Below are 275,690 nucleotides of genomic sequence, written 5' to 3'. Positions count from 1 at the left end.
ATCGCTTATCAACTTTGCTGTGTGTCTGTGTCTTAATCTGATGTGGAGAAATTAAAATGATCAAATTATCAAAATGGTCTTACAGCGACTTAATCTGAGGTTTGACCCAATCATCAACCACTGCTGTAATTTAGCTTAGGACATACAAGGACCCACACTGAAGGCATACAGCCCCGCCCCCACTGACTGCTACAGAGCCCTGCTCACCTGTTTGTTAAATTTTTATTAATATGAACATATTGTGTGTCAAGATCACACCAAAATCAAGACTGCAACATATATGTTCCACAGACAAACAGACAGACACACAGACAGATGCGTTAAGATCAGACACGTTCTGCATAGACTGAGCAAAGAGCTTTGAAAAGTTTACAGATTTTAAAGAAAGAAGTTTTTGAGTCACATTTTGGTTTCAAATTTGTTCCCTGAAATAAAAACAAGATGCAAAATAATTCATATGAAGGCCTCAGTATTTACAAAGAAGGTTTTGTACTTTTTATTCAAGTTTTACCATTTATTTAGGGAAAATGTTGACATTTGTCTTCTCATAATGAAAATGTACATTTATCAATCTGCATAAAACATCACATATACAGTACATCAAAATAAATACATCATCTGGTGGGTTGATTGAGCTTGCACTCAAAGGTCGGTCAGTTGACTACAGTTATGCTATTCACATTGCAACCTCCACATCTGCAACAACGCATGTTTTGTTTTTTGAATTTTCCTTTTTAGTCCTCAGCCGGTTCAGTCCTGAGGTCATCAATCTAACTACGTCTGAGAGAAATAAGACAACAGTACTGCACTGGCCCCTGAAGTCATAGATTTAAATACCAATTTACTATAGATAAAGTCAGAAGTGGAGCGGCTGGAGTAAAAAGCCTTGAAGGTGACTGCAGGCAGGAGGGAGTTCTGGGACAGGAGACAGACGTCCTGTGTTGGACTGATTAGGAGGGACACAAGGCAGCCACTCACCATTATTTCCTTCCTGTTATTGTCATTTTGTTGTAAGAACAAGTGACTCCTGTGAGGTTATAAAAAAAAAAATTAAGTCCATCTCATCCATTCTTCCTGTTGATATATCCCCAAGACACTTAAAGTTGACAATTCCTAAGATTGACCAGGCGGTCACAGACATTGACCCTCGCTGTAGCAATCCAGCCATAAATATTGAAAATTGGTTGAACGATCACAGTCACACACCATGCATTTCCTGTGACTGCTTCACAATAAAATTCACCCCTGTGTTTGGCCCATTGACTGTTTACAATGTGACGCAGTAGGAAATGTTCCCTACATTAGCAGCTCCGCTGTAGTAGTGAGGGTATGGAATCACGCATTAACATCCTTTTTTGTCGATAATCTGGAAATTAACTAAAAAATGTACTACCTTTTTATAAAAATAATAATAATAGGGTCTGATTTCATCAAGTCTTAAGGATTAGAACTTTAACTCTTCCTTTCTGACACATATTCTAGTATTCTTTTTTAAAATAGTTTACAAGTGAGAAGTGTTTGACAAAAATACTAAAAAGGATCCCTCCAGTGAATCCCTCCAGTCCACATTCCTGTCCCAGAATCCCTCCCCTTCTCCCCTCCTTATCTCCTTTTCTGTTCCATCTCATAAACATCATCTCGCTTTTCCTCATCATGTTCGATAATCTTTGATTTTCTTTAGGTTTTTACTCTCCATTTTACATCTCCCATCATCTCCCAGAAACACTGATGCACATGGGTTTGTCAATAACCCGTCTATCTCCTCTCTCGCTCCATGTTTCCCCTCCCATATCCCACCATGTCGTCAGAAACCATTGTGTCAAAGGAGGAGAGAGCAGGATCGATCACTGCATCTCATGGCAGAAGGGGCTGGACATCATCTATTCGTATTTACATCGCCTCCTCCTGGGCGGAGAAGGAGGGAGGAGAGGATGAGGAGTTCGGACGAGGCGGTCGGTCTTGGGTCAGAAATGTCTTTTGTGAGGCTTCTCATATCGATACTTCATATTCACGAGTGTCCTGCTAAGAATGACAAAGAAGATGGACAAGAAAGAGGCAAAATTGACAGTGTGAGTATCTGGAGTATATGGACAATGCGTTGTTAAATGTACTGGACACTCACCCCTCCTGTCTCGTAGAGCGGGTTGTCAAACTCTGTCTCTACAGTGATCTGTCGGTAAGGGTGGGGGTAGATAAGTGGCAGCCTTAGGTTGGAGTGATACCTGCACCTGATGGACAAAATGAGGGAGAGTGTATAAAATAAATAAAATCATCAAGATAGTTGCCTCACGCATCCTGTGTCTGTCTGGAGTGTTGTTGGTGCATGTCCAACAAATGAACTCCATATATGCTAACAGCAATATGAAAATGAACAGTCGGGGGCAGTGTACGAGCAGTGTGGTGGAAGATTTTGAAGTCAAGCTAATAGTCCAATTAGCAATTTCCAATGACCAATTTCAGCCCTACCAGTCTCTGTGCTGTAAGTTGCCCTGACTTGATAATATGAAAGCTGTATCAGTCTTACGTGAATAAGCCAGCAAATTGTGTTATTTCCCAAATGCTAAACTACTTCTTAAAGTTAAGCGCTCCAAGATCATACCGTGTTACATAGATGTAGGCTCCTCCCAGCAGCACAGACAACAGAAGGACCAGGATGAAGACGGCCAGTGCAATGTTCCCTCCATCCAGAGTGGAGCCTGCGGTCGCCTCTGCAACTGAAACACAACACAAAGAAGCAAGTTTAATTAAAGGCAAGAGAACAAATAAAGCTCAAGACGTCTGGTCAGGGATGGGTCAGCAAACGTAAGTTGATTCTACAGGTGACTGCATGAATATAGACAGGTGGTTGGGAAAACACACAAAAAAACACAGACAATAGGAATGAATTGGCAGGCAGCTGTTTGCTGATGCAGGCAGAGCAGACACATGGAGGCGTTGTTTGAGGGGTTCTTGTGAGTCGACACAACAAATTGTGTGGTCTTTTCAGCCCCACAGTATCAGATAAAAACGACACACACACACACACACACAGACTCACCTTCCAAAGCATGGTTGCCAAAGCAGTCATGGTTGGCTGCAAGACATCATTCTGTCAGTCAGTGCATATGAAAATTGACATCATACTTCCTTGTGCAGTGTGCAATTTTGTAACAAGGCTGCTTTAAATTCTCTGTTCGCTAAAATCTCACTGATCACACTGTTCTGCCTCTCAGGCTATTAAAAAATAATATCATGACCTCCTTCTGCAGCTAACATAAAAAAGTAACTAGTTAATCAGCCAATACAATGCCCTTCATGTATTTTTAAATGTAAGCTCAGTGGCAGCTATAGCCATGAACAGAGATACACTCACATGAGAGAGATACTAGAAGTAAAGTTTACCAATACTTATGTACTTTTACTTAATAAGTTCTTCAATGCATGTATGTATTTTAAGTAAATGCTCCATATGCTGATTCAAACACTGTTTGATTCAGCTCTTACACATGTACTCTGCTCTTGTGTCTTTGGTCATGGAAAGGGATAAAAAGGCCACCATTCTCTGACCTCTTTGAATGCTGATCTAAGATTTGATAGTCGTTTTTTGGGAAAGGAGTTTAGCGAACTGTCAGTTGCATGAACAGGAGCATGATCAATCTGTATCAACAAACAAAGGGCACCCAAAACCCTTGGGTACGTGCATAAATCTGCAAACAAGGGAGCTTGTCATGCCACAAACATTGAAAAAAAATCCACCAAATTCTGCAGAAGCCTCACCCCTGCAAAGTGGAAGTGGGCCGCTCCAGAAGGACGGGTTTCCCAGGATGCATTTAATTGCAACTTCTCCAATGAGCTCGTAACCTTGGTAACAGACAAAGGTGAGCGACTCCTCAGGCAGGTAGAGCCTCTTGGACAGGATCTGGTAGCCGTTGTCAGGGAGACCAGGATTTTCACAGGAAACGGAATCCTCAGCTGTAGAAAAAAAAAAGAGGAAGAAAGCTGGATGGATGCCGTCAATGTTCCTCAACATGAATCTGAGGTTTTGCGTCAGAGCTCGACTGACACAACTGACAGGCTCCCGCTGAGGTGACATGACTCAGGGATTATCTCCACCCCCTCCTCCAGGTGGTTGAGGGCTGATTGGTATGGTGCATTAGCATCGCATTTACATATCAAACACTGCACACAAACATTAATAATTAAGTAAGCACATAGACACACACACACACGCTCATCATCAGTCCTGGGATTCTGGCATGCAGAGACGCTGTGATCTGTGTCAGCACAGGAAGGAGAGAGCCAGTCCTTTTTCCTTTCTGCAAGAAGTCACACAAACCCACTCATGTTAGATCCACAGCAGCAGGGAAAGAGCCTCTCATCTTCAGTTAACTGCCATGTACCCTGGTGACAGCTCTCTGTAGTCACAGGACTGGCAAGTTAAACCGCAGGACAGCTTCAGCACACAAGCTTCTTTCTATTTATTTATCTTTTTTGCATTTTTGTCTTCGTAGGGCAGTTATTAGTTGAGCCATAAATGAAACATGGGGGAGAGAGAGCTTATGTGAGGCAGCGCTTAGAGGAAAGTTTCCCTCTCAGTGAGCTAGCTAATGCTGCAGAAACAACGTGGGACTGGTTTAATTTGAGTTTAGCTTTTCTAGATTTAGTTTAAACTGCATTCACTACAGTGCACATCAGCTGATTGATTAGCTCGGTACATAAAGGTACCAATGGTTTAGTTTAATAGGTAATACACAAATACTGAATATGCATAATTCATTTCATTTGTATTGACCATGTTTTAATGATTCATTTATACGACTGCATCCGTTTTTTTGGAATACAGGTGGAAAAGTATTCTGATTGTTTTACTTATTCAAAATCCATCGGACTGATTACAAATATTACTATGTAAATTTGAATTCATTTATAAAATTTCAAAATGACCTGACTCAACCCTGCTTTGAATGATACTCACAGACACAGTGAGGGAGTCGAGACGTCCACACAGGAGTCCCAGGCTCACGGCCATAGCAAGTAATGGTGGCGCCGCCCTGTAGGATGAAGCCAGGATTGCAGCTGTATTGAATGGTTGTTCCCACCAGAAGTTTAGGATCTGACAGAGACCTGGTGGAGTGCTCCACATGACCAGGATCTGAGCAGTACATGACTGAGGGAAAGACAACAGGAAAATGAAGAGTAACATATTGTTTTTCATATACATGTACAGGTTTATTTATAAAACATATATAACGCATTATAATTTTTGGGGGAATTAAGCCTAACTTACTCCTTAATTTAATTCAATATTTTTAAAGGCCCAAAATATTAAGTGCCTTATATTCACTTATAATGTTTCCGCTGAAGCTGTTGGGGAAGTCAATTATTTATCCTCTGCATTGTGGTAAATAATAAAGAAAAACTCATTAAAAGTCCTTTCAGGAAGTGAACACTTTCTGCTGCTTCCACCATTATGCCTCCAACGGCAGCGTGATTCACCATAGCCGTGCCCAGCTACTTTTCACTGCCACCTGAGTTGATTAAGGTTTAACTTGCCATGTGACCAAGGAAACCACAGTAACCTGATAGGTGCAACCTGTAATGTAATGTATGCATGTAAATTAGAATCAAGTGTCTACGTAAGTGGCACCGTGCTCCAATCTATTCGAAGTCTCTTTGGAGGGATGTCCTTTAAACAGATGGTTGCCGCATAATCAAATAATAAGATTTGAATCCACTTTTGATCTCCCTTGTTTAACTTTTGCAGAAGCAAAGACATAACAATCAGGAAACTAAGTGTTATCAGAACATGCACACCAAAGGGAGATGCCATTTAAAAGAGGACTACCTTTTCCCATTGGTTGTATTGTCTTTGCATTGACTGTTCATTTAGAATAAGATGGTCAACTGCACAGTGAACAGTTGGCCACACTTTGTGTTATATAGTTGTACCTAACTTGACTTTTCTTGTACAATGTTTCAGGTTCTTCTACTTCGTTTATTTTTCCCTTTTATATACAGAGAGGGAGATTCATATTCATACTGTTCACTCCAGAATATGTATCTGATTGTGATAGAAATCAATTTGTTTCACAGAATTTGATTTGAACATGTGATTAGCTTATAAAATATGATAAACTGTAAAAAATTAAACTACAGCCACCATATTAAGTATTAATTGGCTTCACCATAACTGTAATAAGGTATAACATTAACATTCTGCTTGCAAGGTTGTATCAGCAATAATAATTCAATAATACATTTATCAATGTCGCTTATCCATTAGGGTGGTGGCAGTGGTCCCATCCTGGACAGGGCCAACATACAGATGAAAACAACCAATCACAGGCACACCTACTGTCAATTTAAAGTCTCCAACAAACCAACCCAATCTGGTCGTCTTTGGACTGGGGGAGGAGAAAATGCTCCACACAGAAAGGTCCCAGCCGAACTGGGATTGAAACAAAGAGCCTGCTACTTGCTCTGAGGCGACAGTGCACCACCCTAATTTAATAATAGAATATGTAACAATAATAATTTGATAAATTGAATTCAATGTTGTGCCTAAGTTAAGAATTTATCTAAATAAAGGGAAGACATTGTACTAACATGGAATAGAAATCCACCTTAGCTCAGCTTGGACATGCAGAAATCTGGAGTTAGCCGCAGCAGTACACAAGCGTTAATGAGGTGACTGAAATTAGCAAAAACATCTTAGGGAGTTTTTGAGTTCTTGTTATCAGTTAATAACGTCTACATACTTGGTCTCAAACATAACTGTGAGGTAGATGGAGTTTAAATAAGAGGGGAACTGACTTTTTTCACAGAACGGGGGCTGAGAGCTCCAGGAGAGGTCTAGCTGGCAGGTGAGGGTCTCCCGTCCCACCAGGTCATAACCAGGGTCACACTGGTAGGTGATGTGAGCCCCCCGCACCAGTGCAACATGGGATGTTGTCTTCCAGCCGTTCTGGATCTCAGGCAGGTCTGGACAGGAGTCGTTTCGGGACACCTCTGAAAAAATAAAAAAATAACAAACATTGATTAATGGCTCCATTATGACGTGTTATTGCTTGTGGTCCAGGTTCGGCTGCAGTGAAGGGTAAAAAAGCAACAAGATGAACAGCACCACATCTGATCTTGACATGAATACTGGCACATGCTCTCTGTGAGGAGGAGTCTGTCTCAGTGTGGAAGATTGATGGACTTATTGTGCCGTGACTTGACCATGTGGCAGAATGATGGATTTGATCTTTGTAGGGTGGTCTTCAAATATCAACTCCCCGGTGCTTCCACTCTGACAAGGACAGTTTGCTACTGAAGCTGCCTTCTGCAAACGTCATTCAGTTTAATTCAGGCTTACAGTGGACGAGTCCTCAAGAAAATGATCACAAGCTGTCAGTTGTCTGTCACATCTGCGGACAACTGACAGGAAAGAATAAATTCTATCTCAGATCATCATGAAGCAGCTGGTGGAGGCAGGCAGCCATCGATTTCTACTCTAAGGGAGTCTTCCATCGTGATATCAAATGGCCCTCGAGTGCGGGTTTTTCTTTTAAGCGATGACTGTCATCAACATTAGTGCCCGTTTCTCCTCCTTTGTTTTTTCCTTGTAGGAACCCTTGTGTATACGCCTCCAGAGTTTCAAATGGAAAATACAAGGCCGACCCATCAGCATTCTGGCAGTTGGGTGCACTACTGTTTGAAATGCTGGATTGATTCACACAGTTCACCACCCCTTGGTTCCTCTACAGTGAATTTCAAATCAGCAAATCACCATGTTAAGGTAATGCCAATTTTAATATGTTCCTTCCATGTTACAAGAGATTGCTGTAGATTCCAGGCTCTTGTGCTTAAAAGTACTTTAAGCACAAGATGTTTATTTCTCTGTATTGTTATATGAATATTGTTATGTAAGGACAATAATTGGCTTTATCATGATGTATGTGCTTGATTAATCAATCAAATCAGCTACAGATTTCTCTTGTTTTACCCATTCATAAAAATACAGGCATATGTATTACTCTGTGGATGCCAATGTCTTGAAAAAGAGAAGAAGAAAACCAAACTGCTTCCAGTTGCAAACCGTGCCAAAAAGAAAATACAAAACATTAATACAATTCACACTGTTCAAAGACAGAACAAATCATTACAGCCTCGAGAAACATGGAAATAAGAAGCCTCCTCTTGGGACTAGTGTGCACGTGAATGCATATGTATATTTGATGATTGATCGGACAGCTTACAGTATTGCATTACACTGTACAATATAATAAGCCCACAGGGATTTGTAAGTTGAAGTTCCTGGATCAATTATTCAGTCTCTATTGACTTGGTTTTCCTCCTCCGTGAACCCTGAATGTGTGTGGTGGGTAATTTATTCTCAGCACGCACGCACGCACGCACACACGCACGCACGCACACACACACACACACACACACACACACACACACACACACACACACACACACACACACACACACACACACACACACACACACACACACACACACAGACACACACACACACACACACACACAGACACACACAGGTATATAAAGTGAGTATCCCGCATATTCATGCTGTGTCTACTTGATTTACTCCTCTGGGAAACCTGTGAGAGCTTGTGGTGTCAGGAGGATGACAAGTAAATTGGACAGTGTGTGTCTCGGTGCAATTCTAAATTGGTGTCAGGTGTTGGATATGGGGAGCACAGCAGATTACTGTGTGTAGAAGAAGCGACTGAGCTTATTTGGCTGCTTGTGAAACTCTGGGGCTTGTGTGTCAATGAGGCACTGTTGCGAGATGGAGAAACAAATGTGATGTGATTGAATAAGGGCAGAGGGAAATGAAAGAAAAGACAAATAAAGATGAGAGGGGGAAAAAGGGAAGATGAAAAAATGGAGTCGGCAGCGAGTGAGGAAAGGGAAAATTAAAAAGAATGGGGGGGGGGGTAGATCTATCTTGTAACTGTGTAAACAGATCCCATGAAAAGATCAAGGCACAAGGTAAGCCATTACTAGCACGCAAAACTGTGGTTTAATTGCATTATGGGACAATGCCAGGAGTCCTTCATCAAGTGCATTTACTTGTAGCATCTTAGTTTTGAGCTGTACCCTGATTGAATGTTTGCATGGATCAAGAGACATTTGGTTATTGATATCTCTGAATACACGGTGCTAAAAGAAATGAGAGACACTCTACAGCAGGGGTGTCAAACTCATTTTTGTTATGGGTCCACATACTGCCCACTTCGATCTCAAGTGGGCCAGACCAGTAAAATCATAGCATAATAGCTTTAATGTTTTCTTTTTTTAAATTTAGAGCATGCCTGGCATCCGGCGGGCCGAGCTGGACCCCTGGCGGGCCGTATGTTTGACACCCCTGCTCAACAGTGACACGCTATTGGAAAGTGAATACAACTTCTATAAAGCAAATCTAAAAAGATTATTATTTTTTTAATTATGAAAAACTAAGTCCTCCTGTTTTGACGACATATTCCCCTCTGTTGGGCTGGAACTAAGACAAGGAGTTTTATTTTCAGGTTTTACTGTACGCTTCTAAGGAAGAGGAACTGTATCAGGAAAATCTATTTCGTATTCCTCTGAATAAATGCAGCTCCACTCCAAAGAGATCAAAGTCTTGGCATCTTCATTACTAACCAACACAATGGAGAATGCACAGAGAGCACTTGTAAATAGGATCAGTTATGGTTTTGTTTTGTTGTAGGATTTGCTGAAAATAATAAAAATGTAACTATCACCGGACTCTCACCCATGTAGTTGATGATGAAGCCCTCGCCCTTGCCAAAGACGAGCCCCGCCGGGTCGGAGTGGAAGGTGACAGTAAGGTCGGGGGTGGTGGAGGAGAGCTTGAAGGGGCTGCTTCCTCCCACGTACCGCCCAAGGATACGTGTGGTTACTTCATCACCATCAGTGATTGTCAACATGTCACTGTCGCTGATGTTAAGTCTGAGGAGAGAGAGAGGGGGGGGGGGGGAGAGAGAGAGAGAGAGAGAGAGAGAGAGAGAGAGAGAGGGGGGGATAAAGAGAGAGAGAGAGAGAGAGCGAGAGCGAGAGAGAGAGAGAGAGAGAGAGAGAGAGAGAGAGAGAGAGAGAGAGAGAGAGAGAGAGGGAGAGGGAGAGGGAGAGGGAGAGAGAGAGAGATCAGTTTCTGATGACTCAAAGAGTAATCTTGTTGACAGCCAACTATGTGGAAGACAGAATGACCTCAAAGGCTAAATGCTGCATTGATCTAAATGCAAAATGTTCAACAGTGTGTAAAAACAGACAGGTTTTTATTGGCACCGAGACGTGTTCCAGGCTGTCAAAGCGTGCAAGGTTTGGAATACTTAAATATCTGTAAATATGATGCAACATATTTCTACCGAAGAACTGAAGTATGTAATTAGATTGGTGCTCGCAGGGAGTCGAGATACACTTGTCAGACCCATTACATACTTCAGATAAAATTAGTTTAATAAACGCATTCATTTTTAAAGGACGTAGGGCCTAGGCCAAGTAGAATTGAAATGTGGTGACGGTTTAATTAATTACATCTTTGATTCACTGTGTTTTGTTACACATATCTTACTTATTATGTTGTGAGATGAAGCTGTACAAAACATTGTGCTAAATTAGACACTTTTAGCTGGAAACAAATCCATTACATTATTTTTGGGCTGTATTCAAGTGAATGAGAATAATTCAAATATATGGTTGGAAAATAAGTCATTCACTTGATGAAAAGCAGTGCAGTGATCCTAAACCAGATCTTCTCAGTGTGACTTCCCGAATTAAAATTAAACTTATGAACACAGTTTACTTTAGATTTACACTGGACCTGCCTGATATGTCTGAGGCGTCACAGATAGTCACAATGACCAAATACAGTGGCAGTCTCATTAGCGTGTCAGCAACCTTGTCAGGGTTTGACTTTAATGGTTCAGTGCATGAGCAGGAAAACAGAAATATCAATATGCACAACATCTGGACAGAGTGCTGCCCCCCCCCTTGAGCCTCCACACTCACAAATCCTCTCATACAGTTTTAATGACAACATCTGGCTCTTGGACGGGACAAAGTCTGGATCGGAGCAGACGTTGGGATGTGAGTCTGTGTGTTGACGTTAACTCACAGTTGTACATCAAGCAGCACCCGTTTGTCCTCCCCGACATGTATCCTCCAGCTGCAGTCCTCCCCCTCTCCATACCACTCTGGCCAGTTTGGAGACAGAATCACGCCCCCTGGACCAGTCAGATCTCCTCCACACTGTGCTGCAGAGAGACAGGGAGACAGACTGAAGAATGAGAAACCCCAGTTGTATATCATTTAAATCAAAGGAAGTAATTGGTGTGTGTTGTTTCCTTTGGTCAGAGCCAGGCTAGCTGTTTCCCCTTAATTTCAGTCTTAAAGATAACCAAAACAAGGAGAGATAAGCTAAGATGAGATAAACTAAACTAACTAAAATTTGTATCTGAATCTCAGCAAGAAAAGCAAATAAGAGCGGGTTGAACGTGTCGAACTATTCTAGGAGACTCCATCAGTTAAAATGTCAAACACACTACTGAAAAATATCCTCCACTTGTAGGAACTTATCATTTCTTGAGGCTCCTACATATGAATTAACTTGTCATATTCCCCAGTTTTTTCACATCAATATGTTTGCTTTTGTACAAACATTGAGTTCCATTTTCTGCAATCCAGCTATGATTTCAGCTAAGTCTCGCAGCAGTATGTGAAATAAAGTCACGAAAAGAAATCAATGGATTTTATGCTCATGGATAAGAATTTTTCCCCCTGTAAACTATTAACGTGTAGATATTACACCAAAATTCAACTTTACTATGGTTTATGATTCAGGTACCTACAGCACAGGATACATCCTGGTCTGGTCTAATACAGAACAAGTTCATAGAGACACGACTTACAAATTTGAATTCAACCAGGGGAATTCTGATTCTGATTCTGAATCTGGATTCAAACCCAATTCTTACAGTCATTGGTTTCTTTGTATTCACTTCTTTATGTCCCCACTGCTGTTAATTAATATAGCACTTCATAAAAAAAAACATGTTTCCAAGTCAAATATTAAGTTTGAAAGTTGAGGGGACTGTCAGAAAAAAGGAAAACGTAGTGTATATGTTTCACAAATCATGACATTAATTTTCTCTAAATGCTGTGGGAGTGGGTTCAAATGTGAGCATAAACTGGTTTTAAAGGTTAATTATGGGAATCTTCAGTTGAATATTCAATTTAGAATCCTTTTCAGTTTTTTATCTGAATAAACATGCAGCGAAAGTGTGATGTTTTTTTGAGTAGTGTCTTCAGTGCCCACAACCTCCACCTTCAGATCGAGTCATGGCCGGCTGTATGTTTCCTAATAACGGCAAAGTCAACGGAGCATTCTCTCTGAGCACATGGTCACCATGGCATCAAGACTGATACGACTACCGACTCTGCTAAGTAGGTGTGTTTATTTCTGCTGACTTGAAGAACTGCTCTTCTTTTTACACTTGTGGTACATTTTGTGAGCAAAAAACGTTCCACCATTGCAGCAGCCACCAACAAGTCTCTCCCCTAATGAACAAGAAAGGTAAAAAGATTGTCTGGCTTATGTTCTCTTCATCCCTTTAAGTTTTACCTTTGCAAATCGGCTCTGTGTCATTCCAGTATGGATCCCTCGCACTGATGCACTCAATAACAGGCGGCCCTTGTTCCAGCGAGTGTCCTGGGTCACACGTAAACTGAACCACAGCTCCAACCCCGTACAAAGGATCAGAGGTGGTGAAGTTTCCATTCTGGAGGTATGGCTCATAGCAGTGGCCACGCTCAAAAGCTGCAGGAGAAATTTTGGAAAAAAGACAGAGAGCCAAATATGTCTTATTAAAGTCACTCTGTATGGCTATTTGAATATATTCTTCATTTGAATTTCCTTTTTACGATACCTCAACAAACTGATGCCAAATTAATAGGTAATATATGTCATTCCAATTCCAAAGATGTTTCCTTGGTGAGCTCTTATTTTTCTCTTAGTTGGTGAGGATGGGCATGTCCACAATTTAACACTGCTAGGAGGCATTAGCTCAGACTGCATCTCCTGGCTATCCAATCAGAATCCTCTTGAACAACAATATAAGCAGCCTTGCAGTCATCTTAGAAATAATCATGTTTAAATAATCATACAGTAATTCAACAAATGTATCAGTTCATGTATAAACTGTGCTGCAGAAATACACAGATAATTGTTGTGTCTACATTAGCTTCCATACCTTCATAGCGGATGTTGAATCCTGTGTTGTGGTTAGGCTGATCAGTGATGAACTGGACCCTCACGGCTGGACCCTCACTGATCACTCCTTCAAAGGGTATCTGTCCACCGCGCCCTGAATCAAACAGCACCACAGAGCCGGCGTCCAGCCCGCTCCACAACACCAGCCTGCAGGGATGGAAAGATGGTAGGCATGAGTGCATGTGAAAGGGAAAACCTTGAAAAACCTACTGCTGAGCATGTTGGTTTAGGTTTCTAGGCTTAGATTTCCATGGTATATTGATATTACTGATGAGAAGAAAAAGTTCTGCTTTGTTATCGCTTTTTCTTTTCAGTATGAGGACGAAAACTCATGTTTTTGTTTTCATTTTCGCAAATATGTTTCTATAAAAGTTTTAATTACCGTCTTTGCCAGAACTTTGCACACATTCATTTGGAAACCAGTGAAAGATCTAGTTAAGAAGATATAACTGTCACAGATACAGTAGGAAGGATGATGACCCTCAGTGTAGCTCCTCATGTTTTACTACAAAGCAGGGCTCGGAATATATATAATATTTATCGTCATCGTGATATCAACGTGCACGATATACGTATCGCAAAAGGCTGCTTGAACTGCGATAAATACTTTCCATGTACCAAGCTCTGCATGTCAATATACATGTATGAGGCCATCAGATGGAGCTCTGCTGCCCTAGATAATGAACTAAAGATATTCAGATTATTGAAGGGCTTGTCCAGGTTTTCCTGCATAGAGAATTTTTCAAATTACGTGCCGCCGTACTAGAACAGAATTCTAGAACAGTTGAAATCGCTAGTAATCACATTCCATTCGTGATTTCTATAAGCGTTTGATTACTGTAGAAGAATAGCATAGCTTCTTTATTATACTCCTAGAACCTGAGGGAAAGCTAATGATGTGCACACACACACAAACACAAAAACACACACTGACTCCTTTGCTCACTCTCTCTCTCTCTCTCTCTCTCTCTCTCTCTCTCTCTCTCTCTCTCTCTCCCACTCACAGACTCAGCTGACGTCGCTGACCTACTCCAGTTTAAACTTTTTTGGTTTGATTGAAATGACGCCACAATATCAACACTGATCACCACATAATGATCAATACTATTTTAGATACTAGTTAGATCTTTCTTTAGAGCAGCGCACATTCATCAGACTGCTCTCTTCCTCTCTCTCTGACACACAGACATATGTGTAAATTCTTTGTTACAATAAAACTACAGCAGCGTTAAAGGATAGAAATTCTAAATTGCTAAAATAAAAGTTTAAGCTGTATGGTGCCAAATCACAACATACAAGACTATATGATTGAGAACCCTCCAACAACTGTTCCATGTTTCGTTGCATTTTTCGTATTGTCACAAAAATGAGTGCCTGTTAAAGTTTAGAGAACCAAAAACTTTCAGATTCGTAGACCAGGTTGGTCACAGACTCAGAGGAGACATTGTCCCATAAAACCCATTCATAGATGCCCTGACCTGTCAGTGGATCCCAAGGCCAGTCTCTCGAGGTGCAGGTGCAGCCTCTGGCCCTTAGGTGCCTCCAGGGACCAGGAGCAGGAACAGTCCTGGGTGGCGTTTGGCCCATGGTGGGGAGAAGGGGACAATACCCTCCCTACTGTGGCATTCTTCACTGTCCCTCCACAAAGAGCTGCAGAAGAGGAGGCACTTTTACTTTGACATGGAGGCCAAAACTTTTTGCTGCATATGAAACTTGCTGAATCTTGCTCCACATTGAAACCAGCCTCTGCATCTCTTGACCTACTCACCTCTGCAGCTGGGTTCCTTGCCGCTCCACACAGGCAGGGAAGCATTGAGGCAGGTGAGCAGCGCCTCCCCCTGGAGGTGGTACCCCATATGGCAGTGAAAACGGGCATTGCCTCCAGGGAGCAAGTCCAGCACAGACACCTCCCCAAAATGAGGCCTCTTCGGCAGGGAACAGCTCAGCCTGAAGACTTTAAACAGAGAGAGGGGGTTGACAGATGCTACAAGCTTTCTACTTTTAATGCAGTTACAGTTTGCAGAACAAACAGTAAATTATTGATTATTAGACATATTATTGTTAGCATCCAAATGAGTACAAGTCAGGTCACGTACTGTAGAGTAGTGTTAGTGAGGGCCAGCTTGTGGGTTCCTGATGTGTGGTTTCTTCACTCTTAAAATAATTATTTACACAGCCTTGTACCTTGTACCTTTTTTCCATTTTCCAATATTTATATTTTTGCTCTGAATCAAATGTTTTATGGTCACGATTCATCTCAAAGCTGGTCGACCTGGTTCCAGACCTAAAACTCTTTCATAAGGACATCTGAAATGTCAATGGAAAATATGAATGGGGACCATTGTTAAAGTAAAGGGTCACGCTCTATTTTAAGGCCTCTGTATTGTTCAAACAAAGTAGGCCACATGTCAAATCTCCACTCTGAAACTCAGTCATTCTCACAGGGCTTGTATACAAAATACCCAAATAACAACATTACCACAAGACTCAGTCAAAATTTATGTTTATTGCTGTACATGTATAAGTCAATGTTCACTTCTTCCATTATATCATATGCAAATTGTGTGACTTCTTGTTTTTAGTCTGAAGCTGCTATTTTACAATTTACTTCACAACAACTAAAGATCAGAAATAAATGTCAGCCCTGAGTGCTCATTTCATTCTGTTCACGCTTGCCTGTATTAGGACAGAAGTGGCCAAAAGAGCTTATAAACATACAGTACAGAGAAATAGTGTGAGTTAATTATTCTTGGTCAATTAACGTTAAATGGTTTAGAAAATAAGCAATTGCACGATGTATATATATTCTAATTAAATTATCATAATAGTACCCTTTTCTGTCTGTGTTGTCTTTAGTCTCTTAACGCTGTTTTATTTGTATGCCTTTCTATCTCACCCTCATTTCCCACTGTGAACAAATTCTAATCTCAGTCAACATGACTCTCTTCTGGTCTGCTTACATGCACGGGATGTAAAATGATTAAATGGCTGTGATTAACAGCACAGGTGGTTCTTAATACTATGATGCTTCCTCCTTTACATATGATATCCTCTGTGGGCTTGTACAGCACACACACACACACACACACACACACACACACACACACACACACACACACACACACACACACACACAAATCTCCCCATTCTCAGCCCTCTAATGAGATGGGAGCCAATTAATCTGAGCGCGTATCAGCTAATTCACATGACAGATTCAATCACCGTGCTAAGTAATAAGATGAGAAGATTTTTGATCATTCCATTAGCTTGTATACAAAGTACAAACAGTGCCTGAGTTCCTAATGATGAATTTACTCTTATTGAATCTGTAGAGCGTATATAATGTGACAGACTGTGTGTGTGAGTGTGTGTGTGTCTGTACACATGGACATGGACTCACTCTGATAGTGCAGCTGGAAGATGCCCATGCTTCCCTCTGGTCCAGAGCGGTAGTAGACGGACAGAGTGTTGGTGGGACTCCGGATCACCTGACCTTCGACCATCAGCGTCTGATTGGCCAGGACCAGCAGGGACCCTCGTTCATCTACACCCCTGATAGAGAGATGCTCACCCTCCGACAGGTTCACACTCTTCACCTGAACACACAGTGAAAATACACCCTTAATATTTGTATGCTTTCTAATGCTCCTAAGTTAGTATTAATTGATGATACATTGACGAGCATTTACTACATGGCAAAGTCTGTTATGGAAAAGTTTCAGTGTCAGGCTTTGTTGTTTTGAGGATGTCATTCTCAGATATTAATAGTAAATTAAACTAAATGGTACACAAGTGGTACTAATATATAAGGGATGCTTGTAAACATCAAAGCATCTAAAGTCAAAATCTTTTAAAATTATACAGAAATATAGAAAATCATGACCTAACCCTGGACTTCCCCTCAGTTCTACGTAGAATTTTTATCTTTTGAGCCTTTGGATTCACTCACATTGCTGTCATCAGTGTGTTAATATCCAAGATGGACCTGACTGTTGTGAAAAAAGATTGTGGTAAATACCAAGAATATGAAAGGAGAGTAAATATAACAGAGAGGCCAGAAAGGCTTGACCCCAGATGAATATTACTTTATGACAACTCTTCAATGTTGTGTTTAAAGTTTTTTGCACTTTGCACACAAGGGCACACAAGTTTTATTCTAAGGGTACTTACTTATTTAATAAAAAGTACGCTATTATGAAGAAGCTTCAGTGTGGTCTTACTCCTGCTGCTCAAATTCAAAGGCTGTGCTCTTGAGTCAGTTATTGCTGCAAGATTCAGTAGTACAGCATGGCTTTTGGTTTAAATTTGCATCATGATTCCTGGAAGCAGGAAAAATAACCCACCCAAATCCAGCTCTGTTCCCAAAATGTGTTGATGGTTGTCACACGCTGGAGGGAAACAGAATCCTTTTTGTAAGTGAATTAGGTGACATCAGAAATCTCAGCGAATAAAAATTTAATAACGTGAGTGTGTTTGGACATCTATTGTTGTGAGGACCAACTTGAGTCACAGTGCCTGGACATTTCAGCTGCTTCTTATTACTTCAAAGGACTGTTTGAAGATTTAGATGTAAAGTTAAATTTAAAACTAGGATCAAATTAGGACTGGGATTAGGCATTTATAGCTGTATGCAAAAGGAAGAATATTAATTACTGACATAGTAGGGAGCCCAAACTTCTACACATTCCACACATTTATTTTTTATTTTTACTGAGGTTTTCTTTTTCAAATGTGTAAAAAACGAGTTTGTCAGCATGTTGGGGTCCAAACATTTGTAATGGTTAAGGTAAGGAGGAGCCACAAACGTCTAGAAACATTATACACATAAGTGTGATATTTTTGCAGAAAGACAATTAACATAAGCTGTTGTCTCAAAATAAATGAAATCACAATGAAAATGTTCTAACCAAAGAAAAATGACCCACGGGGGAACAGTTCTTAAAAGAAAAAGCCCATGGATGAATCTAACTGCTGACCCCTGCTGTGTCGGATTAAAGCCATGAAAAGAAAATGGAGAGGGAGAGAAAGAGAGAGAGAGAGAGAGAGAGAGAGAGAGAGAGAGAGAGAGAGAGAGAGAGAGAGAGAGAGAGAGAGAGAGAGAGAGAGAGAGAGGGAGAAAAAAAAGAGAATAGCCCCCTTTACACAGCCTGCTCAAGGTGGGAATGGTTCACCTGTATTCCATCCTGCCACTCTGTGTAAAAGTATAAACATGGAACTCAGGTCATGCTGTCTAAAATCACAAGCTGTGGCGGTGATATTTCTGCTCCGTTTGGTTCAGTGGCAAAGGCTGTCATTCTGAAAACTGGGCTTCTCAAGAGAGAGAGACAGAGGGGGCAGTACCAGCAGCAGTCACTAGGAGGCAGAGTTCCCCCCGGGATCAGATCAGAGGCACCCTCGTGGTCACATAAACACAGCGCTATAACTCCAGAGTGATGTCCAGCATGATGAGCAGTGACTCTGCTGACAGTGGCTGTTGTCTAGTTGCTGTTGCTGCTGATGTGCATACCTGCAGCTCCACTCCATAGCCGGTGTACACGGTCACAGTGTAGGTGCAGTGTAAGAAGGTACCATCAGGCAGAGGGGGGTCGTCCAAGGAGTCTATGTATCCCTCCGGGTCGGACAAATTCACCATGCAGCTCTGCACAGCTGAGGAGAGAGCAGAAGAGTTGATTTAGCACTGGCCTTTTTTTTTTTTTTGGAACCATACGTTGCCTTGTAATCCCTTTAATGTGAGCCTGCTCCGAAACTGACTGGAAATCCCTGCTGTGTATTTTTAATGACAGAAATTAAAGGGATCAGAGCCACTGCACAGCAGACAAAAGGCACAGCGAGCACTGTTAACAGTCACATGAAATAATACATCCTCCATTTTCTATTTTTGTATGATCAGTAAAGGGGGAAGTATTCAGATTTGTAAGAAAAATAAGTTATAATGCATTGGAAAGAATCCTCCAATCCCAGCAAATGTACTGTACAAAGTAACTAACTACAAATGAAATGATAAAAAAATATCATGAGCAAATTCTTGAAAAGGAGTAGTTTTCCATTTCATTGTAATACTGGATTATTCTCGCTGAGGCTTCACACAAAGACATGGGGCGGCTGTGGCTCAGGAGTTGGAGCAGGTCGTCCATTGACCAGAACGTGTGTGGTTTATTCTCAGTCTTTCCCATTCCACGTGTCCTTGGGCAAGACATTGAGCTGCTGATGGATGAACCAGCAGGGTGTGAGTGATGAGTGATAGAGAAAGTGCTGCACATAAATGGAATATGTGTGAATGGCTGAATGTCAAAACTGTACTGTAAAGCATTTTGAGTGGTCATCAAGAAAAGTGCTGTATAAATACACACCATTCCCTTATGATGCATTTGAATCTAAATTCATACTGATTGGAGTTTAATATGTTATTATTTACTTTACCTCATAAAGTACTTACTTAATTTACTATGTAACCTTATGAGGCTGTTCAATCAAGGCTATTTATCCATATTGAGCTAAGTAAACTAGTCATGTGACTGATACAGCTGGAGGACAATGGCATCAGCCATGATGTCAAATATATTAAAACTTATATTAACAAAATATGCAGCTTGATAATTTGGGAAGCTCGATAGGTTGCACATGAAGCAAAAGCACCAGGTTGGGATTCTGTTTTTAGGACTTGAGCCTTGTATCGTGGTTTTGGTCTCGGTTTCAAAACCACAAATGTCAACTAAATGGTAGTGCTAGATTAAAGTAAGTTCATCATCTGGGGACAGTGAATGTCGTTTTAATATACATTTATAATGACAATCTCTGAAACAGTTGCTCAATCTTCGTTAAAGAGACTGACTTCATGTGGCTAAAAATTGTCTTTTCCTGAGATAGTGGAAAAAGTGTAAAGTAGAATAAAATGGAAATATAAATTTAAAACTGAACGTTCCAGCACTGTGTAATGTGGTCCATTGAATGAATAAAGAAGGGTTTTGACTTTAGACTAGATGATTGACTCATACCTGATGAAAGTGTCCCTGTATCAGTTTCCACATCCTCAGTGTCCTCGTCCACCATCATGGCCACAGTGGTGATCTCAGCTTCTTCTTCGGGAGTGTGTGTCTGTGTGTGAGGCAGAGGGGAGTGTGTGTCTGTAGGAGCAGGCTGGGTTGGATCGCTGCCTTGGCCTGACACTGCAGCTGATGCTGGGGGTTTTACCCTCCTTAGTAATCCCCCGCTCTGATGCTCCAGGGAGTGACTTCCAGGGAGGGAGCTGATGCTGAGTCCCCTGCCCAGAAGGGGGAGCAGGTTCTTTGGCAGGGCAGAGGGGAGGATCGGCCCTTTCTGGGAGACAAGTCGTCCGTTTTGGGCAAGCACTGAATGCAGAAAACCTCCAGCCACGGCACTGGAGCTTTTGGCTTTGGGGCTGTATTCCTTTGTGCTCATTGGTGTCACCACAGGGGACGGGGTAAAGGGGACAGCTGTGGGAACTTCTTTATCTGAAAAGAGTAGAAAACAAAGGATGAATGACTTTAACTGGCAAGACGAGTGAATTAAAAAGAAAAATCTTTGAAGATTCCCTGGGAGTGCATCTCTGGGTGGTTCTGTTACTGTCCTGCTAGTTTTATTGGAAGTTTGGTTATCTAGCAGAACAGCCAAAGCATGCACAAATATGTACACAAAATAAGACGATGTAGTGGAGAGACACAGCAGTTCAACATGACATGAAGGTGGGGGGGGACTGAAAAAAAGAAATGCACAGACAGGCAAACCACTCTGCCGTGCATGCTAAAATTCCATCTGCAGCAGCTTAGTTCAAGAACAGCAGAGGCAGCATTTACATACACACAAACTCCTACACACACACAGAAACGCACACACAATACACCTCCTGTCAACTTCCCCACATACTTTGCAGTCCAACAACAAGCAACCATACAGTATATACACTCCAGCTGAAAATGTGCTCATGATACAGTCTCACATTAATCTACATTTGAGTGTCAGTTACGCGCTCCTCGAGCAAGAAATGCAGACCAGAGCTGTACTGCAGCTGATGTTTTTATCAGGAAGGAAATAAGTCAGGGGAAAATGTCCTCTCAGCGATGTCAACAACACAAGTGCTTTCTCCTTGTTTTGGTGCTTTTCCATCTTCAGACAGAAAGTAAATAGCCGCCTTATATTTATGGATTAATACTTGCATTACACTCCATGTGCCAAACCGCCATCGTCAAGAAACTAATTTCAGCGCCTCACAGCTTGCTGCTCTTTAGGCAGGTTCTGATGCAGCAGATGTTGCTACACACACAGACACAAACATGCATATAAACACACCTATTGTTGATGTAGTTCTGCTCGGTCTACTTTTTATTTTCAAGTTGTTGACATTTAATTATGGTTTCACAACAAGTGAAATATGGCCTTCCACAGTGAGTGTTACATTATATGCTGTTTGTCGCCTTCCTGCTAGTGAGTATTTTGTGTCTGTTTACAGTGAGTCTTTCAGAAGTCAGCACTATGTCTTTTGTTATAATCTTGAGAAATGAATGACACAAGTCATTTAATTAATTCCGTTGCCACTGTTCTGTTTTAGGATTATAGGGGATCCAATCCCTTTGTAGAGTACAGATACCTGCAATGACCTGAATAAATAAAGACCTCGGAATAAATGTTCCAACTGAGGGTTTCAAGATGGGTGTCATGATGTCACTTGATGGCATGTTGGAGAATATCCCTTGTATGTTTGAAGGTCTACCACACTATTTAAGATGAAACCACCAGTTGATGTTGACGGACGTTAGCGACCACCAGCAGATGGTAGGGACATATGTTCATTTCTCTACCTTAGCATCACCGGGTGTTCCAGCTTTGTAATCACAACTACTAATTAAAACAAGAACCTGAAGATACACTGATGCTAAAGGTAAATCTGACTGGCTACTTACTGGCTTGTATGGCAGCACTATGAAAGTCACATGGACCGCTCAGTAGAGCAGACATCATAACCTCTATGCCTTTTCTCAACTGAGCACCTACACTATGATATGTTATCATGCTAACAGCATCAACAACTTCAGGTGCAGAACTTGACACTATTTGAATATGCCAAATGTAAATCCCTGTGATAAGGTGAAGACTGCAAGCAATCATGTAAGCTGCTTTTTCTTCTACTATTGTTTCATGCTTAATCAACTTCAAGCAATCGGTCAGAAAGTCAGAATTATTCAAGTGCTTTAACACTGGAAACTAACCAAACTTTGGTTTAGTTTAATCCGGAACCAAACCACCTCTTTTGGTCGGACTGAGTTTTGGTTAGTCATTCTGGATCTTGGTTCGAGGCACCTTTCACATCTATTATTTTGATTCTGACTAAACTGAAAAGGTCCGAACCAAACAAGGTGTCATGGTTCTGTCTTTTGAGTGTTTAGTCTCCGCCTCTTTTTGAACAGTGTTTTCAGTTTGTTTTTGAGTTGTTTTTGTGTCTCAGGTTTTCCCACTCCCTGTGTTCTGTTTCCTGTTTTATTTTGTGGTTTCTGCTCCCAGTGTGTTTTCTTTCTTCACTTCCTGTCTTTGTGATTTCCTGCACAAGTTCTCATGTGTTCCACCTGTGTTCAAATGCCCCTGCCTTCCCTGTGTGTATATAAGTCTCTGTGCTTCCCCTTGTCATTGTTGGTTCGTTGTCTTAATGCCTGTCGTAATCTCCTGTCGTTATGCTTCATCTCCTGTGCTCGCGTCCTCTGCATCCTCTCTGTAAGGTCCTGGTGTTCTCTGAGGTTCCTCTGTTTTGTTATTTTCTGTTGGACATTTTCCATTAAAATACAATTTGTTTAAAACTCTGCATTCACTTGCCTAACCAAACCTGACACAGGGTTGGTATAACGTGTTTTGCTGCAGCAGAGGTAACAAATTCAAGATCGATACTTACAAGTCACACCTCAGAGCTACAAGTGAAGAGGTGAAAAAGGAAAACTGTCAAACTGATTTGTTCGCAGTGCAGACACAAAAGCGTGAACTATGTTGCTAATAGATCATGTCATGTTAATGTCACAACAACTTGTTGGCAGAGCAAATGCTGACAGCTCCTCTGGTACCTTCAATAATCATTTAACTCTTCTAACATGATTGAATAGGACTTGACCTTCTGTGCTTTTCTGTTCACTGGTGAACTTCTCCATATATTTATTCCACAGTGAGATCATTTGGGAAAGCCTATATCAGCCGAAAAAGTACCTTTAGGCACAGCTCCAAACCACATTTATACATCATCTCAGTGACTGTAAGGACTGATCACATTTGATGTATTGCTGACCGCAAGTATTGATGACCGCAGCTTCTAAAGAGGGCAGGACCTCGGCTCCCTGTTTGCTATCACTGTATCTGTTTAGTGTCCACATCTTTAATTCATTTGATTGAAAAATGTTTGCTGTCATGACTATGATGACAAGCTTGAAGTAGCAATTTGTGGGCATCAAATTAATCCGAGCATATGTACCAGTTCAAGGATCTCGTCTGCCTCTTCAGCCGGTCTGATAATGATTAGTGAAAGCATCAAATGCTCTGCAGTGACAGAATGGCTTTGAAGGAAGTTTTGCATTGTAATTTAACTTTTTAAATTACATAACATTTCATTCAGCTGACTCTTTTATCCAAAGCGACTTACAATAAATGCATTCAACCATGAGGGTACAAACCCAGAAAAACAAGAATCAAGTACAATTTGCTTAAAAGAAGCCAAACTACAAAGTGCTACTTGTAAGTGTAATAGAAGTGCAACCAAACTGAATATTTTCTTTTTTTTTCTTAACCAAGGTGTCGGAAGAGATGTGATTTTAGTCTGCGGGGGAAGATGTGTAGACTTTCTGCTTTCCTGATGTCAATGGGGAGCTCGTTCCACCATTTAGGAGCAGGATTTTGTTGAGTGACTAGCTGTCCCCCGCAGTAAGGGAGCAGCAAGCCAGTTGCTTAATACTTTGTACTATTGTTTCATTATCCTATTGATGTGTAATTTTTGCGTTTTTATCTCATGTTCATTTTACATTTACGTGCGATAACCCGTCACATATGTCAACCCTTTGTGTGTTTCTTAATTTCTATGTTAAAATTGATATATTATAAAAAACATCACAAATGGGTTAGATCAAGAATCCAAAGAATCTCCTATTTCCTGTAGTTGTATATGCCTTCGGGTGAAATGAGCCTTTAAGACTAATTGAAACAGTTTGTTGCCTGAGCAGCACATTTGTGTCTGTGTCAGCTTTAGACTTTTAACATTTTCAAAGAAGTGTCTGAGGAATTGTTGGCTGACAATCCTTTGTCCTTAATTGGTCTCCAGCGTGTGTGGGATTTGCAATTATCCTGCCTTTGTTTTGTTGCTGCACGCATCCCAATTACCTGATTTATACTAGTGGGTCATCATTTGACTTTGAACTGTTGAAGTGATGATGTGTAATGAGAGAGACACATGGATACAAATACATCAGCTGAGAACTGATGATAATCAGAATCACAATGAGCTTATACCGCTAAGGGCACCATAACATTTTAAAGGAGAAGTCAACAAGCTTGGTTATAGAGCATGTTTGAATTTCCTATGTATGAGAGCAATGCGCTGACAGCTTCGATGGCTGTGCTGCTATACCTGAGTAATTTGGTTCAGTCGTCTGAGTAAATAACCAAAGCCCAGATGTTGTGAAGCCCATTAAAGCACAGATTGTGTTTTCCCACATCCTAGTTTTTCAGATTAATGTGCACCATTTAATTCTGAGGAAACGTGTTGATGAGTGCTGACAGACTTGTAGCAGTTCGAAGTCTGTTTGACGGATGCAAACTCCACTATGACAGCGACAGTTTGATGGGGCATTTATCTTTTTTGAAAAGACTGTCATCTGGTAGACTTGTCATGTGGTACACAGATCACGTTGAACAAGTTTTGATTTAATGACAAGAAAAACAACTTAAGAGGCTGAAACAATGAGGAAATAAACAACAGTGAACACCTTCCACACTTAGTTACTATGTGGGTCAGGATATGAATTCTTACTTCAAACCTAATTTTAACTGCTAACAAGAGGAGTGAGTTTGCAGTTTTTTTTTTTATTCTGCCCCGAGAAACCATTGCAACTGATTTCAGTGATCAGTATCCCAAATCAGAAAGGAGGTCATGATCAGGAAAATCAGGCACTGCTTGTTTTCCTCTAAACCGCCGGAACTGCAGTATTCATGAAGCTCATAGAAGAGCAACTGAAAAGCAAAAAAAACATTACAAGTGAGGAGTAACAAGAAATGGTAATGCAGGAAGAGAATAAATCAGAGCGTTTGGCAGAAAAGGTTATACGACACAACTGGGACGAGAAAAGAACCACTGAGCAGATTAGGCACTTTAAACCTAATAACATGGGACTGTCGCCATGGTTGGAACGACAGATCCTAAGCAATGGCAGAAACCTAAGCTCCCTGCCTGAGTGGTCAAAGATGAACTGCTCAACACTGCACGCCAGATTACAATTGGATCTCATCTGTTTGGGCCGTGCAAAAATTAAATCATAAAGAGCTTATTATATCGAAAAATATCTATTGCAATCAATAATAAATCATTACTTGTGTTCATCTTAAAGAAAGCCCCTTCCAAAACTGCTTATTTATATCCACATTCAGCAGCTACCAAGCAGCGTGCTCATTCATTGAGCATGGTGTGCAAGCCTAGCTCTGGTTTTGGTGAAATATCTGTAGCTGCTAAAAGCTGCACTGTGTCCCCCAGCTGCTTTCTGACCATGTCTATCTGCTGTTTGCTGTTGAACAGGTAGTGGACAGAGGCTTTAAACAGATATTTATAAGGGTTGCTTAAGTCTCCCTTAGCGTACAGTGCATGTGATGGGAGTTTGAGTAAACTTTTTTGCTGGCAGCTGATATATTCTTTACAGTGTTTGTCAGTCAGACCCCGATAGTATAAGATACAACACCAATGGACTTTTATCTACCTTGCAGAAAACTGTCAATAATTACCGTGGGACAAGGACTCTTCTGGGGCTGTCGGAGATAGCTTGGATATTCTTGTACTCGGTTTGCACCACACCTGCTTAAACGTTGTTTAGGGACTTGTTTCGTGACGTGACCAAGTAGAACAGACTATTTAAGTTGATGAACCTAGTGGATTATATGAACTGATTGGGAGATCATTTTGTTTATCTTGTTATTGTTTGGGGTTGAAGTGTTTTGCTTGCCTTCCCTTTTTTTGTTTGCCTTAAGCCGTCCAAGTGGGACCTGATACTTAATTTTCTGCAAAACAAACCAATAATTGGAAGCTATACGTGTCAATTTCGTTATTGTATATTTTTGTTTTTAATCTAATCGATTCATGTAAGCAGGTCAGCTGGCAGCATTCTTTTTCATTTAAATGGAGAAAATACTGCATCTCTTAATCAAATCAAATTTGTTTATCAAGCGCATTTTAAAGAGCAACTTGGGTTGAGTAGTGCTTCACAGAGACAGCTTATCTTTCCCTCTGTTTCTCCTCTATCTCTGTCCCCTATCTCATGTCTTCCCATTTTCTCCTGACAAACCAACTGCTCTATTGTTCCCTAGTGTTTGCTCATTGTGGGAACTGTTTGAATCTTAAAACTCTGTATAGTGCCTAAATTCAAAAATCTTATACAAGTCATAAATTAATACAGGGAAGGACAATATTAAAAATCCCTTTTATTACAATAATTGTTGAAATCAAACTATTGTTGCAGACAATTCGATTATTTTATATAAATGTGGAACCCAAATGCAAACTGCGTAAAGCTGTAATTTAAAAAACACTAAAGATAGGGGAGATCCACTGTCTGTGAATGGCAACGGCCAAGGCATCAGAGCGCAACTTAAATATTTCTTTCAAACTTACATTAATATTAACATTAACAATTATTCCACCTACATGTATATCACTATTTGATTGAACTGATAAGCAAGAGCAAGTTTAAGTGTTACAGCTGCTTGAGCAAGTTTGAATGGTGTTAGGATATCAGGGTCTAGTCTTTGCCATAATGTTAACAGGTCGGGCTTTTTACACGTTACCTCAAACATAACATGAAAGTGCACATGCATGAGAAAGGTTATAATGCCATAGGTTCTCCACAGATATGTGTGCCTTTTGGTTTGAGAAACCATTGATGTGCGTCGTTTCTAAGGCCTGTGGTGTAAGTTGTGTGAGGACTCCCGGGGTGCAGCGGTACCTGGATGACCCCTCGATCACAAAGCAGAGATGAAAGAGACGGCGTCCAGGTTCATGACAAGGGTTTTGTAGAAGACAGGAATGTGGGCTGTAGCTCACGATAATTGTGCCTATTTCCGGACATCAGTAGAGTACCTAGACAGTCTATTGATTCTGAGAGTCTCCACACAGTTCAATCTGAGGTGACAGCCACATCAAAAACAAGACTTAATTATTTATCTGTCGAGACTGGCATTGTTAATAGGTGCTAACTTCAGATGAGCCGCATTTTACAGTAGCAATGACCAATGTTTTTCTGTAAAATCTATCATCCTTAATATTATCATATTCATTCATGAAGAGCATTAGATTTTGTTTATTCATTAGTAATTGACTTTTGCACTCGTATACAATTAAAAAAGCCTGTAGCAGCTCTTTGGACCCTCTGCTTGAGTGACAGATATTAGGGGGTCTGCTGTGCTGTGTACTGCCTACACCGTGCTTCAGCGTTCTCATGCAGTTTAAGCTTTTTAAACTGCAGATATCGTTTTACAGTTTTATCAATCTTTTACATTTGTCAACTTATTTTGCATGGCTCTGCTCACACTATAGTATTTGTTCACCCGGCCATAATCAGGTGTCAAAAAAGGGACATAGAGTAAACAAGAAGCTATTTTGGTCATTGATTACTTAGATTTTGGGCAAACTGGCAAACATCTGACCATCATCATTGGCTCTGCTAAATAGTAATTATATTCACATTTTTCAAACGTTTCACAGAACAAAGAAATAATTTGTCAATCAAGAAAGTAATGTTGAATTAATTGATTCTGAAAGTTATAATTAGTTGTTGCCTGAGCCACAACATATTAACATTCCCTGGTGGCCTGGGCTTCAGAATCTATTTATCAGCTGCTCATTCTTGCTGCAGTGGAAGACATGATGTAGCAACCTAGCAGTTAGCTAGCTTATACTGCAACACAATCAACCATTTATACCATATAAGCGATTCATCAATCAGCTGTAAAATGCTGTGTTAAGCTGCCTGCTACGTTCAATGATGCTGTGCCACAACAGTTGAGACTAGATGGAAGCTGGAACAATGCAAAAATTTGACAGTCGGAGTCTAAGGAACCCCTAGACAATTTAACCGCGAGTGACTTGGATGACCATGTCACCTTTTCTGCCAAAGGCAGGGAGATCCTTAATCTCATCTCTAAACAACTAGAAAATCTGGAACTGTTAATAGATGTCTGCCAAGTTTAGCGGGAGCCCCGGGCCGCTCTCTACCGCTACACGCAATCAACGCCTGGCAGATCAGCAGCACACACCCAGATTTTGCCAGTGTGCCACGCTGCCTCAGAGCCAGCCTGCCCTCTGCCAGCACCAGCTGCTGTTTACCTGACTATCTTTCATCAAAATCATTTTTCTTTCCTCACAATTTTACAGTTGCAAAACGTAACATTGTGTTTGCTTTGTACTTGCATGTTCAGTCATTTGTATCACGTTTGTTTCAAGGTTGACAAGGAACTTTTCATTTTCGTTGATTTGGACACCTCTGTGGACAAAAGTGATGGTGTTTCCACTATCCAGACAGCACGTGCATTTGTTTTGGAAGGGGTTAATAAAAGACACATGTAGCGAGTTCAGGAAACACACCAACAAAATACTGTGAAGCCGCAGCTCTCTTTGGATAGTTTTTACTGTAATGATGTAACATTAAACAAAGAATGCATGGGTTTTCATCCCCTCTTACTTGGCACACTGACCAAAGCTCGACTAGGGGGAGCTGTAAAAAATACCGATATTCAACATATGAGCATGAACCCATTTGTCCATAAAGAAAATCTTCGAACAATATTAGACATGATTTAACATAACCATTGAGTATTAAATATTTTTATACAGGTACAAGAAATCCATACTTGTCCCTCCTCTTGAAACATCCTACCTGCGACAATACCAGTTAAAAAACCTTGTAGGGGCTTTCATAATAAAAGAACAAAATGTAATCCCCAAACAACAGTCAACCATACACAAATTGAGCATGGTTCTAAAATGTATAGGTAAAAATCAGCCTAATCCATTTAGTGTTAAGCCCAATGTATATAATGATTCTTTCATTTTATAAATTGTCCACTTTAAAGTTCCAGTCTAAGAATTTGGGACCGCTACGTTGCTGGTTTTGATTCACTGACTATGCAGGAAATGAACTGTTGCAGAAGTGAATTGGAGATCAACTTAATGTTTCTTTATTGATGATGTTGATATTGTGGTTTGTTATCAGATGGTTGACTGAGACCATGAATATTAGTGGCCAGCATGTCCCAGCCTTCTTCCCTCCATTAAGGTTCAATGCCCTGCTCTCGTTCGGTGCATACACAAACAAACAGTACTCGCAGACGCAACCTTAACCATGACATGTTTCTGAAGCAGTGCTCACCACATCACCCTATTAGCAATTACAGAGTGTGTGTGTGTGTGTGTGTGAATAGTACACGTTTCTAACTAATTATCTTCTCACTGCAGTGTATGCTGATTTGAATGCAGAGGAGAGGTTGAGCTCACAGCAGATTGAGTGTTGTAAAAGGAGAAAATGAGTGAGATGGAGGCAGAATTGAATAGTCCTCAGTAGCTGCAAACTTCCATTGCCACTTCAACACAATCAAGTCGGTCTTGTAATGCAATGTCACAAAGGCACGGAGAGTGCGAGACTGACAAGGAAAATGTGCTCCTCTGTGGGTTTTTTGTGTTTGAGAGCCTGAACCACTGTGCTAAAATAGAGGAAGAATACTCATATTTTTGTTTTCTTTGTAACTCTGCTTAATTTGTATTCCTGGAGGTGGTGCGGTGTTTCCTCTAGCATAGGGTTAGGAAAGTTGACCAAAAAAAATCTGTATATTGATTTACATCAAGCTATACACAGTGCTTTAGTGCCAGGCTTTACAGTGTTGTTGAGACCATTGGATTGTTATGGGTGTTTAAAAATAGCTCCAGTGCTCTGTCATCCTGAAACGTCTTCTTTTAACTCCTTCTGTCTGTCAGTCTGTATGTGGTACACGTATCCCACGAGCCGTTACTCCAATCACAACCACACCTGGCATGTGTTTTTCTTAGTGGTCATGGGGAGTGCAGTGCCGAGTTTGGTGAGATTTATACACACAATATATGTTCAATCTCAACAAAAGTTGAACAATCAAGTAACCAGTTGTTACAGCCCCCTCTTGTGTCCAACCCTTTTCTGTCTATCTTTGTTTATGCAAGCCTTCTAAGTAAATTGCGCAATCCCTTTTGGCTTTTTACCCAAGTTTCTAAAATAACTCAAATACCAGGATTGTTGTTAACAATACCAATATTGGTTTAGTCCATTTTTTTCACAATGCTACGGATATTGATAGGGATCATTCCAAGTCCATTTCTTATCTTGAAAATTGTGGGTGTGTTTTAGAGTACTAGCATTTTTATGTATACTGATTGGGATGAAATTACTGGTACTTACTCAAGATAGTCTAATGTATATTTCTGTTGTAATAAACAGTATCATCACGCCTATTTCGCCAAACTGATCTTTGAGAAATTATTACTGAAATCACGGATTTACATGAGTCGATGCTTGACGGAATCAGGCTCATAGAGTGAGTATATAGTGGTACTGTGGGAAGAAGAAGAGGGCAGACAGGTGATGTAAATAGTCATGAGGAGCAAACAGTATATCATGCTCCGGGTTACTCAAAAGAATGTGAGTACCCAGCCATCTTGGTTGCAAATCGTCTCGTGCAAACATAGGAGAATGATTCCAGAATAAGTTGTAAATGAAACCAATGTTATGGTTACTGCATAATCCTTGCTGTCAACAGCCCAGTGCTCCTAGAGGTCACTGCAGTCAGGGAATTTGTGGCACACCCGCCCAGGGGTAATTGCGCCTTTGCTGCAGCATTACATGGAGGAGATTTGGCTATTATTTAAGGCTTTGCTCCTATGGTCCCGCACAGATCATCAGGCTGTGCTGAAGCATCTCAGGTTTTTAGAACTCCAATGAGACATTGCAGAATAGGACGCATTATTTGTCGCTGGAGCGGACAACCAGAGGTTTGTCCCGGTTGCGTTTAGCTGATTTCCGCAGTTAGAGGATCTTAAGATGTGATGCCTGAGCCGTTGCGACGGTGGAGAAGCCTAAGATGAGCTTGTCTTTCTCCTTGAGCTCAGCTTTCAGAGAAGCAATGCATTCCTCTAGACTGTGAGACAGTACTGTGATGTAGGGGCAGTGACCATCTAGCCTTTCAAACACCCCTTCAACCGGTTTATTTTGGACTCCCTTAAAACAAAGGATTAGATGGAAATCCCTGAAAAATCACCATGCTAATAAATGTGATTATTCAAAACTATAAATCCTATCTGTGCAATAAACACTGTGAGAATCCCAAGACTTTGCCAAACCTACAGATATATTTTTATTGGTTATAGTTAAGAAATGGAGCCGTGGAAGCGGTCCAGAAATTTTCTCTCACAATAACATTAATTTTCTTCTCTCCCAATTGAGAGAAGCAACAGAGAACTAAAGTTAAAAAACGGACACATTCAAAGGTTAACCTCTGACAGATTTCATAGTGACATTTCTGTGAGGCTAACACGTTGTCCTACGTTTCAATCTAAAAATCATGCATGACAACCTCCATTTCTCCTGTGATTTTTTAGCTAACCGTTTTGCGAATGTCTAAGAAAAGGGATAGTACACCCTTCCTGACCAAGCCGGACAAAATTTGCATTGCATGCATAGGCACACATAATAATGAAATGTAAGAAAAGCAATAATGGAAAAACATTTTACATTACACACTGTAGGGTCTTTATGACAGTGTTGGATCAAAGGACCAAAGAATTTATAGGAAGACTCATTACCTATCCACACCTACTGTTCATTTCTGCATTTGGAACAAAGGAGGATAGTTTACTCAATGCAAGAACCCCCAGGAACAGTGCAACAACACAGTTGTTGACGGTAAGGCACCTTGACATTGGTGGCCACCTGCCAATAAGCTGAACAAAGAAAAAATACAGTTTTCTATTTCAGAAAAACAAATTTCTACGACAGACAATCATCAAGTGACGTAAAGATAGTCTTTGACACAACGACAGTGAATCAATACCCTTAAATGCAGTGATTGATAATTTGCCTTTAAACATGACTGCTGTTTTTTCTAAATTTCAATAACTCTCATATGATGTTAAATTTACAGTTTTGTTTTGCAACCCTCGTTAACGGCCTCAGAACAAATGCACCGCGATTAGAAAGTTAGACTTTCTTTTAATGTTAGGAAAAACATTTCTTTTAGTAATAATATTCTACATTTTAGGCATAAATAGGATCAAATGTAAACATTCATGAGTGTAAAAATGTTTTTTTTATGTTCAAGGGTTTTCATCAAGCTGCATGCCAATATGCCGTTTTTTAAAACAACTCAGTTAACACCGCAATACACAAAACTGTTGGATGTTAACTCACAGAAATGTGGACTACGCCATACATTTTTCGAGACAAATGGAGATGAATACAACGGAGAGTGGCAGAACAACAAGAAGCATGGTAAGATTCTGTGTTATTAGCTTTCATTGACAGGTGAGATATTAGATATTTGGTTATGGTGCATGACTATTATTAATTATATAACTTTAAAATAGTTTGAATTACTATGTTTTATGGTTTTATTTTTATTTATCCTTTCAAGGAATAGGAACTCAGATTTGGAAGAAATCTGGAACATTTTATAATGGAGATTGGAAATTTGGAAAACGTGACGGATATGGCAGATACTCTGCGTTAGTGCCAAAAACGAAGAACTATGAGCTCAAGTACGATGGAAATTGGAAAAACGGAAAGAAGCATGTATGTATCTGATATGCAGCTATATATATTCACAAAACAAATTAATGTAATTATACACTGTGACATGTTTTTTCTTATTTTTTATTACTTAAGGGATATGGGACATACTTCTATAATAAATCAACAGTTTATGAAGGTGATTGGAGTGAGGACAATCGTAGTGGCAGTGGGAAAATACACTATGAGAATGGAGATATTTACGAAGGAAGATGGATGAGGGATAAGTGTCATGGACAGGGAATCATTCAACATGGTAAGAGCAATTTTATTTTCCTTCAATTTATTTCAGAAAATTTGAAAATAATTGATTTTAATTTAGTTTTGAACAATCTTGACTTTCCAACTTGTGTGTCAAAGTAAACGGAAACAGCTATGAAGGACTCTGGCAAGATGGCAAGAAGAATGGTAATGGAAAGTTCTACTATCTTGAAAAAGGGCAAATTTATGAAGGCTTTTGGGTGGATGGAGTGGCAAAATGTGGGACCCTATCCTATGTTGGAAAGGATGACGCACTAACCCCAATAAAGCATCCAATTCCAAAGGTATGATATTATGACTTACTACTTTAACAGCCGTAGTAATTTAATGAAATTCCTAGATTTTTCGTTAATACCTATCATTACAAAACGTTTATCCAGTGTAATATTGTGGCTTAAAACATGAACACTTCTTCTTTTTCAAGGTAGAACTGGTGGATATGGAGTTGGTTTTAAGGAAAACCCAGGCAGCCCACCTTGATCAGCATATTAAAGAAGAAAGAAAAAAGAGAGGAAAGAATTAAAAGCCCATAGGCTTGGAAATAAATGGTGAAATATGATTCTCCAACTATTTTGAGTAAATCTTTCCACGCAAATCACTGATTGTTTGTTGCTGCATCCACATCGTGGATTATGATGCTGGATTGTGTATCAGAGATCGTGATCATGTTGGTGGATTCTGTATCGGGCTGGCTAATCTTGATAAGGATTAATAACTTTGATTTTGGTAGCCCAAGGTCAAGGTGGTCTCGCAAATTAGGTTTATCTTACACATGATATCTTATTATCTTATGATCGTGATCGTAATGATGGATCCAGTATGGCGGATTCTGTATCGTGTTGGCTGATCAGGATAATAATGGAGGATCCTGTATCGTGTTGGCATCTGATACTGGTGGTGGACCACGATCGAGGTGGCAGCTGATGGTGGATCCTGATGGCGGCAGTGGACAATGACTGTGGACTATAGTGGCATCCGATCTTGATGGTGGATCATGATCTTGCTGGCTGCTGACCATAGACTATGAACCCATTGACCTTCAGCTATGCTTAAAAATGTTTATTCTAATCAATGCTGCTAAAACCTTAATCTTGATGATGTTCTCCTTCACACTTGACATCTATTGCACTTCTATCCATCCTGGGAGTGGGATCCCTCACATGTGGCTCTCTCTGAGGTTTCTACGTTCTTTTTACCCTGTTAATAGTTTTTTTTTGTAGTTTTTCCTTACTTTGTTGAGGGTTAAGGGCAGAGGGTATCACACCTTGTTAAAGCCCCTTGAGACAAATCGTGATTTGTGAATATGGGCTATACAAATAAAAGTTGATTGATTGATTGATAATCAGCTTGAGGGAATTTCTTCAAATTTGTTGGAAATATTCACTAAGACACAAAGATGATCTATTTAGATTTTGATGCCTTGATATCGAAGTTCAAGGTCACAGAGACCTATTTCTAGTTTTGAGCAAAGTGGACTTTATGACAGTTAAACTGTATATATATAATATAACACATATTGCAGTCACTACCAAAACTATCCTATCTTAGTTCATTCTAGATTAAATAGAATAAGCTGTTATGGTAACAAAAGACACTTGCCGTTGCATAATGTATGTAGCAGAAATGCTGGGTGGCCCATCTCAGAAGGTTTTTGGCTTCACTTAAAAGGCAGGTCAGGTTTTCACTTCAACTGCAGGAATAACAGGTTCTGCTTCAAAATGCTTCTTATCTACTGCACAGTGCTGGTTGAAAAATCTGACTATTGTTTATTAAAACTTGGACACTATTGTTTATAGTTGTGGCCATTGTTTATATCAGTAATGATAATGGCATCACAACTAAGAGGTCCAACTGTTTAAAACAGGTAGTAAACAGTTTGCAGGTAAAACTGAATGTGACAATTATTAATTCTCCCAAAAGTGCTGCCAAAAACAACAAACTACCTGCTAGATGTGATGATATGCACTGACCACACACAGCTGTTATGTTGAATGTAGTTATATGGTCACAAATGAAAGTGTCATGATAAAATGTGTCCTCTTTCAAATATGTAGCACTAGAGGCATGGTGTAGGGTGGCTAGGGGATCATGCAAAGGATTGTTGGTGAAGTAAAGTAGCTGACAGTGATCACATTTTATGGTAACATTTCTCTGTTTAAACTCAATGTAAAATTTAGTAAAAATATACCACTTGCCTTACTTCGAGTCAAACCTCCTGTTGACATGACCTGAAGTCTTTAAAAGTATGTTAACATATTAGGAGGTGAAAAAGACACAACAAACCCAAACTGAAAACTGCAAAGGTTAATTACAAAAACCTGCCCATATAGACAAGGTTGATCCAGTTTGAGAGAGTTTGGGGCATGAATTATCTTCCAAATATGTGAGACAAACTTCAAAGTTTTTTAGACATCCTTTGAAATTCTTTGTTGTGTATCTTACGGCATCTGACTTTTTGAAGTTATGTTAGTTTATCAATGAATTGCTGTACAGTATGAATAACGGGCAAAATAACCGAAGTAGAATCCGAGTTGTAATAAACTGGACTTTCGGTTTCAAGCCTCTACTTTTAAATACTGTCACAACTTGACCATCAGTACCCTAGTCCTAATTATATAGTTTTCCCCCGCTATTTGTAAGAAGAGGCCACTGCAAGCCAGACTACAGCAATAACTAAAAAATTAGTGCAGTATTTGTGAACTCTGAGGTGTTTTCTTTCCAAATGCAGGTGCTGGGTGAGCATGCTGTGATGAGTGCCAAAACACACACACACTAATCAATGTTATCTTCGAACTGGCACTCGAACTGCGCTCAGGGACAGAGAGTGAACTGACCTGAAACAGAAAGCAGAGCTACTATCGACCTAACCAATCAACGATTGAAGCTTGGACAGATGAGCTTGTAGGTGATCTCATGACCACTCATACACACCCCAAACTCACTTACTTACACACTACTGACAGACATTTATTGTAAACAAGCTTAAAAAACATCTATATAGTTCATAAACACAAATGTTAATTAATTACATTGTCAATAGATCTGATTCTCTTGATAATTGAGGGCTAAAATTAGGATCAAATAATAAACTTATTTAAAGTGCCAAAAGAATGGAGGCAGCATTTCTGTAAAGAAATGAAAATCATAAATCATTAATTCAATTTGTCTGACATGAAAGGTAAAGATTATCAAATATAAAACATGATTTTGCTTTAAAGACCCTACAATGAGTTTTTAAAGGGTTATGAAACAATATTTTTTTAATATTGCTGCCTTTCTTTGACCTACAACAGCAAATGAGACAATCTGAGATTGGCTTTTCCTTACAACTATTCTCAATGTTCTTTTTCCGGGAAAGATTAACCGCAAAGAAGGGGCAACCATTTACTCCACTCTGGATGGAAGAGCCTATGTTTAGGCAGAGGGAGAGGAAACAGAAAACGGGGGAAGCGACCAGCACAATGCGCTAGGCTAACCCATACAGACAAGCGATGGATGAGATCAGAATGAAAATTACGATACATTACCTCATCGCTATGCATCTTGCAAACAGCTTTGTGTAATGTTGTGGTTTGATATTCCAGCCAACTTTAAGCCCCATGACTGGCTGGTAAAGTCTCAGGAGGGATGTTCCATTTGCCCAAAAGGGGAGAGGGAGTTATGGTTTCCTGGTCCCTATATAAATGTATAAATGTATTAATAATCAATGGTTATTTTTAGTCAGTAATAATATTGTTAGGAGATTGTCTTTACTGATTAATGGGTAATTTTGTATGTATCTTCATTTTTATATTAATATGTTGGGTATTTTGAACTTCGAACCCTCCCTTTGGTACGTGCCCAGGAATCTCTCTCTCAATCTGCATTTGGAGCAGAGAGACAGTGGTCTGAGAAGAGGATGAAATCTGATGCAGTCCTTTTTTCATGTTACATCATTACAGTGAAACAACCAAAAGAGAGCTGCAGTGTGAACTCGCCAAAACATGTTTTACTTTCAATTTTTACTTTCAATTTTGTGACAGTGGAAACACTACCACTTTTGCCCAGAGAGCTCAACATCAACAAAAATAAAAAGGTCCCTGAAGGAGCGTTAAAATTAACTTTTTTTATGTCAGGAGTGATGACATTTTGGGAAAGTGAGGACATATTGGCCACAATTAATGAGCTGTTTGAGGGTTAAGATCTGGTTTTAGAGTAAGAATTAGGTTTAGTTTATAGGATTAAGGTAAGGATTAAGGTTAAGTATTTAGTTTTGATGGTTAAGGTTAGGGTAAGGGGCAAGAGAATAGATTATGCCAATGAGTGTTCTCATTAACAGACTGTGTGTGTGTGCGTGTGTCATAAGCAGGTGCTACTGCAGCCAGGCATGACCAGCTCAGTTGAGCAGATGGCATCATCTGTGGGATCTTTCTCCTTCACACCATCCTCTCTCTCATTTCCCACATCAAGCCTCTCCCCTAAGTCCCACCAAAGTCATGACCAACCTGTTAGTGCAGCTGTGCTGCCCTCCCCATCAACCACACGCTAGGATGTCAACTTTACTTTTTTCCTCCTATATTGTCACATCCTGTTGGTTTTCTACGATCACGGCCTCTATGATTCATTTTTTGTTTTTCTGTGTAAGACACGCCAGTTAATCCCTCTGTGTTTCTCCCTTGGGTAACACATATGATTAATGAGCGATAAATCCTGTTGCTCAACCATATAAACATGTGTCCCAATTGGACTGTATTCCAACAACGGCAAAGCATTTTTGTGGGAGAGAAAAATTTCCTTTGCTCAGCAGCACAGTGAAAAATGCACTTTTTATAGTTTTATGTAACCCCCCCAACATCTCATACCCAACAAACACTTTTCCATTATCCAGCCTCGTCGGGTCTGAGCCCATTTCTGGTTGCCTTATAAACAATTCATAGATCAGCCAAGTCCCCACTGGTTAACAAGCATACAAAAAACATGACCATCAAATATCTGGAGAATATGGTTTCTTGCACAGGAGTAGGTGGTGGTGATGGGGATTTGCCCAAAGCTGCAGTTATCATCAGTTTATCAATACCACAATAGGGGGAAGTTTATGTGGAATCTTCTGGAAAGTAACGAGACAGGTCAGCCGGGCATAGGCTAGCTTGTCAACATGTAGTTGCTTTCCACTGCTGGGGACAGCGATATGGGAGTAAAGGGATTCAGTTTGATGCTGAACTTCTCATGCTGGACTTAATGTTGTACAAAAATATACATGTTGCCCCTTTGAATTGTCAAATAATATAACTGCCTTATAAATCCACTGTTCTTAATAGAGAACTGATATAATTTAGGCCTGTCAAACGTTTAAATGTTTAATCAGATTAATCACAATTAATTCCCATTTCTAAATGCCGTAAATATCCCCATTTCCTCTATATATTCCCTAATCCTAACCCTAACCCCCCATAAATGACAGAAGGTGGAAATATACATTAACATTTGTTTTTTATTGATGAAAAGGCAAAATGATAGTTATTAAGATTGAAAAATATCATACAAATAAAAATAAAAAATACCACACCATAATTCAATGTGGCAGTCTCCTTGCTATGCCTCTGAGCAAATATAAGATGATCTTATTGAGATTTTTTGTTTTTATCAAACTCAAAGAACCTTTATCCTAAACAATTGGGGCATTTTAGCCTTTGCTTTTCTTTTTGAGCAAATGTAGGATGGTTGAATAAAACTTTTTTCTTTTCTTCTTTAAATCAAACAAACAACCAAACCTTTAAATGTGAATGTGAAATCTGAATCTGAGCCCATCTGTAAAAGCAGTGTTGAGCCAGTTCACACTTAGTACGAGTTCCAAGTTCAGTTCACCCAAATTAAAATGAAATAGTTCACATTCATAGTGCATTTTTTATTGGGATGATTTAGGTGACAAACGTATGCACATGTGTTTGGTTATGAATCGATGATGTCAGATCATGTCTTGTGTCGCTCCGCTCATTGACGAGTCATTTTCATGATGTTTAAATCATAAACTCGGGAGCGAATCAAACAAACAATAAGTTACTTCATGTACTGATAAGGTCCTGATAACTAGTGATGAGTGTTTATTAGTTCAAGTGAGAGCAGAGAGGAGGAGGACATAGAAACTCCAGCTCGGTACAAACCAACTGCAGCATCTGCTCTGATCATGACGCAGCTGATCACTGAGCAGCTGAGAACAGAGAAACTCTGTGTTCTACTGTTCTTCTACAAAGTCACTGACCGGCTGCTTAAAGTGAACGAGGTCTGATCTCACTGAGTGTGTCGCTCTGAGCGAGTGAGTACATGGAGCGGGTCATTCTGCGCATGCGTTAAAGCATTCATTTTGACAGCCCTAATATAATTTTAAGAATCACAATCACATAAAAAATGTCCATAGTATCAATACTGAATCGTTTTTTTTATTACATCCAAATCGTATTTCCTTTTTGACCTGGCCTTGGCTGTTCTGGCCCCAAAAAATTGTGACACCAAAGGCCAAATGGCCTTGCCCATAAAATGATCAAATCCCATGTCTGTTAAATCAGCTTCACGTTAAAAACACTACCAATAAACAGGATGTCTCCCCCCTGTTTGAAAATGACTCGAAACATTTGGGATAATGTGAATACAAAAATTTTATAGCCTAATGGTTTTTAGACATTTTGAGGGACAGACTTGCTGTGCCAAAACCCACAGATGGACATCAGTGAGAAAAAGGACTGTCAACACCCTCTGAGATTACTCATGACTGAAATTCAAATTTCACATAAGTGATTACGTGTTAGAAATATGTTTGTCATAGCAACTAGCCAACCTTGGGATGAGAAGCACTTGTGCATCGACACTGAGTAAGAAGTGACTTGTGGTATGTGTTTGAAGCGATGAGGCATGCAGCCAAGAGGAATTTGACTGTGAGTGGTGAAGCAGTTGTGGCTGCACTAAGAATGAATACACAGAAAAGTAGAAATTATTTAAAGTAGTGCGTGCTTTGCTGCCACAGCTTAGAGACTCACTGTCTTCTTATGAGAAAAAATGTTTAAGCCTTGTGAGGATTAAATGTCCCCAAAAAGAAAGGAGGAAGATGAAAATAGTCCAGAGTCAAAACATTTTACGTCTTTTCAGGGCTGCTTCAGAGTTAGCTATGGGTTTAGAGCTGTGATTAGGGCAGGATTACGTAGAAATGTCAGAGCTGGTAGTGGTAAAGGTTAGGATTAGAGGAAATGGTTTGGGAATGAATACAGCCAATAAAGTTCCTAGCAAGTTTGCATCAGTAGTACCAAAGTGTCTGTTTCTACTGAGATGTACATGTTTGTTTGTCGCTCCACTGAGCAGAAACATCGCTGTGTGAGCACACTCACAACCACAAGTCATTGAAACTCTCCTCACACTCCTGCCTGCCTCCAGTTAATAGCAGTGAGGGCTGAGGGGGAAGGAGACAAGGGGGGAGGAGGTTTGTAAGAAAGTGATGCCAGAGGAAACCAACAGCTCTATCTCAAACACAGACCAATGATCTTTCATGTTGGGGGTGAAATGTTGTGTTGAAGGAACAAATTAGTGTTTTTTGTTATGTTTTAGCCCTGTCAGTGAGCAACTCAATGTGATGCCTGTGTACCACAGTGTTACAGTGGGTTTATCCCAAGTGGCAACTCCCCATAACACCACCAATTGGTTTGTAAACCGCGGTTTTGAAGCTTAGAGATTTGATTTTAACCAGCAACATCTTGGTTTGTTTGAGCCAGATTATACCATATCGAGGGGCGGAGCTGGAGAAGGGCAATGGTTGGGTCTGAACTGTGAACCTGAGGACTCAAAACACACCCACCTACACCAGCAATAGGTAATGGAACAGTGTTTCTTTAATATCATTGGACTAGTATCTGCTACGATTCAGTTGGATAAAGGGTATTGGAAAATGTTTCTGGGGAAGAAAGACCTCTTCTTTTGGAAATGGAAAGGACATATGGTCGCTTGAAATTACTTGAAAATGACATACCACCTGGTGAGGAGTATGATGGGAAGTTACCTTCCACGTATAGATGAATAGATCCTCACACAAATCGACCTCGTATTGCATCAGGGAGGGCCTTAAGATGGACCAGATGCAATGGGGATACTTCTATATATTTTCTTACCCCCGACCGATGTGGTCACTTACAGTAGTTGACGTTCTGAATGATCAACTCCTACGTGAGAAAGTGGTTAGGAGTCCAAAGATGTCTGAGCAACGTCGGCCTGTAGGGACATGGGATTCTCAAGCTGCCTATCTCAAGTCTTGTAGAGGAGTTAAAACGCACCAAAACAAGGCTGGAGATAACTCTCAGAGTCCCGAGACAAATCTATACAACCACCTGGTTGTGTCTCCTCGTATACCTACCGAATGCCTACTCAAATGCCTTGCATAGAATAAACAAAATAAACCAAGAACGAAGGACCACATTTGTCCTTGAGGGGGAATGGGGACAGAGAGGGCCTCCTCCACTGACCAAGAGTGGTCAGATGGAGAAAGTCAGAGATTGGGAGATGTTGGTTGACGTGGGCCAGTGGCTTACAGTCCCATCACATATTGTCACTACCACCCTAAGACCTGACCTGATTCTATGGTCCAACACACTGCACGTCGTTTACTTCATAGAATTGACAGTACCCTGGGAGGATAATGTTGATGAGGCTAATGAGAGGAAAAGGCTGAAGTATGCAGACATGGCATTTTAGGCAGAGCAACACGGCTGAAGAGAAATAGTTTGCCCTGTGGAGGTTGGCTGCAGGGGTTTCCTTGCAACATCCACCATCAGTTTGCTCAAAGATCTGGGGATCCATGGACAAGCCCTGCACCAGACCATAAACGATACATCACACACTGCAGCCAATGGCTCTGGATCAGATGGATAGACCTGTGTTTGGTCTGCTTTGAAAAGGGTGTCTTGTGATTAAAAGGCCCAAAAAAACGTATGATGCTAAGGTACACAACTGAAGACAAGTATTTAACATCACATGGTGCTAACATCAACTGACAGTAGGCATTAAATAGTGCGGTAGAACATACAAGGGATATTCTCCATCTTGTCATAAGCTTTGAAATGGGACAGTATTTAGTTTAAAAAGGCATAGAGGTAATGATGTCTGATCTACTGAGTGGGCCACATGGCTTTCAAAGTGCTGCCATACAAGCCAGTAGCCAGTCAGATTTACCTTTAGCCTCAGTGTACCCTCAACTTCGGCCTGTATCGTTGATTACAAGGCCAAAACACTTGATGAAGCTAAGGTGCACAACTGAAGTTATGTCTCTTACATCCGCTGGTGGCCTCTAACTCCTGCTAACATCTATTGGTAGTTGGTCACCTATATTTTGCAAAAGACCCTTGAATGTACAAGGGATATTTAACATCTTTTCTTATATTCTAAATCAGTGGTCCCCAACCCGTCGATCGCAATCTACGGGTCAATCTCACAGTCTTCACTGTCCATGCCCGAAATTCTCTAGACTCACTGGCTGCGGCCATATTCAAGGTATATGTAAAACATTGTGCTGCAGTAGCAGCTCCTCTGCAGAACATATTGTTGAACTCAAGCTAAATATTGTGCACTTAACAGATGCTGTAAATATGAATTGATATCAATGTGAATATTGTGCATTGAATAGATAAAGTTGCACAGCTGCCTTTCTTGTGTGTATTTATGCTCGTACATTCAGCTTTTAACAGAAATTGCAAAAAAAGAGCAAGTATGACCCTCCTAGCCGGGTGTCTTGGAAGATATCAGGGTGGTAGATCTTGCCTTAAGTTTGGAATTAAAAAGGTTGGTGATCACTGTTCTAAATGAATCCTTATGAAACTGATCTCAAGGCTTTTACTTTGACATTAAGGCTGAGTTATAACTTATTCAAATGTCCATACCACAATATAGATAATCACACTGCATTGCATGGTACTTAATTGTATATTCTGATAACAAGAATTAAGGCAAAATGTGTATTAAGATATACTAAAAAACCTATTATAAAATTACACAACTGATTGATACTGATGTCTTGCCAGCCCTATTTGATATAGTTGTGTTTTAATAAAATAGAACAAGCATCCCCTTCCTTTTAGATGGATCTCCGTAGACGGCAGATCACAGAGACAAGCTTGTGTGCTTTTTAGACATCCCACTGCAACTGTGTGTATATTTATCATTTTAAAAAAGATGCAGCATTCAATGATATAGATTTGAACATAGATTACCCAGGCAACAGTCAGGGCGCTGAGGCTCTCAGGCCAGCCCTATAGCTCACACAGTGAGTGGGTGTGGGTGCGTTTGTGTGTGTGTCTGGGACTGTCACAGGTATGTGGGCTCAGTGCTTTTAATCCATGAATAAAAGAAAAGGTGGATGTATCTGTTCACCAGGCACATCTGCTGTTAAAGGAGGCAGAGAGCAGAGCTGAGAGGAGAGTAGAGAAGAGTCGAGGAATAAAGGAGGGATGCTTTCAGCGTGACCCTCAGGGTGCCCATGACCCAAATGTCAACATTGAGAACATTCAGCAATAAATTATAAGGCAGAAAACAACACAACTGAGATGCACTATTGTGTGTCAAAAACTTGGTATTACACAGTAGTGTTGATCTTTTGAAGTATGGATTATTTTCTACTGTGTGATTCAGCTTTAAAAATGCAAACCTGAGTGCATTGCTTTAGCTTTTACACTATAGAATAGTAAATGTGCTCTAAAAGTAGAGGATTCACATATTTCTGAAGAGAACAAGTTGACGTTGTTTCTATCCATTAAACTATTTTTATAGGATGTTCAAGTGAGAAGCCATTTTCACAGTGATCCCAAAAACAAATAAATAAATAAAAAACACTCACATCAATCAAAACCTGACCTTATCATCGATAGATGACCTGCTGTGTTTTTCAGAAATGCCCAGCAGCTTTGTTCCCATCCAGACCTTTGTGAGTAAATGATCAACCGACAGTTTGTCTGACAAAAAATTGATCGCAGTCTAGGAGAACCACAAGCAAGAAACAGGCTATAGGTGATGATAACAGTTCGAACCAGATGAACACATTAGCATGTATATGATGATTTATGTAATCTATTGTTAATGTTTTTCAGCAGCCATGTATCAAATCACAGATGTCAAGAACAATTTAAATTAAAGCTGGAAACAATGAGGGTTGGTGCAGATGCTCGGCCCTTACCGCAGAAACATATGATTGTTATGTTGGGTGCATGGATTATGCACATCCAGTTGACAGAGATTGATTCTACCTTCTAAAATGGTAATGCTTTGTAAATTGATGTGAAAGGCTGTGTAACATTTCATCTAGTGACAACTGATAGGGAAGAGACATAGATGCTCCTGAGCAACAGTGAAATTACAAATCACAAAAGTTTATTACAGTGCTGTCTGATACATTGTATTGTGCATACACATGAACTTGTACAATAAATGCATTGCAAAAGACTGTCAGACACAGAATGAATAAGAAAAATAACGTCATAAAGGGCTGAGTAGCCAAACCTGGTATTACATAAGCCAAAGGTAAAAGGCTAATATTGATGAGCTTTACCTTGTGGACTTAAGGGATCAGTCCAATAGAGTTTTAGTCAAAAGAAAGTAAAATCACAGGATTACCTTGGAAATCCTGAAAATGAAAATGGAAACAAAGTGGCTACTGAAGCAGGATACACTCCAAGTATGTGGTACCACCTTGGAGTACATCATCCCTCTATATATGTCACTACGTTAACCTGGTAAAAATGTATGTAAAACATATAAACGTCGACCATAAAATGCACCATCAAAATGATTTTCCATATCATGGATCCTAGCTTTTTCTGCATTTTCTCTCTGGTCCATAACCTCTGATTAAAGACACACATCTGACCCTGATCTGAGCCTATACATATACAGACAAACTTTCCCAGATCACAGGCTTATGTGTGCGTAGGTCCTATCGTCGCAACTATTTGGATAATTGTTCTAAGAACTTTAAGAAATTTAATAACTTACTTTAAACGTTATAACTCATAAAGGCAATTATCAGCAGATAAATCCATTCCGAAGATAATACTTATTACAGTTGAGTACACAATAGGTGACAAGGTTTTGGGCTATGGCTTGGGAGATTGTGAGAGTGGGTCGTCCAGATGGTTGGTGATTTGATTCCCAGGCTCCTCCAGTCCACATACTGAAGGATCCTTGGGCAAGACATTGAACCCTAAACTGCCCTAAGTGCAAGTGTATGTAAGTGTGGATGAAGGTGACTTGTACATTAAAGTGCATTGAGTGGTCTATAAGACTAGAAAAAGCATGTTGATACATTCCATTACTACGTTCACCTCAACAGTAAAATACGACTGCCGTCATCGACTGCCTCAGCGTCATTCATTTACCTTCCTTTACTTCTTTGTAGCTTTGACTGCTGGTGTTCTTATTAAAATGGAAAACCTGATGCTTAGTTTATTTTTATGAACCTTTATTTTGGCATTATATACAAGTCACATGATACATCTTTATGCCTTGATTACTTTTAATGTTTTACATACTTTTTTAAAAATAATTCAATTATATTGATGGTGAAATACCGTATACTGGATATTTTCTCATTCGATATGATAACTTAAAAATCTCATATATATATATATGTATATATATTTATTTATAAACCCCAAAAACATGCAAGAGGAAGAGAAAAGTACAGTTTAACAAAAGTGTGATTTCAGATATTTCCTATAAAGAGTCTTCAGGATACCTGAGCTGCAGTAGCAGAGCCTCAGTCATACTGAGATTTTTAATGATTTTTGGGGCATAAGAACATAAGAGGGAACCGTCAGTTTCAGTGGATCTGTAACAGCAGCTCAGACTGTCCTCCTCTCCAGAGCATGACTGGCAGCCCTGGTTCTGCGGGATGCTGAGGTCTAGATGAATACTTTGTATCTCCATAGGTTTTAAATTCAACCTACATCCTCCTTCAAAACCGTTGGACCATAAATCTCTCAACAGCTCGGAGGAGCTTTGCTGGTGCGAGAACAGTGCACACCCCATGACAGGAATCAATCAATCAATTCCCCCATGACCAGGCAGCAGAGCGGAGCAGTGTTGATACACCGAAAGCCGCGGCCCAGACTGGAAGCAATCCCAGTGAAAAAAACACCCAGACATTATTTCTATCCCACAATACTCAGCTCTCTCGCCGATTCCAGTCGAGGTACGGGGAAGACAAACACACTGACTCGACAGCATGACAGTCGCAGCTATCAACGTCGCCCTAAGCAGCGTGCGGTGTGGATTATCACACACAGACGCAGTTTGTCGAATTCTTCAACAGACCTACTTGAGTGGGATTCCCGCATCAAAGGCAGTTAGACTACGAAGCAGAGCGGTGGCTTAGAATAAGCTTTGAGGCAAATGGGAACTGAAATATTAACCTTTAAAAGCCTTGGCTGCAGACACACTTGATTGTGCCAGTCTGCGCTGAGTGAGTTTGACAAGGCAAAGAGTCAGGGTGAGTTTGTGTGTGTGTGTAACTCAGTCAGACTGAAAATCCAAATTGCCACTCTAATCCCAGACAACCATATCAAATCTCTCTTTGGATCACAATCCATCATTTTGGACGTGAAGCAAAAATGAACAATATTTTCAATGTACTTTCCAAGTACCTGAAGAATCGGGCATTAAATATAGATCAAACTTGAAGAAATAGAAAATTATTTTTCAACAAGAATTTGAATAAGAGATTCTCCTTTTTTGTCCATGGCTCATCAGGGACCCTGACATCAAACCAGGGGACTGTCTGTATGTAATTATATTGGCCATTATTAACTTAATGAGATATGTCAGTATCAGTGGTGCCTACAATGTGCACCAAGATATCTGGTGTGGACAGAACCAAGAGCTGTACATGACTCTGTGAAGTATATTATTGTTGATATTTTAATGTATTTGAGAGCTAACTAATATGTGTAGTTAGTTGGTGAGTAATATGTAGGGTGTCTGGAGGTGTGAAAATGTACAGGCATTAGAAAAACAAAACAAAATTGACCAAAGGCTGTAAAGACCAAGTAACTGAAAGAATAAAGAAAACATGTGCCTAGACAAGCTCACATTAATTTCTCCACATACCCTCCAGACCAGATGATGTTTGGCCTATTTATTTATATGTGTTTTAAGCCCACACTTAAAACTTGTTCTAGGCATGCTTTGACATACTAGCTTTGAGAAGGATAAAAACACCTGATTTGGTTTAGTCTCAACTACACACACACATAGATGCATTTCTTAAAACAGACATTCTCAAAGTTAAGCCTGGGTTAATTGCTTCTATTGTAGAAATGCATCGGAAGCACCAGTGCAATCCTGCAGGCATCCTACAGCGGATAATCCTGGATACTGAGGCGAGCTGCAAACTGAAGAGCAAACACAGCACAAACACACACATTGAAACTCTGCCGAAAAGCCGCACTAGTCTGTGTCACTAAGGTCTAAGCAGACCTGTTAAAGGAGACACCACTGGCAGTGAGACGGCTCTGCTTCAGGCATCCTCTTTTGATGTCAACACCATGCAGAGCGGCAGAGCGGCATCAGGGGAGGCACGAAGCACCAACCCACACCAGCTCCCACCCTCCACCACACACACACACACACACACCTTTGACTATTTCTCTGGAATGCTGTCTTCTCCTTTAGGTTTGTTGCGGAAGCCCCAGACCGTATGTCAGCGTGTGAGAGAGGCCGAGATGCTACAGTTCTCACCTACAGCTCTAATGAGTGCAGGGGCTATTTGAGATAGCAGCTTGTGCTCCGCCTAAACTCCTCCAGCTGCAGCACACACAAACAAGGATAAACACACACAAGCACACACACACACAGCCAAATACACTGCAAAGAGATGTGAGGAAAAATACCCCCCATCCCAAATAAAACTGCTGACTTTTACAATGCATTTATTTAGCCATGTAACTACCAACAGTTTGTGATTCATAATTAATGCCATAATTTTTCCAGGCACACGACACATTTCAAATGGATTTTCTACCTTCCAGGTAGCAGCTGGTTTCATTTACAAAACAGAGATAAACTTGCAGAGACTTGAAACTCGCTCCCTTTGCTTAGTTCTCCTGTCACGTGGTGGTAATGTTCTGAGCAGCCACTATTTTCTAGCCTCTCCCTGGTGCATTTGAGAGCTTCATGAAATCTGATATTTGGGTCGTCTGACATTGAGTAACCTTTTAAAAGAAAATGCACTACTACTACACAACCCATTTCCATTTGTAATTTCAAACAGTGCACTGTAGGTCTTATCAAAGAAAGAGAAGAGGAAGGTGTATTTGTTCAGGACTATTTTTAGCAAAGAATTCATCCACATTTGATGCTGTGTTGGTTATTTGTGGCAGGAGGACGGTGTGTGTGGGACTGAGTTAACATAAACTACTGCTTGTGTGTGTGTGTGTGTGTGTGTGTGTGTGTGTGTGTGTGTGTGTGTGTGTGTGTGTGTGTGTGTATTGATGGTGATGAAGGAAGTACAACAGTGTGGCTCACTCATGTGTTTTTAATGGTTTTGTGAAACAAAGGAGCTGAGTGACTCAGAGTAATAAGATGAATCACAGGTTTTGAGTCCACAGGCAATAGTTGTTATTGGGACATATTTATTGTTGGTTTTGGTCTTTTTATTGGATTTCCTATATTAAAAATAGCCCTTTTACGTTAATTGGTCTAAGAAAGATTGAGGTTGTTTGAAGCTCAGACAAGATGTGATGAGTTTTTCAATATTTACCACAATGAGAATCGTTCCATGACCATGATGAATGGTTTAGGGACTTTCCTTTCGTCTCTGCTCGTTCCTCTCTGCTTTTGTCTTATAGCAACCTCTTTCTTTTCTTCTACCTGCTGTGTCTATGTTGTTCTGATGGCACTTGTTATGATCAAGTATCATACAAATGTAAATAATACAAATTTGCTGCTCATTGTGGGAACTGTTGGGTTTCTCTTTATATTTATAGGTCACAAGCTTGATTGTGAACGGACATAAATGACAAAAAAGTAGATGTGGATTTTTAGTTTAAATGGTATCAGTTTCTTCCATGTTTAAAAAGTACAGGTTTCAAACAAAGCTCAATTTATAAACCATGTGATTCAGGAGACACAACCAAGTTATTAGACTGAGACCAACAATGCTGTCCAATGTGACATCATCATTTATAGGGGTGTGGTGCCATAGTATACAAGAAAATAGGAAAACAACACAGATGAATTTACTTTGTGACAGACCCCTCTCTCTCTCAATGACTAGCGCATTCAGCCCTTACAAAATGATGTTTCCTTGAAGGGAAGAATCGGGGAAGTTCAATACAATGGTTGGTTAATCCCTGCCGCTAACACACTGAGTACATCTCAATCTCTCAATGTCTCCATGTTAACTGATATGCCAGGCGCATCCTGTCACCAGTTTACCAAATGTGCACAGTCACGCTCCCTGCACACTGGACTGCGTTTTGCATGGTACCCGCAGGCGCAGTCAGGAAAAAAGAGATTAAGGGAATCGACTAGTGGCTCTGCTTCAACAGCGAGTTGATAAAGTCAGCCGACCAAAATTTTGGACATGTCGGAAATTTATTTGAGCTTACGACGGTTGGTCAGGAGTAATAAATTGGTGTTCGCTTCCCTGAAAACTGCAAGGTAAACGACGCACAACGAAGCTGAAATTGGGGCAAAAAATGACTTAAATCGTACAGTGTATGCCTAGCTTAATGTTTCATAGGTTTTTTAATCCTCAACAAGAGTAAGGAAAAACTACAGTGTGTGTGTGTGTGTGTGCGCATGTGTGTGTCCCCACACTGTCTACACAAATGCTTATAATGGAATGGCCTGATGCAGTGCTAACTTTGCATGTTACCGAAATTACATGAATATAACATACACCGCCACAAAATAACTACTGTTGAACACTGAAAATGCTGACACCGCTATCTAACTTGACGTTACACTTGCAATCATTTTTACAGTAGCACTACAAATTCGGATGACAGATATAGATATAGACAGATAAACCCAAAGACGATAACGAAAGGACAAGGACCCATGTGAACATCAGTGAACTCTCAATGGTGCAGAGGGAAGGAGAGGTTGCTCTGTTTCCCATTAATGTCCTTTTGCACACATTTGGATCCAGTTGTTTGGTTGATAAGTTGAGTTAGGCAGACGAGTCGATTTCAGGACCATGTAGCTCAGTAGTTGGCTACAGAGACACAATGAATGAATGAATGTAGTAGGTTGGGATAAATGCGGGATTAAACAGCACATGCTTTTGAATGATTTAATTTACTGTTGTTGACTTGGTGATTAAATGAAGCTTCATAGGAAACATCCATTCTGAGGAGAAGCTTACAGGCAGGCATCTGGCTCATCTAAAGTCATTTTCAGCCATGACCTCCGGAGGAACTCCAGAAAGGTTCCTCCAGAGGTTTTTTTTCACACCAAAACAACGCAGCAGGATCAGATGTGTTCATAACAGAAACAAATCCTAGGTAGGATTCAGATAAGGGGTAGGGCATCAGGCAGAGATAAGACATTATGCCAGGCGACACAGGTGTCGACCAAAAGATCTCTTGACATCGTGACATCTTTGCTGGTGCCTGTATGGTGCTGTTCATCTAGAGATATTTTTTTTCGTCTACATTTTTTAGTTTTTGTGTACTTTACTTGTTAGAAACTGCATCAGCAACCCCCTTGGCTTGCTGTCAATTCTAGAGCGGATCACCTGCTGCGCTCTTGCTCTGGCTCCTCCGGAAAAAGGTAGCGTGGATCTCCAAAGTTCAGTATATGTCTGAAAGCAGCTCAATAGACGAGGTAATGAAAATGTTGCTAGGCTAGCTTTCATCTATGAACGAAAGGATGTTTTTCCGCCCTTTCATCTATACTAGTAAATGTTAGCTAGGTAGAAAAAATCATGAAGAGCAGATGGCGGTATTGCACCTCGAGGTTGGTTGCCACCGGCCAATAAAATCAAAAAAAGAGGAACATGATATCATTAACTCACTGTGCTGCCCAAAGGCTACGTGCAGCCTTTGAGATGGAATGTTTTTTTGCATGTTGTTCAATGCACAAATTGAGTTGTCAACTTTGCTCATTTTATTAGTTCTTCTGTTTGGGATGACTTGATTTATAAGTGCTTGAAAAATGTGTGAATGTTAACATGACAATAGAAATGGCAAATATTCTATTTCCGGACTTTTCCTGACAACTCACCGATGCAAATTTCTATATTTCTCAACAGGAACAGGAGCCTTGCACTACACCCGTACTGTTTCATATTCTCTGCTGCGTTTCTTTCTCAAACTTCCTTTCATGTTCTTTTAGCCTTACTTTCTCCCATTCTGTGTGGCTCTCTGATGCTTACTTGACACAATATTCTCAAAACTCTGAAGCCCGAGGATCTAGTTGTATAATAAGGACAGGGTTATTCAACCATAAGAAACAATCTCCTCTGTCTCCCCCTCAGTTCTTTTTTCTCTCTCTTCGCATTCACAAGTAATAGGAAAGAGGATGACTGAAAGAGGAGCGGAGGAAGGAAGCTGAAGAGGAAACAGGAGAGGTGATGTGATGAGAAGAGAAAGGCAAATTACAAGATGGATGGGTTTTTGAGAGAAGAGAAGAGAAGATCTATATTTTTTTAAATTAAGCGGACATGCCTCATTGATATTTGTACAACAAAACAAAGGCAGTGCAGGTCTATAAAGCAGCGCTGCAGTTGTCTTGCTTCTCAGTCGGAGCTCTTGAATCTCCGCTCAGATGTCAAGCTGTCTTTCTAGCAGATTATCGCTCTCACCCCGAGAAATTAGACCATGCACAGATCAGGCCTGTCTTCACACACAGGCACGATTAAAAAAACACACATGCATTGACACACACACACACACACACACACACACACACACACACACACACACACACACACACACACACACACACACACACACACAAACACACAATCAAAAACCTGTTCAGTGACATTACATCTCTGCTGGGGGATCTCATTAACCAAAGACACTCACGGTGAGATGAAACTATAGTGAACCAGCGCATACAGTGTGTGTGTTCGTGTGAATGTGTGTGTGTGTGTGTGCGTCAGAAGCTACACTAACAGATCGAACATTCGTGCACATAACACAGAAAAAGAGGGGAGTGACACTAGGATTAACGAGAAGACTGAAGCCTGCTGGGAACAGGCTGATGAATTCATGCTAACGTGTGTTTGTGTGTCTGATGGGTTAATGAACGAAGCAGAGCTCAGTCGGGAAACCCTCATTAACAGTCACGGGACATTTGGCAGCTCTGTGAGACCAACTGTCGCCTTTGGATATTTTTTGATATAATCAAAGGGAGAAAGTGATGAAATCTGCAGGAACAAGATGTTCAAAAAAGATCAGCTTCGAATAACGTCTCATTTTTTACTGATGATAATTATAATTAATCTTAAGCTCTTCCACTATCTAAAACCAGCATGGTAAGAGAGAAAGTAGAGACTGCAAGTTTCATCTAATTTTCTCCATTAATCGTCCTGCAGTGGTGACATGTTATAAGCAAGTACATTTACTCAAGCACTGTTCTTAGTACAATGGTGTGGTAAATGTACTTAACCAAAGTAGATAGTATTTCATGTAACTTTATTCTTCAACCCACTTGCTCATGAGGTAAACATGTACTTTTTACTCTGCAACCTTTATAGTTTTAGTCATTACTTTTTACATTTCCTTCCAGCCCTGTCCAATGGAAAGCACAGTTCTCCAAATCTGGTTAATTGAACCATTAGTATGAATTAGTAAATGATCCTTCATGATTTGAAATAATTATTCTGCTTCTAAAATGGAGAAATGCGTAACTTTTCATTAACTGTATTAAAACAACTGGACCTGTCTGATGCCGTTGAGTTGTGTACTTACATTATTCCAAAGTTTTTTAGTAATTTTCATACCTGGAGAAATCTGTTATTTTCATCAAAGTAATGGAGTATTTCATTTGGTCACCTGTCAGTAGATCATCACTATCCCCTCTGTGTTGTGTTTGTGTTGTGTTTGTCTGACAGTTTTAAGCTAAATTTGTGTGATTTGCTTTTTAGATCTTGGTGGGTTTTAATTATACATATTAACTGAATGAAGGATTTTTGTGAGGAAACGTGAGCAGCAGCTCAGCTCACATCCCATGTGAGACATCCTGCAGTCTTAGAGAAAACACAGATTTTTAATGTGAAGCTGCTTTTTCAGTGTTTTTTTACTGGATTCAATCAGTTTGTTTCTGGAACCTCTGAAAATAATCCTAACCAGGAAAAGCTGACCACAACAACTCCCATGATCCCACACTATCCCGTAGTGGCAGAAAATACATATTGTGTGTTAAAGCTAAAGAGTATATAAAGCTGTTTCATTGGCCTGAAAATGTGTCATCAGAAAGCTGCAAACTGCTTCTCAGCTCATTTACTTTTAAGAAGGATGCGATTCTCCCAGGATAGTGACACTGCTGTACCTCTTTTACATCAAATTCAGCAGGCTCATGCAGGTAATCTGGCTTAAAAAGGCAGTTCATTCTTTTCCCACCAGTAGACGAGTTTGCCTTTCCGTTTTTTTTCACTGCTGAGTCAAGTTCAATGTCACAAATGCCAGAAATCAGCGTGTTAGTGCGGGAAACACACAACTGAAGAAAGCACCATGGAAACTAGTGGCAATGTAACAAGGGTTGCACTATTGCATCTTATATTTCCATCCCTCTTTCCCACCCAACATTGTCTTAACAACTTAAGATTGCTAAAAGGTTCAATATGCATCTTAACGTGACGCCATTAAAGGTGCAGCGTCATTGTGTAGATTGCCAAAAAAAGGAAGAAGAAGAGTTAACATGAACCTGGATTACATGTTTCAATCACTGCTGACCGGCACCGATAAAAATCTGAGTCTACTGCAGAGTCAGTTCACCAGGGAGTGAATGTTGATTTTATCCATTACCAATGGAGACAAAAGCCAGATGTTCGTGGTTTTTTGACCACTGGAAAGGGGGCTATACACAGTATGATCCATTGCCGTTTATTTTGTTACCCAACAGTTCATAGGGTTAAACCACTTCACAGCAGTAAAATTCATTTTATGTAGTAGGAAAGGCTCAGTTGGCAGCAACTGAATGCAGCTGTATCAGGAAAACAGGGGAAGCTGATATCAGTGGGTTTCCTTACATCCATCTGGTCAACGCACATTTTTAGTGTGAGAAATCGATAAAAGCAAAATGCGACAAAGTGAAATTGAAGCAGACTTAGTGAATAAACACTATGTGCATTAAACATATGTGACTCGAAACAGCAAAATAAAACTTCAGGTGTGTGTGGAGGGATAAGGAAACGGACCCCTAACAGAAATGTTTTCCACTGTCTGAGCTCTGACTGCAGCTCATTTATTCAGCTCTTCTCGCTGTGTCCTCCTCTTATGCGGCAGCTCTGTTTGTCTCCATCAACCGCTTGGCTCATATTTACACAACAGGAGCTGGATGGACACGAACATTCATTTGCATTTTCCTTTGCAGAAATTTCTGAAAATTCTGCAGCAGTTTTGCTGAATCTTGTTGCTGAGGTAAACACAGTCACTCTGGATCGTTTCCTTTACGTGTGTGAAGACCAAATGAATCCAGTGCAGGAGTAGTGGAGCCCCTCTTGATGTCCACAAGAGCTGAAGCAATTATTTGATGGATTGTTCTGTTGAGATTAATTGTGCTGATTAAATAAGTTGTTTCATGTAATCATTAAAAAATCATCAGTGCTTTGCTTTCAGTCTGAACTTAATGTATTTGTGTTATTGGACTGCTGCTCGAGTGACAAACTGCCGTTAATCACATTTTGATGTACTCTAATAATTCAAACATTCACGGAGCGCTGCTGGCACATTGATCGATGATGACAAGATTCAGCAGCTTACAACACAGGCATCCTGTGAAAAACAACTAAATGTGTCATGTCCAGATAACTGGGATGGCATCACCGCCGGGTCATTTTCTAATTCTATCATCATCCTCACCACCACCTACATCATCATCATCATCTTCATCATCACAACCATCATCCTCATCCTCACTGCTACCACAATTATCACCATCATCATCATCACCACCAACATCACTACCATCATCATCCTCACCACCACCATCACCATCATCATCATCACCATCATTATCCTCACTACCACCACCATAATCATCCTCACCACCACCATCATCATCATCATCATCATCATCATCATCATCATCATCTTCATCATCCTCACAACCACCATCACCACCACTATCATCATCCTCACCACCACCTACATCATCATCATCATCATCTTCATCATCACAACCATCATCCTCATCCTCACTGCTACCACAATTATCACCATCATCATCATCATCATCCTCACCACCAACATCAGTACCATCATCATCCTCACCACCACCATCACCATCATCATCATCACCATCATCATCCTCACTACCACCACCATAATCATCCTCACCACCACCATCACCATCATCATCATCACCATCATTATCCTCACTACCACCACCATAATCATCCTCACCACCACCATCATCATCATCATCATCATCATCATCATCATCATCATCTTCATCATCCTCACAACCACCATCACCACCACTATCATCATCCTCACCACCACCTACATCATCATCATCATCATCTTCATCATCACAACCATCATCCTCATCCTCACTGCTACCACAATTATCACCATCATCATCATCATCATCCTCACCACCAACATCAGTACCATCATCATCCTCACCACCACCATCACCATCATCATCATCACCATCATCATCCTCACTACCACCACCATAATCATCCTCACCACCACCATCATCATCATCATCATCATCATCATCATCATCATCATCATCATCATCATCATCATCTTCATCATCTTCATCATCATCATCAACTTCATCATCATCATCATCCTCACAACCACCACCATCATCATCTGCAACATCTCTGCCAGCACTCTGATTGGCTGCACGTTTCAAACGTCAACTTTCTGATGCTGGAACCAGTGGAATCCCCCCCCTCCCCTCCTGCATCCCACGCATGTGAAACTATAACTCTCTCTCTCTCTCTCTCTCTCTCTCTCTCTCTCTCTCTCTCTCTCTCTCTCTCTCTCTCTCTCTCTCTCTCTCTCTCTCTCTCTCTCTCTGCCTGATCGAGCCTCTCCCACGCACGCGGGTGGGCTCCGATCCACACGGACTCGGTGTGCGTGCAGCCTGGACTGTTGAGCCAAACTCCCTCAGTAAATAGCCCGCAACAACGTTTATTTCAGGACTTCAAACACCGCCTCACACACTCTCTCTCTCCCTCCCTCCCTCCCTCCCTCTCTCTCTCTCTCTCTATCTCTCTCTCTCCTACAGACAGGGATGCCCAGGAAGACGAGTTGTTTTCGCAGCGCATAGAAACAGTGAAGTCAAGCTGCTCAGACAGAAGACACGAGGAGGAGAGGGGGTAGAGTGAGAGAAAAGCATGCCGGAGGAAGGTTACATGACACGGACACAGCACACATGAAGGACACGGTACCTGCTGCCGAGACGCTGGAGCTCCACAGCAGCCCGACCCACAGCACCGCGGGCAGGGTGTCGCGGAGCCGGTGCCCGAGCGAGCTGGCGGCCGGTGGCATGGCGACAGCAGCCGGTCCAGATGAGAGGGAGCTGAGCGGAGGACGGGGCTGGTCTGCGGTCAGTCGGTCAGATAGAAGCCGACGGGTAACGAGGTGGTCCGGATCACAGACTGTCCGCGTGTGAGAGCGGCATCCTCCTTACTGCAGGGAGCTCCTCCTGCCTTCTGCCTCCGAGCTGTCCTTCTCTCCTCCGCGGACTCTGCTGTCCTCTCTCTCTCTCTCTCTCTCTCTCTCTCTCTGTCTCTCTCTCTCTCTCTCTACTCTTTCACTGTCTCTCTCTCTCTCTCTCTCTCTCTCTCTCTCTCTCTCTGTCTCTCTCTCTCTCTCTCTCTCTCTCTCTCTCTCCCTCCCTCCCTCTCCCTCTCTCTCTCTGTGATCCCCTCACTGGCCCACCCCCTCCACACACAACCCGACCTTAATGATAATGATATAATAACTTTAGCTGAGAGGGAGACACAGTCAGGGTGACTGTTGTGGGCTGCAGTGAGATCAGGACACACTTACATAAGATTGTCTCATGGGGTCCAGATTTATTGGATGGATGAGGGGATGGTATAACTTATATACCATCCCCTCATATATATACCATCCAATAAATCTCAGCTTGCAGTGTGTTCATCTTACTGTAAAGCCACCGATTGCAGTATATAGGGACAAAAGGTACTTATACCGTATAAGTATAAGAAAAAAACTTATACCGTATAAGTACCTTTTGTCCCTATATACTGCAATCGGTGGCTTTACAGTAAGATGAACACACTATTATTATTATATTTAAATGTCTGATTGGTGTAGTCCAGGGACGGAGGAACCTTTCCTTATCAAGGGACATTTAAATTCCTATATCATCCTTCAAGGCCCATGCAAAATAATTGAACACATATATCACACCAGCCTCTCTAATGAAGGCTGCTGTTGCTGCTGCTGCTGATGATAATGATGAAGATGTAGATGAACATGTTCAAACGATCATCTTCTTCGTTAGGAGCCACAAGCTTTAAAGGCACTATATCCTCCCTTATATCGAGCTCAGAAATGATTTAACGTGCAAAATGTAGTTGGACTGTATTTGTTATGTATGTTGTTTCATTACAGGCCACAGAGAAGAGTCCGACTGTTATACTGCTTCAACCCCCAGGACGTTTGTGGCTTTCCTGTTCTGCAGTCCTTTAAACTCTGAGGAGATTTAGAGCCTGTATAGTGAGTGAGCCCCTGCAGCCAACTAAGACTGGCCTGCCATGCACTCTCCAGCCATTGCACCTGCATTCTGCCACCAGTTCCACATATTGCATTTGCAAAGTGGTCCCATTGCGTAGAGTGGTCGTCCTCCAACCTGAAGGTCAGCAGTTCGATCCCCAGTCTGACCCATCTGCATGCCGAAGTGTCCTTGGGCAAGATGCTGAACCGTGAATTGCCCTCCATAGAATAACAAAATGCTGTGAATAGCGCTATATAAATACAAAACCATTTACCATTTACCATTATTTCCTGGAAATGTCTTTCGATATCCCTCAGTGTTTTTTCAGTATCTTGTTTCTGACACTGATACTTCTGAACAATTTCGCTATGTTTGGTTCCAGCAGCTTTCCTGCAGCATCAAGGCTCCTTCACACATTCTCTTCCTGGACGAGGTTTCTGAGCTTTTTGCAGAAAAAAAGAATAATAATATAACTTTAAGAATTATGTATTTATGAATTGCCTTGTGGAATGGATCAAACCGTCTTGCGGACTATATGGCCTAGAAAGGATGCAACTCCCCAATCTAGGCTGAATTGATGCCGCTAGTTATCATATTGATAGTAAACTATTAGCAGTATAGCAACATCAGGTGCTGCAGTAGTTCCGTAGTAGTAGTACCTTTACTTAAATGGAAACTTTGAAATTTATCCGAATTAAACACTCCCATGTCTGTCTTTATATATTTTGGTGATGCCTGTCTGTTTTATTGTCACTATCATAGAAAGAAGTTATGCTAACATGATTCCCAATTGGTTTAATATAGAAATATTTGAGTAAAATGCTTCAAACTGCCGTTGGCCAAATCTCTCTCTCTCTCTCTCTCTCTCTCTCTCTCTCTCTCTCTCTCTCTCTCTCTCTCTCTCTCTCTTCTGATCTGTCAGCTAGTACATAATTCATGACAAAAAGTTATCAATGATTCAGTGGTATCACTTTAAAAACAAGCTCCACAGACAGACGGACTGACAAAGGCCATTCTGTCTGGAGTTTCAGGATTGGCCTCCAGTATGAAGAAGGTAACAGACATACACAGACACACACACACACACACCTAATTAGACACTTTGCTACGACAGCTCTCTCTCTCCTTCCTGCAATATTTTTTTACTCGCAACTTTAGGCTGCTGTCACATCCACAGAGTGGATGAAGGAGATTGAGGGAGCACGACGGAACTTGGCAGAAGCAAGCACTCTGTCACAGCATGGAAAAGCTGGAGTTATGAAGCATCTACCAGATTTTAATAAATCTGGATACTTGGAACTCCCATTTGACACTCAGTGTCTCCAGAGGTAGCTGTGCAACGTCTAATAAAGGTAATCTGAGTCAGCATTGGTTTGGTCTGAAGACTATACATGTTTAAAAAGTGTTCAGATCTTAGCATGTGGAGTTAGAAAGAAATTAACTTAACTGTAGCCCTACTGCTATGGTCACTTGTAGCATAACATGTCAACATTCTAGAATGTCTGTGGTGACGTTGTATTATAGGTAATGTGTGGACTAAAGAAGAAAATGTCTCTGGACCTTCTGCATTGATTGTGAAGATAGGTTCTGATGGAAGTTGGAGGAAAACAAGGAGTCTTATTTTTGTGCTCTTGTCCCTCTTCCTTCTAATTGTGTCAGATCATCTGACTGTTTGTGTTTCGTGTCCAATCAAACTTTGTTTCATTGTTGCTATGTTCCCAGATCCCAGCAAAGCCTATACTGGTTTTAAACCACAGCCTCCCTTCAATGTCCTCACTGTAACAACATTACATTGTCTGTGTTGTGTTATTCCTCCACGGCCGTCCTGCCATGTTTATTATCCACAGACTCTAAACAGGATCATTGTCCACATGAATGAAGTCCTTGATTTTTGCTTTTCAGCCCAGAGACAGGCAGCGCAGTGTGTTAGCTGAGTGGCTGTCTGCCAACATGGCAGAGCGCTGTCTCTTCCTTCTCTGATAACCAAAGAATAAAATGATTAGACGACGGCCTCTGAAGGAGAAGAGATATCATTATTTCTGTGAAAGATCAGCCCCCACCCTCCACCCCCTACTTAGCTCGCAGTGCCATCCGTCCTCATCCCATCTCATTGTCCCTCTGTCTAATCCCTCCCTCCTCTACCATCTTACCCCCAATCTCATCTCTTTTATCTCTCTACTTTCCTGCCATCGGTTCGGGTTCTCACGCTGCTGTTGTGTGTTTTCTTCACAGATACATGTGGGGGGAGATAAGCCTCTGCAGCGAGCCGGGCTCAGCGACAGTCTGCTCGATGTTTCTACATCTCTCCTTCACACTGCACAGCTGAGGTGCAGAGGTCACATTGAACCGAGAACCACATAAAAAGAAGTGCTCGATACAGCAAAAACAGAGGAGAATGAACAAACAAGCAAAAAAACAGATGAATGGAATTAGGTGTAGCAGAGAATAAATGGTGGATAAATGAGATTTGCAGGCAGTGATCAGCAAAAGGGAAACCACCCTCAGTTATAAAGAAGAGTAATTGCATCCGTTATCAGCATAATGAGGAAATGTTATAATGAATGTATCTGATAAATGTTCTCTTCACACTTCATTTGTTCTGGCTACAATAACGCTCAAAGCAACTTACACCATGATCCTGCCTTTATGGTTATGTTCAAGGTAATGCAAGCCATATGAATTCAATATACTTTTTTAATATCTCCTCACGGTCTACTAGCTGTACATTCTGTGTGTGCACTGGAAATAAATCTGGTGTAAACACACAGCCCTGCGGCTCTGTGTGTGGGAAAGAGAGAAAGCTGGCCGAAACAGCCACCATGACACTGCTCAGTTTATGCTTACAGTATGCCAGCTCTCTTTCTTTGAAGGATTTCCAATCAGATATGGAAAGATCGCCAAAACGCGATAATGTACTCATTCCTATGCTTTCTACTATAGAGGGACGGACCATCTGGAAAAGTGGCCTCAGATAACGTTTACTGCCAAAAATGTTGTAGACTTTACAGAGTTGAGGTACCATAGACTACAGCCAACCCAAAGAAGATAAAAAAAATAATAAAGAAAGTGAGGAAGTACAGAGCCACTCATTTATGTTTTTTTATGTGATTTGTTGTCATCAAGTAGAAAACAGTATTACATTCACCTCTAAAGTGCCTTTGGTCCATGGGAGTCCCAGTGTGGCCCTGTCTCAATCCATTGCCCTTGGCCCTACCCTTAGATATCTACCTACCCCCCCCCCCCCCGAACGGGGCCACAGGGGAAAGGGCAACAAAATCTTACCCCAGGAACATGGACACAACTCACTACGTCATCTGCAGCCTATCAACCAACATTATAATAGTGACAAATTTGACAACTGCAGGACAGATGGGACATTGATCTGTACACAGTCAGTCACCGTGTTTACATAAGTTATATAAATTCTGCCTTGTACTGAAAGCTTTTTAAAATAGGCAGAAATGTTTATTATTTTTATTTTTTTTAATTTATATACTGGACCCGGGAGTAACAAAAGTTGCATGTTACTCTCATTCAGACTGTTTACGTGTGTGTTTTGATGTCCATGATTTCCCTGAAACATTTGTCACAGCGATTCAATTACATTTGCTACTGCATTAAAATAATATATTCTGCTAGGCTATTTTGCAAGATGTCATACTTCCTTTTATAAGCATATTTCTCGCAGCGTTGGCCATCTTGATTTGCTTCACCCGTTCGCAAAGCATTCGGGAATTTCTGTCTACCCTTCGATTCTAGGTGGGTCCTGAATAAAATACTGTTGAAGAGGTGTTTGAAGGGCTATAGATGGTCATTACCTCTACATCACATAGAGAAATTGTACCACCCTTCAAGGCCAGGCGCAATACACAGGGGTAGGGCCAATTGGTAGGGCTCAGGGGTGAATTGGGACAGGGCAAATATCTCTTTTATTTGTGTGTCATACCAAGGGTAGCACTCCCCTCACCACAAAAGTCCTTTCTAGTGAACATAATAGTGGCAGCAAAATCAGCATTGCCTAAGCAAATTGGAGAAGTTTGCTCCTCAGAACTGAGTTTAACTGGCATAATAGCTGACGAGCAAAAAACGGGATAAAAACAGACAACAGCACCCAGACATAAACAGCCGCATTCTCCCACTCCTATTATGCACTCACACAGACTACAGTGGTGTACACAAGGTTGTGTCCACAAAAGCTGTTGGGGACAATATTTTAGGTCACTGAGCAGGACAATTTACACAATGAGCTTCCACCCATGACCTGTCTGGGACTTTGGAGCAAGAGATGATTTTAACCAACGGACCCTACTATGTTAGCTCCAGGACAAAAGCACAACACATTTGTTTCCCTCCTCTCTCAAACACACACTGGTTGTTGCAATGTGTGTAAGGTGACCCGAGGGAGTGAAGATTTGCTAAAGTGGAGATCCTCTATAGTTCCTCTATTGTTAAGATTCCCTAACAAGCCACATTTGGCTTCTGCCACTTGCAGCAATTAGATAACACACCATAGGAGAGCTGTCGCCAACATTTGTTTGCCTCACGCAAACCAAAACTCGCTGATCTATGTACAGCATTGGGCGGCATATACTGTGGAAGACGCATCAATTATTAACTGCTTGGTTTTAATTTTATTTGCCTTCCCCCATCAATTTCATTAACAGAACTCAGGGAACATAAACAGGATTTGTTTCAAATCGTTAACCGCCGACATTATGTTCAATCGCAGGAGTCAATCTGAGTAGGATCAGAAAGTGAGTGAAACACCAGCTCGGTGATGCAGCGCTATTACTGTAAATCAAACAGCAATTACAAGGGAGAACAATCAGACTCGATATACATACTTTTTGCTCAGACTGGGAGTAGCAGTGAGACATGTGGTGGCAGCAGAGATGTAATCACAGAGGAAAGTCTCTTACTGATGTGGAATATCTAATATGCAGCTGTTCTCTAATAAGAACTCTTTCTATTGCTTAGTGCTCATTGGTTTAATATCTACACAAAGATCATGTGAGGAATGTACATCAAACACATTCACACGAATGCATACAAAGTGATTCACACAGGAACAGTATGTCAAGATTTAAAATAAACACAATGGATGATATCAATGCTTTCTTCACAACCAACTTGCTAGTGCCATCCAACCTCTGCAGCTCATCCAGAATGCAACAGGTCGACTGGTCTTCAACCAACCTATGTTCACTCACACTACACTGCTCCTCTGCTCCCTTCACTGGTTACCAGTGGCTGCCCACATCCACTTCAATACACTGGTACTTGCTTTCAGTGCTGCGGACGGATCGGGCCCAGTCTAAATTGGCCCACTGCGCTCTGCATCTGCCAATCGGCGTGTTGCTCCCTCACTGCCAGAGACAGCTAGCCACTCAATAGAATCACGACTGTTTGCTCCCAATTGGTGGAACAAGCTCCCCATTGACAGCAGAAAGTCTACACATCTTCTGCTACAGACTAAAGACGCATCTCTTCCGACTACACCTTGGATAAAAATTAAAAATAAAGTTTTAAATTGAGTTGCATATATATATTGCATTTACAAGTATTACTTAGTAGTTTGGCTTTTTTTAAGCAAATTGAACTTACTTGATTTTAGTTTTTCTGGGTTTGTACCCTTGTGATTGAATGCACTTATTCTCAGCTGAATGAAATGTAATGTAGTGTACTAAAGAGGACTGTTGCACCTTTCTGGATAAACTTCTTATTTTATCTTGTGTCATGGTCATGCTATTTCTGAATCTGCAATTTTGTACTTAAAAACTGTGATACATTTATTAAAATCACAGAGTGGGACCATGTGCTGTTGTGCATCACAAGTTAAGAAGGGTATATAGTCAAATTATTTTATTAAATGCATCATGGGAATAGGATAACAATGTTTCCAATTAAATGGTGTGTATATTTAAGGCCACTCAAAGCGCTTTACAGTACAGTTTGCCATTTACACACTGCATCTAGCAGCACTTTATTTGTCTATGAGGGGCATCTTGCCTAAGGACACTTTGGCATGTAGATGGGGAAGACCGCTCTACCACTCAGCCACAGATGCCCAATTAATCACCTGAACTGTGGTGTAAATACAACCGAATTATAAAGTATTAATTAATTAATTAATTTTTTTTTAATAATTGTTTAAGTGGAAATCTTTTAGAGCTGTGCAGTACATATATTCTGCTCTCTCTCTCTCTCTCTCTCTCTCTCTCTCTCTCTCTCTCTCTCTCTCTCTCTCTCTCTCTCTCTCTCTCTCTCTCTCTCTCTCTCTCTCTCTCTCTCTCTCTCTCTCTCTCTCTCTCTCTCTCTCTCTCTCTCTCTCTCTCTCTCTCTCTCTCTCTCTCTCTCTCTCTCTCTCTCTCTCTCACAATCGAAGTACATCGACTAACTGTCATTGATGGACCAGCCACCGGCAGCATCAGGAGAAATCCTGCCGCATCGGTGGTCCATCACAAAATCCATGCAGTGTTTACAGACGCTCTGTGTGTGACTTTCATTCGGGTCGTGCATGAGAGCAGGAGAATGCACGGGTCTCACTGACCATTCACATTGTGTCATAATCCAACATCGACTTGTGATGGGTTGGTTCTCTGTCTGACACAAGGTGAAGCAATGGAGCTGTATTGCTCAGTTATTTATGTGTTAAATAGTGCTCCACATAAGGGTAAGAGCCATACTAAATCTGTTGGGTTCCCCTTTAACAGGCTTGTTTTTTTTGTGATCAAATAAGTAACTAAGTGTGACAACTTATACAGTAAGCATTGAAATAAAGAATGTGAATTTGTGAAAAAGTTGAAAAAAAGCTACAGAGTAGAACTATTTATTCTATTTTAAATGAGCTGAAAGACAAGGAGCTGAGAAACTGGCCAAAAATAAACATACCAGCAGGGAAGATACAGTGAGTTTATAATAAATTATTCAACAGCCACGAGTCTCTGAAAGTTAGCAAAATGGGATATTGATATTGCAAGGCATATCAAATTGTGTCATTAACAGTATCCATATCTGTACATGTATCTGAACTTCAATGAACTTCTTATGTTTGCTTTGGTTCAGTATAAATTTGTCAGATTCTCAGTGGATCTGCAATCCAGAGGAGCCACTTAAGATAATCAGGTCAAGCGTTGAGCATCAAGCCAATCAGTAAACAACACTGTGTGTCATTCTTCATCACATTGGAAGGTGTTGAGCTGGGTGAGCTGTTAGAGTGGTAATAATTCAAATTATTATAGCCTACATTCCTTGCAGGCTTTTAGAGGCAAAATGATTAAAATTATAGCTTTTAAAAAATTGGATCTTCTGAGGTTTCATATAGGGCACTAAACTCCTCTGTTGATTTCAACCTGTACTGGAGCAAAGTAAAATAAGTTGTTTGAACAGCTTCCTCTTTTAGAGACGGTTCAGTAATTAAGAAAAACTGCCACAAATATAATTAGGCATGTCTGTCAGTATGAGCTTAAATATCTGTATCACTTAATGTATTCTCTATTTACTCATCATGAAAAATATCACTTGAAAGAAAGAAAGAAAGTGTAACTCCAACTGAATATGAGAGCGTGTGTATCATATCGATGCATACACCTTCAGCCGAAATCAGGCATTTTCAAGTATCCTGCCTTGATGTCAAGTCCTCTGTGTGTGGGCAGAAAACAACCCACCACTCCTGGAACTCTGTCTGTAGCCGATAGGATCTACCTGACAGTTATCATTCCCTCCACAAAAAGCCTATGGGATGTTTCCAGCTTGTAAATCTATTCTACAAAAGCCTTTATTCTTAAAAAATCTATTATGGTTAGGAGGAGCTAGAGTATCAACACAATGAGGCGGCAAAGACGGACAGGTGAGGAGATTGTGGTTTTTGCGTTCACTTTGATGACTTAATGGGCCTGACAACCACCGTGGTCTCATTTCGCCACTTATTAGCAACCGCAGCACATACTGAGTGGGGTATTTAGGGATGTAAAATAAAATAAAATAAACTGCAAGCTTGTGTTTACAACAGATCGTATTGCAGGCAACTAAATAAGAATCTATTCAACAAGAATGTCTTGGCCAAGGTATATTGCATACCTTGGCCAAGACCCCAAAGTTCCCTGATATTTCTATTCATCAAATTCTAAGAAGAAAGTAAAAAAAGCCCCTAAACTGCCCCCGGATCCGGATCTTCAGCAATGTCAATGTGTCCTTCTTTTGCCCATGTGCCATCCTTCAACTGAGTTTATTGGAAATCCGTTCAGTTGTTTTGTGAAATCTTGCTTACAAACAAAAAAAACTGAATTTCAAGATGCAAATCTGTATTGGTTCAATCAATGTGATTAGACTGACCCATAAAATACATTATTAGTGACAGAGGTAATTTTAAAATAATATTACAAAGGACATGTCTTTGTTGTCCACCTAAAATGTTAATGACATTTTCCAACATGTGATTGTATGATGGAAAATCCTTATCAAAGGGGAAACCCTCCAGCGATATTTGAAAAACAAAACAGCAGAACTATAAAAATGTATCTGTAGAATTATATCAATAGACCAAATGATAAATAAAATAAGAAAAACTAATGTTTCTAATTGCATTATAGAAGTAAAAATCTTAAGATCCTGGTAGGATGAAGTGGGTTTATGTTTCAGAGGCTTTTGGTTTTGGCTGTGCTGCTGCTCTCATACATGTTCTGCCTGCTGCAGATGGTTGTTATTGGACTTTCTTTAAATGTTACCTCTAGGTGAACTGCGGCTCTGCAACAGATAGGAATGAATATTTATATATATTTATTCCCATCTTTTTATACATATATATATATGTATAAAAATATACATAGAACATATAGGAAGCATATCCAATAATGCACTGACAGTCTTGGCTCTATTCTTCAGTCAAACAAGCTGACTCTTAACAAGAGAGGGAGCATGGTCCAGTCTGAAATCACAAGCAACTGGCCCTGCCCATAAGGTCATAAGGTCAGGTCTCATTTAGTGTAAATGCATCTATGTATTCATGAGCTCCCATGTACACAATATGTTTGGTTTAAAAATGGTTAAGTGCAGCCACTTGACCATGTGAGCTTATGGGTGCGCTGTGTATGGAAACTGACTCCTCTTGTTGTATTTTTCCTGTCTTATGCTGCATGCTCTCTCTCCCCCTTCTGGGCTTAAACTCTGTTCTATCAGTAAAGGCTTAAGCGGCAAATAATCCAAACAAAAATATATTTTAAAGAAAGTTAAGTCCCAAGCACACCACATCTACGCAACAGCAACATGGATGCTGCAGAGGTAAACAATGTAGCAGATGGGTTACAAAGGCATAATGTCTGAAAGGAAAAGAAGAAACTGTAGGACAACAACATTTTCCACAGAAGTGTGAATCTTAAAAGACAAGTAACAATATATGAACTCGTCCAATGAATTTTCATGGAATCAAACACTTCGCAACTCACGAACTGTGAGGTCTTGTAAATACTGAGGTACAAGGTTGTGATTAGCACAATGGGTGGGGGGTGGTTTTATGAACTCTTCACCACCCTATATAAAGGCAGCAGTTGACTGGATGACGTTTGGAAGCTTTTCACCTGAGTGACTTAATCCTTAGAATGGCTGCAAGGTGAGGTTGAAGAAAGTGGATAACACGCTGTCCTGGCCTCTCTCTATCAGCTGTGTCCTTGATCAAGGCACTGTCTCCTTCACCTCTCCAGATGCTGTGTTCTGCATTACACTTGACAGCTCCCAACAGTGAAGAATATGCAAAACACAGAGCTGCTGTAAAATAGAACAATGTTCAATATTCTCTCTGGAAAAAAAACTTGCTGAAAGATAAATGCAATAAATGAAGCGTTGGCAAAAGTTCCATAAGGAAGATGTTTTTTTCCCTCTCTCACTCTGCCTGTATTCCTCTGTGAGTGACTTTCTGCTGTTTCCTCCTTTTCCAATTTTCTCTATCACATTTACAAACCACGCTTTCCATGCTGCATGAGTCCCTACAGTCACAATTTCAACATCATCTTTCTGCTCGCATTCCTCAAGCCAATCCCTCCCTGGATGGTGTTCTTTAAATATCATTGCATTTCTGTCATTCTGCCTTTTAGATCCACTGTTGCACAACCCATCAACTACAGTCATCAACCACCTGCTGGCTAGACTCAGTGGGATCCTGTCCTATATCCGCTTTTCATATGGACTTACGCTCAGTGGAGATGCTTCACATCGGTGGAGGAATCGCCAAAATCTTGTTGCTAACCTCAATAAAGCAGTTCTAAGTAGACTTGCAGTTCTCTGCAGTTACAGTCCACTGGGTAATGTAAATGCTGGGCTTTGGTGTTTTTTTCTGCTTATTAACTTGCGTAGGTCCTACAAGTTTGCACACTGATTAATCAGATCAAACAGGAAGGAAATTCCGGAGAGGGGAACAGATTCAGAAGGAGTAAGAGAGGCCGACATACTCTCAAATTCTATTTTTATTTGTCAGAATCAGAATCAGGTTTTATTGGCCAAGTAAGTTTACACAAACAAGGAATTTGACATGGTGAAGTGGCTCTCAGTGTGCTTGCACAGAATACACATCACAAAGGAAGTGCTGAAGACCGTACAAATAAACAAAAACATGAAAAGCACGAGAGAGCGCAACACCGTTAAAGCCCATATTCACACATTTTAATTTGTCCAGCAGAGATAAAGGGAGCAGTTATTACAGTTGTAATGATAGAGGTATTGTCAATAATGGTAGAAGATGTGAAGAGGTTATATTGTTTATCTAAGCAATCAAGTTGTAATCATAATCAACTGCCACAACGATCGCCACCCGTGATCACTATCCACGATCCTGTAAACTATTAAGGTCACAATCCACCATCATCCCTCAACCTTCAAGACACCATCACGATCATGGTCCAAAATCCAACATCACAGTCACTATTAAGTGACTTGTTAATTTAGTAATCATGCTACCATTTGCTTATTAATAAGGGGGATCACCAAAGTCTTTAGAATGAATTGACTTTCTTTTGGACTTTCGGTTTCTTTATTTTAACGTGGCTTACTCTGTGTGTCTGGTTGGTTTACTTCCAGTTGAGTCTGCCACCTTTGTGCCCAACCCTAATGCCTTTCACCACTGTCTAATTATCCCTGCCTCTCTTGTGTATTTAGTTTGCAGAGGCTGTGTCTCAGGAGGTAAAGCAGGTTGTCCACTAATCAGAGAGGGTTCAATTCCTGGTTCATGCAGTCCACCAGCCCGTCAGTGTGTGAATGATAGGTAAAGCACCAGGTTAATGTGAAATGTGATCTTTGTACCTTGTGCGTCTGCCCATTTCCTTGTGTATTTTTGTATTGTTGATTGTATGCCTTCCTGTCAACTGGAGCTTCTTCCTTTCATTGTATTTTCATCGCTGCACCATCCTGCCTTAGTGATGTTGTGCAATAGGAGTAGACTTGACGTTGGCTAATTATTAATAATCATGAAATATGATTATTAAAATAATAAAGATTATCTATCAAAAATAATTAAATTATTAATTGAAGATGATCAGTAATCAAATAACAATAAAACCACTAATGAGAAAATAGGAATGATCAATTAGAAAGTACAAGCTATCAAGTAACAATGATAAGGTTATCAACCAAGAATAATGAAAATAATTAGTCAAAACAATAAAATTATCAATTTAAGAATAATACTATCTATATTAATAATTGAGAAAGGGGGGCACCACCCTGGTTTCCCAGGGACCAACGATGTCAAGCTATAATTATCAGTCTCATAATGATAAATGTCAAATTAATAATGTCAATATTTTAATATTAACGATTACTTAATAAACAGTGAAGGCTTCTAAGTTCGAGCACAGGCGATCATAATCCAGCTGCAATCACATACATATGCACAAATAATCACAGACTACAGATACTTTAATTACAAAAGTATTTATTAAAAAGGGGAAATAAAGTTATAATGTTATTCAATGATTTATCATTTTAACAAGCTCCGATATTTCAAAGATAAACACAGCAGCACTTATCACAATTCAGAAAGTACATGTAAAACCTGCGGTCTACCTATGTATGTCTGTCTCTGTGTGTGTGTGTCTGTGTCAAAGTGTCTCTCTGTGTGGGTGTGTCTATGTGTGTGTATGTGAAATAAAGTTAGTGTTATTTAATGATTTATCATTTTAACAAACTCCCATATTTCAAAGATAACAACAGCAGCTTATCACAATTTAGAACACGCATGTAACCTCTGGTCCATCTATGTGTCTCTGTGTGTGTGTATCTGTCTGTGTCTATCAATGTGTGTGTGTGTGTGTGTGTGTGTGTGTGTGTGTGTGTGTGTGTGTGTGTGTGTGTGTGTGTGTGTGTGTGTGTGCGAGAGAGAGAGAAAAAGAAGGGGGGTGGCGATGACGCGTAGTGACATCACATCTAAGATGGAGGCCGATCATGATTCGTGGAATCAAGGCCTAAAAACTCTCAAAATGGCGGATTGACTACAAAACAAGATGGCGGAGCCGTTATGAATTTAGAGCCAGGATGGGAGGAGAGAGAGAGCGGAGGCGTGGCAATAATAGACTCAAAATGGTGGGTTAACTTGCGTTATTCAAGATGGAGTCTATGTTAATGACACCATGTGGCCGGAGCGCACACTGGTGGTCGTCACATGAATTACACAAAGGAAATTTTAGACAAAGAGAATTCTTATCTCTGCTTGGCTTTGGGCTTCAGCCTCTCTAAGCATAGATTTAACTATGTGACATGACCTGTATTATAAATACAGGTCAGAAGTGTGTATAGGTCGGTTTAGAAGGAGAGAGAGAGAGAAAACATGTAAGGAGAGTTCAAAGAAGCTCTTAAAAAAATACGCCTGAGATGAGTTAACAGTGATTCACCCCTCAGCCCTCAAGCGAGCGTTGTGGGCCGAGGTTCTGATCGGTGAAATCACTGCAGACTCACACAGACGTTAACAGTGCGGGCGGAGGCTTTCCTCGCGGCCTCAAGCACTAACACAAAACCCGGAAATGAACCGGAAGTAGCGGCTAGTCGTAGCCGGCTAAAACAATGAGACTCAGCGGTCTCGCAACAGATACAATCAAATATTAAATCAATATGCTACGTATCAAAACTAACATCTGCCCAGATAATCAAGTCTCTTACTGTACCACCCTCGCGGTGTGTCTGCACCTCGGCGCGAATGTGTCGGGGGCCAGTGAATCACGTGGTCTCTCTCACGAGCGGAGCTCCGGAGCTCAGCCGCTGGACCGGACAAGGAGCGGATTTTCTCGCGCCCCGTGACGGGATGAACGTCGTCTTCTTCTGTAACAGCGGAGAACGTGCTGTTTTACAGGAACGGAGTGGATTGCCTCTTACTCCTCAGCGGGATGAACGTCGCGCTTCTGCAGGGGACGGCTGGTTTGAGGCCGTTTGTAGATCGTTGGAAAAACAAAAGTAAAGTCCGTGGGGAAAATGAAACAGTTTGAGATCGTCCAGCGAGCAATTTCCTGTTTGATCTTTCCAAGTTAAAACAGGAAATGTCCTTTCCAAAATAAAACGTCGACTAAGATGAACGAAAAAAATGAATGAAATGAATTGAAATGAATAAAACAAACGTCTAATCGCCTCCATTAGCTTACTGGGTCGACTATGAAGACCCCCGGGGGGGGGTCTAGTGGCGACGTCAGCATCGGAGGAAAGAGAAAGAAGTTAGTTGCCTCCTTAAGTTGCTGGGTTAACTGGTGGGACCCCGGGGGGGGTCCCGTTGTCACATCAGCATCGGAGTGAAGAGAGGGAGGTTTCTGTGAGCTCAGCCTATTTAAGTCATGTTCTAGGTGACTCCCCCCTGGGAGGAGGGGTCAGGGGTCAGTGTGGCCCCCGGCCAATTGAGTTGTCAGGATTTGGCCCCCAGGGGCGGGCTTACATTGGGGACCCAGGAAGTGACCTGCTGCCACATGGTGATAAGGGCCACATGCTGGATTTTTAAATGTAAGGGGTTTCCCCGAGCCTGGCCTAAGGTTTTACGACTCTTTGTTCTATGTCAGATCACTGGGCCTTGCCCAACAGTGATTAGTCTGTGTTTGGCTCCTTTTATTAAGTCATCAGACTGGGAAACATTAAAGGGATAGTGCACCCCAAAATGTAAATTTGCTCATCATCTACTCACCACTTTGCTGATGGAAGTGTGGATCAAAACATAACGTGTCTTCATACTGCTCCTGTGGTGTCATCAAAGTGTCTGTAAGCCCCGACATTCAAATTCAACTTGAAACTGGGTCTTTTACACCATGTTTTTAGCCTAAATGTCCTCTGTTATCCTAGTTACTGCTGCAGTTAACTCAAAATCTCGTCATAGCTGAAGTTGAAGAAATGGTCACCATTTACTTCAATTGGATTGGATTTGGCTGCAAGGCTGTGTAGCCCTAACAATCTGTGTTCCTTGGACTCAAGCACTTCACCCCTCCATCAGCATAGTGGTGAGTACACTCTTTAATGTCTATACAAACAAGTTGTAAATGCTGTGAGCTTTGACCTCCTGGTGGTGATAGAAGAAAAAGTTGATGGGGGCATCAAAGTCATTAGGATTGATCTACTGGGCATGATGCATGTTTCTAGAAAACAACATGGCAATGAAAGTAATTTGCCATTAGTGAAATCATGAATGGTGGTAGCGAGGATCAAGATACCAAGAGTATCTGTAAAAGGATGACATGGGTAAATGGTAAATGGTCTGTATTTATATAGAGCTTCTGTCTAGATGAGCACTCAAAGCGCTTTACAGTGCACTTTATTGCCATTCACCCATTCACACACACATTCATACAGTGCATCTCTGGGCTTCACTTTTAAGAGCCAGAAGAATACACAAAACCTTCTCTTCATGTTTTTTTTATTCACATACAAACACTATCTGAAAATACAGTTGATTGAGTGCATGTGGATTGAACAAATGTATTTTCAGGTCATTTACAGAGTCAAAAGTCGACTCATGGAGCATTTCGTTCAGCCTTGATTGCAGCAGCTCCTGCAGTCTTCGGGTTTTCTTTCTGTGAAGCTCACAGCTGGATGTGGACATACAAGGAGGCTGATGGTTAGAACAGGAAAAAGGACGTTTGAGATGGGGTTTTTACAGTATTTGTATATGCAGCCACATATGCAGGTCTGGGCTTGTATTTACAGCATGCCTCCACTGAAATTTGAACTGGGACTAAAAATATCCCAGATGTACCTCAGATTTTTATGAATCATGCTACACCTACTCTCAGCACCTGCTCTCATTTGGATAAACCAACGTCAATGCTTTCAGACACTCGGAGTTGTACCAAGAAATAATAACAGCTTCCTGTAGCTATTCTCAGAGGCTTCAGCTGCATCTGTTTTCTGATCATATTTTATCTCTGATCTTTACATGTTTTACAAATCAGTGCTGAAGAGTGGGTGCATGGTCCCGATGATATGAGCTCCAGGATGTCAGGTTTTTTTTGGACTCATCATGAAGCCAGGCCAATAGCTTGACAAGTAAAAGCATACAGAGCGTCTTATGTTATGATGCTTTCAGGAAACACTTCTTGAACCAAACAAAGTCTGTAATTTGGATGTTATAATCATGTTTGACTTAAGATGCTTTCAAGTTCAGTCACTTTATGTTTTGTGTCTACACACCTGAGACCTCAGCTCTTCTGCTTCAATCAATCTCCTTCTTTAGGTATCTCTTCATGACTGAGGCCACGTCGCCCCCCTCGCTGCCCTCGGCCTCCAGTCGTTCTCCGTGCGGTCTTTCAAACCTGTGTCTTGGTCCCCCACCCTGGGAACTTCCGCCTGAGCTGGATGAATCCGTTTCAGAGCCTTTCCTACTGCGGGTTGAAGGAGGCAGCTCTCCGAAGTGGACGCTCAGCGCCCTCCTACCTCCTCTAACGGAGCCTGCCAGGCTGCTGGTTGACTGAGCTCTCCGGATGGCAGGCAGGATGTCGGATGCTGCATCGTCACCCGTCAGACGACGGTTTTGGAAGACCATGGGTTCCGACCCCAGAGAGGCCTCACCTCCGTCCTCTGTGATGAGACTCCCCAGCATGCACCGCCTTAGTGGCTGCGGGGAGCGCTGGATGGGAGCCGTCACAGAGCGAAGGGATTTGTCTGGGTCCTCCTCAGGGATAGACAAGGAGTGGGGGTGATGGCGAGCAGCGTAGGAGGAAGACAAAGAGGAGAGGTGAGGCAGTAAGGGAAGAGAAGTGAGGGAATCGCTTGAGTTGAAGCGAGAGAGCCTGGCTCCAGCTGTAGAAGCGCCGACAGATGCCTGAGAGTCAGTGATGGAGCGAGAACTGGCAGCGCGTTGCAGGAGTGGGGAAGGTGGTTTGAGGATGCCGGGTCCAGGTCTGTGCTCCTGGAGGTCATCAGGACCAAGAGAGAGGGCTGAGGCTCTACGTCTTAGAGTCGAGGCTCCGGTTGTTTGATAAATCGGCAGGGAGATGGCACTGCCATTGCCATCGCCTGCATCACCGCCCGCTCTGCGCTTTCGAAGTCCCTCGAGCAGCTCCGACAGAGCGGAAGAGGAAGGGGCTCGGCTGAGACTTTTGGTACCAACTCCTCCAGCCTCAGAGCCTTCGTCTTCGGGATCCTCGCATGAACTTTAGAGGAATACAAGAGACACTTCAAACTTAAGTCCATGGTTGCAGCTCCTATGACTACTTTTAGGAATGCAGATAACAATTATTTTCATTACTTACGTTATTTGCTTAAAGGAAACATATTATGCCCATTTTACCGCAGTTGATATGGTTCATTGGGGTCTTAATGAAATGTCTGAAACATATTTTGGTCAAAATACCACAAGGATCATTTAAAACAGAACCCTTTTTCCCTGTCTAAAGCAGCCCTCCTCAGATTGCCATGTTTTGTGTGCCCCCCCCCTCACCCCTCTTCCCTCCTTCACGAGATACAAGCGCCCAGATTTTTAGCCATCCATTACCTAGAAATATGGCTACTGGAGACGAAGATACAATCTTGCAACCATATCTTTTTGAACCAGAGTCAGGTGGGCCGAAGCCTGGCTCCAGGGAGAGACGGCTAACGTTAGTTCGTGAGCTAACCGGGCCGGTGGAGCCGACCGCCGGGCCGGCCCGCGAGCTAATGCTAGCCGTGGAGCCGGGCCGTGTAGCGAGACTATGACGTGTGTTCTGGTCGTAATCCCATTCGACGCCATCTAACGTATCGTTTCTGACATAGAGGTACCACAACAAATCACGGATTTGTTTTTTTCCAGAGTTTTTGGGACGGCAGACATGCCAGATACCCAAATTGACGTGTAGAAGCACTACAAAAGTAGAATTTTCATAATATGTCCCCTTTAAGTCTATGAAATGTCAAAAAAATTAGAGACTGTTCAAGATGCTTTTTTCACTGATAAACAATCCACAACCGTAATATATCTAATTTACTGTCCTATACGACAAAAAGCAAGTTGCCATATTTTACAGGCTTGAACCACACAATGTTTGCCATTTTCCCCTGAAACAATTAATCAATCATCGAAAGAGCTATTGATTAGTTCTGTTTTGACCAGCTTAAAATCATTGCAGCTCTTTAAACATGTGTGAATGCGGACACTGGATATGGGTCCCACCGGAAGCTGTAGGTGCTCATGGTGTCAGCAACAGAGTGGCGGCTGCTGTAGGGAGAGCCAGCACCACGGGACGCTCCTCTTGGAACTCCTAACCATCCACGAATCCCTTCACCAACATCCTCCGTCCAGATAGAACCAACACTGGACACTGAGTCACTGCAGAAGAAGGAAAATCCACAAACTTTAGCTGCAATGGTTAAAGCTACTTTCAGGTTCCATTCCACTCTGGTTTCAGTATTATATCAGCATGAAGACACATACAACTTGCACAATATAGACAATCCATCACTGAGCAGCACAGTGTTATATACATCAAACAGCAGGTTAATGCCATTTGGATCAGTTGTTTGCCATCAGGTTCTTAATGGTGTGTTCAAGAGCTAATGGCATAACTGGAACACGGAAACGATAAGGATTAGAATTAAAGATGTCTTATTATTGTCTAAAACTTTTGCTTTTTTTTAAAGCCAGCAGTGGTCGATGTTTGTAGCCATGCAGGCAGCCATTTTCATTTGTGCTTTTATTCACAACCACTTTAATTAACCTTTATTCACCATGATCGCTGATATCTATGTGTGATGAGATCAGGTAAGAGTCTGACAGGTCAGGAGAAATGAACGGTCAGAGGATCACTCAGGTTGTTTGTTTTAATTAGAGGGAAAACTGCACGCTGCAACCGTCCTTCAAAGATCAGGTCCTTGATCTGCAGTAGTCAACTTTTTGCTGTGTGCACTAATGCCACATTCACATGATATGGGACTGACGGTAGAGATAAGAAGGATTCCCATTCTCATGATCATTGTTATCTTATATTTATGTCGGATTAACTTTGTGACTACTTTGAACACATTTCCGGTTGATTTTATTTGTTAAGATTTTCAACACATACATGTCAGATGAAAATTTAGTCACCCGGTTGTAACCTGTGAACCTTGTAAACCAACGGAGTGGTTTATTGAATGTAATCTAGGTAAACTCTCAACCAGATAATCTGATGATCTTCTTGATCCATAAACCATGTTAGAGATGTCACTGTGTATCCAGATCTCAGTAATACACTTTAAGGTCTGATGCGATGTTCACACACCTGTACAGTAACATAGTGTAAAGTCAGAAAGGTAAACCCACACAAAGACACACACACCACAGAGCTGTGCGCACATGCACGAGGTTCTTACAGTTCCTTCGTTCGAGTGAGGGACTCCACAGCAGTTTGAGTGCTGGAGTAAAGGGCAGAGCGGTGAAAGGTTTAGTTTCAAAGATGGAAGAAGAACTCAGATACTGAGAGTGCTTTAAGTATGAGTGTATTACTATTTATTTGTCTGTTTCACACACACACACACACACACACACACACACACACACACACACACACACACACACACAACACACACAAATATCATTACTGATGCACAAATGTATAAGAAGCATTTTACTGTTGTAGTTAGTAGTAGTAAGTTGATTGTCTACCACTACGTTATGGCTGCAACTGCAGATTGTTTTCATTATGGATTAATCTGCTGATTATTTTCTCAATAATCAGATGCACAAGAAAATAGTGTGTCCCAAAGTGAAAACTTTACAGCCAAACATCAATCCCTCAAAACTTTAGATTAAAAAGGTTTGGCAGACAATTCTTGTATTTAAAAAGTTTGAAATATTTCATGGAAAATGTGTTTTTAAGTTAGTTGATTAGGTGTCTGTCAGTCGACTAATTGGCTGAGACCTACTTGTATGTATTGCACTGTTGCGTAATTTCATCTATAATAAAGCAACATATTGTATAAGCCCCCTCATAGGTTTTATATACTAAAATATGAATTTGTAAAGTAACAAGACACAAAGCTGCTAGATGAATGTGGTGGAATAGAAAGAAATAAAAAACACCTTAAATTTGTACAGTTGAGTAAATGTAGCATTTAGAGATAAAGACATGTTTATTGAGGCAGAGGACAGAAGCCTTGCTGCAGTCAAATACCTTTCAGTGTCACTCTCATCGCTCGACTCCACTTCCTCCAGAGCAGCCTGCAGATCCACGATGCGGCGGATGGACGTCTCGAGGTCGGCCTGTAACACCTGTCTGACCGCGGACAGCTCCTCCACTTGCATTTCCTGTAAGCAAACATTAAGAGATTATAGGATGCATGTCGATACGAGGACAAACAACACCTTCACCTTCAGCGCCTTTGTGTTTTCATCCCCCCGCCAGCCCACAAGGACCCAGAGGCCCAATCCTCCACAGCAATTACCTGCATTCTTGCCCATATTACCTCATCAGTCAAACACTGAATGTCCAGTGCCACGTCCTCTCTCAGAAGCAGCCTGTGGATTGATGTTTGTACCACTCAGGTTATTTAGATGAAAATTGTTTTGTACGCACACTAACACTGGGAGAATAGACACTACTGTATATGCATCAGCAAAAACAGCAGAAGAACTGACACTCATCCTAAACAGGGAGCTAAGTTACATTGGAAAGTGGTTCCTTCAAAACAAGATGGTTCTCAACTTAACTAAAACAAAAAGTATCATCTTCGGGTCAAATCATTCACTTAGAGCAGAGCCACAGCTTAAACTGTGCATAGATGGAACATCCATCAATCAAGTAAAGGTATCCAAGCTACTGGGAGTCACCCTAGATAACAAACTGTCCTGGTCAAAGCATATTGACACTATTGTCAATAAAATGGGCAAAGCACTGGCTGTAGTCAGACGATGCAGAAACCATCTGACACCTGATCTAAGAACACTGGTAGTAAGATCCCTCGTTCTGTCACAGCTGGATTATTGCCAAATAGTATGGGCAAATGCCACCATGAAAGACCTGAATAGATTACAGCTAGTACAGAACAAGGCTGCACGCTTTGCTCTACAGTGTCCTTACAGAACCAGCATACAGAGCATGCATGCCAGTCTCCAGTGGCTAAAAGTTGAAGACAGGATGGCTGCTGCACTTCTCTTATCAACATGGCGCCTCTTGCAGTCTAAAACACCAGCAGATCAGTATAGGCAACTAAATAAAAATTTAGCCTCTCATAACTATGGCACTAGACGAGCAATAGAGGGAAGGTTTTCTCTACCCAGAGCTAATACAAATTTTCTTAAACGTACTGTGGGTTACAGAGCCATGAAGTCATGGAACCTACTACCAACAGAAATTATAAACGTGACACGTAAATGTATGTTCAAAAAGCAAATAATGAAACACTTGGGTACAACATACTTGTGACACTAGATGGTGCTGGACTGTACATAAATGTGTAGGACTCCATTACATGGTTTGACGTTTTCACTTCTATGGAATTACCTATCAGTATTTTATATCATGACAAAGGTAAAACTGCATATAACCACTAACTTATTTTTGATATTTGTAACATATAATTGTATGATCATTATTCAATGTATTTTAACTTTTGATATTTGTAATTTAACGTATGTTTTAAATATTTGATATAGGTATTGTAATGTATGTTTTAAATGTTTGATATCTGTATGTATGTCTTCTATGTGGACCCCACTAAAAGTAGCTCTGTCTTAGGGTAGAGCTAATGGGGATCCTTCTAAATAAACAAATAAATAAACAAAAAATAGAGTGATTTATTAGGTCATCTTGTTTGTTGTTGCTCCTGTCTCTCTCACACATGCCTGCACAGACACAAACTCACACCCACCCACACACTTGTCTAAAGGTCAGTTATGGGGATTGTCATTGACATAAAACAATTCATAGCCCCTTACTGAAACGTTAACCTCCACCTGGTTCTAACCTTGATGCAAAAACCAAGTGTTAACCGTCGAACAACCCTGTGAACAACGATGGTTTCAAACCAATATATGTCCACACAACCATAGAAAGCCCTGCACAAACACAGACACACAGGCACAGACACACACACACACACAAATACATACATACATACACACACACACACACACACACACACACACACACACACACACACACACACACACACACACACACACAAATGCTTCTAGGCTTTCAAAGTTATTGGCTTTGTTGGCTTTGAGGCGACGGGTGTGGGTGCAGTGGTTGTCATAGTGACACATACAGTAAGCATGTATCAGTGTGTGTGTGTGTGTGTGTGTGTGCCCATAACCTTGAGAAGACAATGAGGATTAATCACAGTCAGAGAGAGAAAGCAGGATGAGCTAGAGATGACGTTAAGAAGGTGGGGGAGGTGGGTTGAGGAGGACTGTGTGTGTGTGTGTGTGTGTGTGTGTGTGTATTGTTTTGTGCTAATAGCTGAATAATTATTGAAGCTTTTTCTCCTCAGCTCCGAGGTCACTAAGAAAACTGCAGTGAGCAACATGAAGGTGGTTGAGTCTGTAACTGAGCACAACTGGCATCTTCAGAGAGTAAAAAGGGATAATCTATTAAAATATTTGTGTTTTAATGTGTAAAAAAATATTCTTACAATCTATTCCAAGGACACAGTAGCTCTGTTCATGATTATTTCAGATGCTGTTGTTGTGGTAGAAGTAAGACTAAATAAAAAAAATATCTTTTTTTTTTGTTTGTTTTTTTTTAACAAAGGGAAATTGTGTTTTAATACATTGGGTCCTTTTTTTCTTCAGTCTATTTTTTTTTACCATTTATGATATATTTGGGCTCTCTTGAGAGAATTATGTTGAGATCTGGGAAAAAGAAGATATCAGAACATTGTAAATTAGGAACTAACCAACATTTTATCTAAACAACCTACTTCTGATTTAAAACTTAAAGTGAGTGATGCTAAAATGTCATTTATGGTTCAGTACATAAGCAAGAGGCTGCTCTGTAGACTGCGATGGACAGAACATACAGCTCTTATCAAAACCAGCTCTGACAAAGTTATTTCTAAAAGGTCAGTGGAGGAAGAAGTATTCAGATCCATTACAAATAAATAAATAAAAACAATGAATAACACTGCACAATTTCATATCTTACAGGCTATCTTCCTGGGATCCACCAGAGCCCAACAGTCCCCCTATGAAACCACATTTAAATTCACTATCTAGATTTTTATTTGGATCTGCATTAAATTGCATGTATTCATAAATACCCCAGTACCTTACATAGTCACCTTATCATGCCTGATTTTATCAGGCAATTTCAAAAAAAAAAGTGCCCCAATGTTAAAGAAAGTGAGAAAACTCCTGGATCCACTCCTTAATCTGGATCCACAGCAAAATCTTGTAGATTCTTCCTTTGCTCATGTCCCACCCTTCAACAAAATGACATGGAAATTGGTTGAGTACGCAATAATCCTGCCAACTAACTAACAAACAAAGCAAACATAACCTCCTTGTCGTAGGTCAATATCACTGGAGGTATGGAGATGTCACGTTACCAGTGTTAAAAACTGAGCAGTCAGTCTGGAAGGAGAAATTGCGAATTATCTTCTTTTCTTAAGTTCTTTCAGATGTGCACAGATTCTCGGCTATCTAGATCATGGCTATCCAGAAAGAGCTTAGTCCAGGGCAGTTCTTTTTACAGAGAACAACACATGTCTTTGCTTACTTAGATAAAAACAGGAAAGATGCTCAAAGAATAAAATTGTATTTAGCCAGTTTCTTGGAGAGTGTTGTGTCTTTTCATTTTTATTCATCTACTCTATGTACTACAATACACAATGTTCAATAGATTGCACATAAACCTATATTACCAAGCATGATATGTGATATTTCTCATGTTTGATATGTACTTGAGAGGTGATGGGCCTGAATGTGGTGATGTGTTTGATAGTTGTCCTACGTCGCACTTTAACAGAGGCTCAAAGATAGTTGTCACAGTCTTGTTGCGACCACAGATAGACTGGGACAAAATCAATGTTGAGGATTGAGGAATGACGCACTAATTAGTGCAACACTGCTGCAAAACCTAAATGGTGCTACTATGTGTCTGCTGTCTGAAGGATGCTAAGAATGAAGCTGATGCGGTACAAATGGAGCTTGTCATTGGTGCTCTGTTTAGGCTTTAAGTGGTCAGATGAGGTTGTATAAAGAATGACAGAGTGCATTAGCAGATGACATTGTAGTGGATGACTGGGTCGAACACAAGACTTCCATCCAGAGGACTGGGGTTGGAATTCTACTTCTTGACTTTGTTAAATTATTTTCAAATGTGTCTGTCTAATTATTTTCACTTGATTGGGTTCAGGCAACAAAGCAAGCTGGTAACGTTGCAGAAGCCCATGTGATCTATCCTGTGATTGTCCTGTATCAACTTTGTGTATAACAAATCAAATTTTGATAATTTGCATACATATTAGGTTGACTCTACATGTTCTCACCGTGGTCACAACCTCCGCTCCCCTACGTCATTGTTTACCACGATACCAAGGTCAACACTACAAGGTCAATACTTAATTTAAGACAATTACATACGCTTAAGTGCATTATTAATATTAAATTGCTTTATACATATACACAACACAGATGACCTCTTAAAAGTTAATTGATTATAGTTTACGATAGAGAATATAATTATTTATGATGTTAAGCACCTGTGTCGCTGCAAAAAGTCAGATTCTGTCTCATCCGAGTAAATACAAGAAAATCAGTTCCCTCATATCTCTTTATCAGCTCATTTTATATAGTTCTGACAAGGTCAAACTGCTGAGAGAGCTTCTCCATGATTATCCAGCATGTTTATAACCAAATCATGCCTGATATCATATTTCATAAAGCATGATTACTGGTCTCAATAATAAGGCCATTACAGAGTTTGTAAGTTTGTGTGCTCATGATCTGAAACTTCCTTCCTCCTGCTGCCGTGAACAAACTTAGTTTGATCAATATCGAAAGCGATGTTTTCTAATCTTCCAGGTAGTATACCAGATGTTGTTTTTGTTAATGAGAACAGCAGAAGAGTGACTGCTTTGGAAGTGCGCTATAGTTTCTGTCATAGCCTGGAGGACGTGTTTTTTTTCTTGCCAGAGTTTTTTAAGTACCAGCATCACGTAATTATTGTCCCACAGCTTGTATATGAGTAACGCCTGTTGGGGTTTATATATAGCTGCCTTGGTGGTTCCCAGGTAGTGTGGGGGTGATCTGTCTTCAGGTGAATTCCAAAAGACGTGGGGTGGTGAGGAACTATTCGGCTCATGGAATTCTCTAGATTTCTGGACAAGGAGCCTCTAGTTGTGTGTGTGTGTGCGATGAAGCACTTTTCATCAACTATTGATGTTTTTTTTTTTTTTACAAATATCTGTAAAACACTAAGATCTCAAGGTTTTCAACATTCACCACAGTAAAAATAATGATTATAGATTAGTTTTTAGCATTTATACAGATATTTATCATGTTCTGTCCCACTCAATGTTACCTAACCCACAATAAACACATAAAACAAGGCACTATGCGTCTGAATTCAATATTGATTGGTCAGGATGTGTGCTAATCGATTTATGTTTGAACAGGCTGTTGCTAACTTGAGTGATCGGAAAACATCATGCTATGATGCAGGAGGTTTGTATATATAGAACCTGTCAGTATGCTATTTTGTGTTCAACACATCCATGGAGCCCTTCATAGATGTGCTAAGTGCTGAAATAATTTCTGCCCCTCCTGATGGAAAAAAAAGGTGCGTGTGCCAAAGAAATGTGCTTTGGTTTGAAACAATTATATATTTCACCATGTTTTTTCAGGTTATATACAAACCAAAGTATTAGAGGGACGCTGAATGTTTGAACAACATGTCATGGCAGTCCATACAATGACTGTTGAGGTATTTTAACCCATTAGTGGCATAAGAGGAAAAGGTCAGAACAGGCAGATGATGGCTTTAGGATTCCTCTTCAACAGACCTTGAATATATGTGGCAAATTCAATGATGGAATGCAATACTCTACTATTAAACTCAACTGTCAATGTCATGACGGAGCCACAGGAAAAGTCATGGTACCACCAAGGTCAGTATAGGATTCATCTACTGGTGAACAGTGAACAGTCCATATAACAGTTGTTGTTTAGGAACCAATAGGCACTGAAACTGAAAAATAGAAATAAAACCAACAATGATTATAACTATCACCATGTGTTTCTTCATGGGTGGAGAAAATTCTCCTCCTTCTTCAGTTAAACAAACCATTTAAAAAACCCATGATCTGAAAAGTGCTTCATCATAAAGCTGAAACCTAAATTTATGCTTTGTGTACATGTGGGGCACCACTGAAACCTCAGTGGAGGAGTGCAAGCCAGAAGAGACAGGAACTGCAACATTCGGGTAATCTATGGTCTGATTTGACTGTGGTGAAACTGAATGCAGTAGTGGTTTGAGCATGTTACCATCTCCATGCGTCTACGGCTGCTGTCCTCCTCCCTCTGGCTCAGATCTTCCATCTCCAGCCTCATGTCGTGCAGGCGCTGCTGGTAGTATTGAGCGTTCTCCCTCTCCCGAGCTTCAGCCTGAGCACTTTGCTCCAGCTCCTCTCCCAGCCGCACCACACTGTCCCTTAACCGCAACACCAGCACCTGCAGCATGGAATTGAGTAGGGAGAATTAAACTTCAAACACATTGTTAACAATACAATGTGTTGAAATGGGATACAAATCTGGTCTGACCTCAAACCTCTTGACCTGCCCTCTCTGAAACTCCAGTTTATTCTCCAGGTCACATACACGTGCCTCCTGTTTACTGACAATGCTACGCCCCACAGTGGATGACTCCAAGAACTGCACCCTCGACACTGACTGCTGGAGCTGCATCACAGGGAGGTGGAGAGAGAAAGGAGTGAGCCAAAAACATTTGAGGCAAATTATGCAGCCACAGATCAGTGAGTGTGGCAATGCTCCATCTGAGGCTTGCAGTTTTATTGAGACCTGCAACAAAGAGATGAAATGATCCAGACGTTCATGGCCATCCGGTATTATCCAGCTTCAATAGCACATCTGATCACAAACCTCTAGAGCTGCTTACATTTTCTGATTGCCCAACAAACCTCTTCCTGGAGAGAGTGTCTCTTTTTCTTCACCTCCTCTAGTTCAGCTTGTAGCTCTCTGATCTGAGAGATGTCACTGGAGGACTGAACAAGAGAGTGTGAGAGAGATTGATCAGTGATCAATGAAGGCAGACAGACTAACTGTGAACCTTGCACACAGACTACGTACACACTGCAAGCATAAGTAATCAATTCAGATTTGTTTCTTAATCAGATTTCGTTTTTTATGTAGCTGTTCACATTATCTTTTAAAATCTGGCCAATATCAGACTCCATGGTGAACTGGTCATGGTACTAGTGTGACCCACATGCGGAGAAGAATAACGAGACGCCACTTGCAGCACGCTGTAACGGAAGCAGACATGAGAAGAAGTTGGTAATAAACATGGAGGCCACATAGTGTTTACGGTTTAATTTTCCAGACGAAGCAGGCACATGTGGAAGCAGATGAAGAGTTGAAGAATGAAGAGGAGGAGAGCGGAAAGGTCAGAGGTGTGTGAGTGGTGGGATTGTGACGTGAATGGCTTCAATTAAACAAATTGCTCCAAAATTTCTGGATGTCGAGGGCTACTTTCAACTGCCTCTGTCAGTGCCTCTCCACAAGACTTGCCCGCCACTTCGCCTGCGCATAATCACGAGGAATGACGATCTAAAGTGACATAACAGTCGCAATGAATTCTGATATAGGTCCCATGGCTGTTCAGACTGAGGTTGTATTTCAAAAATCTAATCTGTATATGATTTAAAAACAAAATATGAAAGTGGCCCAAATCTGATTTCATTTCATTTCAAAAACCAGATTCAAGGCACAACCTGTGCAATGAGCGCTTTGTGCTTCTTCATGAGTTCATTGAGGTCTTCCTGGTCCTCCTCAATCCTCTTCAGCAGGTCCACCTTCTCATGCTGCAGCATGGTCAACTGCTCGTCCACCTGGACATACACAGACAGGGGGCGCTGAGGTTATATGCCTTAAAGTAAACCTGCCATTTTCACAGCTTCACTTTGATCAAATCACAAGAGAAGGAATAAATGTGTCGTAAAACTCTGAGCTAAATTTAATTCAGTGAACACGATCTGGTTGGAGTTGGCCTGTGTTTAGTCTGTCAGGCTCCATAGAGGCCAATATGAATAATTAATTTATACATGAGCATATTATAAGAATACATATTTTGTGTGTTTTAACCCTGACTATCCATATCATATCATTTGTAATTGTAAATTAATTTTTTAAGGTGCTATATAGATATTGCTTTTATTATTATTAGATATTGTTTTTTGGTTCATATGTCATTATGTTAGCAGATCCCATGTTCCATAAACACAATAATGGAAACATCAAATCATTGTCACAGCCACACTCACCATGCTCTTCTGTTTGCAGATACTTTCCAGTTCAATCTGAGTGTTCTCCAGCTCCTGGGAGAGGGTCGTCTGAAGGCTCTCGGCCTCGAGACGTCTCGCTTCACTCTCCTCAAGCTAATTGGATATAGAGAGAGAAGAGAGAGTGAGTGGGAGGGGGGGGAAACTGCACACTCAGGTGATTGTACAGTTTATCACGGTTAGGTGTACCTGACAGTGTAGGCGCTCTATCTGCTCCTTGCTGCCGTTGGGGACGTTGTGTCCGGCGCTGTCGACGGTGGCAAGAAGCAGCTGAGTGTCAGCCAACAGGGCGTGAGTCCTCTTCAGGTCTCTCCTCAGCTTCTTCTCCACATCGAAGTCTCTGTGTCCCACCTGCAGGATGAGAGAGCTCAGACTCATCCCTCCATAAAATAGATTACCCTAAAAAAGTTCAGTGTCATACCTGGTAAAAAATTTAATCACACTCTTCAATCTATATGCCTAAAAATACTTCAACTGAGCTATTTGCCAGCTCCTGCACAGATCACTTATCAGCAGTGCAATTACATCCTCATAATGAGAAAGAGAGGATCGCCTCTTGGCTGCATATGCTTGTTTTGTGGTGCCTGTAATGTCGGCATGACGCAGTCATCAGCTAAACAACGTTAACCCACAATGTTAATCATCTATGATGTGACAAATTTGTTTGGACAATCCTTCTGTCAGAATAAACTTCACATAAACTACAACCAAAAGAGATAAAAATATAAAGTATATGTGATGCAGTTTGCATATTTCTGCAATATGAGATTTTATATGAGCAGCTCAGTGTGTGTGTGCGTGTGAGTGTGTGTGTGAGTGTTTGTGTGAGTACCTGGTCACACAGAGTTGCAATCAGTCCTTCCAAATCGTGCTTCTCATGAATCACCATCTGTTTCTCCTCATACTCCTGCTCTAACTGCATCTCCAGCTGCCTCAGCTACACACAACACATACACACACAACAAAAACACATAATGAATGACCAGTCTGAATGAGTTTTTATCGTCCCCGGCAGAAAATGTTCCCTGCAACCCGATGCATAATGATAGGCATAAAAACATCATCATCTGTAGAAGGGTATAAAAATAAACAGCACAAAATAACGGCGGAGTTTGGTGCTTTACACTTTCTGCCAGAGGGATGAAGTCCTTCATCAAGGACACCAAGAGGACACACCACTGAGTGTGACCTTCCTTTCAACCAGCAGGTCAAATACTATGTCCACTAACTTTCCACATATCTAATGTGTTAATCATATTCTGTGCTTTGCCACATCAGGAAGCTCTAGACGGTTCTAGAAGCCTGTTACACTTTGGATCTGGCTCCAAGTAATTACACAGACACTTATTTCATCTTTCATTCACTATCATATTAGACTGACTGACTTGACTGATTTAAATCAAACCAACATTTTGCTAAAGTCAAAAAATCAGCCACAGTTTTTGTGGGTTGGGGTTTACAGGGGGTTACATCTTTATGTCCCATCATTGATGTAAAAGTAAGAAGCAAGGCTAACTCAGATTAGTAATTTTAATTATAAAAAGGCACAACTCCACTACCTGATTTAAATACACAGTGAGGTTTCTTCAAAAAATTCGAAGCCACTTTATGTATAACTCCGGGGGGAGCTTAAGCTATTTTCAATTAGATATTACTTTCAGCTACTTTCAGACTGGTTGCCATGGAAATACAGAATAAAAAAAAATTCATGAAAGCCAGAGTATCAAAAGCCACTACTTGCCTGCTTGATTAACTGTAACCATGTGTTACTTGAGAAAGTAAATGATCACAGATGGATGGACGGACACAATGATCACTATATTCCCTGTTTTATATGGGGAGGAAAAAAATCTTGAAAAATATGACGGCTACTCAACCTCTACCAGGTTCTGTCACTCTTCTACTATTACAGATTTAGAAATTATTATTGCGATTACAATATAAGCAGCATAATAGGAAAATCATTTTAATCCACATTACAGCAACTTCATTTAAATTTCATAATTTCAGCTGTTAAACAAATGTGGAGTCAAATGCTTGTTTCCCTCTTTATTGTGGAATAGAAGAATAAATTGGAATAATAGTGAAATATAACATAATGGTGAACTACAAGTGGCCTCTAACTTAGCAATGTTCAACAGTACAGTACTTATATAAAAGTACGTTTACATTACAGACCGCTGGTTTAAAGCAAAATGCATGTTGGCAATTTCCAATATGTGCAAATATACTTGGCAATAAAAATAATTCTGATTTTGATTCTGATGATAGAATACAGAGTCAGCACCATACTGACATAAGCAAGTCCGATAACATGCTTGATAAAAAAACGGCAGGCTTTATAGACTGAGTAGGGACCAGTAATCTCTGTAGGGCAGTGAGATATGAATGGTACTGTGATGTCATGACAATGATTGGATTGTGCCACACCCACCCGTCTCTGAGAGGACTTGTGCACATCCTCTAGCTCCTCCTCTTTATCTTCCTGTTCTTTCTGATGCATCTGCTTCATCCTCTCCATCTCCATCTCAAAACGCATGTGGATCTACCAGAGAGAAGAGAGAGGAGGTGAGAATGGCAACGCTGGGTGAATGGATCTGAGTGTGTGTGAGTGCACTGTACGGTACCTGCTGCTGCTGTCGTATGTTGGCAGTGAGCTTGGTGACTTCCTCCGTCCTCTCGCTGGCCTGGCTCTCCAGGAGTCTGAGCTGTTTCTTGAGGTCAGGCAGTGAATCTGAGGCCAGGTCCACGGGCAGGCTGAGGTCACGGATCTGGGCGCACAGCTCCTCCTTCTGCTTCTGCAGTCGACCCACCTCTGACTGGCTCTCCTGCACACACCCACACACACACGCAGAGCCTTGTGTTAGTGGCATATTAAAGTCATGCTCATCCTCCAACTTAGAAATTCTCTTTTTGGCCGGTGGTTACATCAGCGTCTCCAGAGCCGGTGAAGGTTAAATGGCCTAATCTTGCTTGAATTGCTTTGGCAGGTTTTGGCCACATGGGAGATGAAACTGAAGATTGCTCCAAGACAGACATAAAAACAACCTTAACCGAGTTACAGCACAGTTTCTTGTGGAAACAATCTGGTTCTTAACTGGACAACAAATACTGCCATTATTTAACAGAAGGTTGTTGCACACTCATTTATTGGAGAGTGACTGAGTAATATTGTTTGTATTAACACAGGATCAAATGACTAATTATAATGTGAGTAGGGTGCTTGTAATGAAGATTTCCATATGGCCTTGGTTTGTACCTCTTATGTATACAAGCAAACATTTTAGATGCTGTGGTAACCATCAGCTTGTTAAACCCTGTTAACTCCGACTGTGTCTGACGTCACCTCCCTATCTACTTCTTACAATACGATATTAAGACTTTGCCATTTCTGAGTGACTGAATATTTGTGTGTAAATGTATCCACGTGTCCACTTGAATTTATCCATTGGAAATTCACACAAATTCACATATTTCTTTTCCCAATATTCGGAACATCCATTTAAATTTGTGACCAATTTGGAAAGAAACTTGACAATAAGTGTAACTTGTTGAAAAGATTAAAGGTTCAGTGTGTAGGATTTGGGTGAGAGGGATCTATTGGCAGAGATTGAATATAAAATAATCCTAGTGATGTTTTCACCAGTGTGTTTCATATAAATTGTACAAAGTGTTGTTTTCTTACCCTAGAACGGATCCTTTATATTTAAATACTTATATTTACATCGGGAGCAGTCCTCTCTACGGAGGCTGACATGTTTTTTTTTGTAGCCCAAATCTTTTTAAGACAAATGAAGGCGACCACAGGTTTTCTTTCGTGTTTAGAAGGGGAGGGTGAGGTGAGGGGTGTTCAGCAGCAACATGCTACTTCACCACTAGATGTCACTACATTCTACACACTGAAACTTTAAAAAATACAGGAACATTTCCTTTTTTTATTCTGGATTGCCTGTAGAATATCAGTTTAACCTTCAGTTTGGGTGAATCATGTGTTAAATGTACTGTGGAGTGCACACAGTTCCCCTAACATGACTGTCTCATCAATCTACAGTGAAATCTGCATCATTTAACTGCAGCGACAGCGTGTCATGAATCAACTGTGACAACCATCATTTCCACAATAGATTATGTGCTCTTTTCCATGTTTACTTGATGAATGACGGCCATTGACATTTGACCTTAAAGCAGCCTATTGTATCATCAGTGCTTTTCTTTGTTAATGTCAGCTGTTTGTTCCAACAGCAGGATCACAGTCTGACACACTAATAGCTAATTGTGTCAATATGCTATTAACACCGGTGCACTACAGCAGTGAATAGTGTGAAGTACTGTTATTTTGAACTTGCTATTCATCAATTTGACAATGGAAGATGAGTCCATACATGGTCCATGCTATTTCCGAGGCACATTTCCTGCATGACATGAGTTTGCATAAACAAACACATAGAAAATACTGATGAATACAAACCTGCAAGTTGCGGCGCAGGGTGTATATTTCAGAGCCCAGAGCGGCGTTTTCCTGACAGGCTTTGTCCTTCTGCTCTCTCTCAATGTCAGCTTCCTTCAGAGCCTGAGTCAACTCATTGTCAAACCTGAAAAAATACAAAGAAACAGCAAGAGCAGGCAGATGCTTTAGGTAAAATAATGTATATAAAATAGCAAAAATACTGCATATTTGTTTTTCAACAGTCCAAAAGTATGGACCCTCTGAGGTTCGATCTATTACATTATTTTTAATTCCTAGAAATAAAATTTCACATTCAGATTTTGAATAAGCTCCTTCGTCCTGGTCATCGGCAGTGAAGTTGTTTGCAGAAAAAAACAGCTTCGGAGGGGCGATGTATATTTTTCACATAATTTGCAGAGAAATTTGCTTTCCATTCCACATTTTTGTGGTCAATTTGATCAATCAGCGCTACAAGTTAATCAACTGGAGATTCCCTTTCCAAGTAATGCGCCCACCAAGTATGGTGAGAATCTGTCCATGCGTTATTTAAGTCAGTGCCCTCTCTGTTTTTGGTTTCCACCACCTCCTGAGGCAAATATGTGTCTCTTTAAGCTGCTTAAAGCTGCACTATGTTCACCAGCTGCTCCCTGACTGTGTGTCTATCTGCTGCTTGCTGCTGAGCAGGTAGTGTACAGTTATTTACTCTGAGTAGTTGAAAACAAGTCTGTGAGAGCAGTGACAGTGAAACCAGAGCAGTAAACAGAAAAACAACGAGCTGGAACCCACTGCGAAGTTCTGTGAAGCTGAGATTTTGACATTTAATACATATAAATATTCAAAGATAGGGCATATTGTACACTAACATTTCCTGGCCAGTTCAATTTCATATCAGTGTGTAGATATTTGTGACAATTTTAACTTTCAGTAGATATATTATCTCATCATCAAACAATCAAACAATGCCTTTTCTCCTCACAGTGCGTACGAGGCAGGATGAGATGATAAAGCAATAAAATGACGTGACACTTAAAAAGGAACAGGTGGACACACACCTTCTCTGTTTGCGGTCCAGCTCATGCATGCGACTCTGCAAGCTGTCAGTGAGGACTCGGGCATCCTGAAGGTCAGAGGTCACGCGGCGACAGTGACGTTTTAGTTCAGTCCCACTCCTCCTGGACTGTTCCAGCTGGGCCTGCAGGGTCGCCACCTAAACACACACACACACACACAAGTTGATACACAGGGCCGTTCTCTACAGATATTTAATCTCCCATCCACGTTGCCCTGCACGTCAGAGTGTCCTGCCTCACCTTGGTATCGAGCTGCTGTCGCGTCTGTCTCTCAGTCTCCAGTTTTTCCTCCGTCTGCTTCAGTCGTCTGCGGACAAACTCAACCTCAGTCTGGCAGCACTCCAGCTGCATGGCCAGCTCACTTTCTGTGGGGGAGGTGAAGGATGTGACTCTGTCAGGGGTGATGGTGAAGGTCACATTTAATCAGGTGACACTTCTGTTTGTTTTCTTGCAGCTAAGCTGTTGAAGATGTAATTAATTCAACAATGTCGGCTGATTGGGTAATGCCAAAAAACGAATTTGAACTCAGACCAGTGTGGGTGTGTCACTGCTAACTTGTCCCTAATCACTATGCAAGTAAGGAAACCATCTCTTCCTCTCACAATTTATTTTGGTGAGGCAGCACTTCATTTTTGTTTGTCTTTGTAATCTTATGAAACAGAGATATTCCAGGAACTGCAATAAAGCCATTTACTCATGTAGCTTGTAAAGACAAAACAGTTCAATGACCACATCACTTTTTGGACACTTTTCTTGGCCTTTCGATCCCTCCCTTTAGTGGACAGCTGGGGCTCAGGAGTTACAGCGGGTCGTCCACTAAACAGAAGGTTGGCGGTTCATTGCCCGTTTCCCCCAGAATATTTTAAACATTGAAAATACCCTTATTGCTGCTGAAAGGTTTATATCTGCTCTATTATCAATCAACACTGCAGAAGCTTTTATATTACAGGAACACTGAGCTCCAGAACCAGTGATGCACAGGTTTGTGCAGTTTTGCAAGCAAACCTCAACAAAGAGTTCCTGCATGAGGTCGATTGTAGACATTTTTGTTAACAAATACCAATTGCATTTTGAATCCCTCCACGTTTCCCCTGGCAATTGCAGAAGCAGACTGGACAGGTTTAGGTTTAGTTTTCTATGTTCTCTCCTTCTTGTGCAGTCAGAGTGAGTGTAGCCCTTTACCTGTCGCTGCTCCTCTGTGACTCTCAGCGATCTGAACTTTCTGTTTCTCCTCCTCCAGATGCTTCTCCAGTGTTTCCATTGTGACTTTACATTGGTCTACACGAGCCTGATGTTTGAAGAGAAAGACATGTTTGACAGTGAAGATGATGTACTAGTGTCGAGTAACAGACATGTATGTACACAAGCAATGCTGCAAGTTAAAGCAGGGGGTTAAAAGGGAGGACATAAAGAGTACTTTATGAGTAATAGATTACTTCTCAGCCTTTTCTACCTGCAGCTCTTTGTTCTCTCGGCTGAGACGAAGTCTCTCTGACCTCTCCACATCCAGTGCCTGTCCCACCGCATCGCCACGGAAACGCTCGTCACTTAACTCAGACGTCACAGCTGTAATCTGCACACATAGATCAGACAGCATGAGTGTGTGTGTCTGTATGTGTGTGTGTGTGTGTGTGTGTGTGTGTGTGTGTGTGTTGGTGTTTGCTGCAGCATTAACCTTGGTCTCCAGGCTGTCTGCAGTCTGCCTCAGCTCGTTCCTCTCCTTCTCTGATTTCTCCAGACGTCGTCTCACAGTGGAAACCTCATCCTGACAAAAAGCAGAAGAGCATCTCACAGCAACTGACGACACAAACTGTATCTACATCTAATCATCAACTGTGACGGCAGTCGACCTGTTGCTCACAGAGATCACCTGGCAGTGTGCTATATCTGACAGTGTTTATGCACAATGCATGATGATGATGATGTGCTTGTTTGTGTGTGTGTTTGGTTGTACCTCTTTAGCCCTGATCCTCTCATTGTCCATGTTGACATCGAGCAGAGGACGAATTCGACAGAAAAGTTTCCACCAGCTCCACGTGGACACGACCCTCAGAACCCGCAGGTTCCTCTGCAGACAGCTGACCGCCATCTGGTGGACCTGGAGAGACACAGAGACACAGAGACACAGAGACACACACACACACACACACACACACACACACACACACACACACACACACACACACACACACACACACACACACACACACACACACACACACACACACACACACACACACACACACACACACACACACACACACATATATATAAGATAATCCAAGTGATGTTTTGTGTGTTTCATCTAAATTGTACAAATTGTTGTTTTGTTAACCTTAGAATGGGCCCTTTATATTTTAATACTTTACACTGGTCAAACTCATGACCTTTTGAGTTTTATGACAACTGAAGGCTTCTTTCATGTTTGGAAGAGGAGGGTGAGGTGAGGGGTATTCAGCTGCAACATGCAACTTCACCACTAAATTCTACACACCTTCAACTTTAGGTGAAAAGCTGCTTTTGTTATGTGCGTTCTGTGTCATAAATACACATCTGGCATTTATTACAAACAAAACAGCTTGAAATTGGTTGAAACTCTGTTGAGTTCCGAAACTTTTAATTGTGCAAAGACATTCTGTCTCACATGTGAATTAAGAAGACGTGGCTACACGTACCAAGTCAGCCCAGGTCACATTCAAGATTCATCCTTGAGGTAAAACATCAACATGATGCAGTCTGGTTAAATTGAATTGTGTTCTATTCGATTGAGTTTCAGAATTAAAGCAACATGTCACAAATCTTTTGTTTTTAGTTAACCTTGCAGGGTTGTGACCTACTGGAGGTCAGTTATCACTGAGATCGCATCACTCTGAGAGAGAGGGAGCGTGTGAGCATGTGTAACAGAGAGAGAGAGATAGGGAGCGGACAAAATATATATATATATGCATATATATGTCATTTTAAATTATAGAGCTGTCCTTGCAATGACATCCTCCCCTGCGTACAGAGCGACACTGACCTTGAGTTTGCGGTACTTTTGGCGGGCCAGGTGTCCCGAACAGGAAGCCTGTAGATTCAGCAGCCAGCCGGTGACCTGCTGGTCCCTCTGCTGCTCCAGGTAGCGCAGCACACCTCGCTTCATAAACACCTGAGGAGCAGGAAGAAGATCCATGAGTCAAATCAGCTGCACGCATGTTCCACTCTCTTGATTAAACGTGTTCAAACATGTGCTCACCCTACTAGCCCCCACGACTGTGCTCTTTCTTTCCAGATCCAACTCCACCAGCAGCTCCTCCACTGCCTGAGATGCAGAGAGGGAGAAGAACAACTTAGTGATTTCTGATGAAGATAGCAGACATGGTTGTTGTGTGAGAGTGCGAGGTGCCGTGATGTGCCATCTGACCTTTCTCTCATCATGGCTGACAAACATTGAAGCATAACGTTTCATAATTGGAGGAGACAGCGCCTGGAAATGGCACCTGAAGTCACTCAGAGTCATGTGGTCTGGATAACCTGTGGAAGAGAAGCAGACAGAGAATGAAATCCAGAATTTAGATCCAGAATATTTTTGAGCCTATAGATCTGGAAGGGTTGAGAAAAGTTTGCTAAAACATTGAAGGTAGAAAAGTGTGTGGATGATAAAACCAGCTGCTGTGTGGGATGAATCTTTTTTTTTATCCCTGTAGAATCAGTAGCAGCACTAAAAAATTAATTAAGAGAAGATTTACTGAACTTGAACAAAGCTATAAGGAGACAGTGGATAATAATGAAATAAACACAGGGGATACAAAATATTATTGTAAGACACAAACACAACCTCTTCTGTTTGTTCGACACAAACTGTGCAGGTTGCTGTGATCCAGTTCACACATGCGACTTTGGAGAGAAGACCAAACTGAATTTTGAAAATGAATTCATGACCAATATAAGAAGACATTTAACACACTGAACTTTGCCGTTGCTGTCAGTAACTTGTTGTTGTACGACTAGTAGATTATAGTGGTTTCAGAAGGCAATCTGTTACACAACTATAATTATTGTAAATATAATTGTTATAACTATTGTCTTGTTATTGTCAAAAGTCTCTCGATCAAAACAAAAAGAAAAGACAGAGTTGGTGACATGGTAAATGGTTTTGTATTCATATAGCGCTTTTCTAGTCTTGATGACTACTCAAAGCGCTTTACAGTACAGTTTTACTTTCACCGTTTCACACACACATTTATACAGTGCATCTAATCACAGCACTTTGTTATTCCATGGGGGCCATTCAGGGTTCAGCATCATGCCCAAGGACACTTTGGCATGCAGATGGGTCAGATTGGGGATCGAACTGCAGACCTTCAGGTTGGAGGACGACCACTCTACCCCTCAGCCGCCCCCATGGCTCAGGGAGAAGAGTGGGTCGTCCTGTAACTAGAAGGTCGGCCAGTCCGCATACGTCCTTGGACTAATGGATGAATGTAGTATGACCTGTAAAGCGCTTTGAGTGGTTTACAAAAAGCTGTATAAATACAGTCCATTTACTATTATCTTCAGCAGCATTGTTTTCACTGCAGTCTGTTTAACCTTGACTTTTCTTCTGCCTCAAAATCCTTTTCACTACATATAAAAGCACGAATACTTTGGCCTGCAGAGTCATAATAATACAGGTCAAATGAATATTGTATGACTCCAGACTATCACCGTTATGTCGGACTATGCCTCAACAGACTGAATGTTGGCCTAAACACAACCTGAGTTTAAAACACGGTTAACTTCATAAATCAGCATCGGCACAAAATAGATACAAAACACATCCATACAAGAACTGCTCCCTGATCGGTACTATGGTTGAAACTTCAATGCTATTATCTATTACTTTTAATCTGTGGTTCACTGGCTCCTTTTTTCTCTCATCTGTACGGTGCCAGTCCAGATTAGAAAAGAGTTCATTGGGGAAATGCGGAGCATGGACCTAAATGGCCAAATCTGCTGAGTTGGAAGTAAATCTCACTCAGAGGTAGAGTATGGGCTGCTTCGGCTTCTAAGGTCAGTGAGACTGAATTGAATTTGTTTTTTATATTAACAATCGAATCAAACATCTTATGAATATTCTTTTTTTCTTAGGACAAAGGTTTGTGCATGAGTCTATGCCTGGTAGACTTCATTTATTTCAACCCAACATACTCTTTTTCGCCATTTTAACAGTTTCTCGGTGCATGTATTAACACCTATACCAATCATATAATCTTCATGTTTTACATTAAATATCTCTTTATTTATCATATTCAGTGTTTAAATATATAAAATATGGTATATAAGTAAATAAAATCTAACAGTTGAGTTAAACTGTCTTCTTAATCATTCAGTAACTGTTTACATACAGTCAAAGATATCATATGGTTAGTTATTGCCACTGACCAATGCATTAATGAACAGTAGAATAGAGTATGCCTACAACAGCATCATGAACGCCTTGGAGAATAAGCGCACATAATTAAGTGGTTCATCCTCTCACTGAATATCATGTAATATCAATTGTCTCCTTCCCATGACGAGAAAAGATGTGTTCTTACAGGGGATTTGAAAAAAAGCACATTGTGGTTGGCAGCCCAAACCAAAAGTGTGTCCATATATCTAAATGAATATGTTTTACATTGAAGAATTCCATAGTGAGTGTGAAGGCTACCCAGCAGACTAAAGTAATGACATTAAGGAGATAAGTTACGCTAAATCAACAGCACAAAGCATTAATCCAGGAGCATGACTTATTAAATCGTGCACAAACATTTTTATTCTGTGACACCTCTGGGATTCTGTACATTGTAACGCGCTTTGAACACTTATTGATTCTCTGTATTCTGCTTCGAACTGCTAAACCAGCTCCCCAGTGTGACCTCTGACCTGTGCGGTAGAGCTGCAGGGCCTGCAGGATCTGTGTGGAGTGCAGCTGGACTCTCAGAGCCGGGACGTCTGTATTTGCACTCACACACTGCAGGAACACCGGCCTGGCTCGACGAATCAGGTTCACCAGAGCATCCTGTCGGGAGGGGCCGGGGACAGACAGACTGAATGCACAGAAACTTTGGAAATGTTCTTAAGGACAGCAGGCATGCAGCGGTGCACTTACGGCCTGTAGTTTCACTGCAATACACTGGGAGTGCCGCCGTATGGCTGCCATCCCCCCGCTGAACGTCTTCCTAATGGTGCCGTTCCTCTGCAGAGAGCGCTGGCTGCCGCCCTCCAATCCCCCCAGACCTCGACACAGAGGGGTAAAAGAGGTCCTGGGGGTAAACATGGCTTTCACCACCCCTCTGCAGAAAAATAGAGAGAGGAGTTGGCTGTCACATTTGTTTTACAGTCAACAGATGCAGTAATCAGATTTGTTAATGCACACCTTGTGTTCAGAGCTGTCTACCACTGATCCTGCCGACTGACGATTATTAGTTTATTTTGATATATGTATTACTTCTGGTTTTGTTGCGGTAGCAGTGTTATTTGATACATGTTTGCGGAGAGTGTTTTAAACTGGATCACAATCTGAATCTACAAGTGTGTATTTACAATTTCAACAGCAGAACACAGTGAATGTGTATTGAGATGGACAACGTGTACTGAGATGTGTAATTGTGTGCAGATTAGCAGGAGGAGAAAATGTTCATACACATCATTTACACCATTTCACTGGCCCCGGGTGACATAAACATCTAATCACGTCTATTCCCGTCTTTCGCATCCTGAATAATTTGCTTTGTGTCTGGTGTGAACACAGCATAGTCCAGTGATTGATGCCAGTACGTCTGTGGGTACAGTGCTCACATAGCTTATTTGGTAATATGATGCCAGTTTTTTCCCTCGGGCAGGAGGCTGCGGGCCATCAAGACCAAAACCTCCCGCCACAAGACCAGCTTCTTCCCGACTGCAGTTGGCCTTATCAACAAGGCCCGTGACCCCCACCTGACTCGGACTTTTATTCCGCCCCCACACCTCTAGGATGTGTTAAATTAACACATTATATCAAATCATATTATATTATACTGCATTACATTGCATATTGCAATATGACACTGTTAACTGTTTTGCATTTAGCATTTCACTTTTTACTTCACTTTTTATATTTTTTATATATTTTTATTCAGAAATGTTTATCTCAAAATAAATGTTACTTTGTATAAATATTGGTAAAAAGTGAGTAAATAAGAAGTAAACAGTGAGTAAATATATACTGGTTTCCCATGTTGTATAGTTGCATGTAGGTTGCATGTTGTATTTATTGCATTTTTATGTTTCTATGTTCATTGTTTGCACCAATAACCAGAGCAAATTCCTTGTATGTGTGAACGTACTTCGCAATAAAATACTTCTGATTCTGATCTGATTCTGAAATCAGGGCTAAAAAATGGGGCTCAAGTTGTAGCACACCCTGAAGGCCTGAATCCAAATAGCAACATATACTTAAAATCCCCTAAAGCATGATGGGAACTCGAGAATTAAGATTTCCAGACCAAGTTCCTAGCAGTACAAACATATACAGGCTTGTCCAGATACCTTTGGCCATTCTGTGCTTCTCTCACACATACTGTGAGACAGTGACCCTAGCCTAGACCCTATTGGGGGAAATGCAAATCTTTCCGGTTGCAGGTGTCAACTCTGTTAGACGTGGCATGACCGTGTCTCAGCATTCTGCATCCTAGGCCTTTCAGACAGACTCACATGGTGGAGTTTTGCAGCAGACAGATGGCGTTGAGAGCAGATGGGTTGTTCTGGATCAGACCGAACCATCCAGTCAGGTCGTAGCGGACCGGGTCACAGCCCATCAGGTGGTTCACCTCACACTGCAGCGGCTGCTCACACTGACGCACTGCAGGGGCATACCAGTCTCATTATCCAACGCTGAATTAACACTTTTACATACTCCTACACACACTGGGAGAGACTCTGTGCTTGTGATGTGTTTCTAGTTTTTTCTTCTTACCAGTGTTGCTGTAATACTGGCAGACTCTCTCCAAGGCATTGTTCTCACTGGGGGCTGGTGTCACCATCTCCTCATCCAGAACCCATAACAGACCTCTGGGGTCTCCATCTGCCGCCCGGACCTTGAACACACACACACCAAGGCACACACACACACAAAGATACACACATTAGGATTTCAAGTGAGAAATAAACATGTTCCACTCAGTAGGAGATAAAGGCTGGTACTGTTTTTATATATGTGGTTGAGGTCTGCAGTCCTGATGGCTTTTTGGGAGAAAATTTGCTCCGAATAAAATAAGTGTTTCTCTGTTCCTCTGAAAGAGAGACTTTATTACAATCTGACACTTGGAAAATCAAGCCGAGTGAAAAATGCAAAAGAAGTCCCTGCTCAGAAAAAAATGTCTTCATCTTTCCAACAAACTTGACAAACATCCTTAAAACAGGATCATTGTTGAAAAATATGTAAAAAATCATGGTTATTTCATCAGACAGCACAACCGAGCAAACAGACCTTCACCTACCATATTATTTGTGTTATCCCAGCCAAGGTTTACTTAAATGGTCCAATAATGCAAATTTTTCCCTAAGGTGCTTTTCAATCTGTACAGTACATAAAAAAAACCACATTCTATACAAAGACTTTAAATTTGGATGAGAAGGAATTAAATGACCCAGAAGTGTTTTCCCATGACCGACAGATAGGTGCAACAGAGACAACACCAACATATTATATATGGATTGGAAAGAAAATAGAAAATACAAACAAAATCCGGATAAGATTATGTAGCTGTACCTCTCACACACTGAGTGTTAGCTGTGTACCTGTGGAGGCGCCTGGTCGATGGCACACACTGCCTCAGCGGGGGTGCTCTCTGGACACTCAAACTCCACTGGAATCCTCTCCTGTAACAGACAACAACATTTTTATTCCTGTACCATTCAATGGGCAGTCATCTCTTGAACTGGTTTAAAATTCACCATTCAATAAAGTTGCTAGGTAACTAAACACGTTTACAAAAGTAGTTACATTTTGAAGAAGTTCTTTACTCGTCCTGCATTTCTTTAGGATACTTGATTATTCCACTTCCCTCCACTACATATTGTACTTTTAACACCATTATATTTGAGAGCTGTAATTGCTTTTTACTTTCAGATTAGTATTTATTTATTGTTAATTGTATTGTTATAGATGAAACTACTCAATACAATGTAGGGTGAGAAGTCCAACTTCGACCAGCAGCAACTTTAAAATGCTGCTATCCAATTCATATACACATATATATATACATATACGTGTATATGTATGAAAATCTGTAATATCACAACAGTATTATGTCGTATTCCTTTGTCTTTTTGTGTGTGATTTTAAAAACATTTTTTGCCAAATTGTACCTGAGAGAAATGACACGAAAAGACAAGCAAACATGTAAACTTGGATTAGTCGGAGTGTGTGCGTCCATTACCTGTTCGTATCTCTCCTGTGTGTGTCTGAAGGTGTGTGTGTGGTAGTGCTCCAGAAGCCTCTCCTGCAAGTAGTTGTGGCAGAACTCAGACCAGCCGGCCCCTCGCTCGTCTGCAGAGTGTCTCGGGTTCCTCATGCCCGGCGTGTCCACCACCATCATTGAGGCTAACGTCAGCTGCTGACCCCTCAGAGCCCTGCCAACGAAACACACATCCCGTGTCACAAACAGTGTGCTGTGCATGAATGCGTATTGCATTTTTCTATCCGATGAGCAATGGTTAAGCTGAATAGAAAACACATGAATGTCTCAAAGAGGAAAACATCATCTGAATCAACAAATGTCAAAAACAACACACTCAACTACCTGCTAGTGGTCTGTGAAATAGAAATGTGAACAGAGACTGAGGTTTCTCACTCGTTTTATATACAAATGCAACATGAGCCCTGGGAAATATCAGTATTATCCTCTTTTGTCCATATGTATTAAGTTTAAGGCCACACAACATTTATTTTACACCTTTGATTATTATGTTGGTGGTTCTGAATGAAAACTGTCACTAAATACAATTCTTCTGTTAGTTGTAAAGTCCATATTTGAAGCTCAATCAAGAACTAATCTGAATATAATATAATATATATATACACACACACAGTGCAAACCAAATTTTCTTCTGGAAAAAATAACTGATACAAACCCTAAAAGTAACACGAGAAGGTTCAATCACATTTGAATTTCGTACTACCTGTCATTTGGGCATTTCACTTCATAATGCCATGTCAAACTTATTATTTGTATTAAAGAAGGGATCCTATTCATTGTTAATTTGCAATGGCATAATGGCATGTCACTCACATATGTGTCAGTCATCTATATAGTGAATATATACAAATTAAACTTGAGGGCACCTGCTTGGCTGGTATGACTGCTCGTGTTTTAAAGTTGCTTTGTAATTGTGTCTGTCAGTGTAAATGCTGCACCACATCATTTTAGGACTAGGAGGTTCAATGAACAGTTCACACTTTGTGAACTATTAGGCTTTTTCCCTTTCTTGTGATGAGAAGATTGATACCATTCTCCTGTTTTTTGATAGATATGGGGATTCTGCCAGCAGCCAGTTAGTTTAAATATCTTACCTTAGCTTGGCTTTCTTTGGTTTAGCCAAGCTGAAAAACTGAAAGCAGGCTAAAACAGGTTACCTGGCTTGGATCAAATCATTGATTCAAACAAATAGATTTACTGTCTGACAAGAGAAACTGAAAAACACCTAGATAGGAGACTCAGCAGAGTCACCAAGCAGAATGTTTTGCTGGATGGAGACGAGAAAAAACTGTGGACATTTGTCCTTTTTCAAATGTTGCATTTAATATTAGCAGGTTTATAATAAGGGCAGCCATGGCTCAACAGGTAGAGCGGCTCATCCACTAACCAGAGGGTCAGTGGTTCGGCTGTATAATACATAACAGTGCTGCACATAGATGCACTGCAAAACCATTTAACATTTCTTGTGCAGTCAGTCTGAGATGTGTCCATGTACCTGTTGATGAGTGAGACTATGGCAGTGAAGAGTTCTTCATAGAGTCCTGCAGCCATTCCATCAACACACTGAGCAGCTGTCAACCTGGGGCCTGCACAGAACCAAGGGGGTGAACACATGGGTTAGGATGGTTTCCTCATTATGTGTGTGTTTCTTTTAATGAACATGATTACAGGCGGTTAAGCCTAATTTGCTGCACTTAACATTCAACTGTGACCCAGTGACATTTCTTGACAACTCTAGTTGGCAAAACAATCATTACAGATATCCGTGGGCTGGCAGGTGAATCCTAATGGCTTTCTAAAATTCCAACATTTCAGTTAATACATTTTAGGATAGCTAAATAAATAAATGAATAAGCATTTCAAACTTAAAATAAAATAGTAATTCTTTACTTTACGGGCACATAATTAGTCATTGACTTCCTAAATACTTCCCTAAAAACACCTGTAGTTGTTGAACTGTAGTTTAATACATAAGCAGAGCATCCTGGATAAATCACTCTACTTTAAACGCAACTTTACACTAAATCCACTTTTCAGTTATTAAATAAAAAAATAAGGGTACAGCCCTGCTAGTGCCTCACGAGTGGGGTCTCCTCTCTCCTTTTTCCTCATTCTAACAATTGTGTAGCATTATGTGTCATTGTACAGGATCACAGAGATATTATCCTCAGTCTGATCTATTTAACGTCAGTGGAAGCCTCTGTTCTCTGAAGGACTCCGTCCACCTCGGGCCTACCCTGGTTTTGCCTCCCAAAAGTTGTCCCCTTTAGTGAGTGTGTATCTCACCCTCGTCTGACTCGGCAGCAGCGTTTCTCTCTCTGCTGCCCCCGGTGGCTCTCTGCAGCAGCTGTCGGAGGTGATGTTTGAACACGGCGGTGTGCAGCTCCTCGCCCTCACAGCCCAGAACGCTGCTGGCTGCCTGAGCGCTGTCGAAACTCACAAACTGTCTCCGGCCCACTGTGCAAACAAAAGGAGAACACACAGAGAAGACACAATGATGACAAAGTCCACAGAGGGAGGAGATGAGTGACATTAGTGGCAAACGTTTAGGAGCATTTTAGTGAGTTTGAATTACAACTAATGGACTGATGAACTGTTGACACATATTGATTTGAAGCTCGTTGAGTTTTGCATAAGTGATGTTCTTCTAATTTTTGCAACATGGCTTTGGTGATGGCTTTGTATTTATATAGCGCTTTTCTAGTCTTGATGAGCACTCAAAGTACACTACAGTACAGTTTTACATTCACCCATTCACACACACATTCATACAGTGCATCTATTCACAGCACTTTGTTATTCTATGGGGGGCCATTCAGGGTTCAGCATCTTGCCCAAGGACACTTCTGCATGCAGATGGGTCAGACTGGGGATCGAACTGCCGACCTTCAGGTTTGAGGACGACCACTATACCCCTCAGCCACAGCCGCCCAACATGTTGGTTATTTCATGTGAGAGAAGTCTGCATGCATGTCTCTGTCTGAGTTTAAAATGGTTCAGAGGAGACAGGTGATGCTGTGTATTTCTATTCACCAATCAGGATTCATCAAAACATATATGTCCTGTTGTGTGTTTGATCAATGCCCACCAGCTCACTTCTAATCTGATTGTATCATAAGTGGATTTTGTGTGTGTGTGTGTGTGTGTCTGTGCGTGTGTGTCTTTGCATGTGTGTCTTTGCGAGTGTGTGTTCCAAGTATTACTCAATTTGTGGGGGTCTCAATCTGTTTACACAGTGACATTACGGGGACGTGTCTTCCTTATGATGATAAAAGGTGTTGTGTGTTGCATTAGGGTTGACCGTTTTGTGAGAATCAAAAATAGTCTATGTCAGCTATGTACAAGAGTCTGTAACGCACCACGGTTGTAAAACCTCTAAAGAGGCCAGATGCCACAATCTGGTTGAGTTGAGAGTTGAGAGTTGGGATTTGCACTTATTTACACGGTTAAAGTTAAAAGAAGGTGAAGGTGTAGAGTAGGGTTTGATATTGATGATGGCTAGCATCACATATTGCAATTTGACACTGTTCACTGTTTTGCATTTCACTTTTTAATATCTTTTATCTTTTATATATTTTTATGTTTATGTCTAAATAAATGTCACTTTGTATAAATATTAGGAAAAGTGAGTAAATAAGAAGTAAATAGTGAGTAAATATATATTGTTTTTTATTGTTTTTCTTTGGTGTGTTGTATTTATTGTGGTTTTATGTTTCTATGTTCATTGTATGCACCAATAACCAGAGCAAATTCCAGGTAGGTGTAAACCTACTTGGCAATAAATGCCTTCTGATTCTGATTCTGATTCTGATGTCCTCAAAAGTGTAGAAGCACAAACATGTGTGTGCTATTCGGACTCACAGCCACTGAGTAGGTGGGGATGATAAAGATGATGACGATGAACGAGTGTTACCTTTACAGGCCCCGGCAACTCCCAGATGATAAATAGAAGCCAGAACGTGCCATATCGCCTTCTGCTCGCTGGCGGTGAAGCCCAGCGTTCCCATGGCAATCAGCAGCTTGGTGAAGGCAACAGACGCACGCTGTTTCTCCTCAACCTGAGAGCAGGGAGAGAGAGAGAGAGAGAGAGAGGGACGGAGGGTTGGTGTGTGTACTCTGTGAAAATTAGCCACGTAATGAAGTGGAAGAACAGCTGAATCATATCTCATCTTCACAGCCTGAGTCTCTTCAAGTGGGTCATTTTCTCTGCATCATTTGACCTCTTCACCTTATGACTCACCCTGAAGTGAGCGCTGTGGCCATAGTGAGGGTGTAAACAGTTTGCAAAGTCTGATGTCATGGCCAAACTAAGGAAGATGACATATTGTATATATTAAGCAAGTCATGCCAGTGCATTATTTAAAGAGATACTATATGAAGAGGTGAAGTTGATCTAAAAAATGTTTGGGCACATAATTTAACACCATAAGTCAGAAGCAGAAGAGGAGATAGTGTTGATATTTCCTGCAATGTGACAACTGCTGTGACTCCAGTCTCCATTGATTGGGTTTATTTCTGCCAGCTACATTATAAGACTGATCACAGCTTCAATATCCTGCAAAGGCCTCTGAATGGTTTCCAGATGTTGTCACCCAGCTCTCTATTCTTTCCACACAAGTACACCTACAGAAGAAACATTGTGCCTCCAATGACCTCTGCCTGGAAAACCAGTAATTCTCCCGAACATGATTTCCTCTCACTCTTTTTAAAGACCTAATAACAACAGCACATTTGCCAAGGCAGAATGGACGAAAGGTTTCTCAAACTAACACCTGCTTGGCGTCGCCATCAGTGTTTCTTCCCCTCCACCTCCTCATACTCACATAATCCCCCCCACACACACACACACACTTGCACTTATTGTACCTTGGTGGGATTCACAATGCCAAAAGAGTTGGATTCAGGGAGCTGGTGCAGCTGCAGTTCTGTCCTAATGAAGAATAAACAACAGCGTTAACAACAGTTAATATGATAACAACAACAATATATCTGTGCCAGAAGTACAGATAGATGGATAGATGGATAGATGGATAGATAGATAGATAGATAGATAGATAGATAGATAGATAGATAGATAGATAGATAGATAGATAGATAGATAGATAGATAGATAGATAGATAGATAGATAGATAGATAGATAGATAGATAGATAGATAGATAGATAGATAGATAGATAGATAGATAGATAGATAGATAGATAGATAGATAGATAGATAGATAGATAGATAGATAGATAGATAGATATACAGACAGACAGACAGACAGACAGACAGACAGACAGACAGACAGACAGACAGACAGACAGACAGACAGACAGACAGACAGACAGACAGACAGACAGACAGACAGACAGACAGACAGACAGACAGACAGACAGACAGACAGACAGACAGACAGACAGACAGACAGACAGACAGACAGACAGACAGACAGACAGACAGACAGACAGACAGACAGACAGACAGACAGACAGACAGACAGACAGACAGACAGACAGACAGACAGACAGACAGACAGACAGACAGACAGACAGACAGACAGACAGACAGACAGACAGACAGACAGACAGACAGACAGACAGACAGACAGACAGACAGACAGACAGACAGATAGATAGATAGATAGATAGATAGATAGATAGATAGATAGATAGATAGATAGATAGATAGATAGATAGATAGATAGATAGATAGATAGATAGATAGATAGATAGATAGATAGATATACAGACAGACAGACAGACAGACAGACAGACAGACAGACAGACAGACAGACAGACAGACAGACAGACAGACAGACAGACAGACAGACAGACAGACAGACAGACAGACAGACAGACAGACAGACAGACAGACAGACAGACAGACAGACAGACAGACAGACAGACAGACAGACAGACAGACAGACAGACAGACAGACAGACAGACAGACAGACAGACAGACAGACAGACAGACAGACAGACAGACAGACAGACAGACAGACAGACAGACAGACAGACAGACAGACAGACAGACAGACAGACAGACAGACAGACAGACAGACAGACAGACAGACAGACAGACAGACAGACAGACAGACAGACAGACAGACAGACAGACAGACAGACAGACAGACAGACAGACAGATAGATAGATAGATAGATAGATAGATAGATAGATAGATAGATAGATAGATAGATAGATAGATAGATAGATAGATAGATAGATAGATAGATAGATAGATAGATAGATAGATAGACAGACAGATAAATGATACAATAAAGTTTACCTCATCTCTGTGCTGTGTCCTGCCAACATCTGAGAGAAGACCAGGAAGTTACTTTCTCCTGCGACTTTCTGACACACTCTCCATTTGTCCAGCATCATGGTCTGATGGAGAAAGAGGGAAGAGGGTGAGAAGATGGAAAGCAAGAGGTAGTGCATATGTGTGTGTGTGTGTGTGTGTGTGTGTGTGTGTGTGTGTGTGTGTGTGTGTGTGTGTGTGTGTGTGTGTGTGTGTGTGTGTGTGTGTGTGTGTGTGTGTGATGCATGCCTGCAGGTGTCCAGCAGCGGCCTGTCCAGCGTGGTTAAAGTCCAGCGAGAAGACCGTGGCAAATCGAGATGAGGCATCACTGTGCTTGGAGCTCACACAGCCAAAAGACCTCAGGACTGTGAACATAGCCTGCACGCGCTCCACTAGAGTAAGAGAAAGAAAAGGAATGAACCATCTGTAAAGTACGGACGTGAACCCTCATCCCTACAGCTGCTGTGCTCACCACTGAGGTTCTCTCCAGTGGTGCCGGATTGTTTGAGGAGAGCATTTGTGAAGGCTTGGCACACCGTGGTCTTTCCTGTGCCGCTGCGTCCCACCGCGCACACGCTGTGGTCTCGCCGGCTGCCCACCATGGACACAAACACTCGCTTGACCAAGGCCGCCAGAGCAGGAGGAGCATCCCACACTGTATCTCCTCGCCGGGACTTTGGGGTCTGACACAAGATAGAGGGAGAAGAAAGAAGGAATGACAATGGTTTTGAGTCGTAAAAACAACCAAGTGATGAAGTTATGACTTGATTGACAGACAGTTTTCTATCTGAAAACTGAATATCTATCTTTGTTCAGAGGGGAAAAAATAAATCAGAGGTATCTGGGAATGTAGGCCGGACAGTTCATTAATTAATTCAGTAATAAGGACCAGTTACACACCATCAGTTAATGAAGATAGTTTGTTTCTGTTAAGGCAGTATTAACCCATTCTGAATAACTGTCATATATTTAACATTTGAAAATGACAAATAAATGATTAGCTGGTTTAAATTGTGTATACATATTCTTTTAAATTGTTGTCATCTTTTAGAACATTTTTTAAGTTTTAGTATTCAAAACAAGCTGGTGTTTGTGACATTTTAGTGTTGATGTTGTTTGAGAATTATTGGTTTAGTGCTCAGCAACTTCTTTTTCAAGCTAAATGTTCAACATTCTCATCTAGTTTGATGATAAAAATGAATATTATTGGGATTCGTAACAGTTGTTCAGACCCAACAATACATTTTCTAAACAAATAAATGAACAGATTAATCCAAACCCTGATGAGCAGATCAATGATCCAGTGTGAAAGTGTAGACCTCTGCCTTCACCTTGCTGTTGGCCTGTAGCGTAGGCCAGAAGTTGACCAGGTTGGGTCCTGCTTGTGTAAGCGGCATGTTGGCTTTAGCACGACTGGACAGCGTGTGAAGAACTCCACATTCATTCACACTCTGCAGGTCGCTCAGATCCTCACACAGATCCAGCTCTGATGGATTACACTGCGCAGGGAGAAGAACTGTCAGTCCATGGAGCTGTTCAAGGTTTACGCCATGTAAACTTAACCATATATAAAAACACAGCTAGGTGTGTTTATCTTCTTCCATGTTTTCTGTTTTGTGAGAATTGCAGGAATTACAACACAAACCTGTGATCTGACCCCCTGAAAACAGCTTCATCTTTATAACACAAATCCTGCTGGGTGCGTAGAGTCAGATTTACCAGGCATTGACAATTGAAAAGACACTTCCCAAGTGCATCATGGATCCAGTGTAGCGTCCAGTGTTTTAGGAACTATTAATTCAATTCAGAATAAAGTGAAAGATACAAATAAAAATGCTTCCCTTTAAGTTCCAGATTTATTTTTTGCATTTTTTTCAGGGTAAGATAACAGAACATTACACGGCACATTTTTTTTCTCCATTTCATCCAATTTCCTCTTTGTTAGTCGCTGTTTATATATTTACATATTGTCTCTGCTCACAGTCAGTCAAAAGCTTCTTCACTCTCAACTCAAAGTTTTACTTGGATGTCAGTTTAAAATGTTTGATGAATTCTGCATCTGGTTAATTCAACCTCTTCTGCTTCAGTTTTGTCATTTTCTTTTACAAATTGTTGCCCTGCAATGCTGTACAAAATGTTCCACCATCACATGGTTTATAAACACCACTTTCTGGTAGAATGGTGTTGGGAAGTCAAGTACGGTTATATAGGGACTGACAAAGTCAAGGAAGTGGTGGAGCCCTGGACTTTCACCCACCTGACATTCATTCTTAGACTAAAACCTTTTGTTTTTATTACATTTATCTTCAGTTAGGGTTAGGCTGAAATAACAAGTAGACCCTTTCACAAAGTCACCAACGTGTAAGAGAGCCTTTCATCCAGGTCTTCTCCCATGTGACTTATTGAAGTGATCCAGAATAGACCACAACCCCAGGTGTAAATCACAGATGTGGCTGCAAATCGCATTGTAGGACATCTTGATTTCCACAAACTTTGTTGTAATGCAACATTAAATAGATTTTCCTTGAAAAGAAAACAGACAGAAACACATTTAGAAAAAGAAAAAGAACCAAAGTACCTTCTCGATTTCAAACTCTGTCACTTCATGCTGCGATCCATCTGTCTGCAGGCGGACCCTCACTCTGCCCTCTGGGAGTTCAGGTGTGCCTTCATCTGGTTTTAGCTGAGTGGCTGAAATGAGAGAACGACAATCAAACTTGCTCATCAATACATCCACTGTCAACAAGCAGGACCTCTGTTAGGAACCCTAGGTGCTGCCTATAGAGCAGAGACTGGTCCACAGTGAATCCACATATTGACCCGGTTTATATGTCTCTCTAAACAAAGCCTGTTCCCTGCATATTAAAGAGTCAGAGGTCAGGGGATACAGCATGTGGAGATACGAACGTCTAATGGGATTAGTGTTTTGTTAGTAGATGGATGTGAGAGTACTTGTTAAAATCAACAGATGGATTTGGAGCAGATCCCGGCACATATGGTCAGCAGCAGCACAGGGAGACACACGAGGACTCTGCTGCAGCTCATTTGTAACACGATACAAAGATAATGCAACAGACGAGAAGATTACTAGAGATTGTGTTAGGATAAGCGGAGTCATCAACTAATCCTGACACACATTATGACCAAATTATATACTATTTACAGTCACACAGAGCAGAGCTGTGACAATTAGTTAACTGACAGAAAATTACTTAACCCTAACCCCAATTTTCAGTGTAATTTTTTTTCTGTGTTAAATAAACATAAATATAGTTAGATAAGCTATGCTGGTAATCAATTTAATGTTTAAGGATCTAGTTAATGTCTTGTATTCTGTTGTTGATTTTGTGTTGATGTGTTGTGTTGACAAAGTTTGACCTTTTCAGAAATATTCTGAAATGCTCATTCCCACTTTCATAACCAGCCCCTTAGACGTCTGTGATTCTCTTTGATTAACTGGATTGCCTTCTTGCTTTGTATGACACCGGTGGCTACCTGTTTCTATTAGAACAGGTTTTAAAGATCTTCCTTTCTTTAAATCGCCTCCCTTCTCCCTCCATCAGAGATCTGTCATTTTTATTTTCATATTTGCGTTCCAATCAGATCACATGATTGAGAGGCGTGATCTGATTAGGCGTGATAGATAGATAGATAGATAGATAGATAGATAGATAGATAGATAGATAGATAGATAGATAGATAGATAGATAGATAGATAGATAGATAGATAGATAGATAGATAGATAGATAGATAGATAGATAGATAGATAGATAGATAGATAGATAGATAGATAGATAGATAGATAGATAGATAGATAGATAGATAGATAGATAGATAGATAGATAGATAGATAGATAGATAGATAGATAGATAGATAGATAGATAGATAGATAGATAGATAGATAGATAGATAGATAGATAGATAGATAGATAGATAGATAGATAGATAGATAGATAGATAGATAGATAGATAGATAGATAGATAGATAGATATAGATAGATAGATAGATAGATAGATAGATAGATAGATAGATAGATAGATAGATAGATAGCGTTGTTTCATATCTCACCGAGGGTGAACCCATCCTTTTGGACACACCACACAGTTCCGGCTTCATACCACACGTCTTTCACCTGAGAGAGAAACAAGGACACATCAGTGAGGCAACAAGGACACAGAATACCTCTAACATATCCTCTGTTGGTCCCGTTACATGAGTTGTACGACAGAGTCTGAGCCACTGCAATAATTTGACATATCCAGTATTTAAATAAGCTTTAAATGTATGTGTAACTTCTAATTAAATAGCCAAAACCAACTTAATCTTTGCTTTGTATGTTGTTGAGTTGCCGCAAACGTTACAAATCCAAATGTGGATTAATCTGCCAATGAAAACTCCAACACAAGGCCTTTACTCATCCAGTAAATTGAATTTCATTATTAATTTCCCAAAATGTATTTTATCTTCTTCATTTGATATTATTAAACAATGAAGATGTGAATAATTACTCCAGGATTAGTCTGTATTATAAATGATGATAGGGACATACATACCTCTCTTTTGTGCTCTGTCAAAGCTGTGTCTGCTTGCCTTCCCTCCGGCTCCAGCCTCTCCTCCATCCCCTGTTCCATCTCCACCTGCTTCACCTCCGTTGTCCTCTCCTTCTTCTGCTCGGCCTGTGGCGTCTTCTTGGTCTTCTTCTCTACCCTCATATCCTGCTGCTGCTTTGACGGCTCTGGCATCGCCTCCAGTTTGCTTTTCTGTTGACCATCAGGTTCGGGAGTGAAGATGTGTTTCTGAGTCGGGGACTTGCCATCCGACGGACATCCTTGTCTGTTGTTGCTGATGAGTTGTTCGGCTCGGAGCGCCATCTCAGCCTCAAGGATCGGAGGAGTCTGATCTGGGACGAGGAACTGTTGCACAAGGTTGTCGCTCAACTTGTTTGGCTACAGGGGTAAAAATTAAGACTCAGAATCAACCTTTCAAGAAATTGATGGGGTGATTACAGCTAGCTCTGTCAAAGAGCCACAACTTCCAGATACCTGCACTTATTTGAATGTTATGTCTTGATTTTTCAATTACAAATAGCATCATTTCAAGTACCAATCATGTTTTCAGAAATGGCAGGGGCCTTGGAAATGCATTTTCCATTGGATTTCAATTTAATATATATTATAATTTCTGTTCTCTATGGATTACTGCATTAAATTACCTGTCTGCTAGCGTGCTCAATTGTTAGCCTCTGTGCTCCTCGACACTAAAAGTAACATTGATAAAATTGTTCCATGTTGCTGTTTCCTATCTGTGGTGTACCCACTGCTACCACTACTTGAACAAGCCCACTGTGTTACTTCTCCATATACAGTCTATGATGCTTCCCATATACTGTACAACTAGTTCATGAGTTCCATTCGAGGGCGGTTGTCCAGGCTGTACCCCACACCTCCCAATTAAAGGATTAAAGTTAACGAAGAAGGATAGATGTTCAACATGGTTTTATAATGCCAACAGAAACATGAAGCTTCTCCGACAGTGTTTTTAAGGTAATTTAAGATATAATTTATTTGGCAGCTAACACACTACAAGGGATGGCAGCAAATCTGTCCTTCTTATGGCCTGAACAAATATAATGGGAAAATAAAATGTTCCCATCTGAAAAAATATCAAATGTCCCAAAACAAATGTGGACCTCTTTTGGCAAAAAATACAGAGCTCTAGGCAAGTTGTAATTTGGATGTGACCCTTAAGTGGCCCATGAGGTAAATGGTGATTATGGCTAAAAGAGCACCTGACAAATTCGGGCCACCCTTGGTTGAAGTGTGGTTTAATGCTGTGGCTTATTCGTGGCCCAGATCTGGCAAACAGGAGCGGACCACTGCTTTATGTGCTATGTGGGCCGGATTTAGGATGTGTGGAATGTGGTGGTTGGGGAGAGGGGATTTGTTATCTTTGGTCAGAGCCACTCTAGCTATTTTCCCTACAGTCGTTATGCTAAGCTAAGCTGGCTGTCTCCATTCTTAAAAGGTATCAATCTTATAGTCTACATTTCGCAACTGAGCAAATAAGCACATTTACCAATATGGCAGGTTGTATTTTTACGAAGCTCAGAGCTGATGTGAAGGGAAACAAAAGAGGAGCCACTCACGGCTTTGTCGTCTTTGACCTCTGGCTCCTTGTATTTGGTCTCCTTCTCTGAATCCCTGACCAGCTGTTTGAGGAATCCGCCCGGCAGCGCTGACAGAGGTGGTGGAGGGACGGCCACGGCCACCGGCTCCTTCTCCTCCTTTATCTGTGGTTTGAACGAGTGGTGAATGCAATTAGACAGGATCATTGTGGGATCTGAATACACACGTTACTGTAGGCTAACTGCTGTGGTATGCATCATTGCAGGTGGTTGTTGTTGTATTTGTCCAAGTGTGGATTTATTTGTCTTTGAGATTTCTGGCTCTGGAATATAAACTTATCTAGCCATGCTCCCAGGTCCTCTACCTGCACGGCTAAATGAGATGAACTCTTGAGTCGATTCTGTACATTCACCAAATACACGTGTCAATCTGAGACTTTATTATCACAATGCTCAGCTAGAAACAGGCAGATCGCTCCACGTATTATTTCCATTGTCAGAGACTGAGTAATTTCTTCAGCTGTATTTGAGTAGATTTTAATGCGGTTTTCATCATGTGCGCTCTCAGCTTTTGGAGGCACTATGAGTCAGTGGCTATGACGAGAGTCATGAGGGAACCAGAAGTGCCAAACTAGAAAGGTGGCCAGAGGCCTGACATTTAACTAATAGCTATCAGCGGCTGACACAATAGGGAACAGAATAAAGGTCAGCAGGACAGCTGTTTCACATTCTTTGACAAGCTGCAATATGCAATCAGGAGAAAACCTGGAGACGAATCAGTCTGAGTCATGCCTAATTATTACATTTTGACTGTTGGAGGGTGATTTTGCCTTAACACAGACCTTAACACAGACATGCGCAGGTGTGAACTAAACTCCACAACGGGATTTGTTTGTATACTCATCTGTCTCAAGAGTAGTTCAAAACAGTGATGGAAGAATAATTCATACTTTCTAATTTGAGTAAAACTGTAAGTAAACTGAAAAAAAATGTGTTCTGTCTTTTCCTTTTTTTAAACGTTTACCATTATCCGATGAATGTCACATTATTTTAGGTAGTTAGTACTTCATTGGGGAATTGTTGTCAAACCTTTTCAGTAGAACAGCTGTACTTGTATATTGTACACTCATTTTTTGTATTACGATCTAAAAACTCTTTACAGATGTAAAAGTATGGAATTTTATGCAGCAAACATTTTTCGTATCAATGTCACAAGGTGATAATGTATCAAAGATATTCAGATTTACTGTCAAAGAAAAGCAGAAAATCTTCAATTGGAGCGTTAGAATAAGAGACTATTTCATTAGGCTTGCAATGATAAATAATTAATAATTAAGTTTGGTTGCTGATGATTTTCAATAGAGAAATCAAAAAATATAGTGGCACATCTAGATATTAAGTTACCAGTTACTTAAATTTTGTTTTTACATAAAAGAAAACATCTGATGCGCTAAAAGTAAACCTTTATTAGAATTGTAGTTTTTTCTTCTTCCATAAATCATTTAACGACATATGAAAATATATAAAGTAAAAATGTTATATGAGAAAGACAAACCACTAGAAGAAGTCCATAACACCAAGCCTTCCCCCAGTGAGCCAATCATCTGCTTTGTAACAGCCAAACAGGAAACATCAAGCCAATCATGTTGTTGAACATTGGATATAACTACTATGTTTTAAACAGTATTTTGGGGAAGACATCACAAAACCTTTTGAGTGGTTTTGAGTGGTAATTCTATCCATGCACATAAGACAGTGCAGTAATCGCTCTGTACCCATGGAGCCTGTAAGGCCAGAAGAGCAGCTCCTGCTCCTGAAGCAGCTACAACAGTGAAATGATGCAGGATTGACATCTATTATTGACAATCAGGAGACTTAATACTTTTTATACCTTCAGTGCAGTTTGCTGGACTTTTACATGGAATGCAGTATTTTAACATGTTGTATTGGGGCATTCGCTTAATTAAAGGATCTGAGTGTTTCCTTCTCCTCTGATAAATGTAGGGGAATAATATGAACTGTGGAAAAGTACAGGACGCTTACAGTTGTTTAAAGTCAAATTCTGAAGGGAGGACTTGATTGATTGCACAAAGTATTGAATATTAGCTCCTAGCAGCTTCAGTCTTATATCAGTGAAGGGGTGAAGTTTTAGAAAGCTCAAAGTCAAACCAGTAGACATGCAGGAGGACTAATACACCATTCACAGCATGCAGACTTCACAGTGACATGTCATTAGCTCACATTCACATATTATTTAGCTGATGCTTTTATCCAAAGTGACTTCTCATTAGTGCATTCAATATCTATGACTACGACCGCTCTACCCCTCAGCCACAGCCGATGCTGTCATGATCATTCAGGGTTAGAGTCCAGTCCACTCAAAACAAAATCAAAGCTACATTCTACACGCGCCACACACACAGAGTCAGTAGGACATGTTGAATGAACACCGCATGCAACAAATCTGCACCTCCCTTCTTCTCCCACAGTTTTAAACGTGAAGACAGGGCCATGGCTGCACAGGGGGTGGGGTGGTGGAGGGTGGCTCAGGGTTGGGTGCGCAGGGGGTGGGGGTCACAGGGATGTCAGCCAGTTGGGATCTCAGATCAGCGGTGGTGATGGTGGTGGTGTGTGTGTGTGCACAGAGAAAGACACAAAACCTGACAAAGGGGAGAAATGGTTGAAAGTGAAGAAAGGGACAGATAGATAGACATCTGAAGCCCCCCTCTCTCTTTCTCTCTTCGACAGCAGCCAGGTAAATGATGAAAAGTGTCAGATCTGCCTTTCAACTTGAAGATTGTAAGAGAAAAAAACTCACAAAGAAAATATCATTGCATACGATCACATCAGTCAGGGAGAAGACGAGTCATCATGAAAACCCACACGTCCTGGTAATTTAAAGTTTCCCAATACTGAGACGTCTGGCTGCCACGTTATGTCTGTTGAGGCGTCGTTAACTTTTAAGAAACTGTCTCCTCATCCCTCAGTTAAGAGGTTGAGAGACTCTGTTGTCACATACTGACATTTCCTTTGTTTTTTATTTTGTTTTGATTTTCACGGTTACAATTTTGTGAGCTGTGTCTCCACAATGTTACACAGGAAGCCTCCAATGTAAATCCTGATTAAATTGGGTTCTGATAAAGAATAAAAATACAAAAATACAATGTCAGGATTTAGCTTTTAGCTGCATGAATCTCCATTAACAGTTGATCATTAATGTTAGGGGATATTTCCATCCAAATATGGCCCAATATAATATATAGTATAGAAAACATTTCCTACAGACAATTTAAATAAAGGGATAGTTCACCCAAAACTGAAGATTCACTCATTATCTACCCAGCTCTATGCCGATGCAGGGGTGGGTGAATGTATTTTTTGTGTGAACTATTCCTTTATGTTTGTTTGGATCTTCTACTGTTACATGAATGAGAAGAGGATCTATTGAAGTGTATAGAATAATAGAAGCAAATAAAAGAAGAATGCAAGTATATAACATACCAAGTACTGAAATAGCTTACAGGGATAGTTCACTGAAAAATGAAAATGTACTCTTTATCTATTCACCACTATGCTGATGGAGGGGTGGGTGAAGTGTTTGATTCCACAAAACACTTTTCAGGGGGATTGAAGTAAACGGGACCCCTTCTTCAAACGTAAAAAAACCCCACAACATGCCTCCATACTGCTCGTGTGGTGTCATCGAAGTGTCGACATTCATATTCGCCTCAAAACGATGTCATTTACACCATGTTTTAAACATTAAAGTCCTCTGATAACCTCCTCGGAGGCACGTTCACGCTGGAAAACTGCACTCACGTCCAAGGGCACTATCCCTTTAAGATGTATGGATAAATAAAATCCAACACTACAGACTAAAACAGTAGATCTTGTGTTTTTTCTGACATATTTGTCTTTATATATTTCACTTTTCAGATAAACAGAGGAAACTTTAAGTTTTGCAGTAAACTAAGTCGTCATTTGCTAAAGTAGCGATCAGGTTATAACACTGCTGAACTTTGAGCTCTCCATGCTCAGATGGTGGAGAACTGTGTGGTAAACTTGGCAGAAATGTGACATTAGAACATTATCAGTTTTTGGTTTCACTCTGGTTGCAGCAGACATTTGTTTTTAGACAACAAATTGTAAAAATTTGTACTTTACCTGCTCAGCAGCAAATAGCATAGAAACACAGTTAAAGACCAGCTGGTGACCAAAGTGGATCATTTAGCAGCTAAAGAGCCAGATACTTCCCTTAGGAGGAGGTGGAGACCAAACACAGAGATACAAAAGAAGGAATACTGGAATTAATTGATCCATCCTGACCACCGCCTGTCTGATTCAGTCCGTGGGACAAGTGTCTGAACATACAGTCACAAAGGGCCTTTAGATTATTGTTGGATTTAGGCTGTTTTTGTATGATGTGGTGTGTCCAATTTTCTAGCATCTAGGTGACACACACTAGGGGCAAGGGGCTTAGTCAAGTTAGATAGCCATGCCCGTGGGTAAGACACATTTGAGACATAAACGTTTTCGTTTAGACCGAAGCAATTCAAGTTGTAGAAAAATCAAACTGGACCCTAATGTATTTCTCGCAGTTAGGTTTTCACAACTCTTTAGCCAGCAGATGCCTCACTTTGTTTACCAGCTGGTTTGGTGTTGAGCAGTTACTAAAGATTGGGTTTATAAGAACATTTTTACGGAATATGAAATAACCCCAAACACATTTAGATTTTTTGCTTTTCCTCAATAAGGCTCAATCCGATTTTACCCCTTCACCCTACCCATATGCGCAAACATGCAATATAAAGCGGTGTCCCGATTCATGTTGGAATGGAATTCCTGAATGCCTTGGGTATCATCGGCAAGATGGGAGCTATACAAATATTTTCTCCATTCATCAGGATTTAAAAGTTACGATCATGATTATAACATCTTAGTTTAAAATCGTTTCAATGTATTATGGTTATGGTAAATACCGCTACCGTTACACCTGCAGATTTATCGGTAGCTAGTATGCTAACGTTACATCTCCCCCTCTTCGAAGATACACGATGCACAGCAGTGAGGTAACTGAACTGAACTGCTCCTCTTACAACAAAGCATCCTGGCAGGGTTGCCTACAGACCACTGCTAGTAGCCTGAAACAGTGAGCTTTTTATTTATACGGTAAAGCGTTTCAATTACCATTGGATCAATGGCAATGTCCTTGTGCTATACCATGACTCCACAGTACGGAGGGAAGGCAGGAAAATTTGTCCTGAGTTTTCACCTGATAATTTGATTAACCCGCATTAGCATGGATGTTATTTGGATATTATAGGTTTGTCAAGTAGTTACAGGCAATAGCGCTGGTTTATTTTAGATCTCAACATTGTTAATACAATGACAACCCCTGCAAAACTTTTTGACGCTTCTGTTTACATCGACGACTACTGATGACGTGTTTTGTTCCCGCGATGACTACTCATGATGTAACGGCTTCTTGAAGGGCTGTCCCATTTCGTAGGAGAAGATTTCAACCACTACCCCTCTGTTTCAAGGGACAAGATATCCCTCGAAAACAAGGGGTAGGGGTACGGAGAAGAAAATGGGATGGGCCTAAATCTAAACACACCTTTGGTTGTTCTGTTTTAATATTGTTTAACCTTTCTGCTGACACAGTTTTTAGATTACATCATAAAATAGTATCTAAGTGACAGAAAATCTTTTTGTTGGTCACAGTGATTACTTGTTGTCCATGCCGGCGTGTTCATATAGGCAAACTAGTCAACTGCCTAAGGAGGCACTTTGGCAAGAGCAGCGTAATGTGGATTGCTGAGGAACGTGTCAATCATGCTGCACCTGCCGCCACCTTTTTCACCCCCCTCCGTCCATGCAATTTAACTTTATTTCAGACTCATACGTAGGTCCTGAGATTGTCTTTGAGGAAAAAAAAAATCCGCGAAAGGATGTTACAACATGTCTAAATGACCGAAAGTGTTTGGCTGCGAATCTAAAAAGCGCCGACTATTGAAGGAGCAAGCGTTCCAAAAACAGAGGGGTGTGTTATATCAAAATAAATTGATTTAGGGAGTATTAGCAAAGATGATGAACCACCGAGCCAAGAGACTGCCGGCACAACTACCGACAACATTCTCAAAGAATGCATATCACAGGAATAATCCCTGACACATAGTGACTCCAGAGATGTTGGTGGGCAAGAACATTTTGCAGAGTTTACTGCTTTGAGTAGACATCTAGAAGCTGGAACCTAAGCACTAGATGCACTCAAGTATTTCCGAATGCTTTTATAGCATTATGTGTGTGTTTGACGCACAAATGTTTAGGAGAGATTTGCACTGGTATTATTAAGTTTGAGGAGAAGAAATTGGATTATATTGGATTCATGCTATAGATCTGCAAAATGCCCGGATATTGTGTTATGCTAAATTTCATACCGTTTGCACTTTGAGCACAATAGCCTTGCGCTAGATTGCAATAGAGATCTAGTGCACTAGCACTTTATGTGCATGGCATATGGGCGTTTGTGTGTTGTTGCTGGTATGGTACGTTGCAAATAGAGGGGCAGTATAATTATTTTTCGCCTAGGGTGGCAGAATTGCATGGGCTGGTCCTGCTTGTGGTGAACCCCAGAGGTCTATTCCTGGTCTTCTTCTTTTCAATTTATACCTAACAATTGTGTAAAGGTATCTGGACTATTAAACATAGGACTTTGTGCTTTCATTGTGCACATGAGGCACTTTTTCATTCTGCCATAAACTTTTCTAATTTTTTTGTAACAAAGCATTTTGTCATTCATCTAACACAACATTCCAGAAAACGCAACAATATTTTACAAAACAAAACACAACATAACATCAATCATTTCAGAATAATTCCGATTACGAAAGTGGTTCATCAGTATTTACAATCTTGTTGTGTTTTTTTAAATGTTTAAATTGCTCCATGGGTTTGTTTCCAGACAGTTGTGCTGTTGTTGTGCTGCAGCCAGGATTCTTACAAGATTTCAAATATACAACAATCTCTGCTGCTTTGGCCTCCATCCACTGACCTGCGGCTTTCAGAATTGATTATGAAGTCGTATTACTTATTTTCAGGCTGTAAGGTTTGTTCTTTTATTTATTATTGTTATATTTTCATTTTATCATCTAATAATTTCATGTGTATTCTGGCCCTTTGAGGTTATTTGTTAAAATAATTGTAATTTTCACATAAAGCACAATGATTTTTTTTAAATGTCACAATTATGACACCCTGTAGATCACACATTACACCCGTCAGCACATACGGTGGCTGGTTGTGTCAGTGCCTGTAAACAACTTGACGACTACTTTGAGAGACACTGAGACGAAAACAACAACAACAATATATAATATTAAGTTGAATCTTAGTCCATCAGGTTTATACTTTTCCCAACTCAGCTGAAACTCAGAATCAAACCCAAATAGTTCGACTACAGTCCCTGAATGACAAACACTACTTGTTTTATAGGCCACGGAAGATCCAACACAGGAATAGAAATATTCACAACTTTCCTGGGACACTTCATAGTAAAAATCAAAAGACGGTGTTATATTTTGTCTGAGGTCAATGTCATATCACACCCGTTAATGTTCCACAAAGACCCAGTCAGGCCCCTCTCTCAGACAAGCCATCTATAAATAAAACCTGGAGAATGTCATTAAAATCTCTAATGGTCAATGCACACTGGACCGTAACAACACACAGAAGACACAACAGCCTACCTTCAACAATGGCAAAGAAATGGCCCAAAGATCCAGGTGGGTAACTACAAATCCTATGAGGCCAAGTGAGAGTCCTGCTGTCACACAAACACCACCACTGATCCACACGCCGGGCAAGACAGACTGAGTGGGGCATGGAGCAATAGTCAGAAATAGAGTGACACACGGGGCTCTGCAGCCACACACACACACACTGATAAGCAACAGGACATGGTTGACAGACGATTCTTCTATAAATATCTGCAGGCAAGGAGGGGGGGGGGTTATGATGGTGAGAAGTCCCTGTTTGGAGACCTGTTGGACACTGAATGACTGAGAAGTGAGACACGTCAAGGAAACATGAAAAAATCCATATTTCAGACAAAGCCCTTGTTTTTAACATGATCTCAAACTTGTTTCTTGAGGTGTGTGACTGAAGGGGGGGGGGTGGGGTGGGTGACGTTGGGGGTTGACAGCAGACACCGGCTGTTCCCCAACAGAGGACACAAGTGCACATGTGCAGATCTGCACCGCGTCAGCTGTCCAGTGTGATGGACAGCTCCAGCTGGGGGCGAGGGGGGAGGAGGAGGGGGAGGAGGAGGAGGAGCCTCCTGGTGTCTGTGAGGACCGGGGAGAATCCCAGAGTGATGGAAATGTTTGTTAGGGGCCCAGCGCAGCTCTCATACCTCGACGACAACTGTACAGATTGTCATGAAATCTGCCTCAGAAATTAATGGCACTCATCTGTTTAATCCCACTGATTTTGGTGAACCTCTGACTTTTCCTGTAGCGCCACCAGCAGGTAACCTCATCATGGTGACCTCAACCTTTTTCTGATCGGTTAATCTTTGAGTCAAAATGAGCATTTTTGCCAGTTGTGGAGACAGTCCCTCAGGGTGTTGCAGAGATATTGTGCTCATGAGAATGGACGGACGGACAAACAACTAAAAAGTGGAGGAACAACCAGAAGAAAAAAGAAAAGCTCTTTTGTCTGTCGCTGGTTCAGAAGTGCATGCTACATCATAATGCTGTAAATCGTAATCAACTGAATATGATGACCTCAAAGTTCAGTAGTGTTATAACCTGATCGCTACTTTAGCTAATGACGACTCAGTTTACTGCAAAACTTAAAGTTTCCTCTGTTTATCTGAAAAGTGAAATACATAAAGACAAATGATGTCAGAAAAACACAAGATCTACTGTTTTAGTCTGTAGCGTTGGATTTTATTTATCCCTACATCTTAAAGGGATAGTGCCCTTGGACGAGAGTATGTGCAGTTTTCCAGCGCGAACGTGCCTCAGAGGAGGTTATCAGAGGACTTTAATGTTTAAAACATGGTGTAAATGACATCGTTTTGAGGCGAATATGAATGTCGACACTTCGATGACACCACACGAGCAGTATGGAGGCATGTTGTGTTTTTTTCACATTTGAAGAAGGGGTCCCGTTTATTTCAATTACCCCTGAAAAGTATTTTGTGGAATCAAACACTTCACCCACCCCTCCATCAGCATAGTGGTGAACAGATAAAGAGTACATTTTCATTTTTCAGTGAACTATCCCTATTAGCTATTTAAATACTTGGTATGTTATATACTTGTATTGTTCTTTTATTTGTTTCTATTGTTCTATACACTTCAATAGATCTCCTTTTTTAGCTTTTTTTTAATAATTTTTCGTGGTTTCTGATTCATGATAGCTTTTCAGGAGGGGTCACTACTGCACTAAAAGTTAAAACATGCCTTCAAATAGAGAGGAGAACATTTGCCTCCCACAGTGTTGAAATAAGAAGACTTGTTATGACGAGACAACATAGTCATGATGAAAGTTTGGGAGTCTTGTTTAGTGTTGCAATGAGATGGGACCAAACATCAATAAGCCCAAAGCAGACTAATGGAGTCTGCCTGGTGCAAGACAAACACAATCAACTTAACAAACCAATCAATTTGAAGTCAGATCAACACTGTTTGTGGTAGATGAAGCTTGTTTGTTGTTTTCCAAGCGAAAGAGGTCAAAAACAAATTCTATTTTTCTTATGTAACATTTTTCTAGGTGTCACCTCAGAGTGACCTAGCTCAGCAGCTCCACAGAGCTGTGGGTCTCCTCTGACATTGGTTTAGGGCTGGGCGATTTTTCGATCCCGATTCGGGATCGCGATTCGGGATCGCGATAATCGCGATTATCTCCTCGTGACATGTATTCGATCTCACGTGGCAAAAGTAAGCGCAACAACAGTGTCGGAGTCTGCCGGAAAAATATAACGAGCGCTATTACTTATTGTTTAGCTACATATATGATGCCCCTGAGCACAGTGGAGAGGGACGGCTTCAGGAAACTGATCAAAAACTACATATCGTGTTAAGAATCGAGATCGATCAATATGGAAAAACATATCGTGATAACATTTTTTCCCATATCGCCCAGCCCGATTGGTTCTCATTTTTTTTAGCTTTAACTATTCGTTCAGCTTTAACATTAGTTAGTGTTTCCAGATGCAGCAGGGAGCTGCTTTCATCAAACAAGGTGAACACAATCCACACAGTACACTAGCTCTCTTCTTTCCTGCCAAACAGCAACAGCACAGACCGACAGGCCTGAATATTAAAAAAATCATATCTGAAAATAAATGTACTAGAGACAACTGTAGCTTTGACTCAGACACAGTGAGCCAGTGGATCTGTGGTTGTTTGGGCCTGTGGTGCCTGTACTGGACAGAATGGCTGGATTCCCCCGTTTGGGGCCCCAGGGGTCTAACACAAGTGCAGTTAATCCCCTGCTGACACCCCCACCTAATGAGTATGTGCCTTGTTCAAGGTGAGTCCCCATTAAAGGTTAAGTATATCGGTTTTAGTGACATCTAGCAGAACGGACAGTGGCCTCCAAATCAAATTAAAGTATGTAAGACTCTCTGTAGAGCCTGTGTTTGTTTTGTTCATTCAGGGCTACTGTAGAAACATGGTGGACTGAGGCTGTCAAAAGACAACATTACCTTATTTTCAGGTTTTTATACACTAATGAAAACATTATATTACATGTCTACTGATAGAGATTAATCCTATTCACTGAAGCTTTAACTTCAGTGCAACCAGTGGGCTGGAATAAGGTGTCGATTTTGCAATCCTATGCACACAGATAATTAATAGGCACATTTATGATAATTGTGAAGCTGAACCACTAAGCCAAGCGGAGTGCACAGCTCTAAGGAAGTTTCACCGAGCCACGAGAATAACGTGACCCACATCCACACTGCATTCAGCACTAATCCTGAGCAGCTTCTGTGTGTTCACACCAGAAAAGTGAGAGAATGAGGAATTCTCAGAGCAGACTTTTCAACTAAATAAAGAGAAGAGGTCCAGGAAACAAAAAAAAACAAATCAGTATTAATTAGGAAATGTTTCAGTCTTTCTTTGATGGGATGTGGAGATGGATGCAGGGTGAACACAAGCCATATACCTGTATATATATTGGTCGTCTATTATAGAAACTGCATCACAGTTAGTGTGTGGTCATATGCATTAGAATGAGTATTAGTAAGTAAGAGTGGTGAAGTGACCAACACTGTCATCTGAACAACTGCAGCTAACATCAGGGATTTATTTAACATGAACATTCATCTAGTGTCAATTCCAATGTGAACAGTTAAAGGTGAATTGGCAAATTGCTGCCCTGCGGCTCGCTATTAGTTTAAACTCCAATTCATATTATTCCATGAAAAGAATACAATAATTACATACTTTCTGAGGAGCAGGATCCGAATGTTAAGGATGCAGGTTCTGTTCCTCGTCTGCAAATAGGCTAACAGACTGAAGTGATCGTTTTGTTAAAGCGAAACTTTAAAAGGTACAAACTTGATGATCTTCTAAACCAAAACAAACAAGAAGTACTCAAAGACAACACAGAGTATGACTCCAGAGGTCTTCATCATCTCACAGGGCTTTCCTCATTGGATGGAGTTGGCTCAGTTGTCACAGAGATGGATCTGTTAGGACTCTGGGTTGATGTTAGCGTTAAGAATGAAAGTTAATAATCAAAATCTATCATATGATATGGCTGAAAGCTCCAGAAAAAGCAAGGAAGTGGACCTCGAGTTGGGAATCATATGTCAAAGTAAGATTTTCAGTGTTCACGGTATTTGAAGTCCAGAGTTTTCTCCACGTCACTCTTCACTGCAGATGGAGTTCCCCTGCAGTAGTGATGGATGCTGATGTACATGTTCAGTAGTTGTTCTGGTTTCATATACAGTATTTCTTTCTTTATTTTCTTCTTCTTTTTTACTTCTAGTACATCCTATGCATGATATGACTGAAGGCTACAGAAGCAAGTGAACCAAAAAGAAAGTTTTACTGAGCTGCAGCGCCCTCTGCAGCCACAAGAGGTGAATCATTCTGTTGTGATCATGGTTGGAGCAGTTCAGTGGTTTTCATGTTCACCGGCTCTTTGTCTTTTTGACTCATTGACATATCAACATTAAAACTTATACTTGCCAGGAAGTTTGAGACACTGCCTCTCACTCAGTGAAGCTGTTTTCAGGATCCAGAGCTTCTCTGTGGTTTGCCTTTCACACATGAACAATGAAGGAGCGTTCAGGCGATGGGTGACGTCTGGATAGAGGACGCAGGAGATACCGTACAAATTCCACAGTGTTAATCACATGCCATTTCCTTTACAGCAAATTGAGACCACCATCAGCCCTTACTCTTTGTTATTGTGAGGTATTGGTTTTGTTTTTGCTTCTTTCAGTTTTGAGTGTGTCGTTTGTTAGAAACATCATCAATGCGCCCACTCTGTCCCAAACATCTGACTCTTAGATGTGAGAGCAACCCGTCTCCCTGTTACAGCTCAGTGTGACATCCACAGGATGGTGAAGATATTATTCTAAAGTAAAATAATTCAATAAAGCTGCTTTAAATTCAGATCGTTTTGGTCAAGCTAGTTGAGGTCAAACATAAACTTTTGAGCAAATCGAAAATCATAATTATTGAAAAAAATCTGGTCATAATATGACCCAGATAAAACGTTGATACACAGCAAAGCAAATGTGACAGAAGGCAACACGGAAAAAGTATTTTTATTCATGAACTGTTTTTACAAGCAGTCCAACACGCAACTTCCTATCTGTCGCAAAAAAAACAAAAACAAAAATCTTTGAAATAAAATAAATTTACTAATAATCATTGAATAATATTATCAATTATATATCAGTATTATCATAACCTTAATGGTAATAATAACAACCCAAAGCCAGTAGTATTTGTGTTTGTCTGTGGCATATGAAAAACAAAACAAAGAGTTTCTGATGGGCGCAAATCGGAGGATTTCTACAGCGAGCTCTCGGCAGAGAGCTCCAACACGTGGAGGAGAGAGAGAGCTCCCCACACACGCAATAAATATGAAAGAGCAAAGAGTCCGGTATTCAAACAAAAATAATCATCTGGAACTCGCAGGTACAATATCTAAAGTCTTTATGTGCAAGATTCGAGCTGAATTCTTCACCACAAACAATTATACTCACATCGAAAAAAAAAAACCCGACCTCCCCTGAACAAGTTCATTTTGTTTTCTACATTAAATCTTTTAAATAAACCTAGAGCATTTTGTCATTTCATATACACATATATTTATATATACTTTGATTTTTTTTCACCTATATGCCAACCTTTTTAAATTGTCTTGTGTGTGTTAGAGTGTGCTGATCTGTGTATGACAAGAAAAAAAAAAAAATCCACCGGATGTACATACAAAGCGATAATGACGCACAGGTATGCTCTTACACTCACATGATATACATACAGTGTGAAAGAAAACTCTTCAGGAGCAAGTTGGGAGTAGAGCTGGGCGATGTGTGTGTTGTGTGTATGATGCGTGTCCCAATGGCAACATGGTGGAAAGCCAAAAAGCGTGCAAACACAAAAAAAAACACTCTTCTTCGCCAGAAAATGTTTGGTCACAGTTTTGTACCCTTCAAAAATCCCACCGCAAAGTTTATGTGTGTGTGTGTGTGTGTATGTATGTATTTGTATGTTTTAAATTTTTTACTTTTCATCTACACCTCTGCCATGTCTATTGTGAGAAGGGTCAAAAGTTGGAAAAACGAGGCTTCCCATTGGTTCCACTCAATCAGCAACAGTTATTTGGCACATTTAACAACTATTAAGTAACACATTGGGCTAAAAAGGTGCAAAGACATACATTTCAATGAAAACAATAAAAACCATTTTGGTTTACAAAAATAAAAGACACCTTGAGAGGTGACATTTCTCTATAAGATCATAATATCTCCCCCTGACTGGTAAAGGCTACAAAGAAAAAAATAATAATAATCACAATGCACCCCTAATCAACCCTTTTCCTACTGCAGGTCATACATCACAGCTGTGGAAATGCATGGACATCACAGACAAGGACACTGTACTGCATGAAAAAAAAAAATAATAACCCTGAAATTTATAAAGACACTAGTTCCTGTTCCCACTGCTCTGCTGTGTGTTCTTCAGCACTACGATTGTGCACGTTTCTGCCCTCCGCCTACAAACTTCAATGAGGTCGACGACAATGCGGGTGAAACCGTAAAAGCTCCCGATAATTAGAAGGAAAGACAAAAAAAGAAAGTGTCCCATTCAGGAGAGTAAGATCATAGAGAAAGACAGAGGAAAAGTCCACCCTGAAACACTGATGCTGTTGATGCCTTTTCTTCATGTGAGCAGGCTGACGTCATACTAACATGCATCCATTATGGTCAGAGCGGCGATTTAAGCTCTTTGCAACAGCTTATTGTTAGAATATGAACCGTAAACTCCAGATTTGATGCCTTTTTTTGTCACATGTGATTGTAAACAGTATTTCTGGGGATTTATGAATACATCTCACCAGATTGTGAGGTATTATAAAAGGAATTTGCTAGTTAATAGAACCATTAAATATAGATGTAGAAAAGGAAGGGCAGATTAATCCACAGACCAGCTCAACATAATGTTTCTTGATTTTTCTCCTGGAAAAAAAAGGTTTCACTATTTCCCCTCTTCTGCTCTTAACACCTAGAAGGACAAGCGACTAGCTGCTGTCCACAGGCATTGTGGGAAATCTAGGCCAATTCAACCAATACAGGAATATATGCAGATGAGGCAGGTTGAAGGAATGAGCGCAAAGAACTAGTTTTCGAGAAAAGAAAAAAACACCTGAAATGCCGCTAACATCGTTGTGTTTGGTCTGTTTGACGGTGGATTACTCCTTTAATTAGTTCCAGATCTTCCTCTTTTTTCCCCTCACTGCAGCCACACCTGCCACAGTAGACCGACTGCAATCGCAAACCAATCGTACAAATCGGTGGCGACTGTGTGTGAGCGGCAAGGTAAACCGTTACTTCCACTTGCCGCTGAGATGGAGACACAACGCACTCGCTGCCGTGCACCAACACAGAGCGTGTTGTTTGACCCTCGAGAGGATTTCCCCTCCTCGTACTCAAACAAACACAAACACACAGTCCAACTGAGTGAATGCAGCGACGCCGGTGACTGAAAGCTGTCACGCCTCTGCCTGTCCCCAACCTCCCTCCCTCCCCCGCCCAACCTCCCCCTCCCAGGAGGAAAAACAAGCCTCTTCCCTAAAAGCCAGGACAGATTCACAAACAGGCAGACACAGAAGTCCCCGATAATGCAAACACGTTGGACTAGAACACTGGAGATGCACAGAGAAAGGGTTGTTTATATACACTCTTCCGTCTCCTCCTCACCCCCTCCCTCCCCTACATTCGCCATCATCTCTTTCTCTGCAAGTGTAGCCTTCATACACAATAGTTATACCGTCGTCTGTGGTTACCAATTCCCCATGTATACCAGTCTTCATGGTTCCCATAGCAACCCGGCTGCAGTTTGTCAGCCAATGAAATATCAGTCTCTATGGTAACTGGCTGTACAGGAGCCAATCTGAAAGAGTCTGTGGTCCTTGTACTTCCGGTTCTCTGCACTGGAATGATCCACCATCCCCACTGCTGCTGCAAACCCCCCCCCTCCTCTGTGTGTCTGGATTGGTTTTGGGGGGGGGGGGGGGGGGGGCATCTGCCACAGAGCAGGTCCTTCTGGGTGCTCAGGTTACTCAAGTAAATATTGATGTTGGCACTTTATGCACTTAATGTAATAATGCAGGGAGAAATGGTTAGAGGGAGGGGTGAGAAGAACCAGTGAAGCAGCACTTTTTCTCTCTCTCTCTCTCTCGCAGAAATACATTCCCCAGTAAAGCCTGGTCTCATCTCCGCTGAGCGACAGTAATCAGAGCTGTGGCTCCGTGGGCTTTCCGAGGAGTCCGTCAGGCTACTGCGGGTCCCGGTTACGAATTCACCTGATTCAAACATAGCAAGGTTGGGCAGTGATGGGGGGGGGGGCAAGGGGAGGGGAGTGATAAAGGGAAAGAGAGGAGCGTTTCATCCAAGTCCACACAGAGGTTCTTCACGTGCAGGGTCCTCCTGAATGTCGTCTCTCTCTCCTTGCCTTGTCTTTTTCGTCCTCTCCATGACTGGCAAGGTCCCACGGCAGAAAAAAAACGATATCGTGCTCATGATTGGTCGTCATGTGGAAAGTGTGTGTTCTGCAAGAGGCCGGTGGGCACGCTCCGCTGACACACTGCAAGGCGTCGTGGGCGATCGCTGGGAAGGCGTCAGAGCAAATGTCCTGTGGCTGATGAGGAGGGGGGGGAAGGGAGGGAGGTGGATTGCAGTGTGTGTTTTGTGTGAAAGTGTGTGTGTGTTCTGTGTATTTATATATATATATATGTGTGTATATATATACATGTGTGTATATGTTTGTATATGTGTGTGTGTATTCACAGGCCATTGCTATTGCGGTGCGTGAGGGGAGGTTTGGAGAGCTCCACCACTCCGGCCCGCCCTTTCCCGATGACTTTTGGGGCACGACGCAGCAGCTTCTGGGCTTCTGTGAACGCTTCAGTCAGCTCTTTCTTCCACTGCACAAACTCGGGATCACTCTGCACACAGAACAAAAGGTAAAATCAAATCAAGGGATCAGCTCTCGGTCTTCGTGCTGCCGACGCGGTGGGGGAAATAAAAGCAGCCCTACCTCACACTGCAGCACAAACTGCTTCCCTCCTTTGATGCGCAGCAGGATACATTTCTTGTCTTTAATCTGCGTTTCCTCCACCGTCACTATCTGCTCCATTGTCAGCAGGTTTTGCTGTGAACAAAATGTGAAATTAGCAAATGTAAAGCGCACCGAGCAGAGCACAGATAATGATGCATTAGGGCTGAAGCTGAGAGACTACAGTCGCACAGTGGGCTTCCAGTTGAGTGAACAACAGTTACTGCAGAGCCGTGGAGATGACGCTTTAGATTTGAAGGCAAAAACAAGTCCGCTGATACCCTGGAACAATAATAACACAGCTGTAACACACTAATGCCACACACTAATGCGTGTTGGTTTGAAACAGCATTTTCAAACCACAACGGTCTCTTTCCATATGAGAGTTTTAGCTCTGTATCAGTAATAATTCCTGTCCGTAAGTCACATGACCATTCATGTACACTGGGTTTGTGCGTGAAGATGTAAACAGGAAGCAGATTGTCTACTCTGCAGTCTGTTGCCAAGTTACAGAAAATGGTAGAAATGAGGAACATCAATGGTGAAAAGTAAGAACAGGGATTTAATTTAGTGGAACTGTTACTGACAGTTAATATAACTAACACTTTGCCTTCACTGCTGGTGAAGCTGTGACCCTATAGGACCAATCAGGAAGCGAATACAGGCGACTGTGTCATTCTTTCCATTGGTGACTATCCAGACTACAATGCAGAGCCGGAGTTTTCAAACTAAAATTGGGCCAGCAATTCAATGTAATCCTTTTTAGGCATTTGAAAACTCCACAGTAGTGTGCAGAGAGCAAGCGAACCAAAGCAACAGTGATGACTTTTAAAGCTAAAATGTAGTCGTGTTGATGTAGCCACAGTCACAGCTTAAGACCTGTGCAATACAAAAGACCTGCATGGTTTCAATTACATTCTTAGTGTTAAAAATGTTGTTAACCCTTGGGGGGGGGGGGGGGGGGGGGGGTTTGGAGCCTGGACCGGTACCGGCTGGCTGGGGCTGAGTGACAAGTGCGAACCCATATGACTCTCACGGGGGAGGAAGTACGAAACGACCCGTTTCAATAACATATTTATTGACCGCTGACTAACTGTTTTCATGCTTTGAGAATCGCTTCAAGTAACTGAGGATAGTAAAAGCCCAGAAAATGTATTTTTCACTATATGGGCCCTTTAAAATAAAAAGTTCTACCGGGTCATTAAGTTCAACTTATTTTCAAGGACAGCTAAAATCCTTCCTTGGATTAATATTAACCTCTGTGCAGCAGTTTAACTTTTGACAAGACATAAAACTCATGACCTGGATCCATCAACCAAAGTGAACGTGGACTATCAGGATTAGTTTAGCTGTTTGAAAATGCCCTCACATGTCAAGTCAGTGGTCCTGCACATACTCTAGGTATTTATCTCCACAGGTTTTTTTTTACATAAATATCAGATCTATTTCTACATGAAACTATTTGTTTTTGTCAAACTTGAAAAGTGGCATGTGACCTAATATGAATCTTTGAGCAGTAACGTTTAAATCAGTTCCGTGGGAAATTCTAAACCAATGTCAAAGATACTGAGTTGACTCTTGTGTTAGTCGGGGTTCAAGGGGTTAATACTGGTTCTAAAGACTTGGAACCAGCTCTGCACCAAACAGAGGTCCAGCACTCGACCGCCTCTCAGGGTGGCTCTCCTTTGAGTTCAGCTACTTGCAGCAGTTTGATGAGGGCATGAAGACTGAAACTCTCTATTGAGTCTGAAGCAGGTAGGTGGACTATTATCTACAGGAGACTCTGGGGACACAGCAGGGGCCAGGACCGGGTGTTTAAACACTCACCCCGTCTCTCTGCTTTTTAAAATGATTGAGCCAGTTGCCCTTCAAGAGTGGAATCAGGACAGAGACAGACAGACAACATTCATACACCGACAGAAAAATGAGCAGTAACACAACGTCATCGTTTCAGGACAGACAGACAGATATCGACCTCGCACACAAGAACGTGGACATGTGAGGAACCGTGTGTGCTATGAGATGCACTCACCCGCGACTCGCCCTCCCCCCTCCACTCCACACGATTGGGGAAGAGATAGAAGTATCGACGCTGCCACTGAGTCAGGAACGGGTTCCCCAGCTTCAACATGTAGCCGTGCATTATGCAGTCTTTACCCAGGGCGTAGTCTGCACAGATACACACGGTCAGAACTTCTGCTGCTGGGTTTGTGTGTTAAAATCTGTCATCGTGTCATTTCCTGCCAATTATAATTACCCTCCTCGTGGCCCAGCTGCTTGTTCTTAGTCCTCTTGCGAGCCTCGCTCTTGTCCGTGTCCGAGTTGACGGCCTCGTAGACCGTCTCCGCCACCTCCTGCTGCCAGCGCTCGGAAATGACCAGAGGAAAGTTCTTGTACAGCTCCTGGTCACTGTCCAGCAACTGGAGCACAAACAGACAGGAACAGAGAGCAGGACGTTCAGTGGTGACTGAACTCTGAGGATTAAATATTGTCGCCTGGTAATAAATACAGAGCTCTTTTATAAAGATTACAGGAAGTAAATGACCTCAGTTTATCACATTTTCCACTTTTTAAAGTGGATGTAATAAAAAGGAATATTTCATTATATATGTTATATATGTAAATATGTTAATGTTCGGTTAATATCCGTTGGCTGCTGGGGTTGAATGTACTTCTTTTCAAATAAAATAAATGTAATTTGCCGTATCTTTTACATTCAACCATGGATTTCATCTTATATTTATACGTGAAAACATTAGACGGATATCATTTTGGTTATCTGACTTTGGCAGGAAAGTAAAAAAACAAAAACAAATCAAGCAACACCTTGAAACACTTTTAACATATATTTTTTATATTTTTAGATTAAACATAGTGTTGTCATGTGAAAGAGTCAACACTGAGTAAACACATTCATTACCTGCTGCTTGGAGCTGTCATTTCTTGACGCTTCACTACCTTCATGAAGGCTAAGGTATTTTATCCTGCTCATCTATATCACTCAAATATTATAAGCACCTCTCAGTGTAACACTTGTTCAGAGATGCTGCTGTAAACGTTAACTGTCTCTTTAAGAAACTCCCTGCTCCGCTTTCACTTTCACAAAGAAACAGTCATTTTGTTCTGACTGGATTAACATCAAGGGACCAGAGCTGTGCACTTTCCCTCCTCCATCTTGATGCTCTCGTACTACACTGCAGTTATGTCTGTCATTGCTGCAATGTTAAAGATGAACGCTGTCCAGGGACACTTCAACAGGCACGTGTGCCTTTTATTTCCCTGCACTGTGGTGTCAGAGGAAGAATAACTGAAATTGCTGCCACATTAATGTAAATGAGGGAGGAAGAAATTCCCGGGGAAGAAACAACCACATTACACGATGTGTTGAAATGACTAATTTCAAACCATCGGTTGCTTCAAAATCTAAAGCTATAGTGAAATGATCAAGAGCTCATCAACATCCCGTGAAACAGGAAGGTAAAGTCAGTTCAGTGACGGCTGTCGGAACGACATCTTTGTGAAGTGCTTGCACATGCAGGGGATCAGAAAACAAACCAGGAAGTACTTGCAGTCTTGGGTTGTTGTAACAGCTTCTATAGCTCCCACAGGAGAGCCAGCAGGCTGCAGCGTTTTCTGAGGTAACCGTTAAAAGGTTTATTCTAAAGACTATGGACCGCTTGTTTCTTAGGAAAGGATGCAGCTCAATGATCTGGTTTCCTGTCTTTCTTTGGACAATGGGAAATTGGACACTGATGTGATTCATACTGTAAATCTGCTGCGAGGCTTATCGGTGGTGAACAGTGTGTATAAGAGTTTCTGAATGGATGATAATTTTTGAAAGAAAAAAAAGAAAAATCACAAACCTAAAAATTATATTTATCACTGACAGCAGCTTTGCCTGTTCAGACTGTGGGACATTTCTGGGTACATTTTTATTATTGAAGAATCTGCTGATTATTTCAGTGAAACCCACCTTTGTAGGGGACAGGTGATAATACAGAATTCACCAAAGACTGTTTACACTAATGTGGTTTGCACACTTACACACCCGGTAAGGAGCTGTAGGGTTACCAAGGTAACAATTGCACTGGGGTTGGTGTAAAGCGGATGTTTTGGTGGCGCCCGGAAGTCTCTGTGGTTGATTTGTTAATAAACGCACGCCGAGACTCCCACACCTCTATACTTTCCCGTGTGATTTATTTAAATGTTTTGTTTCATATTCCTCTTAAGTCCCAAACCAAGTCCTTCAGTTAACCATCAAATATGACCTTTAGTTAATTCTGAACTAAATTTCACTAATGTCCAGTATAAGGGAAGTTCTGTTCTCCTAATTTCAATCAAGAAAACTGCAGGAATTTAATAGAATTTTATATTCTTTGTTGTTTTTTTAAGGGTTGGGACACTGGCAATTTAATTCTCATTCGTCTCATTTTTTTTAATTCTTGTTTAACCTGCTGACACCTTTCTGATTATTCTATTAATTAAAATAAAATGAGGAAAAGCTGAGGAAAATGTATGCTTCAATTCCCTCCAACTCAAAGATTTGCAATTTATGAAAATGATATTAGACAAAGAAAAGCGGCAAAGCCTGAGAGGCTGTAAAATGTAGTATCAGTAAACTGTTGGCTGATTACAACACTGCTACACAACTATCAGTCTGGCTACAGCCCAAAGCAAGAAAACAAAATAGCAAGAATCAGAGTTTGAACTAGACACTCTGATAACAGTGCTGTGATAAAAGCAGAGAACAAATGTCAGTTTGGACCCTCTCCAGTTCCGGAGCTCTCCCAATAGTCTGACTGGCCATCAGCCACGTTGAAGGGCTGCTTTCTGACATTGACTTTCCACAATTACTCAGGTTTTTCCACAATCTGCCATGTCCACTACATTGGTAGAACAATCAATGGCTACTGCAGAACTCTTCTTGTTTCTGTAGTGAACTGGCACACGTACTTAATTGAGCCTCAAGTTTCCTGCCCGGTGTCAGACAGAATTGCACAATGTGAGGCTAATAGGGAACCAATCCAAATGCAGATGGTGCAATTATTCTATATTATCTTATTATTATAACATTGCTCAAATTATCATTTTAAAGGGTTAGGGTCACCTGTAAGAGCTGACTTGGTCTGCATTTGTGTGTTTACTCTACTTATTCTCACCTGTAGTCAATGTGTTGCATTTACTAAAGAGCTGATAGATGTGTACCAAAGCATGGTGTGTACAGCTTTTGGAAATCAGAGGGTGAGTAAACTAAAGTCTTTTTTCTGGTTTCCATCAAATTCCTTCATTTCTAGATACTAAAAATGTCCATATTTACATTATTATGACAGTGGTGATTTGTTTTCTCCTGCTGCTGAGCACACGCCCTTTATTATTTGAGCAATACATGCTGAGAGGGATACAGGACACATCTGTTTACAGTGATAGGACACTCACAGAAACCATCTGTGGAGGAAGAGAAGTGGGTAGCAAATGTAACACTGGGATGTGTGAGAGTGTTTTACCTTGATGCCCTTGGTGTCCTCCTCATCAAAAGAGCCAATGTCAAAAGCATCTGCGGCGTTCACCTCTCCCCTGGGGGGGATTAGCGGGGGAGCGTACTGGAGGCAGAGGGAGAGAACACAGACATGATTTTCAGAGCGGGACAATCTAAGAAGACGTGGCAGGAGGACAAACAGGAGAGTGTGAGCAACACAACCAGACAACAGTCCCACAGCAGTGCTTCCCTGAAGTGGTGGGGTAACCATAGCAACAGTAACCGAATGGACTTATCACTAGTGTAGCGCTGTACAGAGTTGCACTAAAAATGAAACCATTACTTGACCTAATGCAGCACACTCATTTTTTGGAGCAGTGTAAATCTCTGGAATGTCAGGTGTACAATTCAGCATCTTATTACCCAGGGTCGATGTTTACCATAAACTATTTTCTTTAAAAGACTTTGATATCAATCGTTTCATGTTCTGCTTTTTAAGAGTCATTTTTTTTAAAACCAAACATAAAGTCTGCATTAATTTTGGTAAAACAAAGTTGTCCGGACCAGAATGTTTAACCACTGACTATGGCTTTTTATTTGATGGTGACAACAGCATGAAGCGACTGCTCTTCAGTTAGTCACATCTTTCAGAGACATCTGCACTGCAAACCTTTATCTCAACACCACTGCTGCTGCTCCCTGTCGCACCAGATAAATCAGGTAAATATGGCGGCTGCGTGACAGCAGTCCTCTTATCAGTAACCAGATGAAATACAAGTTACTGGATATAGCTCCAGTGATCCATTTACTTGAGATAAGAAACATCAAAGCAGTTATAGAGAAGAACAGAATTATGATCATATGTGAATATGTGTGTGGCATGTTTGCCCTTTGAGAAATCAATGCATGAAATTTGAATCCAAACTATAAATCAAGATCTATAATGTAGGCTCCTGTGGCTTTGTTCAGACAGTGCATTTAAATCCGAGTATTAATCCACTTTAGTAGGAGGGTGGTCTGAAAGGTCTACACTGCTGTGCCTAGCATTGCTAATGCAAGGATAAAAAATGAATGCAGATTTTATGTTTTGATGGAATCAACCTGTATTTGAAGGCTGTGCTTACCTGTTTAGATACCATAAAAGACGCAACCAGAAAGATACCAGTCTACAGAATACATTTTAAAATGTTGAAATGTCCATTGTTGGATCTAATCCCATGTATTTAATCTGTGTAAGTGCAACAGACTGTACTTTGTACCGTAGTGGGACTGATGTTATTCTCTTCAGTAACTGGAGAAAGTCCACAACTAGAGCATCACACTGAGGCACAGGAGGAATTTCAGTGTGACACAACTGATGGAAATGGATGATGGATTGAGGCTGTTTGCTGTCTTCAGTTCTGTTTCCACACACAACAAAGCTGACCTCAACTGCTTCACCGTGTTGTTGAATTTAACACAAACTAATTTTTAGTTTGCTCAAACTTTTTTGTCCTTCTAAATTTTAACATTTGTGCAAAACACATTCATTAAATGCTTGGAATATTTATATTGACAAAGGGGTACAAAGCATTAAGAGAAATTATATGTCAATTCTCATTTGTTCGAACAACCACTGCACATTTGGACACAACTAGAATACCATACCTCAGAAGAGTGCATGCTTTCATCGTACCAAATTGTCCCAAATTGCACACAATTATATGTATCTAAGTATCCTAAATGTGCCCAATTCTTTCCATCAAGATCAAGTAATTATCAATATCAATAAATGTCTTGTCTTGCAACGTAAAGGAAAGTGACAAAAATATTAGGTCTGTCCCCTGATCTAGATCCACACTTTTTATGGGATCTTCCCTGACCCTCATTCCACAAGTCTGTGGTAATCCATCCACTAGTTTTTACGTAATCCTGCTAGTAAACAAACGCTGATAAAATCATAACCTCCTTGGTGGAGGTAAAACAAATTAGACTGGATTCAGTCAAAATATCGCCGCAACAAAGATTCTCACTGTAAAAAAACCACCTGGAGCACAAAGATCAAAAGGTGATGAAAAGAAGAAAATGAAGCTCACTCACCTTCTGGAGGTACACCTGCTGCCAGTCAATGCCTTTGAAAAACTGATGCTCCTTCACCTCAGGGGCTCTGCGTGTGTACATGTGTGATAGAGAGAAAGAGAGAGGGAGGGGGTTCAAAAATGTACATTAAAATGTGTACACTAGGTGGCAGTGTTTACCACATGACTTCCCCTCTGACAAACACTCACACTCCTGCTATTTAGCCAAATACCCAGTGCAGACAGTGATCCATCACTCCGGTTTAGTCCTAAGCTGATGCGAAATGACAGCGCTGATGAAATTAGTTATGAACTTGTCTTCTATCGGAGAACTTGATGTCTTGTCTCTATCTGATTTCACTGGGCTGTAAACCACACCACCCACTGTTTTTGGCCTTAAAGAGCACATCTAACAAAATCTGTCTAATTGATGAATTCATTCCCTCGCTGTGGATATCAACACTGAGATGTGACGGGGCTTAATGTGAACTTTATCCTTGTGTGTGTGTGTGTGTTTGAGTGCGTGTCGTACCCTCGGCCCTGGCAGCCGAGCCTCTTGGACACATCCCTCTGCAGCAGCCCCTCCAACAGATCTTTGAGCTCTGCAGTGAAAGAGTCTGGCAGCTCCACATTCTGCAGGAGAAAGAGGGAGAGACGAAGAGGGGGAGAGAGTGAAAGTGAGGAATAGGGAGTTTGAAATAGATCAACATCTTTTGCATCTATTACTATAGATGGCACAGGTTTTCATCACCCCCCTGTCTACCATCAGTTAAAATACCTGTATATGAAAGTATTAAAGAAGGGTCATGTTTATTGGATATAATAAGTATCTATACATATTGATTGTGCAGCATGAAAAGCTTATGGAAATAGATTTAGTTCATTTAAGTCTAAAAGTTCACCAGAAGTGGCTAAGCTAACGGACGCTAGCATTTCCGACAGTCCCTGAATGCACCTCGTTGGAAGCTACGGGCAGACATCTAATCTAAAAACACGGTGTAAATGACCTCGTTTCGAATGGAATATGAATGTTGGGAGGTCCGGACACTTGGATGACACGACACAAGCAATACGGAGGCATTTTATGTTTTTATATGTTGTTTTATAACGTCTGAAGAAGGACTCGTCATTGACATTTATTGGATTGGATTCTGCTCGAACAAATTTTACCCCCAAGACTCCAGAAGTGTTTTGGCATATGCATAGGGTTTAGGAGATAATGAGTGAATTTTTCATTTTTGGATGAACTATCCCTTTAATGTCCCTCTCTCAGCTCTCCAGTGGCCCCTGGTAAGGCAATTCACAGTCAGATAAACTCTAGTACAGCACTAGTCCGCCTCCACCCTTTCATTTCATTCTATTTTATTTTTTTTGCTGACAGACTTTACTCAGCAGTTGGCGGAGATGTCTCAGAGTTCAGATGTGCCATCTATCAGGGTTCCCCCCCCCCGCTTCTCCTATCCATCTCTTCCTGTCCTGCAGCTCAGTTCTCAGCCTTTTCACTGCTGTCTGCTTCTATCTTGTTTATGTAATGAGACAATTCATCATGTTTAATAAACACTAAGACATAAAGAGCAGTATTTTTAGCCTGGTCGGGGCTGGGTTGAAGCCCCCCCTATCTCTTTAACTGTCTCTCTTCCTCACACATGCACACACGCCGACAAGGATTAAGGGGATAAATCAGAGTAAGTGGCTGGATTAAAAATCCTAATCTGGATTTATTGTGATATGAAAGATCATACTTTCTATGTCTGGAGGTTCTGCTCAACCAAACAGCTCCTGTGTGTGTGTCTGTGTGTGTGTGTGTGTGTGTGTGTGGATGGGGGTGCAGGGTGCAGCTATCCAATCTCAGTTGTTCCATGTCCTGACAAAACCCATTAACGGTCACAGATTCTTGACGCCGTCCACTGTAATGGACGAGTGCTGCTGGCGCGCAGAGTGGAGAGGAGCAAAGCTGTGGTGAAAATTCACTGTTCGGTTTGTCTTTGTGAATGTGTCTGTGCTCCAACATGAGTCGCCTTTTCACAACTCCAGCTTGGATTTGAAGAGGAAAGAAATGGGGTGGGCGAGAGCAGATATGTCACTGGGTGGGCTCAATGAACACTATTCATCTCGTGTGTTTGCCAAATCTGACCAATGACATCAAGAATCTCCACAGTATATTCTTTAAACAGAGAATGAGGAGCTAAACGCATTTTGTACTGGAGTACTGTAATCTTCTAATAAGAAAACAAAGACACACACACACACACATTTTCTTTCAAGTATTTTAACAATGCCTTTCTTCCCATAACCATTCTGACCCCATACTAAACTGACCTTACTTAAATGCTGATTATATTATGTGCTACTTAAACACAGTTGGTGTAGACTTATTAATCTCACACACTATATTTATACAAACTTTCTGATTAAAATACTGAAGTTTCTGCTTCAATAACATAAAGTCTTTGAGTTTCATTTATTGATGTGATATCAATGAGAGTTCAGTTTGGAGAATATCCCCCATACTCGACACTAAGATGTCTCACTCTGCTGGATTTGTTGGAGCTGCAAAAGGACTTGCACACGGTGTTGCTACACAGTGACAGTTCTCCCCCCTTGAAAACTATCTTTGACAAGTACTTAAAGTAATTTGCAGAGAGACACACAATCCGACAACAGACGAGTTGAATTCAGACCTGTCGACAGCTTACTAAGGTAGAGATGCAAGGCAGCAGTTCAGTGGTTTATTTTTCACGGCACTTTCGATGCTCTCTGATGATCAATACCGTGGGAGCGCAGTTAACCTGAACATGGCTGACAAAGCCCCACATAATCACATCCAAGAGGCAACAAATTGCTGAAAATGTTTGCTCATAATTAGGGCTGGGTATGGAACTTCTTCGGTATATGGACTGACGTGTCTGTGGCATCGGTTGTTGATCTACAAGTTTTCTCATCTCGAGTTGATAAACGTTGCATATGTACCTCGTTGGCAAAACATTGAGAGTAAAACTTGCCATCATTCATTACTATGTATGATTTAATATTTGAAAAAAAGAGGCTTTGAAACACACTTGCCACGGTTTTCTTTAAATCATTCAGAAAAGAAAGTGGTGAATCTGGATGAATCCTTCAGCTCAGCTTTTTGCACAGGGCATGCTGTAATTAAAACCTATAAAGCCTCTTTATCTGGACATGCTTCAACACATTAATTAACAATGTGCATTATTCCACAAATTCTATTCTTCCTGTCAGACACTTTACTGAAACGTCACATCACATTTAAGTATGTTGCATACGAGACCAGTTTAAAACGCCAAGTTTATAAACTGAGACTTGAGCTGAGCACAATCTGCACAGTGTAGCTGAAACATCCTAGGATCAAGGCACATTTCTGAGCGGATGGGGACTTGAAACTAAATTAAAAACACACAAAGTAAAAACTGATGAGAACTAATTCATTTTGCAGCTACTTTATTCTTTGTTTTTTAAACAATGCCTGGACCACAGTTCCCTGACTCCCTGAGCAAACTGGTGCTGAATGTGACTGCAAATCCGTTTGACCCGGGGGGTGTACTTTAGCTGTTCCAGCTTGTGTGATAGATCAGTTTATCTCAGCCGAGTATCTGTCATATGCTTCATCTCCTGTGTCTTCCCATGACACAGGAAAGTAAACAGACGGTCGGGTGTTGAATGGTAGCAGGCAGACACACTAAAGGATGACCCAAAAATTTGCACAACAATGGCATTCATCTCTGTCAAGGATGTGAAGCTCGAACGGATGAAAAGTGGCACCAGAATGTGGCTCACACTGACACAACTGTGTCTTGTAAGTAGCGTGCATTAGGGATCCTTATAGTGTTTGTTCACACACAATACAGTATACATAGGGATTAAACATCTGTGTGCATTTTGTATTACTGTAAAGTAAACACAGGCCAAACCCATATGTTCAGGGCTAAGTAAAGACTCCTATGTGCTTTAAAGTGTGTTTACTCATAGACTCCTTGCAACAGATGTATCCGCCATTGTGTACACCTTGTGTCAGTGCTGTACCACTGACTCGTGGCCAACATGTTGCATGTAGATGTGTCTTACCATGGTGAGGGTCATGCGGTCAATCTCATGCTTGTCTTTGGTCTTGTGCTGTCTGAATGGACTGTGCCTGAGCAGGAGAGGGAGGAGAGAGAAAGAGACAGATACTGACACTCTTGACTATACACTGTACAGTAGATGATGGGGAAGGGGAGGGTGAGGATGAGGTGAGGTGAAGGAGGACATTATGAGGAGGGATGGGAGGGAGCTGGACGTGCAGCACAGCAAGAGGAAGAAAAAATCCAGAGTAAATCACACACTCACTGCTATCAGCCAATTAGCCACCTTCGGGTCAAAATGCTGACTGGGAGCTTTGTGAGCATTAACAACCGGTACTGGAGGAAAACTGCATAAACTGCTTTTAATTTAGAGTCCCACTAAATTGAGGGATTCGTCTCTTCACTGCTCACTGCTCATCTACTGTGCATGTTGAGTAGTTGCCCTCATATTCAACATGATAGTGTGTACATATGTTATCACCATGTCTGCGTCACAACTGTGCAGGATGCCGTCACAACATTTTAAAGGTGGGTTATTGAAAACCCACTGAAGATGGTTGTGGTCCAACCCATTAATACCAAGTACTGATGAAGTGATGAACACCAAGTACTTGTGTAATAATGCAGTGAGTACTACCGAGTACTTCTACGTGGGTGCATGTGTTGATGGCATCACAGCTGGTGTGGACCCAGTGGCGGATCTAGGATTTTTCTGAATCAGGGCCGATAGAGAGCCACAATTTACACAGAAAAGCCAATAGAATGTCCAGCATCTAAAATGCTTCCTTTTTTCAGGACACTGTGTACTTCAAAAAGCTTAGAAAATCAAAATTCTTAAAAAATGGTCATATTTATAGATACTATTAGAAGTAAGTGACATGTTAATTTAATAAAACACATTACTGACAGGACAGGGACATACAATCAGATTTAAGCTGGGACACTGCCCCACCTGTGCCTACTTTTATTTTAAAGCCCAAGGAGTAAGTATCAATAACTGAATCAAAGTCTGACAGAAGTATAAAGTTGCCATGGAGTCTATTAGTCCTGTGCTGAATCTTGAACCAAGTTACAAGGAGCCTCTTTTCCACTGATTCCTGAATGGAGCTTGGGAAGTCACATTGAAAAGTCTTCCTTTTTGTTTGAATATGACTCAGTTCTGGCTCCAGGGAGGTTCAGAATTAATGTTAGCTGCAATGTGAAGGTTTTAAAGCTCAATTATAATCATAATATTTTAACAACAGACATTCAGTTGATTTTTACCAAGATTTACTAACATGGCATAAATCGGGTGGCCTGCAACAATACCAACATGTCACATTTTATTATTCTCATGTTTAGGGTTTCTTTTCAAGGCCGCAGTCATGAAGTGAACATTGGGGGGGGGGGGGGGGGGTGGAACCAAAACACACCTATGGAAAATCAACTGCGAACCAGCACTAGCACCAGCCTGGAACTGGAACCTTGTTCACGTTGGTGGAAAAGAGATATTGGACAAACCGCATGCAGAGCTGCCAGAAACCGTATACGAGCTGCACTACACCATCATTATTTTGTCTGTTGTCATAGCATAACAGTTTTACTATTGTTATTCATCAGCCAGTTTACAATTTAGTTAAGTGGGGGGACAATTTGACCATATTTAAACATTGGGGGGGGGACATGACTATTATGACTACAGCCCTTTCTTTTAGCTTTCACATTACATTAGTACATCCTGAACGTGTGCTCCAGGATTGTGTTGTATAAACCCCCCACCACCACCACCACCAGGCTGATGCAGAACTAGACTCTTCTGCTCTGTTCAGATTTCTTACTGAAGGAACAGCAACTCAGTGGTAGTTTTATAGCTGTTGATTATGTTATAAACTAGCACCGGCTAGTAAATAGGTCTCATACAAGTTAAGTCGAGTCATTTCAAGTGAAGTTAAGAGGGTCTGAAAAGAACTGACTCTGGAGCTTTTGGATAAAAATTTATAAATGTAACTCTTTGGTGTGCAGTGTTAGAAACATGGCAGCAGGTGGGATGAAATTATTGGATAGATGAGATGTAAATACTATAGGTACTTGACATGTAGGATCATCATTCATTTCTTAACCATGACAAGGGCTGGGCAGTATGTTTTTTTCACAACTGAGAAGCATAAGATTTGAAACAATTATATGGATTATATAATTGTTTATACCCTTAAATACTTTTGTTATATAGCTACTGAAGACAATTATATTGTGATACCACCTGTTATCATCTTATTAAGCTGGATAACTATGTAATTAAAAGAGAATTTAGAAATGTGTCTGTTACCCAAAAAGGCAGACTGACTCCAGGTACAGGGCCCGGGAAGAAAATATAACTTTCAGTTAAGAACTTTATCATAAGGTCGGAAGATGTTCAGTGAGGCAGTTTGGGGCAAAATTGTTTGTCTAAATGCTGAAAGTCGATTTCAGGAGCAGAGCAGCGACATTGGAGATTTATTAGGGAGGTAAAGCGAGTTGTTTTTTTTTTTTTTTTACAGGCAATCAAGAGAAGACTCCTTCAGGGGCCCATATATAACGAATTTATGAGCCTCTGAATCCAAGACACAAAGAGCACCATACGCCGCTCTACAGCGGAGGACGGTACTTAAGTTGATCAATACATCAAAATCCCAACTTGAGGGTTGTAATCAGACAAATTATTCCAGGATCCATTTAATCGTGTGTGATAAAGCATGGAAAGTTTAAGGAGTATTCTAAGGTTTCTGACTGGAATGTTGAGTTTTGTGGATAAAGATTCATTTTCCAGCAGTTACTCCAACAGGCCATCATACTCAACTTCATGAGGGAGCAAAATATCAGACCTTTTCGTTTTGATGGGTACATCTCTTTTTATTTCACCATATTGGAAGGTGCCACATCTCATCGCTGAGGAGATACATATTCATTATTATTATGTTTTTATTATAATATAAATTATAATACCCATGATATATTTTATTATACTATATTATTGGGTATTTATTACTTATTTATCTTATAAAATGTTTATTCTATTGTTATCATTACTGTTATTTATTTAATTATTTTTGTTGTTTTGGTAACATAAATTATTACTATTATATTATTATTACTACCACAGTACAGTACAAACACCACATCCTTTTGTCTTTCTTTTGTCCACATCACTCCACTTCAGACCACAGCTTGCCCAAGCCAATTAAACATGGACATATACCAAGGACTCATGCAGACATAGCTCACATTGCAAACACACACACTCACACAGCACACACGCACGCACGCTTCCATTTCACAAAAGAAAATTGCAAAATTGTGTTGATGCTTCACAGACCTCCAAAAAAGCAGAAATGCAGTGTATAGAAAATTAACCTTCGTTGTGTGGACAAGCTCAGTCCTGCAGCCTTGTCAATCTCACAACTTCGGGCATTGGTGTGTCAGAAGCAGGCTAAAACTCATGGGTGCTCGTGCCTGTAGCACTGTCAGGAATCATTTCATAGTGACACATAGACATTGGAATAGCGGAATTTCCTGGAGTTAAGGACAAAAACTAAGCTTGTCATTGTGAACCTTTCTTGCTCTTCTGTGACAGGTGAGGTTAGAGGTTAAAATGTCAGGGAGTTACTCACTGCTTGTTACCATTACCTCTGCATCTCACGATCCAGATCAAGTGTCAGGACTTATGTAGGGTTATTCTGCTATGCACGTCTGTGGAATGTTTTGATTCTAACAGCACAACACAATTAGATGACTGTGCATCTGTTTACTTCAGTCTGTCACAGATTTAAGGTGCATTTTTCAAACTGATTTCTTGATTTAGTCTTTAATCATATTCTGGTCCATCTACCACCTTAGAAAAAAAATGTCCTGCAGCCAAACCTACTTGCCGACCCCTGATATACATGATACTATGATGTACGTATTATTATAGCATGACATCCATGAACCATTTTTAAATGTCACAGTTATCACCAACACTGGTGCAAGACCCCACAACTTCTTGATTTGTGGATGGTAAAATGTGTGTGCACAGATCACCTGATATGCTCGAAGGGAACCGGTTACATTTGTGTGTGGCATTTATGGACTCTTCACCTGCTCTTCACTTCTCCACCTCCACACAGATCCACAAATGTATGCTGCCTTTAAGTGCTGGTGGATACCTCGGATAGCTGTGCTTTCACTAAATTCATGCGTAAATTCCAAAGTGGCAAAGAAAATATTAAAAAAAGATAGATAGATAATTACCCCTCGAATGGACTACACACGTTTATAAACTACAGTGCTATATATGTGTATATGTATAAATATATACATATGGTTTAAATGAGCTTATGCTAGGTCCTGGTGCGCTTAGAAAAACTGAGCCTAACCTATAACCACTGTTGTGTCGGAGTCTGTTGTACAGTCAAAGTGCGTCTTCCTCCTGTAAGAATTGTTTAGGATTGTGTTGAAACACACAGCCAACCTTTCAGTGAAGACCAACACAGTGTTCAAACACACCGATTCAAACATCAATGGAAAGAAACGTCACATGCTTTTTCTCCTTGCTCAGAACTGCCAACAACCTCTCTCTCTCTATCTCTCACACTCTCACACACTCTCACTCTCTCTCTCTCTCTCTGAAGCACACACACACACACACGCATCCCCCTTTTACCTGATTTCTGACCTACTGGGCCTGGACCTCTGGCATTTACACACTCAAGATCAAACAAGCACACACATACATACACAGACTCGCACACAGACAACTTCAAACACACACCAAACAGACGACGAGCGGGCGAGAGATGCAGAGAACGTGGAGAGCAGATTCAAAGAGGTCTACTCAGAGTGGCAGAAGAGGTTTGAAAGCAGTACATGAAGTCAGGATGTGGTGGGAGTAAAGAGCAGAGAGTAGAAACAGAAGAGGAGAGATGAAAGGTGAGCATAGAGAGAAGATGCAGTATTTACCCTCGGAGGAGTTTGAAGAGCATGCAGCCTAAGGAGAACCAGTCGGCGCTGCTGTCGTATGCCGTCCCCTTCTGAAGAACCTCTGGAGCCATGTAACCATGAGTACCGCTGCAGCAAACACACAACAGGTTCATGTCAAACACACGCTCATTACTTTTTACAACTGCGAGAGCAGAATCACACACGACAGTCTCATTTGGACAGACTTCATATTAGAGGGGGAGGAGGTTGGTAATAAAACATTTCCCCTGTCCCTCGTAATAAAAGTTGTTTTTCTGGATGGTGTTTCTGCTACTGTCAAATTACGGCTGGATTTGTGAGACACCACCATTTGCAGGAAAGCATGTAACGATCGACGCACAAGCTTTTCACTCAACTAAAATAGAAGTGTAAGATCTGGAAACTGGGAAAGGAGAAAAATGTAGTAAAAAAAAGTGCTGTCAAAGCAGCAGCTACTTCTTTTTCCTAACAAAATGGTTGAACGCACGTGATGACGCATGAGTGCTGAGCCAACATTAATCACTTGATCTGGCCAAAGAAATACCACTTCTTTGTTTTGGTTTGGTTTAGAACTACTTCATTGTAGATGTGTTTATACCGTTCATAGACTTTAAAGTATAAATAATCAGCAAAATACATGTAAGTGTATTTATAATCTAGTGTATCTAGGCTTACATCAATTTTTGGTATTCTAACAAAATAATACACTAAAGGAACAAACTTTTTTTAGGGATAAAATTACAGTCTCATTTTCTTTGTAGCCCTAAAGGCTCTCCATGCCCTCCTACATTGTGCTCCTTTGACAAAGTAAGAGCCAATCAGTCAGGCATTGGCTTATGATGACTTGTAAAATTGCTATGACTTGCTGAGACATATCTGTGACCTTGTTACGGACAAGAAAGTCTCAAACTTTGGGTCATTTTTTTTAATGAGGAAAGAGAATGATAGGACTGTTTGAACATTGGAGCTCCCTGCGCACAACATCAGCTTGACTATGAATCACTTCAGGTCAAAGGGTTGACTTTAGATGTGTATCAGATCAGTAACACTACTGTTTTGCACGGGCTAACAGAACAGTAGTGCGTATCTATGCGGTTAGAAAAATTCTATTCTACTTCTCACACTGCACTCTACTGAGCAGATAGAAACAGTGCCGTGTATAATATTTATTAATTTGGATTTATTACCAAAACAGGCATATGTGGTTTATGAGTCACTAAAATCACTGACTGATGCAGGTATATTTTAATCACTCTATCTCCCGCCGAGAGATAGAAATCCTGTGAGAATGTTTTTTAACTCAAGCTTTTATCCAGTTGTATTTCCGTTAACCACTCACTATGCTGTCTTTGATGGTTTTTACTGAGCCAACAAAGTCTCCATATCACTGAGTGTGTGATTTCAAATGGCATTGTGTCATTCTGGATTCACTAACATTCCCGCCTTGAACCGTTTGTGTAACAGAAGCTTCAGGAGCACTTACACACTGGCGTGGGGTTTCCTCTTGGAGAAGTCGCAAGCCAGGCCGAGGTCGGAGATACGAACATGGCCGTGTTCATCCAGTAGAATATTGGCTGGCTGGGAGAGGGGACACAGACACATCGTCACAGAGGGACAGACAGGGTGATAGCGATGGAGAAAGCAAGAGAAAAGATCTCAGGGATAGAAAACAATGTTTGAGTCACAATTTAAGTTACAATTTCCGCTCAACAGGAGAAAATACTGTGTGGATACAAGTAATAAAGGAAAGCCCCTCTGTCCCTTGTTATCCTCTGCTGTTTGGCAAAACTGTGACTCACTCACTCTCCTTCCAACACTCAGTCTCTGAGTATTATCTGCATTGTTCTGCACTGTTTATTAAAGCCCTAAAACTGTTACCTGACTTCCAGCAAAATATATCTATTATTATGGCAACCAGTCCAAACAGGGGACTTGGAGGAAAAACAGAGGACAGTTGAAAACACGGCTGATCTTAATCTATGGCTTTGAAACAGTACTCGTGGGGGTGTCGGGGTGGATCTGTGGACTGGGATGTTCAGGGTTCTACTCCATTTCACTTGTCATTTCTCTCTCTGTCATGATTTACAACATTCTCTATAATACAACTACGACATAGCATCTCTCCTGAGCAGGGCTGCAACTAATGATCGCTCTCAGCTCCAAGTCGTTTGGTTCCTACTGCAGATGTAAATGTTCTAAACAGGAGCTCAATGTAGTTCTCTGCAAACATTCATAACTGATTAGTTAATTTATTTATAAATGATCATCAATTTTTTTTTACCAAGTCTTAGTTTAAAGATGTATTGTGAGCATGTGTCTGTGTGTACGTCAGCATCAACAGCGAAGGGGGGAGCGTGAGAGAAAACATGAGCAAGAAGAGGAGTCAGGAGGAACTGAATTTATTAATAGGCATACGTGTATATATATTAGAGTTGAATGAATTCTTGAGGAGGTAGACCATAATAACGCATAATAGCTAAATAAAATGTCTATCCCCACCAAAGATTGGCCTAAAAAAAGCACAAAACAATACAGCAACCAAAGATGGACTAAGCCATGCCAGATATATTCATCCATCTAGACCCTTGTCCCTGTGGTGAAAACCATTACTGATTTACTGCAAAATGTCATAACTCAGAGGGAACGTTCCTGCAGTAAAAACACTGCTTCATAAAAAAGACAATCAGAGTGAGAGATTTACCTTCAGGTCTCTGTAGACAACGAATCGGTTGTGCATGTGTTCCAGACCTAGGATGATTTCAGCCGCGTAGAAACGCATCTCTTTCTCACTGAACACGCCGTGCTGAGACAGATGGTAGTGCAGGTCGCCCCCTAAACACAAACACAGGCAGGAAGAGACACACACACAAGAAGGTGCGTAAGCATGACCTCATAACAACTCATGTCCAAATCGATATCTGTCAATAAGTTGTGGTAATCTTCTCAGGGGAGAAAATTAGAACCACTCAGAAGCCGTCTATGACTCTTCTCTCCAACTCAAGGGTCTCAGCTTTAACATGTATCGACTTAGTGTACTCATAGCACAACTGCACACTGAAAGATGTTCAGCTTAGACTTTAAATGGTGAGTCAGGCTTTGATTGTGAGACTGTCTAGGAACGCTGAGTGGAGCCTCTGATGAAGTTAAGAAGCTGTCTGGTCAGCGACAAGATGAGTAATCCAATCTTTCGCTCTATCCTTTTCATTTTTTGGGGGCATTTGTGCCTTTACTTGACAGGAACAGTGAGGACAGACAGGGAATGGGGAAAGAGAGGGGGAATGACATGCAGTAAGACCACTGGTCAAACCAGGCATCTGTGTCTGTGAAGTTAGCGCCCTCACCGTTCCACTGTCAGATTATCCAGTGATTAAAACTCAGTCTCAGAACAGACTGGGTAGGGCCGGAGTTTAATGAAGACACGTGCATGTGTGTGTGATCCTGTACTCATACCTTGTGAGGACCATTTTAAGCATAAACCCTACAGAGTGAGGACATGTTGGCCGGTCCTCACTAACCCTAACCCTCAAGGGGTTGTTTGAGGTTTAAAGGTGTTTTAGGGTTAGAATAAGGTTTCGATTAAGGCCTTCAGTCTAGAGGGTTAGGGTTAGGGTAAGTGGCTAGGGAATTATTTATGCCAATGAGTGTCCTCACTAAGACAGAAGAACTAAAAATGCATTTGTGTGTGTGTGTGTGTCACCTTACCGTTCATGAGGTCCAGGATGAAGCACAGCTTGTCAGGGGTGTGAAAGGCGTACGTCATACATACGATGAAAGGGCAGTCCTAAGGACAAACGGAGAGTCAGGAGTAAAGCAAGAAACTGTCTTTCTGCCTTTGCTTCTCTGCACCAGGTGTACCTGTAATGTTCATGAGTTTGAAACGAGGAAGTTTCTAGTTTGGGTTGTAACAGCTATTTGCAAATCCATCACTGACTTTGTTTGTGTGTGACGTCCTCTGGAATTTCTTTATTCAAATGAACTGGTTTGATTCTTATTTACTAAACAGTGTGGCACCCTGAACATTCAGTATTTATAGCAGGTGATCCATTAACCAGAAGGTCAGTGGTTTGAATCCTGTCTCCCCACTCTGCATGCCCACGTGTCCTTGGGCAAGATGTTGCAGCTGCCGACAGTTTAGGGGTAAAGTATGATAGAGAAAGTGCTGTATTGTATGAATGTGCGTGGGGTATATAATTTGATGTTTGTTAATGTAGAGGCATTCTGTGGGGTAAGTAGTATCTACACCTGTCTAATAAATTCAGAGTAGTTAGAGTACAGAAATCTAGTTGTGGAGAATAATGGAGCAGCATGGCAAGGGAACTATTCAAATACTGTAATGCATCACTCACCCCTGTGCTGACTAATGAGAGCATGATTCTCTCATTGAGTGCTAGAGTCTCCCCCTGCTTCATCTTGATCCTCTTCTTGTCCAAACACTTCATGGCATACCTGACATTATAATGACAAAACAGCAACAGTATGATTGTGTGTTTTTTGCCTCCAAGCTGTATTTCACTCTTATCAATCCACCGTGCGTGCAGCTTTTCTTACATCTTCCCCGTGTCGGCCTTCCTGCAGCCATACACCTCTCCGAAGCCACCCCTGCCGATGATCCGATGCACACTGAAGTCATTCATGGTCAGCTGAAGGAGGAGAGAGTGAACATGTGAGTCTACTGTGGGGGTAGCTGATAAATCTATCAATAATGGCCCAGAATTTTAAAAAGTCCGAAATATGTGTGGTTGTATGCCTTCGCCAAACAGCACAGTTTCCATCTATATAAACACAATTTCACGACACATTGTATGAGGTCATCATGACCTTTAAATGTGTGAACATTTGTGCCAAATTTAAAAGATTGCCCATGAGTTGATCCAGAGATACAGTATACCATTCGGGAAAAGGAAATCATGTGTTCTGAGGTCAAAGTGACCTTGAGCCTTTGACCTAAACCACCAAAATCGAATTACACTCCCTCTAGCACTCACCTTGAACTTGACCTCGGATCTCTGACCTCTGGCTACCAAAATCAAATCAGCCAAGTGAAGGTTTCTAACCTGAAATGCATCTTGGAGGGAGCAATTTACGTCTACCTCAGAGAACCAGATATTTTGTGATATTTGATAGCAAAGCCTGGACTCTTCCCGCCAATGAGCACCACCATATTTCTGTGTGAGCTCTTTGCATCCCAGCAGAAAATAAACAAACACTTAGGTGTGGTGACTTGATACGTGTGACTTGCTGGAGCACACATTGTTGAGTCAGTAAGGGTGTCCAGTGAATAAGGTATCTGGCAGCCAATGTGATGTAATGTTTACACCTCTTGGTGGAATTATATTAAGTCAGTGTGAATGTGAAATGGACTGGATCTAAAAGATGGCAGTGAGTTTTTTGCTTCTTTCTGGTCTGAAGCAGAAATGTTTTTAAGGGGTTGGGAAATAAGTCATTGTACAAAGATAATGAGTTAAAAATCCCCCAAGAGCATGAAGGGAACCCTAGTTTTAAAACGGGCATGATTATCCCACCGAACATAAGTGAGTGACTATCTCTGTTGCATGTTATCAGTCACATACAGATATCTGTCCTGTGTTAAATACCTGTGGACATACTGGCAAAGCCTTAGTCCCGAAAAGATTTGTTTTCTTCTTCTCTTTTGGACCACATGAATCAAACTACAGGTGTGAAAGCAGAAGTCAAAGCTTGTACTCACGTGAATGTTGAGCTCCACATTCTTCCACTGGCAAAAGCGAGTAAACTTATCACTAAGGGAAAAAGAGGAGAGGCAATAAAATGTGAATATACTGTGATGTGTTGAACGAACAGTGAAAGTTCCTCCACCTCTGACGTCGCTGTCTTACCTCTCAATAAACTTCTGGAAGATATTCCCTCTCAGGCTGTCACAGATCTCCACTATGTATGGCTGCAGGGGGGGACAGACAGATAAACAACAGCTCAGCTCCAGTGTTTCTCTGCAGTGTTTCGTCTGCTCTGGCGCCCTCAGTAACTATGTGATAAAAATTCTTTACAAATGTATGTGAATAAATCTTCTTTGCATTGTTATGATGACTGAACCGGACTCAAGGTGTCGGCCTCTGACACATTTCTTTGGGTCCGACCTTGTTAAACGTCTGCTGTCAAAGAAACTCTCACTGAACAGACACCTCTTTGTTCCAGCTGAGTGTAAAACTCTAGGAACCCGGAAGTCTAACAAATATATACAGGAAATAAGTTGATGTAATATCTCTGACAGAAAGTTCAGTCACGGGATCATTTTACCGAGCAAAAGCATTGTTATAATTTAAAAGAGGGATTTGTTGACTAGATTTGCTGCTTAAAGAAAACATCTGTTGTTTCTCTTCTGTATTTTATTTTACTTGATGGCTTTTTGGCAACTGATTCTTTGCACTTCACTAAATATGTAATGAACTTAAGTTGAGAATGAGCGGTTAAATATACTGTTGATAGAGCTGGAAAACATAACTGCATACTAGGAATTAGTGCTGGGCGAGAGGAGTGATTTTTTTTTATATAAGAAACATTTCCTCCAGAAGGAAATGATAAAACTGACAAACTGTCGACAGAGCACGTTGCTGGACAATGTGTCTGCAGCCAATCATGTCACAGAAACAACGCACACACAAACACGCCACATGCTGCTGTGTTGGTATTAAGAGCTGAACAGAAAAGCAGCAGAGACGACAAAGACCTGCTTTTGGTAAATGAGGTAACAAAACGTCAGTGGTGTGGAGATACTGTAGTCTATTTAAAGCTCCATGTAGAAACACTGCAGACAGGGCCAGGTCACCAAGATGAAACTGAAACTATTGTATCACTTCTTGTATTAAATGTATCACATTTTTCATCCACTTTATTATTTTACTTTGCACAATCATGTTTATGTCTCTTCAGATGATCATATTTTCTTCATGCTGTGCATTAGTGGCTCTATTTGTCTTACGTAATGTACATTTAAGTGCCTTGTTGTTGAAAAGCACTGTACAAATTAACTTGCTATGCAGAGCACAACCACTTACAGTCTCATCACCAGCAATTAGACCCAGCCCCTGGGCTCAAGATGCACTGCAGCAATAAACTTTTATTTTCTACTCCAAAACATAAATTTGCTGATACCCTAAATAACAAATGGAAGATTAAAACTGATCAATTTTCCAAGATATAAATTTTCCAAGATATAAATTTCACACTGCAGGATTTACTGGAATTTATAGTGAGCGGTTTTGTTTATGTAAACAGATTTTCTTTTGTATGTTCAATGTCCACTTATAGGGAATTTAAAGCTAAAATAAACTAAAAGAAAATATGATTCTAAAATTGACTGATGTGAAGATTGTGATAAAACAATTTGTCACATTGTCCGATCGTGACACAAATATAGTATTTTGACGAAGCACAGAAACAGAAGTGTAAAAATAAGCCCTGCAAAGTGTGTGAATGTGAGTGTGAAATGTACACCCTCAAATGAGCTGAGGGGGTAAAGTACAAAATATAAAGCCATCACTTGAATTAGTCATTGTCAGTCAGAATATGGCCCCTGACACAAACCATTTGTTGTACTGAGTTTGTTTTCTGCCGTTTTATTTTGAATATAACATTTTCCATGAGAGACACTTCACAGAAAAAGCTCAGATGTAGATAACAACACTTGAACGGCAGCTGAACTCCATTATGAGCTCATATGATGATTTATTATGTCACAATGTCTGCTTTGAAACAGAACTTATATTTACTCTCTTTGAAAATTAACAAATACATCAAACAAGCAATCATAGTTTCTGTATTTTTTGTTGTTCAATCTGAATCCAAAACCATAGTGACAGAAAAAAAGGATTCCTTTAAGGTTTCTACCTGGAAGAGAGTTGGGGGAACCTGTTTCTTTGCCAAGTGACTCTGCACATGGTCCACTGCTTTCTTAGAGAACGGCTGAAAAACAAAGTGAGAAAGAAAAGGAAGGGTCATTTAAAAAAATGCAGCTTAACAAGTCATTTCAGTTTTGTTTTTTTCTGTTTAATGTAACACGCCTAGGACTGTTAGAGAGGCCTCTACCAAGAAGGACCAATATCTGTGTGTGTGTTTGTGTGCACACATGAGGGTTCAATAACTTCCTGCCATTAGCGGCATGCACTACCATAGCTTTACAAGAAAAAAAGTGTGGACTGTGGTTAATTTGCATGGACTACTTTCAGACCCTTCTGTGAAAAGCGAGGCAATAGCTCTGTGTTCCAAAACATGACATTCAAATAGTAACTTTAAAATTACTCCACTTTTTCTACTTTTTTTTTTACCATCTATAGAGTTTATCATGTACTTAGGTATATGTGATCCAGGTGATGCATGCAATCTCCTTTTCCGACACTGAATTTGTACCACCGCTGGCTTCATCCACCTGAGAGACAGCTTTCTGTCACAGAGACAGAGTTGAGTTGTGGTTGAGATGCTGCTCTGTGCTCTATTCAGACTTGACAGCACATTTACAGATAGAACCACAATGCTCAGCAGATATATTTGGCACCTGAGGGCGAGGAGTTGAGAAGTTATGATGTGTGAAGGAGAAAGAGTCTTTCTGTTCTCACACAGAAAAACGTACTTTGCATTTACTGTTTTGATGAACCACCATGTATGTGAGAGATCTAATCACTATCTTATAACAGAACTATCTGCTGCCTGCTTCGTAACATCTGTGAGTGTGTTAGCATAAAACAACATGTTTAGTTGGGACTCTCCATGAATTCGTTTTTGTTCACATGCTCAATGTAGGCACTTTGCTGCATATTCATCATTTCACCCCTGATGAGAGGTAGGAGACCTCATCTGCCCTGCGATGAGAAACATCTTCATTACCATGTAGACTAATCTGACAAAAGATGAATCTTCACGCCTTATTAAACTGATTTTAATGTCGTTGTGCATAAGATGATGTGCTGTGTTTCCACTACACACATCTTTACCACATTGCTACTGCTGAAATGTCATGAATTACATGACTCTGAAGAACGTTTATTATCAAATCGAAACGACTGTTACAGGAAGTGGAGTCACGTTGCAACACCCAGCCCAGGCCAGGGGCTGGGGGGGGGGGGGGTGGTGGTGGTGGTGAGAAGCGTGGTAGATCCAACATACAACATAGATTATTATTACTTAGCAATATTTACTGATTGCCTGTGTACTTTGTGTAATTTTATAGACTTCATTGTGTACAGAAATCATAGCACAATACATATGTAATTAATGTATGATGTACTGGCTTTGAATGTGTGTGTTTGTTTTTTTGAGAAAGTGTAGAGGGTTCATTCTGTGTGGTAGCTGTTCCCAATCTCTTCGAGACGGGTTGCATTCATCCATGAGCTGTGAGCAACTCAACCGAAGAGGGATTTCTACTTAGAAGTAGAGCTGTCAAATGACAGATAGTGAATCTACAACCATTCTGATAATCAATCATTTGTCAAATTGCAAAGGAAACATTGCCTTATTCCAGCTTCTCCAGTGTGAGATTTTAATGCTTTAATTTTCCCGGGTTGGAAGCGTTAACCAACGGCAGACAGAAAACCCCCGATCCCACTACGTGTGTTCAGTGTCCACATGTGCACTTGACCCAGAGTGCATTAGTCACGCAGCATGGATCTGGGTCTGTTGTCCTTACATGTGAACAGGACAGGAGCTCCTTCATGATATAGCCGTCGTAAATCTGTCGGCTGCGGCTCAACCTCTCCTCCTCCGAGTCCAGCTTCTCGTAGTCCTTAATCTGAAAGAGACACATGGGGTCATCTTAAAAGTACGCAACAAAACAACGCAAAGCGCTTCCTGGGTGAGCTAAATCGGAATGAGTGGATTACAGGCATAATCTCTCATCAATCCCATGAAGCTTTCTAATCTTGCACACACGGGACACTTTAGACTTACTTCTTCGTAGAACTTGAGCTGTGGCACAGCCTCGTCAATCTCATTCAAGCAGAAGTCCTTGAAGAGTAAGAAGCCTGAAGGACAAAAGAGAAACGGTGAGGACAGATGACCAATACTGCTGCTAACTGCCTAACAAACTGCCTGCTGGTTACACTGAATTTGTGATTAAAGTAGAGTATTCTACAATAAGATATCACCAATTAGAAAGAAAATAACAAAAGTTACACTGTAGTAAATGTCAGAAGATTCTGCATAGACTTTCATGTGTTGTGTCCCAGTTCCACATAACACACAGTAGCTTGTTTGATCTCTTATTATTAGCAACAGCTCATAAAGTGAGAATTATGGAATCAGTCTTAACTATTGCTTGAACACTTACTATGTGGATATGTGTCTTTAATAGTCTTATTTTTGCTGTGGAATTGAATTTGATATTGAGAATGTTAGAAATTCAGCATCACTGGCACTACAACATTTCTGATGTTGTGACGTCTCTAACCTCTTTAAAGTGTTCAACAGACGAACACAAACAAACAAACACTCTGAAGTAAACAGCTGTAACACCACATAAACAGGGAAAAAGGGCAGCTCAATTTACTGTATTAGCCTTAATAACATAATAAGGTTGTCTTGGTCTTATTAGGGCTGCTACCGACACAAACACACGCACTCATAATAACAGAAAATGGCACCAGGCACTCAAACACACTAACAATGGAAAAAATCTCATGATAGGTCACAAATCCATGCTCAATGAAACATTATCAGAGGAAGAGGAGGGCGGGACAGCAGGGAATAAAAATGCTTCCATGCTGCCTGCAGAGATGAGACGCACTGTTGCCATGGCAATTGCTTTTGTGACTACTGGCTATAAGCTGCTGGCCTAGAGGACATCCCCTGACTCCTATTTAGTGCCTGAAACATTTCCTCTCATTTTTACATGTGGCGACAAGAAAGATCAAGGGGACCAAGACAAGAGACAAGAGACACGGGAGCATTGAGCTTAGCAGCCGCATGTATGTTGCTGAGACACAGTGTCACCTCGTCTTTCCATGGAATACTGCGCTCTGTGGCTTTACCTGATTAACATCAGGTATTAGCAAAAATAGACGGCTAACAAGATCTCTCTTGACACCGATCACAGCGTCAGTCCCGCTAACCTTCCTGACGGCCCGAGCAGACATCGTGTTGCGAGTGCAGCAGGTCAGACTTGATCTGACCAAATCATTTCATATTGATCGCCGGCCCCTGAATCGCATTGAATTGTGGCAGATTTTGTGATAGCAATATTTGATCATTGTCCGAAGAATCTATTACATACTGCATTGTGATGAAACTTGTTTTAATCTACTTAAGAATAAATTATATTTACTGTCCGATTTTTGGGGTATTTGTGTTGGCAAAAAGAAAGTGGGATATGATCTGTGCCGTAACAGCTCACACGGTAATGTTTATTGTAACGTAAAGTTTATTTCAGTTTCTTCAACTACGCCAATCTTTTCTTCTGAGTTGAGCTTCTTTCAATGAAACTTAGCAAAATCTTAGAAAACAACTCTTCAAAACTACATTGGTGAAATCGTCATTCAATAATCACAATTTGACAGAAATTGAAAGACCTTTAACTTGTCAACTCATATTTACTCAATTCATTGACAATAACTTAGCTAACACAAACAAGGTAATCATTACAAAAGGTGATACTAGCTGTTGATTGACAAAAAAGCAATCTGCAGGTATTTTGATAATCAATTAAATAAGTTTCAGGGAAAAATGCTGAAAATGTTTCTGTTCAAGCTTCTAAATTCTGAGAATTTTCTGCTTTTCAATAGTAAACCGAAAACGAGACCTGACTATTAATCAGTCGGAATTGGTCAGAAATGAAACTGTTTGTTGAGGCCTTAATAAAAGCAACAGAGTAATGAATAGGTTTTGAGCAGCATGTACTTTAACCTAAGTGAAACATTTCCACGGGTTAACATGGAAGGACTGTCGAGTCTGTATCAACAGAATACTCTTTATCTCAGAATTATGTGATGGTAAATTCAGTATGTTTTATATTGTGGGCAGTTCAAAGAACCAGAAAAAGCCTAAACCTTGAGGCATCGTCCCCTCTGACTTCATGGAACTGTAACAGACTTTTCTTAATGTTTTCTAACAAAACAATTAATAGATTAATCAAAAGATCATTGCCACTTGATAGAAATAATCCCTGCCTGCGTCCCTAATCTAAAGCAAATTGAAACAGAAGCACGTTAAGTTTACTTTTAAATGTGAGCAAATGTAGAAATATAGAAAATAAAAAACTCTTTATTTGTATGAAAGGAGAGTCCTAGACCTGCAGCCGGGGCAAACAAAGACGTCTGCAACCCTCTGAGAATGTATAATTGTTGAATTACATGACATACTGCCTCTTTGCTTTGAAAAAGTGGCTTTTACTTCAATTTAGTAGGCTCACTGATTCAGTTTTAAGTTGCACAAGCTATTTGTTTTGGGCCTTGCGTCTGCTATCGTAAATTATCACGTCTTCCCCTCTGCTTTATCGCTCCTCCAGACTTGATGCATCATTTCCCCTCCGCTCCAAAGCCCACACTAGAAGGCTTATACAAATCAACGGGCTCACATGTATCCACACATATGTACACAGTTGAGTGCACGGGGCATCCTTGTTTGCAGAATGGGTGCTACTGACAACCCACCCCTCCCAAAAAACACACACACAGGTTCCAAACAGCAAGGACGGAACGTGTGAGCGAGGAATTAAGAGAGGGACACAGGGGGAAACGACAGATCTTACATCACAGAGATTCAAGGATTAACCTTAATCGCTGAACACTTCAACACTACCCAGCTAATTCAACAAATGGTCTCTTCCAGAGACGACAGACACGCACACACCTAGCTCAAATCAGACATGAGTTCCTCTGAGCTTTGTCTCATTAGTGAGATCACCTGAAATGCCTGAATATAGCGAAATGGCTTGCTCTGACAACTGCCTCTGTCTTTCATCATCACAGGTAGTAGTAGGCCTCACTGTGGAGCAGGTATGACTGCTGGAGGAAGGATGAAATTCAAACTACAGCAAGGATGCATTAACAATAATCAAAAATGTTGATTTGTGAAAGTTTGGAGCTAAGTGGTTGGTCAAAGTGTGGTTGATCACACTTTTTTTTTTTAATGCACCGTTGAGAAGCACCGTGCATCTAAAGTGTGCATCAATCCTACAATGTCCACAACTGTCAATGGCACGATATTCTTAGCTCAACAGAATGTGAATGACACAGTCACGTATTTTCTTCTATTTTTCCCACTGCTCTAAAGCATCAGTCAATAATAACTATTGATATTTCAGGATCTCCTCAGGTACATACGAGTATCGCCTTCAGAGAAACAATCTGGTAACATTTCTTTGGATGTTGGCATTTTTATTTAAAACAAGACAAATCAATAATCAAAGAATTGTGTTTATTCATGGGTTAATCAACTAATTGTCTTTGGAAATGCTGCTGGCGCTGTTTTAATTTGAAAACTCCAGGGCAGCGTTTTAGTCTGGCCCATATGCTCCACTTTTAAGGAATGAAGCTTAAATATCCAGGTTATGAAGTCTGCCATCGTGTCCTGAAGACGACAGACAGACCAGAGTCTGTGCAGTCTCACCGATACAAACGCGAGTCAGTCTCATCTGTCAATCATGACATTTCACCCTGAATGAAGGCCCTTTGGCTTCACTTTCAGTGAACCACTCATGTCATTAATCTTTGTATACTGTCTAGGGTCTAGCTATCAGGAATGATGATGCAGTTATCCACATTAGATTCCGGTCAAAACATGACGTCCACTGAATGCAAAGTGTTGCTAACATTTACCGACTGTAACAGTTCTACCTTTGTCAAAGAAAAGACATCCCAGCTCTTGGTTTTCACCAGTGCTGCTTTTTTGGTAATGTTTTTGTTAACCAAGCAACCAAATGCATAGTAGACAATCTGCTTTATTTATTGACAAGCATAAAAGTGTACATGAATGGTCATTTGATATGTGGTTTCAGTGTGTTAGAATATGGACGGAGATTATTTCTGACACGGAGCTGAAACACTGGCCTGGTTTTGGCTTTAAAATGAAGACAGTATTGTGAATGTAGCCTGAGTGTAAGGTTGACATGGAACAGTCACCTCCTATATTTTAATGAGAACAATGCTTTGATGCAGCAGGGGTAACGATGCAGAGGCTTCAACAGAAAGTGCAGTGATGTTGGGCAGTAAGGCTGAACCTGCCTAAAAATATTTTTTGAATGGCAGGATAAATGACACTTGTGATATTCAGCCTCATAACGTACAGCTAGTTTGATTATCTATCAAATAATTTTTTTCAATGGCATAATTTCAGCCTTTAAATAGCTTTTCTTGTAGTTCAACATAGAAAAACTGCAGGTTTAATTGTTAGTTGTATACAACAAAAACCTTCACACAATCACTTCAGCCTCCCTGAATTTGTGATATTTTAGACAGAATAAAATTGGCAGACTCATTGATACTAAAAATTATGTTGTGAATCTGTTGTGGGATAAACTGTCTCTCATAGTTTCTAAACCAGTCAAAATGGCAAGAATCTGTCAGAAACTAAGCAGACAGTAAAATGAAAAGAAAAAGGGAGTGGAAAAGTAGATAACAATCAAAACCGGCAGATCTTACAAGGAACCCGAGCCCACGATGTTTGCAGAGAAATGTGTCCACACCATCAGACTTATTTGAGTCCTTCACAAATGTTCTTTGCTTGATCTTCTCATTTCGATGTGATCTTAACTTTGATCTTTCAGGAAGTACACACTAAACCATTTTCTCACCACTGGTTCATTTACTATTATGTCCCACATGTAAATGTTGAGTCAACATCAGCTCTCGTAAAAACCTAATACAAATGAGAATGTGGTTGACAGTTTAAACCTACTTTCAGTTAAACATTTTCACTCGAATTCACAACAATTGTAAAGGTTCTTTGAAAAATGAAAATGTATCCTTTTTTTATTTTGTTACAATTAAATGTATGTAAAAGAGGGAAAAGAAGGTTTCTTCTAATTCGAGGCTCATGTGAGACTTGCCTGTGTTGCATTATACATACAATGACCTTTACTGGTGGAAGAGAGCCAGCGCCAAGCCGACCACAGTGTGTTTGTGTGGGAGTGTGTGTGCATGTACTGCACAATGTGACGGATATTCATTCAAGCACAACATCAGGATTAGCAAACAATGTTAAGTATTCTCCCGATCTCGCTGCCCTCTTACAGCAGCAACCCATGAGCAGAGGGTGACGACCCACACTGCCAGGTGAAAAGATGCTAAACGCCACAGTCTATTTGATTTGAGCTTGAAACAGGGTGGATATCAGATATAACACTAGCAAACTCTCATAAATAAATCCACTATAAAATTTAAACATACAGGGGATTCTTGTGTGCCATTGCTTTTGTCCTTTCAACCCCGAGACTGAATCCTTTACTTTACAGTGTAGTTACTGCTCATCTAAGACAGAAACATATATTGTTATTTTAGGAATGAGCTAGACTACTTCCTAAAAGTAGCTCTTATATTTATCTGTCTACCACGGAAATTGGAGGAAGGACATGGTATGGGTCAGAGAATAACCGATTCAATTTTAGACCCAGATCAGGGTGCACACATGGTATTTTCTTCACTTTCTTTAAGATTATACGATTTTTTGTCAATTTCTTGGAGAATAATTCATCGATCTTAATGAGAAAAACATCAGACATGTTTAGGGGACTGCCATCTATGAGGGTTTGCAATTTGGTGCACATCCAAATAAAAACTGGGATCTCGTAGCTTCATAAGAGAACTGTTGGGCCACAGCAGAGGTATGGACTCTACTAGCTGGAAGCCAAAACTGCACCATTAATCACAAATACAAAGTATAACTACATTTCAGTCTTCTGCTGATCCATGAATGGTGAACGTTTTGCTTCTGTCAGACATTAAATTACGACATTTCATCAAAATCACTTGATTCAATGACTAATTTATAAATAGTATGTTTGCATGAATCACTAGGGAGTCAGGTGAAACCATCAGTCACATAAAAGTTCTGTCAGAAATACTATTCTGATATTATCAACACTTGCAGGAAGTTGTGGAAAATGTTTTCCATATTTTATTACATTATATTAAATAAATGATGAGAATAATTCAACTTTAGTTATTTTTCTGCTGAAAGATATATGGCATTATAAGTGTATTACAGCACGAGATATTTTTGAGTTCTCTCCTTCGTGCCATGTTTATTCTGATTTCATAGCGGTGAACGAACCACAGTCGGTATATATGCAACAGGGGCAAAAAAAGACAACACTCAGAAACGGCTTGGGATTGAGAGGGCTGATACCTGAAAACCAGAGCATATATAAATTAAGCTCACATGCAATCAGTTTTTTCTAAATATGTACACATCGTAAATGGTAAATTTGTATTCCCCTGAGGTCTGTTATCTGCTGACTAAAGAGCTGGACTAACTAGATCTCTGAATTATGATGAAGCCTGTTGCCACAGCCTGAACATGAGGTCTGAGCTGAAGTAAAAAACGAATTCTCATCAAATATTTATCCGAAGAGATTAAGCCTAAGCAAACACAATGTTTTAATGTTTTGAAAAATGTTGATTGTAGGGCTACAATCACCAATTATTTTTAATACAAATTCACCTGCAAACTTTTTTTTACTCTTTAGTGTATGAAAAATACTGGAAAACATCTCAACTTTGCAAATGCAAAGCACAGTTTTAAATTTGAATAGATGGAGAATGAAAACAGACTGAGACAGACTGAATTCCTCAGTCGATCAACTAATCAATGACTAATCATTTTCGCTGTAAGCCCGGTGTCACAGACAATATCAGATGTCTCACACAAGTAAAACTAACATTAAACATCGCGGTCAGTTTGCAATTGTCCAGGCTTCTGCACTTCACACGGGAGAACAGGAACACATGTTCCAGGGTATTAGCAAACACTAATTAAAAGGACAGAGAAGCTGTAGCAGGCTAATTTCCCAGGCACATGGTTTATGACTATACAATCTCATTACCAGTTCAGGTTTGAAGTCCTTAACTAAAGAAAATGACTGAAACTAAACAGTGAAAGTCCTTTTAATGAGGCAGGTGCGAAGCTTTCCCGACAGCTCCTAACTCCATCGCCCCGGGACTGTTTGCAAAACTTAAAACAAATTTCAAAGCGGATGTCTTGTCCTGGAACAACTTTGACTGTTTACAAAGACTGCTGTATTGAATATGCTAAACAAGACCACAGCTCTCATCGTGTGAACACGCTGCAGTTGCATGAAACTAATGTAACTAGTTTGCATCAAATTATGGACACATGGAGATTTTAGTCTGAGAGGTGAGAACACCCTTCACAAGCTCATTCTGGGGTAAAAAAGATGAAACGCACTAGTGAAATCATCACTAGGATTATTTTATATTCAGCTTCTGCCAATAGATCCCTTTCAACTAAATCTTACACACTTAACCTTTGGGTATTGCTTAGTGTGTTGTGATTCAATATTATGATTTATTGAATTAGTATTTACACTTTACAGACTAAGTGTATCTTGAGTCATAGTTCCAAAAGTTGTGCATCACACATCCGTCACCCTTGTTGAGTTTTGATTCAGCAGTATTATTACTATAAACCTTGTGACCCAGGTTATAAATCATGTTCTGAATACGACATTTGAAGCCAGTCTGTGCAGTCTCACCGATACAAACACAAGTCAGTCTCATCTGTCGATCATGACATTTCACCCTGAATGAAGGCCCTCCAAAATCGAAAAGGAATTGTGATACTTGGTTATATTTTGTCCGATCTCCATTATCCACTTCCAAAGGACAACCATGCATGAGTTTGGGCAAACAGAAACCAACTATAAGAGGTAGTGTAACTTATGTTCAGTGACATATAAAACTACACTGTTTATGTGCATCAATTAATCCAGAAAACACACATTTTTGAGCCTAATTAGACTGCAATCATTTGGGCATTGCAATACAATAATATACTCTAAAACTGGTAGTTACTTCAATAATGGATTACCTATCAATTTCAGTCAGTTTATCAACAATGATTTATTATAATATTGACAGAAACAGGCCATTTTTGAGTTGACAAAACCATCTCACCACCAGGTCCAGCTAGTTCTGGGTCTGTTGTTCTAGATATTATCAGCGTTTCCTCAGTCAGAAATGAACTGGCAGGTCAGAAGATTAGGTTTGAGCAAATCCCAGATATGATTTCCCCCAGGTCTGCTTTGACACGATCGTTTACAAACTGTAGTCAGTTTGTTATATATTATTACAAGAGAGGTATCTTACACGTTTTGTTATAAACTGTAGTCTCGAGACTGAGATGTGATATTAAACTGAACTCCGCTGGAGAACAGAACAAACAATGTTGTCTTCCAGACATCTGTTATTCTATTCCCCAGCCTTTCTTGGCACAAAGTTGTGCTGATGATCTCTCTTTTCATTAAAACCTGCATGGGAACACAGCCATGTTGTATTTAAACTGTCTCAGAAACAAAACACATCAGTGGCTGGAGGTGTAACACATGCTACAGAAAAGACAATGTTTCAGCAACACCTTACAGTGTTGTATATCCTACAGGTATGGACACTACTGCATCACTGTATTTTAAGTATTTGTTGTTTAAACTCTGATCTTTTTTGATTTTGCAAAGCTTTTTGGGCTGTATTTTGGGAAAGACAGATGTTCTATAATGAAGTTTATAATTGTTATTATGATTAAAAGAATATAAATGAATTGTAAGCTAAAGACAAAAGCCACATGGTAATCAAATTAATGGGTGTTGTCGGCCAGAGTAAATAGGGCTTTAGAAAATTACCATTACATGGCATCAGTACAGGAATAGTTGATGCTTTGGGAAAATACAAAGTACATAGAATCATCTGATTTTAGTACTTGTTGGGATAAATAATAAAAAATAAATAAAACATCATGGTTTCATCACTATACTGTGACTGCTTCTGTGATCAGATTGATCTGATGTGAGGATGGTGTCAATCATTAGGATGAATAAATGGACAGACGTGAGAGGGACTGGAGGCGTGGACAGTCTGTTGACATACACAACCTGGCCTCTTGGAAAACGCTGCATTCTGAGGGGAAAAAGGAGACATGGTCCTTAGGTTTCTCCATTTATCCGTCTCCCTTAAAGAGATCCTCTCCATTTCCTCCCTCCGATTCTCATCACCTATTTTATTCCTCCTTTAATCAATTTCATTTCTCCCTGTCGACAAGCAAATGCAGCAGTTCTGGTCAGGTTCCCATGGCAACCACAGTTACTAGGCAACACACAACTCTCCATCATCCATTCCAGAAGTCTGACAGATGGAGAGGGAGAATGCCAAGGCAAAGAGTGAGAGACAGACGAGAGATGGTGAAACTAGGAAAGAATGAAGAAGAATAAAAACAGAGAAAGACATGTGCGACAGAGGCAAAGATGATAAGATAAAAAACAGTGGTTCCAATAACCTTATCAGTGACCCTCTCATCTCTGCCTCCAACACTACATTCGTCCACAATTTAACAATGATCGTTTGTTTCTGAACAAAGTTGTTCGTGAATGATATTTCACTGCTATGACTCACTGTTATCTCTGTCTGAACGAGGACGCTGCCTGATGACTTGATCTTAACATGATTTCCAAATGATTTCATGCCTCTGCAAATAATATTCTAATGAAATGAAATAATTTGTTATATTCAGTGGACCTATTGTAAAATTATATTCACCAAATTAAGGGACAATCAAGTTATTTTGAAAAAAAGCAGAACAAGCTGTAGTGGTTTATCAAGGTTATACCGAGGCCACTTTCCAGCGATCAACACAGTTGTTAATTCATTGTTTTATTGTCAACTTAAAATAGACATGTACGCAGGTCATCATTATTAAAGCCCACATAATACATCAGGTGGTCAGCCAGAGGTCTCAGAACCATAACTAGAGACATAACTCTTCTGTCTGACAATGAAAACATACGCCCCTTGGCGGAAGTACAAATAAAATAACTTTGCTTATAGTCAGATCACTTTAAAAGTGAATGCCGTGGTGCAGTACTGTTTTAAGTAAGATTCATTGACGTTTTGGCCGAGTGGGGGCAGTGGAACAAGCTCAAATCATAACACTGACATGTTACCATCCCCGATAATGCTGCGGCCAACTTGTTGGTAAACACTATTCAAACATCCAGCTGACATGATGAAAGATGTAAAACAACTTTTTCTGTCACTACGGGTAATCTCTTTCACATTACATGATCCATTGTTGATGTAACATATTGATTAGTGCAGCTTTGAGGTTTTAAGATGAATAGTCTGACTCATTCAAATAAAGAAAACTGAATTTCTAATGGTTATCCTGCCTGAAAGGGATTTTGTCTGAGGACTCTACTCATGACAGGTGGATCTCCTCCACACAGCTTTCTTGGGCTTTGTGACTAGGTGTAAAAAATAGACCACTGACTCTCACCCCCTCAAGCAGCAGAATTCATGGATTGCCAAAGACACTGAAGTGCACTCTCTGGATGGATATTTAGAAGTGGAACAAATAACCGTTTATGTGCAAATTTGTCAGACTGGATTCATTCCAATAAACACACTTGCAGACATGACAAGATCAATTTTTGTTTCTCTACCTTTGAAGATAATCATTCCAGCAGCACTTCTTTCTGACCTTGGTTGTCATGACAGTCCACAAGGCCTGTTGAGCTCAAGGACAAAGCACGCTTTGAGCAAACGCATTGCCGAGCTTCGTCAACTCTTTATTGAAACTGACTTCCACTTCTGAAGCTAAATCCTCAGTGTATGACAGGACCAGAAACCAGTCCATCGTGACGGAGTTCTAATGTAGACAAAACCACTGGAGCTGTATGAGCCCATGTATCCCTGTACAGATCCAGCTGTATGAAATGCACATAATCTGTGACATGGGACAATATCCATTTAAATGCAATATGAACTTAAATTCCAAGAGTCTGTGTTCTGGTTAACTGCCACAATAGCTCAACAGATGACCATAAACTTAACAATTTGAATGCGGCATTTAGAGTTTAACATAAAGCTTCTTTCAGACATGCATGATGACTGCAATTCTAAAACGCGACAGTCGCAAAAATGAAAAAAACTTTAAGACAACTTATATCTGCCAGTGAATAGAGATGAAGACTTTAAGATAGTTTGTGGTGATAAGGTGCTATAAACATGATCATGTGATCTCGGCAGCAGAGTTAATATGTCACATCCTGCTTCTTTTTGCTGCACCCGGCTGCTTCACCACTCGCCTAAATAACACAGAGGATTTGTTGCTTTTGTTAATGCGTCTGTGGAGAAAACCTCTCGCTGTGTTGTGCATGTGTGAAAGGCAAACTGCGGGTAAACTCCGTAGCCAATTCTCGGTCTCCTACCCGTAGGTCATGTCTGAAAACGACGTGTCAGTCCCATAAAAATGGTCTTTAAGTTGTGTCCTATTGAGTCCCATTTGGAAATGTTGATCCGTCTGTAAAATGTTGCCTGGGCAGGTTGTGGTCATGTGGTCAATACACTTAAAAACAGTTACCAGATGGCTCGACAGGTGTCTGTTTTTACTAAGATGCAAAAGCAGCACAATTGCCATTCAAATGTGTACAGCATGCAGGTTCTCTGTCGCTCTCTCAGCCTCACACAGACCGTATTTCTTGATGCCCCACTGGCTAATGCAACACTGTCTGTGGTCGGAAGCTCTCTCATTTCTCTCTGTTGTTCCGTTAATGGACCAAGCGAGAAAAGCACGACGAACCAGTAGAGCAGGATGGAGGCTCGAGCCGCAATATTCAGCTGGTGGCCCTCTCTTTTCCAAGACTGCCCTAATTACAATACAATTACACAGTTACTGATTAAGTAATTCATAAATGTAAATAGATATGTTATGAATTAATTATTAAGCAAATGACAGAAAAAATAAAAGCAATAATGTAGGGCATATTGAATAGTTAAAAACAGTATAAGTGTACGTAACAGTTAAAGCTCAACTTAAAAAACAGTCACAGTAACAAATACTACAATCATAGCTGGAGCTTGCTGGCTTATTAACAGAAGCTCTGTGAGTTGGCAGACAACTCCTTCGCCATCTTAGTCCTTCAAAACAAGAGCCATGTAAAGGGGCTGTATATATGCTCATCATGATTAGTCACCGAAAGACTAAAGGCTAAAATGTTAACATCATCACCGGCTTACCAACGAGAAGACATGGCAATAAAGACACAGCATTGTTAAGGACAATTCAAACTGTGTTCTTTGTTTACTAGCCAATGATTGACAGGGTTTTCTTTGTTAATTGCCTCTCAAAAAACTGATCAGAAAATCCTTCCCCTGAAGAGTTCAGACTCAATGGTCATTAATAATTGTCAAATTCTTATACAATAACATTGATGAAAATGCATCATAAGCAATGTTTGTGTAATTTAAAAAAAGGTCTGTACAGTAAAAAGACAACAACACGCTAAAACCACCTGATCATATTGAACAAACAAGCTGTAGACCAGAAGATCTGAATTAAACTGGGTTCACATCCAGATGCATCTGGATCGGCAGCAATGCAAGTAAACTTATAGAAATTCATGTTAAATTGGTATATTTAACCCAACAGACAACCACAGAGTTGAATGCTCCATACCAACGTTAACACAGCTTGGATGTTGACGGAAAAAGTGACAGATACCTTGGTCACTATGTATTGATCGGAGCAAAATCATTATTGTTATTAATCAAACATTAATGGATAACAATAAACTATATCCCAGGAATTAGCAAGGAGACAACAGTTTCTTGATTTCCAGGTCCCAGTCCCAGGAGCAGGGGTGCACTGATTGGTCTGGTAATGAGTGTTTTCTAGGCAGACAAGCTAATGAGACCTGAGACTTGGACTAATGACCAGCAGAAACCCGGGGGCCTGCTCAGGTACTCAGAAGGCGATAGTGGATGAGGAGGGAGAACAGAAGAGCAAGGCAATGGTGCTGTCGCAGAGAAAAGCTGTGCGAAGGTGAGAAGATACAGGATTTGATCTCTGCTTTTCTTTTGTTCCTTTGTTACACATATTCGTGGCTCTAGTCCTATGAACAACTAAGTGCAACACTGTGGATGCCTTCCACAAGAGAGCACAATGTCCGCAGTTATACCCATGTTTAAATGAGTTCAGGGCAAGTAATCAATACTCGAAGTGTTACTACTATTACAAACAACAATGTGCAGATATATCGATCATCTATCAGTAGGGGACGCTCCGGTGAGTTCCCCCTACGCACCAATCATTTGCTGTAGTGACTCTTTGGTCCAAATACTGCAATTTTGAAAAAATCCTAAATAAATCAATAACAAACATCATTATCCAGCAATTCATTAAAATATATTTTTCGTATAGTGTGCAAAACCAAAATCTTAGGGGAAACAAAAGGTTAGTCTTTTCTAACGTAAATCATTAATAATTTCTTTGTCAATAATCATCTCATCACAGCTCCAGATTTGATCAAACATTTTAGAATTGAAACATTAAAAGAATAGTGTGATTAGTCCTCTGCGTCTTGTGGACAATGAACATATCATATGGCATCAAGTGTTGCAATATTATTGGAAAACTAAGTATTTAGTTTCACAATGATGGATAGCATGATGCATGCTGCAATGATGTATAGCATGATGCATGTTGCAATGATGTATAGCATGATGCATGATTCATGCTGCAATGATGTATAGCACATCCACACACACAAAAATAAGTAGAAAAGAGGAAAGGAAGCGATGATACTGAACATAAAGAGACAAAATATAGAGAGCAATGACTGTGACAGCGGGAGGACTGAAGGCAAAAAGGAGGAGGCAGGGAATTCACGCGGCCTATTCTCACAGGGGGGCTGAGACCTAGAACAGTAAGTAAACCAAGCAGAAGCCTGCAGGGCAGCTGTGGTCCCCTGGTACACCCCAACTTCTGGCACAAGGCCTGTCTGCTCAGAATGGAAACACTCGGAGGAGTCGGCACAGAGGCGCTGCTACCGTCTGGAGGGCAGGGGGAAGACATGACGCTCTGCACTGAGCTGCTGCATCAACAGTGCTAACACGGAATACAAACAGAGCCGCCACATGATCACAGCCAAGAACTCTGCCTAGAGAGGCAACAGCAGGTATCTGTATGAAAGGTTACGGAGCAACCACCACCATACTGATGCTCAGAAACCCTGACATTCAGGAGAAAGTGAGAAAAGACTTTTCATCCAATGTGGTCTATGACTCTGAAGCAACAATAAAGATAATACTGAGTCTGGTTAAAACTCAAGTGGCTGATTGTGAGGAAGGCTTTTGTCCAGTTGGCTTTGTGGGTATAGATGGCAGGACCAGCAGCATGGGAACAATCCCACTGAGACCAATAGCAACAGAGTTAACACCGAACCTCTGACAACAAGCGATCAATGTGGCAGAGCGAATAGCAATAGACAAGGATGCACATTATTTGCACAGTTCAGGTTCCATTTAGCAGCAATTCTGGAATTTACAAAACCACACTGCACTTGATTCTGTGACTGAAGAGAACAGTCTCATATCTGAAGATACTTTTTTACTCATTTGGGTTCTGCTTTCATTCACAAAAATCAAAAATAAATAGCTAGAAACAAATCTTAGCTGAGACAATCACTCTTTTGTGCACTGACAGAATTATTGGTGGCAGCAACAGCCTACAGATGACATGAACAGCAGAAGATACAAAATACTGATTATAAGTCTTACACATGAGAAAGTTACAGACTGCTTATCTATTTAACAGACTATTTGATGCACGCATTGAGGGATGTGATTCAGATCTGGGATGTTTATCTACAAAAACACAAAACCAACATGCTATTGTTGAGCAATTTTACACAGCAGCACTTTCCCTCACATCCTCGTCTCATAGTCTACCAAGAGCAAACAACAGCATTGCAGAGAGCACAATAATCAAACATCAACCATGTTTCAGTTCAGCCTTCTGACAATTATTGTTAGATTGTTACAAATAATATAATTTGGAAATTGACTGATATTTAAAAAAGACTAAAGCTATGTAGAATAATCTAAAAGAATATTAGAGAAATCAATAAAGCCAGAACAAGACCAATAAATATTGGCTTGTTACAGATAAATCAGTTCATGTGTTGGATGAGGAGTAAAAAAATCTGTATAGTTTCAGGTCATTTAGAAAATGAGTATCTGTTATATATTTAGTTCAACACACATTCCTGAGACTTTTATGTTATGAATACTCCTTATAGTTCCCTATCTGTATCGCTTACATTCTAACTTACAGGATCCCTAGTCAGAAAAGTTGGATGATACTTGTTATGGTAATAACATTAATATCAGCAATAATTTTATTACTACATTATATTGAACTGTAGAACACAGATATCGAACTTGCTTTACTCTCAAATGCAGAACATGCAGTTGGAAGCCCTGGAAGATGCAAGCAAGACACCTGGGCTGCTATCTACAGCATTTCCTTGAATCCTTGAATGCGATAAAAGAAATGTTGACACTTACCAATTTTCTGGTTGAAGATTTTGTCAAATGTCAGTTCATCTCTCTCCTCCAGGTACTTCTGCATCACACTGCGAATACTGTGAACACAGATTGGTGGGGGTGGGGAGAGAGACATGGATTAATACACACCATAATCAACAGCTCACACAAAGTCAGTTACAATAAGCAAATCTCAAAAAAATGTCAGAGGCCAGTCCCGTCCTCCTCCTCCTGAGTGTGTGATCCTGGCCTCGGTTTAGGACTCGCCCTGCCACCTGTCCCCTGACAGAGTCCAATGGTGTCGAGGAAGGAGGAGGACACATGGGAGGCTGCGGGGAACCTGGAGAGATACATGCTACCCTGGGAACAGGTGTTAATGAGAGTGGGGAGAATGAATCAATTAGCACCCCCTCCATGGGCTCATTAACACCACACCAGGACCCAGTATACATGAGTAGCGGGTGCCCAGGGTTCACCTACAAACACCTCTGAAGGATCGCAGTGAATATGTGCAAGCAAAAAGCAGCCCTGGCTCCTTGTGGCTAGACCATTTTATTTCCAGTATTTACATTTTGATAGAGCTCACTCCTGATGTCCATATGCCCATGTGGCCAGGTACTATTGTTTATCGTTGCACTTTACAAACCTGCTGCCACAATTAAGTCCAAATTAAGCGCAAATGAAAGCAGAGTGGCATCTCCTGAAAAAGATGTTGGCAACTTCACTGACCACTGATGCCGTCTTGAGTGTGTGAGACTTCTTACACTTTGGCATGAGGCTTTAATGCACAAATGTTCTTAACTCCTAAACAGCACAAGTCATAACAACACCCTTGTGATCCATCAGTGGACAATACTGAGCATTTTGAAATTCAAATGGAATTTCTCTTTGTGCAGTTGCTCAGTTATAAAAACAATGGGTCTCAATGGCCTTCAACAGTCTTTAATGTGTCATAAAACTACTCTCTCTTCTGCTCACCTCATAATGAGCTGATCAGCATCCCATACTGAGCATTTTGATCTACCAAAGCAGTGAGATTGAAATACTTTGCGTCTGCTGGATTATCTATTTAATGCAGGCTGTGGCTGAGGGCTAGAGTGGTCGTCCTCCAACCTGAGGGTCGGCAGTTCGATCCCAGTCTTCCCCATCTGCATGCCGAAGTGTCCTTGGGCAAGATGCTGAACCCTGAATTGACCATCATAGAACAACAAAGTGCTGCTAATCGATGCACTGTATGAATGTGTGTGGGAATGGGTGAATGTAAAACTGTACTGTAAAGAGCTTTGAGTGGTCATCAAGACTTGAAAAGTGCTATATAAATACAAAACCATTTACCATTTATCGATGAGAAAAGTCAGTTGACAAAGAATTACGAATGATCTATATCAAAAGTCTAGGTAACAAAACAAGGCTGTTTTCATACGTAAAAATAACAACTTCGAAACAATTGTGATGATACACAGACTTAGAATTGGGACAATGTCACGTTGGTAAATGGTCTGTACTTAAAAAAGCACTTTCTTGTCTTGATGACCCATCAAAGCGCTTTACATTACCTTTTTTGCCATTCACCCATTCATACACTGCATCTATAGGCAGCCCTTTTTCTATGGGCCATTTGGGGTTCAGTATCTGGCCCAAGGACACTTCAGAATGAAGATGGGGAAGACTGGGATCAAGCCACCAACCTTTTGGTTGGAGGGCGCCTGTTCAACCCCTCAGCCACAGCCAGCCCAAGTCATTGCCACAGTTCTGCCTGGATTTCTGGAACTGCGCTATACATCTGAACTCTGCTGGAACCTGCTCTACGACACATGTCAGTCAAACAATCAGAGCTAGCTATAAGAGACAACTTGCTCGCCACTTGCAGATTGGACACCTTGGCAGAGCCCCAGTAGAAACCAAAGAGGACATTGTCAGAAAAAACTAATTAGTGAATATAAGAGTGATCATCTGAATATTTTTTCTAATGTCCAAGAAGCCAAAGGATGCAGGACAGTAACTTAAGCTTGTTTGTTATGTATGTATTGTGCTTTCTTGACATTGGGCTGTGTAGGTGAAGCTGTCGACTCTATTAAATCATCAGAAGCCATGTAATCCCATCACCATAAGGTTTAGCTGTCAAGTTAGCCAAACCCTTCAATGTGATTTAATACACACTTGCTCAGACACTGATAACTACATCAGCACCTAGTTTGCTGTGTTGGACTGTTAACTTTTATGCTAATGTTCTATTTCGAGTTGAGAGCAGTTCTCTATCAGCTTGTCAAAAATGCAAAAGCTGTGTGCATGGTGAGACTCAGACCGCAATTCATATTTATGACAGTGAATTACGTATCTAATCTGTAGGGCGAGGCCAAGTACAGCCAAGAAGGAATCCTGCATTTTGTTTCTTTAAAACAGAAGACTATAAACTGTGGGTAACATATTTTCTTCTATTTGTTGTATAATATAGTGAGAGATCATCAGACCAATGCTCTTACTGCAGTTGGTTTTGTGAAGGCAACCTGGCCCCATGCATGCTGACTTCTATGGGAGGTGGAATGAACAGTAGATGAGACATTTCTGCAGTTACAGGAACAAGAACCAAGGAAGTAAACACTTCCTCTTTTAGTTAGCAGAGGCCCTTTTGTGTGCTCCACTGAATCATTCACAGCTGACTGTGGATGATTTATATGAAACCTCACCACTTACGATGCTGCCTCAAGACCACTGCTAATATTTACTGTTGAAGTCGTGCTTTATTAGGCAGAGGAAACGTGTCATGAGAAACAACATGTATGGTTTTTGAGGTTAGGTGAATGGAGGATATCTGCAGAACCTAAATCATGTTTGTCGTACAGATGTTGATAATGTTTGTGATTGAAAACACAGCTGCATTAAAACTATTTTTAAATAATTTACTACACAACACTCAAAATACTTTCTGCGGACTCTGTTCAGCCAGTACCCTTCTAAAAAAGTCTGTAGAAAGTCAGGAAGAGCTGTTGCAAGAACACAGCAGGAGATCCTGCGCAGGATTCACCACAAACGAGTGGTGATGTCTCCAGAAGAAAAAGCAGTGCCATACATGTAGAAGACAACGATGATTAAAAGAGCTTTGGTGCTAAGGCCTGACACTGGTGTTGATGTGCTTTACACAAAACATGTGATCTACGCAGAAGAGTAAATAGATTATGTCCTGCCTCTGCCTGTTGCACCACTCCTCACCTTAAGGCTGCGGGTATGTATGAGAGGCAAATTGCATAGAAAGTCCGGACCCAATTCTCCAGACATCTTCCAGAGATTATTTCCGAAAACAGGTTAAGAGTTCTATCATCATCCTAACATAATGGAGGTAAATGCTTCTTATTTTTGTGCTTCTGAAAGCATTGGAAATCTCATCTGAATACCTCAACAGCCACTTCTCATTCCAAAATACAACAACCCTTTACTGTGAAAGACTCAAAGACCTTGATGTGTCCTTGCTCTTCACCAAAGCAAACCTTAGTCAGTAACAACACCAGCATTACACACCACCATCAGCTTACGGGAGCAGATGACCGCAGCAGAACAGAAACAAAGGGGCTCCTGCTGTGACAATGCAGTGTGAGTGACAGGATGACTGCTGGGACATAGTGGTAAATAAGGCAATATTAACCACAGGGCATTGCCGTGATGCTGACAACTTATGAGTGGTGGGCTGTCACAAGAGTATGAATACTGCTTGTATGTATTTGCTACATTATGAAGCAGCCTGGAGTCTCACTGAAAGATGGGCGAGATTAAACAATAATCAACAAAGTGCAAAGTGGCTTGTGACATTATCCAAATATTTAAAATCAAATGTCACATACACCAACAGGTTGTGCGGTGATATGTTGTAGCATTGTGGACTCAGTGCAACACGGTTAACTGCAGAGAGCTCCAGTTATAATCTTCAGCTTAGTCCTGATTTCTATGTCCTGTTCCCCAACCCTATTTCCAGTCTATTGATAACTTATCACCAAAGAAGGTGGCGCCCCTCTGCAAGCTAGTCTCACCCTAAACTAATATCACCATACATTGATCAACTAAACAGACATTTTGGTTCATGTTGGTTCTGGTGATTCTTCGCCTTTTCAGAAGAAAACTGAACACTTCTGTCTTTCTGGTTGGGCTAAAGGAATCTGTGAGATAGCTCTGATGTTGCTTAGTACTTCACAATATTGAAAATTGATAATTTAAAGTTTTGAAAAAATGCTGCTTTCCTTAGTCCTATATGAAGTTGAATTAAATATAAGACAACATTGGACATCTGATTAATCAACGTTGGCTCTGGAATACAGCAATGAGCATTTGGACTGTTTTCCAATGTTCTATAGACAAAAAAAAACTTGAAAAATTACCATTCTGTTTGCAGCTCAACTCCAGGTGTTGCAGTAGGGTAGTTACATATGTTACTCCCATTTGGAGAGATAATTTGATGAACACCCAGTGAACAGTACTCAGAGTGCAGTCACACCTGAGTGGCGTACGAGACATGATAGACTGCTGTTTTGATTATAAACAATGTAAGATATCATATTCCTGACAGAAAACAGGCTAATATCCAAATTGGTGCAAATTTTGACCCCATTTCCAGACCAATCTGAAAAAGAGTGGACCTTCTGTGTTCCCCCACTGCAAGCAGAGCTCTTACATCCTCTACCCAGGACTTTCTAAATGCCCCTTGAGCATGTTTTAAGGAGATGGCGCTTTCCAGTCAGTCATCCCTAAGTGGGACTAAGAGGGAGCTGTAGACATGTACAAGTAAAGTTAATGTCGGCGGTCATGGAAGTTAGGGGACAGGACAACAACTGAAGTGTCCTTGAGCTAGAAATTCAGTGAGACCACCGGTGAGACGTGGTGACATTGCAGGGACATTGCATTGTTCTGTGCCAGTACACACTATACTGTGGATACACACATGTTCCATTAGAACATGCAGTACACACCTTCCTTTTGGCTGAACTTACATTTTGCCTTCATTACATCTGTTCCAGGATGAACCAGCTGTTAGCACAGTTAAATGAGAACAAACCTACCTTGCCAATCAAATTACCACTATTATAATAAGCCAGAAGGTACTAAAAGCCTTGTTTACCCTCCTACTGTGGCCCTTTTTTTTTTAAACCAAAAGCAAGACCCTTCCAATGTTATCTGATCTTTTTAAGTGTCTCCCTAAACAAACGTGATAATTGGTTGATCGACAGACATTCTCTATAGTTAATTTAATCATTTGAGTTTTGGGCTGTCAATACAGCAAAAAAAAAACAAAGACTTGAACACTACAACTTGGGTTCTAAATTCAAGAAAATAATCAGGGATACAAATAATTCAGCGATGATTAAATATCAGGTAGTTGCAACTCTGCAAAGCATATGAAAAAATGTTGATCTAATTTACACAGCACTTGTTTTGATAACATAATTACTGCAATTAGGAAATTGTTGGCAGAGTAGTCAAGGCCTGTGAAAAAGTAATCTCAGCGTGTATTAACTTATGTGATACTAGTCTCAACAACATTGAGCACTAGGTGGGCGAAGTCGGTTCGGAAACCCACCTGTACTATGTGCACCACAGTGCTCTGGTCTCAGTTGAGTCACTATCAGTGCTGCAGTAAAAGCTCAGGATATACACTGTGTGGAGGATCCAAACATGGTGAACTGATAACGTCTCTCTTATCCTCCTGTGATTAGTTTAGTTTCGTTTTACAAGTTTCAAAGCATCAGCGCCAGTGTGTGTAAATGAACAAACACCCAGCTTCCATTAGGTGCTGATCTCGACTACTAACGCTGGGTACAGCTTCGTGTTGGTGACCCTTGCTGCAGCAAGTATGCAGAAGTGTAAATATTTAACACATGAACAGGATGTCACTGGCATTTCTATAGCTCGGTGTGTGGGCATGTGCTTGAACTGTGATGATAGCGAACCACAAGATGATAGCTGATGGCCTATGTCCTGACCGGTTAATTCTATTTTAGAATCAAAGTGGTCTCTAGTTGTCACTTTGTATATATATATATAGTTAATAATACCAAATGATAAAAACACAATCAGAGCAGTGGGAAACAACACCTATTTCAGCTCATTCAAGCCTAAAGCATGTAATTATTCTCTTTACCAGGAAGACTAGTTAGACTTTGGAACCTGTTTTTCTGGCTCTTGTTCCAATGGAACATGTGTAGGATTCTGAGGGAGCCGCCTACAAGACAAAGAAATAGTTTCTCCTCAATTCACTTAGAACTAAAATGTTTCTGATATTATAGATTTAGTTTCAGTTGAGATAACTTTATAACTGTTAAAACTCAATGCACTGTTACAATACAAAATTTAAGTACTAAAAAAAGCGGAAGCTCTTAGATAAACAATGTTATCTCTGTGTTGGCTAAAAAGTAGGAGTAGTAACAATGTTACTTTGAGGATTTAGCACCTTGTGTGGTTTTAGCACCTTGTGTGGTTTTAACACCGTGGCACCATCCGAATGTAATCTCCTCCATTATGCTTTTCCTCTTGAGGTGAAATGTAATTTAAAAAGGGAACTCAAGGGGAACTGGCAGCATCCTCTGATGTTCAATTGCTAACAAATCATGTGCACTTTAACACAAGTTAATACCTTAAAACTTGAAAATGCAATCTAGTTTCTGATCCGAGTTCTGTGGAACCGGGGGGGACAAAAATCAACAAAAACACTTCACTAAAACACTGAGGAGTCAGCTGAAACTGTAGACAAAAAGGATCTATGAGTTTTCAGAAACCCATAATGAGTAGCTGGAGAGACAATGGTGCACTGGAAAACTGTATGCTAAGACTGCGTGTAACACTGCTTTCAGTGTTTGAGGAAGAATTGTCCTGGAGGGGTCAAATGGGCCCATTAGCCCTTTACTATTGAGTCACTGCCAGATCCAAGAGGGACATAAACAAAACTGTATAACTACTAGGACACAAACTACTGTGCGAATAACGACAAAACTTCCACTCCGTGTGAGAATGCAACATGTGTCTGGAATGAACCCATTTGATTTCGGTGTAGATCTGAGAGTGAATTCCACTTGCTCAGCTACATTTACCGACCACGTCAATCTGTGACGGAAGCTGGAGTGCACTCATGCACCTGCAACAGATTCTGAGTGAAAGGTACACAGACTAAAGAGTGAAAGAAAAGTGTCTCAGGGAGAGAGAGGCCGCTTGCAGGAATTGCAGCTGAAACTCTGAGGTCTGACTGTCTGATGATGGTAACAACTTTATGTGAGTGGCCATACAGTAAAAAGAGCTGCACAGTTAGCATATACTGTTTATGACCATTCAGAGAACTCTGTCTTGCTCCTGCTGCCCATAAACTAAAGCCATATTCTTTTAGCTGTTTCAAGGCAAATATTTCCTGGGCCATACTGAAGGACTACTTACTCTACTGACATTTTCTAATCCGCTAAAGTTTCATGATGAGCGAAAATATCTTTACATTTCTGTGTTTCAGATTGATCGATTTATTTGTCGCCAACACCGCAAAATTTACACAAAATGACGACCAAATGTTGAATTTCTATTTCTGTTTTCACCATTTGAACTTGAACTGTAAAATCGTCTTCATTTTAAAGCTTCATAATGATTAACTCAGCCGCTCTTGTCCCTGCTCTCTCACTTCCATCAGTCATAGTCGGACTGGCTAAAACAACATCGTTTGGTCTCTGTGAACGGAAAAGATATGCTTATTTGCATATAGAGTGAGGAAGTGTGATCCAATACAAATGGTCACAGAGGACATGCATTATAATGCCAGGTGTGATTGGATCACCAAAGACGAATGTAACACCAGGTCTGAACAGGGCCATAGACTTCAAATGGTTCGGTTATTTATTTTCTCTGCCACGTTTCTATTTATTTTCGAATTTCAAACATAAAGTGACTGCCCCAAAGAGCACACAGACACTATAAAACAGCCAACAAGTTAAGCCAACTCCAGCTGATAAAATCTAAAAATAAGAAGGCTGCTAAAAGCATCTATTCTGCTCTTGATTTCATGGCGATGTCTGGGGGCAGGGAGGGTGTAGTGACAGGGCGTGTGATGTTTTAACAGGGTCAATATCACAAAGGCGTACTCTGGCTCAAAGCCTGTAGTTCTGAGTCTTTACTACTACGACCGCCAGAGTCAGATTGTTTTCTTGTATCTCCACCTCCCGGATAACTTGGTCAGGTCTACCCCATACCCCTCATCTCAACTGCCTCCAGTGTTGCTGTCAAAGTCTCACCTCTCTGCCAGAGGACATAGCCTAGGCCTGCCGAGAATGTGGCAGCACCACACTATCTCCAAAGTGCCACATTTAACTGCCCCACACAAGCATGCAGCTGAATGCTTCACACATGCTTTACTGCGACGGCTAAACCTGTGCATACATAAACGTCTGAAGGTGATCACACAATCCCTACAGCCCTTTAGTTTTGCTATTTTTAGGAACTAGTTACACCGAAACCATCCATACACACCCTTTTCCCTCTCACTCCTCTCTTGTGTTGTCTCCATCACGCTAATATTTTACATACGATTTAATCCAGTTATGTCTGACACTCTATTGTGACAATAATAACAGTTACCTAACTGACATGTGTTGGATAAGTTTTCATATTACTAAATGTTTATTAATGCCTTTACAAGTCTGTTAGCTGAGGCTTTTATCTCTGCAGCTGCTGCAAATAATAGTCAACATGAAACCTCTTGATAAACACACACATTCACAAAAGCAATGCACCATGCTGGTTTGGTTCATATACACCTCTGGCTGGTGCAGATGACAACAACAGAAACTAAGTGTGTGCAGGTCTCGCCGATTACCTCTTATTCTCTGGTTGATAACGTTCTAATCAGTCAAATGATCTGGTGTCATCTTTAGTCTCAGCGGCACACGGTTGCCAATCCTTGGATTACCTTCTCACGTCAATGTTTTGCAACGTGGATTCTAGACTGAACAACTAATGAGCAGCCATGAACTCAATTAGCTTGGCACACAGTGACACTGTCAGACAAGCTGATCCTGATTACCTTCTCACTGGCGTACAAACACACAACCTAAACTTTTTACTAACAACTCAACAGCGTATATGAAGAAGAGGCCCTTCAACAGCACTACTCTATACAGCCACACAACAACTAACTGCCAATCAATAAGGTGCCCCCTGTCACCCAGGGAGTTGGATTTCATACAGATTTCATACAGAACTTTGGAAATGATTCTTGCCCCGGGGGTTGTGTTTTAGACTGGAGGAGGAGAAACGGAAACTCAGTCACCCGCATTTGCTTCCTGAATGGGTCTCATCAATCTGCAACTAAGCAACCAGTTCCAGGTGGAAAATCTGCTTCTGGTTTACACCAGCATTTACATGACCAGTGTAGATGAATGATCGTGCATCTTCAAGTGTTGGCTAAATGGGGATTATTCCGGACACAGAACTCTTCTGGACGGAGATCACTACCATTAAGATAAAGTCTACAGAAATGTTTTGTTCTTTTCTGCAGAATATTACACATTACCCCAAATGACATACAGTGACAGAAATTTAGCGCAAACTTTGAAGCTAGTTATCCTTTAGAGTCAATTTGTTTGAAGCAATGAACCAGACACAACAGCACAACTCAGACTGTCACTGGTGGGCCGAAAAAGTTTAATTTTGTGTGTCTGTGCTGAACGCTCAGGCATGATCATATTTACTGCAGACTTCAGGAACATGAGTGTCTGCAACGCTGTGTTGCAACTGTGGTGTTATGCAACATCAACACAACTTTGTTTGTACAAATATTTAATGTGACAGAATGTACACTGTAATGGGTTGGCTCTCTCCAGCAAAGCTTTGAGTTCTGCAAGCTAATTTTTAATATGACACAGAGATGAGCTGAAACCAATCCAAACCTGAAGGAGAGAATCCAACATTTATCAACTTGCAAACCACTCACATAAGGTTGGCAGTAATTTTAACGGGGGGGAAGGTCATGTTGAGAAATATTTGTTAACAGATAACCAGTCAAATATGTATCAGTAATAAACCAATCATGTCCCAGAGTGAGCAGTTTGGTGTTAACCTGTCTTAGTATTGACCTTTAGGATACATCTCAAGAGAGAATTCATTAGAAACCCTGCCAAGACAGCAGGGCTTTACAGTTTTTTTTATAAAAAATTAATGTATAGATGAGATGTAGAGGGTGACAAATTGTATTATATCCTCGACTCCGACAATTGATATGGACTGGCACATTTAGAGAATATCCTTTCACTAACCCATTTCAGTTGGGGAAAAAATCAACAGGCTATGTATTCAGTACTGTGTCCGCCCCTGTCAGGATCATTGCTTTCGCCTGATCTGCCGAGACAAGTCATTAAGGACTGAAATAGCTGACCTCCAAAGATCAGCTTTGAATAGAATTGTCATTTAACCTGTAAAATCACAGTGTACGGCCACTATATTTGCACAAGTGTGCATTGCAAGTGCCAACGACTTACAATGTCCCACGCTTGAACACTTCCCCTTCCATCAACTTGCGTGCCACGAGCCTACAGCCTGGCCTCAAGAGACACCTTCAAGCCCCTGACAAGCTGCAGTAGCAGAGACAAAACGACATGCAGTCATGTAGCTGGCGGAGGGATGGGTTGCGGTCGGTGGGGGGTGTATTATGCATACCCGATTTTTAGCTGTAGTCTGCTCTGATGGCCTGATCACTCACACTGGGCGCTTGCAGACAGCACAAGTGAGCTGGGGTTTCCGGATCAAGAGCTGCATATGCTGATAGTGAAACTGCACCAAAGGGCTGGGAAGGTACACAGCTCCACAGATGAGACTGAGCCGCCTCAAGTCGGTGGCACATGCTCCACCAGACACATCTGTGATCAGACTGTCAGTCAAGCAAGGCTGGCAGCAGATGAGGGAGGTTTGACAGGACACTTCGGCACCAGGATATCAGGGATGGGAAATAATCAACACGTGGTGCTAGTGTTTGCAAAAAATACCATCACAGAGATTGTGTGTGTGTGTGTGTGTGTGTGTGTGTGTCTGCATCACGACCTGTTGTAGCGGCCTCCATTAAGATACACAAGAATTCCCCGAGAGGTTAACATAAGGCTAACTTCTGGCTAAGGTATAGAAGTGCAGGTTGGAGATGACGTGCTGACTGAGCCGCTGCGTGGGTGTTTTGGTGACATTGCTCCACGGTCTTATTTCACTTTAAGTCACAGGTTTGAGAGGAAGCGCGTCTCCATCTCCCTACATGGCTGCACAGCGTACACACACAAAAGAGATCCATCCATCTGACACGCAAACAAACAAACAAACAAACAAACAGGAGCCCGGGCCGCGGCACCACAGCTCCGGGTCGATGTGCTTACCTGGGCTCGGGCAGGATGATCTTCTTGCTCGCCCGGGCCGCCGGCGTGGACTTGCTCTTCTCCATCGCCATCAGATAGCTGACATCGGCGAGTACCGCTTCGAGGTCCGCCATCTTTCGACCCTGGTGCGACCACAGCTGATACGAGAACCGGATGAAAGGGGAATGGGTTTAGTTTTTTTTTTTTAGGGAATTAAAAAATCGGGTCCGGCGCCAGATGTGACCACCATCAAGGGCCGAGCCGAGGTGCGTGACGGCGGCGGACGATCGAGTGTTCACCTCGCCTCAAACTGCCATCGGTGCGAAAGAAAAGGGGAAATTCAGAGGGAGAGAGACATTGGGTGACAGGTTAGGTGAGAAACGACAGTCACGGGGCCCGCCTGATCACCGTCCTTGTAATCCCATTTAGTGCAGAATGTGAGACCAAAAATGCATGCGGGCTTCTGGATGGGGGTGGCCAACAACAATACAAGGAAAAGCTGATGAGATCTGTCGGTGAGGCCAGCTCCTCCTTTGCTTTGTAGTAATCTGTCTCCCAGCAGCGAGGGGAAGGTGCACCAGATGTCGGCTCCGGGGACAGCTGTCAGATCCCAAGGGGCCCGGGGGGGTCTCCTCTGCTCCTCCTCACGGAGATGGGTCCACACGGCGGGTCGGACTCCGGTGCAGCATGTGTTTTCTGGGATTTTCCCTCAAAGTGTAAACACACGCCGACAGAAAACACACTAGGCTCCTTCCGTGTCTGGAAGCCAACCAAAAAAAAAAAAAAACAGTCTGACGTTGGTTCGAACAACACGTGTGGTCGGGTCCCTTCTATAGGGGGGGGGGGCAGTGGGCGACCGGTTGAAGTGTCCACCGCCGATGTCCTGGATGTGTCTCGGCTTGTGCGCACATACAAACAAAACAAAAAAAAACACGCAAGTCTCTCAGGCGCGTTTTGGCACAAATAGAAACCAGGCGAGCACAGGTTGGAGACGGGTCGGGACTCCGGGTCTACATCCCCCCGCAAGAAGGAGTCCACACACCGCGGTCGTGTTTGTGTTGCCGTCGTTGTTGCTGGCTTCCTGTGTAGGCTGCAATGTTCCTGCTTATCGCCTCATCAATCTCTCTCTCTGCCCCTCACACACACACACACACACACACATGCACTAAAAATGTCGCCCGAGAAAGACGCGTTGAGACCCTCTGAGGGGGTTTAGCACCCGATCCAACCCAAACAGGTGGGCGTCATCAACTAACCCCGAGCCAAATCTTCAACGCCCGAGAGCTAGCTCGCTTTAGCCCGCTTGCAATGTCGATATTTGGGTTCGTCTGCTAGTTAGCTTCCGCTAGCTAGCGAAAAAAATGAAACCTGCTAACCAGTAGGCTAACTACCGAGCAGGGTGTAGGGAGATGAATCTCACTCGGCATCCAGGTCGGGTTCCTCCAGCTCGGCGGACACGTTAAATGTCCCGGTGGTCCGCAGCGAACGCGGGGAGCAGCTGGCTCCAGCAGCTAGCTCTGGCTCGGCTTCAGGCAGCGATGTGCTTGACAAGCTAGCCGCTGCGAGGAGACTGGCTGCGGGGATTGGGGAAGTCTTGCAGCGTCCCCGGAAAGAAACAGTCATCGAGGGTTCACTCGAGTCCAAAACGACACGATGGCACAGAATAATCCATGGCAGCTTGTTGTGTTACCCCGAGCATTGGGGGGGACCCTCCTCGCCTGGAGACCCAGCACAGAGCTACTGACTGTGCGCCGACAGTGACGCTGGTAGCTGGCCGTGGAGGAAGGGGCGGAGGAGGGGGAGGGAGAGCTGCTGGGAGATGGAGCTCCGCTGGAGCAGCGGTGATCTGCGTCGCCCGTAAACCGAGAACTTTGCCCCGGCGCTGTAAACTTGGCGATGATCAGCTGATCCTCCGGGCCTCGGGTCGGCAACACAGAGGCGTCCGACAGAGTCCGGCGTCGCTCCCGTCAGAGGCGCAGATCTCCGGGAACGACACGAGTCGAGCGGGTCCTAGCCTACCAGGCTCTCCGGGCTGGGGCAGCCCACGCTCGGCCAAGTAGCTGTCCGTCCGTCGGTCGTGAGTGCCGAGCGTCTCTGTCCGCCGCGGCCGATCAAGCTGCTGGTTCCCCTGCCCCGGTGTGGCACATGTGTCAGTGAACCCTGTGAGTGAACCCACAGCCTGGGTTATTTTGCCTGGGTTTTTTTCTATTAGCACAGTGGCACTGCTCTGTGGTTCAACTTCCTCCCACTGCGGCGGGGAGAGGCTGGTAAAACCCGGAGCGGCTCACTGTGCACTGGGCCTGGGCCACACTGGGTGTCGACAGAAATAGCATTGTTTTCTGAAGTCTTTATTATTTTTTTACATTTGTGTTCGTCAACCAAACCACACACGTGACTCTTGCGCGGTTATTGCTGTGATCGCAGCTTCATCTCCAGGATTGTCCATATTTGGAGCATTTTTGTCAGTGGAGATTTATGACTGAGCGTTTCACTGGAAACAGCATCTGTTTACAAGAGATTTCCCGGATGATGGAGGGGACGCTGTTAAAGATTTGAATTGGATGAGTGCTACAGCCTCGCATACAGACAGGCTTTAATAATACTGACCCTCCGCCCCCAGCCTGTGGCACATAGGTCGCTGTTCACATTGCATCTGAATGGTCACGCAGCAGCAGCGGCCTCTCATAATGCATGTTACCGCTCTGTCAGTGGTTTTCTGTAGATGCTCCAGTGAACAGACTGTGTAGTGTCTGATGGAAGCGCAGCGCCGCTTCCTGGCCAGCAGCGGTACTGCTTCTCATGCACTGCAGTGCAAAGGCCTGCACATGTGGCTGTGGCGGGCAAACAGGCATCTGGGCTAAATTTGGTTAAAAAAGTTAAAGAACGTAAGGGAGGTTTTTACTTTATAATTCGCATCAGGATTTTGCATTATTTATAATTTTAAAATCCACTAGTGTGTGTTAATGCCAATATATATGATAATGTGACATAAAGTAAAAAAAATCTGTTTATTTTGTTCTGGGTTTTTGTTTACCAAATTATTACTAGATCCATTTAAAAGGAATCTTAGAACCAAAATAAAATAACACTTAAAATATCTGCAGAATTTACCACACGTATTATTATTATTGTATTTATTAAAAGGGCTGGTCTCCAGTTCAAACATGAAGCTAAAGTACCAAATTGTAGCTACAAGATAATTAGCATCTGTAGTCATTTTGCAGGTCGGAACAGTTAAACTATGAAGTGATGTTTACGACTGTTCAGCTGCAAAAGAACCTGCAACATTTGACTTTTGACGTCCACAGATGTTCTTTTAGGTCAACATCCCAAAACCCAAAGATGTTTACTTTCATTTACATTTTTTTATCAGTATTTTTAGTTTATATTACTATTGTATGTTATACCAATATTAATAGCAAAATATACTATCAAAAGTAAAAAGGTACTTGTTTCTCTAGAGAGGTGGCTGTTGACATTGTTATTGGATGAATACAGCATGTTTCTGTCGGAGCTTATTTTATTTTCTCTTTTTTTTGTACCAGACATTTACTTCTGGAACAATGTGATCACGTATGCTGATCATATTTTGCTTGTACATGCCAACATGCCACACAGAGTCATTTTGGATTAACCTGTTTATCAAACTCTCACTGAACTTTTGGGTTTATCTATCTTATTTTATCTATAGATCCATGCATCCATTCATCCATCAGATGATAAAAAAATACATAGAGGGAAGCCAGTAGGGTTTAAGAAAGACATTTTATTCAGCAATAGGTAGCAGCAGGGGTCAAAGGTGAAGGGTCAGATGGGAAGGGGGGGGTGTGGGGAGTTTGGAGTAAGTTGTTACTGCTGAATGCGTCGGATGGACTGGATCTGAGGGGTCTGGCAGTGGGAGCCAAACTCCCTGAAGCGTTTGTACTCCCCACAGTGACGATCACACTCCATGATATACTGGTATCCACGATAGCCAGGGTACTGGTAGCACACAAATCTGTTGAGAAAGAACAATGCGCACATTAAAAGCTGCAAAAGTAGACTGTTGTGAGTATATTTTCCAAACTGCTGAAGAGGCTGATAAAAGAAAATGTAATGGTGAAGTATGAAATAATAAATGTGGAATGGTAGGAGGAGTTATGTGGCAGCTGGAGGACACTCACGCTCCAGACTGGATCCTGAGAGAGCCAACTTCGTTGTTGCACCAGCCCATGGCCTGGAGGGAGGGGTAATCGTCGCTAAGCTCACCCTTGCGGCCCAGGAAGTTCTCACGCTCGTAGATAGTCATACGACACTCTCTGTGGTTCTGGAGGGCAAAAGAGAGAACAAACAATGTATAAAAGATGTTTTTCCAGTCGGTCAGGTCTAAGGCAACCATCTGACAAACACAAAGGTTTCACAGACACCGCAGATATATTGACATTTCTGAGTGAAAAGGAAGGGGGAGAAAACAACTTGTGAACTTACAGCACAGGCAATTGGTCTGAAGGAGGTCAGTCTCTCAATGTGATAGGCATTGCTACCGCCAAAAGCATCACACTGGGGGTACTCTCCCCTCTCCAGGACAAACTGCTGTCCCTGGTAGGAGGCGTGCTCATAACCCACCCAGCTGGGGGAGAAAAAGTTCAGAATTATTACCTTCTCATTTCAGTTTTATGACAGCTGCAGTGTTACATTCTCCTGCTCCCCTCTGCAAATCTAAAAGCTTTTTTTCGGACTGTGAATATCTGTTTACTCACGCTCCACTCTCCACTCTGAGGGAGCGCACGGTCTCAAAGCCAAACTCCATCACGTTGCAGCACTCGGAGGTGAACTCATGGCGACGGCCCTGGAAGCACTCCTCGTCGAAGACAATGATCTGACAGGGACAAATCAGGAGATGTAAAGGCAGCTGATATATGATGAATGAGTATGGATGCAGCAGCACATTAAAACACAAATAGATGGCTTGTTGTTTAGGAAACCAACTTAACAGCAACTTTTAGAAGCATAAAATTATGTTAGATTTGTTTGTTAAATGCACCAAATGGGATGGCAGACAGTTAAAGGTAAATTTATATGATATACTGTATTTCTAGTTTCTAGTCTACATATATTAAGTTCCCTGCTTAGAAAGAAATGGTAGCTCCCCTCAAGGAGCTGGTGATAAATTGTGTGTCTTTTCATCCGAGACATTAAGAAGCAGTAGGTGGCATCCCGGTGAAAACATGTAGGTTGAAAGGACCTCTATTGAGGTGATGTATGAATCTGTTCCTCCGTCTGCAGACTCACCTTCCAGTGGCCGGAGAACTTGGTGCAATGGTGAGTCATCTTGTCTGGAACGAGGAAATAAAGACAAATGTTAGATTGTTGAAAGGGACATAGTGCACTTCCAGAAATCCCAATGACTAGAGGGCACAGCCTGTGCAAACACTGAAGTCTGAGAGGTCTGTTCACATGCACTTGATTCTGAAAAAGCTTATACAGAAAAGTTTGGCTGACAAAGAATCCAGTTGCACTCAAATGTAAAAACAGCACAGCAGGAGGCTAACTATTGTAAGTGTTATTCTGTGAAAATAACAAGCCTGGAATGCTATACAACATGTGAAATGACCTACGCAACAGCATCAGAGTCTATTTTTTTAAGGCTGAATAGCACCAGTAAAAACAGTGACCTGAATACTAGAATCAGCCTGAATGCATCATCCCTGAATTGAAAGCATCTTTTTAAAGTACCAAATATGAAGAAGGTCAAAGAAGCCAGAGGCTTTACTAATTCTATCTTTTTATCTAACTTTCTGACCATCTCTTTTCCATCATCACCATTTATACGGCCCACCGGGTACAGTGAAGGCCGTTGGTGTTCGGGCTGTTTGTGTATGTGAATTTATGGGGTTGATGTACCCTGGCTATGCTGCCCTGAGCTGCCCTGTGCTGGGTGCGCTGTGCTGGGTAAAGGACAGGACTCACCTTGCTTTGATGCCCTGGGGATGTCCTGCCGTGATAATGAGAGGAGCTACGCGCCCCCACCCTTTTAAAGCCTCCCCTGGCAAGGGGCCATGCTGAAAGCCCCGGCTCAGCAGCAGGGAGGGGCTTGTCTTTGTCCCCCCCGACAAAAGCATGGTTAATCTGTGCAGGGGCAGAAGTGCAGACACCACAATATCACCCTGGGCAGTGGACATGGGTACAAGGGAATATGAGACATAGGATGAGAAAAAAATAAGGGCATAAGATGTGAGGGGGCGGAGGAGGAAAAACTTTAACAGGATACTTTTTGACGCTTTATAATTGAATAATTTTTTTGCAATTATACATAAATCCATGGGTAATTTTCTGACTAAATATTAGACAAAATCTCAAACTGCTTGTTTTGTTTGACCAACAGTCCAAAACCAAAACCTTCATGTATGAGAAAGAAAAAACTTCAACTCCTCACATTCGTCAAGCTGGAAACCGTAAATGTTTGGTATTTTTAGGCAATAACAACAAATTCTTTGACAGTAAATTTTCAGTCAATCAATGAATTGAAATACTTCCCCTGTGACTCATGTTAGTACATTAACACTCACTTTGATGACTCTGCGCTATGCTGTATCCCCAAAATTATAAATCCTAAGAGAGTGTCTGTTTTCTCACTTAATCTGAACTGCAGCATAAGAGAAATGTTTTTGAGAGTCCTACCAAGAATAATCTGGTAGAATTGTGTCAGCAGTTTAAAAACTGTTTTATTCTGAGTCATTTTATTACATCCAGATTTCAAAATTGAAAATCACGCCTTGTTATAAAAGATAAATGTCAGCTATGTTTAAACATGTTTAACCAAGAGGTTGTCAAGTATAGAACAATATATCCTCTGGTGCTAATCAACACTGTGTGTGTGTGTGTGTGTGTGTGTGTGTGTGTGTTTGTGAGATAGTGAGTGAGTGAGAGATGGTTCACATACTCAACAACTTGTAAATAAGAGCCGAGGCACTTTATGGTAACAGGACATTCTGAACAGCAGCCCTACCTTCTGTGAGCCTATAGGAATTTAATTTAAGTGCACGATCTGTATTTCACTCACTTCTAGATGTAACCACGTCACATTCCTATAAACCATAACAGGCACATTTAGTTAATCACTGAATGAGGGTCTGTGTGAAATTACGCTTTCATCAGACCGAACCGATTTCTGCACCGCAATAAGTGAGAGATGTGCTTATTATTTTGTGACTAGTATGTGAACCTGTGATGATCCACAGAGATAAAACCAACCAAATGACAGGCATGTAATTCCAAGGTGCAGTAATTGACCTAGTTAGCTTTCAGCCCTATTCTGGGGGAATGATAGAAACAAACAGGGCAATCAACAGCAGAAGCAGGGGAAGGTCAATGGGTCAGCAAATCAATACGCTTCTTTCTAATGGTAGCATTCATAAAGACAAAAAATACAAGGGGCTCAAGTTAGTCTCAGTCATGTTTAGTTATCAAACTTCTTACAAGCATGGTCTTTTGAAGGATGCCGTCTAAAATAAAGAGGAACAGTGAAGATTTAACAGCAAAGAGATAAGTTAAAGAGATGGCAAAAAATTGTACATCTGGAAAAGCCTTAAGGGGTCCTGACGAGGAGTCATTCTAAAATCGAAGGTCACATAGTCACAGGGTGTCAGAAATCAATAGGTTTCTTCCATCTGAGAGTAGAAATGTGTGCATTAGATTTTGTTTCAGTGCAAGCAGACACATTGGCCACATGGTCAATAGGTTTCAAAATCAATGGCTGTCCTCCTGTTGCATGTGCACAAATTTCCTTTCTATTCAATAGATGTCTGCTGATAACTGACTTTTTTCATTGCACCAAATAATATCTTATGCTGATAAATGTACAAAATTTTGTTCTCAATTTAGGGATGATTCGGATCATATACTTAACTTATAGTATCAATCCAACTCTAAAAATAGTCCTCAATCAATTCACTTTAGCCTATATTGATCATTTTTTGTCTTCTGTAGATACCGGCTGCAATTTAAAATGTGTGAATTGATGAATTGCCATTTTGATTGTTACGTTCTTTTTATGGCAGCTTTGTTGACATTAAGAACACCAGCCTTGTGTTAAAAAAGACTTAATTATTTCATATAAATGGTTCCAATCTGTTTACAAAGATTGGGAATCTAACTCAGCACTGATGCCCATGTTTTAGAACTTGATAATTGCTTCATTCTTTTGCCATCACCATAAAAAAAGTACAGAGGTTTGATACCAAGCCAAATATGAACCACACAGATTACCAGATTAATTCCCACATAATCTGAAAATATCAAACACAATTTAATCCTGCTTCCATAGTAGAAATCACATCATCTAAAGTGACATAATCCAGAAATAATCCAGCTGTAATCTAAGATTTATTACCACATTCAACCACCAACTCTCACCTCTAAAGACTACAGACTACAAATACTTACATGTTTAAATTATAATATACTCAAATAGTGATTTTATAATATTGGAGAGTCTAAATTACATTATGAAGTAAGTTTGTGGACTGAACTACTTGAAAAGCATGTAACTGTCACTGTTTACTTTAAAGAAATACAATGTTTCAACATCCTTAATAAATTTCCTTCTGAGCATTGCAGGGGAATATTCATCTGAAACTCTTGCTTAACTATAGTTTGAGATGGGAGGCAAGTATTCTATATGAACATAAGTACTTACTATTTATTGATACAAACAGCTGGCTTCAGCTATCACAGTGAGTTGGCAAGTGTTTGCTATAGTTGGCAACACTGCACAGAAATAGACCAAACAATTTCATCTGGAACTACAAATTGTTGTTTTTTACCCAATTTCTATCTGAGAATAATTACCTTTGATGGTCATACCACAATTCCAGTGGAATCGCAGCAACCAGTGGATTCACTCTTGAATCGATGACCAATACATTTCCTGAGTTGAGATAAACTTGAATAATGCTAATTTTGCCCTGCTAACCAGTAGCAAGTTGTAATGTAAAATTATGGAAGCCGTCACAGCCTGTTGGATGTGTTGCAAAGTCACGACAGAAGCTGAAAGTTGAGATACTACTTTTGAAGCAATTGCATGAGTCTATGAAAGACTGAGCTAACAAGCTTGTTGATGACTGCAAGTTCACTTTGTTTCAAGTTTCACTCTGAGAGTTTCTACATTTCTCTTCAGTAGATTTGTATTGAAATAAATTAACCCACGGACACGTTAGTAATATGGTTAGAGGGTAAACCCACCTCTCGCCCAATGTCAGCTGGGATTGGCTCCATCCCCCGTGACCCTCAAAGGTCAAGCGCTATGGATAATGGATGGATGAATAGTGCTAACATGTTACCACCTGTTACCGCTCATAGCGCTATAACAAACTAGTCCTGGTATATTTAGAGAGGATATCCACAAAAATATTTTTCCAACATGTGGACAGAGACAGGTTAGCTATTGCTTTTTTGTTTCTAGTGTTTATGCTAAGCTAGGCTAACTGCCTGCTGACTCCAGCCTAGACACAAACATGAGATATTAAACGTCTGCTCTCACCCTGATAGATAGATAGATAGATAGATAGATAGATAGATAGATAGATAGATAGATAGATAGATAGATAGATAGATAGATAGATAGATAGATAGATAGATAGATAGATAGATAGATAGATAGATAGATAGATAGATAGATAGATAGATAGATAGATAGATAGATAGATAGATAGATAGATAGATAGATAGATAGATAGATAGATAGATAGATAGATAGATAGATAGATAGATAGATAGATAGATAGATAGATAGATAGATAGATAGATAGATAGATAGATAGATAGATAGATAGATAGATAGATAGATAGATAGATAGATAGATAGATAGATAGATAGATAGATAGATAGATAGATAGATAGATAGATAGATAGATAGATAGATAGATAGATAGATAGATAGATAGATAGATAGATAGATAGATAGATAGATAGATAGATAGATAGATAGATAGATAGATAGATAGATAGATAGATAGATAGATAGATAGATAGATAGATAGATAGATAGATAGATAGATAGATAGATAGATAGATAGATAGATAGATTACTTTATTCATCCCCGAAGGGAAATTAAGGATTAGGAAAGGAAACAGTAAATATATTTGTCATGAGTTTTCCCAGCCTCTGGGTTGATTAATATAAGCAACATATAATAAATCATTGCATTGTGTGGTATCCTTTCTTATAATAACAGAACATGTTCCTGTTAATATATTTTCTAATATATATATATATAGGTGTGTAAAAAGGCCTCTTTTCTTTCATTTGATGTGTTTGTCAAAATCAACAAGAGGAATAGATCACTTGAAAGAATGATTTCAAATACTGAGTTGTTTTTTTCTAGCTGGAGAATATGTTATATTTGTGTGTGCCTGTTTAGGTGATTGAGAGGGGTCCCCTCTTTGTGCCCCCAGAACCTTTGCATTCCTCCTCTCTACATGTAACTAGCTTACAGCCCCACCAGTCCAACACATGCAAAAAATGCCTTGGTCAGTGCTTTCCTTTGATAGTAAAACGCTTACAGGCAGGCCAGTGGGGCCGGCGGCGTTTCTAGGCTATGCGATGACCCGGTGGCTTTGGCACAGGCCAACTGTGATGACGAGAGGCTTTCTTTTGTGCTATGAGCCTCTACGTTTGGCCTTTGCCAGAGTATAAAAGCTTGGGTCGAGTGCTGAAGAGACCAGCACGAGCCAGCCTCCCTCACACGGCATTGCAAGCTATACTAACGCAGGTAAGGACACACAGACACAGACATACACACCAGGGGGGCAGCCGCACATCATCCAGAGCCAGGGCCCACTCCCTGTCCGGCACACCCAGGCAAACCACCCTGAGCCTTGGGAAAGACCCAAACAGAAATCCAGGGCCTAAATGAGCCTCCCACATAAACGGCAGACTTGTGCTTTAGTCCAAATCCCCAAAACATACCTACCTACCATCCCCTGACAAAGTTTACACCTCGGCTAAAGCCACATTGAAGCCTCAATTCTACTTCACTTTACCTTCCCTTTCATTCTCTCCTCTACTATCCTTTCAATCCATTTACACCTATAATTCTGTTCATCCCCTTGTCTTCCTCCATCCTTTCACCCAGACTCTCCTGAAGCCCCTCACCATGTCTCAGACTGCCAAGTCCGCCTCCAGCCAGGGCACCGATGCCAAGGACAAGGGAGCCCCCGCTCCAGCTGCTTCCAGCAAGGCCACCAAGACCGGAGAGCCTGGCATGGGATCTTTCAGAGTGAGTCACAGCTGCGTTAGACAGACGCAGACACACCATTTCTACAGAATACTCAATGTCAGGTTCAGTTTAACAAAATTACAATGAAAACATGTTTTCAGGTGTAAAGATATTCAATGGGATTTCCCAATTTCTAATGTCCATGGAATTCAATATCTGTTTCTAGAAATCTTATCCTATTGCTAATGTCTTTCTAATTTGGCAATTTTAGAAAAACTAATGGCAATAATTGCAACCACTCTGTAATTGGGACAAAAGACAAAGTCTTTGTGATTCGAGTAGACAGACACTTTAAAGGGATTTGTTTCTGTGCAAGGTTTTGTTTAACTTTGTTTAGGATTAGATTACATTTGGTGAAAATAGCAGTGGTGAAATAAGTTCTCAGATTCTTTCCCTAAGCATAAGTACAGTAGCAATATCCCTTGTGTGAAAACACACAGCTATATTTTTGTAATTTTTATATTTGATTGCATTAACATAGAAGTGGAATTTTCATCTTGTGGTTGGCCACAGTGGCGCTAATATGAAACTTCTTTATACACACTTAGTGTGTGATATCATATATATTATGACATTCCTATAATATTACATCATACTTCTGTGGGTAAAATCTTAATCTGCAAAGTAACCAGTGACTATAGCTCTCAAATTAACATGGTGGCCTAAAAAAAACCCTGAAAGGTGAATGAAATTAAAGTACATGAGTAAATTATGATGCTGATGCCTCATACATTAGTAACTGAACATATTGGAGCATACTTTTCATGCTCGGACAGAATAGTTCGAGCATGAAAAGCATGATCAGTCAGTTATTTCTAGGGTTTTACAGACGGATATTAGAATTCATGATTAGCTCATTAGTTAAATCGAGAAGATTCATATGGGTCTCACAAAGGATATGATGATTGTTGTTGTGTCTGTTTTTGTAACTTGTAATATCTCCTGTGCTCAGGTTATGCTGTTCGACCAGGAGAACTTCCAGGGCAGGATGATCGAGGTCCAGAATGAGTGCATGAACGTGTGTGACCGTGGCTTGGATAGAGTGCGTAGTATCATTGTGGAGTGCGGCCCGTAAGTGGATGGACACACATTTGGACAAACATAATTTAACCCACAGTCGGATACTATCTTTCTATATATTTTCTCTAGTCACTTTATATTACCTCTCCTCTAATTCTTCTCTCCTGTCCTCTCCCCCCTTGTGCCCCCCCTGTGCCCGGCGGCCCCCCTTCTCCAGCTTTGTTGCCTTTGAGCAGACTAACTTCCGTGGGGAGATGTTCATCCTGGAGAAGGGAGAGTATCCTCGCTGGGATACCTGGAGCAACTCCTACCGCAGTGACTGCCTCATGTCCCTCAGGCCCATCCGCATGGTATGTGTAACAGTGTATATACTAGCCTCATCCTTCACTTGCTACTGACTTGATGAAGCTGAGATTTAACCACTGATATAGCTACTAATTATTTTCTTTATGGATTCATGGATTTAGCTTTTTGAGGTTTGATATCTTGCCGATACAGTAATTTAGCAGTGAATTGTTCCACCTCCAAAGATCCTCAATACTAAAGTTGAAAGGTCAATACTAAATCCTAAATACTAAAGGGTTCATCCTCTGTCTGATTGCCTTTTTAGAAAATGTTTAACTCAGTTTGTGTATTAACAGTCAGAGGTAGCTGACAGGGGTGCCAGATGGAATGTGAAAGTATCACCTAAGACATTAAGATTTGTCATCAGCAGTCTGTACCACATTTCATTGCAAAAAGCAAAACAGGAATACGACTGATGCATGTGAAGTTAATGTAACATAAACAGCATCTGTTAATCTGCCAACACCTAATTTCATCCCTACAGGACAGCTTGGAGCACAAGATCTGCCTGTATGAGCTCTCCGACTTCAAGGGCAACAAGATGGAGATCCAGGAGGATGATGTGCCCACCCTCTGGGCGCATGGCTTCTGCGACAGAGTGGGCAGCGTGAGGGTGCCCGGAGGAGCGTGAGTAGACTCAGACTCACATTTCAGTAGTTAACTTCTGGGGTTTCAATATGAATAGATTTGATCAAGAATCAGTAGGCATTTTTTAAACAATATGACAATGAGAAAAGACTTATCATACAGCCTGGGAGAAAAACCTGTTGGCTCCTTTTCTATATATAACTAAAGTGGAGGCTCTGTACTGCAAATAGACATAAACATAGTTTCAGAAGGGAACTGCAGGCTTCTTCACACTAAAATTTAGCAGCTCATATATGACATGTCACCACAAGGCTTAAAGCTAACTTGTCTTTCTGACAAATGCATATTTTTGGCCAGGTTGCTTGTCCTCATATTATTATGACGAAAGTCCCGAGTCCAGAGTGAAATACACATTTTACATCCTTACTTTTTAAAAGCCACTTAAATTCCATCTGTGGCTCAATTAACCCTAGAACCTCCTTAAGAATGGCAATCATAAGCTTCCCACTGTCCTGAATGATCGCTACTATTATGAAATTAATGTTGTTATCACATCATTCAGTTTTAGCAATAATAAATAATAATGTCACAAGTGAGTTATGTCAAACTACAAAACTTTTAGAGAATTAGATACCTTTTACAGTGAGTCAGTAATAACTCTCCCCACTTGCTCCATGTCTCTCAGGTGGGTGGGCTACCAGTACCCTGGATACAGAGGCTACCAGTACCTGTTTGAGTGTGGTGACTACAGACACTACAACGACTTCTGCGCCTTCCAGCCCCAGATCCAGTCCATGCGTCGTATCAGGGACATGCAGTTCCACCAGAGAGGATGCTTCACCTTCACCTCTGCCAGCAAGTGAATGACACCTGCTGGCTGCCGGGTGCTGCTGTAGCCATTACAGCCCTCTCGCTTATATCTCAAAACACCGGCTTTCTCCAAACCTTTCCTGAATCTCCACCATCAACGCTCCATCCCAAAGGAAAGACAGAATGAACGCAAATACACTGGACAACCTTAACTGACTTTTTATGGTGCTAAAAAATAAACATGTTGTGAAAAACCTGAAACCTCTCTGGCTGGATTACCTTTATTCATTCCACAGAAAAATCGCTCTTTTTAGGTGGTTTGTTAAGAGTTTGCATTTTTTATTTATTGTTTCTCCTAGGGCTATATCGCTATAATAATATAATTCAATCAATTTCATATAATTGGCCAGCCTATGGCACTGCTAATAATGAGTACATACTGTTTTTAAATGTTTTCCTTTGACAAACCTATCCTTGAGGCAAATTTCTTTTTACATATTTAAAAATTTATTTAATAGTAACCTGATAATAACTATGAACAAAAATGTTTCAAATCTCACAGTGAAATACACTGTTTAAAAAATTTGACTGATGATATTTCAGTTTCCGAAACCTCAACAAAACCCTTCTAAGATCTACAATCTCCATTGACCAATAGAACTTATTTGATAACTTCAGGAACCTCCTTGGTGACTTTTTGAAACTCTTTAAAGGCCACAAACTCCCTTAAGGACACCTGAAAGCCCTTTTATAGCAACAAGAACCTCCTCATGGACCACAATACACCCCTGAATTACCGCTACAGTTCATAAAGGGATCACAGAAAGTCTTAAAATTATGAAAGCTCCTCACCTCCCTCTTGAGCCTCTTAAGAAACCAAAAAGACCCCTGCAGGACCCATAGAACCCCCTCAACTGCGACTAGAACTTATGAGTAGAAGTAGAACCACGTCTTCAATACATTCACAAACAAAAGTAAATCATCTACATTGGATTGGGAAGTTACATTAAGACAGTGTGCATTTGAAAATCTTCAAACGTCCATCATCAAAAGTCTGATTTATCCTTCTTCTGGTGTCAATTTGGGGCACATGTTGCCTTCAGGGCTCCTTGAAAGCTCCTTGAAAGTGCTCGGTAGTTGTGTTATAATTAATATAACATAATGGCTGTGTACTTTAGGACAAATAAATGTGTCAGGATCACATGTGAGCAAAAGCAAATAGACTTTAGAACAGTTATTTGAATATTCTGGCCCATTCATGTTGAATACGTTGGCAAAGTTGACAGGTAAAAATCCCGTCAGCCCCTGAAGGCAGCAGTTTGGTAAGCTCCTGGGGAGACAGCGGTTAGCTAAGTGTTGTTCATCCAACTGAGAGGAAGGAAACATGGCCGCACTTATCAAAGCAAGGAAAGGTGAGCACACGAAACGCGCTGAACGACGAGAGGTTTGAATGAGAAACACGGACGCGGGGTTCACTGCTAGCCTCATATTAGCATTTCCCGAGCACTGGGAGACCACAGAGCTACAATTAGCTTAGCCTGCTATGAAGCCAGTGTTTGCCCTGAGGACGTTTGAATTCAACACCAGATAAACACCGGATTGTCAAGAAAATATGAACCAGCTTTAGTCAAGTGACGCAAGTAACGGAGTGACACTTTAAATCACTGTATTCAGCCGTTAGCTCCATGGCTAAATACAGTTAGCCGACGACGTGCTAACCTGAAATAGTTATTTGCTGATGTTCAGTGAGGACAGTCGTGGCTGCCGCTCACCAAGCAGGTCACCTGCTGTCAGTGTTTCTCTGAGGGGTTTCTAACATGTTTTAAACTCGGACACCGACACGAAGGTGACTGATGTGGACGATGACCCTTCACCCAAATAGCACACTGGCCAACTACTGAGCTGGTGCTGCCTTCACTGACAGACAGGACATGTGGTTCAAAGCTCGGACAGGAGAGTGATCATGATGTTTTTGTGACAGAGGCTACTTAACAGTGTCAGTACTTAAAGACTATGAGTTGATACAAAATGTGCTTGGAAAAAAAGCTGAACAATTAAAGATCATAATAAGAAATGTTTCATGACCGCAGAGGACAATGCTCATACTAGCTTCTAAAGTCAGACTCTCATTTTCTGTACATTCCACAATCATTTTTTCCCCATCATTTAAGTCAATGAAATACAAATAAACTGTCTCTATTCATTAAGCAGGTACAAGAACATACAAAAACGTTTTTGCACATTAATAATCAATATAATATGCCCTCTAACTTTTGCATATCAGTTGTATCTGATCAATGCTCATTCAGAAGTAGTTATCTTTATATGATAATCTTGGTTCGAAGAGAACTTTTCAAATTCCAGATTACAATTACTTTACAATGCAACATTAAAACAAATAATCCATAACAGCATCACATTTAAATGGCAATTGTTATACAAATATATTTAAAGTAGGATTTAAAGTTAAATCATGAAAAATAAATTGAAGAATGTTTTAAGAAATTGCACATGCGGCTGACCTGATTTCCTTTAGCAGATTGTTTCAGAGCCTTGGGTCCTTGACTGCAAACACTCATCATCTTTGGTTTTTAAGCGGATTTCTGGAACATATATCAGGCCTCTCCCAGAGGATCTCAAGGCATTTAGGGGATAAAAGATCAAACATATACCATTGGAGATCAGGACATGAAGAGCCTTAAAAGTGACCCCTAAAATCTTAAAATCCATTCTCAAACATAATGGGAGCTAATATATAGAGGCGAAACTGGAGTGATGAGATCACATCTCTGGTTAAAAGCCCAGCAGAGAAAAATAAGGACAAGACAAAAATATGTTAAATTGAGTTTGAGCTCAGGTTTTATAAACTATGTGGGGTCCATATGAATGAAACTATAAATTACAACACTGAGAAGGTTTCAGGTTTGAGAAAACAACCAAAGTCACTTCAGCTGGTTAAATTCTGTATTAAGATGTGTAACAGCATATCCCCTTCATCACATGTGCAGGAAACTTGATGTTTGTTCAGGAGACAGCACTAGATGTCAAGCGACTTAAATCAGTGTTACTTAAAGGCATCCTGAGTCATGAGCTATGCTATATGACACTTAACGTTTTCGGTAAAAAATGCCTCCAGAGCGTGCACAGCTAATTTTGATCTCTGGGTCTTCAGGTACAAATTTGAAGACATTAATCAAGATTTATAAAGATATTAAAGATAGATATTCTAAGCCCCGACCTTTGTGAAGATATTTCATAGGGCATTGACCAGTGTTTTTCCATCCATCCTTCTCATTTATATACAGCATGTCTCAGTCCACCAGACTGCATTTAAGGTTTAGTCAAAATCCAAATGGTTTTATTCATTTGATTTTATCAGGCATAAGAATCCAATACAATGCTGTGACCTTTAGTCTCTGACCTAAAAAACAGAATTCTTATGACTGCTGTTGGATTCACGGTTTCAGATTTGTAAAACTTTAATTTTATTTCTGAAAAAACACAAAGTACAATTTTACTGCTTTTCTACCATCTAGAGCACAATGGACCCAGTCCAAAAGAAACTATACTTTAATAGTTAAATACTGTATATCACTCCATTAGAATAACCCTTTACTTAGAAAGGAGTCAGCTGAGGTGGTTCGGGCATCTGGTAAGGATGCCCACTGGGCGCCTCCCTTGGGAGGTGTTTCAGGCACGTCCAGTGGGGAGGAGACCTCGGGGAAGACCCAGGACTAGGTGGAGAGATTATATCTCAACACTGGCCTGGGAACGCCTCGGGATCCCCCCGTCAGAGCTGGTCAATGTGGCCCGGGAAAGGGAAGTCTGGGGCCCCCTGCTTGAGCTGCTCCCCCCGCGACCCGACCCCGGATAAGCGGATGACGATGAGATGAGATGAGAGATAGAATAACCCACAACCAAGGTTATAAGCAATTTTGAAACCTTTTGTTTTTTCTCTCCCTCAGCTCTAGGCTTGTGTCTCAGTGGCTGTCGAAGTCTGTCTCAGCTAGCAGAGTTACCGGAGACTCATCAGATGCTGAGGCAGACCTGCAGAGACTATGCTGACAGAGAACTGATACCCATCGCTGCCAAACTGGACAAAGAGCACAGTTACCCTGCCCAACAGGTACACGCTCATACAGTAGACAGAGTCTGATGCCTTTATTGTCCCATTTTTGTTATTACAATTCAGTGTTTTGCAAAAACCAGTGTAGAAGAGAAGGCCACTTTAAAATGGCCAAAATGTATATATTTTTTTATTGCAATATAAAATGGCTGTGTGAAAGGTGTTTCTGGTAGCGATTCCTTATTATCTGAATGTGCTACTACTCAAGTGTGCTACTACTCAAGAGACAGTCAGAGAGCAGCTGGTCAACATAGTGGAGCATTTACCAGATAGAGAGCCAGGTTATCTCCCTCAGGAGATGGTATCAAATATGTCAATGTTCTTGCAATTGTCCAGATTCAAGAGTTGGGGGCGATGGGGGTGATGGCCATGGAGGTACCAGAGGAGCTGGGTGGTGCAGGGATGGACTACCTGGCCTACAGTCTGGCTATGGAGGAGATCAGTCGAGGCTGCGCCAGCACCGGAGTTGTGGTCTCTGTAAACAATGTGAGTGCAGTCTGTCGGCATAGAGGAACTTTGAGTAGAAGCCTATCTGGCTGTGCAGAAGAGTGAACCTGAATCTGATTCTGTTCTCAGTCTCTCTACATCGGACCAATATTGAAGTTTGGTACAGAGGAACAGAAAAAGCAGTGGATCACACCGTTCACCACTGGAGAGAAAGTGGGCTGTTTCGCACTCAGTGAGCCAGGTAAAAACCTATTACCACACACGTATTATACATCTGTGTGTGCATTAATAAACTGCTTTCAAATGTGCTGGAAAGCTCTGCTGCCATTCCAGCTATTAGCAAATGCTGTAGGACGTCTTGTCTGAAACACAACAGAAAAGGACACAATGCTGATTCCCAACAATCTGACAAAACTTACTGTTAGAAAGACTTTTGAGGTGTTAGGTGTTGAAATGTTGGTCGAAGTTGAGCTGCTGTTGTTAAAGTCTCAGTGTGAACCAGTGTTAATTTTCGCAGCTATTTTTGATTTAGTCTTAGTCTTAGTCTTTTGACGAAAATGCATATTAGTTTTAGTCTAGTTTTAGTCATTTTTATCCTTCTTAGTTTTAGTCTAGTTTTAGTCGACGAAAACAAATTACATTTTAGTCTAGTTTTAGTCGACGAAAACAAATTACATTTTAGTCTAGTTTTAGTCGACGAAAACAAATTACATTTTAGTCTAGTTTTAGCCACATTTAATAGCCACATTAAACTCCTTATCTTCCCTTCTCAGGTCCAGGGACCCCCTGTGTTGTGTCTACAACTGCGTACTAGTCTAGCTTGCAGTACTTAGGTTGTCCATTAGATGTCCCTCCTATAGATCTGTAGCAGGGGTCGGCAACCTTTACTATCAAAAGAACCATTTTGCCCCCTCTTCCCCCAAATAAAATTTTTCTGGAGCAGCAAAACATATTTGATAACAAAGCTGATAAAATGTTATATAAAGTTATACTATACTAATCTGTAGATTATTGCATTTATGAAATTATAGAACAACAATAAAGAAAACTGTTGACATTTTATTTATTTTTACCTGTTACAACAAAGGGAAACACCAAATGCTTATGAAGAGGAGAAGAAAATACACAGGCAAGTGTAGGCCTACTTTGAAATAAATTAAACGCAGAACTATGTAGGGTTATTTGAGTCATCCCCATATTTGTGGGAAATGTATGAAATAAGAAGTACCCTATTTTGAAATAAATAAAAACATATAGCTGCAGCCTATATATTTTAGTTGGCGTTGGCCAAATGTGAAAACAAAAAGTGAAAGCAGATCAGACCGGAGGAGGAAACTGAAGCTCGGTAGAAACCAGCTGCAGCCTCTGCTCTGATCCAGAAGCTGCGGCGCTGATCTCAGAGCAGCTGAGACCAGAGAAACTCTGTGTTTTCACTGTTTCCATAGTTAAGAAGCAGCCGGTGAGTCAGTGACCGGCCTGCTCCATGTGAACGAGCCCTGATCTCAGTGTCTCTCTGAGCGAGTGCGCGGGGCCAGGGGGCGGAGCCTCGGGACCGGAGCGCTGTCTGACAGACACACACACACGCACACACACAGACACACACACTCGCCGCTCCGGGTACTTCATGACGGCCTGATACGATTATGTTTTTAAAAATTGTTGTGACTTAGTCAACCACCAACATTTTCGTTTCGTCTCGTCTCGTTAACGAAAATTAAAATAGATTTCGTCATAGTTTTTATTTTCAAAGATCCATTTCGTTACGTCTTCGTCTCGTCTTAGTCATGGGAAAAGGGGCGTTAACGAATATTTTTCGTTATCGTCAACGAAATTAACACTGGTGTGAACAAAGGGTGACAGCATTGGATTTAGTCTCTGTTTTAAAAACCCATCATGCTCCCTCTTTCAGGGATAAACTCTTTCATTAAAAAATATTGCTCCACGATGGGGCCTCCAGCGCAGCATCACTCGTACTTGTTTGTCCGTGGATTGTCCAAGTCTACGGAGTATTACTGGAGAGGTGAATAGCTGCCTTCAGAATAAAGTCCCTCATGTGGTGTTGGGATGGCATTAGTGGAGAGATCTGTCCGTAGCTGAAAAACAATTTTTCAGAAGATTTGTGTAGACATACACGCAGGCATAGGAGATGTATGTGATTTAGAGCGGAGAGCGGGGAAGATGTACACTGAAGCAACCGAGCAAAACACTACTTAAGAAAACCTGAAATATCATTGTGAGAATTACAAATAGCTGAGCCACTAAGTGCAGTGAGCTGAAAATAACCTGAAACGGTGTAAATGCTGTGATCATACTTTGTCTTTACACCAACACGAGTTATCCTTTAAACACTGGCAGTTTTTCAGGCAGGTTGTTGAGAACATATCCTCACTCTGTTGTTTGTCTCGTCAGTGATCCCACACTGACTCCATAACGCCTCCTCCTAACATCTCCTACTTTAAATAAGACAGTTTCAATTAATATTGCAGGTAATGGCAGTGATGCAGGTGCTGCCTCCACTATGGCTCATCAGGAGGGAGATGAGTGGGTGCTCAACGGAACCAAAGCCTGGATCACCAACAGCTGGGACGCCTCTGCCACAGTCGTGTTCGCCACCACTGACAAGAAACTCAAACACAAGGCACGATGCAGCACATTTTAATTTTCAGAGCAAAGAGCTGAAGAGTTGTGGTTCAGCTGAGCAGTATAACTGTCCCGCTGGTAATAACTGCTTTTTGTGTGCAGGGTATCAGTGCCTTCCTGATCCCCATGCCACACCCTGGGCTTTCTCTAGGAAAGAAGGAAGATAAGTTGGGCATCAAAGCCTCATCCACTGCTAACATCATCCTTGAGGACTGCAGGATACCGCTGGGCAACATGCTGGGTCCTCGCGGTGCTGGATTCAAGATCGCCATGGTATTTACAAGTATTTACTTGCATTTAAACTGCATTTACATAGAGCCTGTTATACCACTATTATTCCATAATAAAATGAGTATCTGACTAAAAATGTCTCTGTAAACATCCTGAAGGAAGATCCGTCCTTTCCCAGAACTGTTATTCCAATGAAAAGGTGTTATTTAACAAGTCCTGGTTACAAGTTTGTGGATATCTACTTCAATCTTTCTCTACACACTTGTGTCACCATGTGTCAAGTCTGTATGAGATTAAGCAGATGACCCTTCTTCCTTGTTTAAGACTTGCAGGTGAATAAAACTAATTTCCTGTGAAAAGTATATGTAGCATGTAGGATGGCTTTATTTTGGACAATGATTCAGAGCATTCTCATGTGGAAAGAGGCATAATGAGAATTCAGCTGCCGAAGGAATCAAAGAAGTGTTAGAAACTGACTTCTTATTGTTAATGACAGGCCTTTTTTCTAATTTCTCAACATATTTAAACCATATTTTGATTTTAAAATCCTCTCCGTTAACTCCTCAACTTTTCTTTGGCTAATTAACACCAGTCTTTGCCCTATTGCTGCTAAAATCAGTTACATTACTGACAGTAATGTCATGCAAAGCTTTCTCTTTGTGAATGTGTGAGCTATTAGAGAACTGGTAATTCCATTAGTCCTCAATGTTTAATGTCTGCCTTTATTTGTGACTGTGACTTGAAACTTAACTCACAAACACACAATCTATTAATGTGAAACTTCTTTATTAAAACTTAGCCATACTGAAGCGTCCCTGCAGGAGCGGTGATTAAACGTCTGTGTCTGTGTCACACAGCAAACCCTGGACAGTGGAAGGATCGGTATCGCATCTCAGGCTCTGGGTATCGCTCAGGCTTCTCTGGACTGTGCTGCAGATTATGCACAGAAACGCACTGCATTCGGAGCCCCCATCAGCAAGCTGCAGTCCATACAGGTAACACCACCACCAATCTGTTCACTTATTCTAAACTACGTACAGCATGACCAGCTTGAAAGAAAAACAATTAGTTACTCCTTTGTAGCTTTAATTACGGTAAGTTTGTGCTGAGATCTGGGAACATGGTAACTAAGCTAGAAATACGTCCATGAGGGCAATCAACACAATCAAGCTGCTTTCATACATGAACTGAAAATCTGCAGTTCCTCCGTTTTTTCTCTGGAGGAGGTGCATGTCTGAACGCAAACGTCCGACAGACGCTCTGCAGTTGAGACGTTGAGAAGATGTCTAGAGTATTTGTGGTGATGAGAGCTGATGACAGTGTTGGGCAGCTGTTAACATAATCATGTGGTCTACGCAGCAGAGTTAATACATTGTGGACATTTGCAGAGAAACCTTCCGCCCTGTTGTGCATGTGTGAAAGACAAACTGTGGGTAAACTCTGTTGCCAATTTGTCCGTATTTAACCCAGCGGTCGTTTCTGAAAAGGGATTCAGATACAAGGCAACAGTTAATCCGAGATGATCTAAGAAACTATGTTATATATAATGAACAGAAAGTAAACACATCTGAAGTGTGTGCAATAATCCGCCAAGGTTTAGGCAGGAATTCGATTTTTTTTTTTTATGCTGGAACCATCAACATCTGCTCTTTATTATTTTTTTTATCAAATAATCTGTTTAGTTCAAACTGGCTGACATGGCTGTGGCAATAGAGAGCTCTCGTCTGCTCACATGGAAGGCTGCTCTTCTTAAGGATTCAAAGAAACCCTTCACTAAGGTACGCAGACGCCGCTGACACCACACATTTGACTTTGCTTCAGTCCAGCACACAGTTACTGACCCTCTGCTTTACTTCCTGCAGGAAGCAGCTATGGCCAAACTGTCAGCGTCTGAAGCTGCAACGATGTGCTCACATCAGGTAAAAAATCTAAGCCATGAGCACTGTTTCAGTTACAGAAAAAACCCTGCAGACAACTGTCTTACATTATCTATTTCCACTTCAAATCAGGCGATCCAGGTTCTAGGTGGGATGGGTTACGTGGAGGACATGCCTGCCGAGAGGCACTACCGTGACGCTCGCATCACTGAGATCTACGAGGGCACCAGTGAGATCCAGAGACTGGTTATCGCCAGCCAGTTACTGAAGGAATATGAGCGATAGACACACTTCTGTCAGCGCCTTTGGCTTAATATGGAGATTTAATCCCAGAACTGGAACCAGACAAGTGAACCCAGAGACACGGAATCATCCAGAAACAAAGGAAAGCCAGTGTGATTCAGCGCTTTAATACTGTATCAGTGTTAGATCAGAGACTACAGTACAGAACTTTATAGGAGATTTATATGATTTTACATTTCCGTTGTCTCCATTCAAGGGAATGCAGGAATCATTTTAAAGTGGCAATCTAGAAGATTTGACTCCTGGTTGGTTTAGTGGTTTCAGCTATTAACATTTTGATAAAGAAATCAGTCAATAACTTGCCTTTTTCCATCACTCTGATCAACAGTGATCTGAATTCATGCCACTGTAACTTAAAAGACATTTATTAACATGAAAGTTTCAGGGATTGCCACTTTAAAAACTGTAAATGAAAAACAATTTACCTCAACAGCCTTAAAGAGGATACAAGTGCTTTGCCTTTTTTGAAGGGTCAGTTCACTCAAATTTCACATTTTCTCACATTGATCGCAGGTTAGAGACATTTCTTTAATTCAACTGCACAAGTAAAAGTAACACAACTAATTAGATGTACTAATATCATTCAGTCAACATTATCATCACTAAATGAATTGAACTGGCTGCAGAAAGATTAAGGAAACCTGTTACCTGTTATCATGTGCGCGATGTCCCAGTCACTGATGAAACCATGAGATGTGGCTGAAACCTTAATATTAGCATTGGTTGGTGGAGGGGGGTCCGGCTCTTAGTCATAACTCAATCAAATGTAAATCTGTGACATCAGTTCTAATAAACATCCATAAAACAGGTTAGAAACGTCAGGATAGAGAACAGGTCGACGGGTCCATCTGAGGTCTCAGCTCCTCAGAACCACATGGATCTGTAAGCACCTCCACTCACCACAGTTGTCATGAATGTCAAAACAGACTTCCAAGCTCACCTAGTTTTTAACAGAAATGTGAACTGACCCTTTTTTAAATCTACAATAGCCTTCATTTTGCCTAGACAGTGTCTCATTACTCCTACAGTAGATGAGTCACATCTTTGTCTGCCCTGTGCTTCCTATTAGGAAGTTTAACCACCAGGGGGCAATGCTGTGTATTCATGTTTCTTGACCCACTTCTGCTTCAACCTGAATAACAACTCACTGAAAACCAATCAAATGTAACCATTTCCTCTCATTTTACATGACAGTTTTTCTGATTTACTCTTGTGGACGGCAGTTAGAGCTGATATTTGAATGATAATGTGAACGTCTGCCTCAACATTCAAACAGATACATCTTTGAGCTTGTCATAGACTGTAAGAGGCTGTGTCATGAATTGTATCTGCTGATTTCACAGACCTCTTGTGCCTCTGTGACATATGTGTACATATTTTATTGTAATTTATTATGTGCAAATGATAATAAAAACTAAATTACAATACTTGGTAGATGCAGCTGATGGATTTCATTACAGTGCATTAGTCAACATGATGGAAGCTGAGGATTGATAAGAGTATTTAATTATCCTGTTTATCTACTTCACTACATTGAATGTACTTCTCACAGTTGCACAACATCAGTGTTTCCACACAAATGGGAAATTATGATTAAAATGACTAAACATCCAGGAATTATTATGTATTGGCTCCTTACATTGATGGCCCACATCAATAACTCAACACAAACACCAGATCTGTTGACTTACTTGATGTCTTAAACTTAAATGTCAGCTAGCTGGTAGCACAAGTTTAAATTAAATCCCCTCTCTTCCAGTTTAGACTCTCGGAGCTGTCCTAAGGCACAATTCAGTCCTGCACATGTAGGAACCCTGCAGCAGTGAGTCAGTCAGGAATAATATGTGCATCACTGCCTTATTCTGACATAAATATGGTTTCAATCACTACATCGCTCTAATTTCACCACCACACCTCAATGTATGTTTAGTCCAAGTTTATGTGATCATAAAATGGTCCAAATTAATAAAAACACCAAATTGTTGTTAAAAGTGATGTGATGTCATACTTTCTCCTAAGAAGCAGATAACATACAACATTAAAGACTTGTGACTGGTTCACTCACTGGTTCACACTTCCTCCCTGGGTAGATCCACTTACTGCCTGCACCTTGCTCTCCATCTGTCAGCCTCTAAAGATATACTCATCCCCGTCTGTGGGGGGAACTTTTCTGATCAAACGTCCTGAACGCTGGATGAGTTTAATCATCAAATCGTTCAATTTTAAGGTGAAGACATGTTGAGGTTAAGTTCAAAGCTAGGGTAATGGGTAGGATTAGGCAAGTAGTAAAGATGGTTTAATCCAGGTTCAGCAAATTCAAGCCAGACTTCAGTTTCACTCTGGTTTTCCTCTTACTGGGGGATTTCCTTTCATGTGAATTTGCTTTCTGTGCGCTCCCCACCGCCCCATCCTGCCCATTCAGTGTTATGTGTGCACACTGCTGTGTTGTTAGCATGTTTGTGTGTATGTGCACGTGCACGCTCCTTTTTTTGTTTGTCCATGTGAGGGCAGTGATTGCTCGGCTGTGGCCCAGATCCAGGCCAAGCTTCCTGACGCTGGAGTTGCACCCTGCTGATTGTGCTGATCCTGGTGATTGTCCGCTGGGTGCATTGTTCAAACCGGGTCCGAGTGCTCCTGCATAGGTCATTTACCGCAAAGTCAGTGTGTGCGAGCCAGGGTCTTTAATATTTTGACCTCATTTTCTGACTCTTGTTGCCTTCCTTTATTTGACACACAAACAAGTGCACAGGCTTACAAACCCAGCCTCCTGAAAACCTCTCTCAGGTGAACTTAGACCCTTTTTTAAGAAGTGAAACTGATGTTGGATTCACATTTTGGCTTTTGTAGTGGCACTAAAATCTGAGCTGCATAAAGAATCACTATTTTGGGGTTAGGGTTGGGGGAAGGTATTGGCATATCCTGCCAAAGCACATCCTTTGACCAGTGGAGGGGGGCTTTTAGCAGCTAAAGAGCCAGGTGTTTCCCTCTGGAGTGGTGGAGACCAAACAGAGAGATCAAAGAGAGGGAATACACTTACATCACTCACAGAAATAGTGATGTTGCTCTTCACTATGGGATGCTGAAAGATGAGACTGTTATTTTTATAAGTGGATACGTCAAAGTTATGTTGTGTTTACAGCTTGTTTCTACAAACAGTGAGAAATGTATTTCAACTGTCCTAACTTAAAATGTTTAATTTGTATCTCATGTTTGATTGAATGTTAATAATAATAATAATAATAATGATAATAAGCATTTGCAGCATTAATTGCCCCCTTTCCCTTTTAATAGGTCCACTGTCGCACCTCCACAATCAACAACTAAACACATGCTAAATCTATTTTGTAATGGATGTAATAAAGTGTTTATCACAAACCTATGAAGGGTCACACAATCTAATGTTTTTAAGTTAAATAACAGTATTTCCGTCAGTGATGGATAACAGCAGACATTTAGGCTAAAAGTGTGGACTAAATGAACTTGTTCTAGTGAGATTTGAATGTCGAACCTTAGTTTTGGGCAAGGGTTAGGTGTAGCAGTATGGAGGCATTTTCTGTTTTTGTTCTGTTACGTCTGCTACGTTTGAAGAGTTGATCCCCCATTTGCTTCAATTGTATTGGATTTGGCTGCAACACTGTTTACACCTGAAACTCCCAAAGTGTTTAGTGGAATCGAACACTTCACCATACCCTCCATCAGCAAAGTGGTGAGTAGATAATGAGTGAATTGTCATTTTTTAGTGAATTATCCCTTTGGATGGATGGGATCATAATTAAAGTTTTAGGGTAGAATTAATGAATTGCCAAAAACTTCAAACCCAATCGGTTGCAGCACAAAATAAACCTGATGAAGCTTTAGAAATAAGTATAATATGTTTATGAAAATGATGACTGCCTAAATCACATCTATCTTTAAAATAAAATGAAAACATTGGCCTACACCTGATAATGAATAACAAGGAGAGACAGTTACATGTTTTTATTAGAAAATGTGTCTATTGAGAGACTTGAAAAAAGACATGAAGGTCAAAACACTGTACATGTATTCAAATGCAAATTCCCTCCTCTGATCACAACATGAGTGCACGTCGGTCTGATGGGCTCCACTGTCTGCTGCATGTCCACTGTGGGAACTGAGCCAAACTAGTCCAGAGGAAGAACAAACTATATTTACAATGAAGCTGTGCAGATATTCAGCTGAGGGTCCACACTTGACCCAACCTGCACCCTGACCTGATTACAACACTCGCAGCACCAACAACTTCTGCTACAGGAAAAAAACCTCCAGAGAAATGACATTCAGATCATGCATAGTACAAGAGTTACAGTCACAATGTGCTTTTAACGTCTGTAGAGCATCACATGGGCGTCACCCCAGTATTACCCTGCGCTTTGGCCAGTGGTGGGAAGTAACAAAGTATTTCTACTTCCACTGTATTTAAGTAGATTTTTCACATATCAGTACTTTACCTGAGTATTTATTTTCCTGATGACTTTTTACTTTTACTCGTTACATTTGAACAAAAAAATCTCAAACTGGCTCGTTACTTGAGCAGCGGAGGTTCTCTCTCTCTCTCTCTCATCTAGGGTTCAAAATTAGTAAAATTATACATTATATTCATATTGTTGTTATAATTTTTCAGTCAGTTGAGATAAATCTTGAGGAGAAACATTTTGGGTTGTTTTGTGTCTGTATAGGACTACTATAAAAAGCACTTTTTAATTTTGGTACTTGTACTTTTACTTTTGATACTTAAGTACATTTCAACACCAGATACTTTGATACTTAAGTACTTTTAATATGAGCTACTTTAAGACTTTTACTCAGGTCATTTTCTGACGGGTGACTCTTACTTTTACCGAAGTCACTCTCAGGTCAGATATCTGTACTTTTACTCAAGTATGGCTTTCAAGTACTTTATACACCACTGGCTTTGGCACGCATCACCTCGGACTTGAACAGCAGAAAAATGTCCCAGCTCAGCCCGAAAACAAGAGGTCCCCAATGTGAAACTTCGACTTTTACACATAATGCTTCTTGTCAAAGTCGCTATTCACTGTGATGCTCTTGGTGGGCGCGTATTTGATGGGATACGCGCCCCTCACCGCCCGGGAGAAGGAGCAGCACAGCAGGGTGCCGCCGAGCAGCAGCAGCGCGGTGGCCGCCCAGCCGATGTAGATCGCCGCCCCGATCTCCCGCTTCTTGGACGGAGGCACCTGCGGGTCGTAGAAGTCCACGATGATGCTGTTGGCCATCCAGCAGAGCGGCACCAGCACGAACAGGCCGCTGAGGATGTACAGGACCCCCCCGGTGTTCACCACCTTCGCCTTCACGGTCTCCTCCCGGAGGCAGTTGGTGCACTGCGCCCCGGCCACCGTCACCGTGAGCGCGATGACCGCCAGCACGGCGGAGATGACCGTGAGCGCCCGGGCCGTCTGCAGGTCCTGCGTCAGGGACAGGACCGAGTCGTGGACCTTGCACTGCATCTGCCCGGTGCTCTGGACCACGCAGGACATCCACAGGCCGTCCCAGATGGTCTGTGCCACCACGATGTTGGAGTCGATGAACGCGGTCACCTTCCACATGGGCAGCCCGCAGGCGACCATCACCAGCAGGGTGCCCGTGAGGCACAGCGCCAGGCCGACGAACTCCAAGCATGCAGCAAGCATGGCTGCTGAGACAGGTGAGGGGACCGGGTCGTGTCGGGGGGTCTCTCCTCTCAGCTGGAGGGTCTTGGTGCCTCTGGTCACTGAGTCGGCGCGCAGACTCCTCTGAGCCTTTTCATTTATGGGACCATCATACTGCCGTTGCCGCAAAACACCTCTCACAAACTTTGGGCCAATCAGCAGGAACAGCATCTGTGTCTCAGCCAATGAGGGCGCGAACGCTTGGTGTGAGACTATTTATTTACAATTGGAGCAGCAGATGTGTGTGTGGGGGGGGGTCTTCCTGTGATTCAGTGGGCAGGAGGAGGCGCAAAGCAGAGCAGCTGACATGGAAGCAGAAATGTGAAGTTTATCAGGATTTCCAAGTTAGTATTCGGGCTGATAATAATAAACCATTCTGCCTTGAAATACCACTTTACAGACACCTTGATGTACACCACAAAGAATCAATATTTGGAAAATATGGGCATATCCTCCCAAAGCACATCCTTGGAGCAGTGGAGTGCGTCTTCTATAGAGCAGCTGAAGAGCCAGATGTTTCCCTCTGGATGTGGAGGAGGCCAAACACAGAGATAAAAGAGAGGGAATACACAAACATCACTCCGGACAGAAAGTCATATTCCTGTAACTTCTGGATGTGAAAAGATGAGACTGATAACACATCAACTTCATTTAGTTAATAAGTCAGAGTGATGTTGTATTTATTCACAGCTTGTTTCTACAAACAGTGAATGCAGCTTTAGCACATTTAGTTCAACTGTCCAACTCAACATTTTATTGAAATTTTACTTCATGTTTCACTGAAATGTGTGCAACAATAATACTAATAATAATTATTATTATTTTAACAATTACAATAATTACAATAATAAAAGCAACATTCTTATTCGTATTATTGTTATTATTAATAATAAGGAATCAAGGAACTCTCATTCTGGTTAGAGTTCATAAAATGGAGTTTTAAGTTTTTCTCCCCAAATGCCACTGGATGGATCAGTTCAGAGATCAGTTTAATCCCATGTACTCATCCCTTCACTTTTTTGGAAACTTCTTTCACTACGTTAGTTGAAGACTTTTCCACATTTAGAGTAAAGACAAACCTCAGGAAACTGAGCCACTGATCCTTCAACACTGAGACCACACAAGCATCATTTTCTGATATTTTTGACCCAAGTCTTTGGCATGTGACAAACAGAGAGAGGCACACAGGATGCACTGCGTGTGGAGGACAAGGCGACCATGTTGAAATGCTCCATTGTGTTCCGACTGTTGATGAAAAGTGACCTCAACTCTCCTTTTTTTTTTTGATTTAAGTGGAGTCACCACAGAGATGTATGGCTGCAGTCGACCTAACATACACATCCTATGCATAATGCAGCGTCAACACAGTGATGAGAGACGCTGAGCTGCCAGAAGCAAAGCATGCTGGGCTGTAACCGTTCAAACGTTAAATGAAATCAAACCCTAACTTGACTTCTGGCTATCAACTTTGTAGGAATGTAAACAACTGTTAATTTTGGGGCCATGATCCTCACGTACATCGTCTGCGAACCAGGAATGGCTGTTTCTAGTTCAGTTTCAACATCTAAATGAGTTCATATGAAACCTAGTCAGCTGCAAGGATTTGCTTTGTTGTGAAAGTGTATGACACAAACTTGGACCCCTTCACCTCCGCTAAGATGAGTGTCACTACTCAGTGAACCAAATGGATCACATAAGTAGTGAATTTGTTCTCAGAGACTTTGCTGATAGTTTGATAGCTACAAAGTATAGGCATGTGGCTGCTGAGGGAGCACACAACTCAACCACCAAAGGGGAGACAAGGAGGCCATAGCCAGAAACAAGTTGATCCTTGTGGCTGTGTATGTAGCATATGTATTAAATCACGTCTGTGTTTGATTTGGAGATAATTGCAGAAAGCTGGCCAGGAGATTTGAGGGGTGCAAGTCGGTTCCAAAAACTGACACGTGAAGGAATTAGACAAAATATGACATACTCTTTTCAGTGTAATGCAGCACAGTACAATACCACAGACAACGCCCAGAAGAGGATTTGGCACCAGTTTTTATTTTTTAACATTTCTAAATTGTTATTCTAAATTTGAATTCAATGACGCACGGGCTTCCTCCGGGTTCCTCTTCATCATCTAATTGAGATGAGAAACTGGTCTGTTTGATAATAGCATCCTGTGCAGAGGTTAGTGTCACGTGTGGTTGTGACCAGTTTTTGTGTTTACTGCAGACAAACTGGTGCGTGTAGATAAAAAGCCGGACCACACCTGCTGTAATTACTCTGCTAATGTGGAAGATGCCCAATCTCAGTCATTCAGCTTTAGTCATGAAGCTGCTCCATAAAGAGAGTGAGGGGCTGAGTCAGACCACTGGTATCAGGCCCTGGAGGTGGGGGTGGAGGTTGCCTGCTGACTGACCCACTGGGATGCCACAGCATATAAACACAAACAGGGTGGAGGAAGAGCTGGCTGCTGAGATAAAGTCTCACATAACCACAACAGGAGCAAAGTTGTGCTCAATAGTAAATATTTGTTCTTGCACTTTTAATGACTGCAGAACTGAAAATAACTCTGCATGGTGTGTGTGGGTTTTTTGTTTTGGCCTGGCTGCATGTAGTTTCCTGCTGACTTGATAATATGACACCAAACTGATGATTTTCAGATTTCGGACAGAGGTAGCAGGTGTCGGTGCAGGATGGACGTCAACATGCTGACAAACAACATTCCTGCAAAGAACACAATCAGCTCTGAGTCTGGAAAGCTCATTATTTCACACACACACACACGCACACACAGGCACGTGCACATGAAGGGGAATAAGTCATTTTATCACGTAGTAGGTGAGTGGGTCAAAAACACAGTTTTCCTGTTGGCTGGATAACACGAATCCAACAATCTTAATTACAGTCAAGACTGTGGCCGCTGCCAGTGCTGTGTGTGTGTGTGTGTGTGTGTGCGTGTGTGTGTGTGTGTGCATGGTTCAATTCATGTTCTCAGTGGGCCAGATGCTTCCTCCTCTGTTTCTATGGCAGACTGTTTACTTCCAGCTCATTGTGTCAGTGCTGATACAGAAAGACTTAGATTGACTGTCGCCAGAGTGAACTATCACTTTGTAAAGATTAGTTTAACTAAATCAACCAAACTTAAACATAACTTAAATTAACTTACTCAACCTAAGTTCCACCCTCACTCTTCTCAACTAAGCTCAACAAAACTCTACTTCCCTTTACTAAAAGCAGCTAATAGCAAACATTTGAAAAAGCCGGAGCAGGGATAAACTTTTTCTTTTTTTCCAGACAACTATTTATTGATTCATATTGAGACGTGAAGAGGATTTCAACAAATAAGATAAAAAGTGTTTCAGAGACAAATTATCAACCCAACCTTTGACTCAGCTCGGAACTTCACTTCACTTCATCTCGTGCAACAATCTCAGAGCTAGCTTCCCTTCCCTGTTTAAATTAAACCAAGATCAACACAGCTCCAGTTTCACTAAGCTCAATTTAAATTGGATCAGCTTAAACTGCACTTCATTTCACATCAATTCAGCTCAGTTTGATCTCAAACTCAACTCACTTGACACTTGACACTTGACACTACTTTACTTTATTTCTTCTCAGCTAATCTCAAACTCTTTAAACTCAATTTGAGGTTCGGCTGAAGCTGGACTTCTCTTCAACTCACCTTTACGTTAAAACTCATAAAAACAGCGATATTCATCATATATAAACAGAGTCTGTTCCATGTATTAAAAGGTGTCTGATTAAAAGGAACGGAAACGGCGTCATTGACACCATGTTTTAAGTCTAAATGTCCGCTACCAGAAAAAGTGATTCTATCATGCTCCCCCGCACTCAGTACGGTAAAAGCTTGTGTGCGTGTGAAAGTGAAGGTGGATTTTGGAGCATATTAAGTCTTAAAATATGGTGTTAACAACTCCAAAAAACACTTTACCCACCCCTCCCCCAGCATAGTGGTGAGTAGACAATGAGTGAATTAACATTTTTCTGTGAACTATCCATTTAAAAGTACTTTATGACTATTTCTTCTTCTTCTATCAGTCAGCGTGGCAAAGCACATCCAAGACTGACAGCTGCTGCTGGTGACGTGTGGGCAGTGGGTGGGAGGTCTGAGATGCAGCAGTGTTAGGATGTCCTGTCTCTTATCACTTCCCTTCCACTCCATTGTTTCTGCAAGCCACTGGGAACATTCTCCTCCTCTTTCCACATCAACTGTTTTTATTATCCACAATGAAATGTCACCTGCACTGGATGTTTGGCACTTTGAGAGGTGTGCGGCCTTGGCATGATGTGGTGTTTTGCGCTTGTCCGGTACTGATATCTGGCACATGGGTCAGCAGGCGTCTTTAATATTAGCTGGTAATCAATCATGGACGCTGTCTTGTCAGTGACCAACAGCAGTTTGAGACCACACACTCTAAGTGCTCAATAAGGTTTGTGAGTCAACAGTCAGGGTGCTCAAAGTGAATCACCCCTTCTGTCTATCTTTTCACCGGAGTTGACAGTACTACTTCAGTATTAGCTAGTGTGTGTGTTGTCGCACTGCTGTCACTCACTGAATCAGCAAAACCATAAAAGTTCGGAACAGCAGCATAGGATCATCATTACAGATATTGATACTCTTTATTGTTGACCTGTTTCCACACATACATCATTTTAACACAAACTCAAAATTAGTCTCCCTGAAATAAAAAAGCTTCATGATCACAGTTATGAATCTGTTCTCCTCCAAAAGAAAACTGTTAATTTACAACCAAAGTGTCAGAATGAGTCGATGAGATACTGAACAAAAGGCACAAATATTGTGAAAATGGAAAATATGTATTTTTATTAGGCATATGAACTTGAATATTATGTAGTCAGATCTTTGGTTTGAACAAACTTTGGAGCCACAGCCACATGTCTAATCCAGTTCTTTCCTAAATCCTAAAAAGCTTAAGCCAACCGCCTACAGTCCGCTCAACTCAATTAAGCCTCATATCTAAGGCCACATAACTACTCTATCTCAGGTTTCTAGCTCTATTTGTTATGTACAGCAACTGAAAAACCCAACCTCCTATGAAACCACATTTAAAGATTTGGATTTTCATTTTGATCTGCACCAAATTGCACACCATGTTCCATAAAGCTGCTAAACATGCCGATTCTTTCATCAAGATCCGTGAATAATTGGCTTCTCTCGTGCAAACTTAAAGAAAGTGAAAGATGAAATTTGGTATCTAGCTCTTTGTCCAGATCTACCCAAACAGATTGGGTGGATTCTTTCTTGGATCATGTCCCATCCTTCCACGAGTTCTGGGAATACATGTTGTAGTATTTGCATAATCCTGCTCACAAACACACAAATGGACAGAGGTGAAAACACAACCTCCTTAGCAGGGGTAACAACAAATGTCTGTCATGTGACGTAAGGTCGTCACTTCCCTGTGCATTGAGGATCAGTACGTCCACAGCTGCTGTGAACAAACTTTATACACTAGTTAAATGTGTACTTAACACCGCAGTGAACAGAGTTGGCAAGGTATAAGCATTTCATGCAGAATGGAATATGCTGTGCTGTACTGTCAGATAATTTTAATCCATCCACCACATAATATATAGGCTTGACATGTATATCTTCTATGTATATTATTTATATGATAAAGTAGGTGTAATGGCAGCGACTGCAGAATCAGCTCCACTTCTGTTCACAGGAAGCTGCAGCCGTCGTAACATGAAAGACGAAGGTAAGTGTCAGCAGCCAATTTGTCATAATAGAGCTCATTGAGAATTACGACTTGACTGTTGACTCAGAGTGGAGGAAATCCCAGCACTAGAAAGTCATCAACGTGCGATGATGAGAGGTAAATGTGCTGTGTTACTGGGCTGTGATGTCCGCTGAGCCTCCTCTTACTCTGGTGACTAATTCCACCTGTTCTAACAAACAGCGGACGTGAGGTAGTCACTCAGCTCTCAGAGCGTCATCACAACACAGTCGTCCTGTGTCAATTCAGCTCCACACTTGAAAGGCCTCTCTTCCTTTTCCTGTTCAGACGTTATTTTTCAGTTAAACCTTGTATGTAATTAAACGCAAAACTTCCGAAAATAGTGAGAAAGAAGAAAAGAAGCGGCAAATACTCCTTTTATGAAGCTGAAACCAGAGAATTATTGCTGTTTTATCTTGTAATGTAATCTCATTTATTTTCTTTATACTAATGGTAATTCATGTTAAAAACAATTGACTTTTTCACATTGGAACACAGAAATAAACTTGACCAGTTCTCAAGTGTTTGTGAGCAGACTGCCTCATGCAGCCGACAAATAAAGTTTCTTCAATTTGGTTGATTTCTGAATGGATTTCACTTTAAGTCCCTAGCATATGATTATTATAATTCTCAATGCAAAAATTTACAGATTTTTGTTTTAATAATTTAAATAAAACAATTATTTTAAATGTTTGATTAGACACTTTAACTTACAAAACAGGCACAAGTGCATTTTTCTTCAGTGAGAACCTTTGCTTTATTTATATACTTTTATTTGAGTACCATTTTGAATGTACGTCTTTTCACAGGACTTATATTGGAGCATTTATTTTTGTGCTTTTGTGTAAAGTAAAGGATGCGACAACTGCGTTAATAAACCCACACCACAGGGTCAGTGTTCATCTAAAGCATCTTTCCAGCATGATGATGGATGATTGTGTGATGACTCTGATCTTCTGCTGCAGTGAGATGTGCTGTCACTGAGACACACTTTACATACATGTCACTGAACATGGAGGTCAATGGGCTCTTCAATACGACCCCTCCAGGCTGTGATCCATCGATGTTGCCCCAACACATGTCCCAGCAGTCCTGTTCATATGTGACCTCAAAATGCTGAAAGAATAATTAATCAGGTTATTGTTCTGTGTTCATTCAGCCTTCTTACAACTGTACTTTTGACCTAAATATTTTTAAGTTTGTTCCTGTTTCCTTTTCACACTCACTGTAAGTTTCATTGAAACATGACCCCAATCATTTTAAAGATATAATATGTAACTTTTCCACATTCAAAAGTCTCAAAAGAACTCGACTTCTGTTAAATATGTTGTTGATTTGTTTAGAAAATATGTCATTTTCATTAAGGTAACAGTGAGTTTGTTGCAGTGAGTTGGTCGCCTGTCAGCGGCATCCTGTTGCCTTTGTGCATGTGTCAGCGTAGTGTTTGTTTGACTAATGGACTTTTTATCCAGTTTCAAGTCACATTTTCTTATCAGACCTCTGTGATTTTTAATAATATATATTTAAACAGCATGAGGAATGTTTGTTGTGTGACTTCTGGATCTAAAGTTATTAGAGAAACATTCTGAGAAAACGTTAGCAGCAGCATATCGGCTCACAGCAGCTTTATAGTCAAAGTCAACTATGTTGTTAGCAATTTTTCATGTACAAAGAAAAATCTCAATTATTTCATGGTTCCAGATTCTCATGCAAAGATTTTCAACATAAAAGCTTCTGTATTCAGTTTGTTACTGGATTAAATCAATGTCTCTGTTTGTTTTGGGGAGGAGGAGGTCTTTGAGGAGAATTCAGCTCCTGAACCACAAGCCCTGAGGACAACAACTCCCAGGATCCCACACTACTTCAGAGTGTGGCTAGCTCCATCTTTTATCAAACTTTATTTTATTTAAAGATTCCTAACGGCAGAAAATGTCCTGTTTTACTGTGTTGACTAAAAACCAAGATTATCGTATCTATGAAACTATTATCTTTCTTAAAACAAAACCTTGTTTATGATGATGTCATCCAGTCGGATCGGAATAAGGCTGTGTGGCTGAAGGGTAGAGTGGGCGTCCGCCAAACAGAAGGCCCGATCCCAGTCTTCCCCCTGTGAGATAGAAATTCGAGTCAGAAAAAACTGAAACCAGCCAAATGAATAAAACAACACATTTTTCAGAAGCAGCTCTCACGCCTACATGGAGTGTTTTCAAGAGACTATTCCTTTAATCCTCATGCCACCTCCTCAGCACTCCCGTCTGCGGTCCCCCAGCTACATCGGCATGGACTTGTTTTGATTTCCAGAGTTGATTTTCCCGCCTTATCTGCGCCATCAGCTCATTTCCTGTGTGTAACAGCCACCATTTCCCGTCTCTGTGGAGCACAATCAGAGAGATAACCCAACGGCCAAACTAAATCTCCTTCTTTTCTGCTTGTTTCTCTTTCTATTCCTGGCCTCTGCACGTCTCTGTCCTCAACGACTCTTTATCTCTGTCTATGTAGTGTTTCAGTAAGTATTTAAACACCTGGAAGTCACCAAATGTTGGCCTGACAAATAAAAAATCAGCTTAAATCTCATTCACTGTCTGTGTTTTCTTGGCATTTTGAATTTTATAAAAAAATTTAGATGGACCAGGGAACGACAAAAATGACTCATAGTGGATCAGCATGAACCATAATTCTTTGATCCATTTCTTTCCTGGAATTCGTTTGTTTTTACTAAGTATTGTTTTAACACAAGTAAAAACAAAGTTTTCCTCCTGCTTCTATCTCTGCCCTCACCCCTATGTGCTTCCATTGTTCCTCTAAAGTGAAAAAGAGTGAAGGCTAGACTCAGAACAATAAGCACTTCCTCCTGTGCGATGGCGTATTCGACAGCGACCAAGGAATCAACGTTGGGCACATGTGATGGGCTATTGTCCGGCACTGAGCTCCAGGCCTTCCTGCGTTAGCCTGTTTCCGAGCTGAAGTCACTGTGTGACCCTGAGCTGCATCTCTGTCTGTGGGCAGGAAGCGCTCATATTATTGCACACTGATGTTCTCACATGGGCACGGTACACACAATCATGTTTCTCAAACACATGCCCACCTCCTAGAAAAGACATTTTGTGGGTAATGTGATCTTTCTCTAACCCTTATCCAGAGCTGTCAGAGTCAAAACAGAACCATAAAACACCTCTAAGTCACTACAGCTGGAGATTTGACATCATCAGTTAACTTTTAATACTGATTTATTCAGAAAGTGTTTGTCACATATTAAAGTTTTACATTATTTTAACAGAAAACATGAGGAGGCAAAAGACAACATTACAAAGTGCTTTGCATCACAATTATAATCATTAGAAGATATGACAATACAAAAATGAGAAAAAAAATGAATGCTTTAAATGCAATTGCTTCTTTGTTTATGGTGTGTTTTTTGGGACGGGGTATATGAGTTATACAATAATACACAACACTAATAGTTACATGGAGTGCGAATGGCAAAAGGAAATTGAGAAGTGCTAAATTATTTACACAATATTATAATCTCTCTTATTAACATGATAACGTTGATAATTCCTTCAGTATTTGGCAGCAGCCCGTGTGGACCCTAACAAAACCTAGCAGTTGAAAGTGTGCAGTGTTATTGTTGATATTTGGATGAGGGTTCCTGGTGTTTGCTGTCAGCTGCCAGAGATTAAAACATTCAAATCGGGGTTATTATATTGCATCATGTTAATCCCAGTTTATCACGTTCAGGCCTGGTCTCTGGCTCATGCTGCTGTAACTGAGCTTTGCCAGAAGTGGGGGCACCGGAGCAGCATGCAGAAACTATTAGAAATACATAAAGAGTGACACCAGCGTTAATCTTGTTTGTGCACAGAGGTCACTGTGATCCTGTTGGCCCTGAGATCAGAGCAAATGTGTTTTGGGTGATAGTGGGAGGGGGGTCTCTCATTGTCTGACCACCCCACACCCACCCACACCCAGCACCACCCATGTAACCAGCACAGGAAACAGTCAGTTATGGCACCCTGCTCCTGCCTCCACTCCCACGCTCTCATCATTGTTTCCATGCTGTCTCCTCCTCTCTCAGGTAGCTGTCAGCGCCACGGGACAAGTCTCAAGTGTGTTCTGAATGAATCACTCACTGTCACTGACCGCTGGGACTCGTCTTCTGACACCGAGCTGTGATTGATTCATGAAGCAGGGAAATGACCAGCATTTCTGACTGTGCAGCAGCTGTTGGCTGTGTGTTTACTGTATTTACAGATTGACAGTTGTGTGTTATTTTCTGAATCGAGGAACGTGTCAGTGAACGACTTGTTTCCTACTGGTATTTAAATGCAGGTAAAGTGGAAGAAAAAAAAAGCCATTGAGAAGTAACAGGTGAGAGGCGGGGTACACTGGACAGGTCACCAGTCTGTCACAGAGCTTAGATATAGTCTCCAAATAACCTAAGCTGCATGTCTGTGGACTGTAAGAGGAAGTTGGAGGAGCCACATAGAAACGGGGAGAACATCTAAACTCCATATAGAAAGGCCCTGGTCGGCTGTCAGGTCCAAACCAGAAACTTTTTGCTGTAAGACGACCAATACACTGCCCTGAATTTGATACATCTACATAGACTATAGTTTCAGCCTGTAGAGTTTTATTTTATCTGCCGATTATATGTCCCACATGATGCTACTACAGTATATTCATAAAAAATTGCATCTTTGTGTTATATTATTAAATTACCAGAATTTTATATAATTTTTTGTTTTTCTTTCATTGAATCGTGTTTTAATCGTTTTTCATTTGCACCTTATGAAGCTCTTTGTATACGCAATTGACTTTTAACTGTTTCAGGTGGGAAAATAAAAGATTGAATAACCTTCTGCTATAATAAGAGGGTGTTGTTGAGGGTAAAGGGCAAAGGATGTCACACCTTGTTAAAGCCCTATGAGACAAATTTTGATTTGTGAATATGGGCTATAAATAAAAATTGATTGATTGATTGATGGATAAGAGAAAAGCTCTGGAGCAGCCTCTAACTTAGCATCTGGTTAGGTTAAGCTAAGGACAGGTTCAAAATGTTCCTAGTCAGGTGTACATCATGGTTTCCATATGAACACTGCTGCATTAACTCATGTTCAAACTCTTAATGAAGAACAACTAACGCAGGGTTTGACTACAAATTAAAAATATAAAAATATTTAAACGTTTGAAATGATCTTTACACAGAACAAAGACTACAGATGCAGGAAAATGAATGTGAACAGGAGAGAGAACTGTCACTGCTCCTCCAGCCACCTATTTGTTTGTGAACCTATCCTATAAAACGCTTATGACTGCTATAGCCTCTGATGCATTGCTAGGACAAGTCCTCTGCTAGAAGTATGGTATATATATTGTTATGTTGAGAAACCTGTATTAACAAAGCATGTCACACAGACCATTAGAGGTGTTTCATTTAAAGAAACTGCAAATGATGCTGCAGTGTCAGTGATGGCTGTGGGAGCAAAGAGCTGCACAGTCTGCAGATGTTAACCTCATGGAGCTGGTTTGACATATCTCCCATCATCAAGGAGGTTACTTTCACCTCTCTCTGTGTTTTGTTAGTATGTTTATATTTAAGCAAGATAACACAAAAACAACTGAAGCAATGTCCATGAAACTTGGTGGAATGAGTCATATGTTTGTCAGGGAAAAACTCATTCAGTTTGAGTGTTGATTTAAATCAGGGGCCGGATGCAGGATATTTTTTTTTAATTCCTTTAATACATTTTTTCAGCATTTTAACATTCAGAGACATTCAATCGTGCACATGTGAACATTTTTTGGGGAAATAATGGGGGCATTATTAAATGTGTGTGTATTTCATTTAATAGGATTGTAACAATTTTACAAAATAAGAATAGAAAAAGAAGTCTGAAGATGCATGCAATGTACTTTTGCTCAAGCCTTCCTCTCTGTGAGGAGGACAATACTTAGCAATCGTAAACCAGACGGCTATACATAATTGGCTGAAGGATTCCCTGGATTCTTTATCGATGAAGATTAAGATTAAGATTAAGATACATTTTATTATCCCACACACATGCACAGACATGCACAGGCACACTAATGCAAGGGGAAATGTAACCTCTGCTTTTAACCCATCTGGTGTCAGACACACAGTACAGTGTGCAGCCGTGTACGTCGCCGGGGAGCAGATGTTAGGGGAGTAAGGTGCCTTGCTCAGGGGCACTATACAGGGTAAGGAGAATCCTCTTGGATTTTTGGACAGATCCAGGTTCGTCTTTTTGTTGTTTCTCCCTGGAGTCGAACCAGAGACGAACCAGAGACCTTTTCTGCCCATAGTCCAAGTTTCTGCCACTAGTCCATCCTCACTACTAAAAGGTTATGATAAGGGGCTGGGTGCCCCATGGACACGTATTAGAGAATTTATAAAATTATACCCCTAACCCTTATCTTATTTTGAGTAGGACGTGATGAGGTCAGATAATATATGACCTAGATTCAACTGTGTGTGTCTGTTGTTAATGTCAGTGGGGGGTTTTGTATTGTGGAAATTATAAAAGGGAAGGACATTTTATTTTACATTGTTGTATATAATTGCATGAAAGTGTAAAATGCTATGTACTGTCTTTACCATTCACATCGTCCCTTATGTTTAAAAAGTACTGTTTTCTTATTCTTGATAAAGCAGTGGGTCACAAGACGTTAACGGGATAGTTCACCCCAAAATGAAAATTAGCTCATTATCTACTCACTACTATGATGAGGGTTTGGTGAAGTGTGTGAGTCTGCAAAACACTTTTGGAGTTTCAGGGGTAAACAGTGTTGCAGCCAAACTCCAATACAATTTGATTCCTCAAACTTAAAAAAAAAAAAAAAAAACAGAAAAACAGAAAAACACATAAAATGCTCCCATATTGCTCCCGTGGTGTCACCCAAGTGTCCGTAAGCCCCGACATTACAATTTTACTCAATGGCGTTGCTTACACTGTGTTTTTAACCTAAATATGCTCTGATATAAGCCATGTGTGGATCACATTGGACATTTAGCTCCAACATGGTTGTTTTTTACGTTTGAAGAATCAGTCTAATGTCACTTCAATTGTATTTTATATGTACATTAAATACCACTTAAACTCCTTCAGTGTTTGTGGCCTCAAACACTTAATCCATCCCTCCATCGCCTTCATGGTGAGTAGATAATGAGTGACTTTTCATTTTTGGGTGAACTATCCCTTTAGGCTGTTCAATGCTCTGTGATTAATCTTGCAGGAACAGAGTCACACTGCCACCCCCTGGAGATGCACATGAACTGCAACCACTTTGTCTGCGCACGACCAGCAGACCAGTGAACGCGCACGACAACACACAGTGTAAAATGATGGATGCGGAGGTTTTGGTGTGCGTGTGATATAGATGAACTCCTGCAGGTCTGATTGCTGCTGTTGGAAGCACATCTTGCTGCTGCAGCTGTGAGACCCCGTGCAGACGTCGGTAAAGGAACCAGACCACAACCGCCCCTCATCCAGATCCATCCTCCACGGAGCCAACATGACGGCCAACAGCAGCCGCTTCAGGAGCCGTCCGCCCCGGTCAGGTGAGCACCTGCAGGTCACTAATCACCGCCAGCCATTCACATTCATCAAGCCTCGATCGGAGAGTGTCCAGAAACCCACACTGTGCTTTTATTCCCATCCGGACATTCTCCTGCATGTGGCTGGCACCTGCTGCCCAAACGCTCCGACGTCTCCCTGGAATCTGTCCTCAGATGATGGAGAGGTAAGAGAAACACAGGGTACGAAGGTGTGTGGGCGTGTGTGACACAGTGTGTGTGTGTGTGTGTGTGTGTGTGTGCGTGTGTGTCTTCTGTTGTGAGGACACGTTGTCTGGTCCTCAAACCCTCAAAGGACACTTGGTTTTATGTTGGGGTTACAATTAGCTTTCGGTCACGGTAAGGTTTGGGTCTAGGTATTTAGTTGTGATGGTTGAGGTTAGAGTAAGGGGCCAGCAGGGAATGCTTTGTGTCAATGAGGTCCTCAGAACTATAGAAAGACTAAAGTGTGAGAATGTGTGTAAGTGTGAGTGTGTGTTCCACATATTGCTCATGATGTGGGGACCTACATCTGTTTACAGGGTCACATTATGGAATTGTCTTCCTTATGGGGACAAAAATAATGTCCCCATAATATAGATTATTCAATTTTAAGATGAAGATTCAAGGTTAGGTTAGGGTATACGGTTAGGCAAGTAGTAACAATCAAGGTCTAATGTAAGTCAATGTAATGTCCTCTGAAGTCATGGGGACACAGTGTGTGTGTGTATTTTGTGTCATTTAGCTTTGTTGCACTTGCTACTGTACAATGTCACTATTTCAGTTTTCATGGACCAAATCAGAAGTTGTTCATATCTTGTCCTCACGCTCACTTACCCACGTCCATTTCCATCATTTCATAACATCTGTCCAACATCTGTAAACGTGAATCTGCAGCTGATGATGAGCAGGACAGTCATGCAGTCTGTTCATCAATGAATCCTCTCAGTCACCTTTAAGCAATAATAAAAGCCAGAATTCTGTGATAACAGCTTCTCAAATATGAAGATATACTTTTATTCATCGTGTATAAGGTGGTTAGACATGCAACTATTGAAATTCATTATCACTACCAATCAATTGATTGTTTAGGTGATTAAATGTCAGAAACAATTTTTTCATCCGAATAACAGCCATAAGAAGAAGCAGAGGAGACTCACATTTGAGAAGCTGGAATCAAATGACTAAAGACACAATTGTCTGACAGTTTAAAGACAGACTATTAATCTATAGATGTTTTTTAATAACTTCTTAAATAAAGTTGAATGCAGGACATTTATTTCACCATCCACTAATGAATGATTATTCTTAATCATTCGTGTTGTATGTTATAAACTCCTTAATTACATGTTCAGACATTATTTTGTCCAACCAACAGCAGATGTAAAAAAACAACCTTCAGTTTAAAGTTAGATACAGCAAATCCCCACCTGGAAGAAGCTTTTGCATCAAGAAATCATGTGAGACAGCATGGAATACAATGATTTATTCCAGTTTTAAAACTACTTAATATCAGAAAACAAGTTGTATGTTTACATGTGTATCAGAGCTCAGGGGGTCATATGATATCCTAGAACATGAACCATCTCCTTCCTTACAATCTCCAGTGTGAACATCTTTATTTTCAGATTTGCTGCATAACTCCCAAAATCCCTGGAGCAGTTTTCCTCTCATGATTCTTTTTGCCATTGTCCTGCTTCACAGTTCAGTGTTTTCATGTTGTCTTGGATGGCAGCTCTGAGTCAGAGCAGTGTGGTGTTATCCAGCAGTCTGGATATGTGTATTTCTGTGAAATGTGTGTAGGTGTGAAACGCATCCACAGACAAAATGTCAATATGGAAGCTTTATCGAAACCAAAGAGACAGAAACACAGAGAACATCCCTCCCACCTTTTGGACACACATCTCCATATACACAGCTCCTCAGTCGCTCCCTAACAAGTCAAGCGAATTATCTCTACATTAGATTTGGCCTTAAAAGCTGCTTGTATCCTCAAGTAGAGAAATCTAGTGCATGATGGGGGGGCTGTACTTCTCTCTGACCAGTCTGCTTAGTCCACATCACACACCATCTGCCTCCTTCAGAGCTGTTTGTTCCTGTTCCAGTCGTTGTCTCAGCGTTTCTCCAGCAGTCATCGAATTCAAATCATAACTTTTTGATATCATATAAAGTACATTATTTAACTTTATATCAACTGTTTGTATTTGTCAGTGTTTAACATGATCTGGACCTATGTATGGATCAGAGGGACTGTTTCTTGTTTGAAAATGACAGAACTGATGTAAAGGACTACAAAGAGATGCAATTATCACAAGACGTTTTCAACTCACAAAATCACCAGAGATTTAAAGGACCATAAAATGCTTTCACAAAGAAAAACTAAATAATATTGAGAGACACAAAACCTTTTCAACTAGAAAGTCACTCAGTAGTTTGCACTTCTGCAAAGGCCGAAGGGTCTTAAATTCAAACCGCACAAACAGTTGTAAATAAAATTCAAGACTTTTACATATATCCTCCAGGTTCTTTTTAGGAAAATTGAATTTCATGAGTTTTAAAAGCTGCATATACCCTATTTAACCTTTTTCTTCCTCCTCACTAAGTATTCAGATTCACATATACTGTATATCTTTGCTGTGTTTGTCACCACCCCCCTCCTCCAGTGCCAGTGGCGGCTTGCCTCTCTACATTATGAATACTTGGTGTACCCCAGGGCATGCTCCCAGTCGCTCCACTACACTCTCTTTGCCACTTCAATAAAACATGAAGAGAATCATGGGAATGTCCTACTAACACAGTTACTGTACCACAAAGGAGTAGATCTGACCCAGCATCCTGTGTGTCAGCCATCATCATCTGTATACATTTACTTACTGCTGCTGAGCCAGAGTCACTGCCGCTGATTTAACACTGCATTTCTGTTTCCATGTGACTCTAGGAAAAGGACTATGTTGGATTTGCGACGCTGCCCAACCAGGTGCACAGGAAGTCTGTGAAAAAAGGATTTGACTTCACCCTCATGGTGGCAGGTGAGAAGTGATGTCAAACCCTTTCTTACTTGTATCTGACTCAGTACCTGCCCTGGACTGCATAAAGAAAGGAAAATCACATTTATTTGTACAGCAAAGTAATTTTAAAATACTTTATATAAGACAGAAGCCGTTGGCTCTCTTGACATCTGTGTCTTCTATGTGTATGGAACCAATTTTGTATGCTGAGTTATTTGTATTATTGTGTGTTCGAAATGTGATCATCCTTCATTCGCTTGCAGTGTTTTCTGCAGGGGGTCCACTGCTGTGTTCTCATGTGGGGCCATTTGGAATCGGACATTTGCCTTCTCACACACAGCTCCTGGATAATGTCCGGACAGTTCATTGCATGTCTGATAGCAGTTTCAGATGAGATATATTCATATAGAATATAACTGCATGATTGGGCCCAGTGATAGAAAAAGTCATTACCTGTGTCCAGTAGGTGAAGCGATCATGACTGAATATTGCCATGGAGATGTCTTCAGGCCAAATACAACAACTTTTTAGTTCAAGGTAAAGACATGAAAACTCCAGGCCATGCTACAGACCCTTATAAAACACAAGTTTAATAGCTTTCCATTTTTGGAGGTTTCTAAATTGTAGACACACATTTTGGAGGAGCCTTCTCTTCACAGGTCTGATGATTGGAGCCCCCAGGTTCCTGTAGTGAGGCAAAGTTGCTGCAACTTGTCAGACACATAATGCCCATTCCGCTTAATTATTTGACCTTGTAACTGTTTGTATTTCTTTGATCATGCACTTAAACAGTTTATTCAGCTTGTCCATTAATCCATACATTGTGCTATTTCTTAGCTGCTAACGTTCTCATCTGTATATTCAGTACTTTCATACAATTATGATTAACTGATTTAATTTTTTTTTCTTCAGCTACTTGTTAGCTTAAGTTTGCACTTATTGAAGGGATGTTAAATTGCGTTACTCAACATACGCATCCGATTTGGCTGTTTATTTTCTTCCTTAAATATGTACTTATATATATATATATATTGTGTCATCAAACTCATAGCTTTGTTTATTGTGTACTGTTTTCTCTCGGTTTTTGCAAATAAAAAAACAGCATCAAATGAAAATTAACAAGTAAAGTAGAGTTCCCATAAAACTGTTCTTAAGTACGGTACTTCACCTCTGTGTGTATGTGTATTACAGGTGAATCTGGTCTGGGTAAATCCACCCTTGTGAACAGCTTGTTCCTCACTGATCTGCATAAGGACAGAAAACTACTCAATGCTGAGGGTGAGTCACCGTCCAATCAGACGTCCCCATATTATATCTATATCTATGTTTTTGTCTTCAGCCCAGATAAACTGTAGAGACCTGTGCAAGAGATGGACTTTGATGAATGTCTCCGTGTGTTTGATTTTTCAGAGCGCATCAGTCAGACGGTTGAGATCACGAAGCACACGGTGGACATCGAAGAGAAGGGGGTGAAGTTGAAACTAACTATTGTGGACACCCCGGGTTTTGGGGACGCTGTCAACAACACAGAGTGGTAGGTGTTGACTGTGTATCCTAAGACCTGGTCAATTAAAGTGGCATTCTGAGATTGTATGATGAATAATACTGTTAGCTTTCTCTGGCTTTAAGTTAAAGGTTCAGTGTGTAGAATTTAGTGACATCTAGTGGTGAAGCCGCATGTTGCAGCTGAATCCCCCTCACCCTCCCCTTCCAAACATGAGAGAGAACCTGTGGTAACCTTCAGTTGTTATAAAAACTTAAAAGGTGTTTAGTTTGAGTGTAAAAAACATGGCGGCCTCCATAGAGAAGACCTGCTACTGATGTAAATATAATGTATTCAATATAATGACAATAAATTGAATCCAATATAGGCCCCATTCTAGGGCAAACAACAATTCGTACAATTTAGACCCAGATATGAACGCTGCCATCTTGCACCGTTGAAGGCATTTGGAGCAAGAGTCTGTGTCGTAGGGATCATGGACATGGAGCCATCGTGATGTTTTTCATCCTCTTCTATAACATCAAAACCAAACCTACTGGAAAAAGGACAACTTAGACAAAATGTGTCGGATAGGAACGATCTAAAATGACAGAAACTATCTCTGACAAAAAAATATGTAACGCGTATTCGCCTTATTAGCTGCTCCATGTCCTGCCCACAACATGAAGGATGCTGGATTCATGACCTATATTGCAGCCAGGCACCAGGGGGCGATAGCGTCTTCACTTGTTGGGGAGCAGTCGTATACAGTCTGTCGTAGTGAAAGCTTTGAGCTATCTGGCAATAGTCGGTAAACTGCAGAACTGGATCCTCTGTTTGTCCAGTCAAGCAGCAAATAGACCTTAAGCGGCACAGCATGAGTGGAGTGTGATATGGATGGAAGGAGGACAGTAAAAGGAACAGGAAATAAGAGGAGAAGAAGTGTGAAAGGTGGACTGAAAGGAGAGAGGTAAAGGAGAATGGTAAAGGGGAGAAAGGACAGCGCACTTTTGATCAGTTAAGTGCGCTCAGTTTAACTGTGCATATCATCTGGTTAACCATGGTAACATATATGGGTGAAGATTTTTCTTGGTGCATTAGAAAGTAAAATGGAACTTCAGAGGAAGTGTTTTTTGTTTATGTTACTGTTAGAAAGTTTTTTGCCATCTGCTCATTCATGAAATATGATGTAACATCTATATATTGGAGGTCTCCTTTTTGTTCTGTTTCTGTTTTGTTGGTTTAACACAGCAGATTTCTTTTACACATCAAATTCAATAAAGTGTTGCATGACTGAATCGTGGGGATTTGATGTCCCCATGTCCCCTGGAGACTTATATTTTAATTGCATATCGAGCCTGTGCACGGCTGACCAGCGTTTCCTGTGAGAGTTCTGCAGCTTCCTCACTACCTACAAGAAAAGATGTCTTCTTAAAGCTGTTTTTTTATCAGTCTGTGAGGGATTGTGCGTTTTTTGCTCCATTCGCCATGTTCACTCCATTTGTTTTTCCACAGCTACACTATTGATTTGATTTCTTTAGGACATTGATTATAGTTCACGGCCTCACTGCCCTGTTGTATTGATCTGCTGTTGCTTCTGTTTAATGTCCACACACCAGCCACAGCCGTCACTGGAAGCTTTATGTTTACAGGTTGGCCGTCCATCTGTCTCATTCCTGTGAACGTCTTGAAGGAATGTCTTTAAATTTGGCTCTAATGTTCACTTAGATTAAAAGATGAACTGACTCTATTTTCATTGTCAAAGGCCACCTCACAAAATGGGTTTTTCAACACATTACTTTGTCTAAGAGGATAACATAATGAATTGATGACATTTTATGTGGAAAGGGTCAAATGTCAACTTTACTGTGCCATCATAATGTTCCTTAAAGACACTTATGAGATTCAATAGGATATTACTAATCGGACACACAGTTTGGATCGACATGGATTTGAATGGAAATTGAAAGGTTGCCAGAGGGATACAACTGTAAGGTTATATTCAATCAGGAGAGACTTGGTTCCCAATTTACAATATTTGTTTTGGCAAACGTACAGAAGAAATTTGAATGTTTTACAGTCTTTGGCATTTTAGACCCCTGTGAGATGTCATCAGGATGAGAAGGGGGTGGAGCAGAGCATCGAACAGGAATACCTGTACCTATACCTCAACAAGAGTAAGGAAAAAATACAAAAACCTTCTTAAAAGGAAAAAGGGCGTTCCTGGATATTTAGGAACGCCCACGATCAGCTGATCGTCTGCAGGTTAAGTCTTCCTGATTTAACTTACGCTAAGCTTCATTTCTAGTTTCTACTGTTTGTGAATCTGCTTTCATGAAGAATTTCACATTAACTGAGGTGAGGATGAATCGTCATATTTAAGAAGTAGGCCTTTATTAAGGTGTGCAAAGTAATATCATCAGAAAACATACTGGTACTTTTCAGTCTGTATAAGTTTGTGGTTCTTCAAAAGCATCGGGGAGTTGCATTTGCTGGTGCTTTTATTTTACTCTGCATTGTATTTCATAAAGCTGTTCTGTTCATTCACTGATGTTAGATACATGTATTGGAGTAAAAATGTTCTAGTTTTTAAATGTTTCCATATTAATACATCAAGCATAAAATGAAAATACTTCAGAAAACAACAAGCACCTCAGATCTGTGCTGCAGTACTTGAATAGACCTACTGTCCTTCACTGTGTTGATCGATCTTTGTCTAAACTATTACTTAAAAAGTTTGCTGAGTTGACATAAAAACCACATGTTTGTGTTTGGTAGCTGGCGGCCTGTCACGGACTACATCAATCTCCAGTTTGAACAGTACTTCCGGGATGAGAGCGGACTCAACAGGAAGAACATCCAGGACAACAGGGTGCACTGCTGTCTGTATTTCATTCCTCCGTTCGGACATGGGTAATTAACACACTGGCATGTGTACACAATGTATCTACTGTATGTCCATGCATGCATTCAAATACTCAGTAAAGATCATGTCCTCCTGCAGGCTTCGTCCAGTTGATGTAGAGTTCATGAAGGCCCTGCAGGACAAGGTTAATGTGGTCCCTCTTATTGCTAAGGCGGACTGTCTCACTCCCAGTGAGATAAAGAAACTCAAAGAGCAGGTCAGACCACACATGATTCATAACTCCCGCCATCATCCAATCCTTTTCTGTTTTGTACAATTTAAACAATACAAATTGATTCATTTCGAGGGTGAGTTTGTGAATTAGCTGCCAGGATTTATGCTAAACAATTCTTACAGTTTGATTTCTATCTCATCTAATTCTCTGGAAAAAAATTACCATTTATCGACAGAAATGTTTATTAAAATAATACATAGTTATCAGCGAAAAGAAATGATGCACAAACAATTTTAACTGGTAGAGAGGGTCAAACTGGTGGTTACATATTTGTACTAGAATGGCGCCCTAAGAGTGCATAACTGTGCCAAAGCTAATGCACTGAGAAGAAGGGGAAACAAAACTCCTGGATCAGTTATTTGAATTGTCACCGAAATTTAATGGGTTATTTCTAGAGCCAAACAACGTCCTTCCACCAAGTTTCTTGATAATCCATCCAGTTTCTTTGTGTAATCCTGACAAGACAAACAAAACACAACCTCCTTGTTGGAGGTAACGACTATATTGCTTGATGAATAACAGTTTATCTACTAGTACCTCTGTACTGTGGAGACACAACGTGCTCATTAGTTATCATTAGAGATATTAACAGACCCACCCTCCTCTAATGCTAAGGTAGACTCATTGTTTACCTGGGAAAGCTCTATATCAAAATTACATATTTATACATTTTTCCCTTTCATGGCCTTAACATGGCTTGGACATAATTCACAACTCTGCCTTGTTTAGTATGTGCAAATAAACAAATATGCCAATTGACAAAACACTGAGCGGATATGCTAAAACCGTCTGTAGCACTAGTGTCAAGTGCAGATTCCTGTGATAAACTCTGCTCCCCATATACCTCTTCTCATGTTTACCATGAGATTTAGAGTATCCATTCTCAGCTTGCTCTCAGAAAGAAGTGAGAACAAACAAATAACCCATCACATGGAGTTACTCCCACATAATACTGCCAAAACAAAAATAGTTTTCTATGCCAAACCTTAAATGTGAATCATAAGCATATGAGTTCTTACACAGTATATTGATCTTTTGAGCTGCTTTGGTCAAATATATGGAAACTAGATGGGAGATCCATTTTCAGCTTGTTCTAGTGGCTAAAGATCTTATCTGGAGCTTCAAAGCTTTTATATAGGGCAGCCACAAACTAGCACTCAGTGGGAGGATGTGTGTATGTGTGTGTTTGTGTGTGTGTGTGTGTTCATATTGTCCAACATATCTTTGATGTTTGTGTGCTTTGTCCTAGTTGAGAGAGGAGATAGGTAGGTATGGGATAAAGGTCTACCAGTTCCCTGACTGCGACTCTGATGAAGATGAGGGGTTCAAGCAGCAAGATAAAGAGCTGAAGGTGAGTCCAAAACATGTTTCTCATCTGCAGCACAACTCTTAAGCAGGTTATGTCATGCTTTTCTCCTCCACTACCATATCTGGCAGCTCTGGTTATAAGTGTGAGATGCCTGTGCAGGATACTAAAAGACAATACCCAGAATAGCAATATCCATTCCGTCATGTAAATGTCCTTCTTCTGATTCCTTCTCCTTTCTAAGATTTGACTTAGTGCTAGAATTGAACTATTTTCATTCTTAATGCTGGGTAAACTTATTCGCCGATTGCTAGTTTACTTTGAGTAAAGTCTCCAGGAACATGTCTACATGTGGTGTTTTTGCGGTGTAGGAGACCACTCCGTTTGCAGTGATCGGCAGCAACACTGTGGTAGAAGCCCAAGGTCAGAGGGTGAGAGGGAGGCAATACCCCTGGGGCATCGTGGAGGGTAAGAATCGCTCAACTGGACTTTAGTGTCTGTCTTCCCCAGCCCTCTGCACAAGGCCTGAGGTCTCAGTTACCATGACAACATTTGTTTGCATTAAGTCAATATTTTCCTTTGTGCAGTGGAGAACCCGTCCCACTGCGACTTTGTGAAGCTCAGGACCATGCTGATCCGAACCCACATGCACGACCTGAAGGACATCACCAATGACTGCCACTACGAGAACTACAGATCCCAGTGCATCCAGACCATGACCAGGTGTGTGTTTATACACTGACTGACGTTTCTCTAAAAGCCCATTACTTTACTTTAGTGGCCTTTTTTCCCTCTCATTTCCTTTTCATGCTTATGTTCATTTTTGCAGGGACAGTGCACCTTTCAAATAATTAGCTGATGGACCAAAAAAAAGTACTGATCATTACAAAATACACAATTGAGCACAATTCATAGAAGCTGTTGAGTATGGGACCAATAAACTCCATATCAGACATGTAATACAATTATTGGTTATTTCTCTAGGCTTGAGGCTGGTGTGGAATTCCACTTACCCATGAAACCAGGAAAGCAGATTGAAGCCACTCTCATCCTTCTTGGATGTGTTTGAGTGTCCTCCACCTCTGATATCATGGCGGTTCCTTCCTGACTGCTAAAACATGAAATATGGCTTTTTTGGGAAATTTTGTTTGCAACCAAATTTGGCCAAATAATATTTCACTTTTTTGATCAAAAAACTTCACCACAAAAGGCTCTGCGTATAAATAAAATTACCAGTTTAAGTTAAACTCCTCTAAATTATTTAATACTTAAAAATGTAAGAATAATTGGATCAAAATTCTGTTAAAGCATCACAAATGTGTTTTGGCTCTTGGTATCTGACTGGTTAGCAGACAGCATGACAGGCAGCATGGTGAAAGTACCTGTGTGTGAGGATGATGGGTTTGTAGTGGCAGCGCAAGATTCCACTTAAAAGAATAGTTCACCCAAAAATTATAATTCACTCATTTCCTACTCACCACTATGCCAATGGAGGGTTGGGTGAAGTGTTTGAGTCAACAAAACACTGCTGGAGTTTCGGGGGTAAACAGTGTACTTGCCAAATCCAATACAATTAAAGATATTAGGGGCTTATCTTCAGACGCTGAATGGTAACTAGTTTAATATTAGCCTACAGTTCCTGTACCTGAATGTGAAAGACGGTGTTATGAACACTGTTGTGTCACCACTTTTCACAATTTGTCTTGTTTAAGGTTTATCACTATAGTGGGCTCCATCATTTGAGCTGTGGAACCCAGCAACTATTGTCCAGAAGTGGGTGATGGTTCGAAGGATGGAAGGAGAGAGAAGAGAGAGATTGGAAAGACAGGAGGAGTCCTAGTTGGAAGAATTAATTAATAAGACAACTGGAATCGCACTCAGTTGAGTGCTTACCCTCTCCAATGCCCAACTGTGCCCTTATATTCACATCAAGTAGAGTTTAATTTCACACATTTGTAGATATCCGTCCTGTAAGCTTGCCTAGCTTTTACCATTAAGATCTCTCCCTTATTTCTTGAGAAATTCACAGAAAGTAACAAAAAAAGCCCTATCTTGCAATATTTAAGGAATCTCCTTTCAAGTTAATGGCTTCTTTACCCACAGACCTCCTCGATAAAGGCAACAAAAATAACCTGGTCTTATTTGGAAGCTAATGACAAATGAAATGACAGTATAGCTAATATGTGTACGTTTAATACTTTGACAGTAATATGTAAGCAAGGGCTCCCCTCCTTTTAATTTCAATCCAAAGTATTAAAAAGTTGTCATTCGTTTCTGTCCAATGGTTTGTATACATCCATGTCATCTGTTTGCTCTTTCTGTATCTGCTGTAGAGCCAATCTGGTGGCCATACTTATTTGTTACTGGGTTTATTTGCTTTCTGCGTCGGTCCTTTGCCTCTATTAAGATGGAAACTGGAAGAAGACTGGTTTCTACTACAAATGTTTTAACATGTATGGTCTGATCTTAAGAATTTCACTATGAAATAGCCCCCAGAGCAAAGTCTTTTTTCACTACTATTTGAGCATTCCAAACTCTGAACACTCTCAGTTACATGAGCCACTGCTGTGCTGCTGCCATGCCTCATGTTAATCTGTCGTGTTACAGTAAGATGAATGCAGACAAGCGGGTGGAGAGCCCTATCCCGATCCTGCCGCTGCCCACACCGGATGGGGAGACAGAGAAAATCATCAAAAAGAAAGATGACGAGGTGAGTGAAAAATGATTCCCGTATGACGCCTTCTTAAACCTCAAACAATGAATAATACATGTCAGCAGGTATTACATAACCAAGATGCTGATGTGAATTGATGACCCATGTGTGTAAGCTGTCTCTCATCCACTGCTGCTCCCTTGTCCCTTGTCACCATGTCATCGGCCTCTGCAGCTGAAGAGGATGCAGCAGATGCTCCAGAAGATGCAGCAGCAGATGCATGAGCAGGACATGTGACCTCTGACCTTTTATTTCGGAGACAAACCAAGAGGGTCAAACACAGCAACGATTGATACTTTTCCTAATGCCATCTCTTCAGAGAACGAAATTAGGAAATGTTTTTATGATAACACTCAATATTTTACCTGATATTCAAAGCACTGGTCACCAATAAACTGTAGAGGAATGACAGCATGCTGGCAGATGTATTTTAATTTAATTCAAATGTTTTGGCATGATAGAACCTTACAGAACAGTCTTTAGCCAAGTGAGTTACGTTAGGCAATAGAGTTGATTTTACTTTGTTCCATTTAGATCACAGTAGATTCCCAAGTACTTGAAAAACTTAAATAAGATGAATGCAGCTGACCCTCAATGATGATCCTCCAAATACTGGTTAAAATCTTTAACTATGAATCTGATCAAACCAAATTGTATTGCAATGTACAATCAGAACTGTTATCATCAAAGATGCAAAGCTAATGTAAAATCAATCCCACATGCAAATTACTAATTCAATTGTGAGAGCACTTTTGTTGAGTATTGCTGCATGATATACAGAATTACATCATCAACATTATCATTCATTCTCCATCTGCCATAGCGGTTACAGATATTATCACATGTATTTCAATCATAGACTGTATGTAGAGAGACACGTCTCCAATTCCTCTCACTATCCAGAAACGAGTTGAAATTATCTTGGATACTGCTGCCGTATTGCACATTTGAGCCAGAGTCTGTAAAGTAGTGATCGTGGGATGAAGCCTTGGTAGCGAGGAACCACCAATTCAGAGACTTCACCAATGTGTTGTTCTCAGCTGTCAACCATGATGTTTCACCCGCTTTTACAGCATCAAATAGCTAACTGCATCGAATAACAACTACACTAAGTAGGGGACATACATGCCAAGGCCCAACAATCCCAATCAAGCTGCAACAAATTTTCACACACTCATAGATGTTATCATTCATTGATAATAATTCATAAATTATTAGATGACAAAAATGTTAAAAAAAACCTACCTCACAAAGTTACAGAAAGTAAAATGAATTCCTGTATCTGCCCCCTGATCTGGATCCTTGCCTGACCCATACAACATCCTTCCACCAAGTTTAGTGTTTTTGTTTAATCTTTATTACAAACAAACAATATAACATATAAACAAACATACAGTGGTGAAAACTCAACCTCCCTGTCAGAGATAATTAATACCAAACTTACCAGAACTACATATATTCATCACCTAAATAAGAATTGCCTAAAATGACATAAACTATCTTTGTGTTGACTTTATGTTGATAGTAATAATAACTTTTGCGTATATAGCACTTTTCAAACTAAAACAGGGTCAGTGAGGGTAAAAAAAAAGTAACATTTGATTTTATATGATATTGAGTAAATGTGTGGATTGACTAAACTGATGTTGATGATTCTGTGTTGTTTCAAATTTTTCAAAAAACAAAACTGTCCTAAATGTATGTATTTGTACTTATTTTTTAAAACGCATTTTAAGACAGTTTTATTTAGAAGGACTTGAGGGTTGTCTCAAAGCCACTGCAGTGAAATGAAAGACAGCTTAATCAGCAACATAACCTCTTTCATATTTATAGTTTATAGTCACCTTTGTTTTAAGAAATGCGTAATGTTAAATTAATTCTGTTAATAAACAAAAAGCTGCATTGAAAATTGATTTTGTCTCAATCATTTATTTGGGGTTTGGGGGGGCAAATCGTGTAAAGCACACAAGTCTACAGCCATGCTGGTAGCTCTGTGAGACTGTACGTTTGTGCGTTTGTTTTTACACAAGGGTAGAATAATAATTATCTAATTCTATGGGAGAGGTTTTCAAAATATGAAGGTTTTTTTTGTGCTTTGGCTGTCTTCACTAATTTTAAGGATTCTATGTATAATCGAAAATAAATTTGTATTTAACTGAACATATAATGCTCTTCATTGTCCAAATAATTGTAAGCTTACTGTTCACACGCAACTTGTCTACCAATCTACAGCTATGTGACTTCCGGACGTTCCAACACAAGACGGAGGTTCTCTGTGACACCCTGGCTTACACTTAGAATAAGGTGAATAATTTCTGTCAGTTTGTTGTTCACATGACAGATGTGACAGAGAAGAAAACAGGAGCTCAGGCGATCATTCAGCTTCTCTTGTTCTTCTACAGCCTCAGGGGGGCGCTGTTTCACCCAAATATTTTATAAAGATGCATGAAGAAATATAGCCAGAGAACGACCCGAGCTTCTTTGTGTAAATGGGAAACCTAAGTTCCACACGTTTATAGCTGTGATCTCAGGAGATCTAAAAAGGGCACATAGTTTGATACAGATCTCATTCATGGTGTCAGCTCGGGCTGTGACTCACAGTACAGTGACTCTGTACTGTGAGACAAATGCAGACATACACCTGGACCCACATACTCTTACACTCATCGTTATAAAATAATAACTCCACTTTTAGCAGAAGATACATAGACCGTTATAGTAAAGTATTCTGTTTAAAAAGGATAGTTCACCAAACAATGAAAATTGACTCATTATCTCGTCACCACTATGCCGATCCAGGGGTGGGTGAAGTGATTGAGTCCACAAAATACTTTAGGAGTTTCAGGGGCAAACAGTGTTGCAGCCAAATCCAATACAATTGAAGTAACTCGAGAAAGATTCTTCAAACGTGAAAAAAAAACGACAGAAAAAAAAACAAGACTCAAATACTTCAGCTACTCCTCCATCGGCATGGTGGAGGGTAGATAATGAGTGAATTCATTTTTTCGGTGAACTATTCCTTTAAAACAGGATGCATTTTCAGTTTATACAGAGGAAACATTCAACCATCAGTTACTCACAGAAAGAAACAACAAACAGGACTGGAATGTTGAAACAATACAACTTGATGGGTTTACTTGGAGTAAAGCTTATGTAGGTGGAGGAAATTGTATTTGTTAAAGGAATTCACTTTCATATTAGTATCTAGGTGTGGTGAGGATATGTATATTTAAAATTAGTTGAGATGATGATATTCATGTTAAGGTATGATGATGATATTCATGTTAAGGTATGATGAGGATATTCATGTTAAGGTATGATGATGATATTCATGTTTAGCTGTGATGATGCTATTCCTGTTTGGCTGTGATGATGACATTGTGAGGTGTAAATTCAGTCAGCTTGTTGTTCACTGATGTGACAGAGAAGAAATCCAATAGTCTGTCTGGAGTTGTAAATCTAAAAGAGGGCTGGCTCCGGACCCCCAGCTCTGCAGCCGAACAGGGAAATAGACAGCTTACATAAGTTAGTCGCTGGATCCATAGACTCAGACTCCACATCGGTGTGACAGTCCGACTGAGCTCCGAGCAGAGGCGGGAATGGAGCGGGGAGACGCGGACGAGGATGAGAGGAGCTCGTCCCAGCAGAACTCGCTGTGGAAACAGTTCCAGGCCAAAGCCAAGCCGCTGCTCAGCCCCAAGCTGGGCGTCAGAGACCCGGAGAACAAGAAGGAGCGAGGCATGTGGATGTTCAAGATGATGAAGCGGAAGGAAAATGTCGCCCACGACCGGGAGATCTCCTCCTCACAGCCCGACCTGCTCTTCTCCTCCCCGGGGGAGGTGGACGCCACAGAGGCTCAGCTCTGCGGAGAAGCGGCGGCGAGCGGCTCCGGAGTCGTGCGGGAGAACCTGCCGTCGTCCTCCCAGCACAAGTCCGCTCTCCCGGACAAGCCCACGTTGGCTCAGCTGGTGCAGTCCCACCACAAGAGCTCCTCTCTGGGGTCTGCGTGTCTGGAGAAGCTGTCCGAGCCACCGGCCAGCTGCAGCGGGGGCGGCAGCGGGGGCGAGGCGGCAACAGCTGCTGCAGCCACGGAGCCACCGCTGGAGAGCCGGGAGGAGCAGCCGGTGAGTCAAATATGGTGGTTTGGCCTTTTAATGAGGAAATCTATTAGCACTACAATGTTTTTTGATCGGCCACTGTATCACTGTACAAATTGGTGTTATCACATTTAGTTCAGTTTCTGTGTTGTAGCTGTAGACGTGGCCTGTGTGTAAAACACGTGTTATTTAAATTGATGGATGGATATATACATTTATTAATAATCAATAACATGAAGCAATGTGTTTACATGCAAAAACTAAGTATAAGTAGTATTTTGTTGAGTATTTTGTTGATTTTTTACTGTTTACACTGTTTGGGTTAATAAGTATTTAACAGCTTGCAGTAGACTCCTTAGGCCAGGTGGTTTCCCCCTGTGTGTATATCCTGGGTAAAACACGTGTTATATAAATCGATGGATGGATATACATTCATGGATAATTAATAACATGAAGCAATTTGTTTACATGCAAAAACTAAGTATTAGTAGTATTTTGTTGAGTATTTAGTTGATTTTGACTGTTTACACTGTTTGGGTTAATAAGTATTTAACAGCTTGCAGTAAACACCTTAGGTCAGGTGGTTTCCCCCTGTGTGTGTATCCTGGGTAAAACACGTGTTATATAAATAGATTGATGGATATACATTCATGGATAATCAATAACATGAAGCAATTTGTTTATATGCAAACGTTTGGGAGCAAATACCATATTTTGTTGGTGTTCGATGCAAAGGTAAAATCCCACCCGTGCAGCAAACACAAACAAAATTAGACTTTCCCTATGTCTCTTACTGAATTTTCACTAATTCAGAATCCATATACGTTAAAAAATGTTGTCACCCTGCAGAATCAGTACTTAGTAATCTGCCTCCTCCAGCACAAGGCGATGCATCACAAATAGTTTGTTGTGTTTAATCAACAATTCAAAACCCAAAGATTTTCAATGCACACTGACATAAAAGAGAAAAACAGTAGCATATCCAGTGAGAAGCTCCAACCTGACAGTCTTTGGCATCTGATGTCAATCAATCACTGTAAAGCTGCATTTAGTGTTTTTAGTATCAAACATTCACTGCGTGTGTTTGTGACAGACCAATTTGAGTGATGGGGGAAAAAAGAGGATTTTGTGTTTTTCTCATGTGATTATAATAGAACATTTAGATTTGACTGTTCTAGTGTTTACACTATTTGGGTCAATAAGTATTCAACGGCTTGCAGTAAACACCTTAGGTCAGGTGGTTTTTCATTTGCCTAGCATAACAAACAGTGTCTCAAAACCATCTTACTGGGCCACATCAACAGCCGTTCAGCCCCTGGCCCGAGTTGTTTCGTGTACTAGTAAACAAAGGGCCTCAGAAGACAAATAAGGGAATCCAGGTGTTGCAGGTAGACACACAGGAGAGAAAACTGTCTTCTCAAAAAATTGAAAGAAGGATTTAACATTTCTATTTCCACCAAGCCCAAAACTAAACTAAACAAGTAAAACATTCCACAAAGTCAGGTATTTAAATGGTAATAAAAAAAATTTAAAAAATGTAAAACAAGGTCAGAGTGGGCAGTTTGGTAAAGAAGTGAAAGAGGAACTTGGAGGATGGAGAACACCCAGCTCTTTCCTCAACTCCTCTCTGTCAGGGAAACATAACATAGTTCAACACCTGAATGGATCAATCAGCTGAATCCACACCTCTCTTAACCATGTCAACACACACTGAACATCATCATCTTCGTGTTGCTGGACTGTTGGATTAGACTAATTCAGTTTTTATCTAAGTGGGCCTAATAAACTGGAAATTGTGTCTACTGTATATGCACAGTATAGTGACAGGACTGTATGGGTGGCTACGAGGTGCTGACTGTACATGTGATGTGGAGGTGAGGTCCTGCACATTTCAGCAGGAACACAATCTGAGTTTGCAAAATGTGCAAAAAAGGTCATAAAAGAAGTTGCCAGGAGCATTGCCAAACAGAGAAAACAAGCTAAGTCCCTAAACTAACAACTCACTAAAGTAAATAGCCTTAATGCTTGTTTAGGTTTGAGCTGCATCAACACCTTCCAGCACTGCAAACTGTTAAATCCCATAGGAAACAGCAGTTATGCATACTTGTAGAACATGAGACGTCCTGCTCTCGTCATGGAGTCTGTGAGGTTATTCAACAGGAACGCCTTTTACCTGGAACAACATCTTTAGGCAGTGGTGGCATGGTGGAGCAGTGGGTAGTGCTATCGCCTCTTAGCAGGCCAAAGACATTCAGATCGGTGATAGGGTAATTAAAGACTCCAGGCAAGGTAAGGCAGTTTTATTCAAAAAGCACCTTTCATACACAGAGGCAGATTCAAGGTGCTGTACAGGGACATTAAAAACAACACAAAGACCAAATTAACAGAAATCAATTTAAAATCAGAAAACTCAGTGGAAACATTTTTAGAGAAAATTTAAAAAAGCTCAAAATATAAGAGATAAATTGACCAAAAAAGGTTAAGTATATATAAAGTTAAGTTAAAGGACTAAAATAATAAAAGAGATACAAATATGTGAAAATGATGGCCCTAGATTTCTCAAATACTTTAGTCAAAGGCTCTTGTGACTAAATACGAGTTCCATCTGGATTTGAAAGCAGAAGGTGGCATTCCTAAAACCAGGCATTTGACCGTAGGTGTGAATATGAGTGTGAATGGTTGCTCTGTGTTTGCCCTGTGATGCGCTGGTGACCTGTCCAGGGTGTACCCCCCACCTCTCGCCCGGTGTCAGCTGGGATTGGCTCAGGCTCCCCCCTTCAAAGGATAAGCCATAAAGATGATCGATGGATCTTAGGGTGGCATGAATTGAGGTTTGGTAAAGAGAGATAGTAAGGCCTTTTTTCACAGCAGCCACTTTGACATGGTAAACACAGTTGTAAAAAAAGACTCTGCACCTAAATAGAATAGAACTTCAATAGTGTGGTTAGTTAACCCATTATTAATGTATAAACGGCTGCTGTGAAGGTCTATAACACTGATAATATTACAGTTCATACTAGTTATAACTGTGAGGTGGGTATGTCAGTTTTGCAGTCACACAGGGTGCGGACTGACAGTCTTGTTTCACAGTGCACTATACAAGGAAAAGGTGGAACAATGTAATCCTGGGACAAACTAGAACATTTTACTCGGCTTGTGTAAACATCATAATAATTTTACAAAAATAATTAGATAAGTATGTATTTGGAGAAAACGTTATCAGTGATTATAACATGTACTCTAAACGTTAGAGCATTTTCTTCAAATAAGATTCATTGGGTATATTTAGTGATGTTTTATGATGTTTTTTGTGCTTTATGACTTATTGGACCTGAACCATCATTAATGTGAGTTACACTTGTTGTTTTCCTGTTAAGAGCAATGAAAAAAGTCAGTGGTGAGAACGGTCGATGTGGACAGACCAAGAGGGGTTTGTGCTGGAATCTGAGCTCCTGTGTGGTCAACAGGCTGGAGCTTTTACAATAAAGCAATATTTATAGATGCTCAGGAAATACATTAAAGTCTGAACACTCGTTGGCACGTACTACTTATTAACATGAACTTATTTGTCACCTTGATCTTAAACCACAAAAGGTTATAGACACTGAAATCGAGTGAGGGAATTGAATCTTCTTACCCCTTTGTTTAAGATGATTTTGTTGCTGTGACAAAGTCTGATTGAAAAGGGTCATGAAAATTACTAGACCACAAATAATCCAATAGTTGGATAGACATGCGGAGTTTGGAGAAGAAAGATATAGAGATATGGAGTTGTATAGGATGCTTATAAATCTTTCCATTTCTACTTATATAATTATGTTACAGTGTATTTTTGTTGTTTTTATGGACTTCTACCCTCTGGGGGAAGGTGTAAACAGCCATGTGCTTCTTTTTTTGCACATGGCACAAGGTTCGCTATAGCTGCACCCCCTCACTTGCTAGTGATGAATTTCCCTTAGAGGCCAGGCAACAGGGGGAAGCTATTTCCTTCAGCTTTTGTGAACCACTATCACATCCACAAACCAGAAAATAATGTATGGGAATTTAAGTCTGAACTTTCACTGTGACTTGTATGATTTAATTTGTTAAAATCCTGTTCACACCCCAAAAAAAAAAAGAATGTACACAAAACAGGGCTGTCACTATTTAAACAAATTTGGAACATAATTTGAACCATGAAAAAGTGGATTCAAAATGTCAATTGCCTCTGTGACTAACTTGGATCAGTTCTACAGGGACAACTTTCCAAGATTGATTTTGACTGTTGTTATAAGGAGGATCAAATATTTGTTGGCAATAAGCAAAAGTTATTTTAAGGCATCTCACAGAGGTGACACACACTTTTAGACTCAAACAAGTAGCAGTGGAGCTTTTATTAGTCTAATTGTTATCTGTTATAGTGAGTGGTTAGATAATGTTGGCGAGTCAGTGCCACATCACCACTCAAGAAGATGAACACACTTGTGGGAAGGCTAAAATAAAAATCCCATAAAAAAGACTAAAACAAACTCTATGGTGCATGTTTTCGGAAGCACCACTGGTATAGTAGAGTGATGAGGAGGGGAGGTGGTATACAAGATACAACATGCTTGACATACAATACACCTCCTCACATACTCTTCCACTCCTGACAAAAAGTCCTCTATTCATTTGTCATTGCTGCTCCCTTCATCTCTATCAGACAAATATAAATACTTTAAACATTGACACACGTTCCATTATGTTACAAACTTGTTCATCTAATCAATGTTACCCTCAGTTACACAGCCTCTATTGCACTCCTATCTGTCCTGGGAGAGGGATCCCTCACATGTGGCTCTCTGAGGTTTCTATGTTTTTTTTTACCCTGTTAGTAGTTTTTAAATCTTGTTGAGGTTTAAGGGCAGAGAATGTCACACCTTGTTAATGTCGTATGAGACAAATTGTGATTTGTGATTATGGGCTGTACAAATAAAATTGGGTTGGAAGTCTAACTGACAGGGTTTTTGAGCAAACATAATTTACTCCTCAGTCATTGGATATTGAAGACCCCATGAAGAGATAGAACCCGGTCGACGAGGGTAACTGCATCCATTGTGACTGTCCTCTAGATGCAGTGTTAAGATTTCTTTTCTTTCTTTGGTTATCATTGCTGTCAGTAGCAGCACCGAGGGTAACACTATCTTTTGAAACACAGAGGTTCATTTCTAAAGAGCTTTTATGTATGGTTAAAATATGTGTGTGTCAGGGGTCTTGCTTCTTTCTTTCAACTGGTAGGAGGAGACAAGAGATACTATTTCACTGCGTGTCTGGGGAACCTTGTTGTCCTCTCTGAAGTTATGTGTCTGGTCTCTACCTGTACTAACCTGCACGAATCACATGTCAGACACCAGGGAAGCAGAGCTGCAAGATTTTGCATTTTGCACTCTGTTTTGGGAATCAATCATTCAACACAAAAATGTGTGTGAATTTAACTGGCCTGGTAACAGGGAATGAGGTCATTGAATAATGTGAACTGCATTTATTTATGAGCATGCTGTGTGATTGGCTACTGAAGATTAGCCACTTTTATTGAGTTTTCACTGTGGAGAGTGGTGGACAAAGGGTAACAAACCACTGGTGTGCTTTCGAGTAATGGTAAATGTTGTCTTCGCGCAAAACAAAAAGTTATACTGACAGGATCTCTTTTTCTCTGTGTGTGAGCAGTCAAATGAGTGTGAAATTCAGTCTCTTCAGATACTCTTGGTGTTTGTTTATATCGTTTTCTTATTTAGTCCAAATCGATCTTATCAAAAAAAAGAAACACATGTTTGCAGTGCAGAAAACATCAAATAGATTTTTTAAGTTTATGGGAACTGTTTTTCTTTGTGCTTTATTCTCATTCCAGGTTTTTCTTGCAAAGATATCTTCAAGGTTACTTAACACTGAAGCCGATTTACGACATGACCTCCGGGTAAAGTCCAGAGAATTGTCTGGAGAAAGATCACAGATAACCGGAGCCTGTCACTTGGACATTTGCGTTGACACATGGTGGCATGGTGAATGGGTCTAAATACTAAAGAAACGCAAAAAAAAAATAGAAATTCTCTCATTATCTACTCACCACTATGCCGATGGACGGGTGGGTGAAGTGTTTGAGTCCACAAAAGTATCATGGGTAAACAGTGTTTTAGCCAAGGTGACCTCTTTTTCAGACATAATAAATCAACAGAAAAAAACCACAACATGCCTCCATACTGCTTGTGTGGTGTCATCCAAGTGTCTGTAACACGATGTCTTAAGCCTAAAATTCCACTATCGGAAGTGGTGATGCTAGCGGACATAGCCACGTTCACCCCGCACACATACTTGGGTGTGAGTGTGTGCGATGTTCCGAGGTGCCCAAGGGTACGTGAACGTCGTCCGAGGAGGCTAACAGAAGACATCTAGTCTTAAAACATGGTGTAAAAGACGCCATTTTGAGTCGAATATGAACGTTTTTTTCTGTTGTCTGAAGTATTGATTTAAATCTTATTGGAATCAGCTGCAAAGCTGTTAACCCCTGAGACTCCAGAAGTGTTTTGTGTACTCAAACCCTTCACCCACCCCTCCATCTGCTTAGTGGTGAGTAGATAGTGAGTGAATTTTCATTTTTTGGTGAACCATCCTTTTAAGTGTCTGTCATTCGTTACTGGTGCAAGTGACATAATTGTACTTCTATAGTTTGTCATATCATTTCAGATCAAACAATCACACAGCAGACCGCAGGGTTGGTGTTGTTAGATATTTTTGCATCTGTGATTTTACACTCTACAATATCAACCAGATCCATTACTGTTGCGGTTCAAAGTTACAAAGCCAACTTCTGCTGTGAGATTCGATAGTTGCATGAGAGAGAGCCAGCTAACATCAGCTGGGACGAGCTAGCTGTTCGTGCTATAAGAATGAGTCCATAAAATAAGTTTGCAAATACAATTTGAAAACAACTTAAATTGAATGCACATTGTACAAGTACAAATTATTATATAAATAAATAATGTCTTATATTTTTAAACAGGGTTTTTTGTCTCAGGATGTTGGAGGGGGTTTAGTTTGTGCAGATTAAACAAACAAGAAATAACTTGAGGTAATGGTGGGTAGATTCTGTTACATATACAGGGCTGCATTTGTATTGTTTTTACTTTCGCACATTGGTTCTAAATATCTTTCTAAAACCATTTTATTTTCTATTAAATGGACACATTTGTATGATTTGATATACTATATAGTATCATTATTGTTTTTCTTTATTTCTTTACACAAAAGTAAAGTTACTTGAAATTTTAAGTTGACTTAAGTTATGTTTGTTAGGACACTAGACTGAACATTTCTTCCTAGTGTGCCGTCAGGCTTGCTCCATTGGTTAAGGATACAAGTTAAGCCAACCAGCTCAGTTCCTCCTCTTCCTCCCTCCCTCTCACTTGTTCCTCCTCCTTTCATTCAGCTTGAACACGGACAGTACAACACCTTCTCCTTCTCTGCTGGGTCTGCTTTCTTTGGAGAGACTTCCTGAGGTCACACAAGATTATTTTGCGTTTTATCTGGACCTACTGTTGTAGATTCTCAGTATCTCTTCCTCTGATATGTCTCCCACATAGTCGCACTTTTTAAAAATAGTCCCAACTCACCGCTCTCCTCGTCACACCACCTCACCCTGACTGTATTATCCCCCTACTCGACCCTGGATCTCCTTCTGAGTCAGGCCCCGGTGGCAGAATCCCGTCTAGCGATTCGAGGGTTACTTCGTCATGGCTCTTGTAATGACTCCTTTTCCCTCGTGTCAACATGTGGACGACTTCTGTCGGTGAGCTCATCATTAAACTACAAGCATTTTGGATATTTGTATGTTTATATATGTGTCTTTTGCAGTAACGTAATTTCAGTTATTAAGGCATGTTAGAAAATTACTAATTAAAGTACTGTACAAGTTAACCTCAGCTTATTTTTATATATATTTTTTAGTTCAGAGCTCAACTGAAACAAACCAAAGCAGGATTAACAGAAAATAGTTTGAATCAACATTTCTTAAAGCAACCGAAGTTGATTTAAATGGAAGCAGAATCCTGATGAGGTGAAAGTATTGGGAGAGGGTTTAAAGAGTTTGGACTGCATGGAAATTATTTTGCTAGTGAGCTGCTAGTGAGTCACTAGCAGCTCTTAGGGTACAAATGGCTATTACAAGACTTAAATTGCACCTATAATTCATTGATAATCAAAATAGACGTTAATAGGTGACTACAAAAGTCGTATCATACCACAACACATTTGCATACTTCAGTGTTTTTACTCTTCCTGATTGTAAAAGACAAAAAATCTGTGCAAGCTAGCGAAAAAAGTTTTTCTGTGGTATAGCTTTGAGCCAATCCTCATGTTTGTCCCAATGCTAAACAGCATGGGTCTAACTGACATTTGAGGGCCTTCCATGGTGAGCTACTGACTAGTGCGTCTTGTAATAAGTTACCCGTGTGGTGGAGTCTCCTACAGCCGATCATAGAGTTTAAAGGGGTTCACACCAAATTGTTGTTAATTAAATCAGCCTTTATTGGGGGCCTCCTCTCAGCTCAAGGGCCCCAGACAATCTCCTGCTTTGCCTAAACTGTTGCGACGCCCCTGACTCGATGTACAATATATAACAGAAGAAATAGCATATAACAGTTAAAGGGGACTTCTCTCTGAACTTTTACATTTATTTTTCCTTTTAGGCTTTTTAACATTTTCAATACAAGACTTTTGCTCTACCATTTTGACACTTGTAAGCAAAGGATGAAAACACGTCCTCAATTTGTTAATGATAAGGATATTGATCATTTTGAAAAACAATTATGTCATATTTGTTTTATTTTTGCATATGATAATCAACCACTGTTGTGGCCCTATTTCATTTTCTTTGTGAATGAAGGTTGGTAAGATTTTTTGGGAGAGTGACATCCTATTATTAGACAACAAACTTAAATTATTTATCATGAATCCAAACAACTCTGAATACCAACAGTGTAGCTTGCTAACATTAGCATTGACTTCCATTGTGTGTGGACGCCTGCAAAGTCATGTGTTGATCTGTAACAGTGAGATCAGATAGCAGCACCATACTTGCTTCTGCATTTGCGGTTATGATGCACAATAAGCTCTAGTCTGTAAGTTTGTCCAGACTCTGTGAGTGTGAATATAAGAAGTGCAACTCAGACTGTCACGCTTGTGCAGTTGATCACATCTCACATGTTTCTGCAGTATATTTGTAGGCGTCGTGAATGTGTGAGAATGTGTTAAATTTTACTTTTGTAAAATGCATGTTATACTTGTGCCTAGAAGGAGCCTGTTGGGAGCTTCTTGGTTTTTATTTACTGTATTGATCGCTGCTGTCTGTATTGGCAGCAATATTGATGTTAATGGGCCCCTGAGGTTTGACCATCATGTCATGGTGATAAATGTTACTCTCAGCTCTCCTTAGTGCATTGACTTTTTTCCTCTCCCTCTCAAGGGTACTTTTCGCATGTTTATGTCCTTCTTAAGAGACAGTGTCACAGTATTTCATTGAGAGTGTGAGGGATCAAAGAACAGGTACACCTGGCTCAAACCCGATTATAAATGATGTGAAAAATGACAACGAAATGACACTAAAAGAAGACGAAAGAAAAAATAATAAATGCTTATAAAAAGACGAAAGATTTGCAAAATAAAGGAAGATTTAAAAAGGTGAAAAAAATGATTATGAAAAAGCCATAAATGAACAGCAGAGACACAAAACAACCTCAAAGAGACTCAAGACACAAGTTGACATGAATGTCCTCAAACAGACACTTACACAGGGGCCAATTTTCTCACAAGAGATTTCAAGTCATGGTAGAATAAATAGATACAGTTGGAAGAAAATGTATTGCTGCTTCCTTTGTCATATAAAACTGTATATCATATGGAAGATCTCTGGAGACTTTGGTCTGGATTTTCTCTGCAGTTTTCCTTTCACACATGCACAAGGCAGCGGGGGATTCTCTGCTCAGACGTGTTCAGAACAGCAACAAATAATCCGCAAAATTCAGGTTTGGGGTGGTAATAAAAGGGAAAACCTTCGGTTTTTGGCCTTTTGGTCTGAACAAAAGAAAATTTAAAGTAGGCTTCTCTGATCTAATATTTATACTGTATTTTTCCAGAGTCAATCAATTAATAAAAAATCGGAAAGACTTTATTTGTACAGCACTACATACGCAAAGTGCTTTATAGAATCAAAACAATACCTCCCACACCCACATCCATGCACAAAGCAAAACAATAACAACAGGAAGTGAGCGGACGCTATCATGAATCATATTTCCAATGAGGAAACATCAAAGACAGGATAACTATAAAATAATAAAAGAAAATAGATACTTTGAAGTAAAACCAGAAACAAAACGTAGGTTATGAGAAAGAAAATCGATCCAGAAAATAAAATAGAATAAATAGCTACACCAGTAAAACAATCCAGTGTTTAAATAAATTAAAAATACAGCAAACATAAACAAAATTCTATTAAAAGTCAGACTAAAAAGATAGTTCTTGAGTTTGCATTTAGGATATTTAGGAATCCCTGAAGCCTTCTTTTGATTAAATATGTATCTGCCAGATTGTGACTCCTGATCAGGCAGAGAGAAGGTGTGAGACTTGTTGGAACTACATGAACTAATTTCACTCATGGTTGTTGAGTGGTGCCACAGAGTGGAAATAAGGATTAGTTGTGGACTGAACCCTGATACACCTAAGACTAAAGCCTGACCTGCATGTGCAGAGTGTGTAGACACAAATACATACACAGCCCGAAAATAGGTGGGCATCAGTATAGCTGATGGGATTGTAGGTGATCTGACGCTGTTCCCTGCTTTGTGCCGTGCTGTCTGAAGACTAATCCCTCTCTAAGCAGCAGGTTAATTCCAGCAACCTGGTCACTCCCTGAGTCATTGTGGGACCAGGTTTGTGGCTGCTGCACACTTGTTTCCCTCATTCATACTCACCAGGGTGATTGGATGTAAGTGTGAGTTAAGACATGCTGCTGCTGTGCCATGATGATGCCGCAAAACCCGTCAGCAGTTGTAATGAGATGCAAAGTGGAAACCTCAGGGGCTACCTGAAACCGGATCCTGTGATATAACCACACACTGCTGCCTTCTTTGATGACAGAGAATATATTTGCAGATAACATACTGTATTTATGCAAAATGTAACTGTGAATCTTAAGAGAGGTTCATACCACATAATTTTCTCGTTCTATCTTTCTCATAAGTGGATTATGAAACTGTGAAATTCAAAAATGACTCACACAAGAATTCTATCAGGTTCAAATCTGAATGTGTGAAACGGAAAAAAATTAAACAACCTGCAGCACTTACAAGGCGCCATTATAAGAGTAAGAGCTGCCACATGCTATCACTGTGATAGTAACAGATGATTCAACTAAAGAAATTATTAGTTAAAGCACAGATACAGAAATTAAAAGTCTTTTCACCTGCTCATCTACAAGTTTGTGGTGACATGACTTCAGCCAGAACTCTGCATAATGTTAGCTGGTGTTAGGGGCACTGATTACTCCACTTCCACAGCCTCCCAAACTAAACTCAGATGTTTACTGAGTAAATGTGGATATTTAAAACTCAATCTTTAAAAAAAATAAAGGATTTTATAGTGAATCATTGAAATAAAAATTACAATTAATTACAAAATAATAATCATGTGTAATTTTGTAATTTGTTTTGTCACTGTAAAATAAATTGTTATCTGGACTCCAGGACACTAATCGAAATATCTATAACAATCAATCGAATGAAATAGTATGAGTATGGAGTTGCTTATAGTGACAAATCAGAGAATTATCATCTCTGCAGCTCCTCTCAACATTATAGAGATTCTAGCCTCTTTTGGCTCATTGTTTTGAGTATTCGCTCATATCTCTGTCCACGACCTGCTCAGCAGCAAAACGCAGTCAGACACAGTCAGAGAGCAACTGGTGAACTTAGTGGATTATTTGGCTAATGATTAGGTATGTACATTAGGAGGTGGTGGATACCAAACACAGAGATAAAAGAGAGGGAACACTGGATTTAAAGGGATAGTTCACGAAAAATGAAAATTCACTCATTATCTACTCACCAATAGGCCGATGGAGGGATTGGTTAAGTGTTTGCATCCACAGAACACTTCTGGAGTATCAGGGGTAAACCTTGTTTTAGCACAATCCAATACGATTGAAGTCAATGGCGACCAAGACTTCATATTGAATCTAATCTAATCTAATATGTAATAAAACAACAGAAGAAACTGAAAATGCCTCCATACTGCTTGTGTGGTGTCATCCAAGTGTCCCCAAGCCCCAACAACCATATTCGAAGATCATTTTCACCATGTTTTAATGTCTCTGATATCTTCCTACCAGGTGCATTCACGGACCCTTGCACACATTATTGTGTCACTGTGTCCGCTAGCGTTACCACTTCCTGTGGACTTTAAGGCTTCAAACTCAGTATGGAGGCATGTTATGTTTCTTCTGTTGTTTTATTAAGTCTGAAGTCTAGGCCACCGTTTACTTCAATGCTATTGGATTCTGCTGCAACAAAGTTTACCCCTGAAACTCCAGAAGTGCTTTGCGGACACTTCACCCACCCCTCCGTTAGCATAGTAGATAATGAGTGAATTTTAATTTTTTGGTGAACCGTCCCTTTAAAAGGAATGATCACGTTGCTGTGTCTGTCAAATGGTTAAATTAATCCAAACAGGTTTATAAGGTAATAATATTCCAAAGGTTTCATCTGGGTAACGTAGACCTTGTACCCATCCTCTACTTTTATAGCTGCAGCCTGTTATCTCCGTATTTAACATCATCTCGTCTGAACTGGACTTACCCCACATGCTACATAAGTTTCCAACAGCCTCCTCCCGCGATACCATCTCCACACAGTCAGCCGAACACTCTCAGCCTCCTCATGTTTCACAGGATGGTCGCACTTATTTTATTATGCTGTTTTCGGTTACTGCCCAGTGGAATTTCCGCAGCTTGCTTAATGCCAGAGCAGCACTTGGCACACTTCAAAAGCCTCAGGAAACAAATATGTGTTTCATAATGGGAGTAATTCTGTGGGTGGTGCTGTGTGTGCTCACAGAGCAGCTCTACACAGTGATATGAGGTAAGTTTAAAAGTGTAATAGAGACAGATGGAGGTGAGAGAACACATTGGCTTTCAGACATTTTACAAACACAACAGAAACACCTTCTGCTTGAAGGGAAAGAAAGAAAATATTCTCAGATCAGGTTATTTGATTATTTGCTTGATTTGTATATTTCTTTACGTTCCAATTCAAACTAATCAGATGCTGCATGAAAACTGTTTTCTGGCACTAAAAACCTGTAACACAAGTTGTCATAACAGAGATTCGAAGTGATGGAAAGTTAGGAAGTGGAGTTACACAATTCTTTTTGAAGATACTTCCACAAATCTTCTTGTATGGGTCTGGGATTTTCTTTTAACTTTCAGTTGCACATCATTGCAGATTTATTTGGTGACTCAAAACCATTTGGCTTTTATATCTTTTGGTATTATAATGAGTGGAGAAAAAGTCAAAAAGTATCAAGGTATGATTTCGTATCAGACGTGAAACATATTGTAAGAATTTGAATTACACTGAGCCCTAGTTGTTGTACTTTATGTTAAAATTGCATTGAGGTAATTCAATGCACTTGAATATGGGATAAATCCAGAGTTTTTGGTTTTGTTTTTCAAGCATTTTCTAGAAGTACAATGCTATTAGTTGAAGTCATACGGAACAGCATGAACCACAACACAATGAATATGAAATGAAAAGTTGGATGAGAAGGAGATTTTTTTGGAAACGGCTGACTAATCTCAATCTTTCGACCGGTTGTCTTTGTGTAACCATGGCAGGTGTGTAGAAACAGAATTATTACTTGAAGCAATCAATCTATCAAACTCTATTTATACAGCACCTTTCATGCAGGTTAGTGCAGCTCAAAATGATGGACAATATAATAAAAATAATAAAAAAAACAGCAAGAGCAAAGAAAAGAAACATTTTATGCAATTAAAACCCACAAGGAAAATAGTCGGAGTAACGCACACCATTATATAGAGATAAAATAAATTAATAAATAGAAATAAATGGCTGAATAATGGTCAAATTGGGTGGAATAAAAACTAAATTAATAAAATAAAATATGAAGAATGAAAAAAAAATGTTTAAGTTAAATAAAAGTTTATATAAAAGAAGTATAGTAAGAATAAATAAAAGTAGTTCATAACGATAATAAAGAGTCAATAAAAAAAGTCTGAAAGATTATTCTTAGTCAAATGTACGGATGAACCGAAGGAAGTAATGAAATTATCCTGCAAGTTTTTAATCATCTGTTGTCAATTAATGAAGTTTATCAGAGGAAGTTCCGCAAACCATTCATCATTTGAATGGACACGTAACAGTATATTACCTCCTGTGGTTATCACTATATTCACATGTTGGCAATGCAGTTATCAAGAGGCAGCTTCGTCAGAAAGTCAAATCATGTTTTAAATCATGTATCAAGTGTAATACACACAGTCCGCTGAGACGTCTTTTCATATCCAACAGCCATATAGTGTGGTCCTAATGTATTATCACATTATAGAAGACTGGATCAGAGCACCTCTCTAAGTGGATGAGTGTTGACAGGATGCTACATACCCTGCAGAGTAGTTCTCTGAAAATGTATGTATATGCTGAGATCAATTAACATTGTTGTTTACATATGGGCTTAAACTTTTTTTTTATAAATTGGAAAGTCACGGACAAAGGAAAAATCAATTTTTCTGAACTTCCCATCATGAATTACGTAAATCGTCCTTTTGTCCCTTGAACAGCGTTCTAAAATTGTTGCTTATTATTATTATTATGATAATAATCATCATTGTTCATGTTATCCTTCATATTTCCTTCTTATTCATGGGAATTAAAAGCTAAATCTGTCACTTACAGTAAGTTAGTAATGGGATAGAACTTCATGTGGACATTTTCATGTCTGTGTGTAGATGTTTTTCTTTTTACGTCTCATTGTAAAAGAGAACTCCATTGTTGTCTTGTGTTTTTGTATTTATCTTGTGTCTCTTTGTGTTGTTTTGTCTCTTTTTGGTCCACTTACTTTTCCTTGTATTTGCATCTCATTGTAGCCCTTTTTGTGTCTCTTTGTGTCAGTATCATCTTGCATCTGAATTTGCTTTGCATCTCTGTAACTTTATTTTCTGTCTCTATTTAGACGTTTTTTTTTTCTCATTGTAGTAATTTTGTGTTTCTTTGTGGTTGTTTTGTTTCTCTTTGGGTTGTTCTACATGTCAGTGTTGCTGTCTTGTGTCTCTTAGTAGTTGTTTTATCTCTTGTTGATGATTTTTTTTATGCACTTATCTCCTAGTGATTTGTTTGAATCACTTGCTATTCTTTGTGTTTCCCGTTGTGGTCATGTTGCATCTCCTTCTGTGGTTGTATAAAGTATTGACTTTCTTTTCAAATGTATCAATAGAGCCATAATGTTATTGAGACAGATGCCAGAAAACAAAGGAAACAAAACCACTCTCGACAGGTGTTTTAGATCAGTATTGCTCCGTATTGTAGGCGTATGCTGTTAATCCATCTGCCGTGTGTCTATCTGTTGAGTTTCCGCTTTGCCACAGCTGAAACGTTGTTGCTGCAGTGAAAGTGAGGGTTGTACTTTGGAAAAAATATCAGCTCAACAACGCTGTGGTCGGATGGGAGGAAGCTGCTCTTGTGTAATTTCCTGTTAGTGGTCACCCCTGGGACGAGTTACTGAGTTGAATTAGACACTTCAGTCAGTGTAAGCCGTGGGCAGATTGTGGATGCAACAATACTACTGAGGTAGTGAGGGCTCCGCTTTAGATGGCTTAAAACCAAATTCTTGTTTTTCTAATATCGGGAATATCGGTAAGTTCACTATGTGGCTGTTGGAGAGATTGGTTACTGTTTGCACTGTTTGTGATTTATGTATCCATTTTTTAATAGGGTATTGCTGCTCCGTCCGCCACAGGGGCTCTTCCTGAGCGATTCACCACCAGCTCAGGGATGTTCAAGCTGGAGATTGAACTCAAGGGAGGCCACAACCTGGCCGTACGAGACCGAGGAGGTAAACTGAAATCTTGTCTGTTGATTTCCTTTCTTCTACATTTTGCTTTTTTAGCTCAGTTACAGCTTTGTTTGTCTTCTTAGGCAGCAGTGATCCATATGTCAAGATCAAACTCGGTAATAAAGATGTGTTCAAGAGCAAAACCATCCACAAAAACCTCAACCCAGTGTGGGATGAGAGGACGACTGTAATAATGGATAGTCTGAGTGAACCTTTGCATGTCAAGGTAAATGCTTGGATGATGCATACACACACACAAATACACACACACAAAGCTTCTCCTTATGCATTGTTAATGAACATTAACGTCAGTGGAGAATTTTGTGTTGCTTCTCTGCAGGTGTTTGACTATGACTTTGCCTTTCAAGATGACTTCATGGGTTCAGCTTCCCTCAACGTGGAGTCTCTGGAGCAGCAAAGGTATAGCATGTGACCCTGATGACATTAATGCTAACCTTTGCTATCATCTTTGCGTCCCCTTCCAGTTGGATTTCCCTTTTCAAACCGAAGTATCCTTTCCAATTCTGTTACGTTGCTGCGTCAGTCAAAAGGGGTTTTCACACCTCAAAAGTCCGAACCAAGGTTCACATCGTTGTTACGTTGTTTAAAATTAATCTGGTTAGTTTTGCCTTCATTTTGCAATGGGGAGCCAACTAAATAATTTTATATGACATAGGTCCTATCATCAACAGCTCTGTAGCCTACATCTGCCTTTACTTGACATTGATTGATTTGTAGATGGGCGTGGGTCTGACATCTGTTGTTTTGAGTATCCGCTCAATCATTGTGGTTATTGTTATTGCTAACTTTTTTGAATAAAGTGAATAGAGAAAACGCAGTCTTTCCGTTTGAAAGGAGAATATGAACAAATCTGTTCACCTCGTTAATTTTGTGTGCACTATAATTATTAACAATGGTATTGCTATCAGCAAACTGAATGAAGTCCTTGTTGTTCAAACTATTGTTGGAGGTGAAGACTGTGAGCAGCTTATGTTTCTTTTTCTTCTTCTATTGTTTCATATCCCATCTTCCTGAAAATTAGTCAGAAAGCCTGAACTATCCCCAAAAATATTTCACAATGCTAATGGCCTAACCATGGTTCAATCTGGAACAACACCTTTTACACCCGTTATATGAGTTTGGACTGAACTGAAAAGTCTTGTTGTAAAATGTGGTCTCATTGCTCAAAACTGTACTTTTGGAGTTGTTTTTTTAATGTGGTTTCATGGCAACCCAACACAGTATGGTTGGGCAATTGGACAAATATATTTGCAACATTTTTTTTATTTCATTTTATGTTAGAAATTCAATGGTATGCCTCTTACTTGTGGCTGGTTGGTTACATATTGAACCATTAATACTCCACAGATCACAATAAGCTGGTCCAGTCAGCCGCCCACACTGAGTCTGGTTCCAGTTAACGAGGCAGTTTTTTCTCTCCACAGTCACCAAAGTGCTGCTCATTGTGGGAACTGTTGGGTTTCTCAGCCTAAGGTCTCAACCTTATTATGTTATGAGTTGGCTCTAAAATTGGACTGAACAGAATATCTTTTAATACAAGCCATGGACTTTTGTCTGAAGCACTTTGTAACCTTGTTTAGATAACTGCTATACAAATAAAGTTATTATTATTATTATTATTATTATTATAAATTACCCTGTTCAAGTTTTTTTTTGTAGTTTTTCTTTACTCTGATTGAGGGTTAAGGGCAGAGGATGTCACACCTTGTTAAAGATTTTTTTTGTTTTTTTATCTCCTGTTACTCGCACAATTTTAGCTGCTGCATTATTCATTAACTGACAAAGGCAATAATAACGCCAGTGCTAACTTGGTATGTGGCAAATTACAATCAATAGCTGGAATCAGGTAGCAATGTGTATTTTCAGAACTTGCCTGATGATCTACTGTTTCTCTTACTTTTCGCATATTTTTTGCTGTTTCTTTAAAGATATATTGTAAATCTGTACAGCAATAATTGTTATTGTCTCGTCAGGTAAAAATATCAAATTGTTTGCTCTGAACAGAACATTAGTGTTATTTAACTGTTAACCTATTTATTCTCATCTAACTGTCAGCAGCAAAGTGATTGAGCGTTGAACTCCTTCTTTACCATGGTAGGGACAATAGTTGATTGTGATTCATATCTGTGTGCTACAGGTCGATACCTGTAACTCTGGTGCTGAAGGACCCACAGTATCCCGATCAAGATCTGGGCACCGTGGAGCTCGCTGTCACCTTGACGCCTAAAGACAGTCCCATAGAGGAGCGACGAGACTCAATGGTAGGAATATATTGTATTCAACTTAGCTGGGTTTTATCACACAGTAACCTCACTAGGGTGTTGAACTAAACTACCGCATCAAGACCCTTTAGAGGAGGTCGTCCAAGGTGATCCAACCTCAATCTAACCTAACTACCAAGTGTACTCAACACACACACATGCAGTGGTGGACGCAGTACTGCTGAAGACTCAGCTTCAACTTTATGTTTGACTCTTGTGATGTGGCTGTCCTCATGAAATACCAAATACTGCATGACCACATCAAACTTCTACAGTATATTATAGTTCATTCCATCTAACAACTAATTTAAATTTGAAAGATGCAACTGATGAAGCTGCATTTCGTCTTACAAAAAATGATGCTGCTTGAAGACGTTACCTTTCACATGTAAAATCTTCCTTTGTAAAGTAACTTCTCAATCTGTCAAATATTTGCAGTTGAGTAAAAAGTAAAGCATTTCCGTAAAAAAAACTTACTTAATAAGAAGTAGACTTAGTACAGAACTTGAGTAAATGTTCAAGTTACATTCTACCTCCATGTTGCCTGAGATTAGACACTAAATGTCTGTTAGGATTTTAGTTTTTTCAGGCAGTAACGATGTTCATTTTGTTTCCTGCAGCAGAGAGAGGTTAAGACGTATCGGTGGAGGCCTTATGTGAATAAAGTGAGTGTAGTGGTGATTAGGCTCTTAGTGACTTCCTATAGCTGCGTCCTGACTGACCCCTCCCTGCTTTACCTCTCAGCCTAGTGAAGAGCTTTTTCCGTAGAGAGAAAATGTGCTTATTGCTATCTAATTGAAACAGTGTCATTTATCAAGTTCAGTTCATCTTTTTATCTTCCAATGTTTAGTATTAGTTAGTTTTCTGATTTGAATTTTTTTTTAGCTTTTCGTACTCATTCAGAGGACAAACATGCAACTGTTGCATTATTTTACCCTCAGCATTGATCTCAATGTGCCCCTCTTCAAACAAAATGCATCCTTTGTTTTAATTTTTACAGTGGTAGTCGTATTTAGACCCACTCAAATATAGAATAAGGAAATACATAAATAGATATCAGTGTCGGCTGGTGATAACATTTATTTTGGGGGGGTGCTTCTTCGAGCAAACGCCTTGTGAAAGGGCGTTTTTGTAAAGAAATAACTAGTTTTGCCGCAGTTCCACATGATTTTGCCGTATCTTTGCCAGTCAGCTTGCAGCGGAAGTAACACGTGACGTTGGATGTACCTGAGACGGCATTGAAAGGTCGACCAATCACATTTTATTAAAATAACATAAATCCATAACAATTATTTTCCAATGGAAAAACTGCAACAACCAATTAAAGAGCAGCCTCAGGTTCTGGGATTGCCCAAAGTTGAAGGACTTACATTCACTCTCATTTATATAAAATATATATATTTAGACAGAAATGAACCAAATACCATTTAAACACAATTTGTAGTGAATGCTCACAGGTGCTTACGGTATACTAGATGCATTGTACAAGTAGAATATTACAATAATACATGGGCTTTTTTTCGATGATGTTGTATTGCTTCTATACCATATAGATTAATCAGGTTAAAAGCGTATGTAGTAACATTTAGGATATTTTACATCTTTTAATACCAGGATATTTAATTATAGCAGCTTTAAACTTAATATATTAAGGAGTGATTACATTTCACAGTTTGTGTTTTTACGTTCTACACATATCTTTTGTCCTTGATTGGTATCAGAGAAAGCTGGTTTCCCAATGTGTCCCCAGCACTAAGATTAAACACAGCCTGTCCCATTCATGTTTTATTCAATATATAAATTAATCATATGACCTATCTTGTCTGTGCTGCACCTCCAGTCAGAGAGGAGGAGAGACATAAACAGCAATGACAGAGAGCGACGTAGGGATGAAGACCAGGTAGCTTCAGAAACAGGACAGCTCGTTCTCCTCAAAGTCCCATTCAAACTAATGAGCCACCCGTGAGGCCATAATGATGAATATTCAGTTGGTAGAGAAGATTTTTCACTGTTACAATATGATGTTTTATTTATGGAGCGTGACTCCTCCTCATCACTTGTTTTAGCTCCTTATATTGTACTACAGAATTTTAAAGAAAGAGGATGTTGACTTGTTTCTTGTTTCCATGATGTACCACACATATTTGTAGCCCTCTAGCTGTACCATTTGTATTTTCCCAACTTACAGGAGTTAGTTGAAATAATATATGTTAATGTATATTCAGACTATGCTGCTCAGGAAGTCCTGGAAACGATCCACTAAGGTAAGTCGACATCGTGCTTGTGCGCGGCCGTAGCTTTTCACCACCTGTCCTGAAGTTTTCACGCCCATCACTTATCTGCCAATGTTAGTTGTTTTTGTTTGCAGAACTCTAGAGCCTTGTTTGACTGTTTATGTTGTTTTGTTTTTCCCATGTTGCACTGTACAACTCATCACACATTTGTTTTGATCCCTAAGTATTTATTGTTTTTGCCGCTGTCATTTCCCTCCACTGCACAGAACCAGGGCCCTGTTCTTCAAAGTTTGCACAAAATGTAACCACGCTAAAATGATCCTACAAGCGTCTTCAAATGGAGCTAGAGGATTAATCTTTAGTTATAGAGTTAGTTTGTGTGTGCATACAAAGCCTGATATTTGTCAAGAGATATTGATGTTAGTGTCTAAATTTGTGACAATCTGGCAACAGTTCCGGATAAATTTAAAGCCACAACTCCAGATCTGAAAATGTTCACCTTTCAAATCAAGCTGACTCATGAAGAGCAGGGTCCAGCATGCTGACTTCTTTCCTGTTAAATCATATATACATTAAGTCAAAAATTAATTTTGTGTGTATGTTTGGTTGTGTGTGTGTGTGTGTGTGTGTGTGTGTGTGTGTGTGTGTGTGTGTGTGTGTGTGTGTGTGTGTGTGTGTGTGTGTGTGTGTGTGTGTGGACCAGCAGCAGCAGTCAATGCGTCTCTCAGAGATGCATCGGAAATCACAACTCTGGCGAGGGATTGTCAGCATTTCGTTAATCGAAGGTCGGAACCTGACTCCCATGGACGCCAATGGCCTGAGTGACCCGTACGTCAAGATCAGACTGGGGCACCAGAAGTACAAGAGCAAGGTTTGTCCACTGCGATCTCTGTGGTGCTTTTTAATTTTTATAATTTGAGCATATCCTTACCTTTGTTGTCTGTTGCTTCCTGGTGTGTGTGTGTGTGTGTGTGTTTAGTGTGTGCCAAAGACCCTGAGTCCACAGTGGAGGGAGAAGTTTGATATGCATCTGTTTGAGGAGAAAGGAGGAGTGTTGGAGATCACTGTGTGGGACAGGGACACCGGCAGGAGAGATGACTTCATTGGACGGTCAGTCTGGTTTTCTGTATCAGTGCTCTGCTCCACTAATGTGAGTCCGCAGGGGACAGAGCACTAATCCTTAAAACATTTATGTATTAATCTTACAAAATGTCTGTAGGATTCTACCAAGTGAAACTAATTCTACTTAATCTATTTATTAATAAAGGTTTTCTGACCTTTTTGTTCAATTTCTGTAATTATTAGTGAATTATAATATTCGTTAATACTTTCTCTGGTGAATTGACATTAGTTATCAATAGTATGATAACACAGAGTATATGTAGGTGCATTAGCTGTTTTCCTTCCTGGTTTGTTAAATGCATTCTGAGGTTGTCTTCCCCTCTCTGCTACATCCTCATCTTGTCCCTGTTATGTTATTTTATGCCTATACTTTTAATCTGAAATGGTGAGATTGTGTTTGTTGCCCAGCTGCCAGCTGGACCTCTCTACTCTGGCTAAAGAGCAAACCCATCACCTGGAGGTGCCGCTGGAAGAGTCCCGGGGCCACGTGGTGCTGCAGGTCACGCTCACCGCCTCAGCCCACGTCTCCATCTCTGACTTGTCCGTCGCACCGCTGGACGACCCACAGGAACACGGGGAGATACTCAAGCGATACGTAGGCAGCATTCAAATGTCTCATGAGTAAAACATCATGAAAGATGCCAGCGTGTGACATGTTGTTCCTTCTTTCCTTCGCCAGGGTTTGCGGCAGTCATTCTCTAACTTAAAAGATGTTGGCATAGTGCAGGTCAAGGTGATGAGAGCGGAAGGTCTCATGGCTGCAGATGTAACTGGTAATCAAGTTGCCTCCTCTCATTCATCTTACATTCATGAACTTAGTTATAGTTGCTCACAATGTACTTTAAAGTGCTACAATACTGCCACACTAAATATTGTACTCATTGTCTCCTCAGGTAAGAGTGACCCTTTCTGTGTGCTGGAGCTGAATAACGACAGACTTCAGACACACACTGTTTACAAGAGCCTAAATCCAGAGTGGAATAAAGTCTTCACCTTGTGAGTGACCATCAGTTTGTGTGTTTTTGCATAAGCCCTGAAATGACATATCTGCAATAAAAGCTGTACATTTTTCTTTAGTCCTTTGTATTAACCCTGGTCTCCTTTAAAGGCAAATTCTTAGATTTTCAGTTTAAAAGACACTGAACCAAGGTACAGAAGCACAAAAATGAAAGAATATTGAATTGTTTTCTCTCGTTTGAAAAATTACACTTGGCAACGTCATTGAGTTAGGAAAGAGAAAGAGAAGGTTCCTTATTCTGTATCACAGGGATACAGAATTCTATTGGCAGAAATTGAATATAAAATTCTTCTAGTGATGTTTACACTGGTTGTATGAATTGTTGTTTTCTTTCTATAAATTTCTCTATATTTGAAAACTTCATATTAACACAGGGAGCGGATCCTTTCTAAGGAGGCTCCCATGTTTTTTTTTACAGTAGCCCAGACTGGACAAACTAAACACCTTTTTAGTCTTTATGACAACTGAAGGTTTCCACATGTTCTCTTTCTTGTTTGGAAGGGGAGGGTGAGGGAAGGGGTATTCAGCTGCAACATGCAACTTCACCACTAGATGTCTCTACACTAACCCTATCCCTATCTGCTTAACCTTCATTATTTCTCTGTCTATTCCTCAGTAATGTGAAAGACATTCACTCATTGTTGGAGCTGACAGTGTTTGATGAGGACAGAGACAGGAGCGCTGACTTCCTGGGAAAAGTTGCCATTCCCTTATTGCATGTGAGTGCAAGAGACACGGAAGTCACAGGATATCTGAGTACATCTGTGTAAATAATAACAAAACTCAAATATATTAGTGTCCAACGATTATGTTTAAAGCTTTAATCCATAACTTTTCCACATTAAAATATCCCAAAATGACTAGACTTGTGTTATATACTGTATGTTGTTGAGTTGTGTGTTCTTAGAATATTTTTTTCAAAGCTAGAGAAATATGCAATTTTAATCAAGGTATTATTTGGTTGCCTCTCAGTGTATATCTCTTTTGTGCATGTGTCAATTTTGTGTTTGTCTGATAGATGAGATTTAAAGGAACAACCAACCCACATTCCAAAAAAATCAATCTCATTAATTCACTTTTATTTTAGATATTTGCTCTTTTAACTTCTTATTATCACTATAACATATAATATATTATGTTATATTTAATTTTAATTAAAGATTTTTTCTTCATGATAGCTGTTAAATTCAGGCACATCATGTGTTACAGCAATAAAATGAATTAACAAAAATATTTCAGTGAATGCTAATCTTTAACAGACGGGTTGTTTGTTTCTCTGTACATAAAATACAATATCTCCCAAAACATAGTTTGAAACAGTGAAGAGTGTGAGGTCAAGTTATTTAACACTTAAAGTTTATTTCTGCCAGATACGAAACGGTGAGAAGAAGAGCTACACATTAAAGAATAAGGAGCTGACGGGTCCAACCAAAGGAGTCATCTACGTAGTGATCGATGTCGTCTACAACACTGTGAGTGTCAGTCTGTGCTGTGCATGAGGGCCTGAGACCTGTTATTAACATGTGTCTCAGGTGATCCCATCACAAGTGGACAGCTCTAGGTTCAGTTTTCTTTAGAATCTCTTAGATTTTACATCCCATCACTCAGAAGTGAGCTGGACGCATATGTCCACATTCTTTTAGCTGTGTCAATGCAAATGTGTCCAGTCCACATTTTAAGGACGACCTTGTCAGCTGACAAACTCTGAACCACTACAGTTTCATAGTGAAACAAAGATATTTGTATTTATTTGTGACTACTGCCACATTATTAACACTGTCTGCCACTAAATGTGATCATGGGTCGTCCACTTACCAGAAGATCAGCTGTCTGATCCCTGTCTCCTAATACCATGTTATGAAGTGTCCTTGGGCAATATACTGAATACTGAAATGCTGACGGCTGTGCAAGCAGTGCATGAATGATGTATGATAGAGTGCATCTCATAGGTGGATGGCAATACTGTTCTGTAAAGTGCTTTGAGTGGTCATCAAGACTGTAAAACCTATACAACTCAGAGCTATCCACTTGTGACCAGGTCCCCAGAGACACATGTTGATACCAGGTCTGAAGACCTCTCTGGCTCGATCTCTCTATCAGACACGTTGACATGTCTGTGTTGAGTCTTTGTCGACGTCCAAATGTCCGAGTGAAAGCCTCTGGAATTTCTGAGGATATTCATTTCCTGACCCACTGCAAGCGAGAAGGGGGGTTAATGATGCTTCGAACAATCGACGGACGGAAAAAAGAAAAAGGGTGGAAAGAGCAGTCGTCCTCAAACCAGGTCGGCAGTGTGACCTCAGTCTTTTCTTTTTCTGCATTCTGAAGTGTCCTTGGGCATGATGCAGAACCCTGAGTTGCCCCAAACGAAAATCAATTGCTGTGTGCCTGAATGGGTGAATGTAAAACTGTATTGATAAGCGCTTTGAGTGGTCATCAAGACTAGAAAAGTGCTATATAAATACAGACCATTTACCATTTACACGTTGAAGACATAGACGAAGATGTCAGGAGAGTTTGTGGTGATAAGTGGCGATGTGCTGTAAACAAAAGCACATGATCTCTGCAGTGAAGTTAATATGTCAGGTCCTGCCTCTGCCTGCTGCACCACCACCTGAAACCTGCGGAGGATTTGTTGCTGTTGTGAACTTGTCTGAGGGGAGATTCTCCCACGTTTTTCATGAATGAAAGGAAACCTCTGGAGAAAGCCCTGACCCAGTTTACCAGAGTTATGAACTAAAACAAAACTGTCATGTCAAAACAACACACAAGACATCGAGGAAATCCCTGCAGAGTCACAAATGTTCTCTCTGACTCAATTATAAATGTTTTTGGCCAAGATTTCAAACAAATGTCAAAAAGCTAAAAATAATGATATGATGACATTTTATATCCAAAAGGTAATAAGGTTGAACTTTACTGTGACATCATGTTTCAGGGTCATCATTACGACTTGTTCGGTTGGTGGAGGTGTACAATCTAAACTCAGCCACATGAGCTGCTCTGACAGTGTGTTTTTATTTGTCCTCAGGTCAAAGCTGCTTTGAAGACTGTGGTCCCTGCAGAACAGAAATATATCGAGGAAGAACCAAAAGTCTCCAAACAGGTGCGTCCATACTGCTTGTATTAGTATGATCAAATGAGTGACAATGAGACTTTTCTTTACAGATGACTGACAAGCTAATAATGAGACAAATGGGAGATAATAGGTAAAATCGGGGGTCTTTCGCTGTTTGGATTTTGAGTTTTCTTGAAAGTAAAACAAGTATAGAATATTTTCTGAATTATAGTTAAGGCACTTCTAAATATAACAGTCTAAAAGTACAGAAAGATGGAGTTTGTCTCTTTTCAGTTGCTCGCGCAGAATTTCAATCGCGTGAAGCGGTTCATCATGGTCCTGATCAGCTACGGGACGTACATCAACAGCTGCTTTGAGTGGCAGTCTGCACCAAGGAGCATCATCTCCTTTTTGGTATGAAAGTACACTGTTTCACTTACACTTGTTGGGTACTTCTAATGACCTGGATTTGTGTCTCCTCATTTTACCTGTCTCAGTGCATTGTAATTACATTTGGGAAAAGAGGTTTTGAAGACATTTTTCACCATTGTTACCTGTCAACATAACTTTTTCTGAGAAAAAATCTCAATCATGAGAGTTAATATGACATGTAAATGTGTTTCCTTGAAGCACATTTGTACCTGTGTCGGACTGACACACAGGTGAGGGGAACTCTGGGAAAGTCAAGGCAATTGAGAAACACCCAATGTCACATTTTCATTTTTTCCCAGCTATTTGTGGTGGTTGTGTGGAACTTTGAGATCTACATGTTGCCGCTGGCCTTGCTGCTGCTGCTGGTCTGGAACTACATCTTCTCCTCAAGCAGGGAAACAGGCGACATGGTGAGACATCAAAGACAATAGATCTGACTTGTGTGTCTCTCTTTTTTGGTAGTTTTTGTATTGATTTAGAGACGAAAATATCAGATCATCAATTCAAAACCAGTATTCGTATTTGTGACTTCCTGACTTCTTGGATTACAAAAAATAATTAAATTAATTTATAAATGATGTACAAATATTCTTATACACTTTCAGACTCACAGCTGTATGAAAATGAGTAAAAAGAAAGGACAGAAATGAGAAGGGGCAAAAGGAAGAGAAAAGTAAAAATGTAGATAACAAGATTAGCAACCCTGAAAGGATAGAGACCTGCACAATATATGTCAAGTTAAAAAACAATGTATTTAAATTGTATATGTTAAAATTACAAAATAAATCATCTCAATCAATTCTCAATACCAAAAACTATAACAAACATAAAGTGTAAAATAATTGTAATGTTATATTTTTTGCATGCTGTGTTGTAAATAAATAATTGCATATGTTTTGTGGTATACAAGTATGTAGCATTTGCTCTTTTAATGAACTAAGTAAATAGTTATGAAGGAGTGCCACAATACAATCAAATCACAAAGAGGATGTTGTCCAACAGAGGGCAGTGTAGCCTACCAGTCACGTTGAAATTGTTTAGTTTTATTTGAAGACATTGTCCAGATATATGTTATAGAGTATATCACAATTATCTATCATTAAATCAAAAAGTGACATCACCAGTCAAGTGTGTTTATTCATTATTCCCTTTCAGTCAATGGAGGCCATGTTTGAATGGGAGGATGAAGAGGAGGATAAAGAAGACAAGGTAGTGTCATTATAAAGCAGATGTACACTCATGTCAGACTTTATTTAATGGAAAACGACTGACGTTTATCTTGTTGCTATCAGGACTCAGAGCCCAAGGGCTTCATGGATAAACTATATGCCATCCAGGACGTGTTCATCAGTGTGCAGAATTCTCTGGATGAGGCGGCGTCTTATGGAGAGAGGATAAAGAAGTGGGTAACATAGCAGTCTATGATCGTGAATCCAGTTCTATAGTGTTTTTAACACTATAGTGTTTCCTTAAGTGAACAAGCAACTTAAGGAAGTTAAACAATGAGCAAACAGTTTTAGAAAATATGAAATCAACAGCAAATCACAACAATAATTTGAAAAAGTAAAACAGTAAATCACAAAACACAACAAATAAAACAATACAACAAATAAATACACAATGGGAAATCACAAAAACACAACCACAAATGGGATAACACAACAAATAAACACAGATAACAAAACACAACAATAACAGCAACAACACAACAACAAATAAGTGAGAAAACACCAAATGCAACCTTGTGTTTGTTCTTCCACTGCAGCACCTTTAACTGGACAGTGCCTTTTCTAAGCTGGTTGGCGATCACTGCCTTTTTGTTGGCCACCGTTCTTCTCTACCTCATACCTCTTCGATACCTTGTGCTCGCATGGGGTGAGTCCAGCCTTCACACCAGTAGTGTTTAACAGTGTAGACATGATGCACTTGTACTGAAAAATTGTTTTTCTGATTTTTCTGCAGGTGTGAATAAATTCACCAAGAAGCTTCGTAATCCGTACTTGATTGACAACAATGAGGTTCTTGACTTTCTCTCCAGAGTCCCCTCCGATGTTCAAGTGGTGAGTAACTTGTGAGACATATAGATGAAGCAGTTTGTGAAATATGTGAAACCCTACAGAGGTGCTCAGTTCCTAAGTGCCAATTGTGACATTTACTCAGTAACTTCTACGTACTACTTTATACTTTACCTCCACTCCACAGAAGGAAATATTAGATTTATTAGCTTTAGTCACTAGTAACTTAGAAATGTTATATTTTATACACTCTAGGATATAACAATCTTTCCAACCTTTTTTCCTCCTGATATCATGCAAACAGCAGTGTGCAATCAAACAGCTGTGTGCTGTGTTTTTATTTTTTTAAATCACAGCAAAAATCTAAAATTACAGAAACTTTTGAAAACACAAACAAGATTTGTCAACTTCAGGTTTTTCTTGTCATCTGCTATGAATAATATGTATTGGGTGTCCCAGTCTATACGAAAAGCTGTGAATCAAACCAGCTCTACCTTTACAATAGCAAGATGCTCACACACGGATTCTTTAGTATTAACCATTCAAAAATGTCATCTATAATAACTATGTTTGTTGATGGACAGATGCAGTATCGTCCAGTAAGGGTCGACCCTGGACAAAGCCCCAACAAACGTAAGAGGACCAACCTGAGCTAACCGTCAAATCCACGTAGCATCTGTCCTCCTCTCTGCTGGAAAACTCCCCTGTAAACAGTGTAAACTATGTTATTTACATATCTCTTATATATTTTGATGATGAAAAGTGTTGTTATGTTATGTTATTGTGGAAAGAAACTGATTTATTTTCTAAGTCTTGATCTGAGTCTTGAAGAGAGATGCTTCTGAGAAAACCAGGCATGTTTTTTACTCCCTTTAATTTGTCATTATGTGTGGTAATAATTTATGTTATGATAAATTTGCATGTATGAAGGTGTGCTGCTGTTGCATGAAATTAATGCATCTCAGGTGTAAGTTGTTTTTTTACCTTTTTTCTTTTTAACTCTATTTATTGTTCAGTGTTATTTTAAAAACAGAGCTGCATGTTATTACTGCCACTGTTATCCCATTTATGACAGTATGTATACATAAACCCATATATAACTCAGTAAATAACTCCTCATATGGAACACAAGGTCTGAGTTGGTCAAATCCACACAACACCTTTGATTGTAAACGTGCAAACTGTAAATTATCCCTGTCAGCAGGATTTCGGTGCTACCTTTGCCCATTTAACCCAAACATGGTAACATCATTTTCTTGAAGGTGATTATGCAGTGAAAGGGACATTCCACAGTTTTTTGGGTTCAAGTTTAGGTTTGTACTCTGCGATTTAAAACCCTTCTCTCTTTTGGGTCGGGCAGCTCCATCGACAGCTGTGAGATCACATGATGCAAAATAACTCAAAGTTACTCAAGTGCTGTACTTGGGTGCAAATTTAAAGTACTTTTACTGAGTGTTTCCATTTAGACCACTAGCAGATTCAGATTAATAATGCCAAATATATATGTATATAAAAACAGAAATTATGGTGTATTTTTTTATTATGATGGGTTAAGATGAAGCTTGACTAATCCCCCTATTTGACCCACTTTTAACAGCTGTAACATTAAAGTAACAATAGTAAAAATACAATATTCTGAAATGGCATTTTCCCATTCACACATTCACACCCACATTAATACAGTGCATCCATGTGCAGCACTTCCTCTGTCACACATCTCTCACACTGCTGGCACAGCGGGCACTGTCCAGTGACTCACTCCTGAGTCAAGGTGGCTTCAACATAAAAAAACATAAAATATCAGCAAACGTCTTCCATTACAGCCCAGACCAGATTGCTATGCACATACAAGGATTAAAGCCCATACAGGAGTGTTTTGCATGTATAAGCAGTATATACGTAGAAAATCAACAGGAAAACAACCAACGCAGGGATCAGAGTTTCATATTGTGTTCAGAGGAAAGTTACTAGAGCCAATTATGGTTTTGATTGATCTCCTGTTTACTGTTTTTGCAGTGATACACACATGCTACCTGTCCATCAATGTATATGGTGTCATCATTGTTGTTTATGTCTGTTTATATAGAGCTTTTCTAGTTGTTTTACAGTACAGCTTTTTGTCATTCACCCATTGACACAAACATTCATATTGGGCTATGGGTTCGTTAGGACACTTTTCTAACCTATTGAATTATATATCTTAGTTTGATTTGCTTTTATGTTGTCAGTTTAAATCTTATGTAAGATTTATTCAGTCATTCAGAAATTGTATTTTTCCAGGAAATAACAAGATATAGAATTGTGTTTATTTTCTTTTTCAACCTTTTGTTTTTACATAATTCTCACATCTGCCAGTTTATTTTCACTTTCCATTGTTTCCTATTTTGCTATGTTTCCTATTTTCCTATGGGCCAAATGTTTGATTAGTGTGATGTGTGTTGGTGTGAAGTGTTCAGGACAATCACAACAGTTAGTGTCCGTTGAGTTCCCATTCGGAAGGATTTGGGACTTGATCTCCTGCATGTCTGTGTACGCTGTCATTTGTGTGTGTCAAAGTGTTTATGCATGACCAAACAGAAACTATATGCAAGTGCATTTATGAATGCTGAATGTGAAGTGCATCTAATATGTGTGTTGCTTGTATGTGACATCCAGGTCCACCTAAGCTTCCAGGTGAGGAGAGAGGAAGCGTTGTTAAATGGTATGTGCTGTTTCCTCTCTGCAACAAATCATCTCTCCTGCCATGTTGCACATACTATGTTTACAATGGGTATCTGCTGCTGTTGACGAATTACTGGGATTGTAATGAAGGACCAGCTGTAAGAACTGTGTAGCATTTATTTCAGAAAATATATTTCTACACATCAACACCGCTCCGTGTTTGATTTTATTATTGTGAATCAATATGTGTGAGTAAATACATGTTCTTGCCACTCTCTCTTCCATCAGCTTGTAACAATTTAATTCTCAAATTCATTCTTGTAAAATCCTGGTCGGATTGACTTCCAAGGTCCCGTAGCAAAGATGTGTTGTTGGGCCCCTTTGACCACATTATCTAACAGCTTCATTATTTACATCCAGAAACCAACCAGTGGGCCACAACTGAGATAATTTGTGGATAAACAGAAAATAGGTCAGAATCACTGATAAACGCCTGGGTGGAGAAATGATAGAAACAATCAAAACAAACTAACATCCACTAGGCTCCTCCTTCTCCAGACACCTACTCCATTTACTCAGCGGCTCAGTCCAACATTGCACAGATGTTGAGGCTGGCAGAATAAAGTCTGATTAAAAGTCCAGTTCAACTGAGTTGGACACTTGTGTCCATACATACTGCAAATATCTGGAAGAGGTCAGGGTTGCAGTGCATTTGTGAGACCAGGTTTTTAAAAAGGGAAAACAAAAAACAAGAGCATTTAACGTTTGTATATGATTGGTCCAGGAATGGGCCTGTGAAATCGAAGAATCTGCATTTGTTCTGTTTTTATTCCTCTTTGCCAACAAGAGCCAGTGGAAGGAGGCCTTCGGGTTGTTTGTCCAATTCTTTTAAAAGCAATATTTCCAGATCACCTGGTGGGAATCCTTTTACATTTGGTGTAAACATTCTTTTGGACTCAAGAATTAACAAATTTGATGTTGGTATCCAAAAGTCGAGGAGGTCAGAGTGGCCTCCCAAATTATGTTTGTTTTTCTTGAACATGATATCTTAATATCTTACATTTTTGTACAAACATTCACTTGGATTCACAGAGGAATTGATTAGATTTTGTAGGTTGAAGGTCAAAAGTTCAAATTCACATGATGTCACACGGTAGTGAATGTGATATATTAGGAACGCCCAAGGGGAACATCATTACCAGGAGTTGGGTGGCCAAAGGTAAAAAACTTGTTTTGCCTTGTGAATGCATTATCTCAGGAATGCCTTGAGATAATCATTGTAAATTTGACACAGATATTCACTTAGATATTGATTAGATTTCCGTAGTGAAAGATCAATGATCACAATGACTTTATATGAGTAATATATATACTTCAGACTTAGAGTGAGAACCTTGGTCTTAGCTCATTTATGAAAACACACAAAAACCATCTCCTGCTGCTGACAGTGTTATCAGCTGGTGTCCATTTTAATTGGAGTTCCTGTGGCAGACAGGCAGTCCTTGTTGGACAAACACCTGAAACCAAGGTAAAGAGTATTGGAGCAGCCACCAGAATTACAAGGGGGAAAAATAATAGTAATAACCATATTCTTAATTAGCAGAAGAAGAAGAAGAAGAAGAAGAAGAAGGAAGAAAAAGAAGAAGCAACTTAAAAAATAAGGAAGAAGAAGAATAAGTGAAACTAACACCCAAACTCAGAATAATCAGGGCATTAAAAATTATAATAGATACATACTATTTGTTTGTATATAGATGCAACAATAGAATCAAACAATGGGTTGCTGTGTTTATGATGCATTTTTATTCTTCTCCTCCTAACCTTTATATTGTGCCGCCCCATTGTGACCAGCAGAGGACCTTATATTTAGATTGGTGTTATGGAAAGGTGACAGGTTAGATATAAAGCCTGGTTTTAACGTTTAATACAAAATTCACATTCTTGTAGTATAAACTGATTACCTGCATATCAGGAGCAGCTGTAAAATAATCCAATCAAATGTGAATCAGAGGAGCCGACACAATACCAGGTCATGTAAGACATACAGATATTATCCAGTATTTTTCCTTCAGGTCTGTGTATCTGTCCATGTCTTTGTGTCCTAAATCTATTCCCTGATGATTTGAAAGTATCCAAAACACATGTTAAATGTGTCTACTTGGTTCTCTTCTATTGTTTCTTTGATTTTAGCCGCTATTTACATTAGGCCACGTTAGAATGTGCTGAATGAGCTGTTTAAATGTCCTAAACATGCTCCTGCGCATGAATTTTCAGATAAGTGTCAATGGGTCACTGTGTAATTGAAAAAACCTACATTTTTCC

General features: G+C 40.6%; 10 protein-coding genes across 11 annotated transcripts; 5 read left to right on the top strand and 5 right to left on the bottom strand.

Annotated features, from left to right (window-relative positions):
- Positions 1 to 1,989: 1,989 nt before the first annotated feature.
- Positions 1,990 to 57,257, bottom strand: LOC133007925 (seizure 6-like protein). The gene is made up of 17 exons (XM_061075765.1): positions 57,158 to 57,257; positions 20,260 to 20,736; positions 18,771 to 18,910; positions 16,665 to 16,860; positions 15,033 to 15,218; positions 14,743 to 14,914; positions 13,245 to 13,411; positions 12,617 to 12,811; positions 11,111 to 11,249; positions 9,749 to 9,945; positions 6,793 to 6,987; positions 4,955 to 5,146; positions 3,757 to 3,951; positions 3,038 to 3,073; positions 2,600 to 2,714; positions 2,123 to 2,228; positions 1,990 to 2,022 (listed from the first exon to the last, which is right to left on the bottom strand). Exons 1-17 carry the CDS (start codon positions 57,255 to 57,257, stop codon positions 1,990 to 1,992), a joined length of 2,841 nt encoding a protein of 946 aa, XP_060931748.1.
- On the top strand, positions 32,871 to 34,096 carry LOC133004932 (MORN repeat-containing protein 3-like). The gene is made up of 5 exons (XM_061074495.1): positions 32,871 to 33,015; positions 33,158 to 33,315; positions 33,409 to 33,568; positions 33,673 to 33,857; positions 33,998 to 34,096. Exons 1-5 carry the CDS (start codon positions 32,871 to 32,873, stop codon positions 34,094 to 34,096), a joined length of 747 nt encoding a protein of 248 aa, XP_060930478.1.
- A 16,859-nt stretch (positions 57,258 to 74,116) lies between the features above and the next one.
- LOC133008570 (unconventional myosin-XVIIIb-like) lies at positions 74,117 to 116,278 on the bottom strand. The gene is made up of 42 exons (XM_061075808.1): positions 116,234 to 116,278; positions 113,787 to 113,930; positions 112,195 to 112,587; positions 111,710 to 111,773; positions 110,217 to 110,329; positions 108,970 to 109,137; positions 108,111 to 108,321; positions 107,888 to 108,030; positions 107,624 to 107,724; positions 106,221 to 106,284; positions 105,268 to 105,412; positions 103,641 to 103,811; positions 102,850 to 102,940; positions 101,316 to 101,508; positions 100,675 to 100,755; positions 99,851 to 99,971; positions 99,589 to 99,736; positions 98,006 to 98,189; positions 97,780 to 97,915; positions 95,297 to 95,406; positions 95,129 to 95,194; positions 94,913 to 95,041; positions 93,848 to 93,991; positions 93,569 to 93,658; positions 93,347 to 93,466; positions 93,076 to 93,181; positions 92,134 to 92,258; positions 91,876 to 92,030; positions 90,845 to 90,968; positions 89,004 to 89,204; positions 88,811 to 88,921; positions 87,209 to 87,313; positions 86,566 to 86,727; positions 86,359 to 86,472; positions 85,810 to 85,926; positions 84,997 to 85,080; positions 84,620 to 84,757; positions 84,344 to 84,529; positions 78,030 to 78,163; positions 77,230 to 77,271; positions 76,052 to 76,207; positions 74,117 to 75,056 (listed from the first exon to the last, which is right to left on the bottom strand). The coding sequence occupies exons 1-42, from the start codon at positions 116,276 to 116,278 to the stop codon at positions 74,117 to 74,119; spliced, it is 6,375 nt and encodes a 2,124-aa protein (XP_060931791.1).
- Positions 116,279 to 129,067: 12,789 nt separating this feature from the next.
- On the bottom strand, positions 129,068 to 186,155 carry grk3 (G protein-coupled receptor kinase 3). The gene is made up of 21 exons (XM_061077476.1): positions 184,025 to 186,155; positions 172,677 to 172,753; positions 157,060 to 157,133; positions 156,800 to 156,901; positions 155,008 to 155,082; positions 153,000 to 153,061; positions 152,852 to 152,903; positions 151,693 to 151,784; positions 151,491 to 151,590; positions 150,847 to 150,925; positions 149,846 to 149,976; positions 148,628 to 148,722; positions 147,145 to 147,252; positions 142,196 to 142,262; positions 138,645 to 138,745; positions 138,135 to 138,201; positions 136,084 to 136,179; positions 132,837 to 132,999; positions 132,612 to 132,748; positions 130,562 to 130,675; positions 129,068 to 130,469 (listed from the first exon to the last, which is right to left on the bottom strand). The coding sequence occupies exons 1-21, from the start codon at positions 184,135 to 184,137 to the stop codon at positions 130,308 to 130,310; spliced, it is 2,067 nt and encodes a 688-aa protein (XP_060933459.1). The 5' UTR covers positions 184,138 to 186,155; the 3' UTR covers positions 129,068 to 130,307.
- Positions 186,156 to 187,852: 1,697 nt separating this feature from the next.
- Positions 187,853 to 189,313, bottom strand: cryba4 (crystallin, beta A4). The gene is made up of 5 exons (XM_061077599.1): positions 189,275 to 189,313; positions 188,743 to 188,861; positions 188,471 to 188,612; positions 188,167 to 188,309; positions 187,853 to 188,000 (listed from the first exon to the last, which is right to left on the bottom strand). The coding sequence occupies exons 1-5, from the start codon at positions 189,311 to 189,313 to the stop codon at positions 187,853 to 187,855; spliced, it is 591 nt and encodes a 196-aa protein (XP_060933582.1).
- A 5,826-nt stretch (positions 189,314 to 195,139) lies between these two features.
- crybb1 (crystallin, beta B1) lies at positions 195,140 to 198,078 on the top strand. Its single transcript, XM_061075802.1, has 5 exons — positions 195,140 to 195,262; positions 196,215 to 196,333; positions 196,500 to 196,632; positions 197,112 to 197,254; positions 197,901 to 198,078. Exons 1-5 carry the CDS (start codon positions 195,140 to 195,142, stop codon positions 198,076 to 198,078), a joined length of 696 nt encoding a protein of 231 aa, XP_060931785.1.
- A 1,258-nt stretch (positions 198,079 to 199,336) lies between these two features.
- acads (acyl-CoA dehydrogenase short chain) lies at positions 199,337 to 209,076 on the top strand. Its single transcript, XM_061068370.1, has 10 exons — positions 199,337 to 199,437; positions 201,991 to 202,151; positions 202,488 to 202,637; positions 202,728 to 202,839; positions 205,085 to 205,236; positions 205,341 to 205,511; positions 206,327 to 206,464; positions 207,152 to 207,247; positions 207,332 to 207,388; positions 207,479 to 209,076. Exons 1-10 carry the CDS (start codon positions 199,410 to 199,412, stop codon positions 207,629 to 207,631), a joined length of 1,218 nt encoding a protein of 405 aa, XP_060924353.1. The 5' UTR covers positions 199,337 to 199,409; the 3' UTR covers positions 207,632 to 209,076.
- A 2,536-nt stretch (positions 209,077 to 211,612) lies between these two features.
- cldn5b (claudin 5b) lies at positions 211,613 to 213,504 on the bottom strand. Its single transcript, XM_061080103.1, has one exon. The coding sequence runs from the start codon at positions 213,316 to 213,318 to the stop codon at positions 212,671 to 212,673; it is 648 nt and encodes a 215-aa protein (XP_060936086.1). The 5' UTR covers positions 213,319 to 213,504; the 3' UTR covers positions 211,613 to 212,670.
- Positions 213,505 to 226,622: 13,118 nt separating this feature from the next.
- Positions 226,623 to 238,549, top strand: septin5b (septin 5b). 2 transcript variants are annotated; one of them, XM_061072302.1, is made up of 12 exons: positions 226,623 to 226,668; positions 226,840 to 226,850; positions 229,601 to 229,691; positions 230,862 to 230,948; positions 231,081 to 231,204; positions 233,932 to 234,066; positions 234,158 to 234,275; positions 235,543 to 235,644; positions 235,971 to 236,067; positions 236,187 to 236,322; positions 238,207 to 238,309; positions 238,487 to 238,549. In XM_061072302.1, exons 1-12 carry the CDS (start codon positions 226,623 to 226,625, stop codon positions 238,547 to 238,549), a joined length of 1,113 nt encoding a protein of 370 aa, XP_060928285.1. The 2 variants fall into 2 exon arrangements, with proteins under 2 accessions (XP_060928285.1, XP_060928277.1); XM_061072294.1 differs by lacking the exon at positions 226,840 to 226,850 and having other exon boundaries at positions 226,623 to 226,682.
- A 3,362-nt stretch (positions 238,550 to 241,911) lies between these two features.
- mctp1b (multiple C2 domains, transmembrane 1b) lies at positions 241,912 to 271,363 on the top strand. The gene is made up of 22 exons (XM_061074072.1): positions 241,912 to 242,436; positions 258,426 to 258,546; positions 258,630 to 258,772; positions 258,887 to 258,966; positions 260,705 to 260,828; positions 261,449 to 261,493; positions 263,054 to 263,092; positions 263,766 to 263,933; positions 264,042 to 264,172; positions 264,593 to 264,779; positions 264,864 to 264,957; positions 265,078 to 265,180; positions 265,819 to 265,921; positions 266,573 to 266,674; positions 268,234 to 268,308; positions 268,555 to 268,674; positions 268,992 to 269,102; positions 269,848 to 269,901; positions 269,985 to 270,094; positions 270,458 to 270,567; positions 270,655 to 270,752; positions 271,292 to 271,363. Exons 1-22 carry the CDS (start codon positions 241,912 to 241,914, stop codon positions 271,361 to 271,363), a joined length of 2,715 nt encoding a protein of 904 aa, XP_060930055.1.
- Positions 271,364 to 275,690: the final 4,327 nt, after the last annotated feature.

This window comes from Limanda limanda, chromosome 1 (genome assembly GCF_963576545.1).
Source record: "Limanda limanda chromosome 1, fLimLim1.1, whole genome shotgun sequence".
Classification (NCBI taxonomy): domain Eukaryota; kingdom Metazoa; phylum Chordata; class Actinopteri; order Pleuronectiformes; family Pleuronectidae; genus Limanda; species Limanda limanda.
This window is presented reverse-complemented; position numbering and strand designations above follow the sequence as displayed.

What these genes read in the sequence shown, in the direction of transcription:
- LOC133008570 (XM_061075808.1), bottom strand. Translation starts at nt 116,278, where the DNA reads ATGGCCCTGTCTTCACGTTTAAAACTGTGGGAGAAGAAGGGAGGT. An exon ending in AAAAGTACCGCAAACTCAAG is followed by an intron (nt 93,992 to 94,912) that starts GTCAGTGTCGCT and finishes GTGTCTCTCCAG; the next exon opens with GTCCACCAGATGGCGGTCAG. An exon ending in AGAGGATCAGGGCTAAAGAG is followed by an intron (nt 93,659 to 93,847) that starts GTACAACCAAAC and finishes GCTTTTTGTCAG; the next exon opens with GATGAGGTTTCCACTGTGAG.
- crybb1 (XM_061075802.1), top strand. Translation starts at nt 195,140, where the DNA reads ATGTCTCAGACTGCCAAGTCCGCCTCCAGCCAGGGCACCGATGCCAAG. An exon ending in CTGGCATGGGATCTTTCAGA is followed by an intron (nt 195,263 to 196,214) that starts GTGAGTCACAGC and finishes TCCTGTGCTCAG; the next exon opens with GTTATGCTGTTCGACCAGGA. An exon ending in CCCTCAGGCCCATCCGCATG is followed by an intron (nt 196,633 to 197,111) that starts GTATGTGTAACA and finishes TCATCCCTACAG; the next exon opens with GACAGCTTGGAGCACAAGAT.
- grk3 (XM_061077476.1), bottom strand. Translation starts at nt 184,137, where the DNA reads ATGGCGGACCTCGAAGCGGTACTCGCCGATGTCAGCTATCTGATGGCG. An exon ending in TTCCAGAAGTTTATTGAGAG is followed by an intron (nt 152,904 to 152,999) that starts GTAAGACAGCGA and finishes TTTTTCCCTTAG; the next exon opens with TGATAAGTTTACTCGCTTTT. An exon ending in AGGACACCAAGGGCATCAAG is followed by an intron (nt 133,000 to 136,083) that starts GTAAAACACTCT and finishes TTTGTGCTCCAG; the next exon opens with TTGCTGGACAGTGACCAGGA.
- acads (XM_061068370.1), top strand. Translation starts at nt 199,410, where the DNA reads ATGGCCGCACTTATCAAAGCAAGGAAAG. An exon ending in TTGTGGTCTCTGTAAACAAT is followed by an intron (nt 202,638 to 202,727) that starts GTGAGTGCAGTC and finishes TTCTGTTCTCAG; the next exon opens with TCTCTCTACATCGGACCAAT. An exon ending in GCAAGCTGCAGTCCATACAG is followed by an intron (nt 206,465 to 207,151) that starts GTAACACCACCA and finishes TAATCTGTTTAG; the next exon opens with TTCAAACTGGCTGACATGGC.
- mctp1b (XM_061074072.1), top strand. Translation starts at nt 241,912, where the DNA reads ATGGAGCGGGGAGACGCGGACGAGGATGAGAGGAGCTCGTCCCAGCAG. An exon ending in GGAGGCCTTATGTGAATAAA is followed by an intron (nt 261,494 to 263,053) that starts GTGAGTGTAGTG and finishes ATGTATATTCAG; the next exon opens with ACTATGCTGCTCAGGAAGTC. An exon ending in AGGAGGATAAAGAAGACAAG is followed by an intron (nt 269,902 to 269,984) that starts GTAGTGTCATTA and finishes TGTTGCTATCAG; the next exon opens with GACTCAGAGCCCAAGGGCTT.
- septin5b (XM_061072294.1), top strand. Translation starts at nt 226,623, where the DNA reads ATGACGGCCAACAGCAGCCGCTTCAGGAGCCGTCCGCCCCGGTCAGGT. An exon ending in TGCATCCAGACCATGACCAG is followed by an intron (nt 236,323 to 238,206) that starts GTGTGTGTTTAT and finishes GTCGTGTTACAG; the next exon opens with TAAGATGAATGCAGACAAGC. An exon ending in TCAAAAAGAAAGATGACGAG is followed by an intron (nt 238,310 to 238,486) that starts GTGAGTGAAAAA and finishes CGGCCTCTGCAG; the next exon opens with CTGAAGAGGATGCAGCAGAT.
- LOC133007925 (XM_061075765.1), bottom strand. Translation starts at nt 57,257, where the DNA reads ATGCCACCGGCCGCCAGCTCGCTCGGGCACCGGCTCCGCGACACCCTG. An exon ending in CTCCAGCGTCTCGGCAGCAG is followed by an intron (nt 20,737 to 57,157) that starts GTACCGTGTCCT and finishes TACTCTTTTCAG; the next exon opens with ATAAAGAAGTTCCCACAGCT. An exon ending in TACAGGGACACTTTCATCAG is followed by an intron (nt 18,911 to 20,259) that starts GTATGAGTCAAT and finishes CTCTCTCCTCAG; the next exon opens with CTGTGCAGAGCTGCATGGTG.
- cryba4 (XM_061077599.1), bottom strand. Translation starts at nt 189,313, where the DNA reads ATGACTCACCATTGCACCAAGTTCTCCGGCCACTGGAAG. An exon ending in CTCAGAGTGGAGAGTGGAGC is followed by an intron (nt 188,613 to 188,742) that starts GTGAGTAAACAG and finishes TTTCTCCCCCAG; the next exon opens with CTGGGTGGGTTATGAGCACG. An exon ending in TCAGACCAATTGCCTGTGCT is followed by an intron (nt 188,310 to 188,470) that starts GTAAGTTCACAA and finishes TTTGCCCTCCAG; the next exon opens with AACCACAGAGAGTGTCGTAT.
- LOC133004932 (XM_061074495.1), top strand. Translation starts at nt 32,871, where the DNA reads ATGCCGTTTTTTAAAACAACTCAGTTAACACCGCAATACACAAAACTG. An exon ending in ACAGGGAATCATTCAACATG is followed by an intron (nt 33,569 to 33,672) that starts GTAAGAGCAATT and finishes TGTGTGTCAAAG; the next exon opens with TAAACGGAAACAGCTATGAA. An exon ending in TAAAGCATCCAATTCCAAAG is followed by an intron (nt 33,858 to 33,997) that starts GTATGATATTAT and finishes TTCTTTTTCAAG; the next exon opens with GTAGAACTGGTGGATATGGA.
- cldn5b (XM_061080103.1), bottom strand. Translation starts at nt 213,318, where the DNA reads ATGCTTGCTGCATGCTTGGAGTTCGTCGGCCTGGCGCTGTGCCTCACG.